Here is a 288,358-nt window from a genome sequence, read left to right as displayed (position 1 = left end):
TGTTGCAAATTCTCTCCTGAAAGGTTTGGCAGTGGAAACAGAAGCCTTTTTATCACAGGAAATGAAATCAGCCCTCGACAACTTAAGCTGTGGAAAAAAAATTTCTAAGCCCCGGGGTCACAATTTCAGTAAAAATCTGAAATCCTCCAATTCTCTCAAAAATGGTGCCAAACTGTTGCAAATTCTCCCCTGAAAGGTTTGGCGGTGGAAACAGAAGCCTTTTTAACATAGGAAAAGAAATCAGCCCTCGAAGACAAAACCTGTGAAAAAATTTTTTTCTAAGCCCCGGAGTCACAATTTCAGCAAAAATCTGATATTCACCAATTCTCTCAAAAATGGTGCCAAACTGTTGCAAATTCTCCCCTGAAAGGTTTGGAGGTGGAAAGAGAAGCCTTTTCATAATAGGAAATGAAATCAGCCCTTGAAGACAAAACCTGTGGAAAAAAATTTTGCTAAGCCCCGGGGTCACAATTTCAGCAAAAATCTGAAATTCTCCAATTCTCTCAAAAATGGTGCCATACTGTTGCAAATTCTCCCCTGAAAGGTTTGGCAGTGGAAACAGAAGCCTTTTTATCATAGGAAATGAAATCAGCCCTCGACAACTTAAGCTGTGGAAAAAAAGATTTCTAAGCCCCGGGGTCACAATTTCAGTAAAAATCTGAAATTCTCCAATTCTCTCTAAAATGGTGCCAAACTGTTGCAAATTCTCCCCTGAAAGGATTGGCGGTGGAAACAGAAGCCTTTTAATCACAGTAAATGAAATCTGCCCTCGAAGACAAAACCTGTGGAAAAAAAAATTTCTAAGCCCCGGGGTCACAAATTGAGCAAAAATCTGAAATTCTCCAATTCTCTCAAAAATGGTGCCAAAATGTTGCAAATTCTCCCCTGAAAGGTTTGGCGGTGGAAACAGAAGCCTTGTTATCATAGGAAATGAAATCAGCCGTCGAAGACAAAACCTGTGGGGGGAAAAATTTCTAAGCCCCGGGGTCACAACTTCAGCAAAAATCTCAAATTCTCCAATTCTCTCAAAAATGGTGCCAAACTGTTGCAAATTCTCCCCTGAAAGGTTTGGAGGTGGAAACAGAATCCTTTTTATCATAGGAAATGAAATCAGCCATCGAAGACAAAACCTGTGGGGAAAAAAATTTCTAAGCCCCGGGGTCACAATTTCAGTAAAAATCTGAAATTCTCCAATTCTCTCAAAAATGGTGCCAAACTGTTGCAAATTCTCTCCTGAAAGGTTTGGCAGTGGAAACAGAAGCCTTTTTATCACAGGAAATGCAATCAGCCCTCGACAACTTAAGCTGTGGAAAAAAAATTTCTAAGCCCCGGGGTCACAATTTCAGTAAAAATCTGAAATCCTCCAATTCTCTCAAAAATGGTGCCAAACTGTTGCAAATTTTCCCCTGAAAGGTTTGGCGGTGGAAACAGAAGCCTTTTTAACATAGGAAAAGAAATCAGCCCTCGAAGACAAAACCTGTGAAAAAATTTTTTTCTAAGCCCCGGAGTCACAATTTCAGCAAAAATCTGATATTCACCAATTCTCTCAAAAATGGTGCCAAACTGTTGCAAATTCTCCCCTGAAAGGTTTGGAGGTGGAAAGAGAAGCCTTTTCATAATAGGAAATGAAATCAGCCCTTGAAGACAAAACCTGTGGAAAAAAATTTTGCTAAGCCCCGGGGTCACAATTTCAGCAAAAATCTAAAATTCTCCAATTCTCTCAAAAATGGTGCCAAACTGTTGGAAATTCTCTGCTGAAAGGTTTGGCAGTGGAAACAGAAGCCTTTTTATCACAGGAAATGAAATCAGCCCTCGACAACTTAAGCTGTGGGAAAGAAATTTCTAAGCCCCGGGGTCACAATTTCAGTAAAAATCTGAAATCCTCCAATTCTCTCAAAAATGGTGCCAAACTGTTGCAAATTCTCCCCTGAAAGGTTTGGCGGTGGAAACAGAAGCCTTTTTAACATAGGAAAAGAAATCAGCCCTCGAAGACAAAACCTGTGAAAAAATTTTTTTCTAAGCCCCGGAGTCACAATTTCAGCAAAAATCTGATATTCACCAATTCTCTCAAAAATGGTGCCAAACTGTTGCAAATTCTACCCTGAAAGGTTTGGAGGTGGAAAGAGAAGCCTTTTCATAATAGGAAATGAAATCAGCCCTCGAAGACAAAACCTGTGGAAAAATTTTTTGCTAAGCCCCGGGGTCACAATTTCAGCAAAAATCTGAAATTCTCCAATTCTCTCAAAAATGGTGCAATACTGTTGCAAATTCTCCCCTGAAAGGTTTGGCGGTGGAAACAGAAGCCTTGTTATCATAGGAAATGAAATCAGCCCTCGACAATTTAAGCTGTGGGAAAAAAAAATTCCTAAGCCCCGGGGTCACAATTTGAGCAAAAATCTGAAATTCACCAATTCTCTCAAAAATGGTGCCAAACTGTTGCAAATTCTCCCCTGAAAGGTTTGGCGGTGGAAACAGAAGTCTTTTTATCATAGGAAATGAAATCAGCCCTCAAAGACAAAACCTGTTGAAAAAATTTTTTCTAAGCCCCGGGGTCACAATTTCAGTAAAAATCTGAAATTCTCCAATTCTCTCAAAAATGGTGTCAAACTGTTGCAAATTCTCCCCTGAAAAGTTTGGCGGTGGAAACAGAAGCCTTTTTATCATATGAAATGAAATCAGCCTTCGAAGACAAAACCTGTTGAAAAAAAATTTTCTAAGCCCCGGGGTCACAATTTCAGCAAAAATCTGAAATTCTCCATTTCTCTCAAAAATGGTGCCAAACTGTTGCAAATTCTCCCCTGAAAGGTTTGGCGGTGGAAACAGAATCCTTTTTATTATTGGAAATGAAATCAGCCGTCGAAGACAAAACCTGTGGGGGGAAAAATTTCTAAGCCCCGGGGTCACAATTTCAGCAAAAATCTGAAATTCTCCAATTCTCTCAAAAATGGTGCCAAACTGTTGCAAATTCTCTCCTGAAAGGTTTGGCAGTGGAAACAGAAGCCTTTTTATCACAGGAAATGAAATCAGCCCTCGACAACTTAAGCTGTGGAAAAAAAATTTCTAAGCCTCGGGGTCACAATTTCAGTAAAAATCTGAAATCCTCCAATTCTCTCAAAAATGGTGCCAAACTGTTGCAAATTCTCCTCTGAAAGGTTTGGCGGTGGAAACAGAAGCCTTTTTAACATAGGAAAAGAAATCAGCCCTTGAAGACAAAACCTGTGAAAAAAATTTTTTCTAAGCCCCGGAGTCACAATTTCAGCAAAAATCTGATATTCACCAATTCTCTCAAAAATGGTGCCAAACTGTTGCAAATTCTCCCCTGAAAGGTTTGGAGGTGGAAAGAGAAGCCTTTTCATAATAGGAAATGAAATCAGCCCTCGAAGACAAAACCTGTGGTAAAAAATTTTGCTAAGCCCCGGGGTCACAATTTCAGTAAAATTCTGAAATTCTCCAATTCTCTCAAAAATGGTGCCAAACTGTTGCAAATTCTCCCCTGAAAGGTTTGGCGGTGGATACAGAAGCCTTTTTATCATATGAAATGAAATCAGCCCTCGAAGACAAAACCTGTTGAAAAATTTTTTTCTAAGCCCCGGGGTCACAATTTCAGCAAAAATCTGAAATTCTCCATTTCTCTCAAAAATGGTGCCAAACTGTTGCAAATTCTCCCCTGAAAGGTTTGGCGGTGGAAACAGAAGCCTTGTTATCATAGGAAATGAAATCAGCCGTCGAAGACAAAACCTGTGGGGGAAAAAATTTCTAAGCCCCGGGGTCACAATTTCAGCAAAAATCTGAAATTCTCCAATTCTCTCAAAAATGGTGCCAAACTGTTGCAAATTCTCCCCTGAAAGGTTTGGCGGTGGAAACAGAAGCCTTTTTAACATAGGAAAAGAAATCAGCCCTCGAAGACAAAACCTGTGAAAAAAATTTTTTCTAAGCCCCGGAGTCACAATTTCAGCAAAAATCTGATATTCACCAATTCTCTCAAAAATGGTGCCAAACTGTTGCAAATTCTCCCGTGAAAGGTTTGGAGGTGGAAAGAGAAGCCTTTTCATAATAGGAAATGAAATCAGCCCTTGAAGACAAAACCTGTGGAAAAAAATTTTGCTAAGCCCCGGGGTTACAATTTCAGCAAAAATCTAAAATTCTCCAATTCTTTCAAAAATGGTGCCAAACTGTTGCAAATTCTCTGCTGAAAGGTTTGGCAGTGGAAACAGAAGCCTTTTTATCACAGGAAATGAAATCAGCCCTCGACAACTTAAGCTGTGGAAAAAAAATTTCTAAGCCCCGGGGTCACAATTTCAGTAAAAATCTGAAATCCTCCAATTCTCTCAAAAATGGTGCCAAACTGTTGCAAATTCTCCCCTGAAAGGTTTGGCGGTGGAAACAGAAGCCTTTTTAACATAGGAAAAGAAATCAGCCCTCGAAGACAAAACCTGTGAAAAAATTTTTTTCTAAGCCTCGGAGTCACAATTTCAGCAAAAATCTGATATTCACCAATTCTCTCAAAAATGGTGCCAAACTGTTGCAAATTCTCCCCTGAAAGGTTTGGCAGTGGAAACAGAAGCCTTTTTAACATAGGAAAAGAAATCAGCCCTCGAAGACAAAACCTGTGAAAAAAAATTTTTCTAAGCCCCGGAGTCACAATTTCAGCAAAAATCTGATATTCACCAATTCTCTAAAAAATGGTGCCAAACTGTTGCAAATTCTCCCCTGAAAGGTTTGGCGGTGGAAACAGAAGCCTTTTTATCATAGGAAATGAAATCAGCCCTCGAAGACAAAACCTGCGGGGAAAAAATTTTCTAAGCCCCGGGGTCACAATTTCAGCAAAAATCTAAAATTCTCCAATTCTCTCAAAAATGGTGCCAAACTGTTGCAAATTCTCCCCTGAAAGGTTTGGCGGTGGAAAGAGAAGCCTTTTTGTCATAGGAAATGAAATCAGCCCATGATAACAAAACCTGTGGGAGAAAAATTTCTAAGCCCCGGGGGCACAATTTCAGTAAAAATCTGAAATTCTCCAATTCTCTCAAAAATGGTGCCAAACTGTTGCAAATTCTCTGCTGAAAGGTTTGGCGGTGGAAACAGAAGCCTTGTTATCATAGGAAATGAAATCAGCCCTCGACAATTTAAGCTGTGGGAAAAAAAATTACTAAGCCCCGGGGTCACAATTTGAGCAAAAATCTGAAATTCACCAATTCTCTCAAAAATGGTGCCAAACTGTTGCAAATTCTCCCCTGAAAGGTTTGGCGGTGGAAACAGAAGTCTTTTTATCCTAGGAAATGAAATAAGCCCTCAAAGACAAAACCTGTTGAAAAAGTTTTTTCTAAGCCCCGGGGTCACAATTTCAGTAAAAATCTGAAATTCTCCAATTCTCTCAAAAATGGTGCCAAACTGTTGCAAATTCTCCCCTGAAAGGTTTGGCGGTGGAAACAGAAGCCTTTTCATAATAGGAAATGAAATCAGCCCTCGAAGACAAAACCTGTTGAAAAAATTTTTTCTAAGCCCCGGGGTCACAATTTCAGCAAAAATCTGAAATTCTCCATTTCTCTCAAAAATGGTGCCAAACTGTTGCAAATTCTCCCCTGAAAGGTTTGGCGGTGGAAACAGAAGCCTTGTTATCATAGGAAATGAAATCAGCCGTCGAAGACAAAACCTGTGGGGAAAAAAATTTCTAAGCCCCGGGGTCACAATTTCAGCAAAAATCTGAAATTCTCCATTTCTCTCAAAAATGGTGCCAAACTGTTGCAAATTCTCCCCTGAAAGGTTTGGCGGTGGAAACAGAATCCTTTTTGTCATAGGAAATGAAATCAGCCGTCGAAGACAAAACCTGTGGGGGGAAAAATTTCTAAGCCCCGGGGTCACAATTTCAGCAAAAATCTGAAATTCTCCAATTCTCTCAAAAATGGTGCCAAACTGTTGCAAATTCTCTCCTGAAAGGTTTGGCAGTGGAAACAGAAGCCTTTTTATCACAGGAAATGAAATCAGCCCTCGACAATTTAAGCTGTGGAAAAAAAAATTCTAAGCCTCGGGGTCACAATTTCAGTAAAAATCTGAAATCCTCCAATTCTCTCAAAAATGGTGCCAAACTGTTGCAAATTCTCCCCTGAAAGGTTTGGCGGTGGAAACAGAAGCCTATTTAACATAGGAAAAGAAATCAGCCCTCGAAGACAAAACCTGTGAAAAAAATTTTTTCTAAGCCCCGGAGTCACAATTTCAGCAAAAATCTGATATTCACCAATTCTCTCAAAAATGGTGCCAAACTGTTGCAAATTCTCCCCTGAAAGGTTTGGAGGTGGAAAGAGAAGCCTTTTCATAATAGGAAATGAAATCAGCCCTCGAAGACAAAACCTGTGGAAAAAAATTTTGCTAAGCCCCGGGGTCACAATTTCAGCAAAAATCTAAAATTCTCCAATTCTCTCAAAAATGGTGCCATACTGTTGCAAATTCTCCCCTGAAAGGTTTGGCAGTGGAAACAGAAGCCTTTTTAACATAGGAAAAGAAATCAGCCCTCGAAGACAAAACCTGTTGAAAAAAATTTTTCTAAGCCCCGGGGTCACAATTTCAGTAAAAATCTGAAATTCTCCAATTCTCTCAAAAATGGTGCCAAACTGTTGCAAATTCTCCCCTGAAAGGTTTGGCGGTGGAAACAGAAGCCTTTTTATCATATGAAATGAAATCAGCCCTCGAAGACAAAATCTGTTGAAAAATTTTTTTCTAAGCCCCGGGGTCACAATTTCAGCAAAAATCTGAAATTCTCCATTTCTCTCAAAAATGGTGCCAAACTGTTGCAAATTCTCCCCTGAAAGGTTTGGCGGTGGAAACAGAAGCCTTGTTATCATAGGAAATGAAATCAGCCGTCGAAGACAAAACCTGTGGGGAAAAAAATTTCTAAGCCCCGGGGTCACAATTTCAGCAAAAATCTGAAATTCTCCAATTCTCTCAAAAATGGTGCCAAACTGTTGCAAATTCTCCCCTGAAAGGTTTGGCGGTGGAAACAGAATCCTTTTTATCATAGGAAATGAAATCAGCCGTCGAAGACAAAACCTGTGGGGGGAAAAATTTCTAAGCCCCGGGGTCACAATTTCAGCAAAAATCTAAAATTCTCCAATTCTCTCAAAAATGGTGCCAAACTGTTGCAAATTCTCTCCTGAAAGGTTTGGCAGTGGAAACAGAAGCCTTTTTATCACAGGAAATGAAATCAGCCCTCGACAACTTAAGCTGTGGAAAAAAAATTTCTAAGCCTCGGGGTCACAATTTCAGTAAAAATCTGAAATCCTCCAATTCTCTCAAAAATGGTGCCAAACTGTTGCAAATTCTCCCCTGAAAGGTTTGGCGGTGGAAACAGAAGCCTTTTTAACATAGGAAAAGAAATCAGCCCTCGAAGACAAAACCTGTGAAAAAAATTTTTTCTAAGCCCCGGAGTCACAATTTCAGCAAAAATCTGATATTCACCAATTCTCTCAAAAATGGTGCCAAACTGTTGCAAATTCTCCCCTGAAAGGTTTGGAGGTGGAAAGAGAAGCCTTTTCATAATAGGAAATGAAATCAGCCCTCGAAGACAAAACCTGTGAAAAAATTTTTTTCTAAGCCCCGGAGTCACAATTTCAGCAAAAATCTGATATTCACCAATTCTCTCAAAAATGGTGCCAAACTGTTGCAAATTCTCCCCTGAAAGGTTTGGAGGTGGAAACAGAATCCTTTTTATCATAGGAAATGAAATCAGCCGTCGAAGACAAAACCTGTGGGGGGAAAAATTTCTAAGCCCCGGGGTCACAATTTCAGCAAAAATCTAAAATTCTCCAATTCTCTCAAAAATGGTGCCAAACTGTTGCAAATTCTCCCCTGAAAGGTTTGGAGGTGGAAAGAGAAGCCTTTTCATAATAGGAAATGAAATCAGCCCTCGAAGACAAAACCTGTGGAAAAAAATTTTGCTAAGCCCCGGGGTCACAATTTCAGCAAAAATCTGATATTCACCAATTCTCTCAAAAATGGTGCCAAACTGTTGCAAATTCTACCCTGAAAGGTTTGGAGGTGGAAAGAGAAGCCTTTTCATAATAGGAAATGAAATCAGCCCTCGAAGACAAAACCTGTGGAAAAAAATTTTGCTAAGCCCCGGGGTCACAATTTCAGCAAAAATCTAAAATTCTCCAATTCTCTCAAACATGGTGCCATACTGTTGCAAATTCTCCCCTGAAAGGTTTCGCAGTGGAAACAGAAGCCTTTTTTATCATAGGAAATGAAATCAGCCCTCGAAGACAAAACCTGCGGGGAAAAAATTTTCTAAGCCCCGGGGTCACAATTTCAGCAAAAATCTAAAATTCTCCAATTCTCTCAAAAATGGTTCCAAACTGTTGCAAATTCTCCCCTGAAAGGTTTTGCGGTGGAAACAGAAGCCTTTTTGTCATAGGAAATGAAATCAGCCCATGATAACAAAACCTGTGGGAAAAAAATTTCTAAGCCCCGGGGTCACAATTTCAGTAAAAATCTGAAATTCTCCAATTCTCTCAAAAATGGTGCCAAACTGTTGCAAATTCTCCCCTGAAAGGTTTGGCGGTGGAAACAGAATCCTTTTTATCATAGGAAATGAAATCAGCTGTCGAAGACAAAACCTGTGGGGGAAAAAATTTCTAAGCCCCGTGGTCACAATTTCAGCAAAAATCTGAAATTCTCCAATTCTCTCAAAAATGGTGCCATACTGTTGCAAATTCTCCCCTGAAAGGTTTGGCGGTGGAAACAGAAGCCTTTTTATCATAGGAAATGAAATCAGCCCTCAACAACTTAAGCTGTGGAAAAAAAGATTTCTAAGCCCCGGGGTCACAATTTCAGCAAAAATCTGAAATTCTCCAATTCTCTCAAAAATGGTGCCATACTGTTGCAAATTCTCCCCTGAAAGGTTTGGCGGTGGAAACTGAAGCCTTTTTATCACAGTAAATGAAATCTGCCCTCGAAGACAAAACCTGTGGGGAAAAAAATTTCTAAGCCCCGAGGTCACAAATTGAGCAAAAATCTGAAATTCTCCAATTCTCTCAAAAATGGTGCCAAAATGTTGCAAATTCTCCCCTGAAAGGTTTGGCGGTGGAAACAGAAGTCTTTTTATCATAGGAAATGAAATCAGCCCTCGAAGAGAAAACCTGTGGGGGAAAAAATTTCTAAGCCCCGGGGTCACAATTTGAGCAAAAATCTGATATTCACCAATTCTCTCAAAAATGGTGCCAAACTGTTGCAAATTCTTCCCTGAAAGGTTTGGCGGTGGAAACAGAATCCTTTTTATCATAGGAAATGAAATCAGCCCTCGAAGACAAAACCTGTGGGGAAAAAATTTCTAAGCCCCGGGGTCACAATTTCAGCAAAAAATCTGAAATTCTCCAATTCTCTCAAAAATGGTGCCAAACTGTTGCAAATTCTCCCCTGAAAGGTTTGGCGGTGGAAACAGAAATCTTTTTATCATAGGAAATGAATTCAGCCCTCGACAACTTATGCTGTGGGGAAAAAATTTCTAAGCCCCGGGGTCACAATTTCAGTAAAAATCTGAAATTCTCCCATTCTCTCAAAAATGGTGCCAAACTGTTTCAAATTCTCCCCTGAAAGGTTTGGCGGTGGAAACAGAAGCCTTTTTATCATATGAAATGAAATCAGCCCTCGAAGACAAAACCTGTGGGGAAAAAAATTTCTAAGCCCCGGGGTCACAATTTCAGCAAAAATCTGAAATTCTCCAATTCTCTCAAAAATGGTGCCAAACTGTTGCAAATTCTCCCCTGAAAGGTTTGGCGTTGGAAACAGAATCCTTTTTATCATAGGAAATGAAATCAGCCGTCGAAGACAAAACCTGTGGGGAAAAAAATTTCTAAGCCCCGGGGTCACAATTTCAGCAAAAATCTGAAATTCTCCAATTCTCTCAAAAATGGTGCCAAACTGTTGCAAATTCTCTCCTGAAAGGTTTGGCAGTGGAAACAGAAGCCTTTTTATAACAGGAAATGAAATCAGCCCTCGACAACTTAAGCTGTGGAAAAAAAATTTCTAAGCCTCGGGGTCACAATTTCAGTAAAAATCTGAAATCCTCCAATTCTCTCAAAAATGGTGCCAAACTGTTGCAAATTCTCCCCTGAAAGGTTTGGCGGTGGAAACAGAAGCCTTTTTAACATAGGAAAAGAAATCAGCCCTCGAAGACAAAACCTGTGAAAAAATTTTTTTCTAAGCCCCGGAGTCACAATTTCAGCAAAAATCTGATATTCACTAATTCTCTCAAAAATGGTGCCAAACTGTTGCAAATTCTCCCCTGAAAGGTTTGGAGGTGGAAAGAGAAGACTTTTCATAATAGGAAATGAAATCAGCCCTCGAAAACAAAACCTGTGGAAAAAAATTTTGCTAAGCCCCGGGGTCACAATTTCAGCAAAAATCTGATATTCACCAATTCTCTCAAAAATGGTGCCAAACTGTTGCAAATTCTACCCTGAAAGGTTTGGAGGTGGAAAGAGAAGCCTTTTCATAATAGGAAATGAAATCAGCCCTCGAAGAAAAAACCTGTGGAAAAAAATTTTGCTAAGCCCCGGGGTCACAATTTCAGCAAAAATCTAAAATTCTCCAATTCTCTCAAAAATGGTGCCATACTGTTGCAAATTCTCCCCTGAAAGGTTTGGCAGTGGAAACAGAAGCCTTTTTAACATAGGAAAAGAAATCAGCCCTCGAAGACAAAACCTGTGAAAAAAATTTTTTCTAAGCCCCCGAGTCACAATTTCAGCAAAAATCTGATATTCAACAATTCTCTCAAAAATGGTACCAAACTGTTGCAAATTCTCCCCTGAAAGGTTTGGCGGTGGAAACAGAAGCCTTTTTAACATAGGAAAAGAAATCAGCCCTCGAAGACAAAACCTGTGAAAAAAATTTTTTCTAAGCCCCGGAGTCACAATTTCAGCAAAAATCTGATATTCACCAATTCTCTCAAAAATGGTGCCAAACTGTTGCAAATTCTCTCCTGAAAGGTTTGGCAGTGGAAACAGAAGCCTTTTTATCACAGGAAATGAAATCAGCCCTCGACAACTTAAGCTGTGGAAAAAAAAATTCTAAGCCTCGGGGTCACAATTTCAGTAAAAATCTGAAATCCTCCAATTCTCTCAAAAATGGTGCCAAACTGTTGCAAATTCTCCGCTGAAAGGTTTGGCGGTGGAAACAGAAGCCTTTTTATCATAGGAAATGAAATCAGCCCTCGAAGACAAAACCTGTGAAAAAATTTTTTTCTAAGCCCCGGAGTCACAATTTCAGCAAAAATCTGATATTCACCAATTCTCTCAAAAATGGTGCCAAACTGTTGAAAATTCTCCCCTGAAAGGTTTGGAGGTGGAAAGAGAAGCCTTTTCATAATAGGAAATGAAATCAGCCCTCGAAGACAAAACCTGTGGAAAAAAATTTTGCTAAGCCCCGGGGTCACAATTTCAGCAAAAATCTAAAATTCTCCAATTCTCTCAAAAATGGTGCCATAGTGTTGCAAATTCTCCCCTGAAAGGTTTGGCAGTGGAAACAGAAGCCTTTTTAACATAGGAAAAGAAATCAGCCCTCGAAGACAAAACCTGTTGAAAAAAATTTTCCTAAGCCCCGGGGTCACAATTTCAGTAAAAATCTGAAATTCTCCAATTCTCTCAAAAATGGTGCCAAACTGTTGCAAATTCTCCCCTGAAAGGTTTGGCGGTGGATACAGAAGCCTTTTTATCATATGAAATGAAATCAGCCCTCGAAGACAAAACCTGTTGAAAAAATTTTTTCTAAGCCCCGGGGTCACAATTTCAGCAAAAATCTGAAATTCTCCATTTCTCTCAAAAATGGTGCCAAACTGTTGCAAATTCTCCCCTGAAAGGTTTGGCGGTGGAAACAGAAGCCTTGTTATCATAGGAAATGAAATCAGCCGTCGAAGACAAAACCTGTGGGGAAAAAAATTTCTAAGCCCCGGGGTCACAATTTCAGCAAAAATCTGAAATTCTCCAATTCTCTCAAAAATGGTGCCAAACTGTTGCAAATTCTCCCCTGAAAGGTTTGGCGGTGGAAACAGAAGCCTTTTTAACATAGGAAAAGAAATCAGCCCTCGAAGACAAAACCTGTGAAAAATTTTTTTTCTAAGCCCCGGAGTCACAATTTCAGCAAAAATCTGATATTCACCAATTCTCTCAAAAATGGTGCCAAACTGTTGCAAATTCTCCCCTGAAAGGTTTGGAGGTGGAAAGAGAAGCCTTTTCATAATAGGAAATGAAATCAGCCCTTGAAGACAACTTAAGCTGTGGAAAAAATTTTTGCTAAGCCCCGGGGTCACAATTTCAGCAAAAATCTAAAATTCTCCAATTCTTTCAAAAATGGTGCCAAACTGTTGCAAATTCTCTGCTGAAAGGTTTGGCAGTGGAAACAGAAGCCTTTTTATCACAGGAAATGAAATCAGCCCTCGACAACTTAAGCTGTGGAAAAAAAATTTCTAAGCCCCGGGGTCACAATTTCAGTAAAAATCTGAAATCCTCCAATTCTCTCAAAAATGGTGCCAAACTGTTGCAAATTCTCCCCTGAAAGGTTTGGCGGTGGAAACAGAAGCCTTGTTATCATAGGAAATGAAATCAGCCGTCGAAGACAAAACCTGTGAAAAATTTTTTTTCTAAGCCCCGGAGTCACAATTTCAGCAAAAATCTGATATTCACCAATTCTCTCAAAAATGGTGCCAAACTGTTGCAAATTCTCCCCTGAAAGGTTGGGCGGTGGAAACAGAAGCCTTTTTAACATAGGAAAAGAAATCAGCCCTCGAAGACAAAACCTGTGAAAAAATTTTTTTCTAAGCCCCGGAGTCACAATTTCAGCAAAAATCTGATATTCACCAATTCTCTCAAAAATGGTGCCAAACTGTTGCAAATTCTACCCTGAAAGGTTTGGAGGTGGAAAGAGAAGCCTTTTCATAATAGGAAATGAAATCAGCCCTCGAAGACAAAACCTGTGGAAAAAATTTTTGCTAAGCCCCGGGGTCACAATTTCAGCAAAAATCTAAAATTCTCCAATTCTCTCAAAAATGGTGCCATACTGTTACAAATTCTCCCCTGAAAGGTTTGGCAGTGGAAACAGAAGCCTTTTTATCATAGGAAATGAAATCAGCCCTCGAAGACAAAACCTGCGGGGAAAAATTTTTCTAAGCCCCGGGGTCACAATTTCAGCAAAAATCTAAAATTCTCCAATTCTCTCAAAAATGGTGCCAAACTGTTGCAAATTCTCCCCTGAAAGGTTTTGCGGTGGAAAGAGAAGCCTTTTTGTCATAGGAAATGAAATCAGCCCATGATAACAAAACCTGTGGGAGAAAAATTTCTAAGCCCCGGGGGCACAATTTCAGTAAAAATCTGAAATTCTCCAATTCTCTCAAAAATGGTGCCAAACTGTTGCAAATTCTCCCCTGAAAGGTTTGGCGGTGGAAACAGAAGCCTTGTTATCATAGGAAATGAAATCAGCCCTCGACAATTTAAGCTGTGGGAAAAAAAATTACTAAGCCCCGGGGTCACAATTTGAGCAAAAATCTGAAATTCACCAATTCTCTCAAAAATGGTGCCAAACTGTTGCAAATTCTCCCCTGAAAGGTTTGGCGGTGGAAACAGAAGCCTTTTTATCATAGGAAATGAAATCAGCCGTCGAATACAAAACCTGTGGGGGGGAAAATTTCTAAGCCCCGGGGTCACAATTTCAGCAAAAATCTGAAATTCTCCAATTCTCTCAAAAATGGTGCCAAACTGTTGCAAATTCTCTCCTGAAAGGTTTGGCAGTGGAAACAGAAGCCTTTTTATCACAGGAAATGAAATGAGCCCTCGACAACTTAAGCTGTGGAAAAAAAATTTCTAAGCCCCGGGGTCACAATTTCAGTAAAAATCTGAAATCCTCCAATTCTCTCAAAAATGGTGCCAAACTGTTGCAAATTGTCCCCTGAAAGGTTTGGCGGTGGAAACAGAAGCCTTTTTAACATAGGAAAAGAAATCAGCCTTCGAAGACAAAACGTGTGAAAAAAAAATTTTCTAAGCCCCGGAGTCACAATTTCAGCAAAAATCTGAAATTCTCCAATTCTCTCAAAAATGGTGCCAAACTGTTGCAAATTCTCCCCTGAAAGGTTTGGCGGTGGAAACAGAAGCCTTTTTATCATAGGAAATGAAATCAGCCCTCGAAAACTTCAGCTGTGGAAAAAAAATTTCTAAGCCCCGGGGTCACAATTTCAGTAAAAATCTGAAATCCTCCAATTCTCTCAAAAATGGTGCCAAACTGTTGCAAATTCTCCCCTGAAAGGTTTGGCGGTGGAAACAGAAGCCTTTTTAACATAGGAAAAGAAATCAGCCCTCGAAGACAAAACCTGTGAAAAAAAAAATTTCTAAGCCCCGGGGTCACAATTTCAGTAAAAATCTGAAATCCTCCAATTCTCTCAAAAATGGTGCCAAACTGTTGCAAATTGTCCCCTGAAAGGTTTGGCGGTGGAAACAGAAGCCTTTTTAACATAGGAAAAGAAATCAGCCTTCGAAGACAAAACGTGTGAAAAAAAAATTTTCTAAGCCCCGGAGTCACAATTTCAGCAAAAATCTGAAATTCTCCAATTCTCTCAAAAATGGTGCCAAACTGTTGCAAATTCTCCCCTGAAAGGTTTGGCGGTGGAAACAGAAGCCTTTTTATCATAGGAAATGAAATCAGCCCTCGAAAACTTCAGCTGTGGAAAAAAAATTTCTAAGCCCCGGGGTCACAATTTCAGTAAAAATCTGAAATCCTCCAATTCTCTCAAAAATGGTGCCAAACTGTTGCAAATTCTCCCCTGAAAGGTTTGGCGGTGGAAACAGAAGCCTTTTTAACATAGGAAAAGAAATCAGCCCTCGAAGACAAAACCTGTGAAAAATTTTTTTTCTAAGCCCTGGAGTCACAATTTCAGCAAAAATCTGATATTCACCAATTCTCTCAAAAATGGTGCCAAACTGTTGCAAATTCTCCCCTGAAAGGTTTGGCGGTGGAAACAGAAGCCTTTTTAACATAGGAAAAGAAATCAGCCCTCGAAGACAAAACCTGTGAAAAAATTTTTTTTCTAAGCCCCGGAGTCACAATTTCAGCAAAAATCTGATATTCACCAATTCTCTCAAAAATGGTGCCAAACTGTTGCAAATTCTACCCTGAAAGGTTTGGAGGTGGAAAGAGAAGCCTTTTCATAATAGGAAATGAAATCAGCCCTCGAAGACAAAACCTGTGGAAAAAAATTTTGCTAAGCCCCGGGGTCACAATTTCAGCAAAAATCTAAAATTCTCCAATTCTCTCAAAAATGGTGCCATACTGTTGCAAATTCTCCCCTGAAAGGTTTCGCAGTGGAAACAGAAGCCTTTTTATCATAGGAAATGAAATCAGCCCTCGAAGACAAAACCTGCGGGGAAAAAATTTTCTAAGCCCCGGGGTCACAATTTCAGCAAAAATCTAAAATTCTCCAATTCTCTCAAAAATGGTGCCAAACTGTTGCAAATTCTCCCCTGAAAGGTTTTGCGGTGGAAACAGAAGCCTTTTTGTCATAGGAAATGAAATCAGCCCATGATAACAAAACCTGTGGGAAAAAAATTTCTAAGCCCCGGGGTCACAATTTCAGTAAAAATCTGAAATTCTCCAATTCTCTCAAAAATGGTGCCAAACTGTTGCAAATTCTCCCCTGAAAGGTTTGGCGGTGGAAACAGAATCCTTTTTATCATAGGAAATGAAATCAGCCCTCGAAGACAAAACCTGTGGGGAAAAATTTTTTCTAAGCCCCGGGGTCACAATTTCAGCAAAAATCTGAAATTCTTCATTTCTCTCAAAAATGGTGCCAAACTGTTGCAAATTCTCCCCTGAAAGGTTTGGCGGTGGAAACAGAATCCTTTTTATCATAGGAAATGAAATCAGCTGTCGAAGACAAAACCTGTGGGGAAAAAAATTTCTAAGCCCCGGGGTAACAATTTCAGCAAAAAACTGAAATTCTCCAATTCTCTCAAAAATGGTGCCATACTGTTGCAAATTCTCCCCTGAAAGGTTTGGCGGTGGAAACTGAAGCCTTTTTATCACAGTAAATGAAATCTGCCCTCGAAGACAAAACCTGTGGGAAAAAAAATTTCTAAGCCCCGAGGTCACAAATTGAGCAAAAATCTGAAATTCTCCTATTCTCTCAAAAATGGTGCCAAAATGTTGCAAATTCTCCCCTGAAAGGTTTGGCGGTGGAAACAGAAGTCTTTTTATCATAGGAAATGAAATCAGCCCTCGAAGAGAAAACCTGTGGGGAAAAAAATTTCTAAGCCCCGGGGTCACAATTTGAGCAAAAATCTGATATTCACCAATTCTCTCAAAAATGGTGCCAAACTGTTGCAAATTCTTCCCTGAAAGGTTTGGCGGTGGAAACAGAATCCTTTTTGTCATAGGAAATGAAATCAGCCCTCGAAGACAAAACCTGTGGGAAAAAAATTTCTAAGCCCCGGGGTCACAATTTCAGCAAAAATCTGAAATTCTCCAATTCTCTCAAAAATGGTGCCAAACTGTTGCAAATTCTCCCCTGAAAGGTTTGGCGGTGGAAACAGAAGCCTTTTTATCATATGAAATGAAATCAGCCCTTGAAGACAAAACCTGTGGGGGAAAAAATTTCTAAGCCCCGGGGTCACAATTTCAGCAAAAATCTGAAATTCTCCAATTCTCTCAAAAATGGTGCCAAACTGTTGCAAATTCTCCCCTGAAAGGTTTGGCGGTGGAAACAGAATCCTTTTTATCATAGGAAATGAAATCAGCCGTCGAAGACAAAATCTGTGGGGGGAAAAATTTCTAAGCCCCGGGGTCACAATTTCAGCAAAAATCTGAAATTCTCCAATTCTCTCAAAAATGGTGCCAAACTGTTGCAAATTCTCCCCTGAAAGGTTTGGCGTTGGAAACAGAATCCTTTTTATCATAGGAAATGAAATCAGCCCTCGAAGACAAAACCTGTGAAAAAATTTTTTTCTAAGCCCCGGAGTCACAATTTCAGCAAAAATCTGATATTCACCAATTCTCTTAAAAATGGTGCCAAACTGTTGCAAATTCTACCCTGAAAGGTTTGGAGGTGGAAACAGAAGCCTTTTTGTCATAGGAAATGAAATCAGCCCATGATAACAAAACCTGTGGAAAAAAAATTTCTAAGCCCCGGGGTCACAATTTCAGTAAAAATCTGAAATTCTCCAATTCTCTCAAAAATGGTGCCAAACTGTTGCAAATTCTCCTCTGAAAGGGTTGGCGGTGGAAACAGAAGCCTTTTTATCATATGAAATGAAATCAGCCCTCGAAGACAAAACCTGTTGAAAAATTTTTTTTCTAAGCCCCGGGGTCACAATTTCAGCAAAAATCTGAAATTCTCCAATTCTCTCAAAAATGGTGCCATACTGTTGCAAATTCTCCCCCTGAAAGGTTTGGCGGTGGAAACAGAAGCCTTTTTATCATAGGAAATGAAATCAGCCCTCAACAACTTAAGCTGTGGAAAAAAAGATTTCTAAGCCCCGGGGTCACAATTTCAGCAAAAATCTGAAATTCTCCAATTCTCTCAAAAATGGTGCCAAACTGTTGCAAATTCTCCCCTGAAAGGTTTTGCGGTGGAAACAGAATCCTTTTTATCATAGGAAATGAAATCAGCCCTCGAAGACAAAACCTGTGGGGAAAAAAATTTCTAAGCCCCGGGGTCACAATTTGAGCAAAAATCTGAAATTCACCAATTCTCTCAAAAATGGTGCCAAACTGTTGCAAATTCTTCCCTGAAAGGTTTGGCGGTGGAAACAGAATCCTTTTTATCATAGGAAATGAAATCAGCCCATGATAACAAAACCTGTGGAAAAAAAATTTCTAAGCCCCGGGGTCACAATTTCAGTAAAAATCTGAAATTCTCCAATTCTCTCAAAAATGGTGCCAAACTGTTGCAAATTCTCCTCTGAAAGGGTTGGCGGTGGAAACAGAAGCCTTTTTATCATATGAAATGAAATCAGCCCTCGAAGACAAAACCTGTTGAAAAAATTTTTTCTAAGCCCCGGGGTCACAATTTCAGTAAAAATCTGAAATTCTCCAATTCTCTCAAAATTGGTGCCAAAACTGTTGCAAATTCTCCTCTGAAAGGGTTGGCGGTGGAAACAGAAGCCTTTTTATCATATGAAATGAAATCAGCCCTCGAAGACAAAACCTGTTGAAAATTTTTTTTCTAAGCCCCGGGGTCACAATTTCAGCAAAAATCTGAAATTCTCCAATTCTCTCAAAAATGGTGCCATACTGTTGCAAATTCTCCCCTGAAAGGTTTGGCGGTGGAAACAGAAGCCTTTTTATCATAGGAAATGAAATCAGCCCTCAACAACTTAAGCTGTGGAAAAAAAGATTTCTAAGCCCCGTGGTCACAATTTCTGCAAAAATCTGAAATTCTCCAATTCTCTCAAAAATGGTGCCAAACTGTTGCAAATTCTCCCCTGAAAGGTTTTGCGGTGGAAACAGAATCCTTTTTATCATAGGAAATGAAATCAGCCCTCGAAGACAAAACCTGTGGGGAAAAAAATTTCTAAGCCCCGGGGTCACAATTTGAGCAAAAATCTGAAATTCACCAATTCTCTCAAAAATGGTGCCAAACTGTTGCAAATTCTTCCCTGAAAGGTTTCGCGGTGGAAACAGAATCCTTTTTATCATAGGAAATGAAATCAGCCCTCGAAGACAAAACCTGTGGGAAAAAAATTTCTAAGCCCCGGGGTCACAATTTCAGCAAAAAATCTGAAATTCTCCAATTCTCTCAAAAATGGTGCCAAACTGTTGCAAATTCTCCCCTGAAAGGTTTGGCGGTGGAAACAGAAGCCTTTTTATCATAGGAAATGAAATCAGCCCTCGACAACTTAAGCTGTGGAAAAAAAATTTCTAACCCCGGGGTCACAATTTCAGTAAAAATCTGAAATCCTCCAATTCTCTCAAAAATGGTGCCAAACTGTTGCAAATTCTCCCCTGAAAGGTTTGGCAGTGGAAACAGAAGCCTTTTTAACATAGGAAAAGAAATCAGCCCTCGAAGACAAAACCTGTGAAAAAATTTTTTTCTAAGCCCCAGAGTCACAATTTCAGCAAAAATCTGATATTCACCAATTCTCTCAAAAATGGTGCCAAACTGTTGCAAATTCTCCCCTGAAAGGTTTGGAGGTTGAAAGAGAAGCCTTTTCATAATAGGAAATGAAATCACCCCTCGACAACTTAAGCTGTGGGGAAAAAAATTCTAAGCCCCGGGGTCACAATTTCAGTAAAAATCTGAAATTCTCCAATTCTCTCAAAAATGGTGCCAAACTGTTGCAAATTCTCCCCTGAAAGATTTGGCGGTGGAAACAGAAGCCTTTTTATCATAGGAAATGAAATCAGCCCTCGAAGACAAAACCTGCGGAAAATTTTTTTTCTAAGCCCCGGGGTCACAATTTCAGCAAAAATCTGAAATCCTCCAATTCTCTCAAAAATGGTGCCATAGTGTTGCAAATTCTCCCCTGAAAGGTTTTGCGGTGGAAACAGCAGCCTTTTTGTCATAGGAAATGAAATCAGCCCGTGATAACAAAACCTGTGGGGAAAAAATTTCTAAGCCCCGGGGTCACAATTTCAGTAAAAATCTGAAATTCTCCAATTCTCTCAAAAATTGTGCCAAACTCTTTCAAATTCTCCCCTGAAAGATTTGGCGGTGGAAACAGAAGCCTTTTTATCATATGAAATGAAATCAGCCCTCGAAGACAAAACCTGTTGAAAAATTTTTTTCTAAGCCCCGGGGTCACAATTTCAGCAAAAATCTGAAATTCTCCAGTTCTCTCAAAAATGGTGCCAAACTGTTGCAAATTCTCCCCTGAAAGGTTTGGCGGTGGAAACAGAAGCCTTGTTATCATAGGAAATGAAATCAGCCGTCGAAGACAAAACCTGTGGGGGAAAAAATTTCTAAGCCCCGGGATCACAATTTCAGCAAAAATCTGAAATTCTCCAATTCTCTCAAAAATGGTGCCAAACTGTTGCAAATTCTCCCCTGAAAGGTTTGGCGGTGGAAACAGAATCCTTTTATCATAGGAAATGAAATCAGCCGTCGAAGACAAAACCTGTGGGGAAAAAAATTTCTAAGCCCCGGGGTCACAATTTCAGCAAAAATCTGAAATTCTCCAATTCTCTCAAAAATGGTGCCAAACTGTTGCAAATTCTCTCCTGAAAGGTTTGGCAGTGGAAACAGAAGCCTTTTTATCACAGGAAATGAAATCAGCCCTCGACAACTTAAGCTGTGGAAAAAAAATTTCTAAGCCCCGGGGTCACAATTTCAGTAAAAATCTGAAATCCTCCAATTCTCTCAAAAATGGTGCCAAACTGTTGCAAATTCTCCCCTGAAAGGTTTGACGGTGGAAACAGAAGCCTTTTTAACATAGGAAAAGAAATCAGCCCTCGAAGACAAAACCTGTGAAAAAATTTTTTTCTAAGCCCCGGAGTCACAATTTCAGCAAAAATCTGATATTCACCAATTCTCTCAAAAATGGTGCCAAACTGTTGCAAATTCTCCCCTGAAAGGTTTGGCGGTGGAAACAGAAGCCTTTTTAACATAGGAAAAGAAATCAGCCCTCGAAGACAAAACCTGTGAAAAAAATTTTTTCTAAGCCCCGGAGTCACAATTTAAGCAAAAATCTGATATTCACCAATTCTCTCAAAAATGGTGCCAAACTGTTGCAAATTCTCCCCTGAAAGGTTTGTCGGTGGAAACTGAAGCCTTTTTATCATAGGAAATGAAATCAGCCCTCGGCAACTTAAGCTGTGAAAAAAAAATTTTCTAAGCCCCGGGGTTACAATTTCAGCAAAAATCTGAAATTCTACAATTCTCTCAAAAATGGTGCCAAACTGTTGCAAAATCTCCCCTTTAAAGGTTTGGCGGTGGAAACAGAAGCCTTTTTATCAGAGGAAATGAAATCAGCCCTCGAAGACAAATCCTGTGAAAAAAAAAAAATTTCTAAGCCCCGGTGTCACAATTTCAGCAAAATTCTGAAATTCACCAATTCTCTCAAAAATGGTGCCAAACTGTTGCAAATTCTCCCCTGAAAGGTTTGGCCGTGGAAATAGAAGCCTTTTTATCATAGGAAATGAAATCAGCCCTCGAAGACAAAACCTGTGGAAAAAAAAATTCAAAGCCCCGGGGTCACAACTTCTGCAAAAATCTGAAATTCACCAATTCTCTCAAAAATGGTGCCAAACTGTTGGAAATTCTCCCCTGAAAGGTTTAGCGGTGGAAACAGAAGCCTTTTTATCATAGGAAATGTAATCAGGCCTTGAAGACAAAACCTGTGAAAAAAATTTTTCTAAGCCCCGGGGTCACAATTTCATCAAAAATCTGAAATTCTCCAATTCTCTCAAAAATGGTGCCAAACTGTTGCAAATTCTCCCCTGAAAGGTTTGGCGGTGGAAACAGAAGCCTTTTCATAGTAGGAAATGAAATCAGCCCTTGAAGACAAAACCTGTGGAAAAAAAATTTTCTAAGCCCCGGGGTCACAATTTCAGTAAAAACCTGAAATTCTCCAATTCTCTCAAAATGGTGCCAAACTGTTGCAAATTCTCCCCTGAAAGTTTTGGCGGTGAAAACAGAAGCCTTTTTATCACAGGAAATGAAATCATCCCTCGACAACTTAAGCTGTGAAAAAAAAAATTTCTAAGCCCCGGGTCACAACTTCTGCAAAAATCTGAAATTCTCCAATTCTCTCAAAAATGGTGCCAAACTGTTGCAAATTCTCCCCTGAAAGGTTTGGCGGTGGAAACAGAAGCCTTTTCATAATAGGAAATGAAATCAGCCCTCGAAGACAAAACCTGTGAGGAAAAAATTTCTAAGCCCAGGGGACACAATTTCAGTAAAAATTTGAAATTCTCCAATTCTCTCAAAAATGGTGCCATACTGTTGCAAATTCTCCCCTGAAAGGTTTGGCAGTGGAAACAGAAGCCTTTTTATCATAGGAAATGAAATTAGCCCTTGAAGACAAAACCTGTAAAAAAAAAATTTCTAAGCCCCGGGGTTACAATTTCAGCAAAAATCTGAAATTCTACAATTCTCTCAAAAATGGTGCCAAACTGTTGCAAAATCTCCCCTGAAAGGTTTGGCGGTGGAAACAGAAGCCTTTTTATCATAGGAAATGAAATCAGCCCTCGACAAATTAACCTGTGAAAAAAAAAATTCTAAGCCCAGTGGACACAATTTCAGCAAAAATTTGAAATTCTCCAATTCTCTCAAAAATGGAGCCAAACTGTTGCAAATTCTTCCCTTTAAAGGTTTGGCGGTGGAAACAGAAGCCTTTTTATCAGAGGAAATGAAATCAGCCCTCGAAGACAAATCCTGTGAAAAAAAAAATTTTCTAAGCCCCGGTGTCACAATTTGAGCAAAAATCTGAAATTCACCAATTCTCTCAAAAATGGTGCCAAACTGTTGCAAATTCTCCCCTGAAAGGTTTGGCCGTGGAAATAGAAGCCTTTTTATCATAGGAAATGAAATCAGCCCTCGAAGACAAAACCTGTGGGAAAAAAAATTCTAAGCCCCGGGGTCACAACTTCTGCAAAAATCTGAAATTCACCAATTCTCTCAAAAATGGTGCCAAACTGTTGGAAATTCTCCCCTGAAAGGTTTAGCGGTGGAAACAGAAGCCTTTTCATAATAGGAAATGAAATCAGCACTTGAAGACAAAACCTGTGGAAAAAAATTTTTCTAAGCCCCGGGGTCACAATTTCAGTAAAAACCTGAAATTCTCCAATTCTCTCAAAATGGTGCCAAACTGTTGCAAATTCTCCCCTGAAAGGTTTGGCGGTGAAAACAGAAGCCTTTTTATCACAGGAAATGAAATCAGCCCTCGACAACTTAAGCTGTGAAAAAAAAAATTTCTAAGCCCCGGGGTCACAACTTCTGCAAAAATCTGAAATTCTCCAATTCTCTCAAAAATGGTGCCAAACTGTTGCAAATTCTCCCCTGAAAGGTTTGGCGGTGGAAACAGAAGCCTTTTCATAATAGGAAATGAAATCAGCCCTCGAAGACAAAACCTGTGAGGAAAAAATTTCTAAGCCCAGGGGACACAATTTCAGCAAAAATTTGAAATTCTCCAATTCTCTCAAAAATGGTGCCATACTGTTGCAAATTCTCCCCTGAAAGGTTTGGCAGTGGAAACAGAAGCCTTTTTATCATAGGAAATGAAATCAGCCCTCGAAGACAAAATCTGTGGGAAAAAAAATTCTAAGCCCCGGGGTCACAACTTCTGCAAAAATCTGAAATTCACCAATTCTCTCAAAAATGGTGCCAAACTGTTGGAAATTCTCCCCTGAAAGGTTTGGCGGTGGAAACAGAAGCCCTTTTATCATAGGAAATGAAATCAGCCCTCGACAAATTAACCTGTGAAAAAAAAAAATTCTAAGCCCAGTGGACACAATTTCAGCAAAAATTTGAAATTCTCCAATTCTCTCAAAAATGGAGCCAAACTGTTGCAAATTCTTCCCTTTAAAGGTTTGGCGGTGGAAACAGAAGCCTTTTTATCAGAGGAAATGAAATCAGCCCTCGAAGACAAATCCTGTGAAAAAAAAAATTTTCTAAGCCCCGGTGTCACAATTTCAGCAAAATTCTGAAATTCACCAATTCTCTCAAAAATGGTGCCAAGCTGTTGCAAATTCTCCCCTGAAAGGTTTGGCCGTGGAAATAGAAGCCTTTTTTACATAGGAAATGAAATCAGCCCTCGAAGACAAAACCTGTGGAAAAAAAAATTCAAAGCCCCGGGGTCACAACTTCTGCAAAAATCTGAAATTCACCAATTCTCTCAAAAATGGTGCCAAACTGTTGGAAATTCTCCCCTGAAAGGTTTAGCGGTGGAAACAGAAGCCTTTTTATCATAGGAAATGTAATCAGGCCTTGAAGACAAAACCTGAGAAAAAAATTTTTCTAAGCCCCGGGGTCACAATTTCAGCAAAAATCTGAAATTCTCCAATTCTCTCAAAAATGGTGCCAAACTGTTGCAAATTCTCCCCTGAAAGGTTTGGCGGTGGAAACAGAAGCCTTTTCATAATAGGAAATGAAATCAGCCCTCGAAGACAAAACCTGTGGAAAAAAATTTTTCTAAGCCCCGGGGTCACAATTTCAGTAAAAACCTGAAATTCTCCAATTCTCTCAAAAATGGTGCCAAACTGTTGCAAATTCTCCCCTGAAAGGTTTGGCGGTGGAAACAGAAGCCTTTTCATAATAGGAAATGAAATCAGCCCTCGAAGACAAAACCTGTGGAAAAAAATTTTCTAAGCCCCGGGGTCACAATTCCAGTAAAAATCTGAAATTCACCAATTCTCTCAAAAATGGTGCCAAACTGTTGCAAATTCTCCCCTGAAAGGTTTGGCGGTGGAAACAGAAGCCTTTTTATCACAGGAAATGAAATCAGCCCTCGACAACTTAAGCTGTGAAAAAAAAAATTTCTAAGCCCCGGGGTCACAACTTCTGCAAAAATCTGAAATTCTCCAATTCTCTCAAAAATGGTGCCAAGCTGTTGCAAATTCTCCCCTGAAAGGTTTGGCGGTGGAAACAGAAGCCTTTTCATAATAGGAAATGAAATCAGCCCTCGAAGACAAAACCTGTGGAAAAAAATTTTCTAAGCCCCGGGGTCACAATTTCAGTAAAAATCTGAAATTCACCAATTCTATCAAAAATGGTGCCAAACTGTTGCAAATTCTCCCCTGAAAGGTTTGGCGGTGGAAACAGAAGCCTTTTTATCAAAGGAAATGAAATCAGCCCTCGAAGACAAAACCTGTGAGGAATAATTTCTAAGCCCAGGGGACACAATTTCAGCAAAAATTTGAAATTCTCCAATTCTCTCAAAAATGGTGCCATACTGTTGCAAATTCTCGCCTGAAAGGTTTGGCGCTGGAAACAGAAGCCTTTTTATCATAGGAAATGAAATCAGCCCTTGAAGACAAAACCTGTAAAAAAAAAATTTCTAAGCGCCGGTGTCACAATTTCAGTAAAAATCTGAAATTCTCCAATTCTCTCAAAAATGGTGCCAAACTCTTGCAAATTCTCCCCTGAAAGGTTTGGCGGTGGAAACAGAAGCCTTTTTATCATACGAAATGAAATCAGCCCTCGACAACTTAACCTGTGAAAAAAAAATTTCTAAGCACAGGGGACACAATTTCAGCAAAAATTTGAAATTCTCCAATTCTCTCAAAAATGGTGCCAAACTGTTGCAAAATTTCCCCTGAAAGGTTTGGCGGTGGAAACAGAAGCCTTTTTATCATAGGAAATGAAATCAGCCCTCGAAGACAAAACCTGTGAAAAAAAAATTTCTGAAATTCTCCAATTTTGAAAAAATCTGAAATTCTCCAATTCTCTCAAAAATGGTGCCAAACTGTTGCAAATTCTCCCCTGAAAGGTTTGGCGGTGGAAATAGAAGCCCTTTCATAATTGGAAATGAAATCAGCCCTCGAAGACAAAACGTGTAAAAAAAAAATTTCTAAGCCCAGGGGACACAATTTCAGCAAAAATCTGAAATTCTCCAATTCTCTCAAAAATGGTGCCAAACTGTTGCAAAATCTCCCCTCAAAGGTTTGGCGGTGGAAACAGAAGCCTTTTTATCATAGGAAATGAAATCAGCCCTCGAAGACAAAACCTGTGAAAAAAAAATTTTCTAAGCCCCGGTGTCACAATTTCAGCAAAATTCTGAAATTCACCAATTCTCTCAAAAATGGTGCCAAACTGCTGCAAATTCTTCCCTGAAAGGTTTGGCCGTGGAAATAGAAGCCTTTTTATCATATGAAATGAAATCAGCCCTTGAAGACAAAACCTGTGGAAAAAAAATTTCTAAGCCCCGGGGTCACAACTTCTGCAAAAATCTGAAATTCTCCAATTCTCTCAAAAATGGTGCCAAACTGTTGCAAATTCTCCCCTGAAAGGTTTGGCGGTGTAAATAGAAGCCTTTTCATAATTGGAAATGAAATCAGCCCTCGAAGACAAAACCTGTAAAAAAAAAAATTGTAAGCCCCGGTGTCACAATTTCAGTAAAAATCTGAAATTCTCCAATTATCTCAAAAATGGTGCCAAACTGTTGCAAATTCTCCCCTGAAAGGTTTGGCGGTGGAAACAGAAGCCTTTTTATCAAAGGAAATGAAATCAGCCCTCGAAGACAAAACCTGTAAAAAAAAAAAATTCTAACCCCGGGGTCACAACTTCTGCAAAAATCTGAAATTCTCCAATTCTCTCAAAAATGGTGCCAAACTGTTGCAAATTCTCCCCTGAAAGGTTTGGCGGTGGAAACAGAAGCCTTTTTATCATAGGAAATGAAATCAGCCCTCGACAACTTAACCTGTGAAAAAAAAAAATTTCTAAACCCCGGGGAAACAATTTCAGCAAAAATCTGAAATTCTCCAATTCTCTCAAAAATGGTGCCAAACTGTTGCAAAATCTCCCCTGAAAGGTTTGGCGGTGGAAACAGAAGCCTTTTTATCATAGGAAATTAAATCAGCCCTCGAAGAGAAAACCAGTGGAAAAAAAAAATTTCTAAGCCCCGGGGTCACAATTTCAGCAAAAATCTGAAATTCTCCAATTCTCTCAAAAATGGTGCCAAACTGTTGCAAATTCTCCCCTGAAAAGTTTGGCGGTGGAAACAGAAGCCTTTTTATCATAGGAAATGAAATCAGCCCTTGAAGACAAAACCTGTGGGGAAAAAATTTTCTAATCCCCGGTGTCACAATTTCAGCAAAATTCTGAAATTCACCAATTCTCTCAAAAATGGTGCCAAACTGTTGCAAATTCTCCCCTGAAAGGTTTGGTGGTGGAAATAGAAGCCCTTTCATAATTGGAAATGAAATCAGCCCTCGAAGACAAAACCTGTAAAAAAAAAATTTCTAAGCCCAGGGGACACAATTTCAGCAAAAATTTGAAATTCTCCAATTCTCTCAAAAATGGTGCCAAACTGTTGCAAAATCTCCACTGAAAGGTTTGGCGATGGAAACAGAAGCCTTTTTATCAGAGGAAATGAAATCAGCCCTCGAAGACAAAACCTGTAAAAAAAAAATTGTAAGCCCCGGTGCCACAATTTCAGTAAAAATCTGAAATTCTCCAATTCTCTCAAAAATGGTGCCAAACTGTTGCAAATTCTCCCCTGAAAGGTTTGGCGGTGGAAACAGAAGCCTTTTTATCATAGGAAATGAAATCAGCCCTCGACAACTTAACCTGTGAAAAAAAAAATTTCTAAACCCCGGGGAAACAATTTCAGCAAAAATCTGAAATTCTCCAATTCTCTCAAAAATGGTGCCAAACTGTTGCAAAATCTCCCCTGAAAGGTTTGGCGGTGGAAACAGAAGCCTTTTTATCATAGGAAATTAAATCAGCCCTCGAAGAGAAAACCAGTGGAAAAAAAAAATTTCTAAGCCCCGGGGTCACAATTTCAGCAAAAATCTGAAATTCTCCAATTCTCTCAAAAATGGTGCCAAACTGTTGCAAATTCTCCCCTGAAAAGTTTGGCGGTGGAAACAGAAGCCTTTTTATCATAGGAAATGAAATCAGCCCTTGAAGACAAAACCTGTGGGGAAAAAATTTTCTAATCCCCGGTGTCACAATTTCAGCAAAATTCTGAAATTCACCAATTCTCTCAAAAATGGTGCCAAACTGTTGCAAATTCTCCCCTGAAAGGTTTGGTGGTGGAAATAGAAGCCCTTTCATAATTGGAAATGAAATCAGCCCTCGAAGACAAAACCTGTAAAAAAAAATATTTCTAAGCCCAGGGGACACAATTTCAGCAAAAATTTGAAATTCTCCAATTCTCTCAAAAATGGTGCCAAACTGTTGCAAAATCTCCACTGAAAGGTTTGGCGATGGAAACAGAAGCCTTTTTATCAGAGGAAATGAAATCAGCCCTCGAAGACAAATCCTGTGAAAAAAAAAATTTCTAAGCCCCGGTGTCACAATTTCAGCAAAATTCTGAAATTCACCAATTCTCTCAAAAATGGTGCCAAACTGTTGCAAATTCTCCCCTGAAAGGTTTGGCCGTGGAAATAGAAGCCTTTTTTACATAGGAAATGAAATCAGCCCTCGAAGACAAAACCTGTGGAAAAAAAAATTCAAAGCCCCGGGGTCACAATTTCAGCAAAAATCTAAAATTCTCCAATTCTCTCAAAAATGGTGCCAAACTGTTGGAAATTCTCCCCTGAAAGGTTTAGCGGTGGAAACAGAAGCCTTTTTATCATAGGAAATGTAATCAGGCCTTGAAGACAAAACCTGAGAAAAAAATTTTTCTAAGCCCCGGGGTCACAATTTCATCAAAAATCTGAAATTCTCCAATTCTCTCAAAAATGGTGCCAAACTGTTGCAAATTCTCCCCTGAAAGGTTTGGCGGTGGAAACAGAAGCCTTTTCATAATAGGAAATGAAATCAGCCCTCGAAGACAAAACCTGTGGAAAAAAATTTTTCTAAGCCCCGGGGTCACAATTTCAGTAAAAACCTGAAATTCTCCAATTCTCTCAAAAATGGTGCCAAACTGTTGCAAATTCTCCCCTGAAAGGTTTGGCGGTGGAAACAGAAGCCTTTTCATAATAGGAAATGAAATCAGCCCTCGAAGACAAAACCTGTGGAAAAAAATTTTCTAAGCCCCGGGGTCACAATTCCAGTAAAAATCTGAAATTCACCAATTCTCTCAAAAATGGTGCCAAACTGTTGCAAATTCTCCCCTGAAAGGTTTGGCGGTGGAAACAGAAGCCTTTTTATCACAGGAAATGATATCAGCCCTCGACAACTTAAGCTGTGAAAAAAAAAATTTCTAAGCCCCGGGGTCACAACTTCTGCAAAAATCTGAAATTCTCCAATTCTCTCAAAAATGGTGCCAAGCTGTTGCAAATTCTCCCCTGAAAGGTTTGGCGGTGGAAACAGAAGCCTTTTCATAATAGGAAATGAAATCAGCCCTCGAAGACAAAACCTGTGGAAAAAATTTTTCTAAGCCCCGGGGTCACAATTTCAGTAAAAATCTGAAATTCACCAATTCTATCAAAAATGGTGCCAAACTGTTGCAAATTCTCCCCTGAAAGGTTTGGCGGTGGAAACAGAAGCCTTTTTATCAAAGGAAATGAAATCAGCCCTCGAAGACAAAACCTGTGAGGAATAATTTCTAAGCCCAGGGGACACAATTTCAGCAAAAATTTGAAATTCTCCAATTCTCTCAAAAATGGTGCCATACTGTTGCAAATTCTCCCCTGAAAGGTTTGGCGGTGGAAACAGAAGCCTTTTTATCATAGGAAATGAAATCAGCCCTTGAAGACAAAACCTGTAAAAAAAAAATTTCTAAGCGCCGGTGTCACAATTTCAGTAAAAATCTGAAATTCTCCAATTCTCTCAAAAATGGTGCCAAACTCTTGCAAATTCTCCCCTGAAAGGTTTGGCGGTGGAAACAGAAGCCTTTTTATCATACGAAATGAAATCAGCCCTCGACAACTTAACCTGTGAAAAAAAAATTTCTAAGCCCAGGGGACACAATTTCAGCAAAAATTTGAAATTCTCCAATTCTCTCAAAAATGGTGCCAAACTGTTGCAAAATTTCCCCTGAAAGGTTTGGCGGTGGAAACAGAAGCCTTTTTATCATAGGAAATGAAATCAGCCCTCGAAGACAAAACCTGTGAAAAAAAAATTTCTGAAATTCTCCAATTTTGAAAAAATCTGAAATTCTCCAATTCTCTCAAAAATGGTGCCAAACTGTTGCAAATTCTCCCCTGAAAGGTTTGGCGGTGGAAATAGAAGCCCTTTCATAATTGGAAATGAAATCAGCCCTCGAAGACAAAACGTGTAAAAAAAAAATTTCTAAGCCCAGGGGACACAATTTCAGAAAAATTTCAAATTCTCCAATTCTCTCAAAAATGGTGCCAAACTGTTGCAAAATCTCCCCTGAAAGGTTTGGCGGTGGAAACAGAAGCCTTTTTATCATAGGAAATGAAATCAGCCCTCGAAGACAAAACCTGTGAAAAAAAAATTTTCTAAGCCCCGGTGTCACAATTTCAGCAAAATTCTGAAATTCACCAATTCTCTCAAAAATGGTGCCAAACTGCTGCAAATTCTTCCCTGAAAGGTTTGGCCGTGGAAATAGAAGCCTTTTTATCATATGAAATGAAATCAGCCCTTGAAGACAAAACCTGTGGAAAAAAAATTTCTAAGCCCCGGGGTCACAACTTCTGCAAAAATCTGAAATTCTCCAATTCTCTCAAAAATGGTGCCAAACTGTTGCAAATTCTCCCCTGAAAGGTTTGGCGGTGTAAATAGAAGCCTTTTCATAATTGGAAATGAAATCAGCCATCGAAGACAAAACCTGTAAAAAAAAAAATTGTAAGCCCCGGTGTCACAATTTCAGTAAAAATCTGAAATTCTCCAATTCTCTCAAAAATGGTGCCAAACTGTTGCAAATTCTCCCCTGAAAGGTTTGGCGGTGGAAACAGAAGCCTTTTTATCAAAGGAAATGAAATCAGCCCTCGAAGACAAAACCTGTAAAAAAAAAAAATTCTAACCCCGGGGTCACAACTTCTGCAAAAATCTGAAATTCTCCAATTCTCTCAAAAATGGTGCCAAACTGTTGCAAATTCTCCCCTGAAAGGTTTGGCGGTGGAAACAGAAGCCTTTTTATCATAGGAAATGAAATCAGCCCTCGACAACTTAACCTGTGAAAAAAAAAATTTCTAAACCCCGGGGAAACAATTTCAGCAAAAATCTGAAATTCTCCAATTCTCTCAAAAATGGTGCCAAACTGTTGCAAAATCTCCCCTGAAAGGTTTGGCGGTGGAAACAGAAGCCTTTTTATCATAGGAAATTAAATCAGCCCTCGAAGAGAAAACCAGTGGAAAAAAAAAATTTCTAAGCCCCGGGGTCACAATTTCAGCAAAAATCTGAAATTCTCCAATTCTCTCAAAAATGGTGCCAAACTGTTGCAAATTCTCCCCTGAAAAGTTTGGCGGTGGAAACAGAAGCCTTTTTATCATAGGAAATGAAATCAGCCCTTGAAGACAAAACCTGTGGGGAAAAAATTTTCTAATCCCCGGTGTCACAATTTCAGCAAAATTCTGAAATTCACCAATTCTCTCAAAAATGGTGCCAAACTGTTGCAAATTCTCCCCTGAAAGGTTTGGTGGTGGAAATAGAAGCCCTTTCATAATTGGAAATGAAATCAGCCCTCGAAGACAAAACCTGTAAAAAAAAAATTTCTAAGCCCAGGGGACACAATTTCAGCAAAAATTTGAAATTCTCCAATTCTCTCAAAAATGGTGCCAAACTGTTGCAAAATCTCCACTGAAAGGTTTGGCGATGGAAACAGAAGCCTTTTTATCAGAGGAAATGAAATCAGCCCTCGAAGACAAAACCTGTAAAAAAAAAAATTGTAAGCCCCGGTGCCACAATTTCAGTAAAAATCTGAAATTCTCCAATTCTCTCAAAAATGGTGCCAAACTGTTGCAAATTCTCCCCTGAAAGGTTTGGCGGTGGAAACAGAAGCCTTTTTATCATAGGAAATGAAATCAGCCCTCGACAACTTAACCTGTGAAAAAAAAAATTTCTAAACCCCGGGGAAACAATTTCAGCAAAAATCTGAAATTCTCCAATTCTCTCAAAAATGGTGCCAAACTGTTGCAAAATCTCCCCTGAAAGGTTTGGCGGTGGAAACAGAAGCCTTTTTATCATAGGAAATTAAATCAGCCCTCGAAGAGAAAACCAGTGGAAAAAAAAAATTTCTAAGCCCCGGGGTCACAATTTCAGCAAAAATCTGAAATTCTCCAATTCTCTCAAAAATGGTGCCAAACTGTTGCAAATTCTCCCCTGAAAAGTTTGGCGGTGGAAACAGAAGCCTTTTTATCATAGGAAATGAAATCAGCCCTTGAAGACAAAACCTGTGGGGAAAAAATTTTCTAATCCCCGGTGTCACAATTTCAGCAAAATTCTGAAATTCACCAATTCTCTCAAAAATGGTGCCAAACTGTTGCAAATTCTCCCCTGAAAGGTTTGGTGGTGGAAATAGAAGCCCTTTCATAATTGGAAATGAAATCAGCCCTCGAAGACAAAACCTGTAAAAAAAAAAATTTCTAAGCCCAGGGGACACAATTTCAGCAAAAATTTGAAATTCTCCAATTCTCTCAAAAATGGTGCCAAACTGTTGCAAAATCTCCACTGAAAGGTTTGGCGATGGAAACAGAAGCCTTTTTATCAGAGGAAATGAAATCAGCCCTCGAAGACAAATCCTGTGAAAAAAAAAATTTCTAAGCCCCGGTGTCACAATTTCAGCAAAATTCTGAAATTCACCAATTCTCTCAAAAATGGTGCCAAACTGTTGCAAATTCTCCCCTGAAAGGTTTGGCCGTGGAAATAGAAGCCTTTTTATCATAGGAAATGAAATCAGCCCTCGAAGACAAAACCTGTGGGAAAAAAAATTGTAAGCCCCGGGGTCACAACTTCTGCAAAAATCTGAAATTCACCAATTCTCTCAAAAATGGTGCCAAACTGTTGGAAATTCTCCCCTGAAAGGTTTAGCGGTGGAAACAGAAGCCTTTTTATCATAGGAAATGTAATCAGGCCTTGAAGACAAAACCTGTGAAAAAAATTTTTCTAAGCCCCGGGGTCACAATTTCATCAAAAATCTGAAATTCTCCAATTCTCTCAAAAATGGTGCCAAACTGTTGCAAATTCTCCCCTGAAAGGTTTGGCGGTGGAAACAGAAGCCTTTTCATAATAGGAAATGAAATCAGCCCTCGAAGACAAAACCTGTGGAAAAAAATTTTTCTAAGCCCCGGGGTCACAATTTCAGTAAAAACCTGAAATTCTCCAATTCTCTCAAAATGGTGCCAAACTGTTGCAAATTCTCCCCTGAAAGGTTTGGCGGTGGAAACAGAAGCCTTTTTATCACAGGAAATGAAATCAGCCCTCGACAACTTAAGCTGTGAAAAAAAAAATTTCTAAGCCCCGGGGTCACAACTTCTGCAAAAATCTGAAATTCTCCAATTCTCTCAAAAATGGAGCCAAACTGTTGCAAATTCTTCCCTTTAAAGGTTTGGCGGTGGAAACAGAAGCCTTTTTATCAGAGGAAATGAAATCAGCGCTCGAAGACAAATCCTGTGGAAAAAAAAATTTCTAAGCCCCGGTGTCACAATTTCAGCAAAATTCTGAAATTCACCAATTCTCTCAAAAATGGTGCCAAACTGTTGCAAATTCTCCCCTGAAAGGTTTGGCGGTGGAAACAGAAGCCTTTTTATCATAGGAAATGAAATCAGCCCTCGACAACTTAAGCTGTGAAAAAAAAAATTTCTAAGCCCCGGGGTCACAATTTCAGCAAAAATCTGAAATTCTCCAATTCTCTCAAAAATGGTGCCAAACTGTTGCAAATTCTCCCCTGAAAGGTTTGGCGGTGGAAACAGAAGCCTTTTCATAATAGGAAATGAAATCAGCCCTCGAAGCCCCAATCTTCTCAGGGGAGCATTTGCAACCGTTTGGCACCATTTTGGAATGAATTGCCAAAAGTCAGATTTTTGCTGAAATTGTGACCCCGTGGTTTGGCGATTTTTTTCAAAAAAATCTTTGTGAGCCAGTTAAGTTGTCGAGGGCTGATTTCTTATCCTGTGATAAAAAGCCTTCTCTTTCGACCGACAAACCTCTCAGGGGAGCATTTGCAACTGTTTGGCACCGTTTTGGAGTGAATTGCCAAAAGACAGATTTTTTATGAAATTGTAACCCCGGGGCTTAGGGATTTTTTTAAAAAAATCTTTTTCTGACAGTTAAGTGGTCAAGGGCTGATTTCTTGTCCTGTTATAAAACGCCTTCTGTTTCGACCGCCAAAGCTCTCAGGGGAACATTTGCAACCGTTTGGCACCATTATGGAGTGAATTGCCAAAAGTAAGATTTTTTTCTGAAATTGTGACCCCGGGGCTTAGGGATTTTTTCAAAAAAAAATTTGTCCGCCGGGCAAGTTGTCGAGGGCTGATTTCTTGTCCTGTCATAAAAAGCCTTCTGTTTCGACCGCCAAACCTTTCGGGGGAGCATTTGCATCCGTTTGGCACCATTTTGGAGTGATTTGCCAAAAGTCAGATTTTTTATGAAATTGTGACCCCGGGGCTTAGGGATTTTTTCAAATAAATCTTTGTCCGCCGGTTAAGTTGTCGAGGGCTGATTTTTGTCCTGTGATAAAAAGCCTTCTGTTCCGACCGCCAAACCTTTCGGGGGAGCACTTGCAACCGTTTGGAACCATTTTGGAGTGATTTGCCAAAAGTCAGATTTTTTATGAAATTGTGACTCCGGGGCTTAGGGATTTTTTCAAAAAAATCTTTGTCCGCCGGTTAAGTTGTCGAAGGCTGATTTCTTGCCCTGTTATAAAAAGCCTTCTGTTACAACCGCCAAACCTCTCAGGGGAGCATTTGCAACCGTTTGGAACCATTTTGGAGTGAATTGCCAAATGTCAGATTTTTGCTGAAATTGTGTCCCCGGGGCTTAGGGATTTTTGCAAAAATCTTTGTCCGCCGGTTAAGTTGTCGAGGGCACATTTCTTGTCCTGTGATAAAAAGCCTTCTGTTCCGACCGCCAAACCTTTCGGGGGAGCATTTGCATCCATTTGGCACCATTTTGGAGTGATTTGCCAAAAGTCAGATTTTTTATGAAATTGTGACCCCGGGGCTTAGGGATTTTTTCAAATAAATCTTTGTCCGCCGGTTAAGTTGTCGAGGGCTGATTTTTGTCCTGTGATAAAAAGCCTTCTGTTCCGACCGCCAAACCTTTCGGGGGAGCACTTGCAACCGTTTGGAACCATTTTGGAGTGATTTGCCAAAAGTCAGATTTTTTCTGAAATTGTGACCCTGGGGCTTAGGGATTTTTTCAAAAAAATCTTTGTCCGCCGGTTAAGTTGTCAAGGGCTTATTTCTTGTCCTGTGATAAAAAGCCTTCGGCTTCGACCGCCAAACCTCTCAGGGGAGCATTTGCAACCGTTTGGCACCATTTTTTTCCCCTTTTTATAATATATTTATTAAAGTTTAGGAATTTATATAAAACAGAATAAACAGAACAATAAAAACAAAAACAATAACAATACATACAATCCAAAAAAGAAAAAACACCCATACAAAACAGGTATAGTTTCCACCCCTTATATTCATAAAACTTACTTTCCCTACCTCCTCATACCTCCCCATTCTGTATTCCATTCTCTAATTAAGTCAATTCAACAAATCCTTTCCCTAATTTCTATGTACTTTTTAACCTTTCTTTTCTTAATCATATAATCGTTACAGCTTTTAACTCCTTAATTTCTGAATCAACATCGTTTTAGCCTTCAATAATTTTGCAATGTTTCTTAAGATAGTCCTTAAATTTCTTCCAATCTTCTTCCACCGTCTCTTTTCCCTGGTCTCGGATTCTGCCGGTCATTTCTGCCAGTCCCATATAGTCTATCACTTTCATCTGCCATTCTTCCAACGTGGGTAGATCTTGTGTCTTCCAATACTTTGCGATGAGAATTCTTGCTGCTGTTGTAGCATACATAAAAAAAGTTCTGTCCTTCTTTGACACCAATTGGCCGACCATACCCAGGAGAAAGGCCTCTGGTTTCTTCAAGAAGTTATATTTAAATACCTTTTTCATTTCATTATAAATCATTTCCCAGAAAGCCTTAATCCTTGGGAAAGTCCACCAAAGGTGAAAGAATGTACCTTCAGTCTCTTTACATTTCCAACACTTATTATCAGACAAGTGGTAAATTTTTGCGAGCTTGACTGGAGTCATGTACCACCTATAAATCATTTTCATAATATTTTCTTTCAAGGCATTACATGCCGTAAATTTCATACCGGTGGTCCACAACCGTTCCCAGTCCTCAAACATAATGTTATGACCAATATCTTGTGCCCACTTGATCATAGCTGATTTAACTATTTCATCCTGTGTATTCCATTCCAACAGCAAGTTATACATTTTTGACAAATTCTTAGTTTTGGATTCTAATAGTTCTGTCTCCAGTTTTGATTTTTCCACCTGGAAGCCAATTTTCCTGTCTGACTTAAAAACCTCCATTATTTGGTAGTAATGGAGCCAATCTCTCACTTTATCTTTCAGTTTCTCATAACTCTGCAATTTCATTACATCCCCTTCTTGTTCCAAAATTTCCCAATATTTCGGCCATTTAGACTCCATACTAAGTTTTTTCACAGCCTTTGCCTCCATTGGGGACAACCACCTGGGAGTTTTGTTCTCCAGCAGGTCTTTATACCTAATCCAGACATTATACAGTGCTTTCCTGACAATATGGTTTTTAAAAGCTTTATGCGCTTTGACCTTGTCGTACCACAAATATGCATGCCACCCAAAAATATTATTGAACCCTTCTAGATCCAAGATATCTGTGTTCTCAAGAAGTAGCCAGTCTTTCAACCAGCAAAAAGCCGCTGATTCATAATAAAGTTTAAAATCTGGCAGGGCAAATCCCCCCCTTTCTTTTGCATCAGTTAATATCTTAAATTTTATCCTGGGCTTTTTGCCCTGCCAGACAAATTTTGAAATATCTTTCTGCCACTTCTTGAAACAGTCCATCTTGTCAACAATTTGCAATGTTTGAAACAGAAATAACATTCTAGGCAATACATTCATCTTTATAGCTGCAATTCGACCCAACAAGGAAAGTTTCAATTTTGACCAAATTTCTAAATCTTTTTTTACCTCTGTCCAGCATTTTTCATAATTATCTTTAAACAAATTCACATTTTTAGTTGTCATATTGATCCCCAAGTATTTCACTTTCTTAACCACAGTTAAACCTTTCTCATTCTGAAACTTCTCCCTTTCCATAGGTGTTAAGTTTTTTCCCAGTACCTTAGTTTTGGATTTATTCAATTTAAATCCTGCAACCTGGCCAAAATCTTGAATTATTTCTAAAACCCTTTTGGTACTAGATTCTGGCTCTTGTAACGTAAGTACCAAGTCATCTGCAAACGCTCTCAATTTGTATTGTTTAGCTCCGACCTGTACCCCTTTAACCAGCTGGTCCTTTCTGATCATACTCAGCAAGACTTCCAGGACTGATATAAAAAGTAATGGAGAGATTGGGCACCCCTGACGTGTCCCTTTTTCTATCTTAAACTCTTCCGTAACCATATTGTTTACAATTAACTTTGCTTTCTGCTCTGAGTATATTGCACCTATACCATTTTCAAATCCTTGGCCTACCCCCATCCCCTGGAGATTCTTCTTCATAAAACTCCAAGAAATATTGTCAAAGGCTTTCTCCGCATCCACAAATATCAATACTGCTTTAGTATTTATGTTCACTTCTAGCTTTTCCAAAATGTCTATTATATTCCTTACATTATCTGACATATGTCTTCTCGGGAGAAAGCCCGCTTGGTCCCTGTGAATCTCTTCCATCAAAACTTTTTTCAATCTCTTAGCCAGAATATCAGCAAAAATTTTGTAATCCACATTTAGTAACGAAATAGGGCGGTAGTTCTTAAGTTGGTTCTTTTCAGTCTCAGTCTTTGGTATAAGTGTAATATAAGCTTCTTTCCACGTTTCTGGTGCCTTTTTCCCCTCCAAAATTTCATTACAACCTTCCTTCATAGGTTGTAATAGCCACTCCTTCAACATTTTATAATATCTGGAAGTAAGCCCATCCGGTCCCGGAGACTTGCCCAGTTGCATATTTTGAATGGCACCTTCTATTTCCTGTTCAGTTATTTTCTGGTTCAAACCTATTTTACTTTCATAAGAAATTTTTTGTAATCCATAAGTCTTGAGAAAATTGTCTATGTCTATCTCTTTCTGCGGCCCTTGTGTATATAATTGTTTAAAATATCTCTGGAAGCAGTTTCTAATCTCATTTGGCTTATATATATTCTTTCCTTCCACTTCTAGATTTGTAACCGTATTTAATTTTTGTCTTTTCTTCATTTGCCAAGCCAATAGTTTACCGCATTTATCTGCTGATTCAAATGTCTTTTGTCTCATTTGTTTAATTTTCCATTCTATTTCTTGATTCATCAGCTCCATATATTGTGTTTGATACAATTTGATTTCTCTTAAAATCTCTTTGGACTTTGGTTTTGATCTTAGTTTCTTTTCCCCTTCTTTTATCTTCTCCAAAATCTTGTCTTTTTTCTCATTTTGGCTTCTCTTTTTTATTGCATTTTGTTGTATCAGAAATCCTCGCATAACGGCTTTACTTGCGTCCCAGATTACTCTTTTTTCCACATTGGTGTTCATGTTTATTTCAAAATAATCTCTCAAAGTTTTTTGGGCCTTTTTGTACACTTCTTCATCTCTAAATAGGGTGTCATTCATCCTCCATCTAAAGGATCCAGTTGATATTTGCTTCATCTCCATTCTTACTGCATTGTGGTCGGAGCACGTTTTTGGGCAGATTTCCACTTTCTTTATCTTTGATGCCATTCCTCTAGTAACCCAGATTTGGTCGATTCTGGTCCATGTCATTTTGGCTTCAGAAAAGAAGGTTCCCTCTCTTTCAAGAGGATTCTTTGTTCTCCAAATATCAATCAAGTCCATATTGTCAGTCATTTCAAAAAAAGTTTTTGGTAGTCTTCCATCCTTAGTGAGTACCTGTCTTTGTGCTTTGTCCATATTAGTAGATACTACTCCATTCATGTCTCCCATCAAAATTAGGTTATAGTCCATATAGTCCAACAAAATCTCATGCAACTTCTTAAAGAATTCAGAATTCCCCTCGTTCGGTGCATAAATTCCTACAGCTAAAAATTTCTCTCCTTGGATTTGAATTTCAATTGCCAGGAATCTTCCTTGTTCATCTTTAAAAACAAATTTCGGTAGTAATTTTTCCTTTGCATATATCACAACTCCTCTTTTTTTAACTTTGTCTGATGAAATAAATTCTTGTCCCAATCTTTTATTCACCAGTATTTTCCTTTGTAACCTCGTCACATGTGTTTCTTGTAAACAGATCAAATCCAGTTGTTCTTTCTTCAATATATGAAAAACAGCTTTCCTCTTTCGAGGCATATTCAAGCCATTACAATTCCAACTTAGAAGTTGCAGAGCCATGGTGAGACTATTTACTTATTCCTGTTGCTCCAAGTAGTTGTTCTTCCTCTGTCGATGGTTTCAAACCAAATGACAAGTTCGATATGTCTGATATATCCAGTGTTCCTTTTCCCAATGATGTCAGTTCCTGCCCGGAATCCACCTCCTTCTGTAGATCCTCTTCGTGGTCTCTCAGGAATTTATCTTTATCACTCAATGTTCTTATTCTTACCTTCCTTCCTCTGTATTTGAAAGATAGGCCTTGTGGAAATTCCCACCTGAAGAATATTTTGTTTTTCTTCAGTAAAACGACCAGATCTCTGTAGTAGGTTCTTACGTCCAAAATGTGCTTCGGAATATCCTTAAAGATCTCCACGTAAGGATTTTCAATCTCCAAGGTTTTTTGGTAGTGCAGATTCAAAATTTTATCCCTTTCTTCCTTTGTCCTTAATGTTATTAAGCAGTCTCTTGCCTTATTCTTCCTTTGTCTTGTACCAAGCCTAAATGCACTCACTATCTTGAATTCTTCCTTCTCCAGGCCCTGTTGCCAAAAGTCCAAAAATTCTTTTGTCAGGAAGTCCACCAAGTTATCTTTCTCACTTTCCGGAACCGATCTGATCCTTAAATTCCTCTCTTTTCTCTGCAGTTCAATCATAGACAAAGTCAGATCATGATCCTCCAATTTCCTGATGACCGGTGGTATCCTCTCTTGGGTGAGAACCGCTATTTCCTTTGCTTCCTCTGCAATCTTTCGAGTTGTGGCCGAGTCCTCCAAAAGTCTTACAATGGTCTCTGTGTTGGAATTTACCTTCTTTCCCAATTCATCAATACTTTTCGTGTTCAGATCAATTTTTGCTGAGATCTCAGCCACTTGTTTATTAGTTTCCTGAATTTGTTTGTTAGTTTCCGCAACTTGTTTACTTGTCTCTGTTCTCTGCTTCGTTAAAAATTCCAAAGATACATTAATCTTGCCAAGTGCTTGTGCTAAAGCGTCTTCTGCTGACATAACTTTTGGTTTAGTTTGAGAGGCAGCAGCTGTGCCCGTGCCTCCGGATGTTGAAGCTCTCCGCTGGTGGGAAAAATCAGTCTTGTATTGTCTGCCTGATCTTAAACTTCTTTCTTCAGATTTCCCCTTTTCTTTATCCATAACACTCTCATTCGGAGCCAAGGTCACGTCTTACTCTTGTACTTTGTTTTGAAAAGGAAATTTCCACTGGCTCTCACTCTGGTGGCTTGATGTTATTGTAACAACAAAGTCTCCACTAGGGGGAAAAGTTCCAGCTTCACTTTGTAACTTTATAACCAATATCTCTTAAAAGCCCCCTTTTTTCCAATTAGCCACAGTTTCAAATTTATTTTCAATGCTATTTTATATATAAGTCCATTCAAAGACACTGTATCTTTACATAAAGTTACTGTTGTAAACAGTCCCAATGTATTGACAGTCCACCATTCAGTTTCCCTGTCAAGGCAGTCCGACTCCAGAGATCAAAGCAGCGGACGTTCTTTTTAAGCGTTCCTTTCTTACAGGCATAAAAGGTTCAATTTCCACCCCCCTCCGCTCCTGTCAAGCGTTGGGGAGAAATACTCTTCCAAACGATGGATTACTAGTTCCAAAAAGATATTCCCTCTTAAGTTACAGCTTTCAGTCTCTTTGCTTTAGGTTATTTACACAATGGGAAGGCAGACTTCCTTTTTGTACCTTTCTCGTGCAGTACCAAATTTCTTCCCAATTTTGTTTCAAATTAAGCCCGTTATTCCTACTCACGAGTAGTTGCTTTAAAGTCCAAATTTCAGAGAAGAAATCAGCGCTCTCCGATCATGGCAATGCGGCTTCACTCAGCAGGCTTTGTCAGCGACCCTCAGCACCGCGCCGCTCTCCCGCTGCCGCTCCAAAGCCTTTAAAAAGGCTTCGTTGCGGTTTTGGGGGGGCGCAAAAGGTGCCCGCCGGATCTCTTCGCTCACAGGCTTCCGCGCCTGTGATTTTTTAGGGTCCCCGCTTCGCCGTTGCGGCAGGACCCGAACCCGCGGAGCAGGCTCCCCCCGGAGCTTGGGGGAAAGTCAGCCATTAATCGCTGGCGCTGACCGGAAGTCTGATTTCTTGTCCTGTTATAAAACGCCTTCCGTTTCGACCGCCAAAGCTCTCAGGGGAACATTTGCAACCGTTTGGCACCACTTTGGAGTGAATTGCCCAAAATCAGATTTTTGCTGAAATTGTGACCCCGAGGCTTAGGGATTTTTTCAAAAAAACCTTTCTCCGCCGGTTAAGTTGTCGAGGGCTGATTTCTTGTCCTGTGATAAAAAGCCTTCTGTTACGACCGCCAAACCTTACGGGGGAGCACTTGCAACCGTTTGGAACCATTTTGGAGTGAATTGCCAAAAGTCATATTTTTGCTGAAATTGTGACCCCCGGGGCTTAGGGATTTTTTCAAAAAAATCTTTGTCTGCCGGTTAAGTTTTCGAGGGCTGATTTCTTGTCCTGTGATAAAAAGCCTTCTGCTTCGACCGCCAAACCTCTCAGGGGAGCATTTGCAACTGTTTGGCACCATTTTGAAATGAAATGCAGAAAGTCAGATTTTTGCTGAAATTGTGACCCCGGGGCTTAGGGATTTTTTCAAAAAAATGTTTGTCTGCCCGTTAAGTTGTTGATGGCACATTTCTTGTCCTGTGATAAAAAGCCTTCTGTTTCGACCGCCACACCTCTCGGGGGAGCATTTGCAACCGTTTTGCACCATTTTGGAGTGAATTGCAGAAAGTCAGATTTTTTTATGAAATTGTGACCCCGGGGCATAGAGATTTTTTTTGAAAAAAATCTTTTTCCGCCGGTTAAGTTGTCGAGGGCTGATTTCTTGTCCTGTCATAAAAAGCCTTCTGTTTCGACCGCCAAACCTTTCAGGGGAGCATTTGCAACCGTTTGGCACCCTTTTGGAATGAATTGCAGAAAGTCAGATTTTTTCAGAAATTGTGACCCTGAGGCTTAGGGAGTTTTTCAAAAAAATCTTTTTCTGCCGGTTAAGTTGTCGAGGGCTGATTTCTTGTCCTGTGATAAAAAGCCTTCTGTTTCGACTGCGAAACCGTTTAAGGGAGCATTTGCAACTGTTTGGCACCATTTTTGACTGAATGGCCAAAAGTCAGATTTTTCCAGAAATTGTGACCCCGAGGCTTAGGGAGTTTTTCCAAAAAATCTTTCTCCGCCGGATAAATTGTTGAGGGCTGATTTCTTTTCCTGTGATAAAAAGCCTTATGTTTCGACCGCCAAACCTCTCAGGGGAGCATTTGCAACCGTTTGGCACCAGTTTTGAGTGAATTGCCAAAAGTCAGATTTTTGCTGAAATTGTGACCCCGGGGCTTAGGGATTTTTTTTAAAAAAAATAATAATTCCCACCGTTTAACTTGTCGAGGGCTGATTTCTTGTCCTGTGATAAAAAGCCTTCTGTTTCGACCGCCAAACCTTTCAGGGGAGCATTTTCAACCGTTTGGCACCATTTTTGACTGAATTGCCAAAAGTCAGATATTTCCAGAAATTGTGACCCCGAGGCTTAGGGAGTTTTTCAAAAAAATCTTTCTCTGCCGGATAAATTGTTGAGGGCTGATTTCTTTTCCTGTGATAAAAAGACTTATGTTTCGACCGCCAAACCTGTCAGGGGAGCATTTGCAACCGTTTAGCTCCAGTTTTGAGTGAATTGCCAAAGGTCAGATTTTTGCTGAAATTGTGACCCCGGGCGGGCATAAGGATTTTTTTTGAAAAAAATCTTTTTCCGCCGGTTAAGTTGTCGAGGGCTGATTTCTTGTCCTGTGATAAAAAGCCTTCTGTTTCGACCGCCAAACCGTTTAGGGGAGCATTTGCAACTGTTTGGCACCATTTTGGAGTGAATTGCTAAAAGTCAGATTTTTGCTGAAATTGTTACCTTAGCCTTAGTGATTTTTTTCAGAAAACCCTTTGTCTGTCAGTTAAGTTGTCGAGGGCTGATTTCTTGCCCTGTTATAAAAAGCCTTCTGTTTCGACCGCCAAACCTTTTAGGGGAGCATTTGCAACCGTTTGGCACCATTTTTGAATGAATTGGAGAACGTCAGATTTATGCTGATATTTTGACCCCGGGGCTTAGGGAGTTTTTCAAAAAAATCTTTGTCCGCTGGTTAAGTTGTCAAGGGCTGATTTCTTGTCCTGTGATAAAAAGCCTTCTGTTTCGACCGCCAAACCTTTCAGGGGAGCATTTGCAACCATTTGGGACCATTTTGGAGTAATTTCCAAAAGTCAGATTTCTGCTGAAATTGTGACCCCAGGTCTTAGGGATTTTTTCAAAAAAAATCTTTCTCCGTCGGTTAATTTGTCGAGGGCACATTTCTTGTCCTGTGATAAGAAGCCTTCTGTTTCGACCGCCAAACTTTCAGAGGAGCATCAGCACCCGGTTGGCACCATTTTGGCGTGAATTGCCAAAAGTCAGATTTTTACTGAAATTGTGAACTTAGGTTTAGGGATTTTTTTCAAAAAAACCTTTGTCCACCAGTTAAGTTGTCGAGGGCTGATTTCTTGACCTGTAATAAAAAGCCTTCTGTTTCGACCGCCAAACCTTTCAGGGGAGCATTTGCAACCGTTTGGCACCATTTTTGAGTGAATCGGAGAACGTCAGATTTTTGCTGAAATTGTGACCCCGGGGCTTAGGGAGTTTTTCAAAAAAATATTTTTCCGTCGGTTAAGTTGTCGAGGGCTGATTTCTTGTCCTGTGATAAAAAGCCTTCTGTTTCGATCGCCAAACCTCTCAGGGGAGCCCTGTCAATATGAAGCAACTCAAGCTCCCCTGGTGTTTCCGTTGGGGTCGTGTCAAGGACCTAGACCCAAGCTGGACTTCAGACTAGATCTACACCCCTGGATTCCTTTAACGGAATACCCTTAAGCATGGAGAGGCAGGTGATGGCCACACCTCCCCTCCCCCCACACAAGGTCAAACAATGCTTAACCGCCACCCTAATAAAGTTGTGACTATTGCTATGAGGTACGGGAAAACCAAGTGGCCAGTGGCAATTTGCCAAGTGGAAAAATTCCTACCAGGCCCCTCAGACAACCAAGGAGACCGAAGTCCATAACAACCGAAGTCCATAGCAAGGCCAGTGCCTAACCTGCAAAATAGGGAGGAGGGGGGGGTGATTGGGGAAGCGAGCCAAAGAGCTCCCTCCTCTGGCTCACTCCTCAGTTTAAACGGCTCTGGCCACGCCCCCCGGCAAGTGTATTGGCTGGCTGGGCTCTGACGTGGCCGGGATTTCCCAGGCAATGAGGGACAAGGTCCCCACCCCTGGTGGAGAGTGGGTGGCCACGTGGTCCACCGCAACTCCTCCCCACTGGGAAGTGGAGCAGATTTACAGGAAATACATGCTTGATAGGACGACCATAGTTCCATACAACAAAGGTGGAGATGACTTGAGTCATCCCAACACGTCCATCAAATAACAGGATCACTTTACGCATATTTCGTATCTTTCATTCAGAGGGACCAATATAGTAGCCACTCTTCATACCAAACTACCGATGAATGGGAAACAAGGAAGTTACAGTCCAACATTATTTAGGTTTTCCCGTAAAGTAACCTTAAGGTGTCTACACTTGATTTGAAGTCCAGATTCCTTTTCAGAATCATAGGGACAGGGCAGTTAATATCAGAATTGAGTTTTGCCTGTTTTGTTTTGTTTTTGGCACGTCATGGCACTTTTAGGTTTTGGATCTGGTAGATCAGAGAGCTGAGAGTGATGGGACAACAGTGTTAGAGCTGGTGTATTATCCCTGCTGCCCCTTGGACTTGCAGTCAACTGTACTTTCATCTCATCTACACATCCTGAATCTCTAGGTGACCTTCCTCCATGGCTTCATGTTGATGTTAAGCTGCACACTAGATAAAAAGGAGTCTTGCAGAACCCTGAATGGCAAAGGCCCCAAGGAACAGCAATGGTTTTCCTTCTGGAATCTACCTCCCAGGAAGGAGTGGAAGGAGTGGAACGATGGCAAAACTGTGCCCATAGCTGCTCCCATTCCAGCAGGATGGCCCCCCACAGCTGAAACCATGGATAGTGCTATTGAAAGTCATCTTTTCAACAATTCAGTGAGGTGCGTCAGGCTGAGAGAAAGTTACTGGCCAGAGATCACCCAGTGAGCTCCATGGCTGAGTAGGGATTTGAACTGTGGTCTCCCAGGTCTAATCACTACACCACCTTGATTTATATGTTATGAACACTTTCATTTGGAAAAAAAACCAGAATCCTTTCTCCTAGGTATCATGTCAGAGGAAATAAAAAGAATGGTCAGACCAATATTTATGTATGCAACTATGGCAGCAAGGTTATTGATTGCCAAAAATTGGAAAAGCAGCAGCGTCCCAACTAAAACAGACTGGTTATATAAAATGATGGCATACTTCCATATTGCCGAACTAACAGGGAGGATAAGGGGAGATATGGTACAAAAAGTGAATAAGGAGTGGGCTATCTTTAAGGAATACATCCAAATTTATGTGGAAAAGGTAGAATTTCTGACAGACATTGAGTGAATCCAGAAAATGATTAGAGTGAAAGGAGGGTAAGGTCAAGATAGAAGAGATGAAAGAAATAATGAAATGCATTTAAGCTAGTTGGAAAAATAAAGTAGCTTAACAAGAACGGCGGGAAGTCAAGTCACTTGGTGTGTGTTCGTGTGATGGTAGGTGTGTAGGTATGTTGATATGTATAGTATAGGTAGGTATTATATAGAGTAATGTAGGTATGTTTTATGTTATGAAAATAAGGTAGTGTGTTGTGTATGTGTATTGTTTTGTTTTTCTTTCTTTCTTTTTAAAGGTAAAGGTAAAGGGACCTCTGACCTTTAGGTCCAGTCATGACCGACCCTGGGGTTGCGGCGCTCATCTCGCTTTATTGGCCAAGGGAGCTGGCGTACAGCTTCCGGGTCATGTGGCCAGCATGACTAAGCCGCTTCTGGCGAACCAGAGCAGCGCACGGAAATGCCGTCTACCTTCCCGCCGGAGCAGTACCTATTTATCTACTTGCACTTTGAGGTGCTTTCAAACTGCTAGGTTGGCAGGAGCAGGGACCGAGCAACGGGAGCTCACCCTGTCATGTGGATTCGAACCGCCGACCTTCTGATCAGCAAGTCCTAGGCTCTGTGGTTTAACCCACAGCACCACCCGCATCCCTGTGTATGTGTATGGTGTAAATGTATATGTATGTGTTTTATATGTTAATAGAATTTAAATAATAAAAAATATATGTCATGAACGCTGGACGGAGTCCACTTCTGATAGCTGCCCCAGCTACTGGCTGCAACCTGCAACGTGATTCATTTTGAGCAGCGGTCCTCCAGTGGAATTTCCATCCATTGTCAGGAATTTCTGCTAGTGGCACATGACAGAGGACATCCCTGATGGTGAAATGGGCCACCAATTGTGACCGGTGCCAAGAACAGTACAGGCTAACTCTGAGTCAGCCATCTGCAAAGTGATCGTTGTAATGAGCAATGATATTTCACTCCCAGACAGTCTTGTCATGGGCGTGAAAAAGATTTAGCGCTGCTGTTTAGTCGCACTCAGTTACGCATGCCGAAGCAAATGGACTTCAGTGGGGCCAAGCATATATCTGCAAAGCTCCGGTCTGGGTTCAGTTTCTTAGTGAGAAGAAACCGAGTGTGCAGGAATGTTTGGAACTGTGAGATAGCTGCCTATATTCATTATAGAAAGATCGCTTTTGATCTTTCTCTCGGGCGCCATCATATGATCCAAACCAAAACCAGGTGGATTAATTTTTCAGTGTTTTCAGTCAAAACCTCAAGCACCTACACATATTTCACACCCCTCGCCCTCCAAGGCTGCAGAAATATAAAATAAAGCATGTTGAATGCAGCAATATACTACTGGAATGATGGTTCGTGTAAGATTCTTCTGTTGCTGGCACATAAAAAGAGTCTGTAATCCCTTTGATGAACTTGACCTATTTGGCTGAACTGGTGAAGAACAAGGTTGTGTGCTCATGTGCTATTTTCGACTGTTATATTTCATTCCTTTCCTTGCATTCTTCACGGCTAAGCTCATTTGCATGAAAAATAAAAGGATTCTGGATTTTTTAAGTTCATTAGTCCCCACTGCTTATTCCGTCTAATCCCTTGTGAATATGATGCTGATGCCATTCAGCTTGAAAGGATTAGAATAACAGTAGCAATGAATTTCTAAGAAGACCCTTCCTTCTCCCCCTCCCTTGATTTCCATTCCGAAAGCTCCCACAAAGGATGTACACACACACACACACACACACACCCTGAGGGCCTAGAAATTGATAATACAGTATGTCAGCAGAAACTACTGGTGGAGGGAGAGAGAGAGAGAGAGAGAGAGAGAGAGAGAGAGAGAGAGAGAGAGAGAGATGTTTAAAGTTTCCCACTTGTACTAAAGCAGGAAAACAGCAGCTGTGAAATGCAAATTCACAGGAATGAATCAACACTTTTATAAAACATCTGATTTTATTTTGCAGCTTTCCGCTCCCAGCTCTTCCCTGGCCAAAGAAAAAAGAAAAAAAAAGGAAAAGTGTAGAAGCTTGTCCTTGTTTTCCCCACACCTCTGTATCCTCGCTTGCTATTCTCGCTGATATAATCATGTTCTATTATGAAGACTGTCTCATACAAAAGCTCAGGTTCCACTGTTTGCTAATATCCTTTCTGTACCTTCCTCAGAATCAGGGAAGTTGGGAATACAGAATGCACTGGGCGGAAGGAGGCAGAAGACAGTCAGATGGCTGCTAAAATGAGATGAAAGCTAATTGGGGATTACAAATATTTCTCATAAATATTCTTAAATGTTTCTTATACATCAAGGCTGCAGATACCTTCAGAACTAACATCTGGGCAGAATTGGGGTCTTGTTTAGGACCAGTTCCTGCTTGCTTGAAATCTTACAACCGGGACAACTCATGGTCATTATGGTAGATGAAAAAGGTACTGCCACAATTGTAGAAATTATGTGAAGGGGCCAAAGCCCATGTTTGGTGAAAGAGATAGTTATTATGATTCTTTATTCCTTGTACCCTGCCCATTTGACTGGGTTAGGATCCTGAGCTTATTTTAGGCAGTCTGAAAATGGCCTTCATAGACTGTGTCGCTTGAAATAATCTGCGTTGTGTAAAGAATTCTGCATCATAGTTGACACCTGTCTGATCTGAAGTCTAAGTCTTAACCAAGCCAGAAGACTTTCAGTCGGATCAAGGGCAAGAGCGATGGCGTTCCCAGAACATGTGCAGACCAGCTCTTCGAAGTTTTAAAAAGTTATCTTAACTTTATGGGAATGCTGGGAAATAAGTGTTGACGGTCTCTCAACACCACCACCCCTCCAAATTGTATTCATGGCAGACTTCTGGATCAGAGGTCTTGCCACTGAAACAGCAGTTCAGGCTCAGCTAAATGCCTGGCCTCAAGCACATCATCCTGGCCTCAGCTATCAACTCTGCGCATGCTCAATGACAGAACCCATTAAGCCTTTGCACACAAATTCAAATAAAGGCAGCTATATTGATATTCTGTTTTGTATCACAGATTTGGAGAAGTGCTCCTCCTGCCCCACTTTGCAGCATCTGGGTGCAAAATACATTATTATTATTATTATTATTATTATTATTATTAATAATAATAATAATACCCCGCCCATCTGGCTGGGTTTCCCCAGCCACTCTGGGCGGCTCCCAGCAGAATAATAAAAATAATAATAATAAAGTGATAAAACATCAAACATTAAAAACTTCCCTAAATAGAGTTGCCCTCCAGTGTCTTCTAAAAGTCAGTTTATTTCCTTGACATCTGATGGGAGGGCGTTCCACAGGGTGTGCACCACTACTGAGAAGGCCCTACAGCGATGCATCATTTTTGAGACTGCCTAGATCCAATGGCCAAGGAATTGCAGCAGGTGGTTCACAAGTAATCTTGTGGACGGATTATTAACTGCTACCCACCATGTTGATTTTGTTTCACGGGTATTGAAAGATAGCCATTGGCTTCCAGTTTGTATGTGGGTGCCATTCAAAGGGTTGGTTTGGACTTGTAACACCCTAATATCTCGAGAATTTAACATCACTACTTTAGAAGACATCTGGTCTTCTAAAAGTCAGATAGTTGTTTATTTCCTTGACATCTGATGGGAGGGCGTTCCATAGGGCAGGCGCCACTACTGAGAAGGCCTTCTGTCTGGTTCCCTGTAACCTCACTTCTCACAGTGAGGGAACCGCCAGAAGGCCCTCGGCACTGGATCTCAGTGTCTGGGCTGAACGATGGGTGTGGTGACGCTCCTTCAGGTCTACAGGACTGAGGCTGTTTAGGGCTTTAAAGTTCAGCACCAACACTTTGAATTGTGCTCGGAAACGTACTGGGAGCTAATGCAGATCTCTTAGGACCGGTGTTATGTGGTCTCAGCGGCCGCCCCAGTCACCAGTCTAGCTGCCACATTCTGGATTTGAGGCATCTGATCAAGGCCTGTATTTTCTGATCAAGGCCTGTATTTTAAAAATGAGCTTAAAGATGTTTTAATGCCAGGCAGAAGACCAGCTGTCTAAAAGACTGGCATATGTTTATCCTCCTGGACAAAGGCCCCCCTGATTTATTTATAGCAGGAGCCAAAATTCTTAAAGTTGTAAAAAGGGAATTACAGGCTGAGAGCAAAGGTTACTAGGTTACTGACCCTACAGAATACAATCAAGCTGCAAAAGCACTAATTAAGAGTTGGTAAATAGTAGGATTCATTGTTTAACAAAATATAATACCATGTGTCTCCCATTAGAGACTTGAGCCACAGGTTAAAGGGCAAGAGCTAATGGGAAAAGCAGCTGGCCAGGAAAGGAGGTGTAAACTAAGTTCCTTTTTTATTTAGAAAAGGCCTTTGCTTCTAAAAATCTATATATGTTATGTATGAAATATATTGGCTTAAATGTAATTATGCAAAGGATTTAGAAAGTAAGAAATGTTAGATTCTTATGTTAGATTCTTATTTCATAGAATCATAGAATCATAGAGTTGGAAGAGACCACAAGGGCCATCGAGTCCAACCCCCTGCCAAGCAGGAAGCACTCCTGACATATGGTTGTCAAACCTCTGCTTAAAGACCTCCAAAGAAGGAGATCTTTCATTGATGGTGTGTGAGAATGTGAACCCAAGATCTCTGACCTCTGTTTAAGATAAAAATTTAAAACCATTAGCCATCTGTTTTGGAGGGCAAACGGGCAAGAAGGGCAAGAGGTGATCTGGTAATTAAGGTGCCTTGTTGAGGCAAATGTAAGATATATGACTACTTGTTTGCCATTTATAGATAGAAGGAAATATAGCTCTTTGTCTCCCATAAAAGGTAATAGGAAATGTGAAATATACTCAGAGTCGCAAAGTGATTTCATGCTCTTTATTCAGCTCATAGTGGTGAGGAGGAATGAATGAATGAAAGTCCCTTCAAGGTATCTGCTTTATATACATTATTTACACAATGGGCTGCACATGATTGGCTAATTCCGGAATTCTACTGTAAGCCAATCAAGTTGTGGATTCACTTCTATCTGGAGCATGATTGGGTGGTTCCTGCCAACCAATCATACTGCTGCATTGTTCTAGGACCAATCAGACTGCTGCATTCTGAATCCTATTGTTCTAGGACCAATCAGACTGCTGCATTCTGAATCCTATTGTTCTAGGACCAATCAGACTGCTGCCTTTTGGATCCTATTGTTCTAGGACCAATCAGACTGCTGCAGTTTGGATCCTATTCAACTCAGTACATAACAAAATGGGTGTATCTTTTATGATTGGTTCTAGCAAACAGCCAATAGGAATTTCAACCAGGCTGATTGGACAGAGGCAGCCAAAGGAGGAGCAAGGGGGCTGGGCTGAGGAAATATAAGTGCTGACCATCAGGGCTGGAGTGGGCAGAGCTTTGGTAACCATATACCACTGTGTCTCTCATTTATTTGTCTGACAAATAAATTATTAATTTAATTTCTCTATTGCTGCGTTGAATATTTCATTCCAGCTAAGCGTTAACCATAAGCAGGGTGCTACAGATTATTTATAGTTTCTGGGTCACCTTCAAAGGTAGCCCAATGTACAGCGCATTGCAGTAGTCCCAGCGGGAGATAGCCAGAGCATGCACCACTCAGCCCCTGCTAATCTTCCCCAAATCATGTGGGTTTATCTGCCTAACCAAAACATTCCACCCTATTCCTTAGCATTATTCTCTAACATTGCTAGCCTGTGCATGTCAACTCAAAAGTAAATCTCACTGAGTTTAATGGGACTTACTCCCAGATAAGCTTGCAGCCTCAGGCTTTCTGCACAATTCCCAGTGTTATGCATGGAATGACACCTTGCGCTGTCTAAAACACATAAGCTTGCACAGGGACAAATGTCCCTAGTAGGATGAAATGATGTTTCTTATCTCACACAATAATCTAGATGAGGTTTATGTGGCTTCCAGTAATCAGGAGATTCAACTCAGTGCTTTCCAAGTATTACATCCCCTTTCGTCACCCCAGTTCTTTCATATAAAAATTAGGGTAGGCATTATTATAGCAAAGGATGAAACTTAAGTAGATAGACAATGTGCAAAATATTCCAATTTTTAGACATACCCTGTGACAGAAATGTGCTCTTCTTGATATATGTATACATCCACTTAAAATCAGTTACCACAGAACAATTACATAAGGTAACAGGAGACAGACTAGACTAGACCATTAAAATATACTACTGAAATATGCTTCATTTTAATTCAAGTAGTGTTGCTCGAGGCAACCAATTTTGGATGAGCACTGATATGGTAACAACACATTCTTACTGCAGATAAAAAATGAAATAACAGAGTTGGAATTGTGGGGTTTTTTTGGGGGGGGGGGAGATGCCTAGGAAGAGCCTTAAGTAGCTTCTCTGTGTATTCTAGAAATGGTAGCAATAGTCAAAGGAAAGGGACGCAGGTGGACCTGTGGTCTAAACCACAGAACCTAGGGCTTGCTGATCAGAAGGTCGGTGGTTCGAATCCCTGCGACGGGGTGAGCTCCCATTGTTCGGTCCCAGCTCCTGCCCACCTAGCAGTTTGAAAGCATGTCAAGTGCAAGTAGATAAATAGGTACCGCTCTGGCGGGAAGGTCAACGGCGTTTCCGTGCGCTGCTCTGGTTCACCAGAAGCGGCTTAAGTCATGCTGGCGACATGACCCAGAAGCTGTCTGCGGACAAACGCTGGCTCCCTTGGCCTATAGAGCGAGATGAGCGCACAACCTCAGAATCGTCCGTGACTGGACCTAATGGTCAGGGGGTACCTTTGCCTTTACCTTTAGTCAAAGGAAAAGTTCAGAATTAACACCAGCCATTGTCCCTTTGAGCCAGTGTGGTGTAGTGGTTAAGAGTGGTAGACTCATAATCTGGTGAACTTGGTTTGCATCTCCGCTCCTCCACATGCAGCTGCTGGGTGACCTTGGGCCAGTCACACTTCTCTGAAGTCTCCCAGCCCCACTCACCTCACAGAGTGTTTGTTGTGGGGGAGGAAGGGAAAGGAGAATGTTCGCCGCTTTGAGACTCCTTCGGGTAGTGATAAAGTGGAATATCAAATCCAAACTCTTCTTCAAATCCAAACTTCCCCAACATAAGAACCTCCCCCAGTTTGTACAACCATTGTTTCTATAGTTTTAGGTCCCCTGGGCCATATATGCAAAAGCACTGTTTTTTTCCCCCCCTTAAAAATGTTTATGGGTACTCTCATTTTGACTAAAGAAAATCACCATGTCATAGTTCAAATCGGGAAAAAGAAATAGAGTAAATGGAGAAAAGTAAAAAGATTCACAAAATGTTTAGAGGTATGCGTACCCCTGCGTACCCCCCCCCCGAAAAAAAGCACTGTGCAAAAGTAACTGAAAAAACCCTGAGCCTTCTTAATATTACAACTCGAACACTGTAGCACACAGCTATGCATATTTTTTGGAAAAAAAGACCACCTGGGTTGAGCTAAATTGAGAAAATGGGATAGTTTGAAATTACATGGGGAGATGGGGAGTTCTGTAACAAAGTGTGGGTGTAGACTGGTGTATATATATATATTCAATGGCAATTGCTTCGCCTGGATTTCTCAGCAGTTTTAAATCTACCACAGCAGAGCAACTCAAAGTACCTCCTTCAGGCTGCCCAGACAAACTAGGTTTTCTCTCTCTAGTGATACCTGATAGAGGTTGTCAGAAGTAGGCCAAGATTCACAAAAAGTAGGGCAGAATTTTGCAAGAACCACAGACGCTTGCTGTGAACTCAGCCAGGCAGACGATGCTCAAATCATTACAGCGGAAGTGGCAGAACTGTTTTTCAGCTTCTCATGGGATGGCTTTTATCAGAGCACTTGAATGATGAGCTGGACAGACAGACAGACAGTTGTCACTCCACCAGCATGCCTATGTTCAGGGCCAGATTTAGGTTTAATGAGGCCCTAAGCTACTGAAGGTAATGGGGCCCTTTATATGTCCAGCTGTCCTTTGTCAACAACAAATTGTCACTGTTTTTTGTGTTGAATATATGCTATATAGTAACTTATGGACCTAATAGGTATCTAACCAGTGATATTTTAGGGAGCAGGCTACTAGGCGGGGCCCATTACTTACATCATAGGACCCTACACAACACACAACACTGTTAGTGCTTGTAGGTTTTTTTGTTTTTTGTTTTAATCTCCCCCCCCTTTAATTTTTTGGGGGCCTCCAAGAGAGTGGGGCCCTAAGCTATAGCTTGTTTAGCTTATACGTATATCCGGCACTGCTCATGTTACTGCATGCACTCTTCATTCCAAATGATCATTCCAATTGCTAGACAACACAGAATAACTTCATTGATTTCATTCATCACTTCTGGTGACTTAACATCATTCCATGTGGTGTAATTATTGCTCATATAACCTGGAAGCTTTCTCAACCTGTCTCTCTCTGTGTGTGTGTTTTAAATCAGATATAAAGTAACCTCTTATGTGGAGGCTGAACTCCTATATTCACCTACCTGGGAATAAACCCCATTGAACACAATGGAATTTACTTCTGCAGCTACATATATATATAGGACTGCACTGTTAATGATGCATTGGTACAAATGTCCACTATAAATTCAGGACAATAAGCCAGGTGGTGTGGGGTCAGTTTTGCTGTAACCAGTGGCGTAGCGTCGGTTGTCAGCACCCGGGGCAAGGCAAGTAATTTGTGCCCCCTAACCCGTGGATTTGCGCCCCCTAACCCATGGATTTGCCCTAACCCCAGATGTTGCGCCCGGTGCGGCCCACCCCCCTTGCACCCCCCACGCTACGCCACTGGCTGTAACATTTATAATCCGTGGGGAGTGGGTGGAGTTCCTGGCAGTTCTTCCTCCGGGGAATAGCAACACTAGAATTCAAAATCCTTTTTGTTTATACAGCATTCCGTTATTAGATTTGACGGAACATGGAAGCCTCGCAGAAGAATGGCACAGAAGCTTCGTGCTGATTGTTGACAACAGGAGTATATGGCAAGAATTATTCCTCAATACACCTTTGTAAGTTTTCCTTTAAATTCCAGCTGAGAAGGAAGAGTAGCATCATTAGAATAACAGAATATGCTACTTTAGAATAAAAATCCACAAGTAAGTGCAAGTTATACAAAAAATTGGCCAGTGAAAGCCAAGAGAAAGATAATGGTCATGCATCGTGATAATTTTACCCTAGCAACTAAAATACTGAGAATCACAGCTTGTTCATTATTTATATTTGTATGAGGTGATGATGGCAGTTTTCAACCTTGGAGTTTCAGAGATGGCAGGCACTGGTGTGAACTGCTGTACTACAGCAGAGAATGGCTGTTCCTTCGTATCCTTGCCCTCCGTGAATTCCTGTAATCCTCTTTTGAAGCCACCCCAGTTGGTGGCCTGCCCATAGGATTGTCTGATCTGCTAGGGCTCTTCTTATTCTTTCTTGCAGAAATCCCCAAATGCCTGATATGAACTTCAGGTCTTGCGATGTGTATCGGATTGGTTGTCAGGCATGTCAGCCAATGTCAGACTTGAAACACCAGCCTTCTCAGTATTGAACTGAAGCCCTGCTCTGCTGAAAAGCAAGAGTTGCAGGTTCCCTGGAGGCCCAAACAGCTTTGCCACCACCTGCTTGTCTCGCTCCATCTCTCCTTACTGTGCTTGATTGCTATCCCCTATAGAAAAAGATCTCCCTTTTTTGTTTTAGTCGATGTTGGGCTGAAATAGATGCTGCGTCAGAAATGAGCAACGTATTTGTCTAAATAGGCCGATGCCCATTCCCATCATGTTTAAGTTCCCTTCCTATGAAAAGCAGACCCATTTGCATGTAAAATTAGCACACTCCCCATTGGTGGGTGGGTGTGATAAGAAGCCATTATTTACTTAGGTTTAAAGGGGGAACTCTTGTTTATGCTTTCATTTCATCTCTTCCACTGGGAAAGCGCTCTGTGGAAAAATGCCAGCTCCCTTGGCCTGAAAGCGGAGTGGAGTCCAGCACCCCATGGTCACATTTGACTGGATTTACCATCCAGGGGTCCTTTAGCTATTTATTTCCAGGGATGCAGGTGGTGCTGTGATCTAAACCACTGAGCCTCTTGGGGTTGCCAGTCAGAAGGCCGGCAGTTTGAATTCCCGTGAATTCCCGTGACAGGGTAAGCTCCCGTTGCTCTGTCCCAGCCCCTGCCAACCTAGCAGTTCAGAACCACACCAGTGGGTTTGAGCCCCACTTTTGGCAAAAGATTCCTGCATTGTAAGGGGCTGGGCTAGATGACCCTCATGGTCCCTCCTAAACTCGAGTCCCTGATTCTCTGATTCTATGAAACCAATATCCCCCCTCCACTGGGTTCCATCTATTCATGAATATCTACCTTTCACACATCACATTTGTGCACACGCAAACACCATTCTGCCTCAGCCACATTTGAAACCTCCAATGTATTCACACAAACATATACCAGCCGACATTTAAAAAGATGACATCCATTCACGTTTGTGCCCTGGCTTCAATCCACAAATATCCACTGGCTTCTGTTGACTGTCTTCCAAAGGTGAACTTCCATCCGCCGACATCCACAAACATCAGTCTGCTTTAGCCTTGTAGCCTCCACTGACTTCTGAAACCAAATGCCACTGGCTTGCATCCACCAACATTTGCCAGCTTCTCTTAGGTCCATCATGAGACGTCCACCAGCTTCCAGCCACAGATACCCGCAGCCTTCAAGCAAGCAAACTTGCCTTATTATCGCTCCCTAGCACCCCACTGCCAGAGGATTGCCTCCTTCCATTCACCACTTTGCCTCCTCCAAGTGGAAGAAACCTGAGCAGTGCTGAATGTCACATCCATTGCCAGGTGTGTCCTGTTGGAAATAAGAAAAGAGCTTTCCCCTTGGCCTGCCTTTATATCCACTCAGCTGCCAAGTGCTTTTGTGACATCACAAAAAACCCAGAGACAATGGCAACAGCTGGGGAGGCATCATCTTCATTGCTTTGAGCCTCACAATGGCGGGTGGACCTATCAGTGATTGTGTGCTTGTTTATTCAGGACACGGGTGGCACTGTGGTCTAAACTACTGAGCCTTTTGGGCTTGCCGATCGGAAGGTCGGTGGTTTGAATCCCCGTGACGGGGTGAGCTCCCATTGCTCTGTCCCAGCTCCTGCCAACCTAGCAATTTGAAAGCATGCTGGTGCAAGTAGATAAAGAGGTACTGCTGCGGTGGGAACGTAAACAGTGTTTCAGTGTGCTCTGGTTTCCGTCATGGTGTTCTGTTGCTCCAGAAGCAGTTTAGTCCTGCTGGCCACATGACCCAGAAAGCTGTCTGCGGACAAACGCCGGCTCCCTCAGCCTGAAAATAGAGACAAATGCCAGACCCCATAGTCAATTTTGACTGGACTTAATCATCCAGGGGTCCTTTACCTTTTACCAAAGCACAAAGAGCAGAAGGAGAAGAAGCTTGGCAAGAATGTCTATTTGTGGCATCCCTGGTTCAAATAATCTGAAGGAGGTGAGCTGAGAAAGGCCTTTGCTGAAGACATTGTGATGCCGCTATCAGTCGAAGTACTGCAGAAAGTATTGAGCTAAGGCATTGCTGTTTAATGACAGTGTAGAAACCACTCCCAGCTGTTCCAGACTAGACTTTGACCTGACTCAACGATGCTGCAAAACAGGCTATGGGCTTATGTTATTTATTCCTTGCATTTATATTCCATCTTTCTTCTAAGGAGCTCAAGATAGCATACAGAGTTCTCCTCCCCATTTTTACCTCAAAACAACCTTGTGAGATAGGTTAGGCAAAGAGTGAGGAGCTGGTGCAAGACCACCCATTGAGCTTTATGGCTGAATGAGGATTTGAATTCTCGTTTTCCAGGTCCAGCACTGCAGAAAACTGGATTTGCGCCTGCCTAGACTTTTGGAAGGAAGAACACAATCCACTGATAAGTATTTTGTATGTAGGTTTGTGATGGCATGGCAGCAAAAACTGAGCTTTCGGGAATATATATATATATATATATATATATATATATATATATATATATTATATATATATATATATATATATATATATATATATATATATATATTCTGTTTTACAATTTAGAATATTCATTTAAACAGCCTTAAAATATCAATGACTTCCCTTTCTTTCCTTCCATGGTTCATTTTGCATATCATAAATCCCTGCATATTTTACATAAACTAAACCATTGTATTCCATTATTATATCCATCAAAACTTACTTATACTGTTGAATTTATCTTAATGCTGCCAACGTTTTCAAGATTACACAATTTCCCCCCATATATTCAATAAATATTTTCTAATCTCCTTTAAACATATTTCTTCTTGTTCTCTTATTCTATATGCTAAGTCTGCAAGCTGCACATATTCCATCAGTTTAAGTTGTCATTCTTCTTTGGTTGGGATCTCGCTAGTTTTCCATTTTGGGGCTAACAAAACACAGGCCTCGGTAGTGGCATACATAAATAACCTTTTTCGACACCTGGGAATTTCAATCTGAATTATCCCCAGCAAAAAGGACTCTGGTTTTTTTTGGGGGAAAGTGCTTTTAAACACTTTTTTCAATTCATTATGAATTATTTCCCAATTCTCTTTTACCCTTTTACAGGTCCACCACATATGAAAGAACCTTCCCTCAACCTCATTGCAGCTCCAGCACGTATCCAATTCAATCTTATAAATTTTAGCAGGCCTACTCAGAATTAAATACTATCTGTAAACTGAGCTTTCGTTTTTCCAGCAGAGCAAGTTTCACAACTTGGCTGTTAATGTTTAACAAGTTTAAGTTCTTGGAGCACATTCTTGTTTGAATTTGGAATGCTCACCTCCCAAGTTTGACACTTGTGCAAAGTACAATAGAAGACAAATGTCTGAATGTCAGCAGATGGTGAGACAAGAGATTGAAACTGTCAGGTTAAGTCAGGAGACTTTTCAAACAAACAAAAAAATGGGAGGAAAGGGGGAGAGGAAAAAAATTCCAGAAGCTTACAGAGATAGAGATGAATTACACATTCCATTACATAAGTCAGGTCCTCCATCATGGAGGGCACATGTTGCAGTGAGATCACAAGAAACTGCCTCCCTGTTGTGAGGCGGGACCATTTGGATGGCCACAATACCTCATTGGTTGCCCCTCTGTTGGCTATTGGCTGCTGAGGGGCTACTTAAGCTGCTGCACGTCGTTGGAGAGTTTCACTTTCTTACGACATGCAGCGGATCACCCGCCCTCATCTCCCTATATTTAGGGTTGTTCTTATGGCCTTGAAGGCTGATTGCCGAAGAATTTATACTTTTGAATTATGGTGATGGAGGAAACGCTTGAGAGTCCCATGGACTGCAAGAAGATCAAACCTATCCATTCTGAAGGAAATCAGCCCTGAGTGCTCACTGGAAGGACAGATCCTGAAGCTGAGGCTCCAATACTTTGGCCACCTCATGAGAAGGGAAGACTCCCTGGAAAAGACCCTGATGTTGGGAAAGATGGAGGGCACAAGGAGAAGGGGACGACAGAGGACAAGATAGTTTTACAGTGTTCTCGAAGCTACCAGCATGAGTTTGACCAAACTGCGGGAGGCAGTGGAAGACAGGAGTGCCTGGTGTGCTCTGGTCCATGGGGTCACGAAGAGTCGGACACGACTAAATGACTAAACAACAACAATGCCTGTCTAGGGGTCTCTATTTTGGAGCAGGGGCCCGGTAGGAATTTTGCCATTTGGCTGATTGGCTGCTGCCACTTGGTTTTTGCCTACCGTGTAGCAAATCGTCACAACTTTGTAAGGTTGGCAGTTAGGCATTTGGTTCAATGTTTTGAGGAGGGGACGTGGTTTGCTGTGCCTGCCCCTCCACTGCTGCTGTTAGGGAATTCCGTTAAAGGAATCTAGGGGCTTGCCTTGCTTTTGTCCAAACCCTGTCCAGGGGCTAGGGCCACGCCAGAGCCCCTGGGAGCATCTCGGGTGAGCTGTGAGATGGAAGGAGTTCTCGCTCCCCCAGGATGCTTTCCCTTACTGACATATGGTGGTGCCCAGTGTCAGCCCTGTTCCTGCCACCGTGCAGGTTCAGATAGTCTGGAACCAATGCCTAAGCAACCACTCACATGCTGCAATCAATAAAGTTGTGCCCAAAATTTAATGCCAAAAACCTTAAACTAAAATCTGTGTCTATTGTGTCTTCATTTGGGGGTGGTTTTGAGGGTCTTCACACGCAACTAGGCCGAGAATATGTTTTATGCAAAGTTAAATATATCAACAAGATCCTGACATGGAATTATCAATGAGTATTCCAAATTAAATATTAATTTAAAAACTACTTGTGTTTTGGTTCTTTTTTTGGTTTATTTTAAAACTTTTTATTTATTCTAGCTGCTTAGCTGAGACATATCAAATAGAAGAGAGAAATAATAAAGACCATATAAATAATGAGTTAAGCGTTAAAAGCAGGGATACTGGTAAGGAGGTTGCTTGTGATGGAGAGGTTCTCCTGGGGTTGGTGTTCCCAAGCTTTGAAGAATTATTGGAAAAAGCCAAGGAAGATGCAGCATCTTCTGCAACATCTTGAGGACCAAAATTTATTTATGTATTATTTATTAGATTTATATCCCACCCATCTTCCCAACGGAGTCCATTTCTCTGAATACATGCTAATTTATTGGTAACCCTTGGGTTGATCTGACAGCCCTGGAGAGGATTCTATTCTTACTCCCCTCGCTCAATTTTCCATCCCCACCCCCTAATATTTTTTATTAGTTTTCAATTACAACAATCCAATGGTAGCCTCATTATAACAATGCCCACTTATAATACAATTACTCATCCCAATCATTCAGATGCCAAATTGTATAATTTAGGTGGCCTACCGCGTGCTAGAATTGATGGTTTGATGGTTTGCTTTGTTTCTGCGTTCCAAAATCTTATTCATCTCAATTACATTCCAGTCAAAATAACAATCCCTTATACGACAACTGCAATATTAACAACATCCATTCGTCTTGACACATTAAATGAGTTATAAAGCTATAGGTGAAGCATTCAAACTATATCCATATTCCTCCTGTGTGTGTCAATTATTCTGTCCGTGTTGTATCTTCCTGTCCTTATAAAATGTTACATCTATCTTTTCCCAGCCGTTGCTGCTCTCCATCATGCCTTGGGCGGAGCTAATATCCCATTGTTGTTTCAGAAGTTCTCCATTGCTCTGTCCCGTTCATTGTTTTACAACTTCAACAGCAGCTGCAAGGCAGCACCACCCAGTTTTCCATCCCTCCACCCCCAACACTCAGTCAACATCCCATGGCCACTGAGTATACTCTGTCTGCATTGGGTTGTTTTTGGGGGGCTCCTTCCCTCCTTAGATTTACCTCCCCCGAGCCTGTAGATACCTCACTCTTGGGCAGGTGTGGAGCCATTTGGACTACATAAGCAATGACACTCAGAGACTAACATAAATATATGGAACTACTCACATGCTCCCATTGGTGTATGATTCATCCATGCCGTCCTTTAGGTGTGGGTTCCCCATCCCTATAGTGACCTAAATGGCCTCGGCACAGTAGACCTGAAGAAGCTTCTCCACCCCCATCATTCAGCCCGGACACTGAGGTCAAGCTCCGAGGGCCTTCTGGCGGTTCCCTCACTGCGAGAAGTGAGGTTACAGAGAACCAGGCAGAGGGCCTTCTCAGTAGTGGTGCCCGCCCTGTGGAATGCCCTCCCATCAGATATCAAGGAAATAAACAACTATCTGACTTTTAGAAGACATCTGAAGTAGTGATGTTAAATTCTCGAGATATTAGGGTGTTATAAGTCCAAATCAGCCCTTTGAATGGCACCCACATACAAACTGGAAGCCAATGGCTATCTTTCAATACCCGTGAAACAGAATCAACATGGTGGGTAGCAGTTAATAATCCGTCCACAAGATTATTTGTGAACCACCTGTTGCAATTCCTTGGTCATTGATCTAGGCAGTCTCAAATATGATGCATTGCTGTGGGGCCTTCTTGGTGGTGGCGCCTGCCCTGTGGAACGCCCTCCCATCAGATGTCAAGGAAATAAGCAACTATCTGACTTTTAGAAGACATCTGAAGGCAGCCCTGTTTAGGGAAGTTTTAAATGTTTGATGTTGCTCCTTTTTTATTATTGTTATTGGTGTTCTGTTGCGAGCTGCCCAGACACCCAGTCAGATGGGCAAGGTGTATATATAATTATTTCTACAGAATCTGATTTGAGAAAAGTGGGTGAAATTTTCCATAGCAATGCTCCAGGCTTCAATAGTTTGTTAAATAGTGATCTAAAAGAGAATCTACAAAGCTGCTTTCATATGGTCCCCACCTTTACCTTCCAGTAAAGCACTAAAACTGAAAAGGTGAAACTGTGTTTTGAAGGCCTGCAGGCTCTGATCCCTCCAAACCAATAGGTAGTGGTTATGATAAAGAATTAGGTAAACCAGCAGCTGAAAGAAAACATTTATTGAATCAAAAGTCAATAGTCTCCTTTTAATATCTACAAGACAACATTGAACTTACATTATTTAAGAATGAACATAATGTACAAAAAAAAGTATGTTTGTTATAAAAATATGTCTCTCTTTTCTGGCGACTGAGCTGAAGATTATTACTTTTCCCCCCAGACAAAACAAATGCTCCAAAAATTTTATTTTCCATCAGCAAGGAGAAAAGTGAAAATAATTCTGAAATCCTATATTTTGAAGAGCATTTTTGAGAATGTGCACAATTGAACTAAGATAACTATCATTAAGTTGCCATTTATTTGACCCAAACAGCCACAGAGAGGTGCAACCTCATAAATCAGCACTTCCAGTCAGTGAAGATGATTTGATGGGACATCTAAATTGGATCTTTGCCCCACAAAATCGTATTATGGTCCTATAGCCTTGCTGTCCTCAGAAAGTCTATGGGATCGATGCAACAGGAACATCTTCTGGACTTAGTAATTGAAATGAATGTGGAGCAGTATCTTGCACAGATGTGCTCAGCCACTGCTTCTACTCATTTCAGAGATGTTTAGACATATGACTTCCTTGGTAGATTGGGCCTTCAACAGTGGTCTTGGATCCTTATCCACTTGATGTTGTTTTATTAGCTTTTGAAAAATATTAATACTTTCAGTAGTACCAGGAAAAAAAATTTAAAACTGTTTTTTGATTACCTTTCATTCTAGTGTCTTCCCATTACAAATTACCAATGGGAGCAGAGAGAAATATTTCGGCATTAACTACAAAGCAATGCTAGTTTCATGATGTTTCTGCATGAACTATGTGGAAATGAATGGATTTTATGCCGCAAATTCTCTTTTCTTGCTCTCTCTCTCTTTTGTCTTGTGTCTATCTGTGCTTGTCACTTTCAAGAACTTTTCCAATTAGGCTCAGTAATGCCTCTTGCCAGTTAAGATGTTAAAAATGTATGAGGAGCATTCTAAATGCGGTTTTAAAAAAATATTTTGCTAGTGTTTAATCAACTGACTTCAGCTTCTTATGACCAAGGGGGCACGAGGGTGGGGAAGATGAAAAAAAGAAAAGAAAAGAAAAAAGAAAAGAGGACCACTTACAGAAATATTTCAAGAACAGTGCAATATTAAAAAACACAATTTTCACACTTTGTGAAAGAGGAACATGCTTTGGAACCTGAGCAAAAGGCTTCTTGACCAATATAGCAAAAAGCCACCCTGTATGTTGTTTTCGCTGGCACCAGTTTCTGCCAGGTTACTATGTTGCTTTCAGCAACTTACATGGCCCCTAAATATTTAGTACGCAGAAACTGCCAACTACTTAGAGAGGTCAACTAAATTCCAGCTATAATATTGCAGGCAGTTCAACATGCTGCTACTGGCAATGCCGGAATGGCCTAAAATTAAGCTTTTTTTAAAAAAAAAAACGTGGGGGGAGAGAGAAAAGAAAAAAGCAGCCAACATAACAATGCCTCTTTAACCAGACAAAGCGCAACCACAACATTTAGTATGTACGTTACTACACCGGGTTACAATCTTGAGGTCAGCTCTTTCAAATAAATATACTGAACATTTACAACAAAATGCCTTATGAATGCAAGCTCTCTTTATTATTTCAAGATCAGCTGGATCAAAACCTAAGACGATGTATTTCCAAAGCAGCTAAAAGATACAAGACCTTTTCCCCCAGAGAGATTAGCATGATCTGGTGCCATTGCAAAACTTTTTAATCAGCAATAATATCATCCATCTGCAAGAACAAGCATTAAAAAAAAAAGTTTTTGGCACCCAACAGGCCACCATACCAAGCAAATTCACAAAGCATGCGCTCATATACTCTGCTGATTTCTGACTGTGTGAAATGATCATTGTGCTTGCAGGTCCCAGACCTTTTCCCTAAAAAATAATAAAATTATATTAACAATGACAGGTTCAACATATTAATAGGAACTTGCTTGCTTCTAATCACAGAAAAGGAAATAAGGATTAAAAAACAAAACAAAAAACAACCGATGAGAATGCCGTAAACGAGGCCTTGCAGAGGGAGTACAAATAAAGAGGTCAACCCAACACCAAACTACATATTTAGATCGCTTAAAAATGTTGTTTTAAAATGCTGAGAATAGACTAAAAATGTCCCCCAAAGAACAACTCAACCAACCAATACATGTCCACAGATGTTTTGGTAGCAGTGAGATGTAAGCTTGCCACTTGAAAAGCATGACAAGACCAGTCTGATAAATGTCACCCTCACAGCAGAAAAGGAATGTTTCAACGGCGTAATCACAAGGGGTGGGTGATGAACCATCAACTTCTCTCATGAGCACAGGAAGCAGTCACCAAGGCATAGAGGAACACAGGAAAGAAGGTACAGATATTCACAAGGATCTGTGAAAAAAACAGAGCAATGAATGAGTAAGAAGACAAACAAGACATTCTCAGAACGAGGGCAGAAATGTAGCTTGTGGAATTATGTTCACATGTGATGGGGGTGTAAATATATATAAAAAATTAAGGAGATAACAGAAATCTCTGGGTTAAAGCTGACCAAAGGTCCAGAAGCAGCATTATTATCAATCTATGATGGGATGGAAGGTTCGCAGGCTATGAAGGACTTGCTCACAAATTTATTGACAGCCGCACAAATGATGATAGCCAGGAAGTGGAAGAGGGAAGCAGAATATAAAATGGAAGAATGGTATAAAGAGATGTGGGATATAGCTATTAATGCTAAATTAGCATGAGCCATTAAGGTAAGATGGGGAATATACAGGGGAAATGATTTTGAGGAGATATTGTTTGTAGAATTTGTACTGTTAAAACGGAAAGGGGTCAAACAATCACAAGAGGTGCTGAAATTTTAGGAGGTTGGATAGTTACGATGGAATGGTCTCGGTGGTGGGGTGCACATTTTTATTCTTATTTATTTATTATTATTACTTTGTTAAAAAAAGAGTGTATAAAATGTAAATAAATGTATAAAATAGAAATAGAAGAATGAATAAAAAGTAGGATAAGAAAGAAATGTAGATTGCAAGCAGCTACTACTGAACATGGCAGCCATAGGCTGTGTTCTCTCAAACTGTGACACATAGCACAAATTTCATCTCACGTCGAGACATCATTACAATGTGTGTTTCCTAACCTCTAGCAGCAGCAGTAAGCCATGTGTGGGAGCCGGGAACTAAGGAACCTAAGAGATTGTTTGATGAAACCACCTACTGCTATCAGAAATAAAAAAATGCTTGCATGCTCTATTTATGCAATCATGCTTTAACTGTGATGTTCCCCCTTCTCTGCAATTTAACTGTTCTCATTTTGGTACCACTGAGAACTTCAGGGGCCAACATTTCCCACAAAGATGAGCGCCAAAGGCCTAAAGCTAATTCCTGACGGACGAGTGTGCGAAATCAGTCGAACAAAATCTCTTTCTTATAATTGGCACTGGAAGTACTTGATCTTATCGCTCATTGCATAATACCTAACGCATATTTGCATGCACATATTTCTTGCATCCAACTCCTGGGCTAGCGGCAAATATAATGAACAAGCTATTTACAGAGAATCGTTTAAAAGGAGCACAGCAGCTTCTTTTCTGTTACTAGCGGAGAAAAGTCGGCAACAGCGCTTGCAAATTCTGTAATACTCACTCAAAGTATGTCCCACGGTTATCCCGCCTTTGTATCTACAAGCTGCATTTGAACATTTGCAGACATTCCTCCTCCATAGCCTCCTTTGGACTGCATTTGGTTCTGAATTGAACTCACCTAGACATACAGGAAAAGGGTAGGAAAGAAAGGGGTACGATCAGCCACGAACTGGTGCACTCTCAAGTTCAGACCCAGAAACCTCCCCCCTAAAAGAAATTCACACTTGACTCAAATTTTGGTTTTGGTTTTTGTCAGAATTTAGGCCACAACTTTATTGATTACAGAAAGTGACTGGTTGCATAGGCTCTGGTTCGACTATCTCCCTGCCATGCAGGTAGTGCTGACCTAGGGCACCAGCATAGGTCAGCCAAGGGTGAACACCTGGATAAGCGGAAAGCCGGGAATGGGCTAACTATGCCACCCAAATGTCTCCCTGGACTCAGGCATGGGCACAACCCCCTCTCAGGGGTTGACCAAACCACTGAGTCCCTGGATTCCTTTAATGGAATACCCTTCACACAGGGATGGCGAGAGTGTTCACCCATCCCTATCACCTGAACCAGAGCCTATCCGCCACCTTACAAGTTGTGACGATTTGTTACGTGGCAGGCGAAACCCAAATGGCAACAGCCAATCAGCCAAGTGGGGAAAATTCCTGCCGTGCCCCTGTCCCAACGACAGACAACACATGACGGCATAGCAAGGTCAAGCACAACAAACCCTAAAAGTAGGGAGAGGTGGGCGGGTGTTCCGAATGCACGCGCCGAAAGAGGAAGCTCTGGGTCAAGTGCATGGGCATAAAGAGGTCCCTCAAACCATTTAGACTGCGTCCGATTGGCCAGATTGTACCCAGCTTCGAGGGACCTACCAATCGGGTGTTGTGGCTAACCAAATGTACCCACCCACAACACAGGGTGTCGGTGGTCCAGGTCTCATCGCAATATGTGCCCTCTTTAAAGGAGGACCCGATTTAGTACAAGTTCATTCCTAGACGGTAGGTTTACTGGCATTTTAACACATTTGACATGGATAGCACTTTTCCTAGTTGTTTAGTTTCCATAAGGAGAATAACAACTCTTTACTAAACCAATGCTGTCCCTAAAGGACCCCTGGACGGTCAAGTCCAGTCAAAGGTGACGATGGGGTTGCAGAGCTCATCTCACTTTCAGGCTGAGGGAGCCTGTGTTTGTCCACAGACAGTTTTCCGGGTCAAGTGACCAGCAGGACTAAACTGCTTCTGGGGCAACGGGACACTGTGACGGAAACCAGAGCACATGGAAACACCATTTATCTTCCCGCCACAGTGGTACCTGTTTTACTACTTGCACTGGCATGCTTTCGAAATGCTAGGTTGGCAGGAGCTGGGACAGAGCGACGGGAGCTCACCCCGTCACGGGGGTTCTCATGCCTAATGCCTGGACATCAGGGCCAGGGGGAGCTGTGTGATCACATGATCACCACTTTGTGGGAGTAACATACGAAGGGACTTTTGGTCCCTCGTAGCTGCAGCATGGGATTAGCGTTTTGTACATCGTTTGATGTTGCAGCTGATATACATGTGTGATCTTGAGTTATAAAAACGGCTTAGAAACAGAAAATGTTATTCTTTTTTGGAGAGACAAATAGAATTGTGTATATCATATAAGAGTGCAAAATTTCTTACACAGGATGTATGCATTGCCACAAATGTCTTAAAAATAGATGTCTACATAGCTATGCAAAAAAGACCCATGTTTTTATCCAACTGATTCATCTCTTACTCTCTTAACAGGAAATTTATTTAAGCGGAATGTTAACATATCAATTCTGTTAGATAAAATAAATTCTTCTAGGATGAAATAGGAAAAAAAATGTTTTGAAATGCTTATCCATAAAAATATAAGAAAATAGCATTTATTAATGTCATTTGTAAGCCATGAATCAAAACAGACTTTAGGGAGAACAAAGTTATTTGGGAAAATTGGAAAAAAGTTATGTGTGCAATAAATATGCAAAACAGCTGAGCATGAAGTCATTTTGCTACAATAATAATAATATTGTACATGCATAATTTATTTTAAAAATGCAAGAATGTAAAATCAGATATTAGTATGCCCCTTTTTTGTAAGGTGAAATTTAAAATTCTCTTTATTTTTGCTATTTTAAAAATTGAAATATGTATTCTGGGAGCTCAGATCCCCAAGCAGCATGAAATGAGGAGATGATAAAGAGAACACTGATTTAAAGGCATTTGGATCTGTAACTTCAATGCAGCTCATTTCCCATGCCTTCACAGAAACTCCAAATCCATATAAGGAATGGACAGGGATTTTTCCAACCTTGTAAACACCTTTAATGCATTTTAAATATAATGCTGTGCTGGCAGAAGAAAAATCGCAGGGAGTTTGTTCCCTCTGTGCTTGTGCAGCAAGTTAACAGCCAAACCTGCTCTCCAATATGTGCAGCCTAAACCTCAATTATTCATCTCAGTTCTAGGTTTGGAAACACCATCTCTGACCTCCTCAGCGAAGATGTGAGTTCTTTTGATTCTTGCTTCTAGTGAACTATGTTAACATAGGAATGTGTGACTTTAGAGATTTCTACCTAGGGCTATCCAAGTTTTCTCCAGGATATTTCAAAGGTCATGCCAATCAAAGAATTCTAGAACAGCTGATTTGTTAATTTTATCAGTGGTGTGCGTTATTTTCCTTGGTTTAGCAGCTCCTAGGTTTTTTTCTTGTACGGTTACATAGCTGGCTGCAGGCAAACACACATTTTGGCCTTTCGAGAAACAGTTTCAGCCTTTCCTTTGAAGAAACTAGTTAGCATACATTTTTACATGGCAGATTTGAGCCTATTAAAAAAAATGATAACAAGAGTTTCTTGTACAATAAAAGGGATATAGGAAAGAGCATTTTGGGTTGCAGGAAGGAAGCTGAAGCTGTCTGTGTTCTAACATGCATTTTTTTATTACAGACCGACATCTTCTTGGGGAGAAAGTACAACATTTTCTGTTTACTAGACAACACTACAAATGTTCTGAAAAGAGAAGTGATATTATGCTTCTAACACTGTTTACCCCCCTTACTTTGAAACAATCTATAATATACCATTTAGGTTGTCCATGTTACAGGCTTTCTGATATTATTCAATTGAGTGAATCAGCTACAATACTCTTATATTTGATATGCTGGTGTGTTAAAGGTATAAATGAAGCCATAATTTTCTTAATAGGATACACCAAGGCTACAGTCCTATATATGCACTTACTTGAAAACAAGCACAATTACACTGTAAATATATAGTTTGGTACCTCGGTTTTCGAACGTCTCAGAAGTGGAACGTTTCGGTTTTCGAATGCCAAAAACCTGGAAGTAACTGCTTCAGTTTTCGAATGCTTTTTGGAAGTCGAACGTGCCACGTGGCTTCCATATTGAGTTTTCTATAAGTAAATGCATCCAGAAATAAATGCTTCAGTTTTCGAATGTTTCGGAAGTTGAACGGTCTTCCGGAATGGATTACATTCGAAAACTGAGGTACCACTGTATTCGTTTTCTAGCTGCCCCTGAAGAAGACTTCTTTAACTAATTAGAAATGTTGATGCTTGAATAAGTTAACAAATTCCTTTGCACCTTTGAGTTTTCCTTTCTACTTCTTTTCCCAGTACTGATGCATTCCCTCCTGCCCTCCTGAATATATACTGCCTCGTAAGAGCTGCAAAATGGCGTGGCCAAAAGGCATCCAACCTATTTTTGGCATTAAAATATAAGTAATTGAGCATCTGTGTCATCTTGTAAAAAAAAATGAAGCAATATTTTACGTCACATCTCTAATCTTTAGTGTAGGGTGGACTACAAATCTAAATTGTTTAATGTTTTAGGATATATACACATATTCAAGGATACAGTCTAAAATGCTGCAGAGATGGGGTGCAAGGTTCACAGGCTATGAAGGACTTACTCATAAATTTATTGACAGCTGCACACATTATTATAGCTAGGAAGTGGAAGGGCCAAGCGGAATATAAAATGGAAGAATGGTATAAAGAGGTGTGGGATATAGCTATTAATGATAAATTAACATGTGCCATTAAGGCAAGACAGGGAATATGTGGGAGAAATTATTTTGAGGAGATATGGAGGGTGTTTGTAGAATTTGTACTTTTAAAAGGGAAAGGGGTCAAACCATCGCAAGGTGTTGAAATTTTGGGAGGTTGGATAGTTACCATGGAATGGTCTCGGCGGTGGGGTGCACATTTTTCTTCTTTATTTATTTATGGTTATTACTTTGTCAAAAAAATGTATAAAATGTAAATAAATGTATAAAATATAAAGAAAAGAAAAAAGCTGGAAAAGTAAAATAAAATGTTGCAGGATTCCTGGCAAAAACTTACCGAATTCATTCCACTAAAGAGATCTCCTGAACCTACATGAGCTGTGTGAACAAAGTTTGTTGGCTCACCAATCATACTCCGATCGATTCGCCGCCGTCTTTTCTGAAAGGGGAGAAAAAGACACCAGTTTCATTCAAAGGCAGATAAGGTTTAAATATGAAGCATGAGCCAAATAATAAATGCAACTGGAAACTTACTTTTAACCAGTGCTTTTTTTCCTTCTAAAAAGAATGTTTAGGGGTACTCTTATTTTGACTCAAGAAAACCACCATTTTAAAGTTCAAATCGGGGAAAATAAATACAGTAAATGGACAAAAGTACAAAGATTCACAAAATGTTTAGGGATATGCGTACCCATCCCCCCAGAAAAAAGCACTGCTTTTAACTGCTTGCAAAGAGTTTAATGCATTTTAGTTCAGAACTCATCTTCTTGCTTGAAAGCACAATCCATGGTGTGTTTTTAAACGGCTCACATTGCCTCTATAAGCCATCTAGGTCAATTCATATACTTTTCCAGAGATGAGGCACTCTCCTGGTGTCCTCATTCTTTGTATCACATTTGGGTAGCTGACTTCTCCGTGGTCCATATTTCATAACTTAATTTCTTTGTAATTGTTTATAGGTGCAAGTATAAGATGCGTGTGCAAGACAGGAGTCAGCAAAGGTATATCAAGGAGGAGTCAATTCTAACTCTGTTTATAAAGGTAAAGGGACCCCTGACCATTAGGTCCAGTTGTGGCGCTCATCTCGCTTTATTGGCCGAGGGAACTGGCGTACAGCTTCCAGGTCATGTGGCCAGCATGACCAAGCCGCTTCTGGTGAACCAGAGCAGTGCATGGAAATGCCGTTTACCTTCCCGCCGGAGCGGTACCTACTGTATTTATCTACTTGCCCTTTGATGTGCTTTCGAACTGCTAGGTTGGCAGGAGCAGGGACCGAATAACGGGAGCTCACCCCATTGTGGGGATTCGAACTGCCAACCTTCTGACTGGCAAGCCCAAGAGGCTCAGTGGTTTAACCCCACAGCGCCACCCACGTCCCTCTGGTACTCTGTTTATAATCTAGATCAAATGTTCCTCTTGTGCCTGACTCCTTTCCTTTCTCCTTCTATATATATTCTATACAAGTCTGTAACTTGCTAAAGGGCTGATGAAAAGAGGTCCTCAACTGTTGAGCATAGAGGAGAGTTTTAAAAGAAAAACAGGAATCTTATGCTTTTTAAGATTTAATGTTTTATTATGTTTTTATGTATGTTGGAAGCCACCCAGAGTGGCTGAGGCAACCCAGTCAGATGGGTGGGGTACAAATAAATCATCATCATCACCATCATCACCAGCATCAGTCTGGGGAAAAATCTGTTGTATGTATGAATGTGTTTAATTTGCTTTCACTTGATACATGATAATTCCTTGTCTGAACTAGATATTTACTAGGACTTTTTGTGATTGCACTCACTGGCATGGAGTAGGTTTTTTTTTTTGTGGGAGGGGGGGTTGCTGCCATTGGTAGTCATTTTATGTTTGCACCCATGGCACTTTTATCAAGGTAAGAAGAGTACTGGTACATCATCATCATGTTTTTAACTAAAGGATCACAGCTAATTTCTTTGTTTAATTACCACTTAACACACCTATTTGAACAGCTTGCTCTCTTTGAGAAAGCATAGTGTATTAAACTTTAATCTCCCGTGACTTCCATTTTTTCTAAGATGGAGCCAAATATCATGTTATTCCTAATATCAAGCAAATGCGGCATTCTTATGCTGTGTGGTGAGGTCACCCTACAGTGTCAGCACAGAATTAAGTTGTTTTCTAACAACTTAACACTGGATTTGCCCTCTAAGTTTTGTTTTTGTTTTGAAATCTGTTTAGCAAGATGGAATTGAAATCTCGGTTTAGTAATCTTCATTCCAACATCTAATACAAAATATTCTCATATCTATCCGTGAAGCAGAATCAAATAGGTAATTCTAGGCATGTATTTCTTTTTTTAAGAGCCAAAAAAATTTAACATTATGCAATTGCCCTGGAGAGTTTTCTTGAGCCCTTCACTGCTGGCCCTATAAACCTGCTCTCCATCACATATTTAAAGGGGTCAGTATCCTCCTACTCTTGGTATGTGATGAGATGGCAAGACCACCTAGAGCTCTGGGTGGGAGTTTACACGTCTCATCAGCAGGATTTTTTTGCTGTCCAAACACTGCCCCAGTTGAGTCACTGAAAATCAAAGCCACAGCTGAGAATACATCATGGGCCATAGCCCATAAAAGCAAAATATGTTTGGAATGAACTCGAGCCCACAACACGCATGCCCTTCTCCCAGGCCCCCCACTTATTCCGGATAACTAACACACCAGGATTTCTGGACTCCTTAACATGAATGTTAAGCATCTCAAAACATGCCACATCTACAAAACAAAAACAAAACTGCTGGCCCTATAATCCTAAACACATGTACTTGTACGCAGACCCCATCAATGTCAATGGAATTTACTTTTGGGGGGGCTTAAGATTACACCCCCATCCTATTCTCCATTTTAGCCACTTTAAGAGAATGTTATTGAGAAACCTATCAAATGGGAGAGGACAAAGGAGAGTGGCTCAAAACATAACAATCCACACAATATTACACTATTGAAGCTAATGCCAAGTAGGGTTGGGTGATATATCAATATATAGTCCGAAACCGTTTTCAAGCCCCTGTTGTGATATCAGTTTCACAATTTTGACCTGGCAATATATTGTGAATCACTATTTTGTGTGTGTGTGCAAAAATTGCAACACGGGAAAAACCATGAAGCCAGCCAATGTCTCTACATAGCTCCATCCTTAATTCAGATATCACGATATATCAGTATATCACCATGTTTAGCTGGTGATATATCACAATGCTGAAGACCATATATTGCCCAGCTCTAATGTCAAGAGAGTACCATATTTTTCGCTCTATAAGACGCACCTAGTTCTAGAGGAGGAGAACAAGGGAAAAAAATGCTCTCTCCCTCTTTGCTCAGCACCTCTCCAGCAAAGCGGGAGGAGAAACGGAAGGGGCTCTGTTTCTCCTCCCACTTCGCTGAAGGGACGCTTCGCAGCTCTCCCTCTCTGCACAGCGCTCCTTCAGCAAAGCATGAGGAGAAATGGAAGGGGCTCTGTTCCGCCTGCCGCTTCGCTGAAGGGGCACTACTCAGAGAGGGAAAGCTGTGCAGCGGCTCTCCAGCGAAGCAAAGCCAGGAGAGCAAGAGGGATCAATCCCTCTTGCTCTCCTGGTTTCAGCGAAAGCAACGCAAAGCCTCTGGAGCACAGAGGGAGCGTTCCCGTTGTGCTCAGGAGGCTTCGGGCGGCTATCCCTGAAGCCAGGAGAGCTAGAGGGAGCACTGCGCACCAATCCCTCTCGCTCTCCTAGCTTCAGGGATAGCTGCGCAGCCTGCATTTGCTCCATAACACACACACACATTTCCCCTTACTTTTTAGGAGGGAAAAAGTGTGTCTTATAGAGCGAAAAATACGGTACTTCTAGCACACAGCTAGAGGTGTCTTCCGGACATTTCCCCTTGCTGACCCAGAGGAAAATCAGCCTAAAGTGAAAAGGTAAAGGTACCCCCTGACCATTAGGTCCAGTCGCGGACGACTCTGGGGTTGCAGTGCTCATCTCGCTTTACAGGCCAAGGGAGCTGGCGTTTGTCCGTAGACAGCTTCCGGGTCATGTGGCCGGCATGACTAAGCCGCTTCTGGTGAACCAGAGCAGTGCACGGAAACACCGTTTACCTTCCCGCTGGAGCAGTACCTATCTACTCACACTTGATGTAATTTCAAACTGCTACGTGGGTGGGAGCTGGGATCAAACAACAGGAGCTCACCCCATCGCGGGAATTCAAACTGCTGACCTTCTGATTGGCAAGCCCAAGAGGCTCAGATAACCAAAGGGCCCTCCTGGATTAGGCCAAAGCCCAATTAGTCCAGCATCCTGTTGCCACACTGACAAACCAGATGCCCACAGGAAGCCCAGAAGCAGAACAGGAAGCCCAAAAACACTCTGCTCACCTGTGACTGACTGGTGGCCATCACTCTCTCATGGGGGCGAATTTCACAAACACAATTATCTTGCTAGCGTAGCATGTATACTTATTCTCTAGATACATGTAAAGGTAAAGGGACCCCTGACCATTAGGTCCAGTCGCGGATGACTCTGGGGTTGCGGCGCTCATCTCGCTTTATTGGCCGAGGGAGCCGGCATACAGCTTCCAGGTCATGTGGCCAGCATGACTAAGCCACTTCTGGCGAACCACAGCAGCGCATGGAAATGCCATTTACCTTGCCACCAGAGCGGTGCCTATTAATCTACTTACACTTGATGTGCTTTAGAACTGCTAGGTTGGCAGGAGCAGGGACCGAGCAATGGGAGCTCACCCCGTTGCGGGGATTTGAACAGCCGACCTGATAGGCAAGCCCTAGGTTATGTGGTTTAACCCACAGCACCACCCGTGTCCCTATGCTCTAGATAGGACAGTCATAATCCCCTGGGTCACCATGGAAGGATGTGTGGATCCAGAATTGCCCTTCACAGTCACTTATAACCCCCTCTCCCATCTGCCCTCAGTCTGCACTGATGAGTCAGACTGAAGAGACTTCCCCTAAACAGCCTGACAGTAGGATTGTTAACGAAGATGCATATGTTTCTCACCACTAAAGGCATTTAAGCATCTACACGGATCTATCATTCACAGGTTTTTGTGTGGTTTTGGCTAAGATTCAAATGAACACTGAGATCACAAAAGCAGGCAGTTCTCTGAATTGAAGTTTGGTCTGTGCCATAGACACTGAAGAAGCAGAGATCGCCAGTGTCAAAGCAATGATTCTTCAACATCAACTTTGTTGGACTGGTCATGTTGTTCAGGTGCCTGATTATCGTTTTCCAAAGCAACAACTCTATTCAAAACTTAAAAATGGAAAGCTGGAGGTCAACAAAAGAGGTTTAAAGACTCTCTTAAGGCAAATCTTTAAAAATGTAGTATACACACAGACAACTGGGAAACACTGGCCTGCGAGCGCTCCAGTTGAAGAACAGCCTTAACCAAAGCTGTCATGGGCTTTGAAGACGCTCAAACTCAGGATGAGAAATGTGCTAAGAGGAAGGCATGTTTGGCAAACCCTCACCATGATCAACTCCTGCCTGGAAACCTATGTCCCCATTGTAGAAGGACGTGTGGATCCAGAATTGGCCTCCACAGTCACTTACGGACTCACTGTTAAGATTGTGTTCATGGAAGACAATCTTACTCGACTAAGAGTTATCGCCAACGAAGAAGAAGAATCCCCTGGGCATTCCACTGCCAACAATCATCTTGGAAATAAGGGTTTCATAACCTGTCCCCCCCCTCCTTATTGGCTATATTATGAAAACAGGAAGCTGCTTATATCAAGTTAGACCATCTAGTTCAGTATTGTACACTGACTGGCAGTGGTTCTTTAGGGTTTCACCAGCAGTCTTTTCCAGCTCTACCTGAAGACATCAAGGGCTCAACCTGGGCCACTGAGCTATGGCCTTCAACCAGGTTCTGAGTCTAGATGCTACAGAACCTAGTAGGCTTAATGTGAGAACCTATTCCTGTTATTACCTCTACATGATACAGTGGTTTATAGCTACTACCACTTGCAACCTCCCCCCAATGTTCTCTTTGATTCCCTTTTATGTATGTGTGTGATTCATGTCCTCTTTGGGGGGGGGGCAACTGGCCATGCTGTGTAACCCCAACCTGCATGATCCCGTGCAAAAACTGTTAATTCAGACACTTGTTTGGGATCAAAATTGAGGGTGGGAGGTGAGATGTCTTCCCAGTGAAATTTCTTTTCAAAACATGGAGTCATGCCATAATGCAAGTCATCGCTTCTCTTTTTTTACAATTTCTCTACCCATACATGGGGTGAACCTTTGAAAATACAGGCCCCAGTTACTATGGCAACCGAGGCACTAGTTGAAGTTGTTCCGTTTTAACGCTGCTAAACACAAACGTCACACCCCCACAGAGCACTGCTAGAATATGCATAGGATCTAGTATCTCTCTCTCTCTCTCTCTCTCTGTATATACACATATATATATCAAATGTGCTTCTGTATCCTTTTCACTCCTACTCTTTCCCTTTCTTTCAGCGTCACTTAAAACAAGACCATTTTCCTCTGTGGGAAGTTACAAGGGCAATACATGTACAGCCTCACATTTTCTACCCACAAGCAATACCTGTGTTGGGAATTCAATATGTGAGATGCAGCTCTTAATGTAATTACTTACCTACTTACCTGCCTAACCCCTTTATAGATTTTAACATTTCAAATACCTGGATTAAGTCAGTCTGGGAAAGTTTGCAGGGAAACCCCACTAAGCCATGTACTTGCCAATTTGCAGCTTTGACGAAAAATAAAATATGTTCTACAGTCCATCGCTTGAGCCAGGTAAACACTGTCCTGTCAAAGCTATATCTATCTCACCCCACCCTTTCTTCCAAACATCCAATGGGGAAGAGAGTCACGAAGGATTCGAAAGTTTGTTTTCAGCATTTTAATTGCTAACTGCTGCAAATACAGACATGGTTCAATTAGATGCATCTAACTTTCAAAGGATTATGATGGGCGGCTGGATTATTTATCTAATTAGCAGTATCAAATCTTCTGTATAACCTCAGCATGAACTTTTCTTCATGCTTTTACTTGCCTCGCTCATTTTCATCAACCCTTTTTCTATTTCTCAGTTATTTCTGTGTCTTTCAGCAGACAACTCTTCTTATTACATTTCTAGTTTACCTCCCTTATCTCCTGCCAAAGGATAAAGTGCAGGAGCATCAACAGTGCAATTGCTACCTAGAAAACTGATGCCAATGACCCACTAGGTGAAGCACATTAAGCAGAGGTATTCAGGTGGAAAATAACTTCTGCAGAGAACACACGCACTGCACTCATCCTTTCTATACCATGCTTAGAGCATTTTATGCTACAGACAAACTAATAGCCATTCCTGCTTCCATGGGGAACCCTGGGAGATGTAGGTTGGAGAGTTAGGATATCTAACTGAGATCACCAAACCATGTTTCAGGATTCTTTGGAGAAAGCCATAATAATCAGACGCGAATAGGAGTGGGATGCATAAACTATGTCACCTTCTGTTTCAATATTCACTGTCACTTTGATGGTCCACTGAAGTTGATCGCAGTTCATTTTCATGTCCACTGACTCGAAGATATACTTTACACAGCACACAAAAGATGTGCATATCTCAGCCATCAACAGATATTTAGAAATCTATTACATTCCCTGCATGTTCCATTTCAAAGTTAATGAATTTACAGAGGGGAAGTCTTTTGCAATGAAGAGCCTTGCAAATCCTTCAGACAAAGTCAATGAAGTGACTAAGGTAAAGGACCCCTGGATGGTTAAGTCCAGTCAAAGGAGACTATGGCTTTGCGGGGCTCATCTTGTTTTCAGGCCAAGGGAGCCAGCGTTTGTCCACAGACAGCTTTCTGGGTCATGTGGCCAACATGACTAAACCACTTCTGGTGCAATGGAACACCATGACAGAAACCAGAGCACATGGAAAGCGCTGTTTGCCTTCCCACCACAGCGGTACCCATTTCAAAGTGCTATGTTAGCAGGAGCTGGGACAGAGCAACGGGAGCTCACCCCATCACAGGGATTCAAATTGTTGACCTTCTGATCGGCAAGCCCTAGAGGCTCAGTGCTTAGACCACAGCGCCACCCGCGTCCCAAATAAACAAGCACACAATCACTGATAGGTCCACCTGCCATTGTGAGGCTCAAAGCAATGAAGATGATGCCTCCCCAGCTGTTGCCATTGGCTGTGGGTTTCTTGTGATGTCACAAAAGCACTTGGCAACTGAGTGGATATAAAGGCAGGCCAAGGGGAAAGCCGTTTTTTGTTTCCAGCAGGACACACCTGGCGATGGATGTGACATTCAGCACTGCCCAGGTTTCTTCTACTTGGAGGAGGCAAAGTGGTGAATGGAAGGAGGCAATCCTCTGGCAGTGGGATGCTAGGGAGCGATAATAAGGCAAGTTTGCTTGCTTGAAGGCTGCTGGTATTCATGGTTGGAAGCTGGTGGACGTCTCATGATGGACTTAGAGAAACTGGCAGATGTTGGTGGATGGAAGCCAGTGGCTTTTGGATTCGGAAGTTGGTGGATGCTACAAGGCTAAAGCAGACTGATGTTTGTGGATGTTGGCTAATAGAAGTTCACCTTTGGAAGACAGTCAACAGAAGCCAGTGGATCTTTATGGATTGAAGCCCAGGCACAAACGTGAATGTATGTCATCTTTTTGGATGTCAGCTGGTATAAGTTTGTGTGAGTACATGGGAGGTTTCAAATGTGATTGAGGCAGAATGGTGTTTCCATGTGCATGAATGTGATGTGTGAAAGGTAGATATTCATGAATAGATAGAACCCATGGGAGGGGGGATATTGGGTTCATGGAATCAGAGAATCAGGGAATAGAGTTTGGAAAGGACCATGAGGGTCATCTAGCGCAACCCTTTACAATGCAGGAATCTTTTGCCAAATGTGGGCCTCAAATCCACTGGCATGCTTCCAAACTGCTAGCTTGGCAGGAGCTAAGACAGGGAACGGGAGCGCACTCCGTCACAGGGATTCAAACCGCCGACCTTCTCATCGGCAAGCCCAAGAGGCTCAGTGGTTTAGACCACACCGCCACCTGTGTCCCTCTTAAATTGTAAACGGTGTTTCCGTGCGCTCTGATTTCCATCACGGTGTTCTGTTGCGCCAGAAGCAGTTTAGTCCTGCTGGCCACATGACCCAGAAAGCTGTCTGTGATCAAACACTGGCTCCCTCAGTCTGAAAGCAAGATGAGAGCTGCAACCCCATAGTGTTATTCATGCAAGGTTCAATGTCTTTCCATCGAACCTGCTGAATCACAGATTTTCCAAGGGTTTGGTGTCTCCGCTATGCGTGTGTGACGGGGAAACTGTTGAATCTCTTTCACATATAATGTTCAACTGTCCCCTACATAGCATAGCCAGGGCTAAATTCCTGGGTCCTGCTTTACTGCGCTTGGTTGGCAGGCCTGTTGAGTCACACGCCGCACTGCTTTTGCAGGATACAGATCCTTCTGTAACTCTGCAGGTGGCGAGATTTCTGAATGCGGTTATCTCACACTCAAAAACCACCAAAAAACAACAACAACATCAAAACTAATCGGACTGTTATGATGAGAGTGCATGTCGGAGTTCGTCTTCAGTTTTCCTTTTCTGTGATCCGTCCCTTGGAGCTCTCCTGGCCCCAAGCTGTCACTTGGCTCTGCTCAATGACCCACCCTTGCATCGTGGTGTTCACCTTCTGTTGTCGGATATATCTGTTTTTATGTCCTGTGTTTTTATGTTTGTACATATTTTATGGGCTAATAGCCGTAAATAAATAAAAAAAAATACTAACCCCATAGTGACCTTTACTGGACTTAACCGTCCAGGGTCCTTTACCTTTTTTGACTAAGTAAGGACCCACCACAAAGCCATGTATGTCTTTAAACCTAAGCATGTAAGTTCTGTTGAATTCAGTGGGGATCACTCCCAGGTAAGATGGCAGCTACGTTGATTTCACACTTCAGTTTAAATTTGTCATCCTATATATAATTTCACTCACACAGGCAGTGGGTGGGAGAAAGTTTAGTTATGTCAGGAAAACTTTGGGCAGGGATAAAGAAAATCACTTTGTTGAAAAACAGGTTACAAAAAAATTACAAAACTAACCCATAGCCCATCTCTATGCCCAACCCACTTATAAAAGAGGCAGAAAAATCAAGAAGCAGCCCGTAGTCGAAAGAAAATGGAAGGAAAAAAGGAAGAGAAGTTAGCAACAGAGGAACCTGAGTAATATGACAATGAACGCAGAAGGTCCAGCACAGTTCAAAAGGCACATAGAAAGGGAAGTGAGGTTTTGGGGAGTATCATTTTTATTACTAGCATTATATTTTTAAGCATCAAAGATCAAACATGTCACTGACCCACCAGTCTAAAGGTGAGGGGGAAATCTGTTGTACTTCTCTTGTTCCAAATATTGTCAATCTGCAGTCTAGTCTTTTACAGCCAGATGTCTGGGTTTTTGTTGGGGATTTTGTTGTCATTCTTTAAACAGATCCTGATTTTGTACAAAACTAATCATCATACTTTGAAAGCAAAGACCTCACACACTGATGTTGCTCTGCTGAATCACAAAGTTCCTTTTCTTTTTAGCTGGCTCAGCACACCGTCACCTTAGCAATCTTTTAAAGTGAAGAATGCAGCCTCTAAACTGTTTACCCACTATGCCATTATGTTGTGGTGGTCTTAGTCATCACATGATAAACTAGCAATTTTGGGGCATGCTTCTTAAACAAACAGAAACATTTGTCAGATGATTCCTGAAAAATAATAGTTCTTTCAAGAAGCATGTTTAGACTGGATGGCAGGGGGAAAGAATTCATCTGTCATTCTAAAGCTCTGCTCAAGCTCCGTTAAGTATCTTTGGTAAATAATGTCCTTTAATACAAGTCTTTTACTTCTGATAAAATGAACATCGATAAAAGTCCTTTGCAACAGGAAGACAAACTAGAACTTCAATTTATCAGATCCTCATGCAACAAAAAGTTACTGCTAATAACTCAGTTCCATTTAAAAAAACAACTAATGGTTTTCTGCAGTTCTAAGGGCCTAAGTATACATTACATTAAATGTGTGGCATGCAATGTTGTCTGCTCTTTTTTGGGGAGGGGGTGTCTATACTGAAACCCAGTTTTTTATCAGGACCTAAGTAGTCCTGAGAATGGGGTTTTAACCTTTCTGTAACTAGCTGTAATTTGCAGAAAACTTAGCTTCTGTATGCAGCAATTGCCCATCGGAAAAGACGTTCCTGTGTACTTTCTACACTTAATGTTGAATTGATTTCTTATAAAATGGGGAAGCAGATGATTTTTTTAAGATCTCTTTGCCCAAGGTCAACTGCACGTGCAATAATCTATGTAATTTGTAAAAACCTGAATCTATGGGCAATTGTTTAATCTTTAAATCATAAATATAAGTAAACTATGTCAAACTAATTTTGGTTTATGAACACAGTAACACAGAGTTCAGTCGAGGCACCTATTTTTATTTCTGAAAGCAACCATCATAAAGCTTTTAAGGCTGCAATTCCACTACACATACAAAGTGTCTGGCTTTGAAGGGAAAACTGCCTTTCAGACTAGCGCTAAATGGTGGCCATACTGAAAACACTGGCCAGCTGAAGAAGGAATTAAAAGGGCTCAATGATATTTGTGTTGCAGATTTCCTTCCAAACTGATTGTCCTACTAACTAGACCATGGGTAGGCAAACTAAGGCCCGGGGGCCAGATCCGGCCCAATCACCTTCTAAATCCAGCCCGCGGATGGTCCGGGAATCAGCATATTTTTACATGAGTAGAATATGTCCTTTTATTTAAAAGGCATCTCTGGGTTATTTGTGGGGCATAGGAATTTGTTCATTTCTCCCCCAAAAAATATAGTCCCCCCCCACAAGGTCTGAGGAACAGTGGACCAGCCCCCTGCTGAAAATGTTTGCTGACCCTTGTACTAGACCATAACCTGGAAACTGTTTCCAGTGGGGAGGGTATGCTAATCTTTATGAATACTTTCGGCTCCCTCGCAATTTATCATGGCAAAAATGGAAGCTGTTCTCTGAAGGCTGGCTTTATTTGTTTATTTATTTTTAAAACTTCTCTTAGCACATGGCATAGTTTTTCTATAGCCTTTTCCTGGGATAAAAATACATGTAATATGATAATGCAGAACTGACTTAATTGAATGAGGGTCCCTTCAGTTGTTACCGGGCCCAGGCCACTCCTCCCTTCCATCACTAAAGGAAGGATCTACAGTGGTACCTTGGAAGTCGAACGGAATCTGTTCTGGAAGTCCATTCGACTTCTAAAATGTTCAGGAACCAAGGCACAGCTTCCAATTGGCTGCTGGAAGCTCCTGCAGCCAATCAAAAGCTGCCGAAGTCACGTCGGACATTCAGGTTCAAAAGAACGTTCGAAAACTGGAACCATTACTTCCAGTTTTTGATCGTTCAGGAGCCAAAACGTTTGACTCCCAAGGCGTTTGAAAACCAAGGTATGACTCTATCTGCAAAACTTAACAATTCCAAAATACAGACGCGCTCTCACTGTCACAGAATAGAATATACTGCCTTTGGCTGTACTTGAGGGTCAATTTCAAAAAATTCCGCTGGAAAAACGGTTATGTCCATGTTGAGATGGCAGTATGGAGTCAGTGGCTCATGTGCTTCTGGCTTGCACTCTTTATAAAGATTTGAGGAGTGAGGTTTTTACCCATCTACTATTGTCCATGACGGGTTGCTCAACCACTGCTACTGTGTCCTTTTTTTAGCAGATCAGGATGATCAGGTGACAGCAAAAACTGCAAGGTTTTTAGCAGGGGTAATTAGAATCTATTATTTGATTATTGATGTAAACCCCCAAAATGTATTTTCTATTGCTGCTTTACCTCTATCTTCAGTACATTTTATTTTATTTTACTGCTATGGCTCGTGGCTGATGCAAATAAATATTCTTCTGAATCTGTAAAGAAGGATCTAACAGCTGAATTTCAAGATCCTGTGTTTATTTGAATGTCGGATCTTGCAAGAACTTGGCAGAAAAAGCCTTAGGTCTGCCCTCAACCCAAGTAGGTTCTCAGGAGCCAAGTAATAAATGAACAAGGGCAGAAGTCACTGTGTCTAAAAGAACATTCCTAACATCTACTTTTAAAAAAGAAACCTGAAAATTAAATATAATACGTAAAGAGTAAACTGGCAGTTATTAAAGTGATAGCTGCTTATAAACGAAGGGTAGTAACAAGGGAGGGGGGAGTTTAATTTTCACTTGCTGAGCTCTTGAAACTTGCACAGGAAACATTTAGAGAGAGGTCAACCGACATGATGAAACGCTACAGCTCCACGACAGGATGTGTGTCAGTAGTTACAACATGAAAACCCTTCCTATTCAACCAAATAAATGTCACTTCCAATTGAGAAGGAAAAAAGCAGAGAGTTGGCGTTCAGAAAAAACAACATTATAGAGAACAAGTATCTCTGCAGGAACCCACAGCCTACTAAAGAGAATAAACTTCTAGTTTTCATGTCATTTTGTAGTTCAGTTGATTTATACACACCTCAGGTGCTCCTTAACATAAGAATAATTCAGCCATCAAATGCAGATGTGCAGAATATGGGGACATACCCTTTAGCAGGCAAATACTCAAAATGTAATCAAATATATTTTGTATTGTACTTCTTAAAAAAGAAAACAGACATTTTAGGGACACACTAGATGTGGTACTCAGGCCCAATGGATTTTATTCATGCATGTGTCCTATTTATATATAATACAGTTGGGGTGGAAGGTCTCTTTTTACATGAAGTGAATCCTTGGGAAGTGAAATTAGCATGGCAATGTAACTGGGAGAAACCTGCTTTCCCAGAGCCCTCCAAATGGGAAGGTGGGTTGTAACCAGAATCGGTACTTACATTGAACGCCTAGGCTGTTAGACACATGAAGGGGTAGCCAATGGGGTGCTCTCCAGATACTGCAAATGACATTACAGTCGTACCTTGGAAGTCAAACAAGAGTCCATTCCAGAAGTCTGTTTGACTTCCAAAACGTTCAGAAACCAAAGTGCGGCTTCTGATTGGCTGCAGGAAGCTTTGGAAGCTGCACTGGACATTCGGCTTCCAAAAAAAAAAGCATTCAAAAACCGGAACACTCAGTTCCGGGTTTCAATCATTCGGGAGCCGAAACGTATGAGTACCAAGGCGTTCGACAACCAAGGTACGACTGTATTGCCTATGTTGGTTGAGCTGATGGGAGTTGTCCAAAATATCTCAAAGGCACCAACCTGACTATCTCTGTCGAGACTTCGCTTTTCTCCTCGTGAACTTGCCGGCTCGTACTTTAAGCCCTTATCTTAAGAACGGTGCTTGTTTAATCTTCTCACCAGACAGAAGAGTAATACCTTTATGCGTATTTTAAACAACAAAACAGCGGTCATATTTCACAGGAAGATACTAGGCAACAGATTTACTAGGGAAAACGGATGGCTCCCTAATAGCCTCACGTAATAGCTATGAAACACAGATGTGTTTCTCCTTCAAAAAATCAAAATAAATTGTTTTTTCAGACAGACAACCACAGTCATTCTTTACTGTGATCTGAGACTTCACAATTTATTGTGGCTGTTCCATCTGATTGAAGCACTGGAAAAAAAGAAACAAGTTACAGTACTTAGAAGTGGAAAACTTTTTTTTAGAACTGCTTTTCCTGGACCACAACAAAGCTTCTACAAGGGGCAGACAGGTTTCCCCTGTCCTTCCCTGCCCACCCACCCCCAGATTTGGGGCGCTCAAGAATCAACAAAATTCCCTGGAAAAATATATGTGACTTTAAGTGTGAACTCCACAGAAGAAGAAAGAAGTCCATAAGATATGGTAAGTTACTGATAACTACAATCAGTAGCTTCTTGAGAAATATTCCTGTTTGCTGAGCTTTCCCCTCAAAGCAGCTTATATCTGATCAGAAGAAGCTAAGGTGTGTAAACTTCAGGCAGCCATTGTCCATGTGCATGTGCAGGTGACAGCATCGGCGAATTGGAGTTCAGCATGAGGAAACAAATCAGGTATTGGGCACTGGGTGAAGACAGGCCCCTTCCTCTCTCCAGAGTAAAGGACCCCTGGAAGGTTAAGTCCAGTCAAAGGCGACTATGTTGTTGTGGCGCTCATCTCGCTTTCAGGCCGAGGGAGCTGGCATTTGTCCACAGACAGCTTTCCGGGTCATGTGGCCAGCATGACTAAACCGCTTCTGGCACAACGGAACACCGTGATGGAAACCAGAGTGCACAGAAATGCTGTTTACCTTCTCTATTTATCTACTTGCACTGGCGTGCTTTCGAAGTGCTAGGTTGGCAGGAGCTGGGACAGAGCAACATGAGCTCAACCCGCCACAGGGATTTGAACAATTGACCTTCTGATTGGCAAGCCCAAGAGGCTCAGTGGTTTAAACTACAGCACCACCCATGTCCCAAATAAACAAGCACACAATCACTGATAGGTCCACCCGCCATTGTGAGGCTCAAAGCAATGAAGATGATGCCTCCCCAGCTGTTGCCATTGGCTGTGGGTTTCTTGTGATGTCACAAAAGCACTTGGCAACTGAGTGGATATAAAGGCAGGCCAAGGGGAAAGCCCTTTTCTATTTCCAGCAGGACACACCTGGCAGTGGATGTGACATTCAGCACTGCCCAGGTTTCTTCCACTTGGAGGAGGCAAACTGGTGAATGGAAGGAGGCAATCCTCTGGCTAGGGAGCGATAATAAGGCAAGTTTGCTTGCTTGAAGGCTGCTGGTATCTGTGGTTGGAAGCTGGCGGACGTCTCATGATGGACCTAGCAGTAGCTTCTGGCATAACGGGACACCGTGATGGAAACCAGAGCGCACGGAAACGCAGTTTACCTTCCCGGCGGAGCGGTACCTATTTATCTACTTGCACTGGCATGCTTTTGAACTGCTAGGTTGGCAGGAGCTGGGACAAAGCAGTGGGAGCTCACCCCGCCATGCAGATTCGAACCGCTGACCTTCCGATCAGCAAGCCCAAGAGGCCCAGTGGACAGCAATGTAAGATAGTGAATTGAAAGGGGAGCGGAGGGAAACAACCTCACTGTGTTTGAAGCTACTAATTTTTACATAGCTCTGTTGTCCAGAACACAATGTTAAACAGGCAAGCTATATATATATTTACACTCATTTGAGCCACTTATGACCCAAGATAAGTGAAGTGGAAGCAGCTGTTTGTAAGCTGTATTCAGTCTTGTATCCAGCAACAAAGCAAACCAAGAAAAATTAAGGGTTCATGACTGTGATGATCTCATAAAATGATGGGAGCTCCCAACAGTGATAGGTTAATTGGCTGGAAATTTACTGTGTAATGAGTTACACACACATATGTACCTGGACATATAATTTAGTTGCCTATATCTGTTTTATAAGGTTTTTTATATTTTATGGGGATAGTTTTATGTATATTTGTTTTCTAACTGGTTTGTGGATTTTAGCTTTGTTTATGTGCATACACAGCTTTGAGAGGTGTTTTTCGATTTGTTTTGTTTTTGGTTTAACTTGATTTCAGATTTCTTTTCAAACTCTTAAACACTTCTCTCTTAAAGCTCAATTCATGACCTCCTAAATTGCAGGCCTCTTGGTTTCAGTCACTTGAACTACAGCTGTTGAACTTCTGCCAAGTTGTAGACTGAATAAAAGTGAATCAGATCTGAACCATTGTTGATCCATTTGACAGTTTCCTTCTGGGTGGCTTTCTCCGTCCTGGGCTCCTTTCAGCTTATCTGTCAGTTTTTCCTTATGTAACAGTCCCCCGGAGAGTGTTCTCTCTCAGGCCTTAACACTCTATTGGAGTAAGAGACACATCTCTTTCTCCTCAGCAAGGTCAGCTCAAGGGAATTTACTGCCAGGCGCAATAGTCCACAGGGCTGGCAGCTGAACCTTATTTCAATGCTGGTGACAGGACAACATATTCCATAGTTCCACCACACTTGAGGGCAGCAAGCTTTGGAGGCACAGGGCAAGCCAGGTGGTACCCACAGCTCTGTCCTTCAACTCCTTGCCAACATTTCCTACTCCACAGCACCTACTGCCTTAGCTAGACAACTCACTCTGCCCATCAGTCAGGCTAGTCTTGCTCCTCATCAACTGTGCATGGCTTGAAGAAATGGACTAGTATCCAATCTCTGATAATCCTGAAATTGGTCTGCAGGTGAAGGCATACAAGTGGACTAGAAATTGCCCAGGAAGCTAACTTTGTGACAACACCTTTCCCCTCTGTCCAGCCCACTATTTCTACCACTCATTTTGTTTCCCCCGCAATTCCCATGCACGCACAAAGCTTCAAACATCTGCCCAACGAAGGCAAAATAACTTATTCAGATATTGTTGTTCACTTTTCATCTTGGATTCAGTTTTCATCTGGAGGAGGCAGCCATTTTGCAATCTTGCGATTATTCAGCAGCTGTAGGCAGGTTATGAAATTCAGACGTGTATGTGGATCACACCACTTTAAGCACCTATCCCATTTCAAAATCAGCAAAATAATTTCAAAAAATGCAGCATGCTCCTTAGAGGAAGGATGTCAGGATGTACACACAAACCACACTACTCCCCCCCCCCCTGCAATATCTCATTTAAGGGTTTTTGCAGGTAGCAGTGGCTGTTGGAAAACCTGCCCAGGGTACTTCTACCTGCCTGCCCTTTTGCTGAGCAGACAGGGCTCACCAGTAGAATGATGCTAGCAGAGGCTGTCGGAGCTGTTCTAGGCAGGGTGCAGGGAGACCTCTGCCTCATCTACCCTGCCCAGCACATAACATCGGTGATTTGCATTGTGCTGTAATTCAGGCCAAGCAGTGGCATTTTGTATGTTTTGAAGTGACTCTGAAATCTTAATAGCTATCACTTTGAAAGACTAACACCTCGACCCAGTACAGTCATACCTCGGGGTACAGCCACTTCAGGTTGCGTTTTTTCGGGTTACAGACTGCCTGGAAGTACCGGAATGGGTTACTTTAGGGTTTTGGCAGTTGCGCATGCGCAGAAGCGCTAAATCGTGCTTTGTGCATGTGCAGAAGTGCCGAATTGCAACCCGTGCGTGCGCAGATGTGCAAACGCGGGTTGTGAACGTGCATCCTGCACGGATCACATTCGCAACCTGAGCATTCACTGTAGTGTCATTCCAATACTGGAGAGCCTCTTTTACTCATGGAAAGTCTAAACCCAGCCTAGCAGAAAAGTAATAAAAGTGTTCCCAAATCCAGGGAAATCTGTCATTTTCTGCATGTTGTCTTTCTTTAAAGATTCTTTCATAGTCTACAAGAGCTTTTACAAGTTGTGACCAGAAAGTTCGGTGAATGGCCACAGAAATCGGACAGTGAGAAATATTCAACTATACAGTGGTGCCCCGCAAGATGAATGCCTCGCAAGACGGAAAACCCGCTAGACGAAAGGGTTTTCCGTTTTGGAGGTGCTTCGCAAAACAAATTTCCTATGGGCTTGCTTCGCAAGACGAAAATGTCTTGCGAGTTCCTGCGGGGTTCCCCCCCCCTTTTTCCCAAGCCGCTAAGCCGCTTATCAGCTGATCCGCTAAGCCGCTAAGCCGCTTAACAGCTGATCGCTAAGCCGCTTATCAGCTGATCCGCTAAGCCGCTTAACAGCTGATCCGCTAAGCCGCTAAGCCGCTTATCAGCTGATCCGCTAAGCTGCTTATCAGCTGATCCGCTAAGCGCTATCCGAATAGCGCTAATCCGCTAAGCCGCTAATGGGCTTGCTTCGCAAGACGAAAAAACCGCAAGACGAAGAGACTCGCGGAACGGATTCTTTTCGTCTTGCGAGGCACCACTGTACATACCTTACAGGCTTTCAAAGTAGGCCACCTCTGATACAATGCACCATTGACAATGTTCGTAGAACTGTTGGAAACTTCTCGAGAAGTCCACTTTTTGTACTGCTTTCAGTTCCCTCATCACAGCAGCTTGGACATGTAAAATGTTGGAAAATCTGTGCCCTTTCAGTGCAGATTTCAGTTTTGGAAAAAGAAAGAAATCTGGTGGAGCCAGATCGGGAGAATATGGAGGGTGGGACAACTCAGTAACTTCAGGAACGATTTCACGTGGAATATGCAATTCTTCCGCCATCATTCGGATGGACAAATGCTGATCCCGCACCAATAACTCACCAACTCTGCCACCATTTGCCACTGTTCTGCTCATCAATGGTCACACAATTTGTGAGCATTTCATGGGTTTCCGATGCCAGCTGTATGTTTGAATATTTCTTGCTGTCCTATTTCTGTGACCATTCATCAAACTTTCCGGTCACACCTTGTATGATAAAGCTTGCATCTTACTTATTCACTAGGTTTCTCAGACTGTAATACACAGTGACATTGCATGGCAATAAGTGTTGCACTAGCTTGCCCATGAGTTTGTGGAATAGCTCAAACAGATCTTTTAAATTCTGCTCATGGTTCTTTGGAGTGAAAGGCACCATGTAAAATCTGATTCAAGCTGTGGATGTCCAGTTCAAACATTGAGGTGTTCCAGCACAAATGCATTCTAACACTGACAGGAACATGACTCATTTTAGATGAACATCTCCTGTGGGCATGCAACTAGATGAATATATGAAAAAGATATACAGCAGATAAACATATATTTATTAAATGCTAGGAAAATGCCTATGTACTAGTGTCAGCAGCTCAGTAAGACTCAGAAAGTGTAGCATATCTAGAGCACTCTTACAGATTTGTTTTGCTGTGTGTGCCTAAAGGGAATTTAATGCCCTACTTTAGAACTGGTTGATCACTCGTTTCATTTTAGCAGACAAGGAATTGAATTGCTTTAATTCACTACGAAGGGGTGCAACACGTTCAGAACAAAATTTGTTCAGAGCGACTAGCCAGATGACATCTACTTGTCCATTTCAATTTTACAGAAGGGCTATGAAAACATTGTTCACTTTGCAGAAATATCTCCCCCCACCAGTCCCAGGGGAAGGCTGCGAGTCAGAAAGAACAGCTTTGTAAGACGTGGTGCAGCCACAAGCACATCTGTGCAGTGGTTTTCCTTGCACAAAGTCACATTGCTCTGATCTCTGCAGCAATTGAGTCTGTTGTGTGTATTTAACATCGAGGGGAATGGACTCTAAACAGCAAAGTGTGCAGATACAATGAGAGCCGAGAGAGTCTTTGACCTACATGTTGCTCTCAAGCTTTCAAACATCTGCAGTCCTTGAAGAACATATCTAGAGGTCTTAAAGTGCTAGTGCCATCACTGGTACATATTACTGACTAAAGAACACAAAGAAATTTGAAGCGTAGCATCTGAGTCTAAGGCGGGGAAGTTCTGTTGCTTTTCCCAACCACAGCAAGGTGTATACAAAACAGCAATTCTAGTTGGAACTGGAAACTTGTACAGGGCAAGAGATTGCCATTCCATACTGCTGATATGCAGACAAATTCTAATTGATGCCCCTCACAACATTTTGTACTACCTAAGTAGACACACCCTGAAAATGGTCCTCACCCATTTAAGCAACTGGTGTTTTTAAGCAACCACAGGCTTTTCCCGATGGTCATTTCTGCAGAAGCAACACTTCAAATAGAGCATGCTGAATTCAGAACTAATACGTGGCCTTCTATCAGTTCTCTTGTTTTGCTTTCAAGTGAAATATTTTTGGCCAAGCAAGGAACTCAGCATGGTAATCCTGTTTCATCCCTTACCATCCTAATTACCGCTGACAACAGAGACTGCAAAGATGCTATCTATAATGATCATACTATAATATACTGCTTATCTCCAGTGTAATCAGAGTCCAATTAAAATCCTCATATTACTCCATTATTTTTGTGAATAGTTCCCCCCATTTGTTAAAATTTATCAGAAAATGAAGTGCTCTTATCTTAGGATAAGCAGAAAATACAGCCAAGATGATCAGAGGCTGGAAGTGCATGATGGAAATGTATAAAGGGCCATGTGGAGAAAGTGGAAAGAGTCTCCCACACCCCGGCTGTCATAATAATAGAATTTGGGGCTTTCCCCATTCCCAGCTGCTCCTATGGAAACTGGATATCCTGCTAGCAAGTGGTTGGGGTTGCACTGGCACTACCAAAGTGAGCACAGGTTCTCTCCCTGGGCAGCCTTTGCAGTCTCAGAGGATGTGTATCAAGATGTTCTTAAGTTGGCATCAGTGGCACCAAATCACTATGCCATGGCATTTTTTACTCTGGGATGGGTGGGACCAGGTCTTTAGCAGATGCGGCGCCGGGGTGAAAATATCCGCCCAGCGCCCCCAAATTACCACGGTTAGTGTTGGGGTGGCCGTAGCTGCGCACTGCCAGCCATTGGGGGGGCACAACTCTCCCCCATGCCACTGCGGGAGAGCAATCCCCGCAGAGGCTTGGGAGTGAAGTTGCACGCCCGCCAGCCTTATGGTTGGCGGGGCGTGGCTGGCGGGCATCCAGGGAAAGGGGAGGCCACTGGCAAAGCCGCGCAGCTCCCCCACTTGCTGGGGTGCTCCTGAGAGGCTGGTGCCCTGGCGCAACGCACCACTAAGCCCTATGGGAAAGACGGCTCTGGGTGGGATGTACCATGTAGCCTTTGGGGACATCCTATTGGTATAGCACCTAGAAATACTTTGGGTAATTAGAGACTGGTTAAGTGGAGGTTTTTTTAAAAAATAGCAAGTTCCCCCTTGCTTTGCAAGCACTTATTTTAAGAAGCCAGCAACCCTGAATTGTGGAGATTTTGAAGACTGCAAAAACAGTGTACTGAAATATTTATTTAGACCATGCATTTAAAGATAATTTTATACGCACAACATTTTAATAGTTAAATTAAAACCAAGACAAACTTGCTTTGTTTCAACAGTGGGGGGGGGAGGGAACCCACAGATTCCATCTGTATTTACATGCTGGTCAGCATTCATCCATTAATAATTTGCTAGAATGTAAGATATTTGAGCAATCAAACACCTTTAATCAGTTGGCAGTCCCACCAATGGCATCTAATGCCGGCTGTGTTTATACCAATACCAAGCTGAATAAGATCACAGTTCAAAAGGAGTGACGCTGCATGCACAAACATGCCCTTTTGGTGATCTCGCTAAACAGCCAAGTTTGAATCACTGGAAGTGGAGCTTTTACTGGCTGAAGTAATCTCAGATCATTAAAAAAAAAAAAAAAAAGCACGAGGCCCTTTAAATGAGTGTTTCCCAAACTTGGGTCTCTAGCTTATTTTTGGACTACAGTTCCCATCATCCCTGACCACTGGTTCTGCTAGCTAGGGATGATGGGAATTGTAGTCCAAAAACTGTTAGAAACCCAAGCTTAGGAAACACTGCTTTAAAGAGAGATAATACAGCAGAATTCATGTGGAGAGATTAGCAAGGAGACATTAGCCTAATAAACCACATCTGAGTTTTGAAATAAATTAACAGTCAATGCCCTTAACTGTAATTGACACATCCAGTTTTAAATTCTAATTAGAACTGCAGGGCAGGTGGGGGCAAACCAGGATCCACACCAATGCAAATTTCTGTCCCTAGGTGAATATCAGTTTTGGGACAGGCATGATTTTCATTGGGACTATGGTTGCGGAGATTAAGCCATATTCCCAATCCCAATATCCTACCTGCAGCTACTATTCCCATTTAAAAATAAATAGACAGACTCATTAATAATGAGCATACAGTGAACATCATATCCAGTTTGGTCCTAAATGCTGGACTGCAGTACAGTTGTACCTCGGAAGTCAAACAGAATCCGTTCCGGAAGTCCGTTCGACGTCCAAAACATTCGACTTTCAAAGCATAGCTTCTGATGGGCTGCAGGAAGCCGCAGAAGCCCCATTAGACATTCGGCTTCCAAAAGAACGTTCAAAAACCGGAACAGCCACTTTCTGTTTTCTATTGTTCGGGAGCCAGAACTTTCAACTCCCAATGCATTCGGGAGCCAAGGTACAACTGTACTGACATTATAGTTTTCTGAATTATGGAGAATGCTTCGAAACTTGTAAATAAATACCAGGGAGAGAATGCTGCAGGAATAGTTTTATCCTATTCATTTGAATAGGGAGCCACTTCCATCTGAGCTCTGTATATACTTAATTCCAGCGCCCACACATGGTCACAGAGTACATGCTTCCAAATGGTTTAAAAGTTAGAAACAAAATAAATCATTAGCTAAACTGAAATACTGCTAACTCCAGCAGGAAAACGTTCTACAAACCACCTGAAAAAGATGTCTGGCTGAGAGAGCTTTTTAATATTATTTGCAAATATTTTTATATACCTCACCTTTCAATTAAAGTATGTGTTTGCAGATGACACGGAATTTTTCTACAAGTAAAAAATTCCAAAATATAGTACTGACAAATTCAGAGTTTTATGCTGCATCTGACCACTGTGCAAGATATAGCTACCAATTGAATTGGTTATTCTTCATTGCATGTGAAATTGACTTGTTTTTAGGGGCAGCAGCTGCTTCACCTATTTTCCACAAAAATTATTAGAACTGAAGCACGGTACCAACAACAGATGACATTCTGCAGTATTCATTTTACAAGTGCATAAAGTATATCCTAAGTCCAAGCAAATCACTTAGAAATAAATCACAGTAGCCCACTTTTTGAGAGAGAGCTTGAACTGCTATAGAAATCTCAAGCTCTGGAAGTGTATCCAAAAGGGAACAATGGCCAATTGTGCTACAGATGTATTGCATACATTGAAATATTCCATGAATTTTTTTTTTGCCTAAGTAGCAGCCCAATCCTCTTCCCCAAAGTTTCCATTTATCACAAACACCCAGCGGTCGATATATGATCTTAATATCATTTCATTAACTGCCAATGAAATTTTAAGTAAAAAGACTGAGAATATGTATCTGTCTCTCTGTGTATGCATACATGCAAACACCCACACACCCACTAGATGTTTCTAAAATAAATGTGAGGCATTTTAACTTTAGTGTGTCCAAGCTGCTTAAACTGAATTGAATTATTTTAATGGCTACTGTCAAATATTCTACAGCAGGCTTCCTCAACCTCGGCCCTCCAGATGTTTTGAGACTACAATTCCTATCATCCCTAACCACTGGTCCTGCTAACTAGGGATCATGGGAGTCATAGGCCACAAACATCTGGATGGCCGAGGTTGAAGAAGCCTGTTCTATAGGTACAGTCATATCTTGGTTCTCAAACATAATTGGGTATTTGTATTTATGTAATTGGGTATTTGACTGATTGATATTGGAATTGATATTATAATTTGGTATTGATACAATGAGGCATATATTGGATTGTTATTGAAAACTAATAAAAATATTTTTTTTAAAAAAAAGAAGAAGAAAAATGACTTTCAATGTTTCTGTAGCTCCTACAATAAAAAAATGTGGAAATGATTTTGGATTTTATCTCAGAAAGCTTTCATAAATCACATATGCACATTTACTCATATTCAAGCACTCCGTTTTGAAACTTTAGATGTTAATAGAAGACCATGTGCCTAAGAGTTAATCTGCACTTTCCTGAAACAAGCCATGAAATAAGTAGTTTGCACAGCTCTTCTGGAACGCAACACCTCCAGAATTCAATAGAAGATTTTATGTTGGGGATCTGTTTGTGTTCAGTTACGTGGCTGTCCAATAGCATTATCAAGTAATACAGCCCTAGAAGGACAACACATTTAAATCAGCCCGAAGAGTTCAAAATTGTCACTTTACTTTTAAAGATCTAGTAACTCCCCATTCTGGCATCTAAGGCATGAAGTCCTCCCAAAATTCTGTTCATTAAAGCTGGCATTTGGTCATTTTTATAGTGTGAACTGTGGAGGAGTAACTTGCTCACAGTCAAATATTAGCATCATTTTCAGAATATTCCTTTGTCAGGCTCTTCAAAATTGCATTCTCTGACAGTCTCAGCAGCAGTGCAGCTGAGGTTTCTGTTTTTGCAAAGGTTTGAAATTTTCAAAAAAAACTGAAATCCATCTAGATAGTGTCTGAATGTAACCATTCACATTATGATTTCCCTATTTTGCCTTCTGTCTGTTTTCATCCAAGGCACAGTACCCCCCCACACCTAAGTTTCCTGAAGGAGCATCTCCACCCCCATCGTTCAGCCCAGCCACTGAGATCCAGCTCCGAGGATCTTCTGGCGGTTCCCTCCCTGCAAGAAGGAAGGTTACAGGGAACCAGGCAGAGGGCCTTCTTGGTGGTGGTGCCCGCCCTGTGGAATGCCCTCTCATTTTGACTCAAGAAAATCACCATTTTATAGTTCAAATTGGGAAAAATAAATACAGTAAATGGACAAAAGTACAAAGATTCACAAAATGTTTAGGGGTATGTGTACCCCTGCGTGCCCCCAGAAAAAAGCACTGATTATTTTATTTTTTATTTTAAAAAAAATATTTCCATTTCTACCACACCTTTTAAATCAGTTGATTTTAACTCTGCTCCTTGCTGATAAGCGTTCTTTGCTGCATTTTTCATTCATGTTTATTATTATTTTATCGCCTGATTGTCATGGGGTTGTAATTCAACTAAATCACTGTGCAAGCAGAACAAATTCCCCATGCGCAACAGAACTGCTGTCCCCCAATCTGTTGCAAAGGGTTGGGGGGAAAGTAGATTTGGGGGCCCACAGAATGAAAAGATATTCCACTGTGCTCACAGAAGCTGTTCTGTCTACATAACAACTTAGTTGCACACAGCCCATGTATTTTAACTTTCTTCCCAGGGAACTCTGTGTGTCTTTTAAAGAGCAAAGTATAAATATTAGAAATAACATTTAGTTTGTGAATCACATAGCAACCACCTCTGTTCTGGCACTGAGATATGTAAGCCTGCATGTTTCTCTCTCTCTCCCGCTGTTGCTATGTCAGATGAGTATACAGCCACTGTGAAGCTTGATATGGACTAGTTTAATAGCACAATATGCTCTACACAAATCTGGTATATGTAATATAATAGTATTTAGAACTTCATATCTGGCATTAGAGCAAGAGATGAAACATGCCTTTGCCTGAGAGGCATATTTGTAATATGTACTCCTTTTCTTAGGTACAAATTATTACAAGCTAGCATCTAGGAGGCATAAAAGGAAAATAGGCAAAGTTGAAGGGTATTCGTTTATATATAACATTCAGATTATATATGGGTGTGTGTGTGTTTCTATCTACATGCACTAAACAATATTTTCAAATCAGAACTACAGTATGAATGGAAAGAGGTGCGGCTGCTGTAAGTTTGTCACTTGACGCATCAGAGGACTGATTTGCAGGGCTGTCTTAAGAATACAGTGGTACCTCGGGTTAAGTACTTAATTCATTCCAGAGGTCCGTACTTAACCTGAAACTGTTCTTAACCTGAAGCATCACTTTAGCTAATGGGGCCTCCTGCTGCTGCCGCTCTGCTGAAGCACGATTTCTCTTCTCATCCTGAAGCAAAGTTCTTAACCTGAAGCTGGGTTAGCAGAGTCTGTAACCTGAAGCGTATGTAACCTGAAGTGTATGTAACCCAAGGTACCACTGTATACCATGCCAGGGTGCAAAGATTCTCCTGGCGTCCCCCCCCCCAGGCACACAGGAGGGCGGAGCCAGCCAGCCGCCTCAGTGTCTCGCTGGTTCGGTCACCCCCGAACTCGTGGCTCAGATCCACCCGCAGAAGAACCCACCATGGTGCTCCGACCGATGGGCGGGCTCTTCCCCAGACTCAACTCTCGGGCCCCGGACTCTCAGCCTGGCGCCCCTGAGAGCCCAGTGCCCGGGTGCCCCACACCCCTAGCACCTATGGGTAAGACGGCCCTGCTGATTTGAGTCCAACCAGATGCATCAAAAAGGACTTGTTCCACAACACTAATGGAACTTAGGAATAGCCGTTGTCAATGCTATATTGGACAAAAGTCAGCAAGTTTGACTGCTTCTGCGATGCAGCAGAGACATCCCGATAGCCCACATACGAAAATGCACAAGAAAAAGTGAATGGAACCAACATTACCGAACAATGGAAAGCAAAGCAAAATTCATACTTACGGGCTGAGGCTGTTCTGCAATACAGCAGTTGAAACACAACCAGAACTCGCTCATTTTTGCTACCAGTTCAAAGTGCAAATACAGAGGTTAGGAGCGAGAGATAAAGCTCCAAATCTGTGAGATAGTATCTCCTTTTAGTCAATGTGCACAGGTCCCACAGAGGGTAAATAAAATCCGTCTTTTAAACTTTCCCCTGCAGTTCGTGTTGGCACCAGAGTAGCTGCTTTCTTTTTCTCTTCCCTCTCAAGATATCGGGCCCGGCATTACAGAAAACAATGTTCTACTCCAGCTTCCAAATGGTAACCTGGGAAAAGAAGAAGTAAAAATAAAATTCACAGTGCTTGTTACATGGTTTCTAAAGCAACTGGTTTAAAATCTGTTGCTTGGCACTTAGAACCAACTAGGTTCGAGAACATTCTAGGTTCTACAACATTATGCACCAGACATCATTCAATATAAAAAAAAATCCATTTTTACTCAGTAGAAAATAAATTTCAAAATACAGAGAATCAGAGCACAAACACTATATTACCTTTCTTCCTCTCCCATGAGTATTAAGGGCTTAATAGTATCCCCACCAAACCCACGCAAATAGTCTATATGAACACTTTCTACATTGTATTGCAATGCGACAAGGGCAATGAAGTCCTCCTCCAGCTTTAAAAATATTCCTTTTTTCTTAACACAATTAAGGTGCTGACAGAGTGCCCCCTCCACACCACCACTGTTTGTTCATACCGCAAGCTCATTAAATAACCCAGCCTTGTTTAAGTGTGTTTCAACAACCTGGTTGGTGTCCGCATGCTGCCAGACGGGCATAATTTACTACTGCTATCCTGCTGCTTCAAGTAATAGTGTTTTCCAAAACGGAAAATAATATTTGAAGTATGAGCTGTTACCTTAAAAGGTTTTAAGCTCCTGGAGCGGAAAAACTGAGACGCACAAAATTCCACCCATTCTTTTGTGAAATTGAAGGGCTAGTTAATCGCTAACCTGAAACTATATAGCTGTTACACTTTGAAAGGGCAATGAAGCATTACTTTGGTCATTTGGCATATTACCTCTTTTCCCAGGCTTGCCTTGTAAATCAAGGTCAAAATATATTACGCAGAAGACAGAGAACGCCAAAGGCACCATTGTGAGCCCTTTGTGAAATTCATATAATCGCGTGCTTCCTCTTAATGCTGATTTTGGGTGGTCCTATACTTATCAGTTTGGAACAAAATGGGCCATAAAAAAACAGAGATAACCCATTCTGCATACAAAGTGAGCTCCCCAGGTATGCAGAAGTATATTACTTTGCAAATTAAAAATGAAAGAAACGGGGGGGGGGGGATAGCCTGATCAAGACCTATGTTCCTTGCCTTCCAGCACCTGCTGAGAACAGCTGAGCTATGAAATTTTGTGGCAATTAGTCCATTAGCATTACAGTGGTACCTCGGGTTACATACGCTTCAGGTTACAGACTCCGCTAACCCAGAAATAGTACCTCAGGTTAAGAACTTTGCTTCAGGATGAGAACAGAAATCGTGCTCCAGCGGTGCAGCAGCAGCGGGAGGCCCCATTAGCTAAAGTGGTGCTTCAGGTTAAGAACAGTTTCAGGTTAAGAACGGACCTCCAGAACGAATTAAGTACGTAACCAGAGGTACCACTGTATATAGCACAGTGGTGGAAAGTTTCAGGGTGGTGGGAAAGAATGAAAAAAGTATCCTACCCCTACACTTCCAAAACCTCTCTCCCACCACCCACCCCCTAAGCATCTAAATAGTGCTTCAAGGCTTCTATTAGAGATTGGGATAATCTCATTTTGTGGGTGGGGGGCTCCTCTTGAATTCTGGTGTTAAAAGTAAGGACAAGTGTAATCTCTCTTGTGGGCGAGTTCATTAGGACAAGCTATAAATCATGGGTAGGCAAACTAAGGCCTGAGGGCTGGATCCAGCCCAATCGCCTTCTAAATCCAGCCCGCAGACGGTCCTGGAATCAGCATGTTTTTTACATGAGTAGAATGTGTGCTTTTATTTAAAATGCATATCTGGGTTATTTGTGGGGCATAGGAATTCGTTCAATATTTTTTTTCAAAATATAGTCCGGCCCCCCACAAGGCCTGAGGGAGAGTGGACCAGCCCCCTGTGAAAAACTTTGCTGACCCCTGCTGTAAACTACTGTCATAATCAATGTACCATTGATATTTGAAGCATAGAAATGAAAGTCTTTTACAAAAATATATACAAAGAAACACCACAAGGACGTCAGTAGCTGCCCATGACATTTAACAAAGTGGACTCTTTTGTAGAAGATTGTGTTTTAATAGTATTAATTGTCTGCTGACAGGATAACAGACAGAAGTTATTTTAAGCAATGTTGCAACATAATAACTCAACTGTGTGACTGGATGATACATGCCTAAAAAAACAAGGTACGTTGTTGGTGACCACTGAACTCAGAACTAGTCCATGACCTGGATCTGGATTTTGATCTAGATCTAGAATGCGATCTCAACTGAGATTTTGGATCTAGCTGGTTCTTTTCACATTGATTCTTTTTCTGAAGGCATGAGATTGACAGTGACTGCAGAGGATCTTTTGGTCAAATGGGGTGTCAGTGACCTGCAGCAGGAGTACTAGTGTTACCTTCCATAGTTTAAGGAGACAAGCATTTCTGAAGGCAGGGGGCAATTTGTGGTTAAACCACTGTGCCGCTTGGGCTTGCTGATCGAAAGGTTGGTGTTTTGAATCCCTACAACGGGGTGAGCTCCCATTGCTCAGCCCAGCTCCTACCAACCTAGCAGTTCGAAAGCACACAGTGCAAGTAGATAAATAGGTACCGCTCTGGCGGGAAGGTAAGCGGCGTTTCCGTGCGCTGCTCTAGTTTAGTCATGCTGGCTTAGTGTGATGGCCTGGGATTCGGACTCGGAGGCTGAACCTGAGGGATCCCAGCCTGCACAGGATTCCCCGCCTCCAGAACCAGCTGAGCTGGGGCTGGGGCATGAGCCTGAAGGGTCCTCATCTGTGCTGGATCCTCAGGTGCAGGCACCAGCTGTATCTGCTCTGGCTCCAGAGGTGATGGAGGACCCATTGCCTGCACGTGCTCCACTCTCAGCCCCGTCAGAGGAAGCTGAGGTTGCCTCTGAGTCCGGTAATCCTCCAGCCTCTCCTGAGCTGCAGAGGCTCAGGGCAGAGAGGCAGAGGGAACTAAGTTCCCGCAGGAAGAGTGCTCGCCTCCAGGCCAGGAGAGGCGAGTCACCTGTGGACTGGGGCCGCCCTATGCCTCGGGGCAGATAAAAGCCAGCCAGCCCCAGTCCCAGGTTGCGGGAGCAACATTGTTGTTAGCCTCTTCCTGCCTGCACCCTGTCCTGCTCTTCAGCCAGAGTTCCTGACCTCACCCGACTCCCTGCCTTGGACCCAGCTTCAGCTTTGATGGACAGCCTCCATACAGCACCCTCGACCTCGGACTGGACTTGGACCTTGCTGCACGGTTAACCCTCGGGACCAGCACACTTAGTCATGCTGGCCACATGGCCCAGAAAAACTGTCTGCAGACAAACGTTGGCTCTCTCGGCCAGTAAAGCGAGATGAGCGCCGCAACCCCAGAGTCATTCACGACTGGACTTAACTGTCAGGGGTCCTTTACCTTTTTAAGAAAAGACTGTGCTTCTTTCTTTCCTCCATGACTGCAAGAACCAGGCTCAGTCTGTTGACACCGGATGCTATAGAGAAAGCCTGAGCCAGTCACAGTTTGGTAGGCTGAGGGCCAACGCACACAACTGCCAAATGTGTGGCCAGCTACTTTTCCTTCTTGGCCCAGATTGCGTGTTGCTTCTGGTGAATGGATCAAAGCTTTCGACGACTCATGCGAGAGATGGAAAATCTATCTCTAAATGTGTGTTTCCATCTGCCGGTTCCAACACCTGCAGATCAGGCACTCCAATTAATTCCTAGAACTTCCTGTATAAATACTGCCATGAAAGCACAGGTTTATTACATGAAGTATAATTAAGCTAAGTCGGGCGTATAATTATTACTGGATTTTTAAGCAAGGAATTTTGCGACAGTACAACTAGTTCCTCTAGGTAAAAATTAATCTTTATTGTTTTTCGGAAATGGAGTTATTAAGCTGTTCGTGGGGAGAAAAAGTAGTTTGAAACTTTCTGGTTCTGAGCAAGTGAAGTGATGGTGGCTACACTCTTGGTGGGTTTGAGGAAGAAGGGGATCAAACATTCGGGACAAACTTTGCATTGCTCAAAAACATAGTGGGGAAGACAGTGTGCTTGTGTATTATCCAGGTGCTAACTGTTTATGAGGATCAAGAGAACGGGCCTTTTCTGTAGTGGCTCCCCAATTATTTTATTTTTTAACATTGAGCACAATAATTTATTTGGAGTACCAGAGCTGAATCGAATTCGCAGCCTTTCTATTTTTCTTTTCTCTCTCTCCTTTTAATTTTTTATTTTATTTTGACAAAGTAATAACCATAAATAAATAAGAATAAAAAATGTGCACCCCACGACCGAGACCATTCCACTGTAACTATCCAACCTCCCAAAATTTCAGCGTCTCTTGCGATGGTTTGACCCTGTTCCATTTCAACAGTACAAATTCTACAAACACCTTCCGTACGTCCACAAAATCATTTCTCCTGCATATTCCCCATCTTACCTTAATGGCACATGTTAATTTATCATTAATAACTATATCCCGCACCTCTTTATACCATTCTTCCATTTTATATTCTGCTTGCCCCTTCCACTTCCTAGCTATAATAATGCATGCAGCTGTCAAAAAAATTGTGAACAAGTCCTTCATAGCCTGTGAACCTTCCACCTCACTGTAAATTGAGAATAATGCTCCCCGATTGTGGAATTCTCTCCCCAGAGAGGCTTGCCTGGCGCCATCACTACATGTCTTTAGTCACTAGGCAAAAACATTCCTCTTTACACAGGCCTATGGCTATTAAATAATCTATGGCCTGGGAAAGTATGAGGGAAAGGACTGTTATTATGATGACTGTTTTATTATTAGGCTGCCTGTCAGTATGCATTTTATTAAGTTTTTATTTCATTTTTATCATTGATGCTCTGAAATGTTGTACACCGCCCTGGGATCTTCTGATAAAGGGTGGTACAGTGGTACCTCCGTATACGTCTGCCCCATCCAGCGTCCATTTCAGCAGATGTCTCTGGCAGGTGCAGAAAAGCTAAATCGCGCTTCGCGCATGCACAGCAGTGCTTTGTTGAGCGCCCTTTTCGTCAAGCGTCCGGGGCTCCGGAACAGATCCTGGACTCAAAACAAGGTACCACTGTATATAAATAATAATAATAATGACTTCAAGGGGCCTGCGGCTCTCCCTTCTTCCTGATGTTCATTATCTTTAAACAACACTTGGACCAGAAAGCCCTTCAAACAGAGGACTGTCCTCTGTAAAACAGGACATGTGGCCATCCCCGGGGATTATATGACATTTTAAAAATACATTTATCTGTGCATAAGTATAATAAGATACCAAACATTCTAAATATAATTTTTTATTAATACTGATCTTTGGGAAACGCAGCGTAATGTGAGGAAAGTTCAGGACCTAAATGCTGCGCTCTGAGAGACAAACCAAATTATTACATGTAGTACAGTTCTTGCCTGTCTAGGTTTCTCAGATTAATGAAGGCCCATGAGATTATCCCCTTAAACAAGATTGAAGTATAGTTGCAGACAACCAATATTTTTAATTGGCTAAAATTGTAGCGTTGCATAATTCAGCAACGGCATTCTAGGTAAAGGAGACTCCTGCAATGCACTCCTAATCACTTTATATCCCTAATCTTATTAGCTAGAGTGATGAATTTATTAAGAACTTAGATTTACAGCTAGCACTAAAGCTCAGAATTGGAGAGGCTTCTTCACCCACAACTGTATTTGGTGTGAGAAACAGGACCATTATTCTCATTTCATAGATGACCAAGGCTGAAGAGCTTGCTGTTTTCCCCACTGAAACTGTGCTATTGCCTTCCTTTAACAACATCACCTGGTTCCTGTAAACTTACAGGTGAAAGAGGAGAGAGGTTTTCAGAGGGGATCTTCCAAAACCTTTTCCTCTGTGAGGCAATATGTAAGGACCTAACCCCAGGTTTATTAACTTTACATGGGTACCTAGGCAAAATATGCCTCTGCTTTCAGACTGAGGCTTTTGACACCCATTACTTGCATATTTCTTCACACAACCCTCCAGAGTTCACTACCACAAGATGTAGTGACAGCTAGGGCTAGGCTATATATCAATATATTGTCCAAAACTGGTGCTATCGGTTTCATAATTTTTGACCTGGCAATATATCGCGAATCATGAAATGTGTTAGGGCTGGGCAAAATATTGTCCAAAACCGGTTTGAAGTCCACATTGTGATATCAGTTTCATAAATTTTAACCTGGCAGTATATCGCAAATTGTGTGTGTGTGTGTGTGTGTGTGTGTGTGTGTGTGTATGCAAAAATCACAATGTGGGGGAAAACGTGAGGCCATCCAATGCCTCTACATAGCTCCATCCATATTTCAGACATCATGATATATCAATACAGTGGTATCTCGGTTTACGAACTTAATCCGTTCCGGAAGTCTGTTCTTAAACTGAAACCGTGCGTAAACCGAGGCACACTTTCCCTAATGAGGCCTCCCGCCGCAGGTGCCCTTCCACAGTTCGGTTTCTGTTCGTAGACCGAGGTAAAGTTTATAAACCGGGACACTACTTCCGGTTTTGTGGAGTTTGTAAACCAAATAGTTCGTAAACAGGGCTGTTCTTAAACCAAGGTACCACTGTATATCGTGATGCTGAGCTGGTGATACATCATGATGTTGAAAACCAGGTATCACCCAGCCCTCCTATTTGCCTCTACATAGTTCCAACCTTATTTCAGACATTGTGATATAGCAATATATTGTGATGTTTAGCTGGTGATATATTGTGATGTTGAAAACCAGATATCGCCCAGCCCTATTGATGGCCACCAATTGAAAGTGATTTTGACAAATTGTTGGAGGATAAGGCTATCAAGGGCTAAGAATGGCTACTAGTCATTATGGTTATATTCTAGCTTCAGGATCACAGGTAGCACGTCTCTGAATACAACTTGCTGAGGAACAACAGTAGGGTAGGGCCATTGCCCTCATGTTTGTAGGCTTCCCAAAGGAATCTAGTTGTTGAACATGGGAAACAAGGCATGGAATTGCAGGCAAAAGTTCTTACATTAAGGAAACTAATAAGATTACTAGTACACATAATAAAATTACAACCAAAGCAACAGGTATGCTAGCTGTACTTAGGTCCCATCAAGTTATTGACTTACTTCTCATTTATTTCAATGAAAATAAGCACAACTAACTTTTCCAAGCACAATTCAAAGTGTTGGCGCCAACCTTTCAAGCCCTAAATGGCCTCGGCCCAGTATAACTGAAGTAGTGTCTCCACCCCCATTGTTCAGCCTGGACACTGAGGTCCAGTTCTGAGGGCCTTCTGGTGGTTCCCTCATGGCGAGAAGTGAGGTTACAGGGAACCAGGCAGAGGGCCTTCTCGGTGGTGGCGACCGCCCTGTGGAACGCCCTCCCATCAGATGTCAAGGAGATAAGTAACTATCTGACTTTTAGAAGACATCTGAAGGCGAGCCCTGTTTAGGGAAGTTTTTGATGTTTGATGTTTTATCATGTTTTTAATATTCTGTTGGGCATTGCCCAGTGTGGCTGGGCAAACCCAGCTAGATGGGCGGGGTATGTATGTATGTATGTATGTATAAATCAATCAATCAATCAATCAATCAATCCAAGGCAACCTTATAGAAATGAAAAAGAAACCAACCAAACTTAAACCAACAATGCCACCAGGGCAGCAAATAAAGACCTCCGTCAGAAATGATAGGGAGCATGTGCCACGCACAACTCAGCAGGGCAAATTCTCAACAAAATAAAGGCAACGGACACATATGAAGGAGGAGATACAAATCAATTAATTGAGCTTAGATGCCTCTCCAGCCCCTTTCAATTCATGGACAGGGTTATGGTATTAGCTGGGGACTATAATGTATACAAGTGTCAATTCATAGGGGAGCGCATCAGGACACAAAGGGTTGCTGTCCAATTTGCGACATGCCCTTGTTTCTTTGAAATGGTGCCTCCTTATGGTGGCTGCCTTTGTGGCCATTGCAATTTCTGCAGTCGTGATGGCTTTGCAAAGCGCTGCCATGAGCATGCAAATCCCACTCGCTGCATATATGTAGGGCCGGATTTAGGTTTGATGAGGCCCTAAGCCAGGCACCCTCAAACTCGGCCCTCCAGATGTTTTGGGACTACAACTCCCATCATCCCTAGCTAACAGGACCAGTGGAGGGTCCTGTTAGCTAGGGACCTGGACAGCTGAGTTTGGGGGTGCCTGCCCTAAACTACTGAAGGTAATGGGTCCCTTTATATGTCCAGCTGTCCTTTGTCAACAACAAATTGTCACTGTTTTTTGTGTTGAATATATGCTATATGGTAATTTATAGACCTAATAGGTCCATACACAACACAAAGCACTGTTGCTGTATGTAGGTTTTATTTTATTTGTTTTTATCTTATATTATGGAAATGTACATCGAGTTTTTTTTCTTTTTTGGGGGGGGCCAGGATAGTGGGGCCCTAAGCTATAGCTTGTTTAGCTTATACGTAAATCCGGCACTGTATATACAGCCCCAAAGACTAACAGCATCTCTATACAGTCCCTACTGGGCTGCATCTCAAAGCCTGCCAAGAAGCTGGCAGCAAAATGTGCCTAATAATTCCAAAAACACTTTCAAGCTGCATGTACCCTCATCGTTCTAACGAACGAGAGGGATCTTGTCTCTCTCTAAAGCAGCATTTTTTCAGTCCTTAATCAAACCTCTTAATGAGTAACAACGGAGAACATGAAGTTACTAACTGAGAGCGGGGAGGTTACATAGTTGTAACTCTGAAGCAGGGAAAAGTAAAAGCGTTGCTCAGAGTGAACAGACTGGAACCAGGATGATTTCAGAGCGGCAGCAGAAGTTTAATGTTAATAAACTCTCACAACGCAGCGTAAGAAAAAATATAGCTTTTGTCAGGCTGCAGACCCCTCTCCCTCTATCTGAATATAAAGGCAACATCCAAATGAAATTGCTAAATTATTACCATTCAAGAGCAGAAACCCCCTCGCACAATTTTTAAATATTTAAGAGGCTCACTTTTAAGGATCAACCCTTCTTTTCTTGCTTTGTGGCTGCCTTGCTTCTTTGCTGCAACTTCAGACAGGAAATGTGGTAATGCAGCTGCTTCAGTATTGGGAGGAAGAGATAAAGAGTACAGAAAACCAGAGGAAGGAGGACGACTGCAGGTGTTAACACATCATGAGGGTTTTGTCTACTGAGTATCGCTTGTCTGGGCTTCAAATACACACTCTGTGTATGTGAGTGTGTGTGTGAGAGAGAGGGGGGGTGGCAGTATGTGCAACACTGCCAACTGGGTTATGGTCGATTCTGACCAAAGACTCCTAGGCTTACCGTATTTTTCGCACCATAGGACGCACTTTTTCCCCTTCAAAAATGAAGGGGGAATATGTGTGCGTCCTATGGAGTGAAGACAGCATAGCCCCGCGACCCTCTGCCAGCTGGAGGGGTGACGCGCGGCTATGGCAGGAGCCTCTATAGCCACGCGCCACCTCTCCAGCTGGGAGAGCGCACGCGGGGCTAAAGAAGCCCCGCTTACCCTCCCCCGGCTGGAGAGGTGACACGCAGCTATTGCAGCAGCCTCTTTAGCTGCGCACCATCTCTCCAGCTAGGAGAGCGCGCGCGGGGCTAAAGAAGCCCCCCGCAACTCTCTCCCGGCTGGAGAGGTGACACACAGCTATGGCAGGAGCCTCTACAGCCGCGCGCCACCTCTCCAGCTGGGAGAGCATGCGCGGGGCTAAAGAAGCCCCGCTTACCCTCTCCCAGCTAGAGAGGTGACACGCAGCAATTGCAGCAGCCTCTTTAGCCGTGCGCCATCTCTCCAGCCGGGAGAGCGCGCACGGGGCTAAAGAAGCCCCCCGTGACCCTCTCCCGGCTGGAGAGGTGACATGCGGCTATGGCAGGAGCCTCTATAGCCGCGTGCCTTTGCGCTGCTCCCCGACCTGCTCTTTGGGGCTGGTGGTGGGCTTCCCCCTGCCAGCCCCAAAGAGCAGGTTGAAAGGAACCTGAAGCCTGGAGAGTGAGAGGGGTCGGTGCGCACCGACCCCTCTCATCCTCCAGGCTTCCAAGGTAGCCGCCTGAAGGCGTCTGACCGCACCTTAAACGGCACCTTGTTTTAGAGGGGGAAAACAAGAGGGGGGAAATTCTCCCCCTCTCTGCGCAGCGCCTCCTGCCGCTTCGCTGAAGGGGTGCTGGGCAGAGAGGGAGAGAATTTTTTTTTCTTGTTCTCCCCCCTCTAAAACAAGGTGCGTCCTATTGACGGTGCGTCCTATGGTGCGAAAAATACGGTAGTTTATATAAGTGTATACAGTGGTGTAGGGACGCAGGTGGCGCTGTGGGTAAAACCTCAGTGCCTAGGACTTGCTGATCATATGGTCGGCGGTTCAAATCCCCGTGGCGGGGTGAGCTCCCGTCGTTCGGTCCCAGCTCCTGCCCACCTAGCATTTCGAAAGCACACCAGTGCAAGTAGATAAATAGGTATTGCTTTATAGCGGCAAGGTAAACAGCGTTCCGTATGCTGCGCTGGTGCTGGCTCGCCACCTGCAGCTTCGTCATGCTGGCCACGTGACCCGGAAGTGTCTTCGGACGGCGCTGGCTCACGGCCTCTAGAGCGAGATGAGCACGCAACCCTAGAGTCAGACATGACTTGCCCGTAGGGGCAGGGGTACCTTTACCTTTATACAGTGGTACCTCGGGTTACAGACGTTTCAGGTTACAGACTCCGCTAACCCAGAAATAGTACCTCAGGTTAAGAACTTTGCTTCAGGATGAGAACAGAAATCGCACTGCGGCAGCAACAGGAGGCCCCATTAGCTAAAGTGGTACTTCAGGTTAAGAATGGACCTCCAGAACAAATTAAGTTCTTAACCTGAAATACCACTGTACTGAGTTCTTCCTAGGCCTTTGCTCTAAGAGGCTTCCTTTGGTCAACATCAAGTATACACTCCCAGAGTTACGCTAAATGTGTTACTTCCAGCAAATGAGCCACCATAGCCATTAGAGAGCCTTGAAAATTTGTCAAAAAAAAATTTTTTTTTCCTTCCAGTAGCACCTTAAAGACCAACTAAGTTAGTTCTTGGTATAAGCTTTCGTGTGCATGCACACTTCTTCAGATACACAGAAGTGTGTATCTGAAGAAGTGTGCATGCACACGAAAGCTCATACCAAGAACTAACTTAGTTGGTCTTTAAGGTGCTACTGGAAGGAAAAAAATTTTTTTGTTTTGACTATGGCAGACCAACACGGCTACCTATCTGTAATTGAAAATTTGTGTCCCTGGCTTCTTAGACTCGTCTACACATCTACTATCTGTAACCCAAGGGGTGCATTGGTTGCCAGATCCGATTCTTTTTCAGCTTTCCTACCCCACTAGGGCGGAGGCAGAGTTGTTGGGGCACATTTAGTAGTTCAGGGCCTGTTAGCTAGCGAAACCCTGCGCCTGCCTTGATGCCATACTCTGGTAGTAATAGAAATAACAAGTCACAGTCCAGGGCCACCACTGTCTTGAGTTGTGCATAGAATGGACTATTTTTGTTTCTTGTCTGCCAGTGAATGCATGACTATTTCTACTTCTTGTATTTGAATGGACAGGTGTGTCTGATGTCAAAAACAGGGAAATGGGACTTCAAATGTTTCCTACATGCTTAACTCTTCTGATCATATGGGGGATGTGTGCCCCCTTACTGGGAGGTCTGCAACTCGGTGGACTTCCTTTAGCTACCTGCTTTGCAAGGAAGTTGTGGGTTTTTTTGTTTTTTGTTTTGCTTTCCGACCATGGCACAGTTGATGCCTGGACTGAGTTCCAAGATCACGTACAGACATTACACAGTTGTGCAGGAATAGCAAGAATGGATGGATATAGCTTTTGTACTGGACCCTTGCTTTTGGACCTCATGGGGCCTGACAGCTCCATCAGAAAACTCCAACGTCAAAAAATCTCTTCTACAACAGTATTATTTTCCCAAGGGGCCAAAAGATGCTAGTGTGGGAGTCATGTAATTCACTCCAGCCATTTCCTTTATTTTACCTTAGTGTGGGAGTCATGTAATTCACTTCAGCCATTTCTAGATGTTATCACAGCAATGTTGAGAAGATACCACGGAACTCCATAATGTATGTGATATTCTTATATTTACCCTGGGCCTTCCCTGGATAATTCCCCACCCCCCAATTAGGTTGCACAGTGTGGAAAAAACAGGAGGTTTGTCAAGTACAGTGGACGCTCGGGTTGGGAACGTGATCCATGGGGGATGCACGTTCGCAACCCACGTCTGTGCATGCGCGGGTTGCGATTCGGTGCTTCTGCGCATGCGCAACTGCCGAAACCCGGAAGTAACCAATTCCGGTACTTCTGGGTTTTGACAGTCTGCAACTCGAAAAAATGCAACCTGAAGCGGATGCAACATGAGGTATGACTGTACCTGGCAAACTATGTTATATGGTTTTGTAGACTACATTTGCCCCTCCATCCATGACATTCATAAGCTGGGCAGGCCTGCTTCAAAACTACTGCAGTACACAAAGTGCCAAAGAGCTCCGAAGAATTATCCTATCTTTCCTGGTTATGGATGTGGGTAGCACAGAAACTCTTCTACATTTCTCCCCCCACCCCACCCCATTCTCCCCCACCCCAGTTCATTCTTTATTTATTTATTTATTTTTTATTATTATTATTATTATTATTATTATTATTATTATTAAAGTTTTATTGGTTTACAAAGGTATGTGCAATGTCTCTTTTTTCAAGTTACATTTTCCATAGGTCAGTTTCATCTGTTGAGACATTAGGGTTACATTAGGAAGAAAAGGGGGGAGGAGAGGCGAGTGGGGGGGGTCGGGAGGCGATGTTTCTAATTTGCTTAATGTATATGTGGGGTTTTGTGTCAGCATCGTTTGTGTGGGTTCTCTTTGCTATTCGCTTGTGTTCCTTTGGTGGTGAGAGAAATTGGGGTTGGCCTAGGGTGTGGATGCTTCTTTGTGATTGGCTGTGGTGAACTTTGTTTTTGTGTTTGAGTGGGGTGGGTGGGTGTTTTTGAATCAGGTTAGCCATATTGATTTGTATGCTGTTGGTGGATTCTTGTCGTTGTCTTGTTGGGCTGTGTATGTGATAAAGGGGAGCCATACCGGGGTGAAGGTAAAGGTAAAGGGACCCCTGACCATTAGGTCCAGTCGTGGACAACTCTGGGGTTGCGGCGCTCATCTCGCTTTACTGGCCAAGGGAGCTGGCGTACAGCTTCCGGGTCATGTGGCCAGCATGACTAAGCTGTTTCTAGCGAACCAGAGCAGCGCACGGAAATGCTGTTTACCTTCCTGCTGGAGTGGTACCTATTTATCTACTTGCACTTCGAAGTGCTTTCGAACTGCTAGGTTGGCAGGAGCCGGGACCGAGCAACAGGAGCTCACCCTGTCGCGGGGATTCAAACTGCCAACCTTCTGATCAGCAAGTCCTAGGCTCTGTGGTATCTTCTTCTATTTGTCCCCATGTCAGTTTCAGTTTATTGGTTATTTTTTCTAGTAGGGCTGTTTCCCATACTATTTGGTACCATTGGTCCATGCTTACTCCTGACAGGTCTCTCCACCCACACCATTCTTTAGTATAAAACAGGTTATAAATAGTTCTGTGCACAGTCAGTTATTAAAACTATATTGCACTGAATTAGATATTAAAACTAATGCCTGAATTAGATTGGCCCCTGCACTCGAAAGCAAAATGAATGCATGTCTTCCCCACATTAATCATAATCTAAAAGTTTGTGTATTTTAAAGTTACCCATTACCATTCTCTTTCACACAGTACATCATGTTGCAGTTACTCCCACACCACTTCCTCTTGCAGCTAACGGGGCCGATGACTATTTAAGGTCTTGTAAGTAATGTGGTTATTTTTGGATTTTCACTGCTTTGTGAGCGTTACAGTACTAGACAAAGCTCGACTAGAAGGAGATTTTTGCCGGATCTGCAGAACCTGAAAAATATTTTAAGTCTTCTCCATCCTCTTGGCCTGCTTTAAAATGATGCAAACCATTTATCTCAACACAACAGATAGCATCAGTGAAGTAATTAAAGAAAATGTGAATGCTTTGGAAACAGACATTCGTTAATGCAGCCTCTGAGCTGAATTTATAACTCTGAATTTTTCATCTCTACCCTATAATTTTCTAAAAATAAGTTCCCCTCACTGGTTATTATGCATAGCTTACTTGGATTAAAGATAACACACGTCAGTGCTGCCTCCTGAACTTTGTTTACTCAAGTAGTCCAACACATGACACACCTACACCTGGCTTGCCAAATAATAACCAGAATATTCATTTTAAAATGAGGTTAACACTTAGGTGAGAGGCAATAAGTCAACTATATGATCAAATTTGTATTGTTTGAGGTGTAGGAAAAGCATTTAAGAGACCAGGAAAGCCAATTTTATGTTCCTCCCCATATGCTCTGATCACCATAAATAAAATGTGCAGGACTTGGCCTCCTCCTATTCTCATGGTCTCTAATCTCATCCATCAGCCACTCATCAGATGAAGGGCATCTAAGTCAGTCAGCATGAATTCCAGGTAGGGATGAAACCCAGCCCCTCTCAGTTAAGCACTGCTCCAAAGAAAAGTTGAGAGAAAGAGAGCAGAACATACCAGCAGTATGTCTGGCTCCCCCCATTTTGCCAAGATTTTTGCTCCACTTCTCTTATCACAACAGACAGTCTGCTAAGGGAACAATAAGCAAAATTCTAACACACAAAATTGCTGAAATCTAGCGAAGAAGTGCGCGCACAACTCCCATTTTCAAGCACAGCACTGTTGACAAAACTCAGTCATTTGACCTCATCATGCACACAAAAATTCAGTTCCCAAGAAACATAATCTGATTTACAAAACAAGAAAAATTTTCAGCAGCTGAGAGTGGTAGACCTAAACTGAGCGCTGGTTTGCCTATGAGTAATACAATCAAGCCACATTTCCATCTATTGTAAAGTATTTATCCAGCGATGACAGGCACCAAGTATCATAATGAAATATTTATCTTTTAAATGCACACCGCCTAGCTTGCACAAGTTAAGTTTCAAAAAGTCTCAATTTTCACATGTGCTGCTACCAAACCAGATAACCAGGGCTGTCTTAAGCATATGCGGCGCTGGGGTACAAAGATCCACCCAGCCCCCCCCCCCCGGTTGCCCAGTCCCAGGCGTGCAGGAGGGTGGAGCCAGCCGGCCACCTCAGCGTCTCACTGGCTCGGTCGCCCCCGAACTCGCGGCGCAGAGCCGCCCACGGCAGAAGAGCCCGCTGCCACGCTCCGAATGATGGGTGGACTCTTCCCCGGACTCAAATCTCAGGCCCTGGACTCTTGGCCTGGCGCCCCTGAGAGCCCAGCGCCCGGGTGCCCCACACCCCTAGCGCCTGTGGGTAAGACGGCCCTGCGGATAATCCTCATTCTGTACGTGTGTTTGCTTTTTTTTGCACCTATGCAGGGTTTTATCATTTATCTCTCTTGAATATCATCCTATTGGTTTTGGCCCAGTGTTCCAAATCTGTCTAGATCAGGGTTTCCCAAACTTGGGTCTCCAGCTGTTTTTGGACTACAATTCCCATCATCCCTGACCACTGCTCCTGCCAGCTAGAGATGATGGAAGTTGTAGTCCAAAAACAGCTGGAGACTCAAGTTTGGGAAACCCTGGCCTAGATCAATTGAATCTTGAGTCTTCCATAGTGTTAGCTATCCCTCCAAGCTTCATGTCATCTGCAAATTTGTTTTTAAGGCTTGCGTGTTATTTGTAACCAAAAGAACAGTCTTAGTAAACTGCAGAAATAGCACAGGAAGTTCAGAATGCATATCAAAGCTGGACAATAGCACAACTAAATCCAGACTGCAATACACTTCAAAACAAACAATAACCGGCACACTTAAGCTTTTGATTCTTGTCTAATGGGGGGGGCGTGTTTACAACTAGATCTACATCTAAGGAAAATAACACTTCATTTGCTTACCTCATGTTGAAAACAAAGGTAGTATCTCACCATGCTGTGGACCTGGATAGCAGACCCAACAATGTTCCTTCTGTTTCCCAGTTCTGGAGGACATGTGATAAGTATTGCTTTGAGAATTGGCTGACATTACATATAAGAATTCAGCACCATACACCACAAGCCATTCTCCGGCGGGGAAGGGCACAGTACGATTGTAAATCCGCTGTGTGTGCATGTATGAGGGCAGTAAAGAAGATTTAAACATGACATTTTTATTGCCTCTACTGTAACTCCACAATTTGCTTGTTAACCAAGCAGCTCGTATTATAACTTTCATCCTGTGCCTCAAGTTGAGCTAATATATTAAATATAACATTCCAAGTATAGGTCCTGGTGCCTTGTCAGCATATATATATCTGGGTACCAATCACTCAATACATCCATTAGGGCTATAATGCCCGATTATAGCTGAACAGATATAAAGTAATCTGATCTCAGTGAGATCAGCACCTGTTAGCATGGTTTCCGGCAAAATTATTCCTGGCCTACATGAAGCAGCAGCAGCAGCACGCAGGTGTTTTAGTAAAATGCTACGATGATGTCAACAATTTTATAAATAAAAGGAGAGAGAAAAATCCTCTTAGCCAGGCACTCAGACAACCTTCAAAAAGAGTGGTCAGCTGAAGTTTAAGTTTTTCAGTTCGAGCTGTCCATAATATGTATTCAGATATATGGGCAGCATCACTCTGAAGAGGTCCATTTATGGACCTTAAGGTCCATAAATAACAACACTTTGGAGGTCCCGAACCTCGAGGAGGTTAGATTGGTCTCAACTAGGGCCAGGGCCTTTTCAGCACTGGCCCCGATTTGGTGGAATGCTCTGTCACAAGAGACCAGGGCCCTGCGGAATTTGACATCTTTCCACAGGGCCTGCAAGATGGAGCTGTTCTGCCTGGTCTTTGGCTTAGAATCACTCTGACCCCTTATATGAGATTTGGTATATAAATTTTCCCTTGACTTTTTTTGCTGGCCCATGTAGGACCAGCATGGATAGCTGACCCAGGTGAATATCTGATGTTTCCTCCCTTTATGGTCTTGATCTATGGGCTACTACTAAAATGAGGCTATATTTTAAGCTGTATTTTAAGCCGCATTTTAATTAACTGTTGTGTTTTTTGGGGGGGTTCCCTATTACGTTTTATTGTAATTTATATTTGGTGTTAGCTGCCCTGAGCCCAGCCCTGCCCGGGGAGGGGGGGTCTAAATAAATTATTATTATTATTATTATTATTATTATTATTATTATTATTATTATTTATTATTATTATTATTATTATTATTATTATTATTATTATTATTCCAGGTCATAAAGAAAACAAAGGACAGTGGGTGTCTACAGTGTGGAATCCCAGTGGCTAAAAGCTTGCTAGGATCAAATAAAAGCCCACAACACACTCCCCAGCTCAATCTGCTCTCAACCCAGTGCTTTTTTTGATAGAAAAAGAAGTGCCAGAACTCACCATGAATGCCTCCTGTGTTCTCTTATAATGGCAACGGCGCCCACCTGAGAGGTGCCGAAACAGAGTTCCAGTGAATTCCAGCTGGGGGAAAATCCCTGCTCTCGCCTATATATGGTTTCAGAGTTACCATAGCAGAACTGTTCAGGGATTTGCTGCTATAGCAAAGCAAACAACAGCAGCTAAACGAGATCCATAATAACGGGATGTTAAATGTATATGATTTCAAGGCTAAAGTGTCAAACCACGGATAAGTATTTGACTCAATGACACTGCATGCAACTTTTAAATATGTATCTGGATAGCTCAGTTGGTTAGAGGATGGTGCTGATAGTGCCAAGTTTGCAGGTTTGATCCCTGTATAGGACAGCTGCATATTCTTCCTATTGCAGAGGGTTGGACCCTTAGTGTCCCTTCCAACTGTGCAATTCTATGATTCTATGGCATTGCACTTTTTCTAGAGAAAACTGTTCCCAGGACCGCAATACCTCAAGGACTGCCTCTTTCCATATGAACCTACCCGGACCCTGAGATCATCTTCTGAGGCCCTTCTTCGTGTGCCTCCTCCTCGAGAGGTCAGGAGGGTGGCAACACAAAAAAGGGCCTTCTCTGCAGTGGCTCCCCATCTGTGGAATACTCTCCACAGGGAAGTTCGCCTGGCACCTTCATGATACACCTTTAGCCACCAGGCAAAAACGTTCCTTTTTAAGCAGGCGAAATCAACCAGGTTGATTTGATTGACATTCTATGCCCTTTAAAAATGTGGGGGGGGGGGGTTGTGGCAGGGAGTTATTGGGTTGTCGGTTTTATTTTTATTATGTATTTTTTGGTTTTATGTCTTGATTTAATTCTGTGAACTGCCCTGAGACCTCAGGGTATAGGGCAGCAAAAAAGGTAAAGGACCCCTGACTCTGGGGTTGCGGCGCTCATCTCACTTTACCGGCCGATGGAGCCGGCGTTTGTCCGAAGAGAAGTTTTTCCGGGTCATGTGGCCAGCATGACTAAGCCGCTTCTGGCGAAACCAGAGCAGTGCACGGAAACACCATTTACCTTCCTGCCAGAGAGGTACCTATTTATCTACTTGCACTTTGACGTGCTTTTGAACTGCTAGGTTGGCAGGAGCTGGGACCAAGCAACGGAGCCCCGTTGCGGGGATTCAAACCACCGACCTTCCAATCGGCAAGCCCTAGGTTCAGTGGTTTAGACCACAGCGCCACCTGCGTCCCATATAGGGTGGTATATAAATTCAATAAATAACTACTACTACTGTTGGCTCACTTATAGCAGCTCTGTCCAATCTGCATGAAAGCACACATTTTAATCAGGTTTTACATAGTGTGAACAGCAACAGTAGCACAACTATACCCTTGTGGGAAGGCTGTGTCTTGCCTCGCCTCCGTTACATGTGAAATCACATTACAGCTGCTGAAAGGGGAGTTGTACTAGTTAGAATGCTATGCATATGGAAGGCTGCAGGAGCGTGTTCAGATAACAGCTTCTTTAAGATAAAGAGATCTATAAAGGAAGCTGAATAGATGCCATTCAAAGGCAGGTCTCTTATCGTGGACTCAAAGCACACATTCCGTTTTGCAGACTGTACAGTTCAAGTGGGGTTCTGCAAGAGCCCCGGCCTGGTGTGGGTTGACAAGAGATAAAAGGGAAACAGGATGACGCTGTAGGCAGACATTGGCTGAAGGGCGCCCATCAAAAACTCCAAGAATCAGACTTAGTACATCTGCAACTGACGTGTAAAGGACATGGGCTGCTATTTATCAGCACTGCACACAGGTACACCAACTAAGCTAAAGGAAAGAGAAATGCTGTCTTATACAGTGGTACCTCGGGTTACATACGCTTCAGGGTACAGACTCTGCTAACCCAGAAATAGTGCTTCAGGTTAAGCACTTTGCTTCAGGATGAGAACAGAAATTGTGCTCTTCCGGCACGGCAGCAGCGGGAGGCCCCATTAGCTAAAGTGGTGCTTCAGGTTAAGAACAGTTTCAGGTTAAGTATGGACCTCCGGAACGAATTAAGAACTTAACTGGAGGTACCACTGTACAAGATCAGATCAACGGTCCATCAAGCACAGGGCTGTTGAAACTGACCAAGAATAACTGAACAAGGTTTTAGGCAGGAGTCTTTCTATAAGCAAAAGCAGGTTCCAAACTCTGTTGCTTGCAGGGGGGAAATTAAGCTGCATTTCGACAAGCTCCTTCGCTGACTGAAGCCTCAGTCAATCGTACACATAGGTTGCACAAGGCTATGTTTATATCTGCATGAGTGGCATTTTTACTTCTCATGGACGCCCTATGGATCATGGCCTTATATAATAACCATCTAGCTCAGTGGTTCCCAACCATTTTTTGGCCATGCCCCACCTTGTTGTTGTTGTTGTTTAGTCATTTATTCGTGTCTGACTCTTCGTGACCCCATGGGCCAGAGCACGCCAGGCACTCCTGTCTTCCACTGCCTCCCACAGCTTGGTCAAACTCATGCTGGTAGCTTTGAGAACACTGTCCATCCATCTCATCCTCTGCCGTCCCCTTCTCCTTGTGCCCTCCATCTTTCCCAACATCAGGGTCTTTTCCAGGGAGTCTTCTCTTCTCATGAGGTGGCCAAAGTATTGGAGCCTCAGCTTCAGGATCTGTCCTTCCAGTGAGCACTCAGGGCTGATTTCCTTCAGAATGGATACATTTGATCTTCTTGCAGTCCATGGGACTCTCAAGAGTCTCCTCCAGCACCATAATTCAAAAGCATCAATTCTTGGCATATAATTCTTATTATTCAAAAAGTGAACTCCCATTCACATGGAGGAGGCCTAAAAGGCCATTCACTGTTTATAACTCATTCTCAAATTGCCCCCCTGTGTGCCCCATGTTGGGAACGACAGCTCTAGACAGTATCATGATGATCATTTAAGCCTGGCAGTTGCATCTTGGAGCATTAAATTGCTTTTGCACTCCCTAGTTTTGCATTAAAATCCATTTCTAGACCTGAACAGAGAAAACCTGCCCCAATCCCATGAGTTCCACGAGGTCTTGCAAAAATACTCTGATTGCACAGTACACAGGAAGATAGATACCTTGCACTGAGTCTGATCATTGGTCCATCCACCCTAGTACTGTTGACCCAGACTGGCAGCAGCCCTACAAGCTTTCGGGCAAGGGCCTGTCTTCCCAGTCCTACCTACAGATGCCAGGAATTGAGTTTTGGACCTTTGCAGCGTGTGCTCTGCCTCTAAGCCGGGCCCTCTGTCCCTTCCCCACAGCCTTGCTGCTTTTTGTGTGGATGTGCATGAAAGCATTCCTATTAAAAGTATGGAGAAGAACAAGAGGACTGACAAAACAAAACAAAATAAATAATAATAATAATAATAATTCCTTCCATTAGCACCTTAGAGACCAACTAAGTTAGTTATTGGTATGAGCTTTCGTGTGCATGCACACTTCTTCATGCACATGAAAGCTCATACCAATAACTAACTTAGTTGGTCTCTAAGGTGCTACTAGAAGGATTTTATTTTATTTTATTTTAACTACGGCAGACCAACACGGCTACCTATCTGTAAAGAGGACTGACACCAACTTATTACAGCCAACAGACAAAACCCCCAGCACTTAACCTACTTTGCACTGGATTTTTATTTTATTTTTACTATTCAGAAAAAGACAGACCTCCACTGATGTTTACTATTGGTTTTGCCGGGAACAACGACAAGAGAAACCAAAAAGGTAATTTGCATTAACCCAAATTTCTGAAAGTTCTTCACAGTTTAATATACAGAGGTGAAGTATGCTTTCAACATTGCTTTGCAATGCATAGCCAGATTCATAACTCCCTGTTTGTCACTAGGATGGGTAATGTCATTTTCTTGTGCTCTAGAGATTCATTCTACCCTTTCATGAACAATCAGGGGCTAGTTCACCAAAACTCTTATTTGTGTTCTGCTCAGACTCAGATCATTGGCACAAAGTATCACTACTTGACTTGCTCTTGGAGGGAAGTCGCGCTCTCATCTCCTGCCAAGCCAGTAGTGCAACTCTGCTCATGGAATCACATTAAACAGCTGGGTAATTAATGAAGCCTATTGTATTCACATCAGCACTTATCCTTATTAAACCCGTGCTTACACAAACAGCAAATCACACGGCTGAAGACACACATATCTTATTCCCAATGAAAGATCCTGAGTTAATGCCGTCAAAGGATTATGCAACAATAGGTACTGCTCATCAGCAAGAGTTTACACCATCTACCCCTAACCTTCTAAAAGTTGCATCAACAGACAGATGGATAGAAAGAGAAATTAAAAGTATTACATTGAGGTTTTAAAGTATCAAGAATGAGGGTTGTTGTGTTTTTTAATCAGTGCATCTCTCTCTCTCTCTCTCTCTCTCTCTCACACACACACACACACACACACACACACCAGTGCTGGATTTACGTATAAGCTGAACAAGCTATAGCTTTGGGCCCCCCAAAAAAGTTAAAGGAAAAAAACCTGGATGTAACACTTCCAAAATATAAGATAAAAAACAACTAAAATAAAACCTACATACAGCAACCGTGTTTTGTAGGCTCCTATGAGGTAAGGGACGCGGGTGGCACTGTGGGTTAAACCACAGAGCCTAGGACTTGGTGATCGGTGGTCGGTGGTTCGAATCCCTGCGACGGGGTGAGCTCCCGTTGCTCGGTCCCAGCTCCTGCCAACCTAGCAGTTCGAAAGCACATCAAAGTGCAAGTAGATAAATAGGTACTGCTCCGGCGGGAAGGTAAACAGCATTTCCGTGCACTGCTCTGGTTCGCCAGAAGCGGCTTAGTCATGCTGGCCACATGACCCGGAAGCTGTATGCCGGCTCCCCGGCCAATAAAGCGAGATGAGCGCGGCAACCCCAGAGTCGGCCACGACTGGACCTAATGGTCAGGGGTCCCTTTACATTTATGATGTAAGTAATGGGCCCTGCCTGCTAGCCTGGTCCCTAAAATATCACTGGTTTGCTCATTTCTATATATAGGATGCCTACATTCTGCATGTGCAAATGGCTTTAGATACCTATTAGGTCCATAAATCACCATATAGCATATATTCAACACAAAAAACAGCAACAATTTGTTGTTGACAAAGTACAGCTGGACATATAAAGGGCCCCATTAGCTTCAATAGCTTAGGGCCTCATCAAACCTAAATCCGGCCCACACACAGACACACTACATTGATGTTTTAGGCTACCTAGTGAAATGGAGGGTGAGAAAGGGGGAATCTGAAACTGGCTTAGGTTTTTAAAACTTTCGCATGCATGCAAATCCTTTTCATGCAGTCATACAGGTTCTGAGGCTCCAGCTCACCATATATAATAAATAGATTACACACGTAACAGCAGCAGTCTGGAAGCTGCTATTTAGCTGTTTCAAAACAAAGAAAGAAAACAAAAATGTACCCTTATGCCTCAGGAAGGTGCTTCTCTTGCTTATCGCAGAAGCTTGGCATTTCATGCATCTCCAAATCTCTCTCTCTCTGCCTTGCATTTTGGAAGACTGCCCTAATTCTTTTCTGCCAGGTCTTGTTGCCAGGGTTGCAGCTGCACAGCCAATTCCTGCTGAAATGCAGGTCTTTGGAGGGGGTACAAAGGCCTTCATTATCTTTTTTTCAGTGCACAAACACAGAGAGAATAGAGCTCTTGCTGTCCCCTCCCACTTGAACAATCCCAGCCACTCAATCATGACTATTTACATATGAAGAGTCATGCAGGGAATACGGCCCAAGTTTCACAAGTCACATGTGTCTGCCAGAAGTTGTTCCAAGAAAGCAAAACGCTCTTCAAGACCATTTATTTGGAATCCAGTAACTTTTTAAAATGGCTTTAACTCTAAATAATCAAATTAGGCTTTTGATTATTATTTTTATTTAAAAAAAAAACACACACACAAACTTTTCAAGCCGCATCTTGGGCTTTGGAGGCCTGAAGACTGCAGTGTTCTTCACCCAACAAGGCAAAATAGTTGGCAAAATGGTATACGTGCGAAAACACTGCGTCAAAAAAAGTCATTCGTGGAATGTAACAGGAGACAATGAAATGGAATGATCTGGGAATTCAGTCCTGGGTAACAAAATCACGGACTTTCACAAGAGTACTGGTTGGTTTAATTGAATTCCCTGCAAATTTTTGCCTTGTGTCAAAACACAATCAAAAGGAAGCAGAATCATGTTTTCTACCAGGAACTGAACATTTTAACTAGTCTGCAGTAGCACCAGCAAACTTTCAAATGTAGTAACAAGTATCAGAGGCAACTGCATGGGGCAAATTTTGAGAAAGCGGGCAGAAGAAGAGTAGGAAAAACAGGGTGATGGCAAAGCAGCATAGATTGGTAGAATACTCAGCTGTGAAAACATAGATCTCATATTAATTCATTTAGTACCGCGTAACAATGGTTCATTGTCTTGCTGATATAATCTTAAATGCTTGACGGGACTATATTTTTTTACTGGAACAAATGACTGCATCTTGTAGCTGTATTAACCCAGAACCGTTACGGACAATAAGAGGGTCACCTTTGGCTATAGTTGGTTCAAAGCAAGTATCCAGTTAGGTGTGACAGCTTCTAAACCTTTCAAATATTATTATTTGAAGTGTCATTATAAAAGCTAACTGAAACTAAGGAAATGACCCTTAGAAGATTAGAAGACAATTTCCTCACCTCATAATTAGAGAAAAACACTGATGATGGAAGTTTCTCTGTCATTTTAAACCAGGATAAATTGAGAACTTCAACAAAGAACTTCTTCAAGAATAGGGTTGCCATATTTCAAAAAGTGACAGTCCAGAAACCAAAGTTGTTGAGCATTTTTGGCAAAGTTCAAGAAGACCACGTCTACCGTTAAAATTCAGCTCACTTAAACAATTGTGTTCGATCTAGGCTACTAGTTTTTAAATATGTTGCAATTTGGCATTGTAGAAGCACTAACAAGATGAACTTAAATGCTGCAGCAACAAATGACAGGCCACAGTCCACAGTGCCTTCTTTCAAAGGTGACCTGTAGCAGCAATCCCACCAGATGTCAAAGAGAACAACTACTACCAGACTTTTGGAAGACATCTGAAGGCAATCCTGTTTAGGGAAGCTTTTAATATTTGATGGATTACTGTATTTTAATATTTTGTTGGAAGCTGCCCAGAGTGGCTGGGGAAGCCCTGCCAGATGGGCAGGGTATATTATTATTATTATTATTATTATTATATCATCATCATCATTGGTTTTCAGAACAACTACCTGCATAAAGATTATCTGTGCTTCTACCATACACAAGTATTTAATATTTGGCTGTGTCAATAACAAAAACAAACTTTGGTTGGAAGAAGAGTGACACAGAGATGTGGCTGAAGGACCAATGAATATTATTTAGCAGTCCACCAAAACCAGAAAACCTCTGAGAAATTTCTGTTTCATTATGAGCACCATTTACGACACACCCAAGGGAATCAAGATACTATGACAAAGTTTTTCTACCTACTTGCAGGTAGAGTAGGAAGAAACCTAACAGCGAAGTTTGACATGCTTCCAATAATTATAAAAAGAATGTGCTACAATATGTTTTAACAGAATTACAGTTTAAAAATAAAATAAAAGCCACCTTGTTATATACGCATAGGGTACTAAATGTAGGTAACTGTGCAGGCAATTTATTTTATCACTTTCTTTTGGCAAGAAAGGTAAAATATTGAACCCTATAAATAATGAATGAATGATTGATTAGTAGGTGCAACAGTCCTGCTAAAAACATGTGCAAAGATGGTTGTAAATAAACACCCCCGTGGATTGTGTTGCAGATGTTGCAAGTTATTAGCAATCTAATGGGCCTTAAAAAAAATCAATTAGCTGTCCAAACAACTACCATTAAACAGAGCTGAAATAAATAGACTTTCTACATTAACAAATCTAATTGCATTCACACCTCTGAAACTCCCTGAAAACTTAATTTGTTTTGTTTTAAACCTTACCCCTTAATAGTGTTAGTTATTTTTCCTGGCCCCTTGGACAACTGTGTGTCCTTACACTGAACCAATTTACATGAAAGTTAAGTCCCACTGTGTGTCAAACTATGTGGTTAAGTACAAAGCCTTAAAGATAAAGGTAAAGGGACCCCTGATGATTAGGTCCAGTCACGGACGACTCTGGGGTTTCATGCTCATCTCGCTTTATTGGCTGAGGGAGCCGGCGTACAGCTTCCGGGTCATGTGGCCAGCATGACTAAGCCGCTTCTGGCGAACCAGAGCAGTGCACGGAAACGCCATTTACCTTCCCGCCAGAGCGGTACCTATTTATCTACTTGTACTTTGTCATGCTTTCGAACTGCTAGGTGGGCAGGAGCAGGGACTGAGCAATGGGAGCTCACCCCATCGCAGGGATTCGAACCACCAACCTTCTGATCAGCAAGCCCTAGGCTCTGTGGTTTAGACCACAGCGCCACCCGCATTCAGCATTACAGCAGCGTATAGAAGTATGCAACTAAAACCCAATGGTCTTTGTAAACACTATTGTATTTGCATCTTGGACTTAGACACATGAACACAGATAATGAAAGATGCATTTACATGCAAATTTTATTTCAACCCTTAGGTAGAATTAGGGTCTACTTCACACATTCATTTTAGGAAATGTACTCACATATTTCCTCTCATCATAGCTGTCAACTTTTCCCTTTTCTTGCGTGGAATCCTATTCGGAATAAGGGAATTTCCCTTTAAAAATGGGAAACGTTGACAGCTATGCCTCTCATATTGCCTAACAATGAGGGCTAGAGACTTTAAGAAAGGAAAAGATAAGAACTTCAGCAGGTGAATGGAGGCACATCTGGCTATTTGGGCTGTAGGAAAAATCTAACCAAAATCTATAGCCTTATATATGAAGTCATGTTTTGGGGGGTGGGGATTCTGGATTGAATGAAAATACTGTGGTACCTTGGGTTAAGTACTTAATTCATTCCGGAGGTCCATACTTAACCTGAAACTGTTCTTAACCTGGAGCACCACTTTAGCTAATGGGGCCTCCTGCTGCTGCCACGCTGCCAGAGCGTGATTTCTGTTCTCATCCTGAAGCAAAGTTCTTAACCTGAAGCACTATTTCTGGGTTAGTGGAGTCTGTAACCTGAAGCGTATGTAACCTGAAGCGTATGTAACCCGAGGTACCACTGTAGTACTCTTAGTGGTCTTAATTGAATTTAAAACATGGGCATAATTCCTCAGCCACCACCTCCTTGAAGTTCAAGCAAACTATACACATTCAATTTAATCTTAGTGTGCCACATTAAAAGCTAGGGGAAATAAATGCTCAAGCAGTATTCATAAAAGAAGACTCAAACATAATTGCCAATCACAGGTGCCTGTTGTTACAAAGAAGCTTACAAAAAGGGTTGCAGTGCCCGCCCCCAAGATGGTACTCAAAAATGACAGAAATGTAGCATATTGCAGGAATAAAAAAATATTCTAGATGGAAGATCATGTTCTACGATACAATAAAAGCTCTAATCTAGAATAACCTAGACATTTTGTCCATTGCAAACATCTAACTTGTTTCAACATATAAGTATTTTTCCAATGGAACAATTCCCCTTTAAATTTTGATGAGAACAATGGCCTTCATCCTCATATTGACTAGTGAATTGTTTCTCCCATGCCAGAAAAGCAAGAAGCAGAAAATTAGTCTACTTCTAAATTAAAGGTAGACTGGATGCCATAAACACTACTAATTCCAGTAGGGGTAGCAGGAGAAATAATTACTGTCAAAAATAATTCACTCAATTAACTGAGGGTCATAAAGCACCGGCACCTTTTGTCAGAGTTAGTTTGTATTATATATGAATATTAATAAGTCTGTTTCTATTGTGGAAACAAAAGATATTTGCATATCATAATTCCAATGTACTGCTCTTCAGAGGCTCATTACCAGAGAGGTACTTCAAATGCTGTTTAGAAATTCATGAAAGAACGCCATGAAACCAGATCAAATCTATTTGAGGTTAAATGCCCTGTCATGCTTTGCTGAGCACAGTACCATGATGAATTTGCTTCCCCATCTGTTCTTGCTATTTAGCCTAACCATTTGGAGGGTTAAAAGCAAACAGATAGATTTCTGATTGCCCGGTTTCATAATCAGGCTCTCTTGCACCTCAGAATACCCAGTACAGGCAGCAATGTTTAGTAAATGGAAATGATTCTTCTTCATTGCAGAGGCTACTCTGAAGAAGTGCTGCAGAAAAACAAGAAGCTAGCAGAATGAATCAGCACTTGCGAGACCACAGCTGTAGAGTTACAAGAGGAGAAAGATGGTGGGAAGTGTGGTTGGAAACTTCAGCACAGGATTGAAGTCCCAATGGCTTTACCCAAATACAGGGCTGAGCTTGTGTCATACTCAGTTGCTGAAGTTAAAGAGATGCAGAATGGCGTACAGAAATCACTACTTTGTTGACCAGGCAAGATTAGGAGGGCATTCCTGTTCATAACAGGTCTGCCAAACATAAGGTAAAAGGTAAAGGTAAAGGATCCCTGGACGGTTAAGTCCAGTCAAAGGCGACTATGGGGTTGCAGCACTCATCTCGCTTTCAGGCTGAGGGAGCCAGCATTTGTCCACAGACAGTTTTCCAGGTCATGTGACCAGCATGACTAAACCGCTACTGGCGCACGGAGGACCTCGACGAGTGCCAGAGCCCACGGAAACACCATTTACCTTCCCACTGTAGTGGTATCTATTTATCTACTTGCACTAGCGTGCTTTTGAAGTGCCAGGTTGGCAGGAGCTGGGACAGAGCAACATGAGCTCACCCCGTTGCAGGGATTTGAACCACTGACCTTCTGATCAACAAGTCCAAGAGGCTCAGTACTTTAGACCACAGCTCCACCCATGTCCCGAATAAACAAGCACACAATCACTGATAGGTCCACCTGCCATTGTGAGGCTCAAAGCAATGAAGATGATGCCTCCTCAGCTGTTGCCGTTGGCTGTGGGTTTCTTATGATGTCACAAAAGGCCTTGGCAACTGAGTAGATATAAAGGCAGGCCAAGGGGAAAGCCCTTTTCTATTTCCAGCAGGACACACCGGGCAATGGATGTGACATTCAGCACTGCCCAGGTTTCTTCCACTTGGAGGAGGCAAAGTGGTGAATGGAAGGAGGCCATCCTCTGGCAGTGGGGTGCTAGGGAGCGATAAGGGAGCCCAAGAGGCTCGGTGGTTTAGACCACAGCACCACCCGTGCCAAACAAAAGGTGCTATTCTTTCACATCTCTGTTCTGACCTGTTCCTAAGAGGGCACCAAATCCTGAGCATGTTCAAAGCCAAGAAGTTCACTAGGTTAAGTTCCAGCTTCAAACCATATGGCTCCAAGTTCACACTCATTAACTATATGTATTTCCAATTTTTTTCAAATACTTAAAAAGGGTAATAGAAGCAAGGATATTGGCTGCCTATACTCCTATATCCACAGACAATTGGACAAAATCAACAAACACCAGGGCTAGGTTTGAAAAAACATAACATTCTGAGGTACTACCAACAGAAAATAAATACTGCCTATGTATGCAACGACGGCAACGAGAATGCTTCTAGCCCAGAGATGGAAGGAAGGAGAAGTGAGGACCAGAGAGGAATGGCAGACCAAGCTGATGGAATATGGTGAGGCTGATGGGAAAGATCAGAAACCAGGAAGATCGTATTCCTAAAATATTGGAATAATTTTTTAACATACAGTACTTAAAAGGCCACCGTAGACAGTTAAAATCATTGGCAGGGAGACAATGACACTTGTAATGAGAAATGAATTTTGGTTACTATGATTATGTAACAGATGGATAACGGTAAAAGATGCAGAAAAAAAGAAAAAATCTTTGTAAATGGAACCCATGGAGGGAGGGGAGGAGGTCTGTAGATTTGAAAGAACCTTTTTAATTTTTATGTTTTGGAATGGTTACAGTTATTGTGTAAAAAATTATGTAAAAACAATACAAAAATATAAAAAAGAAAGAAAAAGCATAATATTCAAGTGACGATAGCTATCAATTGTACAGACAGAGAAAATGTGAGCAAATCTTAAGTTTTTTTAGACATGAAGTCACCAGCTCAGATGACATATACGTAGATTGCTTTTTATACAGAGCTTTTTCTGGTGGGCAAAATACTAAAAGTGAAAACTTAAATCCTAATTTTCACATTACGATGCTCTCTGTTTCTGCCACAGAAGTTTTCATGGCTGAACTGGCATTTGCTGAGAGTGCCTTTAGGTACAGAACGTATCATCTTCCATGCAGAGAGTTGGGCTAAATTGCACACTGCTAGATCCTTTCCAACTCTAATGCATGTTTGTCTCAGCACTAAATCGTCTCAGCACTAAATTGATTTATGGAGATATGCCTCAAGGTCTTTAATGGCAGGGACAGCAGAAAGGAAAAGGGGGAGGGGCATGCAAATGAGATGCTGTAAATAAAAATGAAGGCTGAATTCTGGTAGCTAACAACTACATTCACTGCAAAACAAGTACAGTATTTTTTTATATTTAATCATGCTGTGTGGTACACACAGTTAAATTATGGACTGTCAGTATGGCTTTATTTTACCTTTCTATATCAGCAGGATGGGGGTCAGTAAGATCGAACATGCAGTATCAAAACAAGAATTAGATATGAGTTAAGTGTTTAAACATAATTCTGGCAAATTGTCAACGTCAGCAAACACCTCCAAGGCTACCTGCCTCTCTTAATTTGTGAACCCCTCAGTCACTAGGCGTGCCTTTTACCATTTTCGGTTGGTAAGACTATGGGCCATTCCTGCATTGGGTAGCTTGACAGCTGGAATTGTGCATGCACTGCTAGCCTCACAGTTGGATTACAGTGCTGTAAACTGAATCCGAGCCAGCTGTATAGCATAGTACTGGTAAACCCCTGAAGGGGTAAGATCTCAGGCAAAAAGCAAATCCGGAAAGAGAAATTGCATGCATACAAACCTTCTGAATCTGAAATGGAAGGCAGAATTTGCACCAGTTACACGGAAAAGACAACCGTGCATATATGTAACATGCACAATCATTTGAAAATATTTTTTACAAAATTAAAATAGCAGTGCATTACTGAGCTTGATGGCAAATAAAGGTTGTCCAGAGTCTCCAAGGCTACAGCTGGCGCAGGAGAAAATGTGCTCATTTCAGAAACATTGCCCTTTAGGTTGACATCTGTAGCATGCAGAAATAAGGAGACGTAATGTATTCATAGCTGCTTTGACTCTTTGTGAGCACATACAAGGGGGAAATCAAAACAGACTACAGAGATGCATATGAACATCTAGTTTTCATCCCTAATTAGAATCACTCTACAGTTGTTCAAAGAGAGCAGTTACTCAACGGGCCTAAGAAAATCAACACACACACACAAAATTATTAAGTAGCTCATTGTTAAAAACACAGTCTTTGGTTATTTGGTTCTTGCAGTTGTCTGGCCATTACACCCAGAAATATTCAAAAGAAGGAAAGACCCCTATGCCAAGCAGTTTAGTCTGAAAGTGTTTGAAACACAGATCCTTGGCCAGTTCTGATACAACATGCATGAAACACAAATGGCTTGGTTTTGTGGCTTTCTGGAATCACACAAACAATAGAAACTATGGCTTAAGGGGGGTCACATGTACATATGTGTTGCTGGAGAGGTGCACTTTGATCCACCCCAGTCCTTTTTGTTTCTACCCTGAGCTAAGCAAAGGTTTGGCTAAACTGGGACTCATGGTGAAGAACAGACCTTGCCTACAGCTAATAATAATAATAATAATAATAATAATAATAATAATAATAATAATAATTAATTATTTCTATTTATACCCCGCCCTCCCCAGCCAAGACAGGGCTCAGGGCGGCTAACACCCGATATAAAAACAAATTGATTGAAATACAACTTAAAAACAAGATTAAAATACAACATTAAAATGTTAAAATACAGCCTCATTTCAATGGAAACTCAAATCAAAAACTTTTTGGGGGGATGAAAACGTCAAGTCTTCACCAAGGCTAACTTTCCAGACTGGTCCTACATCGGACAGGAAAAAGCCAGGGAAGTCCCCAAAGAGGAGTTCCAACACAGGAGGAGAAAGGTAAAAAGAAGAGGGGGAGGGAATCTCTTACTCACAGGCTGAAGATATTCTAGATGTGTCCAGCATCAGAGTAACCAGGCCACAGAATCTTGCATAAACCTATTGTGGAGCACCCTCTTTGTGTCAGTTCTCTTCATGAAAACACTGTTTGTAGAACACCCAGAGATGGAGAACACTATGTTATTGCTAACGATTTAGTGCAATATGAGCAATTTCTGAGCAGAGGTGGTTATCATCTGTCAGTGGCTAACGGATTGGCACCTTGAGTACCTTCTTACGCAAATCACAGACAATGTTTGATTAGTTGTTCACCCTGCATGTTAGGGATTTCACATTGCTTGTGACAAATGGCAATTTTATAGCCATTTTGACTTTATGCATGGCCTTGTTTTACTATTGCATAACCCACTTTGGGATCCTCTGGTGAAGGATATTACCTAACAAATAAAGTCAAAGCTACTGAATACACAACAATATCCGCAAATGACACCTGTCACTTATTTGTGTGGGTGGGTGTGTAATTTGAAGGAGAAAAAACCCCTCTTGCAAATGGAAATTAAAAACAATAACCAAAATAAGCAGCACAGACTGCTCTTTCCCATTGCCAGGTCTGCATGAGCCCATGTAAAGGTAAAGGGACCCCTGACCATTAGGTCCAGTCGCGGATGACTCTGGGGTTGCAGCGCTCATCTCGCTTTACTGGTGAACAGCTTCCGGGTCATGCGGCCAGCATGACTAAGCTGCTTCTGGCGAACTAGAGCAGCGCACGGAAACGCCGTTTACCTTCCCGCCAGAGCAGTACCTATTTATCTACTTGCACTGGTGTGCTTTTGAAATGCTAGGTTGGCAGGAGCTGGGATGGAGCAACGGGAGCTCACCCCATAGTGGGGATTTGAACCACTGACCTTCTGATTGGCAAGCCCTAGGCTCTGTGGTTTAACCCACAGCGCCACCCGCGTCCCTATGAGCCCATGTAAAAGGTAAATGTAAAGGGACCCCTGACCATTAGGTCCAGTCGTGGCCTACTCTGGGGTTGCGGCGCTCATCTCGCTTTATTGGCCGGGGAGCCGGCGTACAGCTTCCAGGTCATGTGGCCAGCATGACTAAGCTGTTTCTGGCGAACCAGAGCAGCGCACAGAAACGCCGTTTACCTTCTCGCTGGAGCGGTACCTATTTATCTACTTGCACTTCGTCCTTTTGAACTGCTAGGTTGGCAGGAGCAGGGACCGAGCAATGGTAGCTCACCCCGTCACGGGGATTCGAACCGCCGGCCTTCTGATCTGTTTAACCCACAGCGACACCCGCATCCCTATGAGCCCATGTAGAAGGCCTTATATTCCATCCCATTTGGGGAAGAGATTCCTGCCTGTTGCAGATGTAGCACAGTACTTAGCAACATAAAACATAAAGGGTCTTCCACGAAGCCTGAGGCTGGATGGTAGCAAACATCCCTCCATCGCAGCAGGAAGGAGCCATTTGGCAGCACCCTTGGAGTGCATATTTGAGACCACTCAAAGTGGATTATGTTAATCAGATGCCTACTTTCCTGACAGCCCTGTTTCAGTTTCATTCCGACCATTCCATTCCAGGAAGCTTTGGTACTCACAGTAGTGAAAATACTGGTATCTGCACCTTGTGCACACAGAGACCCTGATTCCACTCACATCTTGCATGATAAACTGAAGGTCACAGGAGTAGATACCTTTCTGCCTCTCATCCCCTGGCTGCAGTTCTCAGTCTACCCCTTTGTCACTCTAACCACCCTGAAAGGGATTAAGATAAAGTGGCTAAGCTTTTCTCAGTCTAGATTAATTTAACTACCTTCTTTTAATCCAATCACAGTTCTTTAAAGGAGTGGTAAAGAGATGGGTTTTCACATTGTCTATTATTGACAAAAGTGACTCTCCGTGAGAGAAAATAAGTAGGAGACCTAGGAATTGTTATACTAAAGAATGGCAACTTCAGCTGATGGAATATGTGCAGCTTGCAGACTTAACATATAGAATAAGAGAACAAGAAGAACATAGGTTTAAAGAAGACTGGAAAATGTTTATTGAAAATATTGGGGGGGGGAATTGTGTACACTTGGAAACGTTGGCAGCACTAAGATAAATTCAACAGTGTAAATAAGTTTTGATGGATGTAGTAATGGAATACTGAATGGTTTAGTTTATGTAAAATATGCAGGGATTTATGTTATACAAAATGAACCATGGAAAGAGAAGAAGGGAAGTCACTGATATTTTAAGGTTGTTTAAATTAATATTCTACAAGGTAAAACAGAAAAACGAAATAAAAATGATACCAAAAACGGGAAGGAATTGTTGCCATCTTCACTGAAACAGCATTACTTGGAAGTAAAGTTCCTCTATGTTACTTTACAGCAAGTCCAAGTACTTATATCTGACATATCAGCAAAATATACTCAAGTCAGCTGTCTAGCTCAGTCTTGGAGCCAGCATGACATAGTGGATTGTGAATGGTCTTAAGAGACCAAGGAGAAACCCCACTTGGCTACGAAACTCTGTGGGTAACTTTCAATCTAATTTGCCACACAGGAATGTGAGGATTAAAGCTGGGGAGGGGGAGAGGGGGAACCTTGAACTGCTGGCAGTTTTCTTCTGAGCACAAACAGTGGTTTCAGGAAATGGGAATATTGATCAGGACCACAGTGTAGGAGGGGAGGAGTTCCGGATGCCTCCTCCACCAATCATAGCACTCCCAATCATAGGAATATATAGGAAAGTGGCCTACTCTTGCCTAAGTCATAGAATTGTAGAGTTGGAAGCGACCCAGAGGGTCATCTAGTCCAACCATAGACATACCATTGGTCCATCCAGGACATGGGAGGCGGGTGGCACTGTGGTCTACACCACTGAGCCTCTTGGGCTTGCCAATCAGAAGGTCGGCAGTTCAAATCCCCGTGACGGGGTGAGCTCCCGTTGCTCTGTCCCAGCTCCTGCCAACCTAGCAGTTCGGAAGCACTCCAGTGCAAGTAGATAAATAGGTACCGCTGTGGGGGGAAGGTGAACGGCATTTCCGTGCACTCTGATTTCCATCACGGTGTTCCGTTGCACCAGAAGCGGTTTAGTCATGCTGGCCACATGACCGGGAAACCTGTCTGCGGACAAATGCCAGCTCCCTCGGCCTGAAAGCGAGATGAGCACCGCAATCTCACAGTCACCTTTGGCTGCACTTTACCACCCAGGGGTCCTTTACCTTTACCATCTAGCTCATGGGTAGGCAAACTAAGGCCCAGGGGCCGGATCTGGTCCAATTGCTTTCTAATTCCTACATGTGGACAGTCTGGGAATCAGTATGTTTTTACATGAGTAGAATGTGTGCTTTTATTTAAAATGCATCTCTGGGTTATTTGTGGGGCATAGGAATTTGTTCTTTTGGTTTTTCCCAAAATATAGCCCCCCCCCCAGGTCTGAGGGACAGTGGACTGGCCCCCTGCTGAAAAAGTTTGCTGACCCCTGATCTAGCTCATTATTGTTTACACGGACAGGCATCAGCTCTCCAGGGTTTCAGGCAGGAATCTTTTACCAGACCTACTTGGAGATGCTAGAGATTTGAACCAGGCATTTTTATTTTTATTTTTGCATACAAAACATATGCTCTACCACCGAGCGACTCCAGGAATCCCCTGTGATGCTTTTCAAACACACACCTGCAAATGCACAACACATTAAAAATGGCATGTAGCTTGAGCTTTGTTCTTTCTGCAGTTAAACAACTTCCTTAATCCTGTGGTTACTCTTGAACCCCCAGATCTTGTGCCCTTGCCACAAAAAGGACTCTTTGGGTAATGGCCCTTCCTTATCTTCCTAACTGCAGTATTTCCTTGTTCCTTCAAAAGTGAAAGCAGCTTAAGCTTCCAGAAGCAACATAGTTCCTAAACTCAGTGGAGTTACATCTGTATTGGCAATGACAACTGTTTACAACATTTCACTCAAGTCACCCCTAAGCCCCACCTCAAAAAATGTTGGTGTGTATAATGGAGGATAAACACTAAGATCCAGATTATAAACACGTAAAATAAACACTGCTTTATAAATATGCAATAAATGCACCATTTAATATGTCAGCAAGGGTGTTATGCTCCAGAGGTGGTAGAAACTATGTGGGAAGTCACAGATTCCCTTAGGGTTGCAACAATTTGCCAGTTTGTGGTATGCTGCAGCAGCAGAAAGCGATTTAGAGAACTGGAAATAGGAACTTTGCACTGACACACTGTAATCTCTGCAAAACTACCCATATGAGCAGCTCTGTCAGTGATTTCAGTATTTAAGTTCAGGAAACACAGTTTGCTATTTGAAGAGAACATCCTAAAAGGCAGGCTGACAAGTTCTAAGCAGGTTTCCCTTTTTACCCAAATCATTTGTATCAAAGACGCAGGTGGCGCTGTGGGTTAAACCACACTGCCTAGGACTTGCTGATCAGATGGTCGGCAGTTCGAATCCCTGCGAGGGGGTGAGCTCCTGTTGCTCGGTCCCAGCTCCTGCCAACCTAGCAGTTTGAAAGCATGTCAAAGTGCAAGTAGATAAATAGGTACCGCTCCGGCGGGAAGGTAAACGGCATTTCCGTGCGCTGCTCTGGTTTGCCAGAAGCGGCTTAGTCATGCTGACCACATGACCCGGAAGCTGTACGCCGGCTCCCTCGGCTAATAAAGCGAGATGAGCACCGCAACCCCAGAGTCAGCCACGACTGGACCTAATGTCAGGGGTCCCTTTACCTTTACCATGGGAGTTCAGTCAAGCTCACTGCATAAAACAGCCATTTAGCAGAGTTGTCTTTACTAGGCAGACACCAACACCACTATGCATACACACACTATTTACAGATGCTACAAGCAGTCTTCTCTCTCTGAGCCCAGAGAGGGTTCCTTGCTTCAAAGTCCTTGCTGCCAAGTCCTAAATTCAGCTGCTTTCAAAGCCCTGAAACTCTTCAGTCTTGTCCAGAATCCTAATTCTTCCTCTTCCTTTTTCTGTTCCACACAGTCTCACACAGATTCTCCCAACGTCCTACCACAATAAATGCTGTAGCCTGAGTGCCTTATCTACCTAGCCTCATGCACCGATTCTGCCCAGCAATACCGATAAGGCAGTTACAAGACGTCTGCAGCTCCCTTGTGGGGAATGAGTCGTCTCTGCTGACTCATGGAGAATTAACCAATTTATCACTTTCCTTCAACAGGCTTAATTTACTGCCTGGTGATTTTGATAGGAGCTAAGCGCAACTAACTTAGCCAGGACGCAACCCAGCACCACTGAACATAGAGTGGATCCTTCTTCCTTATCCAGTACTGGCCCAACTGTGGATGGAACCTAGTTGATTTAAAACAGCAACTTTTAGGACATGAGTGAAGGAGCGCACAGTCAGAGAGGTCCACCTACAGGTCCTGTTTAATGTCACAAAGGATGCTGAATCAGAAATGCTGCATTGTGGGTAAGTGAGCATGATGAGAGATTCTCATTCCAGCATCCCCTACAACACTAAAAGAAATCCTTAGTGACCCTCTTGGTTTATGCAGTGCAGCAACTCACAGCTGGTAGATACTCTCGGCCTGATCCTGCCCACATGCAGCAATTCATAAAAGACAGTTTATCAAGGCTTGTGGGGAAAAGCTTTAGTGTTAGGTGCTGCCATATCCTATCATTCATGAGTAGGAGTGTGGTGTAGTGGTTAAGAGCGGTAGACTCGTAATCTGGTGAACCGGGTTCAATTCCCCGCTCCTACACATGCAGCTGCTGGGTGACCTTGGGCTAGTCACACTTCTCTGAAGTCTCTCAGCCTCACTCACCTCACAGAGTGTTTATTGTGGGGGAGGAAGGGAAAGGAGAATGTTAGCCACTTTGAGACTCCTTTGGGTAGTGATAAAGTGGGATATCAAATCCAAACTCCTCTTCTTCTTCTTCTTCTTCTTCTTCTTCTTCTTCTTCTTCTTCTCCTCTGAAAAACTGAGCACTTCGTCTCAAAACAAGGCTCTCTGCTCAATTCCTATCACAGATTCTGTACATGTTCAAACTGGAGTGGCGTTGTTGGGGCCAGCATTCCCCACATATTTGGGGCAAGTGAGAGCCTTGACTTAGCAGAGTGGCCTATTATTCAAAGCTGACACCACAAAAGCTTTGAAATTTTACATGTCCTTTAAAAAGTCTTGGCAAACATTTCAAAAGTTAGCAAAGCAGTCTCATACCTCAACAAGTCGACTGCAGAGTGTTTAATGAATCAGGACCTTAAAAAGGTTCCCACTGTCGCCACCTTTCTAGGGACAACAACCTGGTTGCATGAGATAAGCCCACCCATAGCTGTTTCCTATCAAATTTATTCTCCGGGAAGAAATAACAGCTATATTAGCTCAGCTAGAGCTCAGATAAATGGGCTGTATCTTTTAACAAAGGGATCTATTTGTTAAAGGAGATGAACTGTATGCAAGGACAAATGGGTGTTTTCATCCAAGTATGTGTGATTAAGGAAGTTTTTCAAACAGTGGTATGAGTAATTCCGAAAATGTCAGAATTAAAGGCGAACTTGGATGGATACTAACAATGGTAGAATAAGGCTTGTGGTTCTGCAAAAATGAAGCTTTATTTCAGACACAGGAGCAAGTCTTCTCCGATGATGTATGGTAATTCTTCAATTATAAATAATTGTATTATCATTTAATGTTTCATAATAGTTGTTTCAATTGTTCTTTACCAATAATTTGATTGTTTTGCTCTTTTGGTGAACTGCTTTGGTGCTTTATTACAGTCAAATGGTGTGTAAATGTTGTGAGGGGAGGTGATTTTTTTGTTTTGTTTCCAAAGATGGCAGTTAATTAACAAGAGAGATAACTGATCCTTGGTAAATCCACCACTCTCATTTACAGCCATTGAACACAAAGTATGCATTTGTTTTTATCATTCACACTATGTCAAGATTATGTTATCTCACACATACTCTAACAACCCCCAAAACATTCCTAGGGAGGACTCCCTCATACCTTGCAATACCTAGGACTCCCCCCCCCCCATTAACTTCTGATTTCTCTGCCTTAAAACATTTTTTCTCTAATTAAACTAAACACTTACCTAACCTACATTTGCTGTAATCCATGAACTCTGCTTCATCTGTAATGAGCAATTTAGCTCATCTCTTTTATTAACACTCCAGTTAACCGGTTTCTGACTGAAGATATACAATTTTTTAATAGCAGTTCTCAGGCAATCTCTGCACTTCAGCCGACTTTTATTTCGCTGTTTGAAGTGTTTAAACTGCATTTATACTTTATCACGTACTCCTTCCAAGAACTCCACATTGATAAAGGCATCCCTATGTTTGGTTAGACCGAATGAGTGATTCTCTTCATATTTTCCTCTCCTTGAAAAGAAAGAAAGAAAGAAAGAAAGAACTGCAATTCTTTGCAGATTCACCTACTTACAAATAAAGCAGGAGTATTAGGCATAGTGGGACGCGGGTGGCGCTGTGGGTTAAACCACAGAGCCTAGGGCTTGCCGATCAGAAGGTCGGCGGTTCGAATCCCCGCGACGGGGTGAGCTCCCATTGCTCGGTCCCTGCTCCTGCCAACATAGCAGTTCGAAAGCATGTCAAAATGCAAGTAGATAAATAGGTACCACTTTGGCGGGAAGGTAAACGGCATTTCCATGTGCTGCTCTGGTTCGCCAGAAGCGGCTTAGTCATGCTGGCCACATGACCCGGAAGCTGTACGCCAGCTCCCTCGGCCAATAAAGCAAGATGAGCGCCGCAACCCCAGAGTCGGCCACGACCGGACCTAATGGTCAGGGGTCCCTTTACTTTTATTAGGCATAGTACCCACCAGTCACTGTTGGACTATAACTCTCATCATCTTTGGCCATTGGCCATGCTAGCTGAAGCTGATGGGAGTTGTAGGCTAAGTCACCTGGAGGGCTTAAGGAAGGTAAACAGAACCTGTTTTGCAAACAGAACTGTTCAACAGCAATGACACATACTTCCAAACAGCATAATATGCATTTTTCAAGCCACTACATAGCTATTACTAAGACAACTCTTCCTTCAACACTGGTAAAAATGTAAAGGTAAAGGACCCCTGGACAGTTAAGTCCAGTCAAAGCTGACTATGGGGTTGCAACGCTCATCTCGCTTTCAGGCTGAGGGAGCCAGCATTTGTCCAAAGACAGCTTTCCGAGTTATGTGGCCAGCATGACTGAACCACTTCTGGCACAATGGGACACCGTGACAGAAACCAGAGTACATGGAAACACTGTTTAACTTCCCGCTACAGTGGTATCTATTTATCTACATGCACTGGTGTGCTTTCGAATTGCTAGATTGGCAGGAGCTGGGACAGAGCAACGGGAGCTCACTCTGTCGCAGGGATTCAAACCGCCAACCTTCTGATCAGCAAGCCCAAGAGGCTCCGTAGTTTAGACCACAGCGCCACCACTACCAAGAGATGTCAACAATTTCAGCACAGCCCACACAAGCAGTCGCTATCTCCACAGCTGGCTCCCCCATGATTCACCCTGTGGATTGCCTCAGAAACAGTGCTTCCCAAACTTCGGTCTCCAGTTGTTTTTGGACTACGACTCCCATCATTCCTAGCTAGCAAGACCAGTGGCTAGGATTGATGGGAATTGTAGTCCAAAAGCAGCTGGAGACCCAAGATTGGAAAGCACTGCCTCATAGGGAAAGATGCTTGTTTTTTCTCGAGGACACTTTCAAATCTCAAAGAGAAGCCTCGATAAAACTTACATTGCTTGCCATACACAAGTACTGGCTAGGCATATCTACTCTGTCACGTTGTTCAATTTTTATTTTTATTTTTGGAGTAGGAAGAATAGATGAGAGGTCAATTGAGGTGAGCGTACGCGAGGCCTGTGGCACCTAAAGACAAACACAGTGACGTCCCCCAAGGAGTCCCCATAATGCAGAACTGTGCTTGTGGGTACAAAAATGCACGAAGCTGACCTTTGCTTTCCAAAGTCAGTGTAAGCATAATTTGCAAGTGATGAATTGCAGGCTTTAAACGAAACTTTGCCAGAACCTCTATTATGAGAAGTGCTATTAAACTTGAGTGTCCCACATGGACTCAGGCTCAGAAGTGCTTTGACAAGAAGTGCCAAATTAAATAAAAAACCGAACAGCACATTATCTAAATGAAAGTGACTTCCACAAATTCCATGGGCTGAGATAACTACTGTATTCTGACTAGCTATGAGCGTTATGAAAATAGGCAGGAGTGAGAATTATAGAAGTCCCTTAAAAATTATGCCTCTCCCCATGGCATGAATGAAACTCAGTTAATTCACATTGCAACTAAAAGAGTACAACCAATATCTTCCAGGTGCTATGTTTAAGTTTCACACATACACACAAAATTCAGATACATCCGGTATGAGATACATTGCTGAAGTAAATATGAAATGGCATTCACAAACTAACACTTTTATTATCGATGAGAAAAGCTGCAGCTGCTTTGCAATCATAAAATTAAGTGCCTTATTGTATAAAATGAGATTTTTTAAAACACACCCACAAACCTAGTCCATATCTGAGACACTGAAGAGCTATGCTATCCAAATGCAATTTATAACACTTCGTATTTATTATTGTAATTGGCTTGCAATTTAGCCCTCTACCTAGGTAATCAGACAGTTGTAAACACAGCTGCATTTTTAATGCATAGATAACTTTGTGACTGTCACTGTAGGTCTCACTGCTTCTCCCCAGAAGCTGGTTCAGGAATAGAAATGACCGCATGCTTGCTGAGCACTGCAATTTTGGCTATTATGAGATAGGCCATGCTCTAAATCTTGAGCAACAGGTTTAAATACTTGGAGCTTCCTGCTAGAGAGACTTGATTCATTTTAGCACTGACCATATACCGTATTTTTTGCTCTATAAGACTCACTTTTCCCCTCCTAAAAAGTAAGGGGAAATGTGTGTGCATTTTATGGAGTGAATGCAGGCTGCGCAGCTACCCCAGAAGCCAGAACAACAAGAGGGATCGCTGCTTTTGCTGCGCAGCTATCCCTCTTGTTGTTCTGGCTTCTGAGATTCAGAATATTTTTTTCCTTGTTTTCCTCCTCCAAAAACTATGTGCGCCTTATGGTCTGGTGCGTCTTATAGAGCGAAAAATACGGTAGTTTCAGAGCTGTCTGCTGTGTCTGCTCTGGTCCTTTGATATTTTACTGTCCAAACTGCACCCCCAAACTGCTTCTTGTGACCCATGTTCACAAGAAAACTGTGTATTTGCTTCCACGTGAATTTCTGTGGTTGACTTCTAAAGAGAGTCACAATTATTACTGAGAGCAGTCAAAGCACCTGCTCTCAAAGACAACTGCAAGCCACCCTATCTTTTTTGGCAGCCATCAATGACTGCCAACTGGAGCTGTTTTTTTTCCTCCACACGGCAGCTGAGATCACCTTCTGAGGCCCTTCTTCATGTGCCTCCTCCTCGAGAGGTCCAGAGGGTGGCAACATGAGAACAGGGCCTTCTCTGCAGTGGCTCCCTGTCTGTGGAATTCTCTCCCCTGGAAGGTTCACCTGGCACCTTCATTATACACCATTAGGCACCAAGCAAAAACGTTCCTTTTTAACCAGGTCTTTGGCTGATCTGATTGACATCCTATGCCCTTTTAAAATGTGGGGTTTTGGGGGGAGTGGGTTATTGTGCTGTTGTTATTATTTTGATTATGGATTTTGCAGTTTTATATTTTGATTTTATTCTGTAAACCACCCTGAGACCTGTGGGTATAGGGCAGTAAATAAATCCAATTGATAATGATGATATTAATGGTCCCAGCAGTACCCTGGAGAGCAAATCTGCTGTGCTTTTCCTCTGCATGGCACTGTTGGGGTAGGGCGAGATAGCGTGCTTGCTGAGAGTGAGTGTTTATGCATGCTACCGAGTCTCTCTGTTCCCTCCACTGTGTGCACATGATGTGTCAGTTTGCACATGTATGACATGCAGGCACAACTGATGGCATGCAGTCCTCAGTGGGCTGACCAACACTCAATGTGGCTGGGCCCCCCAAAAAAAGTTAGCGACCCCTGCTCTAGACCCATGGGCACAATAAATGAAAATTTGTAATTTGAAAAATAAGCTAGTAATGTTCCAAAAAACAAACAAACCCAAAAAAACACCCTCTCCAACGTACCTACATGGACTTGCTGGGAGCCATAGAACCTGAGCAATGGGCCTAGCAAGTTACAAGCTACTTATTGCCATCACCTCTGTGGAATTTATCATATACATGGCAAAGGTAAAGGGACACAGATGGTGCTGTGGTCAAAACCACTGAGCCTCTTGGGCTTGCCAATTGGAAGGTTGGTGGTTCAAATCCGCACGATGGGGTGAGCTCCCGTCGCTCTGCCCCAGCTCCTGCCAACCCGACAGTTCGAAAGCACATCAGTGCAAGTAGATAAATAGATAGCTCTGCAATGGGAAGGGAAACTGTGTTTCCATGTGCTCTGGTTTCCGTCATGCTGTCCCATTGTGCCAGAAGCTACTGTTAGGTCCATCATGAGACGTCTGCCAGCTTCTAATCAGCCCTCAAGCAAGCAAACTTGCCTTACTATCACTCTCTAGCATCCCACTGCCAGAGGATTGCCTCCTTTCATTCACCAGTTTGCCTCCTCCAAGTGGGAGAAACCTGGGCAGTGCTGAATGTCACATCCATTGCCAGGTGTGTCCTGTTGAAAATAAAAAAGGGCTTTCCCCTTGGCCTGTCTGTATATCCACTCAGTTGCCAAGTGCTTTTGTGACATCACAAGAAACTCACAGCCAATGGCAGCAGCTGGGGAGGCATCATCTTCATTGCTTTGAGCCTCACAATGGTGGGTGAACCTATCAGTGATTGTGTGCTTGTTTATTTGGGGCATGGGTGGTGCTGTGGTCTAAACCACTGAGCCTCTTGGGCTTGCCAGTCAGAAGGTCGTGGGTTTGAATCCCCATGAGAAGGTGAGCTCCCGTCGCTCCGTCCCAGCTCCTGCCAACCTAGGAGTTCGAAAGCATGCTACTGCGAGTAGATAAAGAGGTACTGCTGCGGCAGGAAGGTAAACGGTGTTTCTGTGCGCTCTGGTTTCCGTCACGGTGTCCCATTGTGCCGGACGCAGTTTAGTCCTGCTGGCCACGTGACCCGGAAAGCTATCTATCGACAAACACCTGCTTTCTCGGCCTGAAAGCAGAGATGAGTGCCACACCCCATAGTCGATTTCAACTGCACTTAACTGTCCAGGGGTCCTTTACCTTTACCTTTTACCAAAGCACAAAGAGCAGGAGAAGCAGGAGAAGCATAGCAAGAATGTCTATTTGTGGCATCCCTGGTTCAAATAATCTGAAGGAGGCAAGCTGAGAAAGGCCTTTTGTGAAGACATTGTGATGTCACTGTCATTGTAAGTACTGTAGAAAGTATTGAGCTAGGGCATGGCTTTTTATAACTTAACCGTCCAGGGGTCCTTTACCTTTTTCCTTTCTTTTTTAACATATACATGGAACTTTTATTTTTACAAAGAACCTCACAGCCTTTATTGTACTTAGCCCTTGCAACATCACAATGAGGACATGATTTTGTTTGTGGGGAATTGAAACTCAGAGAGAGCAACTTGCCCACACAGTGAATTAATAACGCAAGTGGAACTTGCATCCAGTCCTTCCAAAAACTCTCTTTTCCAATGGACCACTCTCCCTGGCACACAATCCCTAACTTGAGAGCAGGAGCAAGGGGGAGGAAATGCTAGAAAAATAAGTTGCAGCGCCCTGCCCCAGAAAGGACTGCCCACAATACCATCCTTACCTTGAATTATGGTAAGGAAAAAGCATACAAGGGGGTTGGGAAAAGGTCCGTTATTTCAAACAGGACAAGAGGCATATTTTTTATTTTAAAAACTCACAGCTTGTTAAAAGAATATACAACAGACACAACAAAGTATTCCAGACCAGACACAAAGTCAGATCAGGTGTGCATCCCCTGAACTTTTGCACTAACACATAATTATTTCTGATACTAATGGAGATGTTTCCCTAGAAGTTACAACATTCCAGTACATGCGGTTAAAAAGGTCCTTTGCCAGCAACATTATATTTTGGGTGTAGGAGACTTAATGTCTTCTCTATAGAGATCTTTAATTTCAAAGTACTGTACTGGGCAGAGAGAATAATGAATGCTTTGAGTAACGCAACTAGTAGTTTTCCAAACATTATACCTACATGCAATTACATAACTTACATTAGGCAACCTAAACAAATAATTACGTTTAAACTTTCCATTCTAGTCTTAAATGTCAATGTCTCTACTGTTCTGTCCTCGAGCATTCCCACAGGATCTACTAAGCGTAACACCTGAGTATGTACCCTACTGGGACAAATCTCTTATTCACCAGAGAAAAAGAAATCTGCAGGTGGTTTTTGAAGGTTAGTTGTATCTTTACAAAGTTGCCTTACTGTATTTTTGAATGGCCACATGGTAAACTGGTTCTGCAAACAATTTGTAAAAGCAAAGAATCATCATTTGAACCACAGTGGCTTCATGCAATTGCATGAGGATGAAGAGGGGCACACAAAAGATTGCAAAGGAATTAGGGAGAAATCATCACTTGATATGATTAATGCACAGTACTTAATTACCAAGCATAAGGCATGGAAGCAAATGAAAGTCTCTGGCCACTGTGTTTTGCATAAGCATCTACAATCACAGTGGTTAGACAAATTGCCACTGTTGTACCAAAATTCTTTCTGGCATCAGGGATCATGAAATCTCCTTCGACACAAAAAGGGGAATGTGAACTACACAATTCTCACGAACGTACCTTGTAAACCACTTAATATCAAGTTCCTTTCAGAGAGTTAGTAACTGCATTCTAACTTCTGGGAATCCAAATTCAGTGATGGAATAAACTTTTAAAAATGAGACAGAATAAAGCACTCTTAAGATTTGGTCATTTTAGCTTCAAGTCTACAGTACTGTAAATATATTTTGGAGGGAAAGTAGCAAAGTGTTTATTTAGTCAACAGTTTTCCTTATCTAAGTGAAAGGCATCAGACTAATACTATTTTAGGTGAGGAACATGAAAGCTGACAGAATTGATTAGCAGAAGGTAAGCCTACCCAGAGGTTTATTTTCTTTTAAAGTTCACTTAGCACTGGTTAAGTATCGGAGGACAGAAGCCTTTGCAGATCTATTGCAACTCGCCCAGAGATCTAGCAACAGATCTCAATCTACCTGACCATTCCTGGTTGTCACTAATGTAAAGGCTATGTATAAAGCAATCAATCATGACTTTGTAAGGTGCTGGGTAATACAGGAGACAAAGGCTTATGGGTCAGATAATGTCTCCTCTTCCGTAAAACAAAAAGTAAAACATTCTACAACTAATGAAGATCGACAACATCAACATTCTTATGAACAAGCTAGTTTTCAAAGCTGTCTAAACAAGTACAAAAGATTATTGTGCTCGATTGGAAGAAAGAAAGAAAGAAAGAAAGAAAGAAAGAAAGAAAGAAAGAAAGAAACCAAAACACACACGCAATAGTTTGTTTTATACAACAGTTTTCTAAACATCGGTGGAAGGGTTTTGCTAAATATTTTCTTATTTCATTCAATATATACATATGCCATGGCATATACCTATATTAAAATGGATGCAGAAGAATATGAAATACTACCTGCCTAGCACCACAATTTCCCTATCTGAAGAATTGTGTACTTCACAGATTTGGGTTGCTATGAAAACTGAACCTGAGAGGAAGAGTGGAAGAGAGAAATTCATCTGCAAGCAAGAATTACACAATTAATTATAACCTTATAATACATTAGTATGTTTAGAAGCCACGTGTGACCTCTAGTTATTCCGCAAACAAATGGCTTGCTGTCTCTGGATCCTGTTTTATACAGAGAGAGAACAAATGGCTCATTGTTCTGCCCGAAAATAGTTGCAGAGAATTAAATATTTTATCCCTACTTGTGTCATAAAGTACTACTATTGTACAAGTACTCTACTGTGAAGATACATTAGATAAGATTTGGAGCAAGCAAAAATCAATCATCTTGACGTCTAAGGAACCACTTAAGCTAAATGTTCAAGAAAAAGAGCCACATTAAGTCTGTAGCACCAAGATGACAAATATATAATTAAAATGTTGTGGCACCTTTGAGGCTAACTGGTTTATATGCGGGCTGAGTTTTTGCTGGTCAATAGCTTACTTCATCAGATGCATTAAGCAGACAGACAAGATCATAGGCATAAAGGTAAAAGGTAAAGGATCCCTGGATGGTTAAGTCCAGTCAAAGGTGACCATGGGGTTGTGGCGCTCATCCTTCTTTCAGGTCGAGGGAGCCAGCATTTGTCCACAGACAGCTTTGTCCACCGACAGACCATGTGGGCAGCAGGACTAAACCACTTCTGGCGCAACGGGACACCGTGATGGAAACCAGAGCGCATGGAAATGCTGTTTACCTTCCCACTACAGTGGTACCTATTTATCTACTTGCACTGGTATGCTTTTGAACTGCTAGGTTGGCAGGCGCTGGGACAGAGCAACGGGAGCTTACTCCGTCGCAGGGATTCAAACCGCCAAACTTCTGATTGGCAAGCCCAAGAGCATGGGTAGGCAAACGAAGGCCCGGGGGCCTGATCTGACCCAATCGGCTTCTAAAGCCGGCCCGCAGACGGTCTAGGAATCAGTGTGTTTTTACATGAGTAGAATGTGTCCTTTTATTTAAAATGCATCTCTGGGTTATTTGTGGGGCATAGGAATTCATTCATTTCCCCCCCAAAAAATATAGTCGGGCCCCCCACAAGGTCTGAGGGACAGTGGACCGGCCCCCTGCTGGAAAAGTTTGCTGACCTCTGCACAAGAGGCTCAGAGGTTTAGACCACAGTGCCACCCATGTCAACCTGGACAGCTTTTGACAAATCAAGTTTTAAAAGTGGAAGTTTAAGAAGAGTTTGGATTTGATATCCCGCTTTATCACTACCCAAAGGAGTCTCAAAGCGGCTAACCATCTCCTTTCCCTTCCTCCCCCACAACAAACACTCTGTGAGGGGAGTGAGGCTGAGAGACTTCAAGAAGTGTGACTAGCCCAAGGTCACCCAGCAGCTGCATGTGGAGGAGCGGGGAAGCGAACCCGGTTCCCCAGATTACGAGTCTATCACTCTTAACCACTATAACCCACTTGCCAGAGCACAGAGTGTCACATGGATGCAATACACACACTGTAAAGCTGACCAGCATGATGCAATTAATGAATTAATTCAGATTCTAAATCCCCCTATATCATCAACTACCCTTCTAAGTTTTCGTTTAACTAGCATGACACACATTTAACTAGCATGACACACATTAAAAAGCATGGAGCAGCCTGAGGATGCAGCTGAATGGAAGAAACACAGACTGTCCCTAGCACAGTCACAATTACTTGGTGGCAGGCAGAACATTTTCCAGTGAACAGCAGAAGCAGTAATTATTATTATTATTATTATTATTATTATTATTATTATTATTAATTCCCCGCCCTCCCCAGCCAAGGCCGGGCTCAGGGTGGCTAACAAGCAATAATAAAAACAAGTTGAATGAATACAACTTAAACACAAGATTAAAATACAACATTAAAATATTGAAACATTAAAATATTAAAATGCAGCCTCGTCACAGGAGGAGAAAGGAAAAAGGAAAAAGAAAGAGAGGGAGGGAATCAAATTGGCTCCAAGCCAAAGGCCAGGCGGAACAACTCTGTCTTACAGGCCCTGCGGAAAGAAATCAGATGTGGGGATGTGGCCACTTATTCAAAGCCCTGAACGAGCCCTGTAAGGAAAGTTTTTCTACTGATACAAAGATTCAGCATGAAACTGGGAGCCAATTTCAGAAGTGGTCCAGACATTGTAAGCTTTTATATCGGGCAAACAGCCAATATTCAATTTGTATATGTTCTCTCTATCACAAGCCACTTTGGTTGAGTGGCTGGGCAACACAGTCAGATGGGTGGCAAATAATTTTATTATTATTATTAGCCACCATGGTGGTCCCAAATCCATCCCAAAATAAATATGGCACAAATTGAAGTAGTAAGCTACCATTAAACAACCAAAACTAATTCTAGGGCACACCAACATCCAAGAGATCGTTTTATTTAAGGTGTATCAGTAATGCATCAACCTCATACTTCATTTCTAACCCTGATATGTTAATCACCTCTGAAGAAAGGAGACCATAACCGCTTAAGATGTCAATGCAAATCTCATTTAAAATTCTAATACAAATAAGCTTAATAGAGTAGTAAAGACGCCACATTATTGATCCAGCTTCCAAACAATTAAATAAAGTCATCCTTGATTTGGGATTCGAACAACAGCAAACCAAGGAAGGGAAGGATGAAGCAGGTGGAAATCATATATTTTTAAAAAATAAAGCCAAACACTATCAACAAGAGTGACAACCAGTAGCCTCGGTCACAATTAGTGGTTTATTTACAAGGCAGAGGTTAATTGATTTTATGTCCGCAATCCATTTTCCATTACATGCTTCTAGGGGACAATATGGCATTCACTCATGAAAATGCTAATTATACCGATTTGTACCATGTCAACATGTTATTTTTATTTCTCTTTAAAAAAAAATTGTGCAGTAAGAAAGAATGCATGCCACCCTGAAGAGATACAACAGGGAACTAGACATCACTGATTTTAATAGGTCTACTCTGATTGCAACACTGGGTTGCTTTTGGCTATGCCCAACTCAAAGCAGACCCACTGAAATGAATGAATCTGAATTAGTGCTACTCTGACCAGGCCTCTGAGTCTGAACACTGTTGCTACATTTGCCTTTTGGTTACTTAGACTGCCCTTCCCTCTCTGCTGAATTCAGTCAAATTTTCTCCCCCTTGTCATAGGCAAGGAATACCATGACAAGATGCTGAAAAAACTCCTGCTGTCTTTCTGTCGTGACAAGGCATGAGGAGCCTATGCTCATATAATGGCAGTTCAAGTGAAGCAGGCTGCAGGAGAGCTCTGGCGAGTGATATGGGGGTCAGCGTTCCTGAAAGGCCACTAGGCAGATTGCTTTATCTTGCTGCAGGGATTTGGTATGGAATTGCTTATAAGTCTTTGTACCAGAGCAAAGTTGCTTGCACTGGATTTCGGACATCTGATACAGATGTGCAGTGACCCAAGAACCCCCGTTCTCTTTGTTCTCCTTTTAAAGGCAGAAATCCTGTGCCCAGCTACTCAAGCTTATTAAATCTACCAAAATAGAGAACTGTTGCCATACCCTAAGTTTCTAGACCACCTTGGCTGTGAAGAGAAGTTTGAGGGTATGTAGACAATATCCACAGAAGCCTCAAAAAAAAAGTTTGACCCAAGTTTTTAAAGGGGGGGGAGGGAGCTAGATTTCCTGGATAAGCACATACTAAGAAGCTATGCAAAATGCATTTTGCTTTTGGGTTTTCTTGCAACACAAATAGGATTCTCTCCCCCCCCCCACACACACATTTGGCATAAGCAATGTTTCTTTTCTGGGGGGACACAGAGGTACACATACCCCTAAATCAGGCATAGGCAAACTCGGCCCACCAGATGTTTTGGGACTACAATTCCCATCATCCCTGACCACTGGTCCTTTTAGCTAGGGATCATGGGAGTTGTAGTCCCAAAACATCTGGAGGGCCAAGTTTGCCTATGCCTGCCCTAAACGTTTTGTGAATCTTTGTACTTTTGTCCATTTACTGTATTTATTTTTCCCTATTTGAACTATAAAATGGTGGCTTTCTTGAGTCAAAATGAGAGTACTCCTAAACATTTTTTTTAGAAAACAAGCACTGGGCATAAGGGATTGCCAGCACTGTTTGCAACAAAAACCTTGTGAAGATGACAAAGTTATTCCTTAGCAGGGGGCCAGGATTTCAGAAGGCACATTCGCATTTAGTATTGTTTTGAGAGCAGACAGATTCTCTCCCCACAGGTAACTAGTATCTTCTATACTTTTCCAGATGAAATTATTATCTGTTTACTACGATTTCTCTCTTTCTACACTAAGAAGTGGCTGTTCTCTACTCCCTTTCAACAACAATATGGAAGTTGCTGCATTATGTAAAGGCAATGCAAATTACCATCATGGAACTGCTATTGGGAATTTCTGAAACCAGAATTAGTAGCAGTTCAAGCTGCAAGCCAGTTATGAAGTGGGCAGAGTTGTCTTAACTGCAAAAGGGCTTAAAGGCTGCGATCCTAAGCATATCCACTTGGAAGTAAGCCTCACTCAACCCGACGGGGCTCACCCCTGAGAAAATAGGGTTATGATGTAAGAAAGTTTTATGAGGGCAAAGAAAGAGTGGGGAATCCACAGCCCTCAAAACTGGGAGCACAATGCAGCTGGACTCAACTTCCATCAGTCCAAGTTTGCATGGGCAATGGTCAGAGATTACTGGAGTTTTAGTTTAGCAATATCTGGAGGACTATGGTCTCCCTGCTCTGGCAGTGAAGTCAACACAGATAATTGCTGCCAGCAGAGAATCTAATGTTTGTCAATCAAGGAGACAACCTACTGATATATATAAGGACCCAGTCCCAAAAGTATATATTTACCTACTTTAAATTGTAGTGAAAAAATATTATTATTATTAAGGTAAAGGTAAAGGGACCCCTGACCATTAGGTCCAGTCGTGGCCGACTCTGGGGTTGTGGTGCTCATCTCGCTGGCGTACAGCTTCCGGGTCATGTGGCCAGCATGACTAAGCCGCTTCTGGCGAACCAGAGCAGCGCACGGAAACGCAGTTTACCTTGCCGCCAGAGCGGTACCTATTTATCTACTTGCACTTTGACGTGCTTTTGAACTACTAGGTTGGCAGGAGTAGGCACCGAGTAACGGGAGCTCACCCCGTCGCAGGGATTCGAACTGCCGACCTTCTGATTGGCAAGTCCTAGGCTCTGTGGTTTAACCCACAGCGCCACCTGTGTCCCTGCTATTATTATTTATTAATTAATTAAATTTATATACCACTCTTCATCCAAGGAACACATAAAATGACTTAAATGACTAGGAAAATTGATAAGACTCCTCAGTTGTGGAAGCATTTAATGACTTAAGGCTTTAGCACCCTCCCAATACTTATCTCTAACGCAGCATGCATGGGCAAAGAAGGAAATGTCAGTGTAAACCCAAGAAACAAGAAGACACAGAGCAAAATGCAAGGCTCTAAAATAATTGAGACATGGGGAAAATACAGTATGAGAGGGGCTTTCAATAATAGCTAAGGCCACGATCCTAAACCCACTTACTTTGGAGTCAGTTCTAACAAAGTCAGTAAGGCTTACTTTTGAGAAGGCTTACTTTAGGACTGCACTGAAGAGAACAGCTGAAAATAAGGTGACTCAAACGAACAAAAAGGGTTTACATAATAAAAAATTAAACAAGACATTATGGATATATGGGCAGGTATCAAATATTGATCAGCCTACATAACTCCATTAAGTGAATGGAAATTGAATGGGCAAAATTGTCCAAGAAGAAACTTTATGGCCTCATCCTGTTAATAGTATTAGTATACCATGCCAACAATATGCACGGCACTTTGCAGAACAAGAGCCAAAAGAAAGGAGCTTCCAATCTAAGATTTGCTACAGGTGAGTAATGGAGGGAATGGAAAGTAAGCAATGAATGGAAATGAAAAATGCATTTTTAGTTACATGTGTAGAAATGGGGCGGGGGGGGGGGAGAGAATCTGAACCTACCAAATAATTTATTTGTTTGTTTAATTTGTAGATCTCAGGGCAGCTCACAGAATAAAATGTGCATTTTCCAAAGCAATACATGAACCAAAACACAACCATTCATTGAAACGCACACTTTCAATTTTGCAGTGTAGTTCTCCAGCCATGGAATGTGTCCAAAAAAAAAAAAAATGCACATATTAGGGCAAGGTGGGCATAGAAGGAATATATGAGTGAAAACAATATACAAAATGCATTGTGCTAAGGGACACTGCCTTTGCAAAAACATGCACATTAGGGAAACTGCACACAAAAACATGTGTATTAGGAAAAATTCGCAGTAGGATGCTGGTTTAAATTTACGAGGATTTTTTTAAAAATAACTGTAAACAGATATAGAAACGTAGAGAACTGATTTAAGATTGGAAAAACGAAACAAGAAACGAAATTGTCACATTTCCCCATTTCTAGTACATGTATTTATGTTTACTTTCACTAGGGGATGACTAAGAGGTCGTGCCAAAGGATTCACAGAAAAGGTAGCTTTAAGGAGAGGTGGTACCATAAGTGCTCTGCAAGATGGGTCCACATTTAAGTGGGAAGTGGTGAGGAAAGGGCAAAAAATATTTAAGGGAGCTGGCGATATTTGGGCAGACGAGGGTGGTGGATCTGGAAAAGTGAAAGCCACAGAGCAGGAATATTTTGGGATATGAGCAGAGTCCTAAGAGGCACAAGGCAAGAGAAGGGTTTAAGGGCTAGGAGGAAGAGTTTATGGCATAATCTTTATGCCGCGTCCAGGACAAATAGAAACAAGGGCATTCCTAGGAGTTTTTCGACAAAGCACTTTCTCACACACAAAAGTGAGAAAAACAGTACCTGTACATTTGACCCCATATCTCAGGCTCTTCAAATCTACAGATTCCGCAAATCCTTAAAAACATACTCTTTTTTTAGAAGGTGAAAGCTGGCAATCTGGGGGTTATGGTTCATTCAGGGGGGCTATGGATGTCCATAGATAGCAAACCAGTGTAGGGATTTGAGGATAGCCTGGGATTTTAATGTGGCCTGAATGACTAGAGAGGTGAATTATTAGGAGCTGGGATAGCTCAATCAGTCGAGCAAAAGGTAAAGGGACCCCTGACCATTAGGTCCAGTCGTGGCCGACTCTAGGGCTGTAGTGCTCATCTCGCCGGCGTACAGCTTCTGGGTCATGTGGCCAGCATGACTAAGCTGCTTCTGGCGAACCAGAGCAGCGCACGGAAACGCAGTTTACCTTACCTATTTATCTACTTGCACTTTGACGTGCTTTCAAACTACTAGGTTGGCAGGAGCAGGGACCGAGCAATGGGAGCTCACCCCGTCGGGGGATTCGAACCGCCGACCTTCTGACCGGCAAGTCCTAGGCTCTGTGGTTTAACCCACAGCGCCACCCGCATCCCATAATCAGTAGAGTACGGTGCTCCTAAACTCAGGATTGTGGGTTTGAACCCCACATTGGGAAAAAGTTTCCTGCATTGCAGGGGTTTGGCCTAGATCATAGCTGTCAACTTTTCCCTTTTCTTGTGAGGAATCCTATTCGGAATAAGGGAATTTCCCTTTAAAAAGGGAAACATTGACAGCTATGGCCTAGATGACTGTCAGGGTCCCTTCCAACTCTCCAGTTCTATGATTCTATTTTGTTGAGAAAGCTCTGGCTAGAGGTGAGAGGGCTGTGTGAAAACAAGAGGATAAAACATCTCATCTTCTGAGCTGAAATCAAACCAGAACCAATGGTTAGTGATTAACATTCTACGCTATATCAGCTGAGCTACTGAAAGAGTGTGTGTTGACAAAACAGACATTTAGGATGGGGGCGTGACTCCTAAATCAATGCAGCATTATAGCTAGGGTGGGGGCCAGATTTGCCCTTTCACGAGAGAAACCAGGATGTAACACCACCAGAAAAAAGCACAGGTTTATATTTCCATGTCAGCAATAGATGCAGCATAGCAGTTTTATACAAAGCATGGGGCCAGAGAGGTGAAAGGAGGACACAACTGGAAATGACTCACCAAAAATGGCAAGCTGAAGACCTGACAGAGTCACTTGCATAAGAACAACAACAAATACATAATAGTTAAAATCAAGTTTTTTAAAAAAAGAAATTACATTAGACAGGGTTTCTCTCCCCCGAAGGATGTCTCACCACAGGCAAGAGCAAACTTTAACAGCCATCACATTGTAGCTATAAGAAACTTTAAAGCTCCCTGTTACAGCTCCAACATAACATTGTTGCCAGCGAATGAGTTACCACAAACCGAAGTGATTCCCAGGTTTTCTTTTTGCCCAAGCCAAATATGTGCATTTATAACATGAGAATGGCCACACCAGTGTATTCCCTTCATTCTGCCCGATACAAGTGCTGGAAATGTCTACCCAATGGGAACCAATGTGGTATAATGGTTAGCATGTCAGACTAGGAGATGTGGGTTCAAATCCTCGCTCAGACATGATGCTCACTGAGTAAACTTGGGCCATTAACTGCTGCTCATCCAAACTAATCTAATAGGGTTGTTACACCTGGGGATTGAATGAGACAGAAGAGAACCATATCTGTTGCCTTGAATTCCTTGGCGGAGGGGAAGAATGGGGCTTAAGTACAATAAATGATAAATAATGAGTACAGTGGACAAAGAGAGAAAGAAGAACACACACTTGTACAGTCATGTTCATTCCAAGTACACCTGTATCATAAACAATATGAATCCATATATAAACATGATCTAGGAATGAATCTTGAAAATGAGTATAATCAAAATATTCCAGTTTCCTTCATTATTATTATTTTTAAAAAAGTATCCTTAAAACATGAACTCATCATTTAGAAATATCTAGCTTAGCATTATCACAGTTACCGCTTCTAGGTTTCAGTGCAGAGTAACAGGTACATTTCAATTATCTGTAGATATGCCTGTGCCATTGTATTTAAACTGCATCTCTTTAAGAAAAGGCAGGATTTGATTTGAAAGCACATTCACTTCAAAGCATGCATCACCCTTTAATTTACATCAGATTGGCCACTCTGGAGCCAGGATCCATGCATTTTGCAGCAGCTTGGAGAAATCATCTGTGGATGGGGAAACTCATCACACAAAAGGAGTCTCAATAAATTCAGGCCAAAATCCTAAATACACCTCTGTGTGTACTGAAAAGCAAGCCCCGGTGAGTTAGTGGAGATTACTTCCAGGTAAATGGATTTATGACTTACAGCCTTATCTGGAATGAAGCCTCATGAATCTCAGACAGTGATATCTTCCGAGTAAATATGAATGGGACTGAGCTGTTGCTGAATGTCGAGAGTTTTAAGCCAACTGGTAAAAATACTCATAGAAATTAATGAAAATAGCTCTTAGGTTAATTAATTTCAATGGGTAAAACTTAGTTGAATATCACTGAATATATATTCACTGGAATATATATTATAACATAATCAAATCTATTTTTATGGGGAGGTTTAGCAAATACTGTTAGCTAGCTTCCTCTCTTCTAAGCATTTATTTTAGTATATTGTTTTGACAGTGGGAGCTTTGGAAATTAAGCCTAAGGTAACATCTCTTTCCTCCGCCCTGCAAGATCTGTTTCTACTACACATGCACAAGCAGCAGCCTCCTGCTTCCATGCACTGCTTAGCAGTGCTGCATTACAGAGGCATTGCCACCACACCCTCTCTCCCAAGGAAAAACACACACCAAACAAACTACAGAAGTAAAGAAGCCTCCATTCGTCCTTGAGTCCAGGAAATAATGCTACTGAACAACCTGTACACACTACCTTCTCCCTCGTGACTATTACCTTCACCCAGAACCAGCAATTAAAAAATTTGCAACTGTTGATGTTGTCCACTTCCGTCAAGTGCACGCTGGCTACTAAAAGATCACACGTTCCCGATTTCCCAGGCAGCAATTATTGCAAGAACGAACCTGGCATCTTGAGACATTGTAAATAAATGGGAGGGTGAGTGCACCTTCTATCGCTTTAACCCCATAAGGAAAACGCAACACATAAATTCTGTCCATATTCTTCTCTGCTATTTGAGTGGGAGAGGAATGAGCGAAGACTCTCGCCCCTTTACTTATTGAGCCAATCAATGGCAGAATTCAGAGAAAACAGAAAACCATCATTTTCTTTCCAACCTCTGCATATACGAAGAAGACTCGATAGGGTATCATTTCCTGAAAATGGCAGAGGTGCCGACTGGTATGGCACCGCGAGACCTACCCAGCTCCTGGCAGCATGGCTTGCTAGCTCCATCCCCAGAAAGCACACAAAAATCAGCGAACGCTTTCCTTTTTTTCTGACGCTTCCCCCTATTGCCTCTGAATTCTTGTCGGGGTGTGCGTGTGTTTGGCATTTGAGACTTCACCTTCTTGCCATGTTATTTCCCATTCGGCACCCCTCCTTTCCCTTGGAAGGAAAGGGCAGCGCCATGGAGCCGAGGACGGATTAGGGGAAAAAACAAAACACCCAGACTTTCACCCCCATAGGGCTGCAGCCGAGAGTGCCTGGGTGTGGGGAGGCCTCGGACTCCACACCGCTGGGGAGATGCAAAGGTGGAAGGAAAAAAAACCCCACCCACCCCCGTCCCTCTCCCAGCTTCCCAAGAAGAGCACCTTATATCGCCAAGGGCTGAGCATTCTTGCAGCCACGATCCTTGCCCTGCGCCACCGCCACCTTTACGCAGCAGCCCGAGCGCGCCGCTCCATCAGTGCCTTCTCGCCGCTGCAGGCTTGATAGGCGGGATGCGATTGCGGGGGAGGGGAGGGGAGGGGAAGGCGGGGGGGGGGGGCTTACCTGGTCTCTCCGACACCACCCTCCTAAGCAATGGAACGCCCGGCTTTGCGGGGGAGGAAGGGGGGAAGCGTCCCTAACAAGGCGCCTCGCTCTCTCTCCGCCTGCCACTCACCTCTCCCTCTCCGGCAGCCTCCTTTGTCTCGCTCCCTTTCTGCACCGGCGTCCTGTCGCGTTTGGTCTCGGCTCCCCTCCCCGCAGCTCCGGGGATGGCGGAGAGGAAGCGGCGCTGAAGCCGACGCTGGCGAAGAGGCAGGCGGCCGGGGGGAAAGGAGGCGTCGCCGTCCCCGCTCGCTTCCTTTCGCTTTGCGCCCTCGGCTCGGCCTCGGTCTGCCTTGAGGGGCGAAGCCCGCGCAGACGGAGCAGCAGCCCGGGTGGCGGAGGGATGAGGCGGCGACGGCGGCTCCTGCTCACACTCCCCCAGCCCCGGCAAGCGGGAGGGTAGATGGGTAGGACCTCCTCCTCTTCTTCCTCCTCCTCCCCAACCCGCTGACACGGAGCGAGCGCCGGTCGAGAGACGCGCCTCGGAGGGGCTGCGAAGGCGCTTCGGCGGACTGCGAGGAGGACCGCGCATGAGCGGCCTGGGGTGACCAGAGGTGGGGAGGAGGCGCGCCAAAGCAGGGGGAAGACGGGGGAAGACCGGTCGGCTGGCTACGAGGGGAGGCGGCTGCTGTCCAACGACCAGCAAGAGGCGTCTGCACCACGAACTGAAACGGTTTTATGCTTGTTGTAACCTCGCCTTTCCCCTTCACACACACAGACACACACGCACACCAAAGGACTCTGGGAATTGTAGTTTGGGGGGAAAGGGTTCTCTCAGGAAACGCAATGTAGCAGCTGGTGTGGGTGGGTGTGCTTTCGGATAGGGGCAAACCGGTTTCTTGTGGTGCCAGTCACAACCTACCCGCCGCCGTTTCAGATATATCACTCGAGCTGGTGCTTTAGTTTAAATCAATAGGTGAAGGTAAAGGATCCCCGGATAGTTAGGTCCAGTCAAAGGCGACTATGGGGTTGTGGCGCTCATCTCGCCTTTTCTGGGTCATGTGGCCAGCATAACAAAACCGCTTCTGGTGCAACAGAACACACTGACGGAAACCAGGGTGCACAGAAATGCCGTTTCCTGCCACTGCTGTACCTATTTATCTACTTGCACTGGTGTGCTTTCAAACTGCTAAGTTTCCATGCAGGAGCTGGGACAGAGCAATGGGAGCTCACCCCGTCATGGAGATTCGAACTGCCAACCTTCTGATTGGCAAGCCCAAGAGGCTCAGTGGTTTAGACCACAGCGCCACCTGCATCACTTTAAATCAATAGATGAAATTCAGCCTATATGGCCCTGGTCCTCCCTTTACTTAGTGCTTTCTGGGTTGTCAGGTAAAGATGCCAGTGATAGCAGAAGCCGCAACCGGCAATATTTCTGCCATCAGGTCTACACGCTGGGCAACCCCTCCTTAAGCCATCCTAACTGTTGACCAGCCTCCCTGGCATGTCTTTCAGCTCCACCCTCCATTAGGGCTGGGTGACATCTGGTTTTGACATTGTGATATATCACCACCTCAACATCTCAATATACCAATACAGTGGTACCTCAGGTTAAAGACGCTTCAGGTTACAGACTCCGCTAACCCAGAAATAGTACCTCGGGTTAAGAACTTTGCTTCAGGATGAGAACAGAAATCGCACAACGGCGGCGCGGCAGCAGCGGGAGGCCCCATTAGCTAAAGTGGTGCTTCAGGTTAAGAACAGTTTCAGGTTAAGAATGGACCTCCAGAACTAATTAAGTTCTTAACCCGAGGTACCACTGTATATCATGATGTCTGGAGGAAAAAGGATGGACATACGCAGAGGCATTGAGTGGCTTCATGGTTTTTCCCACATTCTGTTTTTTGCATCACACATGCACATCGTGACGCATGATATATTGCCAGGTCAAAAACGATGAAATCGGTATCATGATATGGACTTCAAAGTGGTTGTGGATGATATACAGTTGTACCTTTACTTATGTATCCCTCCGGATTTGGGTTGCAAACGTGGCAAACCCGGAAGTATATATTTCTGGGTTGTGCCCTGCGCGCATGCGCAGAAGTGCTCTATTGTGCCGCGTGCGTGCACAGAAGTGGCGCCTCTGGATACGGACTTTTCAGGTTGCGGACAGACCCCCAGAATGAATTAAGTTCGTATCCAGAGGGTCCACTGTATTGATATATTGCCCACCCCTACACTCCATACCATACGTCGGCCCTTGATAGCTAGAATAGTTCCCCCTCACATCCCACCCCACAATTCTCTCTCTGTTTACATTCCTGTCCCATCTGCCTCAAGCAACTTACCCTTCCTTCAGATTTCTTTTTTTTAACCTGGCTCCCCACTCAGTCATGCTAGGATATCTCCCTAGTCCTCTGTCTGCCTACCCCCATTTGAGATTTGGATACCAACCAGTCAGCTTTTCCTTTTCACACAGAAGTTGAGCTGAAGACATTTTAAGGATTCTCCTTCCTTGGAGGTTTTTAAGCAGAGGTTGGATGGCCATCTGTCATGGATGCTTTAGCTGAGATTGCTGCATTGCAGGGGCCTGGACTAGAAAGGGTCCTTGGGTCCTTTCCAGCTCTAAGATTCTATGATTCTATGAACATTCTGTCCCACCACACAGACCAGCCAGTTGGTGTCTTATTACGAAGACTGTGCGTTGGTCAGCGTGCACTGATCTACACACATAAAACAAATGCACGCACAGGTGTCTTCCAAAAACCCATCCCAAACCCAAACCCCCCAAAAGTCGTGTGCCAATTGGCAAATGGTAATGGGGGCAGGACCGTGAAAACTCCCACCCAGAAACCTATGTCCCCACTGTGGAAGGGCGTGTGCATCCAGAATTGGCTTCCACAGTCACTTACGGACTCATTGTTAAAACTGTGTTCACGGCTACAAGCGATCGCCAAAGAACAAGAAAAGGAAGGTGTTTGAGACTTCACTTCCACAAATACAATGCTATATTTATAAGGTATCTGAAGAAGTGTGCATGCACACGAAAGCTCATACCAATAACTAACTTAGTTGGTCTCTAAGGTGCTACTGGAAGGAATTTTTAAATTAAATTAAATTTATTTTATTTTGTTTCTACTACAGCAGACCAACACAGCTACCTACCTGTAACTAATGCTATATAGCTATCCATGTAAGTTAAAATAGGTGCTACATGGAGGTCAAATAGAAATATGTCAAAGGAGAGTTTTCCTGGGAGTTGGTGGATTGAGCAAAGCAAAGGCTAGAAAGGAAGAAGCACCTGAAAATTGACTGCAGATCAAACCAATCAATGCATTTGACTATAATATTCACATGCCCACTTTGAGAACACAGCAATGGGTGACACTGTGCATAAGAACCACAGAGAGACAAATTATTGGAAGCCTTTCAGGGACAGCCCCTAGATGAACCTGTGGTGGACTTCCTTTGTTCATCCTAACCTCTTGGCTCTGAATGTGGTGCTCCTACTACAGACGATGTAAACTCTTAGGCAGAAGTTTCACAAATTGGAGATATTTCTGGAAAACATACAGAGGAAAAGAAGAGGATGTCAAGAAAAGTGAAAGAACTACTAGGTCTGCAGAAGAAGAGACTGTTTCAGTGGCAAGTGGTAAACTCAGTTTGTCAAAGCTCAAACTTATAAAAACTTACATACGGTCAACAATGTTGCAAAAGAGACCAGTTCGCTTGGCAGATATATCAACTGAACATGCCCCAAGCACCTGCACTTGAACAGCAGGAGTTGGTGACATTTGCAAAGCAAAAGGCATGCAAAGTGAGATTTTGATGTGCCTGAAGTTGAAACTTAAGAGACTTAAATTTTAACACCACAATTCACAATATTATTTGAAATGATTTGTGTGCGAAAACATGTTCTTTTGTATTTGAGAAAGATAATCAAAGATTCTTGTGTTACTTATTCTTGCAATTTAATATAAATCTAGCAAGTTGTAAGTTTGTAATCTAGCAAGAGGTGTAAGTTTGGGGCATTTCATTTTTTTTAATGAAATGACAGTTGTGGTGTGGACAGGTGTGGACAATTGAAGTTAGCCATTTGGGGTGGGGTGCAAGTTGTTAGTCTTGTCTATAGCACAAAATAATCTGACACTGGTACTGCCTCCAAGTGCCCCCCTGTTGAAGTGCAAACTTCCCAGAGTGGGCGGTCCTCTCTCCACCTTTTCTCAAATGGTTTAAACTGCACTTTCTCTTTTGCACAGAGCTGGGCATACGCGCCATGCTCAGGGGTCTGAAGAGGTGTTTCGGTCAGCAGACCCATAGAGAGTCTGTTACCTTGGCAGCCTGGGGTTCTTCCACAAGGGCATGGTGAGGTGATAGGATGTTCCTCTTCCATGCTGTTTCCGGCCAGGCTTATGGCTCTCAGACTCACTATTTAGCAGCCCAAAAGGCTTGTGTTTCGTTTTCCTGAGTGTGTTTTTGAGTTTTGTGTGGAAGGGTCATTTCAGAAATATTTAGAATGGCTTGCCGATGCTCGAGAAAGTGGTGGTTCTTTGCTTCCGATAACTTATAAATTTCTATACAACCCCCAAAGGCCCCAGCTAGCAAACTATCTCAAAGTTCTAGATAACGCTAAACACCGATGGGCATTTTCCAGGGCCCGCTTTAACGCTCTCCCTTCAGCTCTTCTAGAGGGAAGATACAATAAAATACCGATCGAACAAAGATTATGTCCCTGTAACAGCAATGAAATCGAAACCATTGGGCATGTCATCTTATACTGCCCATTATATCGAGACTCAAGAAAAGAGCTGATCGAACCGATTCTGAGGAAAATACCTCGTAGTACAGACGACACCTATATCAGACACCTCTTAGCTGACAAAGAGCCCGAAATTAACAGGCCCAGGGCAAAGTACTGTTACACTGCAACAAGAATAAGACGAGCAATGATGTCAACAACGGAGTTCAAATTGTAAACATCGAAGGAACGATAATAAACAGTAGCGACACCTGAATTGAATTTTTAAAAACTTTAAAAGTCGAAACCTGGTCATAAATATAAGCACCAATTCTGTGAATTGGCCAAATTTCTACTGTTATTTGTAGCACAATACTACTTTTAATGTCATATTTTTATAAATTGCTTCCTGGTCACTGACCGTATTAAAGATATTTGATTTGATTTGTGGTGGTTCTTTGCAATGGCTGTGTTCTCATTGTTCTATCAAAGAGACTCCATTATTTTATCAGAACCCTCCAAAGCCCCCTTCCTGTGCTACAAATAATGACATTGAGCAGAAGATTGTGTTGTGCAGACCCAGTCATTGCCATTATGATTTGATGTGTGCCTCCTCCTATTACTGGCCTCTTCCCGATGCGACAGGCACCCCTGTGATGTCACACACATGCGACTAAGCACCTCTGGTTGTAAGCTGCTTTGGGTTTCCTTTTGAATGGAAAGCAGTATAAAAATACATTACAGTGGTACCTCAGGTTACATACGCTTCAGGTTATATACGCTTCAGGTTACAGACTCCACTAACCCAGAAATAGTGCTTCAGGTTAAGAACTTTGCTTCAGGATGAGAACAGAAATTGGGCTCTGGTGGCACGGCAGCAGCAGCAGGCCCCATTAGCTAAAGTGGTGCTTCAGGTTAAGAGCAGTTTCAGGTTAAGTACGGACCTCCAGAACGAATTAAGTACTTAACCAGAGGTACCACTGTACATCCAATCAAGTGCATCTGAAAGAAGCAGGCTGCTTTATGAGGTGTCTGAGAGATCTGAAGCACACATAGCTCTGTGCTCCAACCCAAGGAAATAGCTTGGGAAGAGTGGCTGGGGTGGATAATTTCCTCACTCTGCCTAATGGCAGAGCTGGCCCTGGCCTGTTGAGTCTTAGGTTCTCTAACATCACAGAGGTGTAGAGCAGGCGTCAGCAACCTTTTCCAGCTGTGGTCCAGTCCACCATCCCTCAGACCATGTGGTGGACTGGACTATATATTTTTTTTTGGGGGGGGGTGAACGAATTCCTATGCCCCACAAATAAACCAGAGATGCATTTTAAATAAAAGCACACATTCTACTCATTGTAAAAACATGCTGATTCCCGGACCATGCGTGGGCCAGATTGAGAAGGCCATTGGGCCGCATCGAGCCCCCAGGCCTTAGGTTGCCTACCCCTGGTGTAGAGCAAGTACCGGTAATAGTTAGGAAACTACGAATAATGTAGAGATGGACTTGAGACCTTGAAAAGTTAATCTCCACCAGCAACCTTCATTAAGTTCAACGGAATAAATATTGCCACAGGTTTTAAACTTGACGCTTCGTTGGTGTTGCAAATCATTTGAATGGTTTCAGAGAAGTTCAGTGAACAGGCACCAGAGACAGAAAAGAACTCGTTGTTTATGAATGAGATTCCCATCTACCACCCAAATCAGCAAATTGTGGTTTAAAGGCACATGAAACCACACCACCTTACAAAAATAAAGCAAGTTTGCATCTGGTAAGTGTCTGGGTAAGAGACCTCTTGGGAACCGCATGAATGAATGCCGGATTCCACGGGAGAAGGAAAATGCGGGATATAAATGTGAGAAAATGAATAATATAGCAGAACCATCTAGTTCTGTGCTAACAATCACTGGTGCATTATGCTCTCCCTGCTGCAAACATAAACTATTAGAATAAAATAAATAATGAGAAAATGGTAGTTTAAAGTGGGTAGAAAAACTATAAATATAAAGCAGTTCTATGTCTTCTCAGAAGTACATACTATTGAAGTTCAATGGAACTGCCACATTTATCTCTGAGTAAACCTTGCTGATCATAGTGGGACTTGCTTCTGAAGAGACATGCAGTGTATAGCACAGTAAGTTATTTTGAATCGGGGCCAAATTAGTGACTCCACAGAAATCTGTATTTTACCTATGCAACTTCCCCAAACCTTCCTCCTCAGGGATATTGTCTAGAAATATTACTTCTTATTCTGGATAAATTAATATAAAAATATATATTTGTTTGATATTCTTGACCTCCAAAGCAGAATTAACCCTTGAAGATAAGAAACAGCCATCAAGTTGGTTGATGTTTAACGTATTTATAATACTTCCGGCATCTACTCAAATGAAAACCCAATCCTAGTTTTATAATGCAATGTTTCTGGGTATATTTTCACAACCTTTTGAGCCTTTGTAGCCCAAGACATTCTCAAATCCCTGGTGGGAATAAACAAAGATCTTTGCATCCACTTCTTAGGTGTCATCGACTATTACTAACAGACAAATATATTTTAAAAAATCACTACAGTCTGTTTCTTGAGCTCTTCTAGTTCCACTAGATAGTATAGAATTAACAGTGATTAATATTTTGGGAAAGTGGGGGGGGCATGCAGGGGGATTGTCTGTTAACACCCATTATATACAAACAAAATGGACCATCCACTTTATTAAAGCATGGTAAATGTTTACCCAGTCTTTCATCTGAGTTTACTACCTGTATAATTTTGCCTTAGTACAGTGGTACCTCAGTTTTCGAGCAGCTTAGTTCCCAAACAACTCGGAACCCAAACTCTGCAAACCCAGAAGTAGGTGTTCCGGTTTTCGAACTTTGCCCCAGAAGCTGAACGTGATCCTGAGCTTCTGTTTTTACTGTTGTGCAGCAAATTTGAGTCCCCCGCATAGTAATTAAGGTTTATTTGCTCCTGTTTTTACCCTTAAGCAGCAAATTAAAGACCCCTTCATCCTAATTAAGGCTTATTTGTTCCTGTTTTACCCTTAAGCAGCAAATTAAAGCGCCCCCCATCCTAATTAAAGCCTTCCATTTCTGATTGCAGTGTTCTGAGGTGATATTTGGTGCTTTTGTTTTTGCTATTTTTTGGTTTTTGTTTGTGTGGCTTTTTCATTTTTGTGTCTGTGGCTTGTTTTTCGTTTTATGATTGATTGTGTGACTGTGGAAATGGATAAGAGCCCCCCATCCAAACAATGACCATCATCAGTGCAGTTAAGAAAAAAATAATAATTTTAATTTTTATCTTCTACAATACTGTCTTATTTATTTTATAGTACAGAACATTGATTATTGCTTTCATTTTATGGGTCAATGGTCTTGTTAGATAAAATTCATGTTAAATTGTTGTTTGAGGGGTTGTTTTTAAAAGCCTGGAACGGATTCATCCATTTTGCATTACTTTCTATGGGAAAGTGCGCCTTGGTTTTGGAACGCTTTGGTTTTGGAACGGACTTCCGGAACGGATTAAGTTTGAGAACCAAGGTACTACTGTGAGCTTAACAACCTGTTTGATCCAGAGACCAGCACTTTCTGATATGTGGATAGTTTTCACAGGGGATGCTAAAAAAAGTGCATCTGGCAGCACAAACTTGTGCACAATCTACTTAAAACTAAATCCCATTGTCTTCAGTGGGGCTTATCCCCGGGTAAGCAGGTAAGGAGGAAGGTGAGAGATTTGAGCCCCTGTCCAGCCCCACACTCAAACCCTTACACAGGACTGGCTTTCTCCATTCTTCCATTCACCCTTGGAGCTGTACTTTATCCACCTGATTCAACTAGATATTTAATTTATAGACCCGCAAAGAAAACTAAATTTACCTAATGGATATGTGGCACTGCAAGCCGGCTGGGAAATATATTTTGGCCCTGGCGAAGGCAATCTGTTACCCCATTCCGTAATTATTGGACTGCCACTTGCGTTGACAATTTATGGTGACTCAGGCATTGTTGACATTTTTGACTTGCAGCCAATTTTCTGGCTAATTTTGATACTTTCCCTTCTGAAGAAACAAAATTAAAAAAAGGAGACAGAGACATATATGCAGTGCCGGATTTACGTATAAGCTAAACAAGCTATAGCTTAGGGCCCCACTCTCTTGGGGGCCCCCAAAAAATTTAAAGGGGAAAAAAACTGGATGGATACATTTACAAAATATAAGATAAAAAACAAATAAAATAAAACCTACATACAGCAACAGTGTTTTGTGTTGTGTAGGCTCTTAGGATGTAAGTAATGGGCCCTGCCTGCTAGCCTGCTCCCTAAAACATCATTAGTTTGCTCATTTCTATATATAGGGTGCCTACATTCTGCATGTGCAAATAGCTTTAGATACCTATTAGGTCCATAAATTACCATATAGCATATATTCAACACAAAGAACAGTGACAATTTGTTGTTGACAAAGGACAGCTGGACATATAAAGGGCCCCATTACCTTCAGTAGTTTAGGGCCTCATCAAACCTAAATCTGGCCCTGCATATATGGGAAAATAACTGTTGATGTGCTTGATGAGCAATATCAGTGTCACCCAAGGCAAATGGTGCATCAGGCTACCATATTGCATATCTACCCACAATGCTTTGGCTATCAGTTGAAACAATATATTCTGGATGTTCAACAGATGGCATGTGGCGGTCTTGGGAAACACCTTTCCTTATTTTTAGCAGCAGGGGTGTTACATTGGTGTGAAGGCTCAGAGGGAGATGGTATCAGAAAATTCAGTGGCCATACCAGAGACTGAAGTGGCAGATTCACATATGTGCACGGCATGGGCGCAACTTACTTTTGACTTTCAGGTGTATCTTGAAGAGTTTTTTTTAAAAAAAATACACACAGGCCTTTGCAGTTGTTTGAAATGTCATTGAGTTGCCAGTCATGTTAATGATTGTTTTGCACTGGGGTTTTTTAATATATTGCTGCAGGCCAGTTTGATATTTTATGAGAGGGCAATATATTAGCCCTTTCCAAAACAAATACTGTAACATATTTTGGAATTTAGAATATATTTATCTTATTGTTTATCTGTGCCTTTCAGACAAAAAAATAAAATAAAATAAAGGCACCCAAGGTGGTTCTTGGAGAATAATGCACAAATGCAAAATTCAAATGCACCCATACGACTTAGAAAAAATCAAGATAGCAAAATCTTAACTTAAAACAACAACAACCAAACACATTGATGTTCCTGCTAAGAAAGGCAAAGGGCAGCCCCTGCAAAAATGCAAGAGAAAGCAAGAGTAAATATATAGGAAACAGCTCTTCCTTATATGGAGCCCAGGTGGAAGAGCTTGCCTTTCTCCCCGCCCCCTTTAATAGTGCCTCCCAGGCAACAGCTCCTCATTACAATCCAGCCTATCACCTATCACTTTTCTAGGCCAGATTAATTGAACTCCTATTTGTTTTGTTTTTATTTTTGTTTTTTACAGCTGCTCCAAAATAGAAGAACCTGCATCCTTTGCAAACTCTCTTTCTGCTTAGAGAACTAACAAGTCTGGAGCTTGAACTACCGGTATACATTGCTTTCGTTTACAGGAACACTGGGTTGAGAACGCGGTGAATCATTTCAGCCAACAAGCGATAAACACATTTTATACGGCAGCTGCTTTGATACGGGGCAAAGTTCCTTCTAGGGTGTAACTTGATAACTTGCGGCAATATTCGCAAGTCAGTAGTAGCCCCTCCCCTAAAATAATATATCACTGTATAGAAATGCAGCTTCAATGCAGCTGTCTGTTCTGAAAAGGGTATAGCCTTTGGAAGCACAGTCTTATTACCTGAAAATGTGTCTGGATGAAATTTCTATATTCTTTTCCCCAAGCAATGCTTACCAGTGATGCTCAGACCTCAGGTGCCCACAGCCCAGTCACTGCAACACAGGTGAAGCCTCTCATACAAGTTTGAATCTATGGAAATACAGCTTTAAAGTTTATTAAATGTTTTAAACATTCAAGCAAGAAGAGTACAATCTGAAATGAAAATCACCTTTGGATTGATTGAAACAATGTACAAATTTCACTTTTAAATAATATTTTTCTCAATAACTGAAAATCATCCTGTAATCACATATATGCTCTGTGCTTCAGTGATGGTTTATTTATAAAGTGCCTTTCATTGTCTAGGTGCGGTCAATGACATTTTTATTAAAATAAATAAACAAATAACAGGCCCTAGGCTTTCTTCTGTCTTATTATCTGTTAAGACATTATTCAAATGGAAAATGGGAGAAGGAAAGAGGAAGACAAGCAAACCTTTCCAGTTATGTAATAATCACACACACACACACACTTCCAGTTAAGTCAGATGGAAAGAAACAACTACATTCAGCCTTATGCAAAGAGTTGCCATATACTTTGGAAAGACTTGTGCATCAAACCACAATTGCTTGCAACTGAACAACATGTTTGGTAGCCTGATATGGAGAGTTGCTAAACACTCTACAAAGACCATGTCTCAAACAACATGCTTCCTTTTGGTGGAACAACACGTTTGGTAGAAATCATGGTTTGTTGTTTAGTCATTTAGTCGTGTCCGACTCTTCGTGACCCCATGGACCAGAGCACGCCAGGCACTCCTGTCTTCCACTGCCTCCCGCAATTTGGTCAAACTTATGCTGGTAGCTTCGAGAACACTGTCCAGCCATCTCGTCCTCTGTCGTCCCCTTCTCCTTGTGCTCTCCATCTTTCCCAACATCAGGGTCTTTTCCAGGGAGTCTTCTCTTCTCATGAGGTGGCCAAAGTATTGGAGTCTCAGCTTCAGGATCTGTCCTTCCAGTGAGCACTCAGGGCTGATTTCCTTAAGAATGGATGCGTTTGATCTTCTTGCAGTCCATGGGACTCTTGAGAGTCTCCTCCAGCACCATAATTCGAAAGCATCAATTATTTGGCGATCAGCCTTCTTTATGGTCCAGCTTTCACTTCCATACATCACTACTGGGAAAACCATAACTTTAACTATACTGACCTTTGTTGGCAAGGTGATGTCTCTGCTTTTTAAGATGCTGTCTAGGTTTCTCATTGCTTTTCTCCCAAGAAGCAGGTGTATTTTAATTTCGTGACTGCTGTCACCATCTGCAGTGATCATGGAGCCCAAGAAGGTAAAATCTCTCACTGCCTCCATTTCTTCTCCTTCTATTTGCCAGGAGGTGATGGGCCCAGTGGCCATGATCTTTGTTTTTTTGATGTTGAGCTTCATGGTATTGCCAAATCAACTTGTTGCAAGGTAGAGAGGGCTAGGAAGCTGCCTTATATTGAGTCAGCCCATTGGTCCACATAGTTTTGATATTATCTACACTGGCTGGCTGTATCTCTCAAGTGTTTAAGATGGGGGCGCATTCCTAGCCTACCTTGATATTCTGGGGATTGGACCTTGAAACATCTGCTTGCAATGGCGACGCTTTACCACAGAGCTTCCCTTGAATTTGTAGGAGGGAAGTGAGAGAGAGTGTAATTTTTTGCATTAGTTGCTTTTCTTCTATAACTCTTCCTTTTCAACTAGCAAATGCTAGCATTTATTTTCTGGTCAAGCAAAGAAATGTAGCTAGGGGAAAGTTTGTGGAAGATGGAAGGGAAAATAGCACGCAGGGAGGAAGTTAAAACATCCCCTTCTGCCCACCGCTTCCTACATGCAAATGCTTCCCAACCATTGCTATGCAAAGTTGACTTTGAGAATGAGTGTAGTTCCGCCCTTAAAATAAGATCTGTTGAAAGCAAGATTTTTGCTTCCATGTTTTGAGTAAGCATGTCTATGATTGGGATGCTATATTCTGATTGAGAGATGGAATCCTAGGTGCATCAGAAGAAGGTGTATTATGGACAGAATAATTGCCGCACACAGGAAGAACAAGGATACAGTTTGAATACTTCACCCGTAGATGTATAAATAATTTAATGTGTCAATACGAATGGAAGTCATTAAAGCTGCAGTTGCAATATAAGGGATTGTTATTTTGACTGGAGTGTAATTGAAATTTATAAGATTTTGGAATGCAGAAATAAAGTAAATCATCAAACCATCAATTCTAGCGTGCGGGGGGCACCTAAATTGAAAAATTTGGCATCTCAATGATTGGTATTATTAATTGTATTAGAATTTGGCATTGCTATAATGAGGCTTTTATTGGATTGCTCTAATTGAAAACTAATAAAAATTATTATCAAAGAAGAAGGTTGTATGGATTTCAGTTACTCCCAGATAAGTGTGTATAGAATTGCAGCCTTACACACTTTTCTTTTAAATCAGGGGTCAGCAACCTTTTAAAGCCATGGGCTGGTCCACCGTCCCTCAGACCATGTGGTGGGCCTGAGGAACGGTAGACGGAACTATATATATTTTTTGGGGGGGGGGGGAATGAACGAATTCTTATGCCCCACAAATAACCCAGAGAAGCATTTTAAATAAAAGGGCACATTCTACTCATGTAAAAACACGCTGATTCTCGGACCGTCCGCAGGCCAGATTGAGAAGGTGATTGGGCCGCATCTGGCCCCCGGGCCTTAGGTTGCCTACCCCTGTTTTAAATCATAGAATTGTAGAGTTGGAAGGAACACTGAGGATCATCTAGTCCAACCAATGCAGGAATATGCAGCTGTTCTATGCAGGGATCGAATCTGCAACCTTGGCGTTATCAACACAACGTTCTAACCAACTTTGATGCTTATTTGCATCCACCTAAGTCAGTTTCAACATCAAGCTCAACATCAAAAAAACGAAGATCATGGCCACTGGTCCCATCACCTCCTGGCAAATAGAAGGGGAAGAAATGGAGGCAGTGAGAGATTTTACTTTCTTGGGCTCCATGATCACTGCAGATGGTGACAGCAGCCACGAAATTAAAAGACGCCTGCTCATGGGAGAAAAGCAATGAGAAACCTAGACAGCATCTTAAAAAGCAGAGATATCACCTTGCCAACAAAGGTCCGTATAGTAAAAGCTATGGTTTTCCCAGTAGTGATGTATGGAAGTGAAAGCTGGACCATAAAGAAGCCTGATCACCGAAGAATTGATGCTTTTGAATTATGGTGCTGGAGGAGACTCTTGAGTCCCATGGACTGCAAGAAGATCAAACGCATCCATTCTGAAGGAAATCAGCCCTGAGTGCTCACTGGAAGGACAGATCCTGAAGCTGAGACTCCAATACTTTGGCCACCTCATGAGAAGAGAAGACTCCCTGGAAAAGACCCTGATGTTGGGAAAGATGGAGGGCACAAGGAGAAGGGGATGACAGAGGACGAGATGGTTGGACAGTGTTTTCGAAGCTACCAACATGAGTCTGACCAAACTGCGGGAGGCAGTGGAAGACAGAAGTGCCTGGCGTGCTCTGGTCCATGGAGTCACGAAGAGTCGGACATGACTAAACGACTAAACAACAACAACAAGTGGGTTTAGGACTGAAGCCTTTCATATGACTGGGTTTGGGGTGCATATAGTAAAAAAGAAGTGGGGGGGGGGAGGAAGAGTTTTTAATTAGCTACATCTAGAATATGAAATAAATGACTGTGATTCCCACAGCTTCCAGGTTATGTGAGCACGGCTGCAAATTTAATTTTGAAAATTCACTTTTGTTTTTACTGCACTCCCTTTATTGTATCAGCGAGCAAGCTGCAAATCCTGGTATAGACTTGATTTACAGCCAATATTGCTATCGAGAGAAAAATAAATAAGAGGGTGTTAGCGAGATCGGCATCTTTATAAGGCCACAAGCTGCTGGTGGTTTAAGGCCGTGCATTCCAAAAGCCTGTTTTCATTTCAGACCTCCTTTGCCCACGGAAAAAATAAATTGCAGAATCCTAGACACCCTTATCTTGACAAGGAGACTGACAAGGAGGAAGAAGCAACTGCGCTACATCCTTCCTGTTTCTTGCTAGTGCTTACCTGCAGCTGGCAGTCAGGTGTGCTAGGAGATAGCTGACAAATAGTCTTCTTTTTTAACAACCTTATAAGTGGTGCCTGTTTTAAAGGTACAGTCGTGCTCACACAGCATAAAAGATGTCCAATAATGTCGGAGATATCAAAGGTAATGAGTATGGAGTGAAAAAGGGATTTTTCTTACAATAGAATGCTGAACTGGACTGCATAGACAGATGGGGAATTCATATCAGGTGTCTTATTAGAGATTCCTCCCTCTAACTGGCCCATATTTCATGCACCCTTTGGGAGTGCCATTTCAGATTCAACGCCCACCTCTCTGGCATTGGAACAACTGGGATATTTGCCTTCCTCCCCCATCTGCTAATATTGGGATTTGCTCTGGCTGCAAACAGAAAACCGAAAGTTGCAAATGCAAGTGACCCATACCCAGTGCCGGACTTATGTATAAGCTGAACAAGCTATAGCTTAGGGCCCCACTCCCTTGGGGGCCCCCAAAAAAATTAAAGGGAAAAAACCCTGGATGGATACTTCCAAAATGAAAGACGAAAACCAAAGAAAATAGAACCTACATACAAACAATAATGATAATAATTTATTATTTATTTATTTATATATACTGGTCCCATATGTGCCAGTTACCACTTTCAAAAGCCTACAGACTGTTAATGTGAATGAAAACTAATCTCTCATTACAATTAAAATGTTATGACATTTTTAAAAAACCAATCTGGAGAACACCACCAGAGCCGTAGCTAGGTGATCTTGCACTACTGGCAAAAGCGTCCAGATTGTGCCCCTTAGCCATGGACAAATTAGCTCTTCTTTCTGCCTCTCCTCCACCACCACCCCGGCTTCAATCCACCCTCTATTAAAAACTACTTCTTATGAGGCAGCAATCAACATTTATATTTATGGACATATTTTTTAGCCGATTTTGCACCCCCCAAAAAAACCCCACCTGCACCCCTGGCGGGGGCCGACCTCATCACCCCAGCTATGGGCCTGAACACCACATTAGCTACCCCAATAGAGAGTCTTGCTTGCTTATGCAATGACCGAGAATAGTTTGTGTCTCCAAGTTTCCCTGAAGCAATGGCAACAAGTCAATTGTTTCATCCTTCTTGTCCAATGACCCCGGGGCTTTCCCACTTCCCAAACCGTGGAAGAGAGGGCTTTGAAAGGAAATTAAGCATCCACTTGGAATAAACATGGACCGCTGTCGGCTATCATGTGCAACTGATCAACAACTGAGGCACATTTCCTCTTCATTGCAACAGAAGCATATGACTGCCATAATAGGACCAGCACAAGGTTTGTTTGCCTATTTTCATGGGTGAGTTTAATCGCAACAAGGATTTCGGACGGTACGTTTGCCACAGAACACGCGAACCTGTTTTAATAAAAGAAAGCACTTAAGCATACTGCTAGGAGTTTGGATTCTAATTCCATGGATTTAGTTCCTGTAATAGCCAGGCTAGCTTCCTGATGAAGTAATGTCCCTCTAAGTATGGGCCATTAAGGTAGGAAAGGAAGTGGCTCTGTGACAGACGACAAATGGACAGGCTCCCATCCTTCAACTTGCTAGTAGTTAGAAGACTAAGGTCAGAGTTGAAAGCTGTAAAGATAAAAGTAAAGAGACGCCTGACCATTAGGTTCAATCGTGGCAAACTCTGGGGTTGCGGCACTCATCTCGCTTTATTGGCTGAGGGAGCCGGCGTACAGCTTCTGGGTCATGTGACCAGCATAACTAAGCCGCTTCTGGCGAACCAGAGCAGTGCACGGAAACGCCGTTTACCTTCCCGCCGGAGCGGTACCTATTTATCTACTTGCACTCTGACGTGCTTTTGAACTGCTAGGTTGGCAGGAGCAGGGACCGAGCAACTGGCGCTCACTCCGTCACGGGGATTCAAACCGCCGACCTTCTGATCAGCAAGTCCTAGCTCTGTGGTTTGACCCACAGCGCCACCTGCGTCCCTCGTTGAAAGCTGAGGTGCGTATAAATTAGAAGTTGGAAGCAAGGTTGCAGGCTGAAGCCTGTGAGACAGAGCCATGCCTGATTTCTGCTGGAATCCAAGGCTGTGGTTATGGGAGAAGTAAGACCCTCTTGGGGTGTTAATGCTGTGAGCCCCTCTGTTGTAAACTCAGGCCGTATATGTGTAAATAAACCATGTATCATAAATAAACCAGTGTCTCCACTTTCCCTCATTCCAAGGAAACCGAACCTGAGCAAGCACCTGGAACCCTGAGAATTTTGCACCGCTTGGGGTGGTGTGTAACAATTTTTTATGCTGCATATAATTGAACATACATGACACCAACCTGTATATCTCCTTCCAAGGGAGAAAGAGCAACTTGAGGGTAAGGGGAGTGATTCAAATCAGAAAAAATGGTTAAGTCTCCCTGCCACCAATAAATAAAATCCTAACCTACTTTAGGTCTATTTGTAACTAAGGCTGGGCGATATCTGGCTTTCAGCATCGCAATATATCACCACTAAACATCATGATATACCAATAGATCACAATGTCTGAAATAAGGATGGAGCTATGTAGAGGTATTGGCTGGCTTCACGGTATTCCCCACATTGTGATTTTTGCATAGCACACACACATATCATGACTCACAATATATTTCCAGGTCCAAACTTACGAAACCGATATCACGATATGGACTTCTAAGCGGTTTTGGATGATATATTGACATATCACCCAGCCCTATTTGGAAATTTTGATCATGGGTCTTGCAGGTCCCATCTAGTTGCGTCTCTCGTTGTTCCAGTAGTAAGCTTCTTGTGTTTCCTATTAAAAAATGCTTCCTTTATTGAGAATGGAAATTATGCAATTACAGATCCGTCCCAACAAACGAAATTTAATATGTTGCCAACAACAACAACAAAAAGTGTCTCCCAAATGGGGTGGGGCCGAAATGGGTCTGTGAAGTAGATAGTTCGCAGGGTGGTGATGTAGCCTAGTTTGGCTTCTGCTTAAAGCATGAATGGAGACTGTGACCCTCCAAATATGGCTGGAGCATGAATGGAGACATCATCCCCAACCATTGACCATGCTCACTGGGCCTGACAGAAGTCTGCATCTGGACAACCACAAGTTCCCCACTCCTGGCTTGAAAAAAGGAACAAAAATTAGCTGAAGAAACTAACGGGTGTCTTGGTGAATGGGCCACTTTTGCAATACAGCACAAGAAATAAATTAAAAGGCAGCAAAGCAGGGAGAGCTAAGATAATGGATGAAAGTGCAGGACTTTGGCCCAGAACAATTACAGGAAATTATGCTGTACTTTAAGGAGTTAAGGACTCAGAGCACTAAATAGGAACAATAGGTGACATTATGTCATGGGATGGATGTGGATTGCACCTCCTGTTCAATGCAATTTTTAGTAGGAGATTGTGCAGAAAATTGCCAAGGCTATTATTATTATTTCAAAACATATATTTATACTGGGTGGACACGGCTAGTAAGAAAGACTATTCCTTCTACTATCAACCTTACACCAGCTTACACATTTCCATTCAGCAGGTGTGGGAAACCTTAGGCCCTTCAAGGGCTGCTGTACTACAACTCCCATCAACCCCAGCAAACAGGGGCAATGGGTAGGGATGATGGGAGCTGTAGTTCAGCAATATATGGAGGGCCAAAGGTTTCTTATACCTGGTGGACCACAAATCTAACATCAAACCTATTTTTATCACTTTTGATTTCGTCACACATCTGAAAGGAAACGCACATGTGACATCATGTGCACACGACAAGCCCCTGCCCAATGTTGCGTGGATATTGGTGCCTCTGACCATAAACAACAATATTGCTATTGCTGTAGAACTGTGAAAGATGGATAGATAGGTGATAGATAGAGACAGATAGACAGACAGAGACAGATAAGTACAGTGATACCTCTGGTTACAAACTTAATGTGTTCCGAAGGCCCGTTCTTAACCTGAAACTGTTCTTAACCTGAGGTACTACTTTAGCTAATGGGGCCTCCTGCTGTCACTGTGCCACCACTGTGCCATTTCTGTTCTCATCCTGAGGTAAAGTTCTTAACCCAAGGGTTAGCGGAGTCTGTAACCCGAAGTGTTTGTAACCCGAGGTGTTTGTAACTCGAGGTACCACTGTAGTCTGACACTGAAGGAGGCCACTACAGTGGTACCTCGGATTAAGAACTTAATTTGTTCCGGAGGTCCATTCTTAACGTGAAACTGTTCTTAACTCGAGGTACTACTTTAGCTAATGGGGCCTCCCGATGCTGCCGTGCCGCCAGAGCACGATTTCTGTTCTCATCCTGAAGCAAAGTTCTTAACCCAAGGTACTATTTCTGGGTTAGCGGAGTTCATAACCTGAAGTGTCTGTAACCTGAAGCATCTGTAACCTGAAGCATCTGTAACCCGAGGTACCACTGTACTTGGATGTTAACATGACAAATGTAGCCCTAAGACAACATTTGCTGAGATAATAGGGAATGCAGGTGAAGGAGGCAGCAGCTTACAACTAGGGATGTAAGGCAGCACTGATTTCTGTTCTGACCTGCATTCATCACAACCAGCTCTGTTTCCATTATGCTGCAGTTTGGTTTCCCCTAAGTACTATATTATTCATTTCACCGCCTGCTATTCAACATAGGTTTTGCAACTCACTCAATTTAAGTAACTATTTACATAACTCACTTTCATTTCAATGTAAAGGAAATGTCAAACGACGAGAAGAAGGTTTATACACCCTGTCTCACTAATTCTCCCCTACAGATGCCACCCAACCCTGTGTGAGAGGGAAATAGCAGTGGCATGTTCCCCATATAATGTCTAAGTCTAGGACTGACACTTCCTGAGGAAGAAAGTAAGAAGCAAATAAATAAATCCATGTCACAGCCTCTGTGGAGCAAGTCAGACGAGTAGAGAGTCAAAAGAATAAGCTATGCTTCACATCTCGCCATTTGCCAGAAACGTTTATTATGTAAAAATACCTTCTCCACCACATACAATCTGAAAAAGTTAAATAAAAGGCTAACAAAGCAAATTTTAATGTTACAGTCGTAAGGTTTGATCATATGAATGCATTCAGGGCTGCCTTAGGGGAAATAAACCCATATCTGGAAACACGGTGGCTAATCATTTGTGCCAGTTGCTGACTGAGCAAACTTGGCTTGGAGGAGTCGAAGCTAATCAGCTAATCACATACATGCCTAAAGCTTTCCAACATTTGTATCATAGGACCAAAGCATGTTCACTATTCTATATCATTACACTGAAGAGTGAATATTAATTGTGGCATTCCTCTGGGGAAATCCTTTGTTGCCGTAACATGAAAATCCTTTCTTAATGTTAGGTCTTGGCATGAGCCAGTGTAGTGTAGTGGTTAAGAGTCTCGCAATCTGGTGAACCGGGTTTGATTCCCCGCTCTTCCACATGCAGCTGCTGGGTGACCTTGGGCTAGTCACACTTCTCTGAAGTCTCTCAGCCTCACTCACCTCACAGAGTGTTTATTGTGGGGGAGGAATGGAAAGGAGAATGTTAGCCGCTTTGAGACTCCTTAGGGTAGTGATAAAAAAAGGGATGCGGGTGGTGCTGTGGGTTAAACCAGAGAGCCTAGGACTTGCTGATCAGAAGGTCGGTGGTTCGAATCCCCATGACGGGGTGAGCTCCCGTTGCTTGGTCCCTGCTCCTGCCAACCTAGCAGTTCAAAAGCACATCAAAGTACAAGTAGATAAATAGGTACCGCTGCGGTGGGAAGGTAAACGGTGTTTCCGTGTGCTGCTCTGGTTCGCCAGAAGCTGCTTAGTCATGCTGGCCACATGACCCAGAAGCTGTCCACCGACTCCCTCAGCCAATAAAGTAAGATGAGCGCTGCAACCCCAGAGTCGGTCACGACTGGACCTAATGGTCAGGGGTCCCTTTACCTTTAGGGTAGTGATAAAGTGGGATATCAAATCCAAACTCTTCTTCTCCTCCTTCTCCTTCTTGTGAGTTACTGTTCAATCCTTTGGGCAAGATATACAATTCATATTATTTATTAAATTTCACCCAAGGATCACAGGGAGGGCGATTTACAACCACTTCCTGTTTTGTTATCCCATTGATCAAATAACTCCGGTGAGAGCGTAAACCTTTCTCTCCAGCATGAGATGTTGGTTGTAGCCTGCAGCTTGAAAAGACTGAGCTCCTGTCTCCCACTGTGAAGCCACGGGGTGGGTTTGTTGTTTAGAAACCAAGGGCAGCTGATAGGAACAGAGGAAGCTGTCTTGTATGGAGTCAGAACACTGGTCCATCTCCATATTCCATCTCCATATCTGGGGATATATCCATAAATGGATATGGATATGGATATAAAATTTACAGCATGTTATGGTTTAGGACTTGCCGATCAGAAGGTCGGCGGTTCGAATCCCCGCGAAGGGGTGAGCTTCCATTGCTCGGTCCCTGCTCCTGCCAACTTAGCAGTTCGAAAGCACGTCAAAGTGCAAGTAGACAAATAGGTACCACTCCGGTGGGAAGGTAAACGGTGTTTCCGTGCACTGCTCTGGTTTGCCAGAAGCAGCTTAGTCATGCTGGCCACATGATCCGGAAGCTGTACACCAGCTCCCTCGGCCAATAAAGCGAGATGAGCGTGGTCCAGAGTTGGCCACGACTGGACCTAATGGTCAGGGGTCCCTTTACCTTATGGTGTAAGAGGAAATTATATGAAAATGATATATCGTTAGTATCTAATACTGAGTAAACTGGCAAAAATGTATAAATCTAACAAGTATTGGAAATATAAAGAGAAAGAAGGTTCTTTTTATCGTACGTGGTGGTCTTGTAGTAAGGTTAAAGCTTACTGGGAAATGATATACAATGAATTGAAAAGGATGTTCAAAATAACTTGGAAAAGGAGATTCGAAAAGGAGTCTAAATAGGATCAAACTTTTAAGAAATTCCTCTTATCACCTGATTTTGATAAGACAACATTCTCAAAGAGACATGTCCCAGATTTTGTTCAGCCACCCCTTCATAGGCTGCATTGCATTTCCATTTAAACTATTGTTATTTGCAGACATTCACCAGAAAAAGCAAATCTGATCCTAAGCTGCATCTTCCTCTTCTCATTTTTTGGAGCAATGTGTTTGTAGCCTTGAATAGCTACGCCCCTGCTTACACAGGGGCAAAGACCTGTGGATCCTGCACTACCAAGCCTGCCTGGTACTACCTCCAACTGCCTTTGTCTTGATAGCATCCTACAGGAATCAGCCTGCTGACTCTGCCTACATCAGCGGCTGTACTGTAACAAAGCCCTCAATCTCTTAATAACAAAGTCTGTGAAAACACACACTTAAAAAATTACAACTTTACATGAAATACTCACCCACACACCCGATGAGGAGCCTTTCATGGGTACATGAAAGCTGTATTCAGAGCTGTCATCTTTGCAAAAATGAGTCATAATCAATACTGCAAAGAAAAATCCCTCGATGCAAGTAGAATGTGTGGGTGCAACTTTAATGAGCATGTTAAAACAAATGAGGCAATGATGCCCACATAGAGGGGCTACCAAGCAATATTTTTTCATGATATTTTTTCAAGATGTTCCATCTTCCTCAGTCAGGGATGATGGGAGATGGTCTGGAGGATCTCAGAAAAACCCATCTTAGAGGTAAGGAAGGAAAACCAAACAAGAACGATGGTTTCGGATCTCTAGGTGACTTTGCTGGGGAAATGAGGAAGTATGGACCACAGCAGCAAACAGAGTTATCTGAGGAATTTTGCAGGGTGCTGCTAGGAGGGATAACCAACATGGTTCCTTCCAGGTGTTTTTGGATTTCGACTTCCATCAACCTCAACCAGCTACAGATGCAGCACATTGGCTAGATATGTTGTACACAAAGATGTATATGATGTGATGTTTGCCTGGTGAGCATTGGGGTTTGAGGTCAGTCAAGAATGCCTTGCTGATTCTCACAGTCAAAGTTAGCTGAGAGGCGAGGGTGTAGGGCAGGGAGTCGGGTGAAGTCAGGCACAGGCTTGCAAGTAGGGAGCCAGGGCAGGTCAGGAGCTCAGGCAGGAAAGCAGGACAGGGTTCAGGCAGGAACTAGCAACCAACAATGTTGCTCCCGCAACCTGGTACTGGGCTGCCCGGCTTTTATCTGCCCCAAGGCATAGGGCGGCCCTGATCCTCTAGTGACTCACCTCTCCTGGCCTGGAGGCAAGCACTCCTCCTGCAGGAACTTAGTTTCCTCCGCCTCTCTGACCTGAGCCTCTGCAGCTCAGGAGAGGCTGGAGGGTTACCGGACCCAGAGGCAACCTCAGCTTCCCCTGACGGGGCTGAGAGTGGGGCACCTGCAGGCAATGGGTCCTCCACCCCCTCCACCCCCTCCGGAGCCCGAGCAGACTCAGCTGGTGCCTGCACCTGAGGATCCAGCACAGGTGAGGACCCTTCAGGCTCATGCCCCAGCCCCGGCTCAGCTGGTTCTGGAGGCAGGGAATCCTGTGCAGACTGGGATCCCTCAGGTTCAGCATCCAAGTCCGAATCCCAGGCCATCACATGTTGGATCTCCGGCCCATAACTCTGAGAAGCCAGATAAGGTTTCTCCTGGCAGATCGGGACAGAGATATTACTGCTTTAGTAGCTTCCTTTTTAGCCACAATTTTACCCGAAAGGGTTCCCAACGAACTATCCTTTCGGGAAATAGACAGGGCGTAGCAGAACATCCAAATGCACACGACCATAGCATGACCTTATAACCCTTGATAGCTTCACCCTTGTCTTTTTAATTATTCCAGTTACTTGAAATGTTTTATACTGTGATGCCAATAAAGGTATTTGATTGATTGAATAATAATAATAATAATAATAATAATAATAATAATAGGAGCACACACTGGAAAAATATACAATCAAATATTTATCATAAATTAAAATAAATGTATATTCCAAGATTAATTCCTAACACAAGACTGATAGCATCTCTATGCAATTCACTCTCTGTGTGTGTCTGTTTATGAATGCTTTTGCTGTGCATCTGATTGCAGCAGCTTTTAGCAAGCAATTTATAGATCTGAAGTTCCTGCTGTGGACCGCAAAGAGATTAGAGCAATGTGCTGTCCCCATGGGCAAATTCCTCCCCAGCAATATGTCTAAGCATTAAACATGCTGCTGCGTGTCTACGGAGGGCTTTGTGAAATGACCGTGGCAGCTCTTGTTAAAGTGTGACAAGATGAGCACCCCCACAAAGCATCTCTTTCTAAATGTTTCTGTCCAGCAGGCAGGCCTTTTTGTGAAAGAGTGGTGCTGACACAGGAAGGAGCAACAACAAAAATGAGGAAAATAACAGCCACTTGACGCAAATAAAACTAAATAAGGGATTGAATCCCCTCCCCCCCCCCACTATTATTAAGCAATTTTTGTGAGATAGCATTGGGTGGGATTTTTACCTCAAGATGAACTGAGTTCATTCAACGCTTCCCTCCCTCAGCAGTCTGTGAGAACAAAGACTTGCCATTAATAGTGAAGACAAAGGAGTGTTTTATAGCCAAATAAATTGTATCAGGGGAAATTTGAATTTATCCACCCTCCCACCCAAGTATCAAATAGATTTTAAGAAATGCAATGCAAAATATTGCTAAGATTTAACAGGACAACAATAACAATCTCCTTCGCTTTTGTAAGGCTCAGATACACAGAGGAACAGTACTTCCAATCTGTGGGCAAGGTCTTACAAATTGGTATTAATCAATGAGTTCTCTTGCCTTTTTCGTTTTGGCTTCAGTGGTCATAGATGGATTTCATTTTGCAGTAAATTGTTTGCTGCCCTTGAAGCTGTTTGCAAAAAGGTCTGGCAACAATCTCCTGCTGCCACATAAAATACAGACACCTTTAAATTTGTTCATATAAGTTAAACAGAGCATGGCAAACACCTATTGAAATTCAGAACATTAAGCAGCAGAAGAGAAGCACCAGCCTGAATGTTTATTCTGAAGACACATTACTTTCCCTCTTGGACATTGGTGGCGCTGAGCCCCTTGGGCCTGCTGATTGGAAGGTTGGCGGTTCGAATCCCCACGATGGGGTGAGCTCTCGTTGCTGTGTCCCAGCTCCTGCCAACCTAACAGTTTGAAAGCACGCCAGTGCAAGTAGATAAATAGGTACTGCTGCAACGGGAAGGTAAACAGCATTTCTGTGCTCTCTGGCTTCTGTCATGGTGTCCCATTGCACCAGAAGCGGCTTAGTCATGGTGGCCACATGACACAGAAAGCTGTCTGTGGACAAACGCTGGCTCCCTCAGCCTGAAAGCAAGATGAGCACCACACCCCCATGGTCGCCCTTGACTGGACTTAATCATCCAGTGGTCCTTTTCCTTTTTACCTTTTTTAACTTTCCCTCTTGCTCAACTCCAACAAAATCTCTCTCTTAACTTGAGCCATGTAGATTTCTCCATTTCTGAGAACAGAACTATTTATGACAGTTAAGGGCTGCAACTTCAAATGTAGCTTGCCAATGAACAGCTAAGAACCAGAGCAGCGCACGGAAATGCTTTTACCTTTCTGCGGGAGTGGTACCTATTTATCTACTTGTACTGGCATGCTTTCAAACCGCTAGGTTGGCAGGAGCTGGGACAGAGCAACAGGAGCTCATCCCATCATGGGGATTCAAACTGCTGACCTTCTGATCGGCAAGCCCAAGAAGCTCAGTGGTTTAGACCACAGCGCCACCCATGTCCCAAATAAACAAGCACACAACCACTGATCGGTCCACCCGCCATTGTGAGGCTCAAAGCAATGAAGATGATGCCTCCTCAGCTGTTGCCATTGGCTGTGAGTTTCTTGTGATGTCACAAAAGCACCTATTTATCTACTTGCTCTGGTGTGCTTTCAAACTGCTAGGTTGGTAGGAGCTGGGACAGAGCAACGGGAGCTCACCCCATTGTGGGGATATGAACCGCCAACCTTCTGATCGGCAAGCCCAAGAGACTCAGTGGTTCAGACCACAGCGCTACCCGCATCCCTACCAGATGTACACATTGGTTTTGAGGAAGTATGGGGCAGGAAGAGTTTAAGTATGGACACTGAGGAACTGGATTTGGGGGGCTGCTGCTTTTAGACACTATTATTCTTTCCCAAGACACTTCTCGTAGGGAATGTAGCTTCACCAGTTTTAGTTTATTGTTGAAAAAAAGCCAAAAACACCAAGCTAAATATTCAGCAAAGCTGATTCACTGAGAAACAAAAGGTGGGTGCATTCTCTTGGTCCAGGAAGCAATTATAACCTCCTCCATTTCCTCTAGTTGTTTTTCTCTCTCAGCTGATTTTGCGTCAGTCTTATCCAGGCTAAGCAGCAGCCAAATAGGCTGGAAACCAACTTTACCTCAGACAGACCCTGGGAAAAGTATGGAAAAGGAAATTGCTGAGGGGGAGCGGGACAGACAAGGAAAGGGACTGCCTGTACACTGAATGCATATAGAAAACTTAGTCACACTTGCAAAAAGGAATATATATGTGAGGTTGTACCTTTAGAAAACAGGGAGCAGAGATCACTCTTAAACCTTTTTTAGTGAGGAGATCCTCGGCGCGTCTCCTCTAGAGGTGCAGGGAGCACCAGAAAGTAAATACCGTATTTTTCGCTCTATAGGACGCACCAGACCATAGGAGGGGGAGAACAGGAAAAAAAATATTCCCCCCTTCTCTGCGCAGTGCCCCTTCAGCGAAGCGGCAGGAGAAATGGAGCCCCTTCCATTTCTCCTCCCGCTTCACTGGAGGGGCGCTGCACAGAGAGGGAAAACTGTGCAGCGCCTCTCCAGCGAAGCGAAGCTTGGAGAGCAAGAGGGGTCAGTGTTCACCGACCCCTCTCACTCTCCAGGCTTCAGGCGGCTATCTGCAAGCCTCTGGAGTGCAGCAGGAACTCCTGCTGCGCTCCGAAGGCTTGTGGATAGCTGCCTGAAGCCCCCGGAGCACAGCGGGAGTTCCCGCTGTGCTCCAGGGGCTTCAGTGAAAGCAACGCGAAGCCTCCGGAGCGCGGGGGGAGCTCTCCCTCTGCGCTTTGGAGGCTTCACGTTGCTATTGCTGAAGCCAAGGAGCCTGCATTCGCTCCATAGGACGCACACACATTTCCCCTTAATTTTTGGAGGGGGAAAAGTGCATCCTATAGAGCGAAAAATACGGTATGTAAGGATGTTTTCCTGAAGCGGGAGCTCCTGGGATTATGGCACATCAGGCAGTCTCCTAGGCCTATAGGTTAATAGTGAACTAGTTCTGTCAGTGCGGATCCTTACGTAGCCAATAGCACAGTCGGAATCTCAAGAGGGAAACAGAAGCAGGCTTGGAGGCTTCTTTTAAAAAAGTAAGTTTGTAGAAGTACAATTTTTAAAAAGACTCCCCCCTCTAAAATGGAGGGTCATTAAATATTGACTATCAGAAAAATGGGCAAAGAACTCTGATGGATTATGCTGGATGAGGGTGGGCTTGGCTGGAGCGCCAACCAGGAGAGCTCATTGTTCCAACATTTTGTTGCAGGTCTCACTTGTTTGCTTCTGTGGCTAGGAAATGCTCTGCTGTCGCTCTTCAGAATATTGAAAGAAATCATTTCCACCTCTCTCACTTCTACTTATTAAAGAGGCCAACTACAAAAAACTTTCAGGATAAATATGGGGAGTGTTGGAAGATTACCCAACGTTTCTAGCAGATAGGAAAGGTTCAAACGACTTGGTGGCTCCTGCCAAGATCAGTCTCTGAAGTGTGGTGCACATTTTAAGAATGTGCAGTGCAAATTTGCTGATGGTTTTCGAATACCACAGTAATATCTGGAGGCATGTGCTACATAATTGTGAATCCCTTACCCCGGTGCTTCCAAACTTACATATTGTGCACCTATTTTGAGAGCTTAGTCTAGGACAAAGATTATTTGGGGGTAGTTTTAATAATAATACTTTTTCTTTGAATTGTTTTCTGCAGCTAAAAAAAATCACGATTAAAAAATATGCCACGCACCCTTTGAAATGTGTAATACTTTGGGGAAAATTACTTTACCCTATTACTACTTGGTAGTGCTATCGCTGCCTGACCATCCATGAAAGGGAGTACTTGTGTGGCAAAACACACTTGCAACCCTTAGATCATTATCTGAAAAACGGAGTAGTCCCTGGAAACACATGCTGATTTATGTTGCAAACTGTAGAGATCTCCAGGGAGTAACAGGAGAACCATTTTCGCTGCAATCCAGTTTGTAAAATGCTACCTAATGCTGCCTAAAATGCTACCAATAAAGTGAAATTACTTTATTGCGGCATCCTGCTCCCCCAGATGCATGAAGTCGCCTAAGAATGTATTATTATTATTATTATTATTATTATTATTATTATTATTATTATTTTATAACCCACCCATCTGGCTGGGTTTCCCCTGCCACTCTGGGCAGCTCCCAACAGAATATTAATAATAAATTTTTAAAAAGCGACAAGACGTCAAACACTAAAAACTTCCCTAAACAGGGCTGCCTTCAGATGTCTTCTAAAAGTCAGATAGTGTTTATTTCCTTGACATCTGATGGGAGGGCATTCCACAGGGTGGGCACCACTACCAAGAAGGCCCTCTGTCTGGTTCCCTGTAATCTCACTTCTCGCCGTGAGGGAAATGCCAGAAGGCCCTCAGAGCTGGACCTCAGGGCTGAACGACGGGGGTGGAGACGCTCCTTCAGGTATACTGGACCGAGGCCGTTTAGGGTTTTAAAGGTCAGCATGAACACTTTGAATTGTGCTCAGAAATGTACTGGGAGCCAATGTAGGTCTTTCAGGACCACTGTTATATGGTCTCGGTGGCCACTCCCAGTCACCAGTCTAGCTGCCGCATTCTGGATTAGTTGTAAGATGCATGTATACACACCTAAGTGTGCATATTTTATACACACTGGAGTATATGCCCTGTTAACTGGGTGTGAAGTAGAGATAACTGGAATACAGAATACTCCCAGACTGAATTTATCATGAGTATAGTCTGTAAGCAAATGGGAAACCATTAATGTTTTGTAACGAGACCCACCCATACTCACTGTCTAATACTTGATAAATATAATCACATTTGCTTATCAACTCCCAACTCTGTGGGTCCTTACTTACCAATAGTGTTTGATATTTATCTGCTTCTTTTATAAAGGTAAAGGAACCCCTGACCATTAGATCCAGTCGTGGCCGACTCTGGTGTTGCGGCGCTCATCTTGCTTTATTGGCTGAGGGAGCCGGTGTACAGCTTCCGGGTCATGTGGCAAGCATGACTAAGCCGCTTCTGGCGAACCAGAGCAGCGCACGGAAACACCGTTTACCTTCCCGCTGGAGCGGTACCTATTTATCCACTTGCACTTTGACGTGCTTTCGAACTGCTAGTTTGGCAGGAGCAGGGACCAAGCAACGGGAGCTCACCCCGTCAGGGGGATTCGAACCGCCGACCTTCTGATTGGCAAGTCCTAGGCTCTGTGGTTTAACCCACAGCGCCACCCATGTCGCAATCTGCTTCTTTTAAGAACCATTAAATCAGAATCTGAACAATTATTATTTTTTTACCAGCTTTTGATCGCCAGTTGGCAGGCAATTCTAAATAAAAATTCTTTATCATTATCGGGCCAGGAAGGCATGCATTTATCACTTGCTGAAGGCGATAAAAGTACTATCCAGGAGTCAATCTTATGATTTGTTGCAGTGCTATCAAATATTGCTTAAATGACTCAGGAAGGAACTTGCTCCTAGCTGTGTGATTTTGAAGCTCGTCAGAGACTACAGATGAACATTCATCACTTAATGGTCTACTAAAGGGTAAAAGCACATAAGTCATCTTTATTCTGATTTTTGTCTTGCTGCATCATGTAGCCTCCAAAATCCTTTCCATTTCCCCTCTTAGCTAATGAAGTAGTTTGAGTTCAGCCATTTAGTGCTACCAACAATAAACATTTTTATAGCAGCGTGAACAAGGTACTTGAGAGAATGTGGATATTGGATATTTGTAGCTCTGCTTAGCCATAGCAAAGCCATTAACTATTGTAACCACAGCATCTCTTTGACCTCTCTCATGCGAATTACAATGGCTGTTTTCTGGATCAAAACCTCAAGACTAAACCTATTCAACATTGTTTGTAACCAATGACCCATTTACTCCTTTTTTTATCCTGGTCCTGGTAGCTACATTGCTCCTGATAAGATACACTGGACATTCTAGTTTAGCTTATGCAAAGTCTATTATCCTTTCTTGGGAAGGGTCCCAGACCTTATTCTAAGATAGATTCCCAGACTTTTGGTACCCAAAGAACAGTCCCCCGGACCTCAAATCAAAGGTGGAAGGAAACCTCACATTTACAAGATACAAGCAGTCCTCTTCTTTCCAGCTGTGGGGCCACTTGTTAATTAATAGTACAGTGGTACCTCGGGTTACAGACGCTTCAGGTTACAGACACTTCAGGTTACAGACTCCGCTAACCCAGAAATAGTACCTCGGGTTAAGAACTTTGCTTCTGGATGAGAACAGAAAACGTGCTCCGACGGCGGTTTGATGGCGGTTGGTGGTTCAAATCCGCGTGATGGGGTGAGCTCCCATTGCTCTGTCCCAGTTCTTGCCAACCTAGCAGTTTGAAAGCATGCCATTGCAAGGAGATAAAAAGGTACTGCTGCAGTGGGAAGGTAAACTGCATTTCCGTGTGCTCTGCCTTCCATCATGGTGTCCCGTTTTGCTGGAAGCGGTTTAGTCCTGCTGGCCACATGACCCATAAAGCTGTATGCCAACAAACACCGGCTACCTTGGCCTGAAGCAAGATGAGCACCGCAACCCCATAGTCACCTTTGACTAGACTAAACCATCCAGGGGGTCCTTTATTCTTTTTTATTTTTACCCCAGGAAGTGGTATTCACATTTAACCATCATGAGTAGCTGCTATCCTAGTATCCATTTTGGTAACCCCCATTTCAAGAGTCAGGAACTCAAGACCCTGTCTTCTGCTATCTCATACCAATGGTTCATCTAGCTCAGAATTGTCTATAGTGAATAGCAGGGGCATGGCAGGATTTCAGAGAAGGCTTTGGTAGGGATTGAACCTGCAAAACAGATGCTCTATCACTGAGATTTGGCATATTTCAGGTCTCTTGGGGCATATTAATATGCCATGGGCCACAGTTTGGAATTGCTGCTCTTGAGATTCCATCCTTTAGGGCCTATGAGTCATCTACCATCTCTGGATTCCCCGCTGTTACAAGTACAGGGACACATAACAAAGAAAACACCCCAATAAACTACTCTTGACACCAAAAAGGAAAATAAGAGGATGATTTTCAGCCTCAACTTCCACAGAATCCACTTTCCACACTGTTAGGAAGGAAAGAGATGAGGCAGCCTCTGAAAATAAAAGTAGCACGATGACAATGCTTTATTTTGTGTTCTTTGGTCTGTTCTTGTTTTCCTGTTCTCCGAATGTTAATGTCCTCATCCTCATTCATGTTCTCATTTGTTTTGCATTACTGTTCATGCCACAGCTCTGTTTTCTTTGGTGAACTGCCTGTTTTGAAGGAATGACTACCATTCTCTTTTCAACAGGAGATTGCTACAGACTTGTACTGGACCGTAGCGCTGGTTTCTGAAGCACACCTCTTCCCATCTCCAAAATCAAGACTGAAATAATCACGAAGAACCGTAGAGAAGACTCCATACTGGAACTAAAGGCTTGACTATTTATGCCAATAAAAAGGAAACCATTGCAACTTTCCTTTCCAGATGCACAGTAAAACTATTTTTCTTCTCCCAATATTAATCTTTATCAGGACATAACTTTGTCATTGTTTTCAGTCAAATGACAGGTCAGTTGGAAGGAGCAAGGGGAAGCTACATCCTGATGACTTTTTTGGTTTGTCTCAGGCCTCCTCTGAAATGCAGAAAGATGCTCCTCCTCCTCTTTCTCACCCTCCCTAATGCATTGAATTTCATGCACTGCATCGGAACCACAAGAATTGACCTCAGGCTTCATATGGGCCCGAGACACCATGTAGGCAATAACATAGGAACCATCCATGTAGACAGCAATCAAACAATCACACCAGCTGTGCTGTCTTGTTAGAAGATACACCAGTTAAAAAGCAATTGATCTCTCTCTTTTTGGTGTTAAAAACTGCAGTCTCGCTTAAGAATGTCTTCTTTGGTTATAGTGTATATTCTAGCACCCTGTTATTATGCCTGCTAAAATGAATAAAAACCTCTTACCTGCTAATGCAGGTTATGTAGATGAAGGATCCATAAGAGAAGGTTGATAAGCCACTCAAGAAAGGCTACTTTTGAGGGCCATCTTCCACTCTATTCAGGAAGTCTTTCTATTCATGGTACAGCCATATTTACTTACAGCTCCTTCCTGGCAAAGTTCAATGTTCTATTTCCCAACTTAGGGTTTGAAAAAGCATTTAGGGAAACAGAAAACAGTTGCAGATGAATGGCTTTGTATTATCAGATCATATGTGATCAGTGGTGCCTATTACCTGCTTGCACTGGCGTGCTTTCAAACTGCTAGGTTGGCAAGAGCCGGGAGAGAGAATTGGGAGCTCGCCCCATCGCTGGGATTCGAACCACCAACCTTCTGATCGGCAAGCCCAAGAGGCTCAGTGGTTTAGATCACAGCACCACCCATGTCCCAAATAAACAAGCACACAACCACTGATAGGTCCACCCGCCATTGTGAGGCTCAAAGCAATGAAGATGATGCCTCCCCAGCTGTTGCCATTGGCTGTGGGTTTCTTGTGATGTCACAAAAGCACTTGGCAACTGAGTGGATATAAAGGCAGGCCAAGGGGAAAGCCCTTTTCTGTTTCCAGCAGGACACACCTGGCAATGGATGTGACATTCAGCACTGCCCAGGTTTCTTCCACTTGGAGGAGGCAAAGTGGTGAATGGAAGGAGGCCATCCTCTGGCAGTGGGATGCTAGGGAGCGATAATAAGGCAAGTTTGCTTGCTTGAAGGCTGCTGGTATCTGTGGTTGGAAGCTGGCGGACATCTGATGATGCACCTGAGAGAAGCTGGCAGATGTTGATAGATGGAAGCCAGTGGTTATGGATTTGGAATTTGTGGAGGCTACAAGGCTAAAGCAGACTGATGTTTGTGGATGTTGGCCGATGGAAGTTCACCTTTGGAAGACAGTCAACAGAAGCCAGTGGATATTTGTGGACTGAAGCCAGGGCAGGAACGTGAATGGATGTTGGCTGGTATATGTTTGTGTGAGTACATGGGAGGTTTCAAATGTGGTTGAGGCAGAATGGTGTTTGCATGTGCATGAATGTGATGTGTGGAAGGTAGATATTCATAAACAGATGGAACCCATGGGAGGGGGGGGGATATTGGTTTCATGGAATCAGAGAATCAGGGAATTGTGTTTGGGAGGGATCATGAGGGTCATCTAGCCCAACGCCATACAATGCAGGAATCTTTTGCCAAATGTGGGGCTCAAACCCACTGGCATGCTTTTGAACTGCTAGCTTGGCAGGAGCCGGGACAGAGCAACGGGAGCTCACTCCGTCACAGGGATTCGAACCGCCAACCTTCTGACTGGCAAGCCCAAGAGGCTCCGTGGTTTAGACCACAGCACCACCCACTCCCTGGATAAGTGAACAAGAGAGGCCTGACTTGCAGGGAAAATCTCAGGAGCTTTGAAATACAAAGCTTAAACTGGCTATTTTTTCAAGCAGGGCCTACAGTGATCCTTTACATAGGACTGCATTTGCCGCCTTAGATGCTTTTACTGAATAATGTGGCGGTGGAAATAAACCTGAAAACAGTGACGTTTCCCTGTTCTGTTCCAAATGAGTGTTAGAAATTGAACAAGTGTACTCCATATAGAGGAATGAAGTGGATGAAAAATGGAACATAACAACAACAACAACAATTTATACATACCCCGCCCATCTGGCTGGGTTTCCCCAGCCACTCTGGGCGGCTCCCAAAGAATATTAAAAACAATAAAACATCAAACATTAAAAATTAAAAATTTCCCTAAATAGGGCTGCCTTCAGATGTCTTCTAAAAGTCAGATAGTTGCTTATTTCCTTGACAACTGATGGGAGGGCGTTCCACAGGGCGGGCGCCACTACCAAGAAGGCCCTCTGCCTAGTTCCCTCTAACCTTTCTTCTCGCAGTGAGGGAACCGCCAGAAGGCCCTCAGAGCTGGACCTCAGTGTTCGGGCTGAATGATGGGGGTACAGATGCTCCTTCAAGTATACAGGGCCAAGGCCGTTTAGGGATTTAAAGGTCATCACCAACACTTTGAATTGTGCTTGGAAACGTACTGGGAACCAATGTAGGTCTTTCAGGACCGGTGTTATGTGGTCTCGGCGGCCGCTCCCAGTCACCAGTCTAGCTGCTGCATTCTGGATTAGTTGTAGTTTCCGGGTCACCTTCAAAGGTAGCCCCACGTAGAGCGCATTGCCGTAATCCAAGCGAGAGATAACTAGAGCATGCACCACTCTGGCAAGACAGTCTGCGGGCAGGTATGGTCTCAGCCTGCGTACCAGATGGAGCTGGTAGACATATTTCACAATGGAGCCAAGCAGGCAATATTCAATACCTGGATGATACAGAAATGTCTGAACCCATAGATGTAATTAAGTGTTGAACCTAATGCATTCTCAGCTGTCATGTCTAGATTGTGACAATGTGGCATGCCCTTCCTAAAAAAGATTTGATTGGCTCTCCTGAGCTTGTCAAGCTGCAAAGAGTCCCATTGCAGAAAAGGGTGGATATCATTGGATGTCGCCCATTAATTTCCGTTTATCAGCAATAAGGTTACACAGATGCGTAATTGCATTCATGACTCTGCATTTCCCATTCATCATAACAGAGTGAATTGCTTTTATGCTAAGAAATAGGAAATCTTTCGGAAAGAGTCATCCCATGTAGTGAAAGATAAAAGTTTCTGCTCTTCCTGCAAAGGTTGATTGGCCTTAGTTTTAGTTGTCCAGTGCCAATATCTTCCCCCTATTTACAAAGGAAGTGTAAGGAACTGCCAGTACTAGAAATTAAATTGCCTTATTTACAACTCTAATACAATGCAAACCATTGCACTTTGGCTTCATACGGTTGACAGCAATCCAGCATTTTTCAGAGGGGGAAAAATTGCAGGATTGAAAGCTCATGCATATTGAAGTGATATTTTAAAAGGTGCTGTGGTATTTGTCCTCAGAGCCAAGACCAAGGGAAGCTGAATTAAATTGTTCATTAAATCAGTACTAGGTAACTCATGGTTTATAGTTTTATTAAAATTTAAAAAAAACCTTGTGAATTTTCATTGGTCTCTCAGTAGACACGCCAAGAGCAAGAACACTATGTATTTTTGTCAGTTGCTATTAAAAGATAAAACTGCTCAAATTTGATTGAAAAATAAGCAAGAGCATAGATTGTTCTAACCAATCATTTAATGAGTGCATCGAAAAAAATGATGCTATTAACTAGTCTCTTCCAATGACTGAATTGCTCTCTGCTCCTTTCCTAGACAACACTGGTGATTTTATATGGATAGATATAGGCTGTGCTATATATAGATATAGGCTGTGCTATATAGAGAACTATAATATACAAACAATCTATAATATACTATAATATACTATAATATAATCTATAATATACAAACAAACTATAATATACAAACTATAATATACAAACAATCAAGCAAGACCAAAGTCAGAAAACCTAAAAAGGTGCATTGTGTGTCAGATCCATGGGAATAATAATAATAATAATAATAATAATAATAATGCAGTTTCGCCTCCCAGCTAGAAGAGCAAACTGTATACCATGAAATTGAAGTTCTAATTAACATGATTAGAGGAGCCCAATAAGATTCACTGATAAGGATGGCACACTTTTAATAACTTAGAATCCAGCATTTTATGTGTGTTTTAAATTGGATTTTATGACACTTCCATTTTTACTTCAAAAACTTGACTTTGGCTGAAATGTGACACATCTCCTTAAAAGCGGAAATTCTTCAGAGAGGGAGTTTGATAAAATTTCATACTTGATCTTTGGGGTGAAAATATAGATTTATGAGGTAGAATTCTGAAAGAGGATGGTCTAATAGCCAAATATGGTATCTTTAAAGTCTGGGGATCAGGTTTATAAGCATATGCAACAATGGCTGTCCCTGTTGCCCCAGGGCAAAGCTAAAAACAATGTCTGGGGTTAATACAAGTTGACTGAAGAATGCGCACGATGGCCTGTTATTGTGCACATTCACCAGAAAGGAAGAATAATGAGCACGTATACGAAGCAAAAATAGGGAATTGGACACATCAACATGCATAACTTCCAATTAATATTGAAAAGACGTGAGTGTTTCACACCTCAGTAAGTAAAGGTATACATTGCCCAAGAAAATAATAGACTGAATGATCAAGCAATGTATGAAATGCCCCACATGAAATACCCAACATTTTAAGCTTGGCTAATATGGGAAATCAAAATTTATGCTGTTCTTTTGTGCACATTCTCCAGTCCAATGATTCAGCACAATGGTTGGTTTTATGCACATTCTTCAAGGCAAATCACATTAACCACAAGTGAGTGTGTGTGTGTTTGTGTGTGTAGCAAGCACATATCGACATATCAGCCTTTTTTCTTTTTTGCCTCCACAGGGCTATGAAATTATACACCGTTTTTAAGAAGATGAGATGATGACAGAATAGTAGATGTTAAATGCAGTAAGAAAGCCACAGGCTAAAATATCTTAATCTTATTTTCGATTAGTCCACTGCAAGCTCCTGCACAGAGCTCTTCTCCTATAGCACATATTTCAGCAAACTGAATTGCTGACAGGTGTCAGTACAAAAAACCCACACAAGAAACCCAGATATAAAAGATACTTATGGAAATTTCGGCCTTGACATATGAAAAATATGGAACATAATGAATTTCTATGCTGAAGCTTCCTTGGGATATTTTCTCTCCTTATAGCTATGAAGTATCTTCCAAATTACGTTATCATACCCAAGGCTAGGGGTGAGGAACCTCCAGCCCAAGGACCAAATTTGGCTTCCCAGGCCTCCCCATTGTGCCCATGAGTTGTTTCGGGGGAGCCATGACCATCTCTGGGCCATGGAAAAGTGGGGCTTGGCTCAAAGGAGTTGCGTAGGGACTGCAAAACCTCTTGCACACAGCTTCCCAAATGGCCAACAATCAGCTAGTTGTTGGGCATTTGAGAAGCACTGGGCAAAAAGGCTGAGCAAGTCAACCCACGTTATATATTCTATATAGGGTTGAGGAAAAGAGAGTGTATGTTGCTGGGATCCTTCAAAATTAAGCATGGAGAACCTGTGGCCCTCTGGGATGTTGCTGGACTAGAACTCCCACCATTCCTGGCCATTGGTCATGATGGCTGGGACTGCAACTTCTGGAGAGCCACAGGTTCCCCATTGAGGGGGACAGAATCCTCTATCACTTTCCCAGCAAATACTTCTCAATGCTCAAAGACACATGCGACAAAAATAATAGTCTATGGGGCTTCAATTACGCTGTTAAGTATAGATAGAGATTAAAGAGCTAAAAACAAAAAGGGCACAATGTGCCTGCAAAGGAATGAAGAGGGCTTAAAAGTAATTTGATAACTTGTGTGTCCTTGTTTCTCAATTTGATCCTTTCACATGGTTTTGTATGTTCTGTGATATTTTGTGCCGTTGTTTTTACTGATGACAGTTTAGTAACTCTTTATTGTAACTGATAACTGTAAACAGTTCAAATATTTTTTGCTGATAGTTGATTTTACTGTTTACTATTATATTCTAATGAATTACTGAATATTGCTTTATTTGATATAAGTTGTTTATTTTAAAGTTACTGCGACTTTTTTGCATTGGATCAGATTGTCGTTATGTGTTTGACCTTGGCTGTTTATTTTGTTGTTTCTTCAGCTTGCAAACTGCCTCGTGTCTACAAATTAAAAGTGAAATGAAATGAAATTTAAGCCTGCAATCTTATTTACCCTTTCTTGGAAGTAAGCTTCCGTGAACACAGACGGACCAGCTCATTTAATAAAATATTCCCAAACTCACCTTTTGAATTAAAGGCAGCTACTTACTACTAGGTGTAAATATGCAGAGGAAGCAGTTCTGAATTCATTTCACAATTCATTCCCTGAAGATAAATATGGAAGAGCACCACCTGCTGTAGACACTGAGAAGATTTTAGAACAAGTCTTTCTCAACCATCTGTTCACACAGATACTAGAAATTAAATTGAAATGTCATTTGGAGGGGGTACAGAGTTAGGGAGGGTTCTTTGTAAGCCCCTTCAGTGATTGGCTGGCTGCACAGTTCCCCTGCATAGAGAACCTTAGCTGGCTTGTTCTCACAGCCAATCACGAGAGAGCAAGCCTCTCCTGCCAGTTTTGTCACCTCTGCCTCTCACCTGATGTCACAGATGATGTCACCTATGGGGACACATGCTGGACCTGATTAGGCCCACGGGCTGAAGGTTCCCCAGGAAAGATATCTCAATATGCAAGGAAAGAAGTCACACTGCAGTTAATAATGACCAAAAAACCTTTATTCTCCCCAATTCATGACTTTTGCTTCGGTGTGTTGCTAAAAGGCACGTTGTCCAGCAGCAGTTCTTTTCTTGGTACAAGCACTAGAAGAGAAAAGGGTTACTTGTAAGAGTTCGTATGATCTTTACAAAGATCGAACTGTTTGTTGAACTATAGCAACTTTCTTTTTCTTAATGGCATTTTGCAGAGTGGATATATACCTATATCTTGTGCGTTAGAAGCATCCATACGTTTGTGCCACAGCAATAAGTATAATTAGTAAGGACTTGACCAACTTGTTACTCTGGTAGCATGCCAATTAACTGTGGCCGAAGAAAAACAGATTTTAGCATTACTGAACAAGTGCCTTGCATTTAAATCAGGCATAGGCGAACTCTGGCCCTCCAGATGTTTGGGACTACAATTCCCATCATCCCTAGCTAACAGGACCAGTGGTCAGGGATGATAGGAATTGTAGTCCCAAACATCTGGAGGGCCAGAGTTCGCCTATGCCTGATTTAAATCAAGTGCTCTATTATATAGGGAGGTTTGCTGCCAACTTATCTGCAGCTTTCTTAAGGGGGGGGGGCAGGAAGAGGGCAAGAGAGAAAGGCAGCCAGTTTACTTTGCTTGACTGCATTGTCCTTTATCTGCCCTTGTCTCTACTGTAGTTCTGACCATCTGGCACCTTAAGCACCCACTCAAGAGCTGGTCTCTAGGCTATTTAACCTAATCTGACAAAGGCTGCTACCCTAATATACACCTCTTTTGTACCAGCATTTAGTCTAAGGGTAGCATGCACAAATCAAAAGGCCCAGATATCCCTGTTAGGACCAAGGGAATAGGGAAGGGGCTACAGTTCAGTAGCAAAGTCCACCATTGGCACACACAAGACCCCAGCTTTGTTTTTTGGAATCACCAGCAAAAGGAAAGGGTCTGTTATCAGGTGATGGGAGAAGCCTGCCTGAAACCCTGGCGAGCTGCTGTCTGTCAGTACACTGATCCACCTCGATCAGTATTGTCTACTCTAGGGGTTGCCAACTTTTTTGAACCTGTGGGCACACTTGCAAACTGAAGAAACTGTTCTAGATGCCCACACACCCTGCAACCAAGCACACAATATAGTCTATTACGTTAACTGCAGTACAGTATAGTGCTTCTTTCAAACCTAATTTCAACAGGAAAGGCCTATGTGGGTGCATGTGGACCTATGTGGACCATGCCAATAGCTCCTGGAGTAAAAAAAGGTAAAGGACCCCTGGACAGTCAAGTCCAGTCAAAGGCAACTATGGGGTTGCGGTGCTTTCAGGCTGAGGGAGCCAGCGTTTGTCCACAGACAGCTTTCTGGGTCATGTGTCTAGCATGACTAAACCACTTCTGGTGCAACGGGACACCATGATGGAAACCAGAGCACACAGATACACGGTTTACTTTCCTGCTGCAGCGGTACCTATTTATCTACTTGTGTTGGTATGCTTCCAAACTCCTAGGTTGGCAGGAGCTAGGACAGAGCAATGGGAGCTTACCCCATCACAGGGATTCGAACCGCCAACCTTCCGATCGACGAGCCCAAGAGGCTCCATAGTTTAGACCACAGCACCACCTGCATCCTAATAGCTCCTGGAGTAGAAAACTATGAGACTAGGTGGACCTGACTCTGCCGAAGATACTTTATGAAGTTTTGTGGGCCATGACAGACAGACATCCATAGCTAGACTGGTCACGATGGATTCCCGCTTTTGTAGGAACGCAAGAGCCCTTTCTGAAGTCCAGCTTACATGGAGGAGAGAACATGTTCAGAAAGGAAACTGCATGCAGCCAAATGGTGAATCAGATGGATTTCAGGATACTTAATCGTTTCAGCATTGGGGGTATTGTAATCCAGCACCACCACTGTATATTCGGTCGCCCAAACAGGGCCATCGGCAAGAACACTTTTAAAGGTATAGATGTCACGATACGAGAAGGAAGATTTGCTATGGTTGTGGGCCTAGAGGTGCATCATTGCTTTTTTACGCAACGAACAAATGTATCCCATATGTGGAAACAGGAGGCATAAGGCTATGCTCTGCTATTAAAGATTCTGGTTCTATATGGAAGACTCTTTGCGTTCTTGCAGCGTGGCATGACCCGTTTGTCGAGCTGAGTTGCAACCTCCCTGCATCTTCAGTCCAGGTTTTGTCTCGCTTTTTAAAGGGATGTGGGGGAAGCCCAAGATGGACAAGAGGAATAATGGGTCGCAGCGATCCTTATATGGGAGTAGGCAGTTGGGAGGGGTGTAGAAATGAAGCGAACGTCGCCGGTTGCCAAGGAGATGGGAGAGAAGGCAGGGAAGAGGGAAAAATGTCAGAGCAGGCAGCTGAGAAAGGCGGGTGGGAAGCAATGAGAGGTTTGGAGAAATGGGAACTATTATGTGACTTCTTCGAGTGATTTTTGCTTACTCTTGTTATATGGGGCTCTTTTCTTCACCCCCTTGCTGATCCAAAATACTCTGATCCCATTTTCAGCTAAGGAAATCCTATTCCTGCTTTTGAGAAAAGGCCAGTTTGCATACTGTTTTTTTTTTTTAGGGCGTTTGTTGATCTGAATCCCACTCTCTCTTCCAGGATCTCAGAACACTGTTTTATCCTTGCCACTGCCCAGTGAGGTAAGCTCAGGTTATGTTCAGCGGCAGAGGCTTCTAAAACCTTTCAGGGAGTTTCAGGACTGAACAGAGACCTGGACTTAGGTTTCTCCGTACAGTGGTACCTTGGTTCTCAATCTTAATCTGTTCCAGAAGTCCGTTCCAAAAACAAAGCATTCCAAAACCAAGGCACGCTTTCCCATAGAAAGTAATGCAAAATGGATTAATCCGTTTAAAAACAACCCCTAAAGCAGGAATTTAACATGAATTTTACTATCTAACGAGACCATAGATCCATAAAATGAAAGCAATAAATAATGTACTGCAGTCACACAATCAATCAATCAGTAGCTGAGCTGGGTTCCACACAGTCACAAAAACAAAACAAAAAGAGCCGCAAAAACAAAAACACAAAATAGCAAAAACAGCAAAACAGCAAAAAGACAGACCTCAGCATAACACTCAAAACGGAAGCGTAACACTCAAAAAAGAAGTGTGGCACTCAAAACGGTAGTGTGGCACTCAAATTGGAAGCTTAACACTCAAAATGGAGCACGTTAGGTTTCCAAAAAAAGTTTCCAACTGGAACACTTACTTCTGGGTTTGCCATGTTTGGGTTCCAAGTTGTTTGAGTACCAAGGCATTTGAGAACCAAGGTACCACTGTATTTACGGTATGTCCAATATACTAAATGGCTGCTGAATGACACATCCATTTAGTTGATATTGTGAAGAACTGGGCAAGTAGGGCCACTTAGAAAGCCACAATCAAAAACCAAGAGACAAAAAGCTCGCTAGCAGAGTATCGTGAGTGTTAATTTATTTCATACATTTATATCCATGACAAACTTCAAGACTGGATGAGCAGTCTCCCATCCCCAACACAGATCAGCCTCAGTCCACTGATCTTCTGTGAGGCTGCCATGCTGCCATGCACAGCATACATGTCCCTACACATATGTGCAATCTATTTCTCGGTGGTCAGGGAATAAACCCTTTTGAAACATAAATGTCTTAGGGGTGAGGAATTTAGCTTAAAAGTGCCTGGTGGGAAACTCTTCTTCACTATCATTCTGGTTCTAAGAGGATAGGGATGATGGTCAAAGCAGAAAGGGGCTTGAAACTAGCACATTTCCCCAAATACAGAAAAGCATGACTAATTTTGAGTTAATCTGGATAGCAGCATGCCCTAGGGCAACACAAATTGATAATGTATAATTTCTCTTTCTCGCTCCCAAACCAGAGCACTGCAGTCTAAACCACTGAGCCTCTTGGGCTTGCTGATCAGAAGGTAGGCGGTTCGAATCCCCGCAACGGGGTGAGCTCCCGTCGCTCTGTCCCACCTCCTGCCAACCTAGCAGTTCGAAAGCACGCCAGTGCAAGTAGATAAATAGGCACCACTGCGGCGAGAAGGTAAACAATGTTTCCTTGCACCCTGGTTTCCATCACGGTGTCCCATTGCTCCAGAAGCGGTTTAGTCATGCTGTCCACATGACCCAGAAAGCTGTCTCTGGACAAATGCCAACTCCCTTGGCCTGAAGCGAGATGAGTGCCGCAACCTCATAGTTGCCTTCGACTGGACTTAACCATCCAGGGGTCCTTTCCCTTTTATCTTTATACTGGTGCGACAATGAACTGACTTGCATCTACTCAGTAAGACTTGCAATTACAAAGTGGGAATTTGAAGCATGATGAGAGGCTCAGTTTTGCTCTCTTGGCCTCTATTAGTTTGAAACGCTATTACCTGCCGGTGCAAAGGTGTTGTTGAAAGTCTGCAGGTAAAGAACTACAAACCGAATTTGTTTCGATTTGGCTTTAAGTTGATAGGGCTGTTTCCTTGTAAACATGATAATTTCTGTTTTAAAATGCAATGTGTATTTATATATCTCACGTTCCCTGTAAAGCAGAGGCTGGAAAGCTACAGCAAATACATGCATTCTTCTTTCATATACCAGTTTTTGATATGTCTTTCAAATGAATGCAACATATTGGGTAACATCCTATGATGTCCACCCACTTGTGCAATCGGAACACCAGCTTTTCTTCATCCCCGAGTGCCCTGTACACTCCTCAGATCTGTTCCAGAGGGTCTCCCAATCGTCTAGAGCAGATTTTGGAGTGAAATAGGGCAAGGAGGACAAACCTTGTTGTGTGAGTGAACACCTGCTTGAGCTACCAAGGATCTGATCCACTGTTAGATTAAGATATTAGTGGGAAAAGTATAACAGCTGTCAATATCAAGAAAAGCAGCAATGCCCTACCCCAGATAACAAAATAGATAAATTGAAAAATACATTTATACAGTGGTACCTTGGTTCTCAAATGCCTTGGTACTCAAACAACTTGGAACCCAAACACTGCCAACCCAGAAGTAAGTGTTCCAGTTTGTGAACTTTTTTCAGAAGTCGAAAGTGCTCCGTTTTGAGTGCCACACTTCTGTTTTGAGTGTTACGCTGAGGTCTGTCTGTTTTTGCTATTTATTTTGAGATCTGTTTTTGTTTTTGCAGTTCATTGTTTTTGTTTTATGACTGTGTGGAACCCAGTTCAGCTACTGATTGATTGATTGATTGATTGTGTGACTGCAGTACATTATTTACTGCTTTCATTTTATGGATCAATGGTCTCGTTAGATAATAAAATTCATGTTCAATTGTTGTTTTAGGGTTGTTTTTAAAAGTCTGGAATGGATTAATCCATTTTGCATTACTTTCTATGGGAAAGTGCACCTTGATTTTAGAACGCTTTGGTTTTGGAACGGACTTCCAAAACGGATTAAGTTTGAGAACCAAGTTACCACTGTACAAACTACGTAAAGAAGAACAATTACAGACGGAACCAAGAAAACCCAAGCACTCTTCCTGTGGAAATAGAAGATAAGTTCAAAGTTACTTTGGTAGTTCTCCCAAGATCTACTGCTTCTTTTAAACGTTATTCAGAAACTCACTAAATTTCATAACCAGCATTGTTTTTCTGAGCAATTAATGGTACTGCGTGCTCATTCCAAACAAACCTGGCACAAATGCTGAAGATAATCTTATAACGAAAGTAAACAACAGTTAAACCTGAAACCTGGTTTCATCATTTGAAAGGTTAGCAAAATTCTGAATGCATTTAATGCTATGTACCCTTAAGGAAGCAGCAGTGTTCGGTGTTAAAGCAGACATGAAGCATTTACAACTTTCCAACTTCAAAGATTATTTACTTACATACTTGGTTGGAATCCACATGAACACCTTGAAGGACAGATGTTCTGAGTATAAATTCTACATCTGAACCTATTTTCACAAGCTGTTCATAAAAGGGGAGGGAAAAAAGAGAATTGTTTGAACACCTTAGCATTATTTTTGGAAGACATCATCTATGCTTGTTGAGAACAAAGTACTAAATCACTTATAATTCTACAGCACCTTTCATCTCTTAAGATTTCAAAAGAGGACTAACGAAAGGACTATTGTTAGATTTCAAATGTCAATAAAAGGAATACTGATTTTCCAGAATTGGCAACAGACTTTCAGCTCCACATTTGGGAACAATAAATCATAACATCCATTTCAGATTAGACAAAAAGGCCCACTCCCAATTAATGCCCTTCATAATCTGCTAGGATTTCCACATTTTTTAAAAAATAGCGGTCATGCAATATATAATACACACAGAGGCATTCTTTTAAAGAGTGCACATAACTTAAATTTTATCAAGTTATCCGTGTACAGGAACTTGTAAAGCAGTAGTGGTACCTCCGGTTGCCGACGGGATCCGTTCTGGAGGTCCGGTCGGATCCTGAGGTTTCCGCAACCTGAGGAACACTGTGCACGCACAGCGAAACCCAGTAAAATACTTCCGGATTTGCTGCGCGCACATCCCGAAGTTTACGTAACCAGAGGGTTACATAAACGGAGGTACAACTTACTAATAGAAAAACAAGCCAACCACATCACACTGTGTGTAAGATGAAGTTACAAAGCAACCCCCCCTACTCCTAGGCAAAAAACCCCTTACATTTGTGGGCGACATGATCAACTCTGACGCCTGCAGGTGAATTATACTGTTTAATATCTGGGCACAAAAATTAGCTTACTTTACTTCCAAGCAGCCAGAATTGTAATTTTATCAGGCTCATGAAAATTATACTGGTGTGGTAGACATGTTGTGCTTCAAATCCAAGGAGCTATCTGCAAATACGGAGCTGGGGTGGGAGGTTGCAGAACAAGATGAAAATTAAGATTTGGATCATCATAAAAGATGGGGGAGAAAATGATTAATAATAGGACCCACAAAGGGGAGGGTGGAAGTCCAAAAGATTCCTTGGAATTTTGTTTTTATGATTTTTGTTTGATATATCTCTGTAAAACTCTAATTTGAAAAATCAAATAGATAATTTTATTAAAAAGAAAAGAAAGAAAATTAAGTGGGTCCCTAGTAAGGTAAAGGGACCCCTGACCATTAGGTCCAGTCATGACTGACTCTGGGGCTTCACGCTCATCTCGCTTTATTGGCCGAGGGAGCTGGCGTACAGCTTCCGGGTCATGTGGCCAGCATGACTAAGCCGCTTCTGGCGAACCAGAGCAGTGCACAGAAACACCATTTACCTTCCCGCCAGAGCGGTACCTATTTATCTACTTGCACTTTGACGTGCTTTCAAACTGCTAGGTTGGCAGGAGCGGGGACTGAGCAACAGGAGCTCACCCCGTCGCAGGAATTCAAACCACCGACCTTCTGATCGGCAAGTCCTAGGCTCTGTGGTTTAACCCACAGCACCACCCGCATCCCTTAAGTGGGTCCCTAAAAGCACCCTTATATATTGACTGAAAGAATCGCGCTAGAAAATCCAAGCACGGGTTCTCCTTGCTCTTCTGCTCCCAATCTTAACATTTTAGTGATCACCCCACCCCAAAAAAACCCCTGATATGGTCTCAACGTTATCAGATGAAAAAATACAAAACCTTGGGATTTAAAGACTAACAAATGCATCCTCAAGGGCTGGTTTTGAGCTGCCTTGGTCACCTCTGATTAGGAAGCACAAACATCTATGATGAATTGGTTCAAACACAGCTGTTACTGGGTGGGGAGGGGAACTTACAAAAAGTGATCTCTTCCATTGCTCCAGATTCTGCAAGTGGACTCATGAACATTTGTTCAGTGCAAGGTATCATCTTATGTTTGTATGAGAGTACCTGTCCTAGTTTTGCATGCAAATTACTATAGAGGCTGATTTAGGTTTATTTTACCACCCCCCAAAAAAAGAACCTTCAGGAATGCCACTCTTAAGAGCTCTTCTTTCCGAATTCCCATAATTGGTGTACATTTATAAATGGAAGCCTTTGTAAAGAAATAATTCAGTGAATGGAAAAACTTTCCTGAAAGGGAACCACAAAGACATTCACTCGCCCTCTGCAGGTGGCAAAACAAAGCACCTATGGTTAATGTTTCAATATAATTCAGCTCAAAATTGAAGTAGTAAGTTATTTAGAAATGTGTTTTGTGACCCAAAGAAGAGTTTGTAAGTGATTTAGCTTTGTTTTTTGGTTCAACTGTCCCTTGCTCCTGTAGCAAGGAGCAAGACACACAGGCATCAACCGTGGCAGGGGAAAAAAAGGAAGAGTTCCAACATACTAGTGTATCCCCTAGTGGTGGCAAAAATAAAGTTTTATGAAGTCGCTGAGAATCATCTGCTAGAAATCCCCCAAATTATAATTTGTGCATTAAAGAGCTTGGAAATGGAGAGGTGGTCAAAAAGGGGTGCCTGTGACAGTTAAGGATTTCTATTAAAGTACCTCAGCTATTTTTTCAGAAGAAGTCTCATCTTTATTATTTTTGAATTCTTCGTTTATCTTAAGTCTTGCAGCTGGATAAAGGGGAAAAAAAGAGAAATGTTAATTTTTCTACGTTTTGTCCTTTACAGATTCTACTTTTATCTGCTAATAATATGCAAACCTGTAACATACCATTGCAGCCGCAGACTTGATTCCACAAAAACGTCATGCAAAAATCCATAATTCTGTTACCAGAGTCATATTTGCATGCAGTAGGATTGGGGTAAAAATCTAGTTCATTTCCCCAACAGACTAATGATAATACAGGATACAATGATGTGTTTCAGGAAAGACAGAGGACCTTCTCGGTAGTGGTGCCCGCCCTGTGGAATGCCCTCCCATCAGATGTCAAGGAAATAAGCAACTATCTGACTTGAAGACATCTGAAGGCAGCCCTGTTTAGGGAAGTTTTTAATGTTTGATGTATTTATTGTGTTTTTAATTTTCTATTGGGAGCCACCCAGAGTGGCTGGGGAAACCCAGCCTGATGGGCGGGGTATATATTATTATTATTATTATTAATCAAGAAAGGTGCCCGAGAATGGAAGCCCCCTCCTCCAGCCTCTAACAAGCTATTATAAATTTTGACAGGACAATGACTTTTGCAGGGTTATTTACAAATCTATTAGTCTGGCAAACACCCCAAGAAAGCAAACTTCTAGAGAGTAGTCATGTAGTAAACCCTGCAAAAGCATATACCACAGTGAAGTCAATAAGGTGCCCAAAGACAGCTCTTAGTGCCAAGACAACAAAGATTTTATTTACCTTCTAGGGCTCTAGTATCATTTTTGAAAACGTGTTGTCTCGTTCTGTGCAAAGTTTTGAAAAGCTTCAAGACCTGAAAATGCAACAGAACATTGTGGGTTTTTTGTTTGCTTTTGCATTGTCATCAGCAGGATACTATTCACTTTACATTGCTAAATAAGCACCATATACCTTTGTCAAGTATGGAGACAGGTATGTGTGTGTGTTTGCAGGAGGTAGGTAGCTAAAGAAGAAAAATAACAACTTCCACTTTTTTCAAACATTCAAGATCAGTGATGGTGCTGTTTCTTGCCATTCTTCCTCATAGTAACAACATGGACACCTAACAGTGCAGTACAATATGCGCTACTTGGTTGCTAAATGCACACAGGCAGCACGATACTTCTGCACAGTAAAAATGCATTTCCATCTAAGAGACCATCAGCAGAAAGTACCGTATTTTTTGCACCATAGGATGCACCGAACAATAGGACGCACCTTGTTTTAGAGGGGGGAGAAAAAGAAAAAAAATTTCTCCCCCTCTCTGCCCAGCGCCCCTTCAGCGAAGCGGCAGGAGGCGCTGTGCAGAGAGGGGGAGAATTTCCCCCCTCTTGTTTTCCCGCTCTAAAACAAGGTGCCGTTTAAGGTGCGTTCAGGCGGCTACCTTGGAAGCCTGGAGAGCGAGAGGGGTCGGTGTGCACCCTCTCAGGTTCCTTTCGACCTGCTCTTTGGTGCTGGTGGGGGGAAGCCCACCACCAGCCCCAAAGAGCAGGTCAGGGAGCAGCGGAAAGGCGCAGCGGAGAGGCTCCTGCCATAGCTGCGCGTCACCTCTCCAGCTGGGAGAGGGTCACGGGGCTATGGCTTCTTTAGCCCCACGCGCGCTCTCCCGGCTGGAGAGGTGACGCGTGGCTATAGAGGCTCCTGCCATAGCCGCGCGTCACCTCTCCAGCCGGGAGAGGGTCGCGGGGCTATGGCGTCTTCGCTCCATAGGACGCACACACATTTCCCCTTCATTTTTGAAGGGGAAAAAGTGCGTCCTATAGAGCGAAAAATACGGTACACTTCAGAGCACAATTCAAAGTGTTGGTGCTGACCTTTAAAGCCCTAAATGGCCTTGGTCCTGTATACCTGAAGGAGTGTCTCCACACCCATCATTCAGCCCAGACACTGAGGTCCAGCACCAAGGGCCTTCTAGTGGTTCCCTCGCTGCGAGAAGTGAGATTACAGGGAACCAGGCAGAGGGCCTTCTCGGTAGTGGCAACTGCCCTTTGGAACACCCTCCCAGGAGATGTCAAGGCAATAAACAACTATTTTACTTTCAAAAGACAATTGAAGGCGGCCCTCTTTAGGGAAGTTTTTAATGTCTGATGCTGTATTGTTTTTAATATTCAGTTGGAAGCCGCCCAGAGTGGAAACCTGTAAGCAAAAAAGCTGAATGCAGCATCGCTCTTCCCACCCACGATTCTCACTTGTAGGGTTGCCACCTTTATTTTGGCAAAATACAGGACAGGATGGGGCGGGGTGGTTGGGAGCGATTTCCACCCCCCCCCCCCCAATCTGGTGCGGAAGTAACTTCAAAGCAATCCATTACAATCTATTACAGTGTAACCCTCCAGAACTTGTCACACATACATGTGCATGCACACACATACCCACGAAATTGTAAATCTGTCTGTGCTTGGGTACTCAGAGCTTAAATACATGACCTTTCACACACCCTTTCAAACACATGTGTTTGGGGGGGATCCCTAACTTGGCAGAGAGAGAGGAGAGAGAGAGAGAAGATCTGAAATACAGGACAACCTGTATCAATACAGGATGTAACATTTTACACTGAAATACAGGACAATCCTGTATTATACAGGACAGGTAGCAACCCTAGTTACTTGGCTGACACATGCTCACAGATGGCAGGATGGTGTGTATGTCTCCACTTTTTGCACATTAAAATTGCTTTCCCAAAGGGCAGCAAAAGCACCCCACCTGCGATTCCCAGCAACTGACATCCCTGGCCATGCGGTGGGGTGCCCTCCCCCAATCAAGAAAATAAAATACAAATTCTTAACTAACAGTAGAAATTGTGGAAAGATTTTGACAGATTTTTCTGAGCACTTGGGGTCAAAAGAAAGTAATTATTTTTTTATATACTTTTCAAGTTCATACATTTCACTAATTTTCAAGTTTATACATTTCACTAACTTTACAATCATTTTGACATTTCAAAGCTTGACTTCCTTCTCCCTCTTTCTGCAGTTCAAAGCTGCAGGTTATTACAATAATAAAAAAAGAAAGTAATTTAAAACCACCGGTCGTTGAGACATTTCATTCCGAATCTGCAGGACAGAGGCAGATAGAGGTGGGGGTCCCCAACATAAATCCTGGTTACACCCATGTCCATTGCTAGGGATGCCAACTTGAATAAAAAAAACATTTTTTTGGGGGGGTAGGTAAGCCCCGCTCCACATAATCAATCACATGGCACACCCTTTGGGAATTCCCATCAACTATTTTTTTTGGGGGGTAGGCCCCGCAAATATATATATATATATATATATATATATATATATATATATAGGGGGTGGAGAGACCTTTGCCCCCCAGCTCCCCAATGGGACCCCCACTCCCAAGCCCAGCTCTGCAAGGCTCTCAAACCAGCCCCCCACCTCACTCTGGGTAATGCAATTGGGTGAGTGGGGTACCCAGTTGGGGAGGGGTCATGTGACAGGTCACGTGATTGCAGGGGGGCATATTTACCTCCCGGCTTCTCATCGCAAGAGCAGCAGCAAACAGGCGCAGCAGCCAACGCTTTAAAGGCAGAGGCGAAGCCACGCCCACTCACGCACGCTGCCGCTTCCCCGCGAGCCAATAGGAAGCGCCTCCCCTTGAGGACGGCCCCCCCATCGATCCTCTTCCAAGTGGCGGCGCGGGAGCCATAGAGCTAGAAAATTAGACTGACCGGCGCTGCCTCGAATTGCGGGGATCCCTAAAGACTTAGGGTGGGGTTGGTTTGATTTTTTTTTTTTTAAAACCGCGTTTGGTTGATGTACTGTACAAGGTAGAAGTTGTTGCCAGCGGACTTGTGGTGCTTAGGAGGATCAGACCTCCGGAAACAACAGCATGGCTCCAGGTCCTGCTTTCCAGAGGACATCGGTCCTCTGTTTTAAGGCGACTTCTATTTGCAGAGCTTTCCGACAGTAGCCTAAGTTAAAGAACCGTCAGAAGGGAGAGCAGGGGCCTCGGAGTTGCCGGTCAGCACAGGGACAGCAGCCCGATAGCGACTCACACGGTCACCCAAAAGAGATGTGTTGCATTTAAAAATAATAATTATTTCTAATACGTGCTAGCATAGGCTGACTTTACTTGTCTTCCTTTTTTGCGATGCTCACCCCAAGGGAAACGCAGCCTGCAACCAAAGATAAGCCCGGTCTTTAGCTAACTGCTTCTGGCTTGTGCACACATTATTGGCTTTAAAATGCAGCCAGGAGGAGCTCGTTCTTTTTTTCCAACTTGCCTTGAAGCTGATTTGAATGAAGCAGAAAGCAGTGGGGTCCCTTTCCCCTTGATAAGCATTACTCCCTATTGGAGGAATAGTCAGGCCCCTTTCCCCAGTCCCAAAATCTGATGTTTCATGGGGACCACGACGGACATTTGACTCCCCATTAGCTGTCGTCTCCGTTTCGACTGAGGCGCCTTTGCAAAGTGGCAACATGTATTTAGCAACAGTCCTACTTGGAAAGCGAAGGGTTAAAGCCATAGAGCTGCGCGCTAGAAGGGGGGAAGAACGAACCACGGAGAAGAAAAGGACTACTAGAGCGACCAATGCTGACGGCTCGTTGCTCCCTTATCCCCGCCCCTTTCCCGCGAGCACGCGTCCTGATTGACGCGTAGTTAGAAAACGGCGGGAAAGGCGGGGAGAAAGTTGACGGGCGGGAGGTTGAGCCAATAAGACCCCGGCGTCACTCTTGGCGATTGGTCGGCTAGCCTCGTGAAGGTCTATCATTGGTTGGATGGAACCGGAGGGGATGGGGCCGAGGTGCGGAAGGCGGGGCGAGCGAGCGAGAGGGTCGCGTGAGGCGGCGGTTCGCGATGGCTGACGAGATCAGCAAAGCGCAGGTGGCGCAGCCGGGAGGGGACACCATCTTCGGGAAGATCATCCGCAAAGAGATCCCGGCGAAGATCATCTTCGAGGACGAGAAGGTGAGGAGGAGGGCGGCGGGCTGAGCGGAGACCCCGGCGGGGCCTGGCAGCACCGCGAACGGCCAGCGGCTGAGGGAGACCAAAGGCCCGCCCTCGAAGCTGGGGGACGGCGGCACCCGCCGCAGGGGACGAAACTCAGCTATATAAGCAGGGCGCCAAAAGGCTCCTTCAACCAAGGTCTCAGGTTTAATGGAATGGTTAGCAGAAAAATGAGGTGGTACAGTGGTACCTCAGGTTACATACACTTCAGGTTACAGACTCTGCTAACCCAGAAATATTACCTCAGGTTAAGAACTTTGCTTCAGGATGAGAACAGAAATCGTGCTCCGGCGGCGCAGCAGCAGCGGGAGGCCCCATTAGCTAAAGTGGTGCTTCAGGTTAAGAACAGTTTCATGTCAAGAACGGACCTCTGGAACGAATTAAGTACTTAACCCAAGGTACCGCTGTATTAAAATGTGCAATTAAGAAAGTTTTCCTGTTCTTCCCCCAGCCTTAAAATAATAGAAAGGAATGCAATACATTTTAAAAAACTAGGCTTGTTCACTAGTAAAGGTAAAGGGACCCCTGGCCATTAGGTCCAGTCCTGACTCTGGGGTTTCACGCTCATCTCGCTTTATTGGCCGAGGGAGCCGGCGTACAGCTTCCGGGTCATGTGGCCAGCATGACTAAGCCGCTTCTGGCGAACCAGAGCAGTGCACAGAAACGCCATTTACCTTCCCGCTGGAGCGGTACCTATTTATCTACTTGCACTTTGACGTGCTTTCGAACTGCTAGGTTGGCAGGAGCAGGGATTGAGCAACGGGAGCTCACCCCGTCGCAGGGATTCGAGCCGCTGACCTTTGATCAGCAAGTCCTAGGCTCTGTGGTTTAACCCACAGCGCCACCCATGTTCCTTTATGTTTTTATATATGCTGGGGAGGGACACGGGTGGCGCTGTGGGTTAAACCACGGAGCCTAGGACTTGCTGTTCAGAAGGTCGGCGGTTCGAATCCCCGTGACGGGTTGAGCTCCCGTTGTTCGGTCCCTTCTCCTGCCAACCGAAAGCACATCAAGCACAAGTAGATAAATAGGTACTGTTCTGGCGGGAAGGTAAACGGCGTTTCCGTGCGCTGCTCTGGTTCGCCAGAAGTGGCTCAGTCATGCTGTCCACATGACCCGGAAGCTGTCTGCGGACAAACGCCAGCTCCCTCCGCCTATAGAGCGAGATGAGCGTGCAACCCCAGAGTTGGTCACGACTGGACCTAATGGTCAGGGGTCCCTTTACCTTTGTTTATATCCCACCCATCTGGCTGGGCTTCCCCAGCCACTCTGGGCAGCTTCCAACAAAATATTAAACTACACTAATGCATCAAACATCGAAAGCTTCCCTAAACAGGGCTGCCTTCAGATGTCTTCTAAAAAGTCTGGTAGTTCTCTTTGACATCTGGTGTGAGGGCGTTCCACAGGGCAGGTGCCACTACTGAGAAGGTCCTCTGCCTGGTTCCCTGTAACTTGGCTTCTCACAGTGAGGGAACCGCTATGTGGTAATTTATGGACCTAATAGTTATCTAAAGCTATTTGCACATAACAAAATAGAATGCCACACAACACAAAACACTGTTACTTTATGTAGGTTTTATTTCTTTTTTATCATATTTTTAAATGTACATCCAGGTTTTTTTCTTTTAAATTTTTTTGGGGGTCCCAAGAGAGTGGGGCCCTAAGCTATAGCTTGTTTAGCTTATACGTAAATCTGGCACTGAATAAACCACAGCAACAATAATAATTGCAAGCCAGAAAAGAGGAGAGTTAAATGAAACTCACTTTCATCTGCTGAAATGTGAGAACTAATCTCTGCAACCTGAGTTGTGAATCTTAAAATTGATGCAGTTGACCCAGAGTGGCTGGAGCAGCCCAGTCGGATGAGCGATGTACAAATGAACAACAACAATAATAATTGCTTGCAGGAAGAGAGGAGAGTTAAATAAAACTCTCTTTCAACAACAACAGCAATAATAATTGCAAGCCAGAAAAGGAGTGTTACATAAAATTCTCTTTCATCTGCTGAGATGGGACAATTCATCTCTGCAATCTGAGTCATGTTACAATTGATGCAGTTGTCATAGCTACCCTAAATTGATTTGAAATGATTAATAGTGAGATGGTATTAAAATGTGTATTATGTGGCTCAGAATGGTGGACTGCATGATGTTTTATTACCCTTGTGCAAAGTTAACATGGGATGGGGGATGAATACGTTGATATTAAAATCTCCCTGGCAATGGCGTGAAAGGTTTGGACAACTACTGCCAACATTCCAGCAAGAATAATAAAATAGGGAAACGGGTACCAGCGCTTAGGTTAACATTTTGAAGGATATTCTCCTCTTTGACTCTTTTGCATCATAAACTAACAGCAAATAATGTGATACTTCAAAAGGGAAAATAAGTGTTGATGTAACTGTTTTTGAATCCACAGTATCTTAAATTATTAGTTTGACTAGGAGGACACATGGCAGTTACATAGCTACCCTGAAATCTTTGAAAACGCAACTAGATGAGTCTGAAAAAATCTGCCCCGGAAATGTGTGTCAGCCTTGGGCAGATATTGCCCAGCCCTCGCTGATACTCACCATGAAGTTGTTACAGTAAGTGCCACACTTTTAACAATTGGAAAAAGTGCCAATTCTGAGTACCCTTGGGTACCCCCAGAGAAAGCACTGAGAGTTAGGATCTCCATCCTTGCCAGCTGTAATAGTAATAAATAATGGTGTGAAACTAGAAACCAGAGCTACATTTAGCCTACAGTATTTCTGGAGATCAACTGCTTATGTCATCATTTAAGATGCTAAGTCTGTTCTGCTGCCTTGCAAAGAGACTCCAGTCCCATATACAGTGGTACCTTGGTTTACAACCATAATCTGTTCCGGAGGTCCGTTTGTAAACCAAAAGAGGTTGTAACCCAAGGCGGGCTTTTGCCAATGGGGCCTCCCAAAAAAAATTGTTCATAATCCAAAAAAATGGGTTGCAATCCAAAAAAAGATTGCAAACTGGGACATGCACTTCCGGGTTTGACGTGTTTGTAATCCAAAACGTATGGAAACCAAGATGTAGGCAAACCAAGGTACCACTGTAATGAGCTCTAGAGACTCCGTAAAAATGTCTTCTAGTAAAAAATTAGTTTCTAGTTATGGGAAGAATTAAAATTGCTTGAAAAAAATTCTTGCATCCTAAAATTGTTTGAAAAAAATTCTTGCATCCTTGGCTTTTAAAAGAATGGTGTCTAAAAAAATTGATTCTCTCTCTTTCTTTTCCCTCTCCCCTGCAGTGCCTTGCATTCCATGACGTTTCCCCACAAGCCCCAACCCATTTCCTAGTAGTTCCGAAGAAGCCTATTGCTCAGATATCTCAAGCGCAAGATTCTGATGAAGCTGTAAGTATTGCACAAAGGCTTTTAAGTGGTGTTCTGCTTTTTGACTTTTCAGTAAAGCTAAGAATAAATGCTACTCTTATCTTGCTTCCCATTACAAGCTTTCCAAATAAATCCTAAAACCATTCTGTTGCATGCCTCAAACCTTTTTTGCTCTTGTGTTGCGTATAAGAACCACAACAGAGGTTGCGTCTTCCTGGTGCTCTGTGGACTATGGTTTGCTCTATATTTTTATTTGCTTGCATTTCTATCCTGCAATGCTTCCATTGCAGAAATTAGGTAGTGGATTAATTTCTGATGTTACCATCAGAATTACCATATATGTTTGCTCATGGGACAACTTTATTGCATCAGAAATTATCCTCGGATGTATCTTGAAATTCCTGAAATTAGGAATAGATAGATATGGAGCCTGTGCCCCTTGAAATGTTGGACTTACACCTCCCATCATTCCTGACAATTGTCCATGCTGAAAGAAGTTCCCTGTCTCTGCCTTGAACCCATTCTGAGGAAGTGTAGTGTAGTGCTTGGGGGTGTCTGGGTTCAAATCTTCATTCAGACATGAAGCTCACTAGGCCAGTCGCCAATTCTCGGCCTAACCTACTTCACAGCCTGTTGTGAGGATATTATGGTGGAAGAAGGCATGTGTATGCCATCTTGAGCTTCATGAAGGAAAGATGGAATATAAATGCAAAAATAAATGCAAGAAATAAAATCTTACTGTCTGTTTTGAGTTATATAATTATGAATTTTTTAAAAAATCTGATTATGTCCTCGTGGTCAAGCTTAAAAGTGCACAATCCATTTATATTGGACAAGCTTGCACCACTACTTTAATAAACAAAAGTCAGGAGACATGAAATGTCAGTTGCTCTGATATGAGGCACTATAATGTAAATGGTTTTCCCATTTTCCAAATATAGTTGGTTGGCACTATACAACTATTCAGTGCATGCCAGGAAAGAGGAGAGTTAAATAAAATTCAATTTCGTATGCTGAAATGTGAGAACTCATCTCTGCAACCCGAGTCATGAATTGATGCAGTTGTGAAATTGATTTGAAATGGTTAATAGAAAACAAAATTGTATTAAAATGTGTATTATGTGGCTCAGAATGGTGGAATGCACAGTGTTTTATTACCCTTTTGCAAAGTTAACATGGGATGGGAAATGAATAGGTTGATATTAAAATCTCCCTGGCAATGACATGAAAGGTTTGGACAACTAATGCCAACATTGCAGCAACAATAATAAAATAAGGAAACAGGTACTACACATTTCTTCAGTGCTTAGATTAACAGTTTGAAGCACATTCTCCTCTCTGGCTCCTTTGTATCATAAACTAAGAATGTGATACTTGAAAAAGAAAAAGAAGTGTTGCTGTAACTTTGCTTTTGCATCCACAGTATCTTAGATTATTAGCTTGACTAGGAGGACACATGGCAGTTAGATAGCTACCCTTAAATCTTTGAAAACTCAACTAGATGTCTCTGAAATATTTGCTCCTGGAATGTGTATTTATTGATATATGTATACACACAGTCTTGGCTCAAGTTCTTTTTTCATTATTTTGAACAATGAATGAACCCCAGGAGTGATTCAGGAACTCCTCAAGAATGGTGTGTAAAAACACAAAACATTAGTGACTGTTAGATCAACCTGTGTGTGAACTTTAAAGATTATTTCTAGCTAGAGGCAAGATCTGTGAGTCCCACTTTAGGCAGTGGTTGAAAAGGAATGAATTGACGTCCATCTGAGGGATGTTGAATATCTGAAACTCCTGGTGTCAGTGTATATGTGCACTTTTCCAACTGAACTCTTTTACTTTAGCTGCTCCATAAAATCTGAATGTATTATTGGTGTGTTTTTCCTTTCCTTTTCCCAGCTTCTTGGACACTTAATGATTGTGGGCAAGAAATGTGCAGCTGAATTAGGCTTGACGAGGGGATACCGAATGGTGGTGAACGAAGGGCCGGATGGTGGTCAGTCTGTCTACCATGTGCATCTCCATGTCCTCGGTGGCCGTCAGATGGGTTGGCCTCCGGGTTAAGAAGGTGGGAAGAAAGGATCTTGCCCCCCAACAATCTCTTGAACACCCTCCACAAATATTCTCAAAATCCAACTGTGATCAATACCTTCAGCCACTTAATCTTTCCTATGGAGTACAGTAGAAGTTTGCGCAATCATTGTTCAATAAAGTTATAAGCATGTCGGCTCATCTTTTTTGTGTTCTTCCACATTGTCTTTTTTAATTTTTTTTTACCAACAACCAAAACACAAACATTGAAAACAAACAGTGAAACCCCCCAGGCGGCTGATACATTGGGTATACATAACCAATAATAACATATTCAAATCAACCATATGTACAATTCTATATACCTTAACACTCCTCCCTCCACAAGGTTTATTTAACTTTTAACATTTTAATTGCCCCAAATTGTTCAAACCTGCCTAAATAATTCAATATCTTCTCAAACCAATCCTCCTCCTCACTGACCTTAAACCCTTTCATTTTATGTATCTTCACAGTTAGATATTCTAAGATTATAATATTTTTCAAATTTTCTCTCCATTGGTTCATCCCTAGCTCTTCTGCATTTTTCCAATTACTCACTATAACCTGTCTGGCTGCAATTACCATCAATTTTACCCATTTACATTCCTCTTTTGTTTCTAACTCGGTGCTACATTGTCTAACACAGGCTTCCCCAACTTGGTGACCTCCAACAGTTTTGAACCATTGGCCATGCTCCCTGAGGCTGATGGGAGTTGTAGTCCAAACCATCACCTGAAAGGCATGACATATCGTGAAGGCTGCTCTGATGATTCTATCCCTTCAGTACCTTAATGTTCTCCCATAGAAGTCAAGGTGGTATAAGGGGATTCCTGGATCATCTCCCATCTAGGTACTGATTATGCTTTTAGTATAGCATTACTGCAGCTGAAGCCCTTAGCCTTTCCACCTTTACCATGTGCTGCAATGTCTTTCCTCGCAGCAACCTTCTGTAATGAGTTGTTGCTATTTTACAAACGAGTTATGAAATCTCGGGGGTAGTGCCTTGCTCCAGGTCATTCCCTAAATGCAATGGTCAGGGATTTGAACTCTGCCCCTGAACTGAAGCTGTAGGCTTTCCTGAAACCTTTGGAGTATCATTAAGAAGAAAAAACATGTGCAAGCTAGGTACTCATTGAGTATAAGGTTATTGTTTTCCCTGATAAAGGAAAAAATTCTACTTGCCCACATCCAGAGAAAAAAAGCGACTGAATATTACTTTGTTAATGGTTGGAGTGTTGTGGAGTTCATATATATATATATATATATACACACACACACACACACACACACACACACACACATATATATCCCATATCACCTAAAGGCCTTTGCGTAATCTGCCAAGCAGGTGGAAAAGTATTTTATATAATGTATTTATATGCCCCCTTCATTGATGCTTTTGAATTATGGTGCTGGAGGAGACTCTTGAGAGTCCCATGGACTGCAAGAAGATCAAACCTATCCATTCTGAAGGAAATCAGCCCTGAGTGCTCACTGGAAGGACAGATCGTGAAGCTGAGGCTCCAATACTTTGGCCACCTCATGAGAAGAAAAGACCCTGATGTTGGGAAAGATGGAGGGCACAAGGAGAAGGGGACGACAGAGGACGAAATGGTTGGATAGTGTTCTCGAAGCTACCAGCATGAGTTTGACCAAACTGCGGGAGGTAGTGGAAGACAGAAGGGCCTGGCGTGCTCCGGTCCATGGGGTCACAAAGAGTCGGACACGACTAAACGACTTAACAACATTTATATGCCACCTTTCCTCCAAACGGAGATTCAGGGAAGCCAATAAGAGTTTGAAGATTGTGATGCTAACAGCCTTAAACAAAGTGTGTTCATGGGCATCATGGGTAGGGTGGGAGTTGGGCCATTCATTATATGACAAAGGTTGGAAGGGAGTATGGAGATTGTCCAGAAGTTGATTGAATGTTCTGCGCCAGTGCAGAAAATGCTGGATCAATAATGACGCCTGAACTGCTTTCTTCAGAAGGAGGTGAAGTTCTGGGGTTAATTAACAAATGAAAAATGCACTTGGTGTCCAAAGATCACACACCTGAGTTCTTAATGTTCTAATGAAAATATGCATTTACAAAAATAGCTTACTGGATAACTGCAAACCAGCCAGTGTAATAATTTGCCCGCGTGCGGAAAAGAACCCAGAGATATGACTTGGTAGGTAAATTACCTCAGTACAAATCATAAAGTTGATATTATTAAGCATATCAAAACTTGTTAAATAAGAATCTACTTAGCTTCTGCAAAGGTAAATGATTATTTATTAAATTTATCAGTTGCTTTATCTTGCATCCAGGGCATCCCAAAGCAACTTGCAACCAAACAAATAGACACACCTAAACCACATAGATGCATTAAAATCAAGACTTGCCATGGCAGTGGGGAATTTTCAAGAAGGGCTAGGCCCCCTCAAAATTCCCCTGGCAAGTTAACCAGATAGTGGAGCAATGTTTCAGCTGTAGCCAATCCTATAAAATTTATATACTGCTTGATAGTTGTTGTTTCTAAATGCAGTTTGACTTTTTAATACTGATGCAAACTCCCTTACTAGTCTGTTGTACCGGCGAACTCTGATAATCCTTAGCGCTTACCTAACTTTTGGCCTTGCCAGACATACTGTTTTTAGCACTTATTTCAGTGTTTTTATTTATTTATTTATTATTCTATATGTTTCCACAAGATGCTGTTATCATTCCATTGCTATGCCTGAATATCACAGTCATGAAACCACCTGGCATTTTTGAAAGGTCTGGACTGGTTTTGCGATATTTTCAAGGCATGAAAGGTGTTTTGCACAAAACTATGCATTTTGTGTGGTATTCAGAGTGTGGGCCTTGAGTAACTTCCATTTCACGACACCCCTCCACCAGCTTTTCTTTGAGAGGAGGTTAGTCATAGCCAGTGTTAGAAACTGACATGAAAGCTAGGAGCTAAATGACACCTTAAATCTAGGTTATGGGCGCAACAACGGAATGTCTAGGCACACTTTTTTTTAATAACAAGAATACAAAGCAAAATGAATGAACTGCAGCTAAAATATTGTGTTCATTTTTCACATGGTCTTGTCCTTCCATTGTTCACTCCCCTAATATTCTTTGATAATACTTCTTATTAATTTTCAATTACCATCCAATAGTAGCCTCATTATAACAATACCAAATTATAATACAGTTACTAATGCCAATCATTCAAATACCAAATTATATAATTTAGGTGCCCCCCCCCGCATGTTAGAATTGATGATTTGATGATTTCCTTTATTTCTGCGTTCCAAAATCTTATTAATCTCAATTACATTCCAGTCAAAATAATAATCACTTATACAACAACTGCAATATTAATAACTTCTATTTGTGTTGACACATTAAAAGATTTTTAGAACTACAAGTGAGGCACTCAAATTATATCCTTGTTCTTCCTGTGAGTGGCAATTATTAGTCACCCCCCCTAATACTCTTAAGAGGGTCTCTTCTCCTGCCTTCAGAGAGTAGCTAGAAGTGGGGAGGCAGAAAAAGCTCTTACTTTCTTTCCACTCTGCAGTTTTAATCTGAAATTTTAGGTGCAGTACTGCTCCCAGAAACCGCTCTCGCTGATGAAATTCCCAGTCACAAAACGTGCCTAGAACAATGGGAGCTAGTCATAGCTTTGCTCAAAAAAGTCAATGTCCTGCTTTCTAATTTCTGTCACAAACAGAATTTCAGGATAGCAGCTAGTTAAATACCAAACAACAAGAAGAGCAACTAGCAACCCTGTGAAAGGACTGTTGGTACCCGGTGCACAGGCTCATAACACTGGCATTTGCTGGTTAGAGGAAGCAGGGATTGGAACCAAGTGTTATGACAACCACAGAACTTTTCTCAGTCTGAACACATCATTGCTGTGGACACAGGAAACTGCAATGATACTCTAAAGAACAGAAACATACAGTATAGTGGTACCTCTGGTTAAGTACTTAATTCATTCCGGAGGTCCATTCTTAACCTGAAACTGTTCTTAACCTGAAGCACCACTTTAGCTAATGGGGCCTCCTGCTGCCGCCGCGCCACCAGAGCACAATTTCTGTTCTTATCCTGAAGCAAAGTTCTTAACCCGAGGTACTATTTCTGGGTTAGTAGAGTCTGTAACCTGAAGCATATGTAACCTGAAGCTTATATAACCTGAGGTACCACTGTAGTATAGATGACCCACTCCAAGATTTGCGACAGAAAACATTAGGGCAAACAGCAGCTAAGGTAAATGGACCTCTGACTGTTAAGTCCAGTCACGGACGACTCGGGGGTTGCGGCGCACATCTCGCTTTACTGGCTGAGGGAGCCGGCGTTTGTCCGCAGACAGCTTCTGGGTCATGTGGCCAGCATGACTAAGCCGCTTCTGGCGAACCAGAGCAGTGCACGGAAACGTCGTTTACCTTCCCGCCGGAGCGGTACCTATTTATCTACTTGCACTTTGACGTGCTTTCGAACTGCTAGGTCGGCAGGAGCAGGGACCGAGCACCGGGAGCTCACCCTGTCGCAGGGATTCGAACCACCAACCTTCTGATCGGCAAGCCCAAGGCTCTGTGGTTTAGACCACAGCACCACACTACTACAGTGCGACAAATGGTATACAGTGGTACCATTGTTTAAGAACAGCTTAGTTTATGAACAACTTGGATTAAGAATGCTGCAAACCCGGAAGTAGGTGTTTTGGTTTGTGGACTTTGCCTTGGAAGCAGAACATGTTCCGCGTCCTGTTGAGTGTGTTCCATTTGTAAATTGAGTCCCCCGCTGCTATGGGAAAGCACGCCTTGGTTTAAGAACACTTTGGTTTAAGAACGGATTAAGTTCGTAAACCAATGTACCACTGTATTAGAAAACGACCCTTATATTTCATTTCTATACAAGCTAAAGTTTAGCTTTTGCCTTATCACTGGCTTGCCCTAATTTATTTGGATGTGTTATTACAGACTTGTTATGTGATTGTTGCATTTGTTGAATTGACCACACGAGGGCAGAGCAAGACTATTGCTAGTAACTCTTGGATAGTTTGGATTTCCTTGCCTCTCAAAAGCAGCATGGAAATATTCACCTGACTGGCGGGAGGCTTGAAAATGGATTATAACGAAAGGTGGGGCAGGAATAAGTCTTCTCACTGAAGGAAACAGGGCACGTTACAGGAAAAGACAGATCACTGTGTCTTCTCTGGGAGCACATCCATATGAGCAGTGCCAGTCACCCCAAATTCATGTCTGAACCAAGTATGAAATGTGAACAGGAACTTGTGCTAGCTCTGTAAAGGGCATCCCAAAGATCTCATTGCTATAGAAAATACCAAGTCAAAAGCACGGCAAGTTAAAAGCAATTTATACCACTTGGTTGGCTTCTTTGGAAAAGCAAGCAGATCTTGGTTACACAAATCCCAACAAATATAATTATCTATGTGAGGCTTTTGGTTATGCCACTTTAATGGGCATCAATTCTTCCCCACTGTTTTAATGGCTTAACAGCAGCTTCTGAGCCGTGGCTGAAAAACTCATGGGAAGAGACCTTGAATGAATGAATTTACTTTATTCGGACACAGACCAGCATAAGCAAAACACCTAAATAAATAACAGTATGAATCTAAGCGAATAATTATTAAATAAATGGGAGCAAAAACCAACCGTAGATTAAAACATTTACATAGAATACTTGATTAAGCATAAATAATGGGTAAATAAAAACTAATAATAAGAATTTAAAAAGATCACTTAAAACAGCTATATGAGGTGGGGCTTCACTGATACAGATCTAACAATATGGGCCTTTATTTTAGGACTGATTTGTAGCATAGACCATCCTTTGACGAGTATCTGTCATGGCAGTTCAGAATCTGGCGACTGAATATGTGACCTCTGGGCTGTTGTCCTGTAGTAATAGGGAGATGTTGTGTTGTTCTGAACGCCCTGGAAATTTATATAGGATGGGCTGGATAAACCTGGCTCAAATGTCTATTTAATACTGGCAGTGAAGAAGGGCATGCTCTGTTGTTTCCTGCTGCCCAGAGCCTCATGGGCATTTCCTCTCCTCGTATGGTATGGAAGAGACCTTACAATCCAGCCTCCAAAGGTTCAGCCAGTCCAGACCACATACCAGGACCCTCCCTCCTCAGTTTCTGTGACTTCCACATTGCAAAAAGCATGCACTTGTGGGAATCACTGTTTACAATATCCATATCACTTGGTTAGCATGATATTTGCCCATGTCAGCATGCAACCAGGGATTTCCTGCATTTAAGATGTGTTTTGTGAATTGCTTCATAATTTGCTTGCTGGGACTTTCTAAGTTAGTGCCCAGTAATCTCAAGATCTGCTGTAGCTTTCTAGAGGACCTTCTCCTGTCCTTGAGGGATCTGGCATGAAACCCTTCCAAATGCATTTATTTAATTGGATCATTCAGAAGGACTTTTCCCACCAACCATCAGTTTGATGTTGATACTACTGGGTGAAGGCCAGTACACAATTTAGTGTCTTTAGTGGCATATACACGTAGATTCAGTATAGGGGGCTAAATAGGACTGTAGTAAAGGGGGGAGAGTTAACTGGATGCTACATGACCCCAGCTAGAACTTTACTGGGCTTCTAATATATACAGTGGTACCTCGGGTTACATACGCTTCAGGTTACATACGCTTCAGGTTACAGACTCCGCTAACCCAGAAATAGTACCTCAGGTTAAAAACTTTGCTTCAGGAGGAGAACAGAAATCGTGCTCCTGCAGCGCGGCGGCAGCAGGAGGCCCCATTAGCTAAAGTGGTGCTTCAGGTTAAGAACAGTTTCAGGTTAAGAACGGACCTTTGGAACGAATTAAGTACTTAACCCAAGGTACCTCGGTTTATGAACTTAATTCGTTCCGGAAGTCCGTTCTTAAACCAAAGCATTCTTAAACCGAGGCGCGCTTTCCCTTCTGAGGCCTCCAGTCACCAGTGCCCTTCCACCATTCGTCCTCCGAGGCAAAGTTCGCTAACCAGAACACCTACTTCCGGTTTTGTGGAGTTCGTACACCGAATAGTTCGTTAACAGGGCTGTTCATAGACCGAGGTACCACTGTATAGAAAACATAATTAAACATTAAAAAACTTTCCTATACAGGGCTGCCTTCAGATAGCTTGGGGGTCGGATAACTCCATACCCTCCAAAATTCCTCCAATGAAAATAGAGATGTCCTACCATTCCCTCCAACATTTTTCTGATGGAAACAGGGGCATCCTCTTTTTAACAACCACAATAATAATATTTGTATTCTGCCCATCTGACTGGGCTGCACCAGCCACACTGGCCGGCTTCCAACATATATGAACACATACTAAAACAAACTTCCTTATCCAGTTATCTCCTTGGCTCAGGGGTTGCCTAACACCATACCTTCCAGCATTTCTCCAGTGAAAATAGGGATGTCCTAAGGCAAAATGGGACATTCTGGGATCAAACCAGAAACCAAAACAGCTTCTGTAAATCCGAGGCTGTCCCTGGAAAATGTCCTGTGCACATCAGGGCCCTTTTCATGCATTCAGCTAGAGGTATGTCGGTCAGTTTCCCAGCAGTGATGTATGGAAGTGAGAGCTGAACCATAAAGAAGGTTGATCACCGAAGAATTGATGCTTTTGAATTATGGTGCTGGAGGAGACTCTTGAGAGTCCCATGGACTGCAAGAAGATCAAACCTATCCATTCTTAAGGAAATCAGCCCTGAGTGCTCACTGGAAGGACAGATCCTGAAGCTGAGGCTCCTATACTTTGGCCACCTCATGTGAAGAGAAGACTCCCTGGAAAAGCCCCTGATGTTGGGAAAGATGGAGGGCACAAGGAGACGGGGACGACGGAGGACAAGATGGTTGGACAGTGTTCTCGAAGGTAGCAGCATGAATTTGACCAAACTGTGGGAGGCAGTGGAAGACAGGAGTGCCTGTCGTGCTCTGGTCCATGGGGTCACGAAGAGTCGGACACGACTAAATGACTAAACAACAACAACAACATGTCAGTCAGAGGTATGGCCAGGAATAGAGTCCTGCCCCCTGCCTCAAACTCTAACATGTTCAGTGAACATGTGAGGAAATGCCTGAACAGGACTAAGAACTCATCTTTGGGATCATTCGGCAGCAATGCGTTCTGATTCTTCTCAATTCAGGTTTTATCTTCTTTCTCGTCACGTTTACATCCTTTGTTCTAGTACAAAAGAAGCAAAGACTGCTGAGTTTTAAAGACAGATCCAGGGGGGCAATGATTGCTAGCTTCTTTTGCTTTTCTTTTTTTGCGTACAGGTTCAAGGTGGTTAAATGATGCCGGGAAGAGAATTCAGTTATCTTGTGTAACGCGCCATTGACATCTTCATCAGGGTTCAGTTCTTGACTCTCATTGTTTTTGTGCATGATGTGCATAGAGACCGTTAATCTAGCGAATAAGAATGTATGGATGGTGTCGGTATTATTTGAAGCACTCCACAGTTTAAGATCAGGTGTGAGAAAATAGAGCTCTTTTTAATAACTGGAAGTGACTAGAACTTTACTGTCAGTGCTTTTTTCCCTGACAGTGAAATGAACAGAAAGAAACACCTTCTGAGATCCAGAAAGGAGACAGGTAATTATCTCGGAGTTAGATGTCTCTGCACTGTTTCTAAAGTAGGAGTTAAAGCACTCGCTGTAAAGAGCATTGTTGAAAGGCTACCATCACTTTTAGTTCTACAGTTTTTGTTGCATACTCCAAGAAAATATCAGGTTGATGTTGCAAATGAGTCTCTTTTGTTCAGATGCAAAGCGGAGAGTTTTACACATGAAGGCTACATTCCTTCGTCTGCCTACTCCGTAGTAGTCAGGCTACAGTAAATGGGACAATTTGTGAGGAAAGGGGTTGGAGATTTTGCCACATTTCTGCACATTGTGATCTTCTCGCAATATATCACCAGCTAAACATTGTGATACACTGATATATCACAAGGTCTGAAATAAGGTGTGGATCTAGACACAGGAAAAACCCGCTATTAATAAATCAGTAATTAGATCGTTATAACAAAAGGGGGAAAAATCTCTATGGAAAATCGTGTTTTAAAATTTCCTGCTCTTTGGCACCATCTGGTGTTGCATGTTTATACTGCATTCAAATCGCTGTTTCTTTACTAATGTAGCTAGGTCCAAAGATGGAGCTATGTAGAGGCATTGGCTGGCTTCACGGTTTTTCTCTCATTGTTATTTTTGAATAGCTCTCTTTCTCTCACACACCACGATTTGCAATACATTGCCAGGTCAAAATTATGAAACCAATATCACGATATGGACTCGAAACCAGTTTTGAACAATATATCACACAGCCTTAGCAAGCATCATGATTCATGATACATTGCCAGGTCAAAAACTACAAAACTGGTATCATGATGTAGACTTCAACCTAGTTTGGGACAATATATTGCCCAGCCCTAATCATTACTAACATAATGGGGAGTCTGGAATCTGTTAGCCTCCTTCCAAAATGCTGAACAAGGTTGCAGACAAGTGATCTGACTTTGGAAGTGTGCGCTCTGCAATTTCAGTGTGCACATATTCTCCAACCGGATTTGATTTGCATAGCACTGATTACCTGGCCCTTATCTCAGTTATAAAGAACCTCTTGCCATTTCTTGGAACAGGCATTGCACAGTACTAATTGGCTGGCCGTTGTGTCAGTCAGGAAACAATCTCCCCAGTGAGACACAATTCGGCAGTGGAGCTTCTGCTGACAGATTTTGAGTATAAGGTTGTGCTCTGAACGATATGCCCCTGCACTGAGAATTTGTGCTAGGCCTGCATGCCAAATCCCTTTCCTCAAGAAAAGGTGATCATTTAACTTGTGTTGGTCGCATTGCTATAGTTACTGTGTGATATAAAAAGAGTAAGCATAGCAAATGCTCTTAAAATACACCCATTTCCCTCCCTCCGCCCCTCCCAATTTACTCTTCAGTACAGCAAAGAGCAGATGTAGAAATGTTGCTGGGAATCTTACTCCATAAACCCTGAAATCTGAAATGGAGTGTTTGCCTTTCAGGAGGTGGATTAAATTCAGAAGAGCACCAAGGATGCTAATCCTGGAGGACTACCTGCTCTTTGGGGAACCCATAATTATGCCTTAATGATAGATAGTTGGGATTTTAGTGTGGAAGGCGTCTGTGTGAAATTCTACTTCCTTCACATGCCTGTCTGTGGGTTCTGCCTCCTTCACCTTTGAAAAAGCACCTGGCAACTAACTAAATAAATAAAGCCCTAGATGCTTTTTTGAAGAACCGCTGTCAGTTCTTTTCTCTTATCCTATCATTGCTCCCTTTTGAAAAACAGTTGACAAATACTGCTTTAATGTTGTCTTATTTTATCTTTCCCTTCCTATCTGACACAAGCTGAACTTGCCTCTGCTACACAGCCGACATTAAAGGCACAGGGACTCACCTTCCTTTGCCGGTTTCTCCAACTAGCACAGTGAAAGGTGGAGCCCGTTCCATATTGAAATATAGTTTCTCCTCAAGTGCATTCAGATGAGGCTGAACACTTAAATCTTCAGGATGCAGAAGAGCAATCTAATTGGATGAAAAACAGAATCCGAGGTGGATTTGGCCAAGCATGGTTTCAGAGAGTATTGCATTTACAGGACATCAGTAAATCAAGGCCGCACTGAAAACTTGTATTGATTCTTACACAACCCCCCCCCCCCAAATCAGAGCTATCATATACTGTAAATAGTAGAAATGTTTGCCTCAGAGCGTTAATGAAACAGTTTGTTTATAGCTTCTGTGCATGCTGGGCAAAATATCAGGCCAGGAAAAATCTTTGGAACAAGTTTCTCATTGGTTTTTTTATCATTATTTTTATTTATTTAGACAAAGTAATAGCACTGTTATGAGTGCTCTTCCCAATCCAGCGAAGGGTACGTGTGCAGATAGGGCTCTAACTTGATCAGCTTGCTTCTTCTTCTTCTTCTTCTTCTTCTTCTTCTTCTTCTTCTTCTTCTTCTTCATCTGTGATTACTCTTAGCCGAGTAAGATTGTTTTCCATGAACATGGTTTTAACACTGTAAGTGACTGTGGAGGCCAGTTCTGGATCCACACATCCTTCCACAGTGGGGACATAGGTGTCCAGGCAGGAGTTGATCATGGGGAAGGTTTGCCAAGCGTGCCTTCCTCTTAGTACGTTTCTCCCTTTCGTCCTGAGTTTGAGCGTCTTCAAAGTCCATGACACTTTTGGTCAAGGCTGTTCTCCAATTGGAGCGCTCGCAGGCCAGTGTTTCCGGGTTGTCAGTGTTCATACTACATTTTTTAAAGATTTGCCTTTAGAGACTCTTTGAACCTCTTTTGTTGACCACCAGCATTATGCTTTCCATTTTTAAGTTTGGAATAGAGGAGTTGCTTTGGAAGACGATAACCAGGCATCCGAACAACATGAACAGTCCAACAAAGTTAATGTTGACGAATTGTCGCTTTGACACTGGTGATTTTTGCTTCTTCCAGTACACTTGCATTAGTTTGCCTGTCTTCCCAGGTGCTGTGTAAAATTTTTGGAGACACCATTGATGGAATCTTTTGAGGAGTTGGAGATGGCGTTTATAAGTGGTCCACGTTTCACAAGCATACAGTAAGGTTGGTAGTACACCCATGAGGAAGTAGGTCCAACTGAAATATGAGGATTATTTCTACTTCTTGGGCTCCTTGATCACTGCAGATGGTGACAGCAGCCACGAAATTAAAAGATGCCTACTTCTTGTGAGAAAAGCAATGACAAACCTAGACAGCATCTTAAAAAGCAGAGACATCACCTTGCCGACAAAGGTCTGTATAGTTAAAGCTATGGTTTTCCCAGCAGTGATGTATGGAAGTGGGAGCTGGACCATAAAGAAGGCTGATCGCTGGAGAATTGATGCTTTTGAATTATGGTGCTGGAGGAGACTCTTGAGAGTCCCATGGACTGCAAGAAGATCAAACCTATCCATTCTTAAGGAAATCAGCCCTGAGTGCTCACTGGAAGGACAGATCGTGAAGCTGAGGCTCCTATACTTTGGCCACCTCATGAGAAGAGAAGACTCCCTGGAAAAGACCCTGATGTTGGGAAAGATGGAGGGTACAAGGAGAAGGGGACGAGAGGACGAGATGGTTGGACAGTATTCTTGAAGCTACTAACATGAGTTTGACCAAGCTGTGGGAGGCAGTGGAAGACAGGAGTGCCTGGCATGCTCTGGTCCATGGGGTCATGAAGAGTCGGACACGACTAAACGACTATACAACAACAAAAAGAGCACAACAGATCAGACAGCACATCAGGTTTTAATCCATGCACTTGAAATTAGATGGATCTTGTTAGGGTTTGTTTTTGAGACCTCGCCTCCCCACCCCAACACACACATATTTAGACAACTATCAATTTCAGTGCTGGTGCATGAGAAGCTGCCTCCACATCAGTTGTGCAGTCTGGGTAGCTAAGAAATTCAGATTCCTGTACTGAGCTACTATTGATTATGGGAAGATTGATGTTGGAGTTGTGCATGCCTCTCAAAACACAGCTATTAAAAAGGAAATATCTGACACCTCAGAATTTGCAAAAGTAATATGGTATACCTAACATAATAACACTGAGCTACCAATATCTCAATATTTAGAAAATGCAGGTTGCTGGTGGTCTGACATAGTGAAAAGCAACACATTTTTATTAGGGTAAGTGAGCGCCATCTTGCCAAGGTAATAAATCATCACAAGCAACACATTTTCATTTACCGTACAATAATCGCAGATTTTAAAACTCAGACCTCATTATTATTATTATTATTGCTCACTCGGTCTGCTTAGATCTTTTCTTTGTTTCAGCAAAGTCATGCTATTTCTTTCCTTGCTCTTTCTGGTACATAAAATGAAAGCCCCAGGTGCAATATTGGCATTGTATTATTGCTTTCAGAGCATTCAGTGACTGAACTTCTAAAATATTGATTTATTTTCTGTATAACAAGCCAGTTTTCGAATGGGAAGGAAAATTAAAATTCTCTATCAAACACAATAACAGCATCCTGGGGGAAATTTCTGTGAAGGATTTTCATCCAAAGGAAATTATTCGTATTTAATTATTGGCTTACCAGCCAATGCCAAGACTTGCTGTGCCAGCAAATAAAAGCTGGCACTGTGCTGTATTGATTTCTGAACCACTGCAATGCCCAGGCCAAATGCAAGCTCAAGCAATCCAAGGGTGAAGTTAGGTGTAGTATTTAAAGACTAATCCCAGCAGGCTTTTCATTGGTCTTTTAGGACTTCACATAATGTCACAATCCTTTACTTAAGGTCACAACACATTAATAGTGCATGGCTCCCCTCAAAGACTCCTGGTAACTGTAATCTGTTAAGGGTGCTAGGAACTGTAGCTCTGTGAAGCTCTCATGATTCTTTAGGGAAAACCACTTGCTTTCAATGTACAATGTGGATGCGTCCTAAAATGCTGTTTTGTGAGGATAACTAAGAGGTATCTGCTTTCCTGCTACAGAAAGCTACCTGGACCTGCAGCCCTGCAGTAAAAGGTAAAGGTAAAGGACCCCTGGATGGTTAAGTCCAGTCAAAGGCGACTATGGGAATGCGGCATTCATCTCGCTTTCAGACCAAGGGAGACAGAGTTTGTCCACAGACAGCTTTCTGGGTCATGTGGCCAGCAGGACTAATCTGCTTCTGGCGCAACGGGACACCGTGATGGAAACCAGAGCGCACTGAAACACTGTTTACCTTCCCGCCGCAGTGGTATCTATCTACTTGCCCTGGTGTGCTTTCGAACTGCTAGGTTGGCAGGAGCTGGGACCTTTTAACCTTTAACATCAGCAGTAACATCTAGACCATGAGAGCGTTTCAGCCCTGTTCTTGAGTTTGTTTAAAATCTAAAACAGCCTATCTTGTATTCCTTTCTTTGAATTTGTGCCATTTAGGTTTTTTAAACATTTTTCTAAAGTCAATACTAGAGTTTTCACAGCTGAATCCCCAACTCTTTATTACTGTGCTTGGCTTTCTTTAAGTTTGGTTGTGTCTAAAACTTGCCATTTAGGATTCAAACCTTTTTTGTAAACTCAAGGGAGTGTTTCAGCCCTGCTCTTGAGTTTGTTTAAAATCTAAAACTGCTTATCTTGTATTCCTTTCTTTGAATTTGTGCCAACTAGGTTTTTTTAAACCTTTGTGTAAAGGCAATACTAGAACTTTCACAGCTGAGTCTCTTTATTACTGTGTTTGGCTTTCTTTAAGTTGGGCTGGATCTAAAACTTGCCATTTAGGTTTTCACACCTGTCAGGGAACTGATATCGGAGCCAGAGGTGGAGGCAAGGCTCCCAAGCGATGCTGGAGAAGGGCCCAGCAGGGAGAGAGGCAGCTCATCCGCTGGGGAAGGAAATCAGCGTAACACCAGGGATAAAGGGGGGCAGATGGGGGAATCGGCGAGGGGGCTCCAGGACTCCTCGCCGGAGACCAGCGGGGAGAGCACGGGTCCTCCGCTACCCACACCCACCCTGCGCAGAAGACTTCCGCGCAGGGAAAGTAGGCGTAGACTTGGCGTCAAAGAACTTCTTTGCAGGAAGAAGTTCAAGAAACGCCCACTGACGGATTCTGCTAGCGACTGAACAGCCACGAAGTGAATGGCTGTCCAGACAGAAAAGGTTTAACCAGGCAACCTAGCCCAGAGTGGCGGTAACTTACGCACGAGCAACCCCTAAAACCACTACAACACCTTTTTTGTAAACTTAGTATTAGAAACTGTACCTTTGAGTCTTCAATCGTTTATTACTGCGCTTTGCTTCACCTAGGTTGAGCTAGGATTATAATACTTCAGAATTTTTGGGAGTTTTGACCTCCTTTTTTGAATTTTGGTCATTTAAGGTTTATGATTTTTCTATTTCCTTCTGAGGAAACAGAATAGTTCAGTGAAACGAGGTTTGTAGCCGGCATCCCGTTAAGACTTTGTACAATTCTAGGTTTTTCTAATTCCCCCCCCTTAAACTTTTGATTTTTATTATTTAGTTTATTTCTGTAAGATAATATTTCTAGTTGATTACCTCTCATTTCAGGGATTTTCATGGTATTTCATTTGTTTTGTGTAATTTCTTGGTTCCGTGTCTTCTTTCTACTGGGACCTTTTAACCAGGCCTTATTGACATCCAACACCCTTTTAGAATGTGGTTCTTTTGGGGTTTTTAAAAATTGGGTTATTATTTTTGGTTTGATTTTATATGTTGCGGCCTTGTTTGTGAACCGCTCTGAGACCTCTGGGTATAGGGCAGTGTATAAATTGAGTAAATGATGATGATGATGATTGGATTTTTGTACTTGTGGGCTGGAGCATTGTTTAGGGGCTTTTGTCGGGGAGTGTAGTGTTGATTTGTGTGTATACATTAGTATTGTTGCTTGTTTTGCATGTTTTGCTTATCTTTCAATTGTTTTTATTCTGTATTTTGTGCTTTGATTGTCTTTAGGTTGTATTTTGTGCTTCGTATGTTGTAACTTGGTGTTGCGAACAGCCCTGAGACCTACGGGTATAGGGCAATATACAAATTTAATAAAAATAAATGAATGAATAACTGCAACCCTTTAGCTCAGGGAGGTGGCCCTCCAGATGCTGTTGAAAGCCAACTCTCAACAGTCCCAGCCAGCAGGGCAGATGGGAGTTGCAGACCAACAATACTGGGAGGCAATTGGCACATCTTCCGTCAAGTCAATGTAATAAAATTGATCTGTTCAATGTGCTGGTGGAACATGTTGCCTCTGTTGAGAGAAAAAAGGCAAACGAGCACAGCACATAGCTGTCAACCGTCCCTTATTTGGCGGGAAAGTCGCTTATCCCAACGCCGTGTCCCGCTGCTGTCCCTTATTGATGATGTCCCTTAAATTTCCCGGGTTTCAAAGGAAGCAGCTCCTCTCCCTCCCTCCCTGCAGGCCAGGGAAGAGGGAGGCTCCAACTGTGTTGCTTGGCTGCGTTGCTCATGCAATAAGGAGTCTAAGAATGACTGGGCGGTGGAGCTTGCATGCTTTGTGCTGATCAAATTGGCCGCGTTGCCTGGGGACTCGTCTTTGCTCAGCGCTTCCCAGCGGAGAGGTGACGGTGGTTTTCCTTGCTGCATCCCCTTTTCCGGGTTGCTGCACTGTGGGAACCACTTCTTGAGGCTTCGTTTGGCTGCTAGCTGGGCTTTCTGCCTTTGGCTTGGAGGGGCTCAGAAGTTGAACATACCTGTGCCCGGAAAATCCCTTATTTGGGCTGCTGATCCCTTATTTTTGAGGCTGCTGGTCCCTTATTTTCAAATCTGTAAGTTGACAGCTATGGCACAGCATAGTCCAATTATTATGCTCACCTGGCACAGAGGACAAAGGTACATTGAGCTGTGCTTGAATAAGGAAGTTGATACGTGTCTGATCAGTCAGATGGAGCAAGTAGAGGGGAGCAGAAAAATCACATTTGCTGGTTATCATTACATCCAACACACAAGACATTCCAGTGACGGAAGTATGGACTCAGCAACATTGGTCCAAAAACAGCGTTTTGAATGCATTATCAACATGCAATGGCAGATGGCGCTGGAGAGCAAAAATAAATCTTTGCGATTTTCCATTGCGGTTTTTTCCTTTTGTTATAATAATTTAATTTCTGACATTTACAGCATGTCCCCCCTCCCCCCGGTGTGTAGATCCACCCTGGGTATACTTTGGTGTAGGCAAGCACTAGAGCTACAGCACAGGACATGAAATTTCAGTCATTTTGGACTTAGAGAAAGCAAAATTGTTAACTGTGTGCATTCACTGGGTGTAATGTACCCTCGTTCTTTGCTAGGAAGGGGAAAAAGTCAACCTGGGACACATGGAACATATTTCCAGATGTTACAGATGCATTTGCGACGCTGGCAGAAGACCCAGCACATATCTCTTGAAATAGTATTAGGCTATTTGAAATGTTTCTCGTATTCTATATGATAGAACTGGTGAGTTGTGCAAAGCGAGTGAGGCAAGGCAACATCTGTTTTTAAAGTCATGGTCCTTGGAGAATGCTCCAAAAACACAGGTGACTTGCAAAGAGTACACAGTGTCTATCAGGAAAGACATTTATGGGGGAAGATATTTCAAAGAGATCCACAGTTGCCAAGACCTGCAGAATGGCTTTGGGATAGGAAAACTGGGTATCAGGGACAACCAAAGAGAACAGCTCTTCGCCAAGCTAATGAAAAGGTTTATGACCAGACACACTGTATCTGCAAGGAAGTATACATAAGAAGTCTATGCAAGTGCAAGGAAGTATACATAAGAAGTCTATGCAAGTCAGCCTATTTTAAAATAAAAATAAAAATATTTATACTTTTCAGATATAACTATTTCACTGATTTTACAATCATTTTGACATTTTAAAGCTTGACTTCCTTCCCCCTCTTTCTGCGGTTCCTTAAATTTATTTTTAATTCACTTAATTTACTCATTTATTTATCTTCTTTAAATATACAGTGGTACCTCGGGTTACATACGCCTCAGGTTACATACACTTCAGGTTACAGACTCTGCTAACCCAGAAATATTACCTCGGGTTAAGAACTTTGCTTTAGGATGAGAACAGAAATCGTGCAGCGGCAGCGCAGCGGCAGCAGGAGGCCCCATTAGCTAAAGTGGTGCTTCAGGTTAAGAACAGTTTCAGGTTAAGAACAGACCTCCAGAACGAATCAAGTTCTTAACCCAAGGTACCACTGTACTGTGGCCCTCCTGAGGGAGCACATTCTCCCTGGTACCACCTGTTTCACTTGTGTGTTTGTGTGTGCTATGCAAAAAAAATCACAATATGGGGAAAACCATGAAGCCAGCCAGTGCCTCTACATAGCTCCATCCTTATTTCAGACATATCTCAGTATATTGCAATGTTTAGCTGGTGATATATTGCAATGTTGAAAACCGGATATCACTCATCTCTAACATGAAGGACATTGCTTTCGGAAATAATTCAACTTGAATAACGGTAATCACAAAACATATGCGACAAATAGAAAAAATTTCTAGAGTCCCAGTTGATCAATAAATTAGGTACGTGTCAGATCATATTTATACCTTGATAATAAAGTATCAATTTGTACATGCAACCAAGACATCTGCAAGTTTATTTTCAGGCTATGAATGCTCAATGTTAATATTAGGCCGCTTAAAAATGTAACATTTTCCAAAGACTATTTTGCATTGCTTACCATTTTATAGTTAACGATTTTTGATGCATTTAGGTGATGTTACAGGATGCATACCATTTGTTTTATGTTTATTACTTGCGTACATACTTTTTCTATTTGTTATCTGAATCTACTGGGACCTTGCCTTCACCGTTGGGAATGTTGGCTCGACGCAGAGAATATTGGATGGTGTAGAAAGCATGATGGATCCATATCAGGAGATGTTTCTGAATGATGGGTTCATGTCCATGGTAAGTTTGACATTTTTAACCCAAACTGTATGTTTTGATTAAAAAACCCTAGGTTAACTGTTCAACACGGGTATCATTTCCTGTCAGTTCCCTTTTCTGCAACACAATTGACGCATTCTTGTCTTAGAGAGGAAACACTTGTTTTTCACCTACTGTACCCCTTAACCGTAAGAAATAGATGGCAATAATTGTCAGAGAGACCTGTATTCATAACCTTTTCCCTTGTGCATTCTTGTATACATTGAACCTTAAAATCCACATTTTTGTACACAGCTGAACCTGAAACATGCACACATTCTGGTATTTTTTGAGCTGGGTTGTAAAATGTGGAAACCTATAAAAATGGAAGGGTGACTTCTGTTCTGATCTATATCCTTTCAGCTCGGGAAGCGTGAATCAGACACTCTCATGTAAAAATGCAGGCTGAATAAAATCTGCACACTTCCGTGGTGTAGAATATTGGGGACTGAACAAATATTGCTTTCTGCTTCAGTTAGATTTCAATATCCCATCGTAAGAATCATTGCATGATTCATCCTGGCTGTGACCGTGTGTGATGGAGGGGGGGGGGGGGAGAGAGATGAACAGCCCCTTACCTGAAAACAGATGGAACAACAGTTCACCTATCAAACAAAGTGTTGCAGCTTTCCTTATTAAATAGCACAAGGAGGCTCTATGAATGATAATTATACTTAGTCCTCTTTCTCACTCTTCCTTGTTCTCCATAGCAACAGTAAAGAAAGCGTGACAACCTCAAAATCTGTGCCGAAAAGGGTACACACGATTATTCTCAAACCTTTGTGTAAAAGGAATATGCAATTAGCCGAAGGAAACAAAGAGAGAAGGGGGGAGAACTGTGTAGGGCTGTAAGCAAACAGGATGCTAGATTTCAGCTCACACTTTACCCTCGCTGCTAGGGATGAGCCTTTTCGAAGCCTCCTGTTGTGCAAGATGTCAGATGTTTGAAAATAACAATGCCTTCCCATTGATTGGCAAGCACTGAGCAAATTTCCTGCCAGGGCGCATAGACAACCTTGCATAACCCCTCGTAAATAAATTGGCAGAAGTTATCGGCAGCAGGGTGAACTTTCAGTAGCCGCGCTTCCGTGGACCACACAAGAGGGGTCATTTGACTGAAGGCCAGGGGTCACCAGGAATGGCCTCAGGCAGAAGGCAGCTTAGCAGTCACTCCTGTGCTACTCTTCCTAACTGTTGTTAGAAACATTACACCTCAAGAGTGTCCCTCATTGCTCCCCTGACAGCTTCAGCAAGCTTGGGCCTAAAGCAGCTGTCAGTCATGGCCCCTGGTCTCTCGACGCAGCCTCCTCCAGCCAGCGCCCCATGCAGTTCTGCCTTAATTTCCTTGTTCTTCCCAGAACACCTTGACTGAAAACCTCTGTGCACAACCTTTTTTCCTGTGTGATATCACTCCCACATTGCCCTGGCAACCTCCCCCTGGGTTACCGGTAGGGTTTTTGGCTTTTGCGATGGCCCATCATCTTCCTCTGCAGAAAAATAAGCTCTGGCTGTTAGTGTTACAAAAGTTGGGTGCCTCCCTTTCTCCCTGCCGAGCAGTGGCAAGAGCCCAGGGGGTTCCAGACATTCACCCAGGGTCTGTGGTTCTTTGAAGAGCTGACACACGGTGGAGATTGTCGTAGCTTTAAGAAATATGGTTTATTCACCTAGTTGCACCTTCAGCCTGCATGGAGGAAGTCCAGCATGGTCATTTCAAGAGGGGCTTGTACCCCGCATCAGCCAGCCTGCCCAAGATGGATCCCAGTCCATCTTCCTGCTGCTTCTTCCCAGCAAGAAGAAGAAGAAGAAGAAGAAGAGGAGGAGGAGGAGGAGGAGGAGGAGGAGGAGGAGTTTGGATTTGATATCCCGCTTTATCACTACCCGAAGGAGTCTCAAAGCGGCTAACATTCTCCTTTCCCTTCCTCCCCCACAAAAAACACTCTGTGAGGTGAGTGGGGCTGAGAGACTTCAGAGAAGTGTGACCAGCCCAAGGTCACCCAGCAGCTGCATGTGGAGGAGCAGAGACGCGAACCCGGTTCACCAGATTACGAGTCTACTGCTCTTAACCACTACACCATACTGGCTCTCTTGCTCAGGACACTCTTCCTATCACCTCACACCTTGGCAACCTTCCAAACCCCTGTTCACACCTCAGAGCAAGGGGGAAAGGCGGCTCTCTTGCCAATGGCCCTCAATATCCTTCTATTTTTTCTTAATAGCTCTAGTTTGGCCAGATTGTTCTGCACAGGCTAGCCCAGGAATTCCTCTGCAGCTTGTATTTCTCCCTTCACATCCCAAATAATCGAAAACCTACCATTTATTAATTTCTAGAGTCCCCCCCCCCCGCTGATTAAACCCCAATACCCAAGAATCTAGAGGAAGAAATCTGGCACTCAGGGGGATCCCTGCTCCCCCACTAACCCATAATACTGGAACTGATGCTGCTGATGCCCTGCTAAGCCACAAAGGGATCTTCCTTAGCCTGTTGTCTCCCAACCCTTCAGTGCAGCTGCCAGGCTCCCTTGCTTTTCCTGCCTAGGTCTTGTGGCCTCAAGAACCACAGCCACTGGCTCAACTTCTCCCACCCCTCGCAAGCCTTATGAGGGTATGGGGTTGTGTCCTCACTTTCAAGGCAACTGAGCAAGCATGTCTTACCATGCACTTCAGTCATGGATCTGCTGCCATTGTGCTTTCAGATGGCAGCTCAGCCAGCCCCATCATTCTGTCCTCTTCCTCTTTGGAAGAGCGATCTGAAGTTTACAGCATGCTATTCTTTGAAGGAGAATGTTATGTATTGAAGTTCTCACCCTGGCCACCAGGAGTATTGTGTATATACCATAGTTTTCACTCAGGTCCACGTCAGTTACTTTAGGCGGGAAACCCTGGGTTGTTGTTGTTACAATGTTGACAGCCGGCTGCCTATAAAAGCAGGCCGGCTGAGCTGTTTGCTGTTCAGTTCAGTTCCAGCTTACTATAAAGAACCACTTGGAGAAATCTCTGTGTCGTCTGCTTTGTCAACCCACTACTTAATAGAGAACTACTTGAAAATGATTTACGGATGGTATTTAACTCCAAGTAGGCTTGCTAAGAAGTATAAGACTGGGTCAGATAAGTGGTATTGGGAAATAATTCATAATGAATTGAAAAAAATGTTTAAAAGGACTTTCCCCCCAAAAAATCAGAGTCATTTTTGTTGGGGATAAATCAGATGGAAATTCCCAGGTGTCAAAAAAGATTATTTATGTATGCCATTATTGCGACTCGTGTTTTGTTAGCCCCAAAATGAAAAACGAGCCAGGTCCCAACCAAAGAAGAACGTCAACTTAAATTGACAGAATATGCACAACGTGTAGACTTAACATACAGAATTAAGAGAATAAGAAGAACATTCGTTTAAAGAAGATTGGAAATTGTTTATTGAATATATGGGAAATAATTGTGTACAGCTGAAAACACTGGCAGCATTAAGATAAATTCAACAGAGTAAACAAGTTTTGATGGAAATAATAATCAAATACTGAATGGTTTAGTTTATGTAAAATATGCAGGGATTTATGATATGTAAAATGAAAGATGGAAAGAAAAGAAGGGAAGTCGTCGACATTTTAAGGTTGTTTAAATGAAAGTTTTAAATTGTAAAACAGAAAATTTAATAATAATCTCTCTCTCTCTCTCTCTCTCTCTCTCTCTCTCACACACACACACACACACACACACACACACACACACACAAACACACACACACCACGCTGTCTTCTTGCTTTGCTGGAAGAAATAAATGCCTATCCCACATGTAGACTTGTTCTGTTTGTCCCAAGCATGCAGTGGCGTAGCGTGGGTTGTCAGCACCCGGGGCAAGGCAAGTAATTTGCGCCCCCTAACCCGTGGATTTGCGTCCCCTAACCCTAACCCCCAGATGTTGCACCCGGTGCAGCCGGCCCCCCTGCACCCCCCACGCTACGCCACTGCAAGCATGCGCCCATGTCTGTTTGGGGATGAGACCACTCTTTCTGCATGTATTTGCTGCCTATTTCAGGCTCTCTCTTTCTTCCTCCCAGGCTTACATATGTGTTGTTTGTGGGAAGGGAACAAACAAAATGGAATCTGATATTGAGACAGCTACGTATATGAAGTTGTGGACATTTGAGCTTTTTCAGTGCCAGTATTTTTGGTTGTGTTTTGGCACTGTGTCAGAACGTATAGGATCCTCGCTTATTCCAATGAGATGGCAAAAAAGTGTGGCTTGAAGTTAAACTCTGCTTACTAGGCATTTATTTCCCTACCCTGACTTTCAGACTATATGAGATTCCAAAGGAGCAGGAGAAAGACACATCTAAAGGAACAATGCTTGTTAAACATTATAGCTATATACTGTAGTGTTATAGCTAGTCCAAGCACAATAGGCGCCAGATGGGAAGTTATGGTGGCAAACTATTCTCCTGGAACAGAGCTATAAACCAAAGTTCATGAAAACAACTGTGTGAAGGAACCTGCAGCAGGAATATTGTCAAGTATGGACAGATTTTTTCCAGTACTTGGACTTCCACATGTCAAACTGACGGTGGGAAATTTTAAGTAAGGGCTACTAGTAATGAGTTAAGTTCTGCTGGCTGAACAAACCAGTCCCTGGCATCACCAGAAGGGGATGAGATACTCCAGAGAGCCAATGCCCGTCAATGAAGGCAACAATAGTCTAAATCAGTGTTTCCCAAACTTGGGCTTCCAGGTGTTTTGGACTACAAGTCCCATAATCCCTAGCTAGCAGGACCAGTGGTCAGGGATGATGGGAATTGTAGTCAGCTGGAGACCCAAGTTTGGGAAACCTTGGTCTAGACCAGTGATGGCCAAACTTGGCCCTCCAGCTGTTATGGGACTACAACTCCCATCATTCCTAGCTAACAGGACCAGCGGTCAGGGATTATGGGAATTGTAGTCCCAAAACAGCTGGAGGGCCGAGTTTGGCCATCACTGGTCTAGACAAACCAGTGGTCTGACTCCACAGAAGAGTAGTTCCTGGCGTTTGTAAGCAGTGGCGTAGCGTGGGTTGTCAGCACCCGGGGCAAGGCAAGTAATTTGCGCCCCCTAACCCGTGGATTTGTGCTCCCTAACCCGTGGATTTGCGCCCCCTAACCCTATCCCCCAGATGTTGCGCCCGGTGCGGCCGGCCCCCCCTGCACCCCCACGCTACGCCACTGTTTGTAAGTCTTTATTTTCTCAGGTGAGTCAATTATTCAAGCTAAAGCATATAATGAGAGCATTGCCTCAATAAAGAAAGACAAACATATGCCCATTTCCCCAAACCCCAGCAGAATTACTGCCCTGCTGCCATCAGCTCAAACTATATTAATTGCAAGACTGAAATGCCTGACACTTCATTCCCCACTGAGCAGCAGGAGGCTCTGTTTTAAATGGCTGCGCGGGACAATAAAAATCAGCAGCAAAATGACAGCAGGCTATAAATAGTGGTAGGATCCAATAGGTATTATAACTAAAAGGCGCAAATGCCAGATGCTGAGCCCAAACAACTAATAAATAAATGCTTGACACACAGAGCTGCATCAAATAGAACTGAGGGGAGCTCTATGAGGCACCACAACTCAGGCCACGTTCACCCCATACATTTAAAGCACTATGACATCACTTTGAACAGCCAGGCCTTTCCCCCAAGGAATTCTGGGATCTGCAGTTTGTTAGAGGTGCTGAGAGGTGTTTCAGACATCCTGTCAACTGTGTGAGTTTAGGTAGATAGCCTTTCTTCCCTATAATTTCATACCCTCCAACATTCTGATGAAAATAGGTACGTCCCATTCCATAATGGGGTGGCGCTGTGGGTTAAACCACAGAGCCTAGGACTTGCCGATTAGAAGGTCGGTGGTTTGAATCCCCACAACGAGGTGAGCTCCCATTGCTCAGTCCCTGCTCCTGCCAACCTAGCAGTTCAAAAGCACATCAAAGTGCAAGTAGATAAATAGGTACCGCTCTGGCGGGAAGGTAAACGGCATTTCCGTGTGCTGCTCTGGTTCGCCAGAAGTGGCTTCGTCATGCTGGCCACATGACCCGGAAGCTGTACGCCGGCTCCCTCGGCCAATAAAGCGAGATGAGCACCGCAACCCCAGAGTCGGCCACGACTGGACCTAATGGTCAGGGGTCCCTTTACCTTTATTCCATAATGATGATGATGATAATGATGATTTATTGAATTTATATACAGTGGTACTTCGGGTTACAGACACTTCAGGCTACAGACTCCACTAACCCAGAAATAGTACCTCGGGTTAAGAACTTCGCTTCAGGATGAGAACAGAAATCATGCTCCGGCGGCGCGGCGGCAGTGGGAGGCCCCATTAGCTAAAGTGGTACCTCAGGATAAGAACGGTTTCAGGTTAAGAACGAACCCCAGAACAAATTAAGTTCTTAACCCGATGTACCACTGTACCGCCCTATACCCGGAGGTCTCAGGGCAGTTCACAGAAAAGATTAACATAAAACCCACAATATATACAAAATAAAAACAACAACCCAATAGCACACCCGTCCAGAAACAAGAGACACATTTAAAAAAGGGCATAGGATGTTTTTACTATTTATACCCCACACATTTTGCTGGGATGCCCCAGCCACTCTGGGCATCTTCCAAGATATATAAAAACGTAATAAAACATTAAACTTTTTTTTTAAAAAAACCTTCACTATACAGGATTGCCTTCAGATGGGGGTCAGATAACTCCATACCCTCCAACATTTCTCCCCTGAAAACTGGGACCTACCTAAGGAAAAGTGGGATATTCCAGGATCAAATCAGAAACCAGGATGGCTTCTCTAAATCAGAGGCATCTCTGGAAAATAGGGATGCTTGGAGGGTCTGTAATTTGAGAACAGGTTGAGTACATGTTATGTTTCCGCCATCCCACATGCCCTAAGTACCACAAGAGCCCAGTTGTGCTTAATGCACTTAGCCTAGCCATTGACATGATGGAGAGGGAAGATGAGCCACTGACCACCTGGTATTGTCAATTTGGGCTCCATGAGCCAAAAGAAACATCACACCAGTCTTGCGGATGCACACAACAATGCATCATTTATCAGGTAAAAGGGTTTCCCTTCTCTGATTAATATGCTACCCTTTTTGCAGCTGCGGATACGCCACTGCTTTGCCATGTAGAGACCTGCCATTAATCAAGTTTTTAATGAGCTCTGAATGGGATGTAATTTGGTCAGGTACTATTGGCAAACAACCAGCTTGGACACCCCATCATTAGCAGGAGGTTATGCTACTGAACAGGTGCTTGTTTGTATCGTGGAACAGCTTTCGTCCTTCCCTTCTCCTTGTCTTTCCACACACAAAAACACACCTCCCACCTGATTATTCACTCTAATTTGCACATCACCGCTGTGTCTAGATATAAACAGGATGGATCCTTGACCTTCAGCGTCCCGTTTTCCCTCCACAGACTTCAGGTTGTTTGTTTCTGTGAAATTATCCCCGAACTTAGGGCGGTGCTTCTGGAAGAGTAATGTGGACTTTCCAACAATGGGGTGGACAATTAGTTTGACAGGCCAACCTCCTCCTTGATTTTCATACCCTGACTCTTTTCCAGCATATTTTGATGAGCCAGCAAATGTAGTTTTGGAGACTGGTTTAGAATTTCAAAACAACAGGATAGAATTTTTTACTTTTGAAAAGTACATAAAGCTCTACTTAACCTCCCGCATCAGTTTGAAAATGTGGAGGCCCATTGGATAATGTTGCAATTTGGAGTGTTTAACATGCCATGGACCAGCCTTGCCAGGAGTAAAAGGTAAAGGTAAAGGACACGGGTGGTGCTGTGGGTTAAACCACAGAGCCTAGGACTTGCTGATCAGAAGGTTGGCGGTTCGAATTCCCGCGATGGGGTGAGCTCCCGTTGCTCGGTCCCTGCTCCTGCCAACCTAGCAGTTCAAAAGCGCGTCAAAGTGCAAATAGATAAATAGGTACCGCTCTGGCAGGAAGATAAATGGTGTTTCTGTGCACCGCTCTGGTTCGCCAGAAGCAGCTTAGTCATGCTGGCCACATGCCCTGGAAGCTGTACGCCGGCTCCCTCGGCCAATAAAGCGAGATAAGCACTGCAACCCCAGAGTCGGCCACGACTGGACCTAATGGTCAGGGGCCCCTTTACCTTTACCTTTTAAAGGACCCCTGGACGGTTAACTCCAGTCAAAGGCGACTATGGGGTTGCAGCGCTCATCTTGCTTTCAGGCCAAAGAAGCTAGTGTTTGTCCACAGACAGCTTTCCAGGTGATGTGGCCAGCAGGACTAAACTGCTTCTGTCTCAATGGGACACCGTGACGAGTGCCAGAGCTCATGGAAACGCCATTTACCTTCCCACCATAGCAGTACCTATTTAACTACTTGTACTGGTATGCTTTTGAACTGTTAGGTTGGCAGGAGTGGGGACAGAGCAATGGGAGCTCACTCCGTAGCGGGGATTCGAGCCGCTGATCTTCTGATCAGCAGGCCTAAGAGGCTCAGTGGTTTAGACCACAGCACCACTCGTGTCATTGCCAGGAGTAATGCAGACTGGACAGACCACTCTGGACCTTGCTTTAAGCCTCATTTTCTGTACAGATGGACAAGGTTTAGCTTAATGCACACATGTATCTGCTTTGATAACCCTCCGATCACTTCCTTACCCAGCCCAAATCTATAAGAACTGTATTTACTCGCAACCTTGGCGGGTAGCTATGGCTGTGTACACCATACATTTAAAACACATCTTGGGTACTATAACTATAATTCCCAGTGCCCTTAACAATTTACGGTTCCCAGGATTCATAAGTAGTAGGAGGCGAGGGAATCTGCTTTACAAGTATGCTATGCAGACAGCACTTGGCTCTTCAAACCTCCTTGTTCTTTCACTGCTTATAGAGCTGTGAGATTTTCAAAGGACAGGGATAGGGATTTGCTTGTTCTGGAAATGGAAATAACATTTTGGTTTCATAACTGAAAGCTATTCCATGGACTCGCATTCAAATGAAATGATGAAATGTGATTTGGAATCCCAGTCCCGCTGCATGTATGGCAATCTCACTGGAATATAGCGGGTTCCAGAAGTGCTAGAATCTGCACTTGTACACATGCATTGGGCAGCAGAAATGGGTGGTAGTGGCAATTTTTTTAAAAAAGTGATTTTTATTTAATTTTACAAAATCAACCACACGATTAGCATTCTTAAAAAACATTGCAAATAAAACAAGATTCTTTCGAATCTCAAGACTCCCCTCCTCCCCTCCATGGATTCTTTAAATATCCATTTCACCTGCATATTATAATTCATCCAAATTTCAGTTCTCCATTGTTTCCAAAGTTTTTGTAACATTGCAGGAGTTATTGAAAGCCTGCCAAAGAGTTCAAGTGTTTACGGTGTTCTTGTAAATACACTATATATTTATCCCACTCAGTGCAGTCTTTAGAATATGTGCTGCTGGGGTGCAAAGATCCGCCCAGCGCCCCCAAATTACTTTAGCCCCCAAATTAACTTTTATTATGATGTAAGAGTTAATTTTGCGTGCACGGCGCCATTGAGAATGAAAAACACCGCTGCTGGTGCGGCGCGTCTTTGTTAAATGAGTGCACAAAGTCTAAAGTCCTTTAGTGAAACAGTAGGTATACATTTCGGTAATACCTAGTGTCAGAGCTGCCCAAGGTCCCAGCTCACAAAGGACCAACGCTGCTTCGTTGTTAAGTATAAAAGTCTTTATTGAAGTTCAGTTTCACTTCCAGAGCCGCAGCGCGCAGCCCCACGTCTAAAGTGTCAGACCGCTGATGCTCCGTCTGAGTCTCCTCCCCCTTGACACCAATTTAAGATTCTAGCCTTGCTCCACCTTCTCCGCTGCTCCTTCCTCCTCTGGGTCCGCCTGCCCGCCGGGGTTCCGCCCTTTCTAGCCTCTTCTCCCGCTGATTCCCCTGAGCCTTCTCCCTCCCTCCGGCGGGCTTTAGGAGCTGGTTCCCCATCCGGGTCTCCTGCTGTTCCGCGCACCTGCACATTTGAACTTGGCGCGCGCGCCCAGCCAGCAGCTTTCCTCCTGACCGTTCCACTGCTGCTGTCACTGCTTCCCCCTTCGGGGGGGCTAGCTGCAACTGACCTCCCCTCCGTTGGAGGCGTGGTCAGCCCTGACTCCCTCTCTGGAGGAGACACTGCCCCTGACACATGTGACTCTTCCCCCCCACTACGCTCTGGTGGGGAAACTGGTCCCGATCCTCCACTGCTGCTTTGGGGTTCCCCTCTGGCTCCTTGTTTCTGGTGCGTCCCCCCTGGGACCCCCCTTGCCCTGACCATCGGCGCCCCCTTCTGGGAATCTTCTGATTCGCTGGAGAAGCTCATGGAATCTCTCGGGCCACTGTCATACTCCCCTACGCTGCCCTCGGATTCTTCCCCTTCGCTCTCCCAATCCTCTCTCCCCAGTGCTCCTGCTCCTGATTCCCTGACACCTAGGTATATATGTAATTATTTATTATTTATAACAGGTAGATAGTTAAGAGCTTAGATGGCATAAGCAGTGGATGCCTGGCTCCCCCAGGAATTTGGCACCTGGGTGCCCCACGCCCCTTGCACCCCTGGGTAAAGACGGCCCTGATCCCACTCTTTATTAAAATTTTGGTCTTCTTGATTTCTGATTCTCCTGGGCAGTCTTGCCATCAGGTATACCGGCCTGTCAACTGACTCCCTTCAACTTTAGCCAGTAGCAGGAGACCAGACCTGTTCTTCTCTTCTTGCCATTTGCCACCAGTGGTAAATTTTGCCTCATTTCATATTGCATAAGAAAGCAGTCAATAGATACTGAATAACATGTGTGGGGTCTAATTAGAACTGACAGTGCCATCAATCTGAGAAATTGGGGAGGGCCTCATTTTGTCTTTCGGCGGGAGGTTTTCCAGCCCGATGGGCTCGAAAGATCCAATAAGCTAGGATGCTAGATAACTTTCAGAGCCCCCTCCCCTGTGGAAGTCCACCCATTTTGGTGGCAAGCCGAGCAGTGATGCCAGGCTGTCAGACAAGCGTGGCTATTACCCAGAATGGGTGGACTTACAGCTGTCACCCACAGTTGCTGCATGGAAGCTCCTGGTTCATTGTTATTCAGCTATGCTGCAAAAAGGGTTACAAGGCCATCGTTTTTTAGGCACAGGCTTAAAAAAACCCCAGACAGGATATGTGTTTAGTGTTGTGGTCAAGAGTATATGCCTCTGAGACAACGGATGAGATTTATGCTGCAGAGGAGGCTTTTGTTTTTGCTTCCCAGGTTCACACTGCACACCAGCCAGAAAAGAAAACCTGACATTATTTTGACACTGATTCTGAAGATACCCCAGTGCACAGTTCCAGTCTGGCACAGAACGGTCGCTCATGATGACTCCCTGCATGACTTTTTTGTGACCTCCTGATATGAAGCGGCGAAGCCATCTGGCGCTTTTGAACTTGCACTTTTGCTACGGCATGATAGCTTATAAGTGGGCAATGAAAGTGGTGTTTTGTCAGGAACAGCAAAATGCCATTTCGCTGCAGCCGCGCAGAAAAGGCAGGCCGGGTCTGCTTTGGTCTCGATTAACTGGGAACAGCTGCACTTAGCAGAAATGGTGCCTGAAACAAAAGTAGCTGAAATATACTGCTCAACAGTCCTGCTTGAAGCAGAACACCCCAGAATTACAGAAGCCATCCCAGCATCTGATTGGATCCTGGAATGTCCTGGTTTTTTTTGGTCCAGTGCTTTGGCATGAGTCAGCTGGCTCCTGGGAGAGCTCAGGACCAAAAACCTGGCCCTCCAGATGTTTTGAGACTACAACTCCCATGATCCCTAGCTAACAGGACCAGTGGTCATGGATGATGGGAATTGTAGTCCCAAAACAGCTGGAGGGCTGAGTTTGCCTACGCCTGACCTAGTCCAACCTTCTGCAATGCAGGAATTATGCCTTGGGTGGGCTCGTGTCATTGAAATTCTACTCAGTATTGATCCACAGCAGATTCCAGCGTATGGTTAGCAGAGTAAAAACTTAAACATGTTGCAGGGTTCCCAAAAAATAGACCAGAGGCAATTATATTTCACCCGGCAGAGCTTTACTGCTACTGAAGGCAAATGAGCATAATAGTCACAAATCCCATACATTCAAGATTGGCCCTGTCCATAAGAAATCCAGTTGCAGCAGACTTAACTTAAACTTACAATAACTTACAATAAGTCAAAAACCTTAACACTAAGCATACTATGCACAGAACACCACACCAGAAGGAAAATAGACTTTCAAAACGTTCGGATACCAAAGCACGGCTTCTGATTGGCTGCAGGAAGCTCCTGCAGCCAATCAGAAGCCACGGAAGCCCTGTCAGACATTTGGATTCCAAAGAACATACACAAATCGGAACACTCACTTACGGGTTTGTGGCGTTTGGGAGCCAAAACGTCCGAGTACCAAGGTGTTTGGGATCCAAGGTACAACTGTAATAAAAATAATAACACAATGAAAGAAAGGAATTACTTTTTACACATTTCCCTGTAACTTTTTACACATTTCCCCAGTTTTAATGGGAATTGTAATCTAGCCTGGAGGGCACCAGGTTGGGGAACGCTGCTAGAACTAATGCAATGGGTCCACCTCCTGTTGCAACAGTGAAGGTCATTTTCTCCAGCTAGGCCGGGGGCTGTACCTATGAATCACTTGTCTGGGAAGGCACTCTGCCTCCAAGACTGACTTGAAATCACCTTATTTCTATTAGAAAGTCCTGTCATGTCAGGCATATTCTGCTCTTCAGTTGGAAAATGGCTAAAAGCAGTATTAAAACACTGGGGCATCTCTGTGTGCAGGCGATACTAGATAGGAAGCAAGGGGAAATGTTTCCGTTATATCACCTAACGCTGAATTTCTTTTCTCCATTCCCGCGGCTATAGGGAGCCTGTAATATCTGACCGGCAAACCGTGCTAGGATTTTAGATTCGCTCATCACTCTCCTGCTTACTGAATGTGATGAGAGGTTCCCTCTGTAATTTTGAAGGAAAAAGGTTAAAAATAATCTCAACAGAGGCAAAGCCCAGGGTCTGATAAGCACAAATAAACATCATCCCTGGGTTGTATCCAGCAGTGCTGCTTAGCTGATGGTAAGGCTTCTGCAGGTGGAATATGTCGCATACTGGGCCCAGGAAATCCTCTTGGCATCCCTGCAAGGAACTGCCAGGGACTTGGGCTTGTTGACATGGTTGGACCTCGCATGTCACAGCACATGGCAAGAGGCGGTGGGATTGGCTATTTAAGAAAGCCTCACCTCTTCCAGCTAGGTCAGATTACTGCAATGCGCTATACATAGGGCTGCCTCTGAAGATGGTTTGGAAACTTCAGCTAGTGCAGAATTCAGTGGCCAGGTTGCTCACTCATAGAATCATAGAGTTGGAAGAGACCACAAGGGCCATCGAGTCCAACCCCCTGCCAAGCAGGAAACACCATCAGAGCACTCCTGACATATGGTTGTCAAGCCTCTGCTTAAAGACCTCCAAAGAAGGAGACTCCACCACACTCCTTGGCAGCAAATTCCACTGTCGAACAGCTCTTACTGTCAGGAAGTTCTTCCTAATGTTTAGGTGGAATCTTCTTTCTTGTAGTTTGGATCCATTGCTCCGTGTCCGCTTCTCTGGAGCAGCAGAAAACAACCTTTCTCCCTCCTCTATGTGACATCCTTTTATATATTTGAACATGGCTATCATATCACCCCTTAACCTCCTCTTCTCCAGGCTAAACATGCCCAGCTCCCTTAGCCGTTCCTCATAAGGCATCGTTTCCAGGCCTTTGACCATTTTGGTTGCCCTCCTCTGGTCACGTTCCAGTTTGTCAGTGTCCTTCTTGAACTGTGGTGCCCAGAACTGGACACAGTACTCCAGGTGAGGTCTGACCAGAGCAGAATACAGTGGCACTATTACTTCCCTTGATCTAGATGCTATACTCCTATTGATGCAGCCCAGAATTGCATTGGCTTTCTTAGCTGCCGCGTCACACTGTTGGCTCATGTCAAGTTTGTGGTCAACCAAGACTCCTAGATCCTTTTCACATGTAGTGCTCTCAAGCCAGGTGTCACCCATCTTGTATCCCTCCATTATTACACTGGAGCAAGATGGTTTGAGCACGGATCCTGGTCCGATTGCACTGGCTACCGATTAGTTTCCGGGCCTGATTCAAAGTGCTGGCTTTGACCTATAAAGCCTTAAATGGCTCAGGACCGCAGTACCTCAAGAACCGCCTCTTTCCTTATGAACCTACCTGGACCCTGAGATCACCTTCTGAGACTCTTCTTCGTGTGCCTCCTCCTTGAGAGGTCCGGAGGGTGGCAACACGAGAACGGGGCCTTCTCTGCAGTGGCTCCCTGTCTGTGGAATGCTCTCCCCAGGGAAGTCTGCCTGACGCCTTCATTATACACCTTTAAGGCACCAGGCAAAAACGTTCCTTTTAAACCAGGCCTTTGGTTAATCTGATTGACATCCTATGCCCTTTTAAAATGTGGCTCTTTTTTGAGGGGGGATGTTATTGGGCTGCTTTTATTTTTTATTATATATATATAGTGGTTTCTATTTTGATCTTTTCTGTGAACCACCCTGAGACCTCTGGGTATAGGGCAATATATAAATTCAATTAATAATAATAATAATAATAATAAGCCATGTGTCCTACTTTACAGAGGGCAATCCTTTGAAGATAAAGAGCCATAAGCATGGAGACCACAAGCACAAGACCACTGACCGCAGTGGTCTTGTAGTAAGGTTAAAGCTTACTGGGAAATGATATATAATGAATAGAAAAAAAGATGTTTAAAATGACATTTGTAAAAAACCCAGAAGTTTTCCTTTTGAGAATCATAGGGACAGAATTCCTCAAACTGTATAGAAATTTATTCATGTACGTGGCTACAGACTGCATTCACCCTGATGCTAACGTACATGCATGCAGCACCCAGCAATGATGGACATTTCTGATCCCCAGGACTCATCTTCTGGCACATACTGCTACAGTGGTACCTCGGGTTACATATGCTTCAGGTTACAGACACTTCAAGTTACAGACTCCGTTAACCCAGAAATATTGCCTCGGGTTAAGAACTTTGCTTCAGGATGAGAACAGAAATCGTGCAGCAGCGGCGCGGTGGCAGCGGGAGGCCCCATTAGCTAAAGTGGTGCCTCAGGTTAAGAACACTTTCAGGTTAAGAACAGACCTCTGGAACGAATTAAGTTCTTAACCCGAGGTACCACTGTAAAAAGGACCCCTGGATGGTTAAGTTCAGTCAAAGGAGATTATGGGGTTGCGGCGCTCATCTTTCTTTCAGGCCAAGGGAGCCGGCGTTTGTCCACAGGCAGCTTTCTGGGTCATGTGGTCAGCAGGACTAAACCACTTCTGTCACAACAGGACACCATGACAGACGCCAGAGCACACGGAAACGCCGTTTACCTTCCCATTTATCTACTTGCACTGGCGTGCTTTCACACTGCTACGTTGGCAGGAGCTGGGACAGAGCAACAGGAACTCACCCCGTCGTGAGGATTCAAACCGCTGACCTTCTGATCAGCAAGCCCAAGAGGCTCAGTGGTTTAGACCACAGCTCCACCCATGTCCCGAATAAACAAGCACACAATCACTGATAGGTCCACCCGCCATTGTGAGGCTCAAAGCAATGAAGATGATGCCTCCCCAGCTGTTGCCATTGGCTGTGGGTTTCTTGTGATGTCACAAAAGCACTTGGCAACTGAGTGGATATAAAGGCAGGCCAAGGGGAAAGCCCTTTTTTATTTCCAGCAGGACACACCTGGCGATGGATGTGACCTTCAGCACTGCCCAGGTTTCTTCCACTTGGAGGAGGCAAACTGATGAATGAAAGGAGGCAATCCTCTGGCAGTGGGATGCTAGGGAGCGATAATAAGGCAAGTTTGCTTGCTTGAAGGCTGCTGGTATCTGAGGTTGGAAGCTGGTGGACGTCTCATGATGGACCTAACAGTAACTTCTGGCACAATGGGACACCATGACAGAAGCCAGAGTGCACAGAAATGCTGTTTACCTTTCCAAAACAGCGGTACCTATTTATCTACTTGCACTGGCGTGCTTTCGAACTGCTAGGTTGGCAGGAGCTGGGACATAGCCAAGGGAGCTCACCCCGCCATGCAGATTCGAACTGCCAACCTTCTGATCGGCAAGCCCAAGAGCAGGCACCCCCAACCATTGGCCCTCCAGATGTTTTGGACTACAATTCCCATCATCCCTGACCACTGGTCCTGTTAGTTAGGGATCATGGGAGTTATAGGCGAAAACATCTGGAGGGCCGCATGTTGCGGATGTCTGCCCAAAAGGCTCGGTAGTTTAGACCACAGCACCACCCACATCCATCTGAATGGGACATTTCTGTGGGCAGCCTGAGGAAGCACCTGGGGTCTGCCCATAAAAACCAAGTCTTAAGTGAGAGACAAGAGTGATGCCCTCTGCTACCAGAAACTCTTCTCGTTGCAAGACTTTTCTGGGTGAGCTGAGAGTTTGTTCAGAGCCTGCGCAAGAAGCCGGTGACTGAGAGAAAGGGTGTGTCAGAAGGAAAATGAATTGATACCAATATATATGTGTGTGTGTGTGTGTGTGTGTGTGCCTTAGTGGGAAATGATATACAATGAATTGAAAAGGATGTTCGAAACAACTTTTATTTTAAAAAAGCACAACCAGAAGCTTTTCTTTTAGGAATTATAGGGACAAAACTACCCAAATCATATAGAAATTTATTTATGTATGCTACTACAGCAGCAAGATTGTTACTTGCCCAAAAATGGAAAGAAGAAGAAGTCCTAGCAAAAAAAGAATGGACATGAAAACTTATGGAATGTGCAGAAATGGCGAAACTCACTGGAAAAATAAGAAATCAAGGTAACATTTTTTTAATAAAATAATGGAAATGGTTTGCTGAGTATTTACAAACAAAGTGTAAACAGATAAGAACATTGACAGGATTATTGTAAGAACCTGCAGTTTTAGAAGAGTATATATTTAAAGTACAGTGGTACCATGGTTTAAGAACTTAATTTGTTCTGAAGGTCCGTTAACCTGAAACTGTTCTTAACCTGAGGTACCACTTTAGCTAATGGGGCCTCCCGCTGTCGCCATGCAATTTCTGTTCTCATCCTGAAGCAAAGTTCTTAACCTGAGGTACTATGTCTGGGTTAGTGGAGTCTGTAACCTGAAGCGTCTGTAACCTGAAGTGTCTGTAACCTGAAGCGCCTGTAATCCAAGTTATCACTGTAGATGAATAAATGAGCAAATGGACTCTCTCTTTGCAGACTGAAGGTGTAAATAGGTGAATAAACCATCTTTCTTAAAGCTATGACAGTCTCAGTTCTCCAAAGGAACCTGGAACCCCATGGGCTCTTGTCACTGCAAGGCAGAGCAAGGAGGGGGCATCCAACTTTTGGAACAGAATATGCAATGGTGACAGGCAATGACTTTCCAGGGCTTCAGACTGGGAGTCTCTCCCAAATTTACCTGGACACTGCAGCAATTGAACCGGGGACCTTTAGTATGCAAAACAGATGCTCCACCACTAAGCTGTGGCCCGTCCTTTTGTCTGCTGAAATGTCAACTTACGCACAATTTCTCTTTCTCTTCCATCCTCCCTGTGTGCAGCAAGGTTTCGCCACCACCACTGTAATACAATACAGCATGACAAAGACTAATCAGTCCAAAGCTTTCACATTTTTTCCTCATACTGTGGAAAACAAAGTTAACCCTTAGGTGGCGCCAGATATCAAGAGACACCCTGAAGGTCTGTAGCTCTTCTTTCATATCAAATACTATGATGGTTTGCTGTGGTACCTTGTTCACTTCAAAGCCTGATGAGAAAATATGCAGGTGAAAGGCTCATCTCGTGGCATCAACCACCACAGTTTAAAGTAGCTTTCATAAATCCACTCTGATTTTGTACATTTGCCTGCCGCAGAGCTGGCACACTCCAAAATTTGGTATCTCTAGGAATTGATAAGATATCGTCAGGGGTTGTACACGTTCATGTAACTGTTTGTTTACAGGTAGCTGCTGCCATGTGGCACGGTTGTGTCGAAGGACAAAACTTGTATTTAAATTGCAAATCCAATAGGTAAAAGTAAAGGAAAAGGACCCCTGGATGGTTAAGTCCACTCAAAGGTGACTATGGTGTTGCAGCGCTCATCTTGCTTTCAGGCCGAGGGAGCCGGCATTTGTCCAGAGGCAGCTTTCTGAGCCGTGTGGCCAGCATGACTTAACCACTTCTGGTGCAACGGGACACCGTGACGGAAACCAGAGCGCATGAAAACGACGTTTACCTTCCTGCCGCAGCGGTACCTATTTATCTACCTGCAATAGTGTGCTTTCGAACTGCTAGGTTGGCAAGAGGCTCGGTGATTTAGACCACAGCGCCATCTGTTTTTACCTTTTACCAATCCAATGGAAGCATCCTACATGCACACTGAATTTAAGGGTTTCTGGCCCCAACAGACCTGAAAAAGCAATAATGTCTGTTAAGCTGTGGAGAGATTTTGGCTTCTTTTAGACAAATTCATGGACGGCAAGACTGTCAACAGCAGCAAAGTCACAACAATGGTGTTCTACTTCTCCTGTCCGAGGCACCATATCCGTTGCTGGGAATCGCAGCTGGGGAGAGTGCCTTTGCCCTCATGTCCTGACGGCAACCATCCCATAGGCTTCTGGTCAGCCTCTGTGAGAACAGGATGCCAGCCTAGATGGGCCAGTGGTTTGATCCTGCGGGCTTGTCTTAAGTCTTGTGTTCTTTCCTGGGAAGGAAGGGGAGTTAGCAAAAGCACCGCAGAGGCTAGTCCCTTCTGTGCTGCTGCAGGGGTCCCGCGTGCATGGAAAAGTTGCACACATGCATGTTGATTTATTTAATTGATTCATTGTGTTTATACCCTGACTTTTTTCTTCAAGGAGCTCAAGGTGGCATACTTGGTTCTCCTATTCCCCATTTGACCCTCGTCAGAGCTGTCTTAAGCATATGCAGGGCTGGGGTGCAAAGATCCGCCCGGTGCCCCCCCCAGTTTGCCCAGTCCCAGGCGCGCAGGAGGGCAGAGCTGGTCGGCCGCCTCAGCGTCTCGCTGGCTCAGTCACCCCCAAACTTGTGGCACAGAGCCGTCCACAGAAGAAGAGCCTGACACGGCACTCCGACTGATGGGTGGGCTCTTCCCCAGACTCAACTCTTGGGTCCTGGACTCTCGGCCTGGTGTCCCTAAGAGCCCAGCGCCCGGGTGCCCTGCACCCCTAGTGCCTATGAGTAAGTCGGCCCTGGCCCTCGTAATCAACCTGTGAGGTGGGTGATGCTGAGAGGCAGTGACTGGCCCAAGGTTACCCAGTGAGTTTCATGGTCAACGGGATTCCCCTCTGAACCCTTGTCTCCCAGGTCCAAGTCCAGGCATAGGCAAACTTGGCCCTCCAGATGTTTTGGGACTACAACTCCCATGATCCCTAGCTAACAGGACAAGTCAGGGATGCTGGGAATTGTAGTCCCAAAACATCTGGAGGACCGAGTTTGCCTATGCCTGTCCTAGTCTGACAATCTATACCACACTGGCTCTGGTGCATAGGAAACAACTCCTAGGGGCTGAGGGGGCCCCCAGTAAAATATTTGAGGGGGCTGCCCCCCCTAAAAAAAGTTGATGGGCATTGCTGTTCAAATGGTGCGTGTGTCCCACATCATGTAATCAATTATGCTGGGCGGGGCTTACCTGCCCCCCAATATTTTATTCAAGTTGGCACCCCTGTTCCGGTGCACGTTGTTACATGCATACATCTTGTCACAGCTGGTGTCTGTAGGCCCCGCTGCTATGACACACCAACACCAGCTTTTAACATGCAGAGGGATGAATGGTTATTGTTTTTATAGCTGGGAGCAAACATTTGTGAGTGTATATATATATATATATATATATATATATATATATATATGGGACGTGGGTGCTGCTGTGGGTTAAACCACTGAGCCTAGGGCTTGCCGAACAGAAGGTTGGTAGTTCGAATCCCCGCGATGGGGTGAGCTCCCGTTGCTCGGTCCCTGCTCCTGCCAACCTAGCAGTTCAAAAGCACACCAGTGCAAGTAGATAAATAGGTACTGTATTCGGTGGGAAGGTAAACGGCGTTTCCGTGTGCTGCTCTGGTTTCGCCAGAAGCGGCTTAGTCCTGCTGGCCACATGACCCGGAAGCTGTACGCTGGCTCCCTTGGCCAGTAAAGCGAGATGAGCGCCGCAACCCCAGAGTCGTTCGCGATTGGACCTGACGGTCAGGGGTCCCTTTACACACACACACACACACACACACACACACACACACACACGAGATTACAATTACTACTCACACTCTTTCAAACAGCCTAACATCTGTTTAATATCATGCATGTTAATAACTCTAGGGTTTCCACCTAGTTGAGGGGTTTTTAAAAAACTGCAGGTGTGAAATTTGGCACAACGTAGGTCCACCCAAATTTTAAAGGATCCACCTTGAGGAGACCACACAAGCACTATAACATAACATTCCATACCAGAGTTGGGTACATTCAAAGTGGGGAAAGGGTGGCCGCAAGGAACAGGAAATCTATTCAGAGTTAATTATCACTGTATTAGATGAACAGCGTTCCAGGTGTTGCCGATGAGGAAAGCGAAGGAAAGCAGTAAATCAGCAGTCTGGACACTGTTTGTTCTGTTCAAACTAATGATGCTGATTTATTGCCCTCGTTGAGAGTGATACAGTACCTTTGTGGCCTGTTCAGCCTTCCAGAATTATTGCTTGCTGGCCGGGCCTATTGGACCTTTCGGATGACGAGCCTACAGTCTTCCAGATGTTGGGCTCCAATTCCCATCAGCCCCAGCTTGCATGGTCAATGGTCAAAACAATGTTTGCTGTAGCTCAACCATATCTGGAGGGCAACAGGTCCCCCCCTGTGTCCTTTATTGATTTTGTGGGTCTTCATACCATGGGATTTGCAAGGCTTTACTGTCTGAATCCCTCGTATTTCTGCCCTTTGTTAGGGGAGGAAAATGTGCCATCACACGCCGGGCTGTCTGATGCTGCAACGCCATTTTATTGGAACAACAATAACAAGCAGCACAAAAAGGTGAGACGAGAAAACAGGAAACACCACGTGTAGATGGAATGACAAAGCTCTCATCTGAGACGCTCCATAAAATGCGTGTGAAAGAAGGATGGCAATTGCAGACATTGTGGAAGCAACTTTGGTGAAAACATCTCTGCTTCTGCTACTTGCCTGAATAGAAATGTCAAATGCCAGTGGCGAAAGAGCTTGGTTTCTTTGAGTCTAATCTGCTCACAGGCCATGTGGCTCCCTGCTAAAACACAAAGTAATGCAGAGGAACGATTGCCTGGCTGCGGTGTTTCATTAAGCGCTGGGCGATTTTAACTCTCCTCTTTAATCACTCAAGTCTCATTTCCATATATCCATTCCCCTCTTTCTTATACTTTTCCCTTTCTGTTCTTTCATTTGCCCGCAGAGGTTCCCACTGGTGCAGCTATTATTAAGGGTTAGCTATTAGCTATTCTGATTAAGGGAACCTTAATGTGCTCATTATGGATATTGTTTTGGAGGCATTCGAGCTTATTTGCTTACAGCTCAGCGCTGGCCCTTTTGTGTCTTTCTTTTAAAAAAAAACACATTGCAATTTGCAACTCTTCTTTAGATTGCACACATAAGTTTGCTCCATTGCATAATGGCACAGAGAAGCAACTGAAATAAAATAAAATAGCTGATGATAATCTACAGATCAAGCAGAAGAAACTTAAAAGGTAGTGTTGGTGGGACAATTTGAGAAAGATAATAAGTAAGGCAAGTTTTCTGAGCTTTAGCCCACTTTGTTGTTGTTGTTTAGTCGTTTAGTCGTGTCCGACTCTTCGTGACCCCATGGACCAGAGCACGCCAGGCACTCCCGTCTTCCACTGCCTCCCGCAGTTTGGTCAAACTCATGTTCGTAGCTTCGAGAACACTGTCCAACCATCTCATCCTCTGATGTCCCCTTCTCCTTGTGCCCTCCATCTTTCCCAACATCAGGGTCTTTTCCAAGGAGTCTTCTCTTCTCATGAGGTGGCTAAAATATTGGAGCCTAAGCTTCAGGCTCTGTCCTTCCAGTGAGCACTCAGGGCTGATTTCCTTTAGAATGGAGAGGTTTGATCTTCTTGCAGTCCATGGGACTCTCAAGAGTCTCCTCCAGCACCATAATTCAAAAGCATCAATTCTTTGGCGATCAGCCTTCTTTATGGTCCAGCTTTCACTTCCATACATCACTACAAGACCACCTTTCTGAAAACAGGCACTGGATATGATCTAACAGTGAAATCCTTTACGTGTCTACTCAGAAGGAAGCCACACAGAGTTCAATGAGACTTAAGTATGCAAATAGCAGTCGTCCTCTACCTGGTGCCCTACAGATGTTTTGGACTGCAACTTCCATCAGCCCAAGCCAACATGGTCATCAGTGGCCTGGGATGATGGGAGTTGTAGTCCAAAACATTTAGAGGGCACCATGTAGGGGAAGGTTGGGGTACAAAATTGCAGCCTAAAGCATTTTGAGTGCTGTCAATTTAAATGGAAAAGACTAACCTAAGGCATGTGCTTAAGGGTCTTAAACTTGGAGCATCATGCCTCATGTTGTTTAGTCATTTAGTCGTGTCCGACTCTTCGTGACCCCATGGACCAGAGCACGCCAGGCACTCATGTCTTCCACTGCCTCCCGCAATTTGGTCAAACTCATGCTGGTAGCTTCAAGAACACTGTCCAACCATCTCGTCCTCTGTCTTCCCCTTCTCCTTGTGCCCTCCATCTTTCCCAACAACAGGGTCTTTTCCAGGGAGTCTTCTCTTCTCATGAGGTGGCCAAAGTATTGGAGCTTCAGCTTCAGGATTTGTTCTTCCAGTGAGCATTCAGGGCTGATTTCCTTCAGAATGGATAGGTTTGATCTTCTTGCAGTCCATGGGACTCTCAAGAGTCTCCTCCAGCACCATAATTCAAAGGCATCAATTCTTTGGTAATCAGCCTATTTTATGGTCCAGCTCTCTCACTCTCTGTTTTCTTTATTGCCTAATACTAATTGCAAATCAGCAAATGAGAGATATGACATTCCTATTACTCTTTTCAAAGGGAGATAGTGCTACTAAATTTGGATCCCACAGCAGTAGTGTGTTTGGCCTCTAGAGCAGGTGTTGGGTAGCTTTGGGCCTTCAGATGTTGCTCAGGCACAAGTTCTTACCATCCCATACCCTCCAACATTTCTCTGATGAAAACAGGGACATCTCATTCCATAATGATAATTTTAATATTTATACCCCACACATCTTACTGGGTTGCCCCAACCATTCTGAGCAGCTTCCAACATATATAAAAACATAATTAAACATTTAACATTAAAAAAACCACTTCCCTGTACAGGATTGCCTTCAGACGGCTCGGGGGTCAGAGTTTCTACCATACCTTCCAACATTTCTCCAATGAAAATAGGGACATCCTAAGGAAAAGTGGGACATTCCAGCATCAAATCAGAAACCAGGATGGCTTCTCTAAATCAGGGACGTCCCTAGAAAATAGAGACACTTTGAGGGTCTGCCATCCCTGACCGTTGGCCATGTTTGCCAGGGCAGATGAGAAAACCAAAGGTTCCCCAAACCTGCACTAGAGTTCCTATAATATCTCCAGATAATGTGGCCACTTTTGCCACTCATCCATAATGATATTTTGTTCATTGTCCAATAGATGACTACAACGTGCTTGCGATGACATTCCACACTATGTTCTTTATGGAAAACAGTATTTTCTCCAGCAGAAAAAATATCACGCTCTGAGCACTAGCAATATGTGTTTCCACCCCCATAAGAGCGTGGAACCAGTAAATGACAACAGCCTATTTATTGTGCCAGCGAGGTCTGAGACAAATGTTCTGAATCAAATCAATGGGAGTTCTGATACAGGCACAAAGCTTACAAGGCTGCCATCTCCCCAAACCTCAGGACAATTATGCACACTTACGGCCTTTTGCCCTTGTGTGCTTTGGATTTCCTTGTGCACAATGGAGTTTAAAAAATACCAATGCACACAAAGGGGGCTTATAGAGAAAAACGTGGTTCAAGGCAATAGAGAGAAGCCTCAGAATCTGCAGTGTGTAACCTGATTTAAGATGGGTTGGAGGAGCAGACCTAATCAGGACAGGCAATACTAGGTGCAAAACAGATTCCAGGCTGTCCTGAGTAATAATGGGGTAGAGCTACAATGGTCAGTCTCTCTCTATCTAAAAATATAAAATTAGGGGTAATTTGAGCTTAGCTGTAGTGCTCATTGGAGCACATGGTCCCCTGTAAGGTGCAGAATAGAAGGGGGGAAAGTACAACAATTGTTACATTAGTAAAGATGGAGATAGCTTTTAGGTGGTGCAGTAGGTAAAGAATTAATGGAAGTCAAATAGGGTTGTATTATTTGTGTAGGGATAGGGAACCTTTGGCCTGCAGGCCCAATGTGGACCACCAGGTATTTGGCGTACATTTTAGCCAAGTTGCACCCACCACGTAGGTAAGGGTGGGCTTGGCTGAAACTGGCGTTGAAGGCACTGCCCTTTATGGTTCCCAAGCACTTGGCAACCAGTTGTTTGTTGGGCACTGGGAACTGCTGCACAAAGCACTTTGCAAGCCCTGTGATCAGTGCTTGAGAAGCACCGAGCACAGGGATCTAGATCTAGATCTGTAGATCGAGAACCCTTTGCAGAGAACTTCCAATCAGTTGGTTGCCTGGTGCTTGGGAACTCTCTCCTCTGTGTTCATCTGACTCACACAAACTTGAATGCCTTGCTATCCTTGCATTCAATTTCCCAATCATGGAGGCCCTGTTAATATGGGCAGATGACATCATTGGTCCTGCTTTGGAAAAAATCTTGGAACTGTGTCGCCTTGTGTCCTCCCTTCACTGGTGACACAGTGCAACATAGCAGTTCTGACATGCTGCCTACCAACCTTTCTTTCCTCCATTTTCTTCTCAAGCAGTTGAAACGGAATGTAAAAGGAAGGATTTGCTTTTTAATTCAGTCTGATGAGATCATTGCTCTTTATTACTGTTTTATTAGATTTCTGCCCCTTCCTTCCTCCTAAAGCAGGCTAGGGTGTCAAACAGGAAAATGGTAAAACGGCAGAATTGAAATGAAATAGGAACATATTTTAAATGTTCTAAAGCAATAAAAAAAATACAAGGAAAACATTAACACTATTTGATTTCTAAAAGTCAGTTCAGTGGCAAGTCTTAAGTAGCTCCAATGGGAGAAAAGCAATGACAAACCTAGACAGCATCTTAAAAAGCAGAGACATCACCTTGCCAACAAAGGTCCGTATAGTTAAAGCTATGGTTTTCCCAGTAGTGATGTATGGAAGTGAGAGCTGGACCATAAAGAACGCTAATCACCAAAGAATTGATGCCTTTGAATTATAGTGCTGGAGGAGACTCTTGAGAGTCCCATGGACTGCAAGAAGATCAAACCTATCCATTCTGAAGGAAATCAGCCCTGAGTGCTCACTGGAAAGACAGATTGTGAAGCTGAGGCTCCAATACTTTGGCCACCTCATGAGAAGAGAAGACTCCCTGGAAAAGACCCTGATGTTGGGAAAGATGGAGGGCACAAGGAGAAGGGGACGACAGAGGATGAGATGGTTGGACAGTGTTCTCGAAGCTACCAACATGAGTTTGACCAAACTGCAGGAGGCAGTGGAAGACAGGAGTGCCTGGCATGCTCTGGTCCATGGGGTAACGAAGGGTCGGACACGACTAAACGACTAAACAACAACAATTCTCGTTGACTCTAAGGCAATGACTCAAGGAATAGCTATTAAATGACTGCTGGTAAAGTCTCTCTACTCTTTAGCATTTAATCTGACAATCCAGAATCAAGCAGATGTGGTGATGTTCCTGTCTGCAGCACTGGTGAATTCAGGACCACTGATAGAGGGGTGCAGGGGGTGCTTGTGTACCAGGCCCCAAACCAGCAGGCACCCCATACTCTTAGCTTTCATTATCTGTGTTGCATCAAATCTTAGGCTGCAGCCATTCCATAGTAAGCTGGAGGCTATTATTAACAGTACTAGAGTAGAGAGCTTTTGCACAGTATTTCCTGCCAGTTGGGACGTTATAAATACAAGCTCCTCCTTTCCGTGGGAGTCTCCGTCAGTTCAATCAGAAATGTAAAAAAGCAGCTCCCCATCTGCTGATGACTACCTCCCATTGTTCTTTCACAACCAGAGGTGAATCACGATCAAATGTTGCTATCCTTTGACGCAGTCCCTTTGTTTGCCAGACTTTTCCAAAGCAAAAAGTCTAAAGTAAAAAAGACCTAGATGTAGAGGTGGTTCAGGGGTATATATTAAACTGCATGGGTTCAGCAACAAACAGTCATCAAATTTAAAACCTGGAGGAACAATAAACAACTGAACCAGCATGATCTTAAGAATACGTTGATGTTTGCATAATGTTAATAATATGCTATTTGAAGGTGAAAAAATAAAAGACTTCTCCACTACTCCAGATTTTTAGGTCTCTTGAGGAATTGCCTTTTATGTGCAGCAAGGAGTTAAGATTAAAATGTGAAGCAGAACATAAATGCCTATAGCAGTAAGAGATGAAAAAGCATGTCCAGAGAATGGAGAGACTTCAGCAATATAATTCCATATGAAAAAGATGTTGCTGAACAGTTTTGTTAAACACTTTCCACTTCCATCAGCTGTGGGAGGTTCCGGGGTTCAGTGAAAGGGATGTTAGAAAATTCCAACAGAAACGGGAGCAGAAACTGTCAATGTTTGCTTATTCATCCCATGTCCAGAATGGAAATCCACCCAGTGAATAGAATCAATGCACGCCGTTCTTGTTTTTAGCCTGCAAATGATAATAAAATGATACTGCGCCCCCTCCTCCCATTTGCACTGCAAATCATTATCCTGACCAATTTCCCTACCGTTGCAGTGCTGGGCTGAGCAAAGAAAGGAGAGGAAGATGCCCAGTGCTTATGCAAACTCTTCTTTCTCCCTCTTGTGTACTTCCATTGCTAGTAGGCTGGAGAGATCTGGGAACAGACAGATCAGAGCACTGCAGTCCACTTGGGTGTTTCCTGAGAGATGGCTCCAATGATTCCCAGGAGATATGCCTTGTTCAGCACCAATGCCACCACTCATTTTGCTGCCACCACTGATAATTTGGCTCTGGGGATTTTCAAGCCATAGCAAATGTGCCTGATTCAATCATTCGTAGGAACTTGGACATCCTTACCAAAATTATTAGTTTCCTTTGCTATTTATTGTCAGCTGTGGCCTTTATTGATAAGCTACTTCTTATAATAGTTTTAAAAGTAGTCGTTGTGAATTGTTGACAACCCTGAGAAGGCCATTTGCGTGATTTCAAAATTAAGGAAAGTTGAGCAGGAGCCGTGCAGGTGAAATGGTGCGGGAATGGTAGCTATAGATTCAGAATTATTATTATAATAATTATTATTAGTATTAGTATTAATTGAATTTATATACTGCCCTATACCCAGGGGTCTCAGAAGACCTTGCCTTCATGTAACATGTTAAGTTTCTTCGGCTATGTTTTCTATATACAAAGAGAGAGGGGTTTTGCTTTCTTTTCTTTGTTTCTTTCCGTTCTAAAGAGAAGAGTTTTGGAAGGGTGTTGAAAAAGCAGAAAGACAGCAATGCCCTGGAGGGGGATAGTTGAGATCAGATTGAAAGACGAAAGGCTGGGCAGCTGAGGAGGGTCAGAAAACTGAGGTGAATGCAAATGGAGATGGCTTGGAATATGCACTGGCTTGGCTTACAGTTGCTTTGCAATTTACTTTCGTGCTTTGATTACATATAATTACTGTTGTGCTGACTGTACAATTACATTTGCGTTGTGCTGACTGTTAAAATCCAGATTACTCTGTGTGCGCAGTGCAGCTTGGATTAGGCAGCACCAGTTCAATATTAAAAGCCAAGCATGAAGTCCAAAGCACCTTCTAAGCAATTTACAAGGGCAGAGTGGATAATGACCCAAGCAAGAGGGAACAATGAGATCCTTGCCTCCATTCCCTCAGCCAAAGGTTGTTATTACTAAAAGGGGGAACTGTATTATTTTCTGTTTCAAAGAATGAGAGTTTGGGGGGTGGGAATCCCTTCTCTCTTTTATGGGCCCAAATATCCCACTTGGCCCAATTAGTGCCATAACCACCTAGAACAATTAGATCTAACCACTAAGGTCAATTGGAGCCAAAGCTGATTTCACAAACCCGTGAGAGGTTTTAGAAATCTCAATTGTTTCAAACTCTGAACCTTACAAGATCCTTCAGTCACAGATATTCAGAGCACAAATACAAATAAGTCAGAGCCAATTCTTATCATGTCCAAACAGGTTGATGGGCACCTGGGTGGAAACTAGTCTAGCCTTACAAAATTACTGATAGAGAATAGCATTAAAACATCTTCCGAAATGGTATGTTTATAAAAGGATGACCCCCAAGAGTGGCATTTGGGCCCCACACAGTTGTAAAAGGTGGGACATGGCTCTCAGAGGACTTTATCTCCTAAGGAAGAAGAAGTGTTGGCCAAGAAAAAGATGAATAAGGAGAGCAAATACTGACAGCTTTCAAACATTAAAATCTCATAACTAGGGAAAATCTCCCTTCTTTCCATCTTTCCATATCTAAAGTAAAAGATGGACATGCTTCATAACATGCTATAAAAATTACATACATTATAGTTATGGTTTCAAGGTTTAACAGGCTTGAGATATAATAATTTTGAGTTTCCATCAATTTCAGACTGAGTATTATCAACTACATGATGGTGATGAGGGTGATATTTTAAAGTGGCTCAATCAATAACTTTAAAGAAATCAAATTAACTAACCGATTATGGTAAAATGTAAAATGTGCTTCTTAAATGGCCATTTTATTTTTCACCTCGTCACTAAGCATAATATAAAACATAGTATCATTTTAGCTTTAGCTCTACTGAACTATTATAACTGAGAGCTATTCATCCGAGACAGAGCAGCAACTATTTTGGACAACATCTCCTCAATGTCAAATTGCCTGAAAGCTTATTCAGTCTCAAGAAGATGGCTGAATGATTTGCCCTCAGGGAAATCAGCCTTCTCGGAAGTATCAGAAGCAAGAGACAAGGATCATGGAACAGCACAACAAAACGCCATGGTCATGCTGAACACTTAGCTAGGTCCAACTAATGGCAATTGTGAAGTGAGCCCATCATTATTGTGGCCTAAGTGGACAGCATATCTTCTCCAAGTAGTGACTACCTAGCTCTATTGCTTCTAACCCTTCCAATTCAACTATCAGAAGAAGCCAAGACAGTCAGGTTAAGTATAGAGCAATATGGAAACTAGGCAACAAGAAAATGTTATTAGCCCATGTGATGGCACAGCCTGTAACCTGCACCAAAAGGGCAAATCATAGCTCAGGTCTCAGGTTCAATGTGATACGATAATCTTTATTGTCATTGTCCCATACAGAACAACAAAATTGAAAAAAATCTACATCAGACATTCAAAAACCAACAAGCCTGCTATCCCAGTTATCCCAGCCTTGTTAACCACCTAGAAACTCTGATACCCCATAATTAAATACAATATACTCCCATAGAGACTACCTTACACTGTGTTTAAAACTGAAATCGCATTTGGATAGAAATTGTTTCTCACGCGGCTAGTCCTAGTCTTTATAACCCTGTACCTTCTTCCAGAAGGCAGAAGCTGAAAGAGATCATTTCCGGGGTGCGCACAATCCTGCACTATCTCTGCAGCTTTCTTGTGACACCTTGAAGCATAGATTTGATCCAAGGTGGGAAGAGTACACCCAATTATTCTCTCCTCAGTCTTTACAACCCTGGACAGCATTGTTTTTCCCCTGACCATGCAGCTCCCAAACCACACACACAGACCATAAGTTAATCCATGGCATCCTCAGGTAGGGCTGGAAATTGTCCCTTGCCTGAAACCCTAGAATGCAGCTGTCAGTCAGTGTAGACAAATCTGAGAAAGATGGACCAATGGCCTGACTTGGCAGCTTCCTATATTCCTGAGGAAATCAGCCTCCTTGTTTCCTTCAAGGCTGCCAAGAGCAGATATCATTGTTTTTCTCTGTCTCCACTAAGTATGCATCCACTGGGACGCGGGTGCTGCTGTGGTCTAAACCACTGAGCCTCTTGGGCTTGCCAGTCAGAAGGTTGACAGTTTGAATCCCCACAACGGGTGAGCTCCCATTGCTCTGTCCCAGCTCCTGCCAACCTAGCAGTTTGAAAGCATGCCAGTGGAAGTAGATAAATAGGTAACGTTGTGGTGGCAAGGTAAACAGCGTTTCCTTGCGCTCTGGCACTCGTCACGGTGTCCCATTGAGACAGAAGCGGTTTAGTCCTGCTAGCCACATGACCCAGAAAGCTGTCTGTGGACATATGCTGGCTCCCTCAGCCTGAAAGCGAGATGAACGCCACAACCACTTTGACTGGACTTAACCGTCCAGGGGGTGGCGCTGTGGGTTAAACCACAGAGCCTAGGACTTGCCAATCAGAAGGTCAGCGGTTCGAATCCCCGCGACGGGGTGAGCTCCTGTTGCTCAGTCTCTGCTCCTGCCAACCTAGCAGTTTGAAAGCACGTCAAAGTGCAAGTAGATAAATAGGTACCGCTCCCGCGGGAAGGTAAACGGCATTTCTGTGCGCTGCTCTGGTTTGCCAGAAGTGGCTTAGTCATGCTGGCCACATGACCTGGAAGCTGTACGCCGGCTCCCTCGGCCAATAAAGCAAGATGAGCGCTGCAACCCCAGTCGGTCACGACTGGACCTAATGGTCAGGGGTCCCTTTACCTTTACCTTTAACCGTCTAGGGGTCCTTTACCTTTTTTTTTTTTAAAAAAACCTTTTACACCTCAACCTTCTGGATTTTAACTGGCACAATCTACTCCTTAGAGTGGTAGGGGGTGATTGTCAAGTCTTCAAACTATTACACACACACACACACACACACACACACACAGCTAAAAAAAGAACCTGCTTTATTTAAAGTTTTAGTAAGGCAAATGATTTCTGAGAAAAAAATATTTTAAAGAAAAACAATTTAAGTAGTTACACATAGGAACCAAGAGAATATAAATGTCTTGCATCCCTCAGTTCAGATTCTGGGTTCCTTTGGGGTCTTCTCTTGGCTCCTTTCTGCTGCTTATCTGTGTCCTTATCTGTTCACAGACACTTTCCAGTGTTCCAGCTCCTTCCAGTTTTTGAGCCCCTTTCCCCATCACAGCCTCATTATGCTTTTTAGCTCCTCAAGTCTCTCACTCCATAGTGAACTTCCCTGTTTTCTAGCATGACTTATTTACAATATTTTTACTCCTCCTCCCAACCTTTTAATCAATCAAGAGGAAAGGAGCGCCCTGGTTAATTAATTGCCAGGTTCCTAGGATGAACTGTTAACCCTCCTTTGCAGAACATCTGAAACTTTTAACCTTCCTGTGCAAAATGTCCCATTGTACTTTTAACCTCCCTGAGAACTATTGACTCTCTGAGATGTGGGGGGAAAACAGTTTTACAATCCAAGTTCTACAACAACAAAACCCCACACAAAATGGCTGTAAGTCCTATTCCTTCACATTCCACAAAGGACAAGTCTTGATTTAATAAACAAAGTACGGAACTCAGTGGTATAGGAAATGTTGCAGCCATTGAAAAAAGAACCCCGTGTCTCCTCCTGGTCTCTCCCTTCCATTCATGCAAATAAATATAAAATGAATTGTGGAATGTTGCTGTGTGATGAGTTTTTCTGTCCCTGCAAGAGGCAGCCAATAATGTGACGTGGAGGCAGTGAAATTCTCAGATCAGTGGTTAGGAATAGGAATAGTTCTGGTCCAGTTCACATGTGTTCATATGTAAGTCCCATTTCTGAGTTAATCTTCAATTTTCTTTTTTTCAGAAAACAACACCACTATACAAATTGTATATTTAAATAAAAACAAATAAAATGATAATGATAATGATGATGATGATAATTCTATCTGACTTTTAGAAGATATCTGAAGGCAGCCCTGTATCGGGAGGTTTTTTAATGTTTGATGCTTTAGTATCTTCTGATATATGCTGTGAGCTGCCCAGAGTGCCTGGGGAAACCCAGTCAGATGGGTGGGTAATAATAATAATAATAATAATAATAATAATAATAATAATAATTTTGCCTTTCAAAATATGTATTTTTATTCATATTTGAATCAAAACATTTCATAAGTGCTGTGCTGGTCCCGGGGGGTTACCGTGCAGCGTGGTCTAAGTCCAGTCCTAGGTCGAGGGTAAGGAGGCTGTCTGTCAGGGGCGAAGCGAGGTCCAAAGCAAGGAGTCGGGCGTGGTCAGGAACTCAGGAGAGCAGGTCAGGGTGCCGGCAGGAACAGGTTTCCAACATCGTTGCTCCCGCAACCTGGGACTGGGCCTACTGGCCTTTATCTCCTCTGAGGCCTAGGGCGGTCCCGACCCACAGGTGACTCGCCTCTCCTGGCCTGGAGGCGAGCACTCCTCCTGAGAGAACTTAGTTCCCTCTGCCTCTCTGCCCTGAGCCTCTGCAGCTCAGAAGAGGCTGGAGGGTTACTGGACCCAGAGGCAACCTCACCTTCTCCTGACAGGGCTGCAGGCAATGGGTCCTCAATCACCTCCGGAGCCAGAGCGGATTCAGCTGGTGTCTGCTCCTGAGGATCCGGCACAGGTAAGGGCCCTTCAGATTCAAGCCCCTGCCCTGGCTCAGCCGGCCCTTGAGGCGGGGACTCCTGTGCAGGCTGGGATTCCTCCGGTTCAGCCTCTGAATCTGATTCCCAGGCCATCACAAGTGCAAAAGTTGTTTGGATAACAAAGCTTCTATCAATATGTTAGCCAGAGAGTCAAAAGATCTGTTGGGGTCCTACTGTAATTTGCAAAGATAGAATTTCACAAAGCAGTTCCCATCACACATTTTGCATTAAGTAGATCTTCTTTTCAGGAGAGTTAGGAGGCAGCTGCTGCGTTTGGTTGCCCTCATGTGTCTCCTACAATGGCTATTTATGACCTAAGTGCCACTTCTATGTAGTAATCTCTCCCTTAACATTTGGTAAAACAGCCATTTCTTGTTTGAGACCATTCAGTTAGACGTATCACTTTGGTGCTCTTGTTGCTCCTGTTTTATTCCTCCCCTTAGCATTTTAAAAACTTTCCCATCAATGCCCCGAAATATCAGTTTGAAAGAGGAACGTACCACCAGATGGCTCATCAACCTGTGATTGCAATTCTCAGAGTCCCAGCGGATTCTTCAGAGGGAATTTTCAAATACGGGTGGGCCTAGTTCTCTGCCTATTGCTGTATTACAAGACATTTTGCATAACTGGCTTTATCCGTGAGTGGTGATTCACTGTTCAGTGCGGTGGCTGAACAGTGTGAAAGAAATACATGAGACTGAAACTGACAGTGACCCAAAAATATTCAGGAAGAGATTGTTCAGTCATACTGCCTGGATGACACTGTGTGCAATGATGGGGAAATTCTTCAACGGTAAAAGCATTCAGCGATAAGCAGACTTCAAAGAGCTGGGCATCTATATTGTAAAAATCAGAGATGAAATCAACATGCAACGTGTCAGATTTCTTGCTTTGCCTCTGCTTCACATTTCTCTTCCCAGCATTTACACTGGTACCTCAGGTTAAGTCCTTAATTCGTTCCGGAGGTCCGTTCTTAACCTCAAACTGTTCTTAACCTGAGGTACCACTTTAGCTAATGGGGCCTCCTGCTGCTGCCGTGCTGCCGGAGCACGATTTCTGTTCTCATCCTGAAGCAAAGTTCTTAACCTGAGGTACTATTTCTGGGTTAGCGGAGTCTGTAACCTGAAGCGTATGTAACCCGAGGTACCACTGTACTCGGTTACAAACTCCCTCTTCATGGATTCTATAAATTATTATTTAGCCCCAATTCTAGCAAAAATGACTGCAGTTTCAAACTGACAATTTTAAATATTCTGATGATTGGTTTGACCTTGGTGCGCCCATGATACTAGAACAATTGCAAATACTTCTCGATAAGTTTTTTGAATATTAATATTTAACTCCCGCAAACCAAAGCAAGTCCATCAGGACAGTAATGCAACCCTGAAGGAAGTGCTGGTGTTAGCATTAGGTAGAGTTAAGCTGTTGTTCCAGGTGGCAGTGCTGGGAGCAGTGGCAAAGTGTTAGGCTGACCAGAACTATACACAATATCACAACTTTTAATAAGGACATTTCAGTACTGCGAAGGCTTGTTTTCTGTCCATTTATTAATTATCCATAGAATGGAATTTGTGCTTTTTCACCATGGCGACACATCATGTTGACTTTTTCACTGAACTATTCACCACGACTTTGAGGTCCCTTTCCTGATGAGCCATCGCCAGTTCACAGGAGCATATAGTAAAGTTAGAGAGCTGGGAGGATTCACCCCAGTGTCCATCACTTACACTTATTTATAGTTTTACCTTCTTTGTTTCATTTCTCATCCATCCTGAAGGAGCGTCTCCACCCACATCCTTCAGCCCGGACACTGAGGTCCAGCTCCAAGGGCCTTCTGGTGGTTCCCTCACAGTGAGAAGTGAGGTTACAGAGAACCAGATAGAGGGCCTTCTCGGTAGTGGCATCCACCCTGTGGAACGCCACCAGATGTCAAGGAATGTCAACCTCCCATCAGATGTCAAGGAAATAAACAACTACAGTCATACCTCATGTTGCGCCCGCTTCAGGTTACTTCCAGGTTTCGCCGCTCACACATGCGCAGAAGCACTAAATCGCACTGCACGCATGTGCAGATGTGGCACTTCTGGATGCAAATCCTTTGAGTTGCAGATGTGCGTCCGGGACGGATTACGTCCACAACTCGAGGTTCCACTGTATCTGACTTTTAGAAGACATCTGAAGGCAGCCCTTTTTAGCGAAGTTTTTAATGTTTGATCTGTTATCATGTTTTTAATTATCTGTTGGGATCTGCCCAGAATGGCTGGGAAAACCCAGCCAGATGGGCAGCATACAAATAAATTGTTGTTATTGTTATTGTTATTGTTGTTATTAAGCCTGGAAAAATCATTTTGGTGCTCGTTGAAGTCTGGCTTGATTTTCACTTTCCTGAATGATTTTACTGCTTACCGCTGATACCAGATCATATGTAAATATGCTAAATAAGCACTTGTTCCAGTATAGATTTTTGGACAACCCACTGTTTTTAATATTATATCTAAACCACTCTTTCTCCCATAGGAGCCCAAGATAGTTTACAGCATGGTAAAAATAAACATTACAAAATAATTTAAACATTTTAAACTCTCCCTCTCTCTTCTCTCCCCCACTCTCTGCTAAACATCCCTCTGTTGGAAAAGTGATCTTATATTCCTACCCTTTGCTTCCTGTCCTTCACTCAGCTTCTGTTGCAGAAGATAAGGTTGCCATATTTCAAAAAGTACATCCTGGACATCCAGGGTGAGTTGTTTTTGTTTTTATTAAAATAATTTTTATTAACAGGCCAATCACATCACATTATCCAAATCACATTAGTTCCAAATTATACAGCCAAATTTTTAAATTTTGTTGGGGGTACCCATACATCAAGCTCCGAACGGGTCCAAACATCACTTATATTGCTGCTTTAATTAAACAGTTCTATCCAGTTCAATCCAGATAGTCCTTTATTACTTTCTTCATCTTCTTGTTGTTATCATATATTCCTTTCTTTACGATCTCTTATAATCTTCTCAAGTGGATTAGAAACAGACATCCTCTGTGTGGGTTTTGCACTCTCCAAAGATCATATCATGGACAGCCGCCATTCCACGCTTCCTTAAATTTTTTATCTTCGGTCTGTCCTTTAATTTTCTCAGGCTTGCCAAGTATATCAGGAGGGCTCTGTCAGGTTAAGATCACATTCCAACCATCATTCACATTCCAATGGTCCTGATCCTCCCCCCCTGTCTTTCTTTCTTAGACAAGCCTGTCTTAGCGAGACGCCATTTAAAGCTGCGTCATAAAAATTTCCCTCCGTTCTCCGTTGTTTACCAATCATCTCTTTAACTATAATCCACTCCACACAGTTCTTGAATTCCTGCTTGTGATTAATAAAACGCAACAATCTTCTTTCTGGGGTGGAGGGTTATTAATATTCACATAAGGCAAAGAAAAGAAAAGTTTTTTCCTCCACCCCCCTTCTTTTTCACTCCAGACATACCAGTCTCTTAATGGTGGTTCATCACTTGATTTATTTGTCCCATCCGTTGCTCCGGTCCCAGAGATCCATTAATCAGCAGTCTTATCTCCCGGACTTTGCTTGATGTATGTGCTTTAGCTTCTTTCCAATTATATGTTTACAATTATATTTTCGAGCTAAAGTGAACCAGCACGCGCTGATTGGAACCGGCGTCAGGAAGAGCCGACCTCATCGAAGTCTCGTGCCAAGTGACCGGCACCCCCTTCTTTCGAATCCGGGGGTGCGTTATGGACACCGCTGGCAAGGCAGTCCCCCCCATCTCCTTGGGGGGGCAGGAAGACTGCATACTTCCCATAGCAGCCTCTTAATTACCTCGTATGGGTCGGAGAGATGTTATTGTCAGCCATCTTCCAATGCGCCACCTGGTGGCCCCCATCCAGGGTGAGTTGTTGAGCTTTTTTTTTTTTTAAGGAAGACCCCAAAACTGATGAGCCTTTTTAAAAGGAAGCCACCAAAATTCTTGAGCTTTTCAAAGGAAAATACCCCAAAATCATTGACAAAACCCCAGAGTTGTTTGATCTTTTAGATTGACTTTTCGATTGACTTGCCTAAGATCCAGGTAGCCCTACATAAGAGGATCTCACCTCACAACTCTTAAGTTAACTCAGGAATCTTTAGTATAGGGCTTTTGTCAAAATCTTTAAGGAAATCCAGGTATATAATAGGTAGTAGTCTGTATCATTCCTATATACATGCTTATTGATGCTCCATAAGAACCCCTAAAGGCCGGAGAAGAAGGACATTCCTCTGCAGAAGCCATGCTAATTCTTTCCCAGGAAAACTGGTTTCTTTTGTGTGTTTAGTAATGCCAGCTTTAATAATACGTTTCACCAAATTACCTGGGGTGCAAGTTAGGCAAGTAGGTTTGTAATTTCCTGTCTCCCCTCAGACCACTTTGGGTAAATCAACGTTACATGGATGGATCATCTTCTGGCCCATAAAGAGGCCAATTTTAGTAACAAGCTGAATAAGTGAACACTATGGAGGCCTGAGGAAGGTTTATCTGGAACCACAATTCTCTTTGAGAGTTCAGCTTGAGTTACCGTATTTTTCGCTCCATAAGACACACCTGACTATAAGATGCACCTAGTTTTCAGAGGAGGAAAACAGGAAAAAAATATTCTGAACAAAACAGTGGATGTATGATTTTTGTGGTTCATACTGTGGCCACAGACATGTGATTTGACAGTGAGTTTGGGGTAGCCCAATGCAAAAATCCTGAGGATCCATGTGTATCTGTGCTTTGTAATCACGTTTTTGCGCCATTGTGGCCCCAACAGTGGATGCGTGGCTTTTTTGGTGCAGGCTGTAGCCATGGACATGCTGTGTGATCTCATGGTGAATTTGAGGTGACCCAATGCAAAAATCCCGAGGATCCATGTGGCTTTGTTTCAACACCCACTTCCCTCTTTCAAAAAAAAAAAAAAAAAAAAAAGCATGATCTGCTTTTCGCCCCTGGGCAATTCGGCTCCAGGGACCATACATTCGCTCCATAAGACGCACAGACATTTTCCCTTACTTTTTAGGAAGAAAAAAGTGCATCTTATGGAGCAAAAAATATGGTAGCTTTTCTATATCTATATATCTATATATGCAAACAAGCAGACCCATACAATATATCTGTTTCTTTCTTTCTTTGTTTGTTTCTTTGTTTGTGTGTATGTGTGTGCTTTTTTATTTTGGGATGGTTTTCTTTCTGGAAGGCTGAAAACTAGTGTAACTGCAGTGGAGTTTCATTTTCCCTCTGGATTTAAAATTCTGGTGCTGTTTTTCTGAAGTCATTTCAATGGATTACATAAGATTGGAACCATATAGTTCTATCCGAGATCTTCTTTGACCTCTTCCAAAATGAGTTTGAAAAATGTCAATCAATGTAAACCAAATGGAAGAGAATTTCTAATTTCAGCCTGGGCCTGAAGAAAATACTGTTCTTGACCTATTCTGTTTCTGAGTTTCAGGCCACAATTCATACCTCCCTCCTTCCATTACAATGAAGCACAGGATAGAACATTTCTATCCTGAGTTTAAATCCTCTCTTTATTCTCCTCAGAGTTTAATACTCTGTCGAATTTATTTATCTGTTATTTTGGGATTGGCACAACTGTTGGAAACTGACAGAAAAATGTAAACATTTTGTTTATCTTTGGATATATAAATTCCCTCTGTGTGTGTCCTTCAGACAGTCCAAATATAGAGATAATCCAAATTTCCCTGGAAGTGAGAGTATTGCTAATGGAAAGGTGTTGTTTAATGATGCCAGTATTGTGATGGCTACTGTGGCTGCCATATCTATCAATATTTCCCCCGATGAAAATAGGAACGCCCAATGCTTTTTCCCTAAAAAAATGTTTAGGGGTACTCTCATTTTCCTACTTGTCAGGGAACTGGGAGCTCAGAGCGGAGGTAGGGCTCTCCGATGATGCAGGAGAAGGGACCAGCAGGGAGAGGGAGAATACTTCCATTGGGGAAGGAAATAAGCATGACACCAGGAAAGAAGGGGAGGAGGGAAGGTCTTCGGAGAGAGGGCTCCAAGACCCTTCCACAGGGTCCAGCGGGGAGAGCCCAGGACCTCCGCTGGCCATGCCCACTCTGCGCAGGAGACTTCCGCGCAGAGAGGCTAGGAGGAGACTTGGCGTCAAACAGCTTTTATGTTGGAAGAAGTTTAGGGAACGCCCACTGACGGATTCTGCCAGTGACTGAGACAGTCGCCTTGTAAGGGCTGTCAAATCAGGGAAAGGTTTAGCTACCCCAACAGCTGGGAGCAGTTTGGAATTTACGCACAAGCAACCCCAGTTCCCATTACAGCACTCATACTGAAATACTGCCCCTCAATGAGGCCAAACTTAGATTCACGAAATGTTTAGGGGTTTGTGTCTGCCTGCGTCCCCCCGGAAAAAAAGCACTGGGAACACCCCATTCCATAATGATAATTTTACTATTTAAGCCCCACGCATCTTACTGGGTTGCCCCAGCCACTCTGGGCATCTTACAACATATCAAAAAACTTAATAAAACATTAAATATTTAAAAAACTTCCCTATACAGGATTGCCTTCAGATGGCTCATAGGTCAGATAATTCCATACCCTCCAGCATTTCTCCATTGAAAATAGGGATGTCCTAAGGAAAAGTGGGACATTCCGGGATCAAATCAGAAAGCGGGACAGCCTCTCCAAATCAGGGACATCCCTGGAAAATAGGGGCACTTGGAGGATCTGGGCTGCGAAAGTGATACCTCAAGTGGTGATGTCACTAAGGCCTATCTCACTTTTGATGACAGACTATTTGAAAACTCTAACATATTAAGCGGCAACCAAGTGGCTCAGAATCTCCTGGTTCAGCCCAGTTCATATTTTCTGTGATGTACTCCTTGCTAAGTTTACTATGTCTGTTACCACCTCAGCTTTTCATCTGACAGATAGACATGGACGGATAAACAACTTCTCTCTCTCTGTTGGCAGATCAGGTGTAAAGGGATAATACAAAAATTATGGGATTCAAAGTAAAAAATGTGAACTCATGGTCTAGCATGGCAGATTTTCAAACATGGCAGCCTGACAGCCTCTGTATTCTTTCATTCACTGCAAAGACTGGATAATAACCAAAGGCCAAATTACACGTTGTGCTAATCACATGTCCCCATTAGTGGTTGTGTTTTAGGTTACATCTCTGAGACCCCAATCTTGATTTGGTCAACGTGCATAGATGTTAAGACTCCCACCACCATCATAGCCACAATGCAGCTATTTTCCCTGGGAGGGAAGCTACTATTGGTTTTCTGGGGGGCAGGCAGGGGGTTGCCTGGACTGAGATGGTGAGGGCAACTCCTCCTTCATTCATGCTCTGATCCCAGACCACACTGGGGCTCCGAAGGCTCTTGTTTATACAACAATGACAAGTGCATGCAAATGTCACTACAAATTTAAGTTAACGTATAACTAGGCTCCATAACACTGGATTCCTTTCAAGGTAGCAATCATAGATGCAGGATCTCAAGAAGGTATATTTCTTAGATTGGAGAACGTTACCATTGAGGGCCATGTTCCTAATGTTCGTGTAGTGCTTAAATGCTCTGCAAAACTGCTCTTCATATTGTTCAGCTGAGGCCTTGGCCTCAAAGGAAAATTTCATATCTCTCGTAATTGTATAGCCCGGAATCTGGCAGAGCTTTTCTGTGTAACATAAATTTCAAATTAGCTTTTTAAAAATAAATAAAAAGGAGTTTGTGATAATTCCTATGTTCTCAGGTACGTTTTTGCAAAAGCAACAGATCCCACCCCCCCATTCATTCTACTCTTTTCTAGTTTCTGGAATGTGGAATCAAATTTGTGCAAATTTGCCTAGTGCAAAGCATACAAATAAAGTGAATACAGAGCCAAGCAGCAACTGAAGAGATGAAGTATGGGTGTGTGTTTAAACCCCATTCCGTAAACTAGGAAACAAATCCACAAATGAACCCAAATCCAAAATGATGATTTTGTTGTGTACGCTGCCGTTATCCAAGCATTGAGAGATTCGGCAGACGCAACACTTATCGGGGTTTAGTTTCCTTCGGAAAGAGGTCCCTGGAGGCTTGCTGGCATTTTGTAACCTGTGTGTTTATTTACAAAAATGGTGGTAGAGAGCATGGGTGGAAGTACAGCTTAAGCACTCCCAACATCTGCAGTTCTGACATGAGATCTCTAGGGAGACAGTTGGCTCCCTAATACAACTGTCTGTGTTGGTCTTCAGTGTGCTTCAAATTGCAGCCTCTCTTCATAAAGGCATCCTGCACGTGCTGCTTTCTAAGCAGTATGGTGGGGCAGTGGCAGGTTTTGGGCTCTCAAATTTCAGCCATGCCCTAAATCCAGTGTTCTCACGCTCCCGTCTAGAGTATTGTTTGGGCACCCCCTGCAATGTGTCAGCCAGTGAGATCGGACCAGTCTAGCCATGCTAAAACTGCCTCTAGGTGGGAAGAGGGTAGACATGTCCCCTTCTCAATAATAATAATAATAATAATAATAATAATAATAATAATAATAATTTATTGTTTATACCCCGCCAATCTGGCTGGGTTTCCCTAGCCACTCTGGGCGGCTCCCAATAGAATATTTAAAACATGATAAATACATCAAACATTAAGAACTTCCCTAAATAGGGCTGCCTTCCCTAAATAGGGCTGCTTTCTAAAAGTCAGGTCGTTGTTTATTTCCTTGACATCTGCTGGAAATGATTGGGTATGCAGAATGAAAACTTGGAATGCTAGCCTACATAAATAGGAATACTGAGAGCATCATATTGCTTCCTAGAAGTGAAACACCTCTGTTACTATTGTTCTGCTCCACTGTGGGATATACAGATTATTCTCTTGAGATGCCATATTTATCACGAGCTAGCTGATTAAAGCTAGAATTGAGCCTTCTGACGTATGCCCAGATGCACTCCACTTATGATTCCAAAGGCTGCTCATCTTCTTATCCCAATGGAAAGGAGCTCTTCTCCTTTAAAGACGAATAAACAATATAACATAGCACTGGAAGAAAGTGCAGTTTCCATGCCAATCTCCTATACAAATCCATAAAACATCTTTTCCCTACCAAAATCCTCATTCACCTGGCACATCAATTTCCAACTTCACTTTAAAACCAGTAATAACGGATGAATCACCTACCTACCCTTGGGGAACTGCGTGCAGTCTCGAATCCTCGGCATACATTTCGTTAAAGAAGATTAGGAACCATTCATGGACCTGGGACAATGCAAAGGGAGTGTGGTGATTTTCAAAATATTCTTTCAGGCTTGCAGGCGAGAACTGTGGCAAATGGCCAGAGGCCTTTAAATAACGACGGCTTCTGATAGTTTTGAGATATTCTCCCCTTGGAACATTAAGCAGATGATTATAATGCTCCTTTTCTGTCAATACGGCAATGACATGCACAGACATTTACATGACTCATTTCGTTCCGAAGCCAAGTGAATTGTGGGGGCACTGCAGCACTACCGATTCTAGACCTTTTATTCTTTCAGATTCTGTCTTTATGCACATTTGCAACAGACGGATATAGAAATCACTTGCCTCCCTTTTTGTATCCCCTTTTTTCACAGAAGCCACATGCAAGAAAGTACCCTTTCATGAGGACAATACTGAGAAAGTTACATGGACTTCTTTTAGGAAATAGTTTATTATCAATCTGTAATCCTCATGGTTGAAGGGTTGTTTAAACACAGACTTCCCACAACCGAACCTTACATGTGCTAAACACTCCATGGGTGACACCCTAACCACTAAACCACCCTGTCTCTAAGGTCTAAGTCCACCCTGTGAACGCATGGTAGAGGCAAAATTCAAACCAGTGATTGCCTGAGTCAAAGCTCAGCCTCTTAGCTGTTATACTGCATCAGTTCTCTGTCTGTGGTCTCCAGAAAGAGCACTTTATGGACTTTTTTTTTAAAATAGCTGTGTTGAAACATTTATATTAACTGGTACGTACAGTATTCCATTGTGACATCTCTGCAGCTACAGGTACCAGATTCTTGCTCGGGGTGTTAACTTTTCAGGTCAGATTCCAAATTTAGCGCAGCTCAGCACGCTTGTGGAAATGTAGAGTGCCCACAGCTCTGATGAGAAAGGCACAAATTAAGGCTGCAGTCCTGAAAGTAAGTCCCATTGAATACAGTGGAATTTACCTCTGAGCAAATCGGCATAAGACTGGGCCGCACAAGCAGATTCAGTGCTGAAATCACAAATCTCTTCAGGGGCTTGTGTGAATCACCTGAAGATGTTGCTCTGGTTACCTGTGATTGGCTTGTGGCTAATAATAATAATAATAATAATAATAATAATAATAATTATAATTTACACCCCGCCCATCTGGCTGGGTTTCCCCAGCCACTCTGGGCTGCTTCCAACAAATATTTAAATAAAATATTCTATTAAACATTAAAAGCTTCCCTAAACAGGGCTGCCTTCAGATGTCCTCTAAAAGTCTGGTAGTTGTTTTTCTCTTTGATATCTGGCGGGAGGACATTCCACAGGGTGGGTGCCACCACCGAGAAGGCCCTCGGCGCTGGACCTCAGTGTCCGGGCAGAATGATGGGGGTGGGGACGTTCCTTCAGGTATACAGGACCGAGGCCATTTAAGGCTTTAAAGGTCAGCACCAACACTCGCTCAATCACTTTGCCCAAGAATGGAAGATTTGAGACTGGGCGATAGTCAGTCATATTGGCCGTATCTAAAGATGATTTTTTAATCTGAGCGACTTTATCTGCAAAAAAACTTTGCAAAATCATTGCAGGAGATCATGTGGCCCATACTGGGCCCCGATGGAGCAGGTGGTTCCGCTAAATTGCGAACCACCTGAAAGAGTCTCCTGCTGCTGTTTTCTGCAGATGCAATAGAGGTGGTGAAGAAAGTCTTCTTCACCATCACTACCGCTTCTTGGCAGGCTTGACATTGAGCTCTAACCCATGTCCAGTCAGCTTCAGAATGAGTTATCCACCACTGGCACTCTAGCCGTCTCAACGATTGTTTCACTGCCCTCAGATCCATGGAAAACCACAGGGCTGTCCAGGCTCCATGCAATCGGAGAGGGCACTTCGGAGGCAAACTATCAATAGCCCCTCTTAACTCCACATTCCAGTGGGCCACCAGAGAATCAGCTGAAAGGCCATCAGCATGGGATAATGCATCCCCTACTACTCTCTGGAAACCATTTGTATCCATTAAGTGGTGGGGGAGGACCATCCAAATCAGTCCCACCTCCCTGCAGAGGGGAAGGGTTGCGGAGAAGTCCAGTTGCACCAGGAAGTGATCTGACCATGGCACTTCTTTGGTTTTGTTTTTACTTAGCGTCAGATCACCAACATCCATAGAGGTGAACACCAGGTCCAAGGCATGTCCACGGCTATGAGTTTCACAGCTAAGGTCTGTGTTACGTATTTGGAAGGCTAGTGAATGGAAATACCTTCCTAGGACCAGACTGCAGCATGGCTCTTTCCAATTTCAGTCAGATTAAGGCTTCCTGAAATGGGAAGCCTTTTGTTTTCTACTTTAATCGCAGAAAGGTACTTTGGAGGCAGCAAGTCTTGCCCGTTGGTCTATCTTTTTTCAACAAGCTGTCAAGAACGCTGTTCTGCCTTGTTGGAGAACACATTCTGCAACAGCAGATTCTTTCCAAATGCACTTGGGTTTCCATTCATTCATCTTTCTGACAGGCTACTCACATGGCAAGCAAAACAGCTGAACTAGCAGAATGGAAGTCCCAGGTGGTGTAGATGGAGGGGAGGGGTGTGTGTTAAATATAACCAGGCCTAATGACAATGGTGAATAGGGACTATGCATTAGATGGAGAGAGCATGACTATATGCCTCTTTAAAACCCTTCTGTAAAACAAGCACATTGCTCACCTTTATAGAAAAATAGTAATAACAACAGAGGCACTGTGCCGATATTGAAGTCATTTGTTATTTCTGGGAACTGGTAAACACCTTAAATGTGAAGCTGCATGAGGGATATTTATTAAGAGTGGTGACATCTGGTCTATTTTTTTAAAATGTTTATGCTGTGATCTTAGATTCAGGGTGGCTCCTGAATAGGAAAATGAAATATTTTCCTATTATGTATGGAGATTAACAGCTAAGTTGTCTGGAATGCTAATATGTTGTACCTTAGCAGACAGCCTGAACAGCAACTGGTTGTCTGGTTGTTTTAAGATGCTGTCGTATTGAGAAAGATGACACTGTTCTCCAGCTTGTCCACATATCTGCCTGCCCTGTGTATGGAAAGCACCAGTCTGAGTGGCTTTCCGTTTGACCTATGCTTTCCAGCATACTTTAACAAGAAATAGGAACAAATGGCAATTCCCAGAAAACCCAATTGCCCTTTGTTCTGACTCAGCGCTAAACCACAGGCTTTCCCCAGGGTAAAGGGACAGGGGAAACATGTGGATGAAAGAATCTTCACCCACATTGTTCAGCCCGGTCACTGAGGTCCAGCTCCCAGAGTCTTCTGGCAGCTCCCTCACTGAGAGAAGTGAAATTACAGGGAACCAGGCAGAAGGCTTTTGGGGTAATCACACCTACCCTCCCAACAGATGTAAAAAATCTAAACAATTATATAACTTTATATAACTTTCTGTAGGCACCTGAAGGCAGTCCTTTTTCGGGAAGCTTTTAATGTTTCATCCTCCCACTTTCCCTCTGTATTTTTGTTGGAAGCTGCCCAGAGTGGCTAGGGCAACCCAGTGAGATGGGAGAGGTATAAATTATTATTATTATTATTATTATTATTATTATTATTATTATTATTACTATTCAGAGTAACCAAAGAAGATTAGGACAGAGATGGGGCTGAGGGAGTTACTAGGGCAGACACAGGGAAATTGCAGAGATGGTGCAGAATCAATTGTTAATTCTTGCAGCTTATGGAAGAGAATGAGAGATCTTCTGCATGATTCCTCTGACAACTTTTATTCAGTATGCCACTGAATCCAAGCATGAACATGGTTCTGATGGCACTGAGAATTGCCAGGTCTCAGACATTAGCCATGTTCTGAAGTTTGTTTTCACCATCTTTATCATAGGTTCAAAGCTCCTGTATGTCTAAATCTCACCAAGAAAAATTCATCCATGAAAAGAGACATCAGTCAATGAAGGTGCTGAATGGAATAAAATATTGGGAGGAGGGGCTTGGTAAGCCCCGCCCTGATATGTGGTGGTCTTGTAGTAAGGTTAAAGCTTACTGGGAAATGATATATAATAAATTGAAAAGGATGTTTAAAATGACTTTTAAACATTTAAAATGACTTTTAAAACAAAACAAAACAAAACCAGAAGCTTTTATTTTGGGAATTATAGGGACAGAACCACCTAGAGTATATAGAAATTTATTCATGTATGTGACTACAGCAGCAAGAATGTTACTCACCCCAAAATGGAAAGAAGCAGAAGTCCCAGCAAAGGAAGAATGGATACAAAAACTTATGGAATATGCAGAAATGGCGAAACTTACCAGAAGAATAAGAAATCAAGATAACAAACTTTTTTATATAAAGAAATGGAAATGGTATGTTGAATATTTACAGATAAATTGCAAACAGATAAAAACATTGGCAGGATTATTGTAATAACCTGCAGTTTCATAAGAGTATATATTTAAAGTAGATAATTAAATGAGCAAATAAAATGAATTTGCATATGCAGAAGATATTTAAAAATGAATTAAAGGAACCACAGAAAGAGGGGGAAGGAAGACAGACCTTTAAATGTTACAATGACTGTAAAATTAATGAAGTGTATTAAGCCCTGCATAATTGATCACAACACACACACCATTTGAATGGCAATGCCTATCAACTTGGGGGTTGGGGTGGCTGGCCCCTTCAAATATTTTATTGGGGCCCCCATAGAGAGCTTGCCCCCTAGGAGTTGGTGCCTATGTCAGTGAATGAACCTTCTTAGCTATACAGAGAAAAGGACTAAAATGCAGTCACTGTTAAATCAAAAGAATAGAAGCAAATCTCTCTGTTATGTACTAAGTTTGGATCCTAGAACAATAGGCAGGTAGGATCGTAGAATGCAAGGAGAAGACCAATCAGGCTCCAGGAGGAAGTTAATCAACCTATTAGGCTGGTAGGATCGTAGAATGCAACAACTGATTGGCCTACAGGAGAAGACCAATCAGGCTCCGGGGGGAAGCAGAATCAGCCAGTAAGACGGGACTCATTGTGTAAATAATGTACGGTATATAAAGGCCTGAGGTTTGGGGGAAAATTCAATAGCTGCAATAAAGAGCATGAAATCACTGCAGGACTCTGAGTATATTTCACTCTCCCACTAGAACTGTATGCCTATTATTCATGCAGGAGTGATGCCCACTTTTATGTATCAAAACAGTAAACAGGGAGAAAAACCTAAGTATGAGCTCAAGCTCTTAGTTCTAAGAAGGCCAAGCACCAATGCAAATCCCGTTCGTGGATCAAGGACTTCATAAAAGTCAAGCATGTTTCTCTGCTCTTCAGATGCACTCAGACACCTATCTCCCTGCACGCCATCTGGGAACTGTGGTGCTGCAGACACACATCTGCTCAGCACTTTGACTGATGGAGCGAGCTTTGAGGGAAAGCCACATCGCATCGTATTGTTAATCAAGCTGCGTTGGAATCTAATCATGGCCACACTCAAGACGCCAGGCTCATTTGTTAGAGAAAATGACATGAGAACGGCCGGAAGGCAAAGGACCTCTGGAATACACACACACACACACAGACACACACACACACACAGACACACACACACACACACACACACCCTCTGCTTAAAGATTGGCTCTTCTGTAACTCTCAGGACAGGTCAAGCTCCCAAACTGCTTTATATAAATATTGGAGGGGTTTTTTTTAAAAAAAATTAAGCAATTTCAACATAACAACTTAACAAACCGTATAATCACATACATTATTTTCCCCCTCCCCCCCCTTCCATCCCTCCCCCCCGGGACTTCCCTCAGCTCCTCTCTCTGATTTCTCTGTACATATTATTCTCTGCATGTTATAAAATTATACTTATCCTTGCCTTATCTATCTATCTATCTATCTATCTATCTATCTATCTATCATCTATCTATCTATCTATCATCTATTGATAACATATCAACCAATAAATTTGTGTATGTTTATTCAAAACCTGCCAAGGAGTCCAATTCATTTTGTTGTCTTTTTAGATAATTTGTAAAAAGTTCCCATTCTTCCTTAAAGTCACAATATTGGAGGGTTTTTAAAGCGGTTGGTAATAATAATATTTTTATTTATACCCCACCCTCCCCGGTCAGAGTTGGGTTCAGGGCAGCTAACACAAAATTACAATAAAACATAATACAGTGGTACCTCGGGTTAAGTACTTAATTCATTCCAGAGGTCCGTTCTTAACCTGAAACTGTTCTTAACCTGAAGCACCACTTTAGCTAATGGGGCCTCCTGCTGCCGCCGCACCGCAGGAGCACGATTTCTGTTCTCATCCTGAAGCAAAGTTCTTAACCTGAGGTAATATTTCTGGGTTAGCGGAGCCTGTAACCTGAAGCGTATGTAACCCGAGGTACCACTGTAGGGGGAGGGGGGGACAAACATACAAACAAACAAAACAGTTTATTAACATATGGGTTAAAATACAATTTAAAATGCAGCCTCATTTTAATAGTAGCCCATAAACCACACAGGAGCTGCTGAACAAAGATGGTCATTGGAGGGAGCGACAGCTGAAGCAGAACACTGCCTGCATTGATCTTCAGCATCTGCCTCTGCAGATGACTAGTTCTGGAGCATGGCAGAGCTATGTTAAAGATCAATCCCCACAGTGTTTCGCACATGCGGTCTACCTCTCCTTTGGGATAGTGGCTACCCCACCCAGGAGGACTGTGTATACAGGTGGTAAGTGAAATCTTTGTCACTAGACACACAAGTGGACTCAGTTGCTTGCAGCGCCTTGTTTCTGTTTAGGCTAATAATAATAATAATAATAATAATAATAATAATAATAATGTAATTTTATTATTTATACCCAGCCACTCTGGGCAGCTTCCAATACATATAAAAACACAATAAAATATCAAACCTCCAGATACAGGGCTGCCTTCAGATGTCTTCTAAAAGTTGTATACAGTGATACCTCGGGTTACAAAAGCTTCAGGTTACAAACACTTTGGGTTACAAACTCCACTAACCCGGAAGTAGTACCTCGGGTTGAGAATTTTGCCCCAGAATGAGAACGGAAATTGCGTGCCAGCAGCCTGGTGGCAGCGGGAGGCCCCATTAGCGAAAGCATGTCTCAGGTTAAGAACGGTTTCGGGTTAAGAACGGACCTCCGGAATGAATTAAGTTTGTAACTCAAGGTACCACTGTAGATATTTATCTCCTTGACATCTGATGGGAGGGCGTTCCACAGGGAGGGTGCCACTGCCAAGAAGGCCCTCTGCCTGGTTCCCTGTAGCTTCACTTCTCACAATGAGGGAACCACCAGAAGGCGGCGCTCGGTGCTGCATCTCAGTGTCCGGGCTGAACGATGTGGATGGAGACGCTCCTTGAGGTGGAGATGCTCCTTCAAGGCTGTTTAGGGCTTTAAAAGTAGGCACCAGCGCTTCGACTTGTGCTCAGAAATGTACCGGGAGCCAATGTAGATCCCAGTACAGTGGTACCTCGGGTTACAGATGTTTCAGGTTACAGACGCTTCAGGTTTCAGACTCCGCTAACCCAGAAATAGTACCTCAGGTTAAGAACTTTGCTTCAGGATGAGAACAGAAATCATGCTCTGGCAGCATGGTGGCAGCAGGAGGCCCCATTAGCTAAAGTGGTACCTCAGGTTAAGAACAGTTTGAGGTTAAGAACGGACCTATGGAACGAATTAAGTTCTTAACCTGAGGTACCACTGTACAGCAGTTTCTATCATACATGGATAAAGGTAAAGGTAAAGGTACCCCTGCCCGTACGGGCCAGTCTTGACAGACTCTAGGGTTGTGTGCTCATCTCACTCTAGAGGCCGGGAGCCAGCACTGTCCGCAGACACTTCCGGGTCATGTGGCCAGCGTGATGAAGCTGCTCCGGCGAACCGGCACCAGAGCAGCACACGGAACGCCGTTTACCTTCCTGCTAGAAAGCGGTACCTATTTATCTACTTGCACTTAAGGATGCTTTCGAACTGCTAGGTGGGCAGGAGCTGGGACTGAACAATGGAAGCTCACCCTGCCGCGGGGATTCAAACCGCCGACCATGCGATCGGCATGTCCTAGGCGCTGAGGTTTACCCACAGCACCACCCGCATCCCTATCATACATGGATGATCTTCAATGATCTCCATCCTTGTGACCTTCAGGGTAGTGGCAGTTTGTATATTACAGTTGCCATAAACGTTGTTGAGCTATTTTTTTACAACATTGTTGAGGTTTTTTTTTGGGGGGGGGGCAAAGTTGTTTTTAAGGAAATTTGCCAGAAAATCAACACTTCCTACACGGGTTGCCCAGGTTTTCCTGGTCATTTTTACTGATTTTCAAAAATTCCACCCAGACACTATTTCCAATGGATGAATCCCACATATGTCCAGGATATTCCGGATGTATGGGGGCCATATTGTACGTTAAGTTAAACAACCATGATTCAGTACGCCATCTGAATTGGGTCTATGCTTTGTCTTTCTAGAGTTTAGAGCACAAGGCAGGTGCAGTTACATTTTGATCCATCTCTGCTCAAATCTGGTACAGAATAATCAGCCGCTACTCTGTTCCCTGTCTATGGTATTTGCTAATCAAAGGGGGGTTTGAAATATTGTCCCTCGGTTATTGTGAATTTTATGGGGGAGCTTCTAATTTAGATGGTGCCTCCCTCTTCAATTTTATTATCTTTATGAAAGATCAAATGCTTTTGAATTGGAGAAAAGACTTTTTTTGTGTGGGAAATGTTTAATATATGTTCTTTCATTACTTCCAAAAGCCGAATGGAAAAGGGAACGGACATTTACCGAATGGCTTGGCTAGGATACTGCGGCTTCCTTTTCTCAAAGCTTGTTTTGAACTCTCTATTTGCCCTTGATTGTCATAAAGCTGTCTGGGTGTTGGAGAATGGCAAGACAAACACCTGCTGATTTGGAAGCTGTCATGTGACCAAGCCCCATTCTATGCACCAGCCACTAATGAATATGACCAGATGTGACCATACATTTGAAGAGGTCACTGCACTGTGTGAAATGAAAATATTCTAAAGAGACAACGGGGTCCGGACTTCAAACGCTTTCTGTTTGCAGGGCACATATGGGAAATTAAAAACATGATCCCAAGGGGGTAAAAAGTCTGTGAAACTAGAAAGGATATTAGCCTATTGATTTCCTGAGTGAGCAACTTTACTTCCATGCTGTTCTCCTTCAGGATATAAATCTAATGTGCTGTCAATAGCCTACTTGGAAGTTTGATCTTAAGCCTACCCTTTCATCTGTCTGCAGCTCTTTTTGGGCTTGCGAATAAGAGATTTCTTTTTTAATGGTCCCTGGTTCTTTGGGAGCACCAATGCCCTTAAAAACCCCCATTTTTTACAAAATTATAATAAATGAAGAGTGCGTGCTGTCTCTCTCACGCACACATGCATTCTCTTGAAATATGATTCTCAAATGCATCCATGATGCCTAACCAGAAATGGGTAAGTTACAAAGGTTCATTACCACTTAAAAAGTGATACTGCATTGATTCACATCAAAATGCTTCCCACCTTCCATGGAGATGAGAATTAATGAAGGAAATGGTTTGAAAATGAATTGACTGAGGGTGACACTCTTAATGTTCATGCTCCTTTGGGGCCATCCATAAAAGATGTAAGTTATCGAGGTGACAAACATGGGTCACTGGAGGGGTTTATACGATCTGAGGTGAAACTTTGGTAGGTCCTTCGAAGGCCTCCCCCCGCTTCTCAGTTTGATTCCCTGGTACCATATTTGTATAAATTATCTATCCCAAAATACAGACATGTCTTCACACTGGCCAGATTGGATGTGATGCCCTCTGCCCTACTTGAGGGCAGACACCAAAAGATTCCAACTGAGAAACGACTCTGCCCCTGTGGAGATGGCAATCTGGAAACAGTGGCTCATGTTCTCCTGTCCTGTCCCCTTTATAAAGATCTGAGGAATGAGATCATCCCCCCACTCTTACCATCCCAGGCCGCCCATCTGCGGCCACATTGTTCTTTCTTTTATCAGATCAAAATGATCAGACAACACCAAAGGTTGCTAGGCCTATCGAGGGTGCAATGAGATTAAGGGCCACTATCTGAACGATAATCTTGGTCGTTTGATTGTCCTTTTTACCCATTGTTGTCTTTTTAATTGTATATATTGCTTGTTTTATGTTGCTATGGCCGTTGGCTAATGCAAATAAAGTTTATCTATCTATCTGGAAGGGTTTAGATCTGGTTAAAATGGGTCAAAGCATGACAAGGGAGAAGAAATGAAACAAACACATGGCAAGTTTCTTAGTGACAAAGGAAAGGAAATTTCCTCACTTGGCTCTTTAGATGGAGTAGGTTTCTGGTAGGCATGGACCTCACTAATCAAAATACGTGGAGAGAGTTTTGACATCTCAGGGGACGTAGCACTTTTCTGAAAGCTTTTTATTTACTTAGGGAGCCCTTAATGCAGATGTTATTTAAAAATAAAGCCTCACAGAGGTTTAACCCCATGACACCTTATTATAAATTCAAGCTTAGCAGTACATACTGAACTAACTCACAAAAAGTGCTATCTTGACAAGCTTAAAAGTACTTTTGCATTGTTCTTTAAAACCTCTGGCTCTGTTCCAACGTAGTCCATTTTTTTAAAAGCTCTCCAGATCAAATGACAGGAATACTTCTTAAAAAGAATACCACTTCAGTTATAAAGACAAGTCTTACGACCTGAAACAACAGGCTATCTACACTGTACCTCTATGCCTGTTTTCCAATTAGTCATTTATATTCCAGATGGTAACAATCAGACTTCCCTCAGGCCCACTTCCGGGGGTTTTAAATTCAGCCCACGCCAGTCCCTGGCACACAGCTCTTCCTTGTCTGACCCACCCACCCAGCCACTCCTGTAATTTTGCTCATTGAATTGACCTTGCTGTGGTGGTCGCCATATTTTCGGGGCTGGGTAGGAATTTGTCTACCGGGCAAATTGGCTATGACCTGGAGGTTTTGCCTACCTCATAGCAATCATCACAACCTTGGCAGTCAATAAAGTTGTGGCCTGATTCGATCCCATTCAACTGTGTGGTCTTGTTTATCTGGTAGCTCATTTGAGCGGAGGAGGGGACAGCGTGAGGCCTGGGCTTGCAGTTTCTGAGCTGGACAGCTGGTGAAAGAGAAACCTCTGGGGAAATCAAATGCCTCTCCGCAAAGTGCAGTAGAAACTTCCAGATGCTTCCTCCAAGAAAGACAACAAGTTTCCCCTCACCTGTCTGAGTGGGGGCTTGAAACATGAACCATCTGACTGAGAATCTGATGCTCTACTTCTGCTGGGGAATACATTTTATTTGGCACAGTTTGCTGAAGTGCCGGGCTAACCATCACATACCCCCCAACATTTCTCCAATGAAAATAGAGACATCCTATGTAACAACAGGGGACGCGGGTGGCGCTGGGGTCTAAACCACAGAGCCTAGGGCTTGCCAATCAGAAGGTCGGCGGTTCTAATTCCCACGACGGGGTGAGCTCCCATTGCTCAGTCCCAGCTCCTGCCCACCTAGCAGTTTGAAAGGACGTCTAAGTGCAAGTAGATAAATAGGTACCACTCCGGCAGGAAGGTAAATGGCGTTTCCGTGCACTGCTCTGGTTCGCCCGAAGCGGCTTAGTCATGCTGGCCACATGAGCCGGAAGCTGTCTGTGGACAAATGCTGGCTCCCTCGGCCTATAGAGCGAGATGAGTGTGCAACCCCAGAGTCGTCTGCGACTGGACCTAACTTTCAGGGGTACCTTTACCTTTATGTAACAACAACAACAACAACTTTATTATTTATACGCCTCTAGTAATAGGTTACGTTCTACAACTAAAATGCCACTTTATAAACAACAAAACATTAAACATTAAAAAAAACCTTCCCTATACAGGGCTGCCTTCTTCTCCTTGTCTCCGGGGTCGCATAACTCCATACACTCCAACATTTCTCCAATGATAATAGGGATTTCCTAAGGAAAAGCAAGACATTCCAGGATCAAATCGGAAACTGGGACAGTTTCTGAAAATCCGGGACTCTCTCTGGAAATTAGGGACACTTGGAGAGTCTGCCATTACTGTGCTTGCCTACCAACATTCTTAACCCCCCAAAAAAACAAACAAACAAACCAGGAACACCATTTAGATTAAGGTTTTGAATGGAGCAGGGAAGCTCTTTCCACACACTTTAATATGTTCAGGTATGTATCTTTTCAGCCACCGGAAGATATTCCTGCAGGCACTTGGTTCACCAAATTCCATCCACAGAGAACTGAGCTGCTGGCTGCTGCTCTGTTTGATATGCAAGTAAAAGTTGGTCAGATGCACACTCCCTTAAAGAAGCTGAACTATAAGCAAGTACCTGCTTGCCATTCATGATGTCACAAACAATGAAGCATCTGGCGCAGGCCCAGGAATCCTCAGGCAGATTTCGAGGCCCTGGAGCGGCAGTAAAGAGACAATAAAGAAACATTGGTACACTAGTGCCAGAGATAGTTGTTGTCCATGTTTCAGGACCACGGACCTCTTTGAGCTGTCCTTTTGCATCAGCACCAGGACCCTTCAGACAGGAGATCCTATCTGCTAGTGCTTCAGCACAGAGAGTGGCTCAGAAGATCAGGCTGCCGATTTGCTTGCATATTAGCAATTTCCTCGCTCGGAAGGCTAGCTTAGGTAGCCTTATCACTCTGCACCTTGTTGGGGGGATTTTATATAAAAATAAGAACCGGGCTGTGGAGATGCAGGAAATTAATTCATCACAGAGTCCAGTTTTATTTCCCATCATGTATGCTGACAGCAGATGCTTTGTGGAATAATTTCCTTGTAATGCCCTGCCATCCATCCCATTAGCCCATATACATAATTCATACACATTAGCCTAACCTCACTCGGTTTAATTTATTCTGGCTCTTTTTCAGTCTGGGGTAAAATCTTCCATGACGATAGGAGCTTTCTCCCATAGGTGTATCCTCAGTTTAAGCTGCTGCTAAGCCAGGTAAGGGAGGGGGCCACCTCAGTGGAAATGGAGCAAACCGGAGAGAGAGAAAAATGAGATGTTGGGTGAGGTTAAGATTTCCCAGATCTTTGAATGCAAAGAAAATCATTCCTCCCATGTTCTTTTCACTGGCCTTTTTTAAAGATTTAGCAAGGTGCATAATGTCACAATAAAGCAATGGCAATATATGAAGAGTCCAAAGGTAACAAGTTTCACAATTTTCTGCACAAAACTGCATGTGCTTTTCACATCCTTTATAAAACCAGAGATTAAAAAGAGGGGGTGGGCCTCCTAACTGAGGATGGGGGAGGGAAATTTGATTCAGTTTTGCATGTAAAGGCAAATCTGTTTAATTTGCAGCCCCTGAAATCATCCGCTGTGAACTGAAACAAAGGGGCCCTCTGAAACTTAAAAGGTAAAGGTACCCCTGACTGTTAGGTCCAGTCACAGATGATTCTGAGGTTGTGTGCTCATCTCGCTCTATAGGCCAAGGGAGCCGGCATTTGTCCTCAGACAGCTTCTGGGTCATGTGGCCAGCATGACTAAGCCACTTCTGGCAAACCAGAGCAGCGCACGGAAATGCTGTTTATGTTCCTGCCGGAGCGGTACCTATTTATCTACTTGCACTTTGATGTGCTTTTGAACGTGGGCAGGAGGTGGGCAGGAGCTGGGACCGAACAACAGGAGCTCACCCCGTCGTGGGGATTTGAAGTGCCGACCTTCCGATCGACAAGCCCTAGGCTCTGTGGTTTAACCCACAGCGCCATCTGCATCACTTCCTCTGAAACTTCCTCTTCTCCAAATTTGGCAATGGAGTTTTTAATGGAAAAATGTACACAACAATGCATGTATTAGGGGCACATGTGCATAAATGCTCGTGTTAGTGAAAACAAAACAGAAAAATGCATTATACTAGAGGAAATCGCTTGCAGAAATATGTACATTAGGCAAAATTGCATACCAGAATGATGGCATTTGGAGAAAAATGCACTTAAATGTTGTTGAATTTCCAGGAGGACTTTTTTTTTTTAAAAAAAGTGCAAACTGATGAAGAAATGTGAAGAACTAAATACTGGAAAAAATGAGAAACTGTGAGAAACTGAAACAGACAGAATTACCTATCCCTAGTCCTAAACTCACCTTCTTTGGGGAGGCAAGCATGGCCAACTCACATTTTTGAGCACAATACAGTGGTACCTCGGGTTAAGTACTTAATTTGTTCTGGAGGTCCGTACTTAACCTGAAACTGTTCTTAACCTGAAGCACCACTTTAGCTAATGGGGCCTCCTGCTGCCACCGCACCGCCGGAGCACGATTTCTGTTCTCATCCTGAAGCAAAGTTCTTAACCTGAAGCACTATTTCTGAGTTAGTGGAGTCTGTAACCTGAAGCGTATGTAACCTGAAGCGTATGTAACCCGAGGTACGACTGTAGTGTATCTGGTCACACTTCCCCCAACACAGTTGGTATTTCATTCCATTTCTGGACAAAGAAGTAGAAGCACTCTCCCTGTTCTGTAGTCCTTTGGGTGAGAAAGGGGGATGGTGTAGGGGGAAGACAGCTTCCTATATTCTTGTACTGTAATAAATGCTAGAGAACCAACTAAAAAGAGAGTTATTTCGTATCTACCTATATGGGAAAGTGTAATCCATGCTTCAGAGGCTGGCACTAGTTTCTAGACAAAGTTTGTGCCTAAAACTTAAGATGTCAAGTGACCTTTCAATGTCGTTACGATTAGGATTTTTTGTGCTGCTGAGTTTCACCCTAAGTATTTATTTGCTGCTGCTGCAAGCCATAAAAAAAAAAATCCAGCACCTGAAACAAGTCTACATCATTTCAGGCAAAGACTGTACATTTAAATTATTGGAGATAGCTGTATTTACAGCTCCCTCCTTAACTATGGACCCTAAAATATATCTGAGCCTTGCCAACCTAAATTTGGAAGCCTCAGCACTTGTGGCTATAACATTCATCTGCAGCCCAAAAGTGCAGGAACATTTTCTCACTGCATATGTTAAGTTTGCATTGCCTTAATTGCATTCCATTCTGCCTTTTGAATTCTCAGAAATTAATTTCTAGCTGTTCTTGCCACTTCTGCCCTTTCAATAGATTTTTCACATCTCCAGCACTTTTGATATGCATACTTAAGGCCAAGCTGTAATTGTGGAACTGCAATTAATGTGCATTTTTTTGTTATGTAAATGGCAGGTGCCCCAGCCAGAGCACCATGGGGGGGGGGGGGAGGAGTGGGAAGGAATGTTTAACTCTTTTATTACCTGCCATTGTGTGTGTGTGCTCTTTTCCTTCCCTTCTCTTTCCTGTGAATTTAAACCATCTCCCAGTAAGGTAAAGGTAAAGGAACCCCTGACCATTAGGTCCAGTCGTGCCCTACTCTGGGGTTGCAGCGCTCATCTTGCTTTATTGGCCGAGGGAGCCAGTGTACAACTTCTGGGTCATGTGGCCAGCATGACTAAGCCGCTTCTGGCGAACCAGAGCAGCACGCGGAAACGCCATTTACCTTCCCGTGCCCTACTCTGGGGTTGCAGCGCTCATCTTGCTTTATTGGCCGAGGGAGCCAGTGTACAACTTCTGGGTCATGTGGCCAGCATGACTAAGCCACTTCTGGCGAACCAGAGCAGCACGCGGAAACGCCATTTACCTTCCCGCCGGAGCGGTACCTATTTATCTACTTGCACTTTGATGTGCTTTTGAACTGCTAGGTTGGCAGGAGCAGGGACTGAGCAACGGGAGCTCACCCCGTTGTGGGGATTCGAACTGCCGACCTTCTGATCGGCAAGCCTAGGCTCAGTGGTTTAACCCACAGTGCCACCCGCATCCCTTCACCACCCGCATGATTTCCCACACCAACACACACACACAGAGTTACTGGTTTAGTTTCAGCTCTAACAGTGCAATTGTAGGGTCCTTCCTGACTGACTTTTTGTGTGGGAAGTATTCTGCAACAGCTCAGTGATTCTATAATTGTGTGTTAGTGATAGTTTTATACTGGGCTGTCCACATATCATTGTTCTTCATTTGTTGTTCTGCAGTACTTCCCCAGTGCAGTGGCATAGCAGGATGGGGGCACAGGGGCAGTTGCCCCAGGTGCAAAATTTGTTAGGGGCATAAAAGTTTGACACCCAGTGAGTACAGCTATGTGCTTCCATCGCTGGGCTCTGTTGAAAATGGCTTCTCCATGCGAACCAGGAAGTGACCTCTCCAGACAACGGAACAACTCTTCTTTTCTTATCTCTGCAGCTGCAAGTCCTTAGGCAGTTGAATGCCCATGTGCATCCGTTTCGCTTCCTCCCACCCCACCTTCCACGTGGCCCTGGGTACTGGAAACCCACGCTAGGCCACTGCCCCAATATTACCAAATCTGGAGGGGCACTCTTGCACTATAGCACAACCAAAGCAGGACAACTTCCCTTCCAACAGCCAGAACTTTTGTGGTATGGTATAAAAAGTACACAGCCTAGGACTTGCCGATCAGAAGGTCGGCGGTTCGAATCCCGGCCACGGGGTGAGCTCCTGTTGCTCGGTACCTGCTCCTGCCAACCTAGCAGTTTGAAAGCACATCAAAGTGCAAGTAGTTAAATAGGTACCGCTCCAGCGGGAAGGTAAACGGTGTTTCCGTGTGCTGCTCTGGTTCGCCAGAAGTGGCTTAGTCATGCTGGCCACATGGCTCCCTCATGACCAATAAAGCGAGATGAGTGCCGCAACCCCAGAGTCGGTCACGACTGGACCTAACGGTCAGGGGCCCTTTTACCTTTACCTCATAAAAAGTACAGGATTTCAGCAGGAAGTTACTGCTCTGTAAAGGGCTTTTTAGAGTCAGCTTTTGCAAACTTGAAAATCCAGGCTTTTCATTCTTTAAACATGAGAGGAGAAAATTGCAACCTGATGTCCAATTTAAGTAACGCTTTGTGTTGCTGGTGATTCCTGTGTCTTCTA

At 42.9% G+C, this 288,358-nt stretch overlaps 3 protein-coding genes and 3 long non-coding RNA genes across 11 annotated transcripts in view; 3 read left to right on the top strand and 3 right to left on the bottom strand.

The window, feature by feature from the left end:
- Positions 1–61,972: 61,972 nt before the first annotated feature.
- On the bottom strand, positions 61,973–154,753 carry CDC42SE2 (CDC42 small effector 2). Of its 6 annotated transcripts, none has more exons than XM_083577246.1 (6): positions 154,103–154,622; positions 128,502–128,610; positions 96,670–96,973; positions 70,008–70,109; positions 65,636–65,752; positions 61,973–64,373 (listed from the first exon to the last, which is right to left on the bottom strand). In XM_083577246.1, the coding sequence occupies exons 3-5, from the start codon at positions 96,721–96,723 to the stop codon at positions 65,654–65,656; spliced, it is 255 nt and encodes an 84-aa protein (XP_083433372.1). In that variant the 5' UTR covers positions 96,724–96,973; positions 128,502–128,610; positions 154,103–154,622; the 3' UTR covers positions 61,973–64,373; positions 65,636–65,653. The 6 variants fall into 6 exon arrangements, with proteins under 6 accessions (XP_083433372.1, XP_083433373.1, XP_083433374.1 ...); XM_083577247.1 differs by lacking the exon at positions 154,103–154,622 and adding an exon at positions 153,810–153,934; XM_083577248.1 differs by lacking the exon at positions 128,502–128,610 and having other exon boundaries at positions 154,103–154,753.
- Positions 140,210–143,625, top strand: LOC310745084. Its single transcript, XR_014539913.1, has 2 exons — positions 140,210–142,554; positions 143,171–143,625. It is a non-coding gene; the product is annotated as an uncharacterized lncRNA (long non-coding RNA).
- Positions 154,754–179,743: 24,990 nt separating the features above from the next.
- Positions 179,744–185,427, bottom strand: LOC310745163. The gene is made up of 2 exons (XR_014540002.1): positions 183,933–185,427; positions 179,744–179,979 (listed from the first exon to the last, which is right to left on the bottom strand). It is a non-coding gene; the product is annotated as an uncharacterized lncRNA (long non-coding RNA).
- A 6,692-nt stretch (positions 185,428–192,119) lies between these two features.
- LYRM7 (LYR motif containing 7) lies at positions 192,120–204,192 on the bottom strand. Its single transcript, XM_083577244.1, has 5 exons — positions 204,055–204,192; positions 201,322–201,394; positions 200,518–200,588; positions 197,950–198,031; positions 192,120–192,225 (listed from the first exon to the last, which is right to left on the bottom strand). Exons 1-5 carry the CDS (start codon positions 204,067–204,069, stop codon positions 192,155–192,157), a joined length of 312 nt encoding a protein of 103 aa, XP_083433370.1. The 5' UTR covers positions 204,070–204,192; the 3' UTR covers positions 192,120–192,154.
- A 1,114-nt stretch (positions 204,193–205,306) lies between these two features.
- HINT1 (histidine triad nucleotide binding protein 1) lies at positions 205,307–211,122 on the top strand. Its single transcript, XM_083577242.1, has 3 exons — positions 205,307–205,497; positions 208,804–208,908; positions 210,790–211,122. The coding sequence occupies exons 1-3, from the start codon at positions 205,387–205,389 to the stop codon at positions 210,952–210,954; spliced, it is 381 nt and encodes a 126-aa protein (XP_083433368.1). The 5' UTR covers positions 205,307–205,386; the 3' UTR covers positions 210,955–211,122.
- Positions 211,123–283,860: 72,738 nt separating this feature from the next.
- Positions 283,861–288,358, top strand: part of LOC310745086 — a 13,396-nt gene continuing 8,898 nt past the window's right edge. Inside the window, exons 1-2 of the long non-coding RNA XR_014539915.1 lie at positions 283,861–284,083; positions 284,766–284,820. This is a non-coding gene — a long non-coding RNA (uncharacterized lncRNA). The remainder of the gene's footprint in view (positions 284,084–284,765; positions 284,821–288,358) is intronic.

Source organism: Podarcis filfolensis (genome assembly GCF_964270895.1).
Source record: "Podarcis filfolensis genome assembly, chromosome: 11".
In the NCBI taxonomy this organism is placed as follows: Eukaryota; Metazoa; Chordata; class Lepidosauria; order Squamata; family Lacertidae; genus Podarcis; species Podarcis filfolensis.
Note: the sequence above shows the minus strand (reverse complement) of the source record. Positions and strands in the feature narration are given on the sequence as shown.

Bases quoted from the DNA above. Each gene is read 5' to 3' on its own strand.
- CDC42SE2 (XM_083577248.1), bottom strand. From the start codon at position 96,723: ATGAGCGAGTTCTGGTTGTGTTTCAACTGCTGTATTGCAGAACAGCCT. The intron at 70,110-96,669 runs GTAAGTATGAAT...CTCCCCTTTCAG, and splicing joins TTGCAGAACAGCCTCAGCCC to AAAAGACGGCGGCGAATCGA. The intron at 65,753-70,007 runs GTAAGTTTTTGC...CTGTATGTCTAG, and splicing joins TCTTTAGTGGAATGAATTCG to GTGAGTTCAATTCAGAACCA.
- LYRM7 (XM_083577244.1), bottom strand. The intron at 200,589-201,321 runs GTAAATAAAATC...CCCTTTATCCAG, and splicing joins TGATACTAGAGCCCTAGAAG to CTGCAAGACTTAAGATAAAC. The intron at 192,226-197,949 runs GTAAGTAAATAA...TTTCTCTTCTAG, and splicing joins TGTGGATTCCAACCAAGTAT to TGCTTGTACCAAGAAAAGAA.
- HINT1 (XM_083577242.1), top strand. From the start codon at position 205,387: ATGGCTGACGAGATCAGCAAAGCGCAGGTGGCGCAGCCGGGAGGGGAC. The intron at 205,498-208,803 runs GTGAGGAGGAGG...TCTCCCCTGCAG, and splicing joins TCATCTTCGAGGACGAGAAG to TGCCTTGCATTCCATGACGT. The intron at 208,909-210,789 runs GTAAGTATTGCA...TCCTTTTCCCAG, and splicing joins CGCAAGATTCTGATGAAGCT to CTTCTTGGACACTTAATGAT.